We start from the raw sequence: 266,771 nt of genomic DNA on the forward strand, positions 1-266,771 counted from the left end.
CGGGTTAAATGTAGAGATAGAATTTCCCTGAGGGATTAATAAAGTAAGAAAAAAATAGATATGAATATTGATGTCTATGGATTAAAAGAGTGTTGGGAAAGTTTTGGCTGGTGTACACTACTCCTACTACTATCATTAATCTTGTAGTTTCTAAACAATTTAATGCAGACATGTACGCATTATCTTTAAATGCTTCTCCCACAGTCCAAAAACATGCAGATTGGGACACTATGTCTCTATGTGGCCCTGTGATGGACTGTTCAGGGTGTACTCTGCCTTTCGCCCTACGTCAGCTGGGATTGGCACCAGCGTCCTCCGCAACCCTCATGTGGAGGATAAAGCAGTAGAAGATGGACAGATGGATCTTTAAATGCAGCCACGTTTGGACAAACAAGTCCTAATGGTCACTAAGTATGACAAGAAAAGCAAAAAAAATCTGTCCTTGACGCTCAGCTTCTTCTGAGAAAGTCTTTAGGAATCACCGCCAGTAAAAGTTTTAAATATTTACATGCAAACAAATTCAGTTTATCAGTGACACATCAACTTATCCAACATAAACTGGACTCTGTGTCACTCTCCCAGCTTTTCATTTGACCTGTCTCTGAGAATCAGTGTGTTTTGTTTGACGCATGGTTTTTTTTCATTATCGCCATTGCCCATCATTACTTTCCTCTCATTACAGTCGGGGGGACATTCACCATAGTTCAGAAGAGCCGTGGATGAGGGACAAACACAGCGAGTCCTCTCCCCAAAAGAAATGTCTTTCTTTTTTTGGGGGGGAAAATTGTGCCCCACAGACATATTGTCTGTGTTTTCCTACAATTAATTAATGGGTCCCCAGCTAGTTAGCAGTAGGCAGCACTTGTTTCACCGTGACGAGTGAGAGAGGGCGAAAGAGGTTGGAGCCAGGCTCGCCTCAGTAGCTGCAGGCTTTTAGTTGTGAGCCACTGGATTTGGACTATTTTTAACAAAATCTTTTTATGGATAGATAAATCTGATTTTATGCACGAGGAGTCTCCTGGGTTTCAATTAACTGGAGGTCATGCTGTAGATCTATCACCAAAAGAAAGTGGGGAAAGGAGAGGGGAAGAAACAGAGAGGGGGAATGGTAAAGAAAAGAAAGAAGGGGAAGAGGGGAAGCCTCTAATTAATACACCCTAATTAAACATTTGTGAAATGCATTATCTGCACTTCTTCCATTTTGTTTGTTTTTCCCCCACATGCAGAGCTTCAGTTGACTAATTGTCTGGTGTTTGTTTGATTCGTCTGACAACATTTTTTTTTAAATTATTATTATTATTATTATTATTATTAATGAATGCAAAAGGAGCTTCCTTGTCTGTCGTTCCATGATCGGAGTCAAAGAGCATTTTTAATTGCAATGCTATCTTCTCACCCCTCAAGTCCTCCTGAAAACAACCACGACCACGTTCAAAGATTTTGGCAGTGACGGCGGGAGGAGGCGCCACTTCTACAGGTGACTCTGGGAAACTCGTTCGATTTCTAAAAAACATGCGAGATGGCGACTAACTGCTGCTCGGCAAAGGCGAATGTGGCTGTGAATCCTGACACGCAGTTTAATCATGGGTCAGGAGGCGTAGCAAGTTACTACACCTGAGGGGAGTCGCATAAAGAGTGTCAAGAATGCAGGGCAAGAGTAAGAGAGAGAGAGGGTGAGAAAAATCCATAATAGATTAAACAGTGCTTGGTCAAAACGCACAGCGTGATATGTGCGTCTATCACCTTAGCACTCTCTCTGTCTCACTACGGTGCATATTTCTTCCCAGCCAGCTCGCTCTCTCATCGTTACACTACCCACAGGGCAATTTTTAAGGGTTTGTAGTTGCTAACATGGACACACACACACACACACACACACACCATTTCAACCCCCATTGCTGCCATGACATTTGTCTCCTCATTCAATTCTCAGCATGTGCAGCAATAGCAAAGAGTATTATATCCATCTGTTTTGTTTTGTTCCCCTCTCTCTTCATATTGTGCGAGGATCATTCAGTTCATCAGAGCATAGAAATATGCTCCTAACGCAAACGCGTGCTGGACCAGGACTCGGGTCCATTTAAATGTATCAGACCTAACACAGAGCGTTTTACCGTCTATGCAAATACACAATGATTTATCTGGTGTGGTTTTTGCGTGTGTGTCAGGAACAGATTGAATTACATTTAAGTATCATGAGCACTTGTGGGTAATGGTGAAGCCTCCATCACATATGAACATCTGGATGAGCAGGGATTGTGTGTTAACTACATATACACATACAGTATATACACACACAGATATGTATACATATATATATATACATACACACACACACACACACGTGTATATATACATATATATATACATATATACATACATACACACACACGTGTATATATACATATATACACACACATATATATATATATATATATATACATACATACATATACATACATATACACATACATATACATACATATACACATATACATACATATATACATATACATACATAATATATATATATATATATCCCGACACCTCTGAAGACGTATGAAGACCTCTGGAGGCATATAATAATTTGTGTTTTCGACTGTTTTAAAAGTGTCGCTAGAGCTCCGTCTACCAAAGCTGTTTCTGGCAGTGACACTGTTGCAACAGCGCTGTTGGTCGTACCGAACCGCTCTGTGGCGCGATTGCAAATCAACCGCGCCGAGACGACCTAGAAAAGATGGTCTCAGCCTGGGTTGATTTGTGCCAGAATGGTGTGCGATTGCTGTTTTCACACAAGCCCATTAAAATCAAGGGGAGAAACGAGTGAAAAATGCCCCGTCTGCTGATTAAAGTAAGGGTCTGTCATTTGTTTCATAACCCTTTAACACCTAACCATCAAAATGTCCGCCTGGATATTTGAACCATAAATAATATGAACAATCATTTCATGTGATCCAAATGAAATGATTGTTGGGGATTTTCTGACCGTCACTAAAAGATGGAGAAAGTGAAGCCGAAACTCCCAGACAAAAATGGGGGCGGAGCTTTGACAAGAAGGTGAACAGAAAGGGGGTGGGGGCTGCATCTGTTGCATACTTTCAAAGCATAGTCTACTACTGTTATCATGACAACCCAAACTTTAAAAAAGAAATCTGTCACTCGCATCTTTTCCTTCCTTAATTCTCACTTATGCCAGTTAGTTCTTGTTCTCTGCTGCCTCTGGTTTCAACATCCTCTAGGTGGCAGCAGCATGAGCATCTGTTCTGAACATGCCCAAATCACCCACCTTACTAAGAATAGATCTAACCTCTCTCTCTTATTCTCCCTCTCATGCATGCACAGACACACACACTTACACACACTCACATGCTCCATAAGCATGTGTATCTGGGCCTAAAAAATTACTTAATATGATAGATTAACATATTTCTCACAGGAGCGGCAAGAGGAGGCTGCTCGTTGGAGACAAATTATCCAAATTAATTTCTAATTTAAATCCTATGGCTTTTATTATAAGCTGTGGGCGCCCTTGGTACTGGAGACGCGGGGAAGAAGGCAAATAAAAAGAGGGGTGAAGTCAAGAAAGGAAGGATGGAAGGATGCTGTAATAAACTAGGCTGTTTAATGCCCACAAACTAAATGAAAATTAAAAAAAAATGGAGCAGGATATGCAGATACCGGAAAGACATGGCAGGCTGAACTCATTTCGGCCATGAGACAACATCTCCAGAGAGGAAAGATGAAAAGGAGGAAAATGAAAATGGGTGCAAAACTTTGAGGCATACTTGTATCTTCTCTTGCCCTAATTAGTGGACTCACATCCTCACTAAGCCTGAGAGGAAGTAGAAGCCAGCAGCAATGACCGAGGGTTAATCTTGGAGAAATTGTTATGAATCTGAACACAACAGCCCTCGGTGCTCATGGGAAATGTAGGCCCTGGAAGCGTGTGTGTGTGTGTAATGGTACTGGAGATCTTTAGATGCTCAGCAACCAATTAGGACATCTTCTTTAGGTCAGATATAATCGGACATCAATCATCCTCTGATCATAATTTATGCCAAATAATGAGGCTCAGCTTCACAACATCCTTTCAAGGGCTTGGGAACAGTTAAACGACTGAATGGGTTAATTAAAAGGCACGATTGTAATCCGCAAACTTTGCGACGGAATTCTCAGATAGTCACAGAAAGAGTTTTCAAATGTGCATGTTGTATTGTGTAACATATATCCACTTTGATTTTAATAAAACAAAGCTCATGCCTGGAAATCAAGTTAAAAAGGAAAAGTGACAGAGCCATCACGCGCCACTGAAGGTATTATTAACCATCGTGGTATATTGTTTTACACCCTTCACTGTCATATAAATGCCATCATGAATTTATTTTACAGTGTGTTCATTTGCAAATAAAGCATAAAGCAGCTATAGGAGCTCCAGATGATGAGGCTTGTCAATCGTTGTCCCATTTTACAGAAAATCCTGAATCTTAAACGTAGAGTTACGCAATATAAATCTAATCTTGGAGAGAAACCCACGCTGTGGCAACATTTCATCATAAAACTCACAAGGCCAAATAGAATTTAAACTGCAAATGTTTCTCCCTTTAAAGAAGAAAATTAGAGGAAAACTTTGTGCGGTGTACACGATAGTGTAGTGGTTGCATCAGTGTGTGCCGTGTATTTGTCATTATATTCCTTGTTAAGCTCTATTATCCACTGACGCACGGTGCTTCATGCACAGTCGTGTAACCGCGTGTTTAATCACCAGTCCACCAAGTTAATTTCATCTAATATCAAACAATAGCCGAGCTTGCGGAGTAATGAACAAACACTCGCTTCCCAACACAACAACACAAACATGTAGCCTTAATGCTGCACCCTCCAAACAGGGCCGTTTGACGTGGACACGTCTCGGGCCATTTCGGCTCTTGGGGACGAGGGGGTTTGTCGTGCTTTTGTTTCAGTGGGGATTTTTTTCCCCTGCACCTCTCGGCTCGCGGAGAGGCACGGCTCTGTAATTAAGGACAGAGGGAGGAGGATGTTCATTAGATGTAGTGTCCTCATTAGTGCAAGTTCCACCCGGAGGTGGTGCTGAGCTACGGACACCTAATGAGAGGCATATTGTAATGAAAGTGGGGAACCAACAGGAATGGGCCTTTAAATTAGAGTGTGTGAAAAGACTTTTGTGTTTTGCACAAGTTATATCCATTCCATTTTCTGTTTGGTATTACCGAACATATACTAAATTGGACTTGAGCCACATTTAACCGTACATATGCTGATGCAGATTGTGCAAAAGTGATTATCTGTCAGAGGTAAGTGAACACAAGAGACTACTCAATTCCACTTTGACACCTTTTCTTTTCTTTCCCCCCTCCAATCTGTTCATTTTATCCTCAGATGATAAGCACTGCATTTGTATGCCAGGCTACAAATCACTGTGAAATACTGTAAGCATCCAGCCAACCATACAGACACTGTAGGGGCTCACCTGCCCTGTGGCTAAAGACGACTGGCTACTGTATCCTACGCACACACACATGCACAGCGTGACACACGTACTATACAGGTAATCTCACTTAATCATCTCAGAGGTCATTGCAAAGCGAGTTGGGGCAATAATTGCTGTGCTGAGCAGCAAAAACTGAAGGAGGGAGAGACGGAGGCGGAGATAAATAGAGGGACGGAAGAGGGGCGGGGAGGTGAGGGAAGAGACTGGAGATGGAGGGAAAGAGGGAGAGGGTGTGGGTACATGTGTGAGTGATTCCTAGAAAGCTGAGACAAAGCACACTGGCCCTGGAAGGACAACGGTCAGCCGTGATGCAAAGATGTATAGGAAATTCCTCAAAGCTGCGGTGCGTAACTCTTACTTAAATATAAATGATTGTGCGTTACTGTGCCGTGCCTTGGTTTACCAATACAGAAGGGTCCTACTGTAGCCAACGCCATCGACTAAACTCGCAAACCGAGATGCACGTCGAAGAAAAATACCATGGAACATCATAAAAAGTAATAACGAGCATCTGGATGTGCTGCTCAGACATTAAGTACAACATTCTCTGCTCCTGCTGTGGCAAAAAAAAGAAAATGCAATACACATTAACCCAAGCTGTTACAGTAATATCTGCTGACTTGTCTGAAACTTTCAATTAACAGTGGGAGTAATGTTCTCCCATCTCATGCAGCAGTGTTTTTTGTTTTCTGTGGACAGAGTGTCCTCTAAAGTAGCGTTCTGTTCCTCGGGACCCATGGTCCTGCATGATTTTGGATCTTTCCCTGCTCCAACACACCTGATTCTGAGGACCAGGACTGAGAAACACCGCCTTAAAGTGACTGTCGATTCAGGGCCCAGCTGTTGAAAGCACTGTGATGACAAGAACTGTGTTGATACGCATCAATGGGCATTTTATGTGGTTTTACAAAAATCCTGGCCCTTTTGTTGTGGATATACGGCATATAGCTGCGTATCATAGTTTGCGCTTTTCCACTATACAGTTCTGGCACTACTCGGTTTGGGCCAACAGACGTTTCATAAGCGACACAAACACACAAACGAGTGACGAGCAAAGCAGTTATTGGTGTGCTGGGGAGGGGGCTGTTCTGTGCGGGACAAAAACAGACTAGATCGGATAATTAAAAAAGCCGGCTCGGTCTGTGGCTGTCCCCTGGACTCCATCGAGGTCATCCAAGAGAGGAGGGTACTGGCCAAACTATCGGCCATCATGGACAACACCTCTCACCCACTGCACGAGACTGTTGGGGCCTTGAGAAGCTCCTTCAGTCAGAGACTGATGCACCCTAAGTGCAGGACGGAGCGGCTCCGCAGGTCGTTCATCCCTACTGCTGTCCGTCTGTACAACAGTGTGCAAACCAAATAACTATGTTTGTGTCACTGCTGTATTAGTCTGTTATTGTTTACAGTTTTGTTCCTCGTTTTTAGCTGGTCTGTTATGTTATTGTTTACAGTTTTTTGTTTTTCGTTTTTAACTGGTCTGTTAAGCTATTGTTTACAGTTTTGTTGTTTTTGTTTTGAACTGGTCTGTTAAGTTATTGTTACAGTTTTTGTTTTTTTGTTGTTTAACTGGTCTGTTATGTTTATTGTTTACAGTTCAGTTTCTTGTTTTAACTGGTCTGTTAAGTTACTGTTTACAGTTTTTGTTTTTTTACTGGTCTGTTAAGTTATTGTTTACAGTTTTTGTTCCTTGTCTTTAGCTGGTCTGTTTAGTTATTGTTTACAGTTGTTGTCCTGTTTGTCTTGTTTGCCTAGATTTGTCTTATTTTTACCTGAACCAAATACGCACCTTATTTACATTCACTCTTATCTTATTTCTTTCTTTGTACAGTTTTTATAACATTGTGTAATTGTTAATCTGTATACGGAGCTGCTGAAACCCTGTTCTCTCCCCACTGTGGGATAAATAAAGCTATCTTATCTTATCTTATCTTATCAGTGTACTGAATCAATAGAATCAGTTTATTTAAAAAAGATTAGTTCAGTTCTTGCTGCAGGACTAAAATCCGGCTGACCATGTTGTGATTCCACTCATGAGTAGTGATGGCACTGCTAATATTGAGATTTTAGAAATCTCCTTGGTAAATGTTGGAGATGAACACGTGTTTTGGGGATTTTTAAGTCTAATTAACTGATCTGCGGTTCAGAATTTTTCCGTTTCATTCCTGTGTCGGACATTGCACCCATCAGTGACTACACTCTCTGCCAATAAGTGGCTGATTGTCTGTTGACATCACATTTTGGCATCGGCTCAGCTCACTTGGAACCTCACCAGAGCAGGTACTGGAAAAGCACCAGGTACTCTCCCTAACAGTGGTTGTGTCAGTGAGGGAAGGTTCTTCATCTAGGTCATAGCACACAACTGTCTGTTCCACTGAGCTTTTACCATGACATTTTCGGTTTTGTTCTGTTGTCACCTGACGACATGACCGCACCGCACACCAGAAGTGATTTACTACACACAACAGCGTATACGTTCCACAAGTAAAGCAAGATGCTCTTCATGAGTATGGCACAAAAAAAGACCATTAGGCCCCACAAAAAGTTTCAGAGGTGAATTCTATTGCTCTAAAAACTCTGACATTCAGCAGTTTGACGGGATAAACGCTTATTACATCTGGGTAGCGGTGGGAGAGGTGGGGGTGGTGCGGGATCACTTAAGCAAAAAGGAGCTGGCAGCGTTTTGTTAAATAGGCAGAATTCCTCAGGGGGGCGACAGAAGTTTCACACCGGAGCTTTGAGTCGAAAGAAAGAAAGTAGAGAATGATGTAGATTAAAAAACGGGCGAGGGAGAGAGAGAGAAACGGAGGTAGGGAGAGAGTGACAGCATCTCTCCCCTGGGGGCTAACGGGGGCTGGCCTCCCTTGGCCTGCGACTGCCAACTTCGCAGGTACACGGTGAAGTGATTTAAGGTGATAATAACATCCACTTTGGCAGATGGATGATGTCCCTCCTGTGGCTGCTGATGCTTAATGAATGAAACATTAGTAAACACTTCTCTGAAACCAAGATAGGAGATCCCTCTTGCTTATAGCAGGCGTAGACAAGTGGGGAAAAAACCTCACCCTCCCTCTCGTCACTTTGACTGGATTGTCCAATTCTTTTACTTATGCTCAGCACTTTTGAATAAAAGATGAAAGAGAGGAGAGGGAACCTCAGGAGGCAAATATGTATTGTGTGTGTGTGTGTGTATGTGCCTATGTGAGAGTGTGATTTCTTTTGTCCTCTGGGTCTGTTGCCATTAGACCAAATAATATGTGTACAGCAAGGTGTGCCGCCTGCAGATATGCACAATCCATACAAAGTGGCCATATGCACACGCATCGGTGTTGAAATAAAGCGTGACATAGAGATGAAAGGTGCACAAAAAAAAGAAAGGATTCCAGATAGTTCAACACTGTACCTGGTAGTCTACCTCAGCTTGGGAGTGATGGATTATAACAATTGTAAATGTTATAAGTTTTACACAAGGCTTCAGAGTACATATTTGAAAAGCTCTGCCATAGAAGACCATGGAATGAACTCTGCATTCCCTGTTGTATTAATCATTAAAATAGTAAAAATATCTGTGGATTATCCCAAGTATGCAAAGACACAGTAAGATATGTAAAAATGTGCCATGTGTAAGAATGTGGCCAAAAACGGTTAATACATTCAAATTCAAAATACCAAGGTCTGTTAGGTTTCGTTTTCTGACGTAACTGGCAACCCGTGGTTGCGCGGCAGCTGAGCCTCTACTGACTGCAATGATTGGTAGATGGCGGTAGGTGGCGCCACATGACAAAACATGATTTCAAAAAATAAACATGTTTTGCAGTCTGCAAAATATCTTTTTTATTCAGTTTTGGCTGTACTGTTGTTGTTGGTGAGTTCAGTTTGTTATATGAACATTATTCCTGAGTCTCTGTGACTCTGGTGCTTTAGATTTATTACATAATGAACCTTTAAGTTTATGCTTTCAGCAACACAGATGAATTTCAGTTGCGTTCTTTTCTATTATGGCCGGCAATAAATGTCTTTAAATTGCTTATGGTTTGTGCTCTGCAATGCACACACGCACATATCTGGGGTATAGTTTGAGAAATGCGTTTTCTTTTACACTTTGTGCATCATAAAAGTGGCGTCACGTCTTTGCACATTGTCCTGTCCAAAACTAACCTGTGTAACTATAATAATTGTATGTCCGCTACATTGAAACCATCGACAAATTAGTTCACACGGCGCTAATTACACCTATCAGCTCACCTCGTTATGTTAGAGCTTGTGTCACCCAGTGACATTCGCACGCTTCATTTTTTTTTGTCAAGACAGATGGAGGCAACACACTGGCACAGGGCCCCCCAGTGGCTATAATATATAACTACATTAAGTTGTGCACTGGGGCCCGTGTTTCCAATGCTGGTTGGAAAACAGGTTTCTGTTTATCACCTTTATGTAAACGATAGGCATTGCGATGAAAACTGCATTATTTGCAATTAAATAATGGTTGTTGGTTAAAGCCACATTATACTTCTCCGACTGCGTTGCGTTATCCGACTGCGTAACCACGGAGACCCCTTGAGCCTTCATAGTTCTCCGTCGTGGTGCCGGATACGCACTGCAATTTCCCGCCCGATCAGTAGGGGTCGCTAAGCAAGGTCGTTGTGCTTCTGGCTACAGTGAGCAATGGCGACCGAGAGAGAAAGACTGTTGTTGTTGTTGCAGCTGAATAACATTGAAACAGTGGCCGTTTCTCACCTGAAATAAATATTTTTCGGTCCCGGAAGTTTTAAGATCATTTGAGGTGAGAAACTAGCCATTTAGAGTCTACGCATGTGGTTTGTGTATTAAGATATGACGTATATATAGTTTGGCTGCGACGCTGTCAGCGGTGATCAGCTCCGCCTCTGTGGACTCTCGGTGCGCACTGTGGCCGGCACAGAGCAGCGTTATCTCGGCCTGTCCTGAGGACCAATCGCAGCCCTTGCCATCTCTGTTGTCCCTTGACGGAGTGACGGACACTTCACAACAATAAAGAAAGTTTGAGGTCAAGACATGACCCCCATACGGTAAATTTCACAAAAGTTAGATATTCCGTCCACGTGCTGAACTGTACAATACATAATTCACTGGGGAAACAATGACATAATTGATGCTTTTTAGTAAAAGAAAGAACGGCAATATTAAATGTGACACTTTGCTGCAACACCACTCGATGTATCTAGTACATCCTTACTGTTTTACTCGCGTACACAAGTATAAATTAACCTCACTGCCTCCTCTAGCAGAGACACAAACAAGGAGAGGGGGACATCCACGGAAGGCCAAACTGTTAAGTGAAACCCGGCTGTGTGAGCAACAAGGTCGGAAGAAACAGCAATTGACCGTTACCAAGGGGAAACGCCAGAGTGATATCATTGGCTCACAACACTAAATAGGACAACAGCAAGTCAGAGGGGACACAACTATGGAGGAAGTGCTCACTCACCTATTTCTAGTCATGGACATGTCTTTGGCAGAGACGGAGCGACACACAAGGACACACAAACAGGCCAGACCTATCTTTGACTCTGGAAGGGACGATGCAAAACAAACAAGGGCAGGGAAAAGAGTTGAATAAACACAGAGTGAAAGTGATGAGAGCATGAAAAACATTCACTGCCATTTAATTTTCGGGGGGGATTTTTGTCACTAATCAGCGAGCGGTCCCTGCGTTCACATAATGTAAGACTCCTCATGCTCCAAAATGTCCAGGGACACTTTTTTGTTGTAAAGACTGAAGTGAGAACCACGTCCAATCCATTAATGACATCAAAGATGAGAGATAAACTTCAGCTGAGCATTCACGGTTACCATAATGTGCATATGTATAACACAGTGTGACTTCAGAGTCATATTAAGTTCACTGGGCTAAATTATGCCAGGCTGAATTTACCCATTTATATGACTCTTTTTATGGCTGATTCAAAGCTGCCTAGCTAATCAACGCTCTATTACAAAGCTTTTCCATGGCGGCAGTTTGATTGGCCTCAATTTACATAATGGTGGAACGCTGCGAACGTGAGCCCTCAACTGCTTTCCATTTCTCCACCGAGCCGATTAGATAGGTTTATGGATTTGAAACATGTGCAGAGCATCAATTTTATTTATTTCATTATTCATTCATTGGTCTGTTGCACCCGGGAACAAGCGAGTCGTCGGCCTGTGACAATCACGAGGGGAGCGTTTCTGTCGTCCTGGACTACACTCAGTGCCGGAATCCAATTTGTGTTAGGAATGAGAAAATAGTTTAATCTGCGAGTGCAGACCTATGGAAGTGACACAGACACACGCACGCACTGCACGCACACCCACACAAAACATCAATACTGGTAACTTATTACACCTAAGTTGTGAATTCAATTTAAATGGCCATCCTTACACGATAACAAGTGAATAAAAGCTAATACCCTACAATTTGCTAAATTTGTTTACACTGGATTCATCAGTCGTTATCTTGCGCGCTGAAGATTATTGTGATTCATCTGTCGTGATGTCATTATCCGCTAATATGATATCTATGGTTGTAGCTCTGCGAGGCTGTACTTTAAGCGCTTTGAGGGGGAAATGCTGAGGATGACGTCCTTTAGTGGATTAGTAACTCGTCTTAACTACTGACTTATTTAATCGGAGGGAACATAGTTGCACCAAATGGGGAGCCATTTCATGTGTCTGATGTTGAGGCTTCTCGGAGCCCAAGAATCAAATCTGACCTGCTCGCAGCACTAGAGGAAAATAAGGGGTTCAACAGAGTCATTAGGATGCATCCTCTGGGCATCATGAATGTCTGCACTAATTTTCATCCCAATCCATCCCATTGAAATATTCCTGTCTGGACCAAAATGGTTTAACCAAATGACTTTGCTATAGCAGTCCAGAGCTGCACAACGCCCGTTCTTTTAAGTGGTAGCTTTTTCATTTGTAGCTGCATACATTTTCACATCATACACTGAGTCTACTCTTAGTTGTAAGAGAATGAAATAATGTCACACCGACAATACAACAGGTTGATTTCGGCTTCACATGTCACATGCGCCTCGACGCGCGTGTGCACGTGCATGCTTTGGTGTAAGAACCTCAATGTGTATATATCGTGGGACAATGTCTTTCTTACAAGAGAAAGAACATTAATCATTGATGTTTAAAGGTAGAGACCTTTATTTAATTTATTTTTTTTACTTTAATGTCATGTTAAGGTTAGATTAGTTTAGGATACGAGTTAATATTAGGTGTTAAGGTATCAGAAAGACTCAAGGAAATTAACGTTTATCAATGTAGTTCTCTGAAGTCACAGACGCACCTTGTGTGTGAGTGCGTGTGTGCGCTTGTGTAGCTGCCAGAAGCATCCCAGCAGGAGTCTCTGCAGTCAAGTGATTTCGCATTCCTTTTTTTCCCCCTTGGTTGTCCGTGTTTGCAATTTACAAAAGAGCAACATCAGAGGACAGTGATACACACCGAGAACACACATCAACACATCACAGCATGTGCACACACACACACACACACACACACACACACACACACACACACACACACACACACACACACCTATCAGCAACAACATTAAGAGCAGTAACAGGTTTGAATGTTGTGGTCAACTGCTGTAGAGTTTGAAAGATGGGCAACGTGATGCTGAACTTATTTTGTAGTTTCAAATTATTGGACATGATCAGTTACCAGTTAATGCTTTTACTCTTGCATGAATATCAGAAGTCACTTCAATACAAGTGATCTTCATCTTTGACCTTCAATCAAAAAAGTCAAGATTATCGTCTTCCTCATCCAACATGAACATCCAACACACGAGCCCACAAAGCTCTTTGTAACGTTTTTAGCTGTTTATTTAAATTGTTCGTCAAAAGGTTATCTGTACTTCAACATAACATGCACACACACACACACACACACACACATCAAAGAGCCCCTCTTCCCTGGTCTCTGTCTCATGATCAAGCCTGAAAGTCAAGTGGTGAAATGTATTAAAACAAAAGAGCAAGAAGATCAAAATTACCAGAGCAGCAAAGCTGGGGGCACAAAGCCCCGGTGTGTTTCCCTGCTTTCACCCTCTCACTCTTCCCCTCTCATCTGATGCCACATGAAGCCTGGCGCAGGTAACTGCACTTTTTAATGATGCCATTTGCCTAATGCCTTCTTGTGGTTGTCAATCTGTCTCACATTATCCCTCATCTTGCCCGTCTTTCCTGCATCACCCGCTCCCCTCTGCTCCGGTACACCAAAGAGCCTTGCCTGAAACATCGCTGCAGTGGCCCATTAGGAGCATCCCCCAGACTAGATTGGTGGGAGACACCTCGTAAAAGACGAGGATGAAACAACAAAGAGCAATAACAAAAAAAACAGGGGAGAAGAGGATGGTGATGGGCATATCTTTTATCCAAACTTCCCCCGTTTCTGCTGATCCAGGAGGTTCCACCGGGGCACAAAATTGGGATGAGAGAGAAAGTTGGAGGGGAAAATCTGTTCAGCCATGAGCTGACAGCTCACGTTCAACCGCTCCCTCTCTTTATGTAAAAAAAAAAAAAAAATGAACTGCATCAGTCCTTGTTGATCAGTTTTTCTCTTTCATTCTTTCTCTCAACCACAATCTATTTTCTTTGGACTCACTTTCTCAGCCTGAATCTATATGTTCATCATCCTTCATCTGATCCCTGCAACATGTCCCCTCTCAAACACGACAACTATTGCCTCATGGCTTTTCTTTCTGTTCTGTTTTTCTCCGGATCCCCTCACATGTCCAACTACACGCAGAGGTTAATTGAACACTCTTAAATGACAAATGATGATGAATAATGCTCTGCGATGTCCAGGGTGTGCCCCACCTTTGGCCCTATGTCAGCTGGGATTGGCACCAGCAGACCCTGGACCCTCATGTGGAGGATAAAGCGCTAGACAATAGATTAATGGATAAAAGTCACTTTTCTACATAAAAGTTTGAAGGAAGAGCTCAGGTTTGTTGAAGTGTCATTGTATGAAGTACTGAAAACATAAGGTGAGTTTCAATGAGCCTGTTTTTATCCATATTTTCGATTTGTGCCTAAAAACATTCTACCGCTTCATCCTCCATAAGGGTCGTGGGGCTACTTGTGCCAATCCCAGGCAGCTGACAGAGTGAAAAGTGAAGGCTGGACAGATCTCCAGTAATGGAAACAATTTCAGTGAATAAATTACTTTTAGAAATCATGTGATTAAAGTGGTAAAGGGGAGGGTTTGTTGTGGTTTCTTTAGTCCCCACATTCCTTCTTTAGTGCAATAAGCAAATGTAATTACAACAATGAATATAAGCAGCAACAATATGTAACCATCTTTCAACAGCACCGTGTTATTCTTTTTTGGTGACACAGACTTTCGTACCATTTACTGTTCATCTCGGCGAAAGGAGACGCGATACTGAAAATGTGGAAACAGGAAAACCACTTGATAAAAGGCTTACAATCAATGCCAATTCGATAATATATTGATAAGTCAATGTCTTTATATTGCCGTTAGATGTCCTTCCAATGATTTTCAACAGGCTGTACACCGAGAGGTGGACTGTTGCCCTTCGAAGTTCAAAGTTTTTTTGATTTTCACCACTCTTCTTCCTCTTTTATGATTTTGTGCAGGCTGTACACTGAGTTTGAAAACTACTTATGCCCTGCACCAAAGCGGGGTTCAAATTATAATGTCAGTGCTTTTAAAAGGCTTTTGCTCAGATTCCCCCAACCTCACCACATAAGGCAGCAGTGAGCAACCACATATCAAAAAAAACCTGTGCTATCACTTTAACTACTTGGCTGAGTCAAAAAGGAGGAAACACAAGGGGGGACCTGCTGTACGGATGAAGAGAACTGAAGATTATCATAATGAGGAGGTGCTGTATGTACAGATCTATCAACACAGACATTCACAAAGACAAAAAAAAAATGTATCTTTTCCACAAACACCTTTTGTGTGTGTACTGCACTCACAAATACACACATCCCGGAAGAGGCTTTTATGACAGGGTTACACGAAGACTGTTGGATGAATAGTTCGATAGCCCCAGGCGGGCAGGAGGATAGGATAGGCCATAAATAGGACTGAAGTTTAAATGGAATAATGCAGCCTGAAAAAGTGCCATGGCCTGATGAAGGGGGGCAAACCTCAAAGGTAACATAGGGGTGACAAGTTCGCCTGAAGAGCGACTGGATCAATAAGAGCTTTTTTTTTTTTTTTTTTTTTTTACACATGACAATAAGAAAAATATGGTTGAATATAATGGTCCAAAAGGGAATACAAATGACAAATGTTTTAATCATAGCAAACAACACAAACTAAATCCAAACTAAATGTATTTTCAGCTTTTTCAACGTACTCAGATTTACAACAGCGGACGGGATCACTGACATGAAAACTGATGAGTGGACTAATGAGTGGACAGCCTGGTGTTCAAGTATGTGAGTGATCCCAGTAGGTCCACATTAAGAACTGAGCACTGCCTTTGTTTCAAGTCATTAGACAACCTTGAAGATGATGACACGAGCAGGGACAAGATTAATGTAGGCTTCACTATCAAGACAGGAGTGTTTGTCTGCATGCATTACGCTCGTTTTTTAGTGTCATTTGGAAGTGAAAATAAAAATTAAAGACATTTCCAGGTCATACGGTTGTTTTAAGTAAGTTTAGCTTTTATTTTTTTCTTATGATGAACAACAGTGGCCTTTATTTCACCTTCTTTCACGCTTAACCCCCACTTTGTTAATGTTGTGTTGTCACAGCCTGTTTTTCTGGCCTTTACTGTCTTGTTAAACCCAAAATGAAGCAATCATCTTTTTATTTTTACATTTAAAGCAGACTACATATGCACTTATGTGCCGCCATGATATTATTTATTTAACGTCAACATATTTAATTAACGTACCGTGTCTTAAACATCACACATACATTCAGAAAAACAGTTAAAATGTGTTCCATCACTGATGTGCTGAAGGGCACCGTCTCCGCAGATTCACACTGTGCGTGCAGGTTTAAACGTGCACTATACTCACTCACCCATGTCATCCAATGCCACCCACTGCTGCCAGGTAATAATTCTGGTGCCCAAGCAGCAGCAGTCAGTCCTCACCTCCATGAAATTAAGCATAAAACATTAATAGAGGCAGATTTGGTTTAAACCCAGACTAATGTGGCATGAAATGCTGCGGCCATGCTCTAGCAATTAGGGGCTTTGAAAAGTGACCTATTTCAAAACCGGCTGCATCCTGAAGTCTTGGTTTTCAATACAACACACACACACGCACACGCTGGCACACACACTCCATTAAACTATTAGGGACAATTTTTCTTTAAATAATCAGCATCAGCTGATTGATAAGTCACTCAAAGTTTTTCCTTCATGCAAACTTTACAAATGCATTTTATTTCATTTCAAGTGCTGCACGGACAAATTGGTGAGACAAAATATGTGTTCAAAAATATTATTGAAGTAAAGCAGTTTTGTGTATCACTATCATTGTTTTAATTTAACTGGTGTATTTTTTTTAAGATGGAAGAAAAATCTGCAAAATCTATCACATAACGGCCATCAGCTGCATCGATTTCTATAGATCGGCATTGGCCATAATGCACAATTATATTACATTTCCCTTTTTAGAGAAGGGATACAATCTAAATCTAAGTGGAAATAGAGTGTCAGGCAGTTCATACCAAAAGAAAACACGGTGAATTCCAACTGGAGCACATGCCGTCTTTGCAGCATTGCTAGATTATAGCGACAAACCTGCATTAAGGCTAATTCATAGTTTATGCTTCCACTATTTCACAGAGGTCAACTGTGTGGTCATCCAGCCATGTCTGCAATGATTATGCATGGACCCTGCACTTATGGTAAGACACAATATAACATGTTCATATGAATGGTATATGTGTGAATATGGAGTGAATCACGTCAACAACTTGTGTAAAGTGTAGCGAGGCCTTTAAGTAAGTCAACCCAGGGGTAAATGTGCTTATTTCATGTGCTTTGGTCAAATGAATTGACTTTATATTGCAGTAGATTTGATATTTTTAGAGACAGTGAAGTAAGACACAGCGCTGTCGGATGTTGGTGTTTGTGCTTCCCATCACACACACGCACATATGCACTGGAAAAATAAACATAAATGGGACGCCCGTCGTCTTGGCATGCACACACTTGTGCAGTGACACACACCCTCAGAAGACAGCAGGGCCCTGTCTCAGCTCACGGTGGAGCATGAAGCCACAGCACAGTGAGAGCAAACGATTTGAGGCATATGACAAGTCCTTGTGGATTCAAAACAAAGCACTGTCAAAAGCACTCTGCCTTGACCAACGCAGCTCGCTCCTTTGCGCTGCCGTTCTCTGTATGCGGCGATACAATCCTCGAAGTCCAAGACAAAACCCATCATCATCCTTTCACATCGCTCTCTTCTTTGCCCCTACAAACTGCTGTGGACTCCGTGTGCACTGCCCCCATCAGAGAGCCTGCCGCAAATTTGCCTGCAAGGCTCGAAAGGGGGCCACAACACCCAGGAGTCCATTCACATTACGCACTATGGGAGAAACCGTGTGGCGGGCCGGGGACGGGGAAAAAAGGAAGGGAAGAGCAGAAAAAAGAGGCGGAGGACAGGAGGATCACAATGAAGATAGTGTTGTGTTTGTATATATGTGTGTGAGGGCTTATGAAAGGTCCCTAAAAGTACTTAAGTCTGTAAAAAAGGAAAGGTTTTCTGACATAAACACACTTAATATGTCATGGAAAACTTTCACATTTTAAATCCTAATCAAACTGAACGTTCACATTTCTTTTTTTTTTTTTAAATTGCATTTCTTGATCACAAGAATAGCATCAGTCTCCTCCAAATGTCACTAATTTAATATAACTGTAAAATATTCCTTAAATATTTATCATACAAGGAAATCCTTTGTTTACATGGAAGCTAAAGAGACTTGCAATTTTTTGGCTACAAAAGAATTCATTTTATAAATATAAATGACATGATGCGAGCTAGAGTAATAGTATTCTCCCTCTTCTTTGGATTATAATGACTCTTGGCTGCTTAAATTAAAGAGTCTCGTGATATAAAAAAGGTAATTAAATCATCTCTAATTGCGGAATCATAATAGTCTTAAATGTCTAATTCAATTATGAGCACAAGTGGTGTTAAAAAAAAAAAGTAGTGTGGATGGAGGGGGAGGGTGTTATTGAACATGTGGTGCCATGTCAAATGAGTCTCCCCATTATCCAGAGTCAGAAACTATTTTCAAACTACCCCTGTGACAAACATGGTAAAAAAAAAAAAGAGAGCCTTTTTTGTCTCTTCTGCTCCAGGGCAGTGTTAGACTCCAGAGTTTGCCTTGTATGTATATTGCTAATCTCAATAATCAGAATCCAACAGGAGCAAATATGCACCAAAAACATAAAACATTCGTACATATTATATCCTTGTGAGTGTATTTGTTCTGCCATTTTGTCACGAATAGGAACAGATCGCAGTAAAATTGTGCAGCACGAAGACAGATGTAATACAACGGTGGGTAAACAATGGGAATTGAAATTGTAGGATTGGAAAACGCCGTAAGTAAGCAACAGAAATGCTCGAGAACAGGAATAATATTCACAGACGCTGCCATCCTCATTTGCCTCTTTCCCCCCAAAACATGATGGATGGGTTCTTCTGTGCACCCCACAGGGAGATATATAATGGTGTTAAAACAGGGGTTGTTGAGTCCCATGTAGACCTCTTCTCAAGACCCTGGAAAATGACTCTCATAATCCTTCACAGCAGGCAGGAGGGATCCGCTCAGTGTGGACGCGTCGCTCCCTGTATCAATATGGCCGCTCAGTCTCTGGTTTCCAACCGACGTATAAATGAGCTTGGTATGTATGTATGCGTGGTTGTTAGGCAAATGTTCAAACGCCATCGTACACAAGACGCATAAATATGTGCACAGATATCCCGTCCCTCCATCCACGCCCACTCTCCACACACCCCCTCTTTAAGCATGCGGCTGATCGTATTCTTCTTCCTTCATCTTTTGCATGTAAAACTGTTATGATAGATGATCACACGAGGAGCAGAGTGGGCTGGAACACGCTGGTGGTCGCACTGCATTACAGGAGTTCACAACGGAGTCGACCCAAGGCCCAGGCTAACGACTCCTTGCCAAATAAATGATGATAAACATGAGCTCTGCTTCCACCAGTGAATGCGCATTACTTAATGATGTTCAATGGCAGTAGTGAGCGGAAAAGACAACAAATATATTATACCAATTCATCTTAAATGGGCATCCCTAAGGAAACCCATCTGAATTGTAAATTCATGCATGGGCCTCATTTTTCATATGTGGCAAGGGTAAAATTCCATAAACTGTGTACTTAATGTGCAATGCTTTTTGCATATTTACATCTTTATGGGCCCTTACTGGGTTGTGTATGTATTTATTTATATGAAATGTTCAGCACTTACCCATTGTCAGAAATGGACTAGGTTTAGATTGATGTTTTCATGCAGTATTATGCCACAGGTCAAACTTCTAACAGTTGGTAAACATGAAGAAACTCAAATGTGCTCATTTAATGTGAATAAATCTCAATATATTTTGGCTGCATTGCACAACGCAACTCTCTATATCTTCCAGTAACAACTGAATTAATTCAAGGCTGTTCTTCAATCTTTAGACTTATTGCTATACTACTATATTATATTTGACAACTTACTTTGATTTTTGTCATGCTTTATAGTTAGTTACTACAGTTAGGGATCCAGTTCAGTGTATTTTGGATCTTAAATCTGCACTCGGGCAGCCACAAAGACCTTTTCTATACAGAGACGAGTGATTAGCTGGAACAAGAGACGTCCTTTAGCCTCACAATGAAAGAATAGCTGGCATTAGTTCTGTTACTTAAAAATCAAGCTGCCTTTGAGAGACAAATCACAAGAGACGACAGGTCAAGCAGCTAATGAATGCTGGCCGGACTTAAAATATTTGTGAGATGGATACCTGGCAATGACTTTTTCCTGCCGAGACATACAGAGCTCTCTTGGATGGAAGGCAGAGAGACGAAAAACAAGCGTCCCAATCGTGGAACATGATCTTATAAGTCTGGAAAAGACTCTGGCCTGGTAGCATCAGTGCCAAGGGTCTTTCAGCAGGTCCAATTTAAACTGCCTGGACCAGACGGTTTCCAAGGAGAGCTGGAATGGACCAACAACACACACAGGCTTTATAACTATCCTTAAAGTCAGTAATATTATTGTAAAATTGCGTCTACAATTATCAAGAATTTTTTTAGGGACACGACTGCACCTGCTTATTCATGCAATTATCGAGTCAGTCAATGATACATGCAGACAGCGCAATTTCTTTGATATTACCATCAGATTTCCACACACAATGTTCACTCAGAATGGTAAGAAACTGACAGACGTATGATACAGTATCATATAAAGCAACTTTGACCACTGTGGAAAGTCTGAAAGCATCTCACAAAGCACAAAAACTGAACTGGTTTGACTTCAAAATCATTGACTCAGGATGTCCTGTGTCAACTGTCCAGGCTGCTGCTGGCAGTGTAATGATGTTAGCAGTGTTTCATTGCACATCTGAGAATTGGTGATGAAGATTTGCATCCATTTGTGGCCACAATTTGCAATCTCCAAATAGCTACCATGATAAGTTATGATTGTTACTGGAGTTTCTTTTCAAAAGGAGATCCTGTGCTGTATTACTGCAGTGTTCCTAAACTGCTAAGTAAGAGTACACGTCTTTATGTTAATAAGTACAAGAGGATTTTTCTATCTATTTCAGGTTTAACATTTAAATCTTCATGCAGTGTGGTTTTATATTAGTACAAGACAATTATCAAACTACAGCACCTGAAATAATTTCCCCTGAGCATCTTTCCCTCTGTAGTATGTAAGTATATTCAGACTGCTGAGTCGCAGCTCTCATTCACAGGCTGATACAGCTCTTGAGTCACTCATCTCAGAATGAATAAAAAAAGGAAGAAAAGGAGACCGGGAGAAAAAGAGAAACAATTCCCTGTGGGCCCACCCATGCTCAATGTAATGTAGCGACTGTTGATAAAAGCATCCAACAAAGGGCATGTTCATCTCCAGTATTTGTCAAAGTTAAGAGACATTGAACCTATTGTATTACTGAAAATGAGAAGTGTGGGTTGTCTGGGTGGGTGTTGCACGGAGGGCTGCTAATGGGAAGGTTTAAGTAGATCTCTCTCACACACACACGGCTTAACATTCAAAGACCGAAAACAGCTCCCTCCATAATTTAAAAAAAAGAGTCATCTACATTTTTATATCGTACAAACGTTAACGGAATCAATGGGTTCAAGTGTTTCGAAAAACGGACACTATTGTAACAACTGTGCATAAAATAGATGGATTTACTCATTTATCCAACAATGGAACATCACTGCAGTACAGTACTGAATAAGACAAATGGCACTTTTCCACCATATAGTTCTCGCATGACTCGGCTCTACTCGTTTTTTGTTAGTTTTTTCTTTTGCTTTCCCATTTGGGATCAAACCTGGTGCTTTTTTATTACCTGCTCTGGCGAGGTTCCAAGCGAGCCGAGTCGATACTAAAATGTGACGTCAACAGACTGCCGGCCACAGATTGGTCAGAGAGTGTCGTCACAGGAAGAGTTATGAGCGCGATGTCCGACACAAGAATCAAACCGAATAATGCCGAAGTTTTGATCAGTTAAAATGACTTCAGAATCCTGAAAACATGCTTTATTTTGCATTTAACCCCTCTGTGTACAGCCTGCTGGAATTTATTTGAGGAAGAAGACCCAACATCTGACTACCGTCTCCCCAAATGGTGATGGGGCCACTCTCCTCGTTGGCTGCACACTTAGAGGATACAGCCTCGACTATTGGGACACAGCTACAGAGTACTACACCCTATCTCACCTCTTCCTTTGTGGAATCCGTCTCCACGCTTCATGACATGACTGTTGGAGCACCTTGAAAGAGCTGAAATTCACCCTTGTGACACATTTTCCATTTTCCTGATTCCCAAAGATGAAGGATTGTCAAAGCACAACTGCAAAGGTAGCTTCTGGTAAATCGTCCAGGTAGACGTAAGCCATCAACAACAAACCTACATATAAGCACAAAGGGAGACAGACACCGCAGCAGCAATCTGTGTAGCTTTGAGGGAATCTGCTAAGGCAAACAAACTGTCCTCGAGCAAATAGGCACAAATGCACGTGTGTCTGAGTCTTGTGCCTGTCTCTTTGCGTAGTTCAAGGGTAGCTTTGGTTTGTATAAAGCACTTGCATTATAAAAAGATGGTTCAGTATTTTAATTGATTATTACACAGATAATACCACTTGATTTCGGGTCAACTTTGAAATTAAGCTAATGTAATGTAAATGTAAATCCTCTAGTGAATAATTGTAATTACTAATGTCGATATGCAACAGGAAGGTTAGAGGTCTCTGTCTTTAAAAATGCCTCAGGTAAAACTAATAAATAACACGGTTAAGGGTAAACAAAAGGTTAATTAGAACCGATGCCCACAGTCCCATAAACACACCAGTTTCCATGCCAATGTATACTTGCTCCATACATAATTTTTCCGATAGCTTCCTTTAAAAAATGTTTTCATAATTTCCTTTGTATTTGGATGGCACTGAATGTATTGGTTGCCTCCACTGTTTTTTTCACCCAGCCCCCATGGCCCCTGGGTCTCCTCCACAGCCCTGCACCGCCCCTGCCCACCAGTTAGCCAGCAGCCATCTGTCTGTTCATTCGTCTCCATGCCCGGCTCATTTGGCCGCTCAGTAGGGCTCTGTTGATTCTCCATCGCTGGTGAGCCCTTCTTATCAAGCCCATGCAGAGGGCCTAATTAGTCAGTGGGCTTTTGGAAGCGCCTGGCAGCTCCTGGAGCAGCCTGACACACACTAGAGCTGGGGTTAAGAGGTGGCCAGAGGGGCCTAAGAGGTGGTTCACCCCATCCCCTCCAGCAAATTGAAATGGGAGCAGAACACATTGATATGAGGAGAATTAATATTTCAGTGCTTGATTCTAAAAGACAGTGGTGTCATTTATTCTTGTTTGCGTAGTATTATTGTGTCAATAACATTTTTCTGACAAAACCTTGTTGACAGACAGCTGCTTTGATTCTTGTGACTCTTCCATTGATGACACTCACTGACCAATCAGTGGCTGGCATTTTAGTACTGGCTCAGCTCACTTGGAACCTGGTCAGAGCAGGTAAAAGCACCAGGTACTATCCCTAACTGAAAAGCATAAAAACCAAGTTGAGTTGAGTGGAGTAGTGCTAGAGCTGTATAATGGAAAAGCCCAAAAGTAATACTTTTCTCCACCAAGGAGGGTTGTGTTTTTGGCCCCGCTTGTCTGTCTGAGCAGCATAACTCAAAAAGTAAATGACTGATTTGGATTAAATCTTTTGGGGATGTACGTTATGGCCCAAGGAAGAAAATGTCGACATAATTTTCCAATCTTTCCCAGTGAAGCTGTACTGTCAGGTAAATAATGGAAATCACATTGTGATTGATAGATACAGACTCGAGATTTATTTTAAACAATCACTAACCTTGCCATGTTCTTTCTCTGGTTAGGCCTTCGATAATGTAGTCCGAAAGCTTTTTATCTAAAACATTTTAAGCATTACGCATACAATGCATTACCATGCCATTACATTGACTTGTAGATGATCTTGTAAAAAACACAGCTTTTCATCTCCCTGAATTTGTAAATCTCCCTGTACTTTAATATCACTTTGTATCTAGCAATACAGAAAATAAGCATTGGCTTCTGTTCATTTGATTATGGTCTGCAAATTAACATTAGAGGAGGAGGAAAATGTTTGTGGAATGTGAAAATAGTTCAAAGGGCCACTTCACCCAATAAATTTTACAGTTTTTTACAAATTTGCCCCACAACAGAGGAAGTAGGAAGTGAAATAAAATTGACATCACAGGGCCAACGTCAAGGAAGTCACTTCCTTCAAATAAAATTAAAGACCTGCAGATGCGGCATAATGATTTTAAATGTATTTTTCATTTTGTTTGTCTCAGTTTAATACAAACGGAGACAAAGGTGTTTCTTTTAGGCCACAGACAATTTCCTTTTCTATGATAAAGACTTCTAAATAAAAGGGTGTCATTTGCTGTACATAACTATAAAGCCCTAACGAGGCAAACTTGGGTTACATATAGTAAATATGTCATTTTGGTGTATACAAGTTTAGAGGTTTAGTGACTTTCATTCTCAATACAATACATGTAAAAACAGAACATGTTTAGTTGTAGGCACAAAATGATCATCTCAAAGTCAGTTACTGTGCTGCTGACAAAGTAGACCTATTATACCTTTTGTATAACCCATTATAGGTTTTGCCTTCATTCATTTCTAAAGTACAAGTATCATTGTGTGTGTTTTGAAATCATACATTAAAAGGCCTCTAAACCTTGAGGAATTGTTGGATACACACTCACACTGGTAAACAGACTTCCTTCTTCCTCCGTCTCAGCCAGTCAGAAGTGTGTTTGGCTTCCCCGTGACACGGCCCAGGGTGAAATACAACACTGATGGGGTAAATCAAAGAGATGAATGCATGCACTTTGGCTCTCTCAGTGACTTCCCACCATCCACGTAGCTTAAGGTGTGTTTGTTCATGCAACAAGGTTGCCCAATTAGCCCTCTACTCTCTCTCTCTCTCTTACTTCCTCTTCTTCTGTTCCTACAAGGCCCATGGGCAGGTGATTATCAGAAACCAGTTTTTACTCCAATTCCAGAGATTTGAAATGAAAGGTGACTGTGGCTATCAAATTATAAGTGATCCCTTCATCTTGGAAACAAGGGGTGACTGTTTTCTAAAGGACTTAATGCATTTATGTAAGTACTGACAGAATGATGTCATGGAAGGTGCTGTAGGAGGGGAAACTACCCATTGTTTTCTCTGGAAGTTTTGTTTCATTGCATGACAGACTAAACAATTACACAAGTTTATTCATGTATTTATTTTGGATGAAGCTTTGTTATCGTGTTGCCAAATCAGCACAAACATACACACCACTATCGGAGCATTTTTCCTAGACTTCGCTCACCTTCCACACTCTTCTCAAATCTTTTCCTTTGCTGTGTATAAAAGTTTGGTTCTTCAGATGTTTTAAAGATAAAAGTGTTGCGGCGATCGCGAGCTTTAAAAGACTCTTGGTGGATTTTACCCGAGGAATGAAAAAATTCTCACACCTCAGTTTCGGACACTTAGGCCCCATGCTGGCGAGGTGGTGCATTGATTTTAAAGATATGTCTTTCCCTTTCAAGAATGAAAACACACACATACACACACGGAATCTCACACTTCACACGCACACCAACAGTAATTATTCAGCAGAGACATGTGCAGGTGGCTCAGGAGAGAAGGCAGTGGAGAGAGTCAAAAGCCTGACTTAAATGAGAGAGAATGACCGCTGGCACTGCTGTATGGTGTCGTGGTTTGACAGCAGCCTGAACAGAGGCCACTCTGACTAATTGGGCTAATTTGGCAGCAAGGGAAGAAAAGGAGTCTCAGAGGACCAAGTGGCTACTCTTTTCATCATCTCTCTCGCCTCATCCGAACCCACTTTCACCCTCACCAACTCTCCTTTTCCCGCTCCCTGGCTCATTTGCCTGCTCTTCATTTCACTTTCTCTTCATCTCACTTTCTTAATTGCTCTTCATCTCGCAATCAAGGCATAGCCAAGCCATCAAAAGTTACGCGACAGTCAAAGATGTCCTAATCCATCTCAGATGTACATGAAAACGGCGCTCACAGTTGCATTAAAGTGAGCCTGCAGTGAGGATATGCTGTTTGTGGTATATATTTCTCCTCTGCTTATATTTATCCTGCTTTCTTTAAAAAAAAAAAACATTTCCAACAAAGCTGCCAGCGTGCCCTGCAAGCTCAATGATGAGTGAGAGATTAGCATGGCATCTAGTGAAACTTAATACAATAAAAAAAACACAGATACAATCGCACACCCTCCTGGAAAGCAGCACCAAGTCAGTCATGCCAAGGAAAAAGATAATCAGCTTTACGGAGGTTCCTCAAGGCAGAGCAAAAACTATTCCTCCTCCAGTGTCAATAAAACATACAGGGCAGTACATTACAGTGCCATGTTTGGTAGTGGTGGTACTCTGAATGTAATACATTATGGCTCCTCTTGTGGGTTTTGATAGGGAGGATTCATATAATGTTTGCTACTCACTCTGTAGATGAATGATAGTCTAAGTGACATGTTTCCAGGACACTCTCTTCCTCTTGCTGTCTTCCCTCTTTGTCCTAAGCCCTTGGCACTGGCAGACTCACTGGTCATCTGCACCAGTGGGATAAGAAGAAGAAGGGTGAGTTTGAGACACAACATATGTTATTCGCTTTTCCAATAGTGCAATGCCTCGCGGGGAAATTTGTGCTATCGCATTATGACACTGAAAATGAAAGAGGCTCCATTGTGCCCCAAGATGGAGTATGGACAGCCAGAAATAATATCCAGAATGTAGACATTGGGGACTGGTTACAGTTGGACGGCATGGAGACATCACAAACAATATATTTGACTTCAACCTCAGGAACAATCATCCCAAAGATAAAGAATGATTACATAAAAAAAAATACTTGCATACATTGCAGTCAAGGAAGAATGGAAAGAAAATTACAAATGGAGTTCTTTTGCTCTTCTTTGCTTTCCTGTCGTCATAAATTTGTACACACAGAGAGGAAAATTTCATATCAATATGAGCAGGAGAATAATAGATGATGTAAGATTTTGAGATGGAGCTGGAAAACGCCTGGAGCATACAGTATCCACAGCCCCAACACAGTTTCTGGCAGATTGTCACTGTTTGCTGTTCTTGGTGGTGGCTTCTCTTAAAGGCCAAGGAAGATTAGCGTGGTGGATTTAGGAGGGGATCTATTGGCTAAAATTAAATGGAAAGTATTCATTTTTTGACGTGGAAGGTGAGGGACTATTCAGTTAAAATTTGCAAGCTTATCACTAATACACGCTGCAGATGACATGCATGTGAGACTGAAAATAATGAAATTCAATGTGCCTTAATTAAATAGAAGAAGAATAGCCATATTCCTTAACACCAGGGGTGTCAACTGTCAAACACAGCGGGCCAGAACTGGCACACAGGATGAGTTGTGATGAATCTAATCGTAATGTGAAATAATTTATTTTTGACTTCCAGATACCTGAGACTAAAATGTTTGTGTCTTTTCAGATCCACTGTGATCTGTCTGTCGTAATGCGAGCGTGAATGGTAAATTTAGGCATAATGTTGTTGAAATTGCACTTATTTTTCTCAAGAAATGTCATGTTTTGTGAAAAAGAAAACAAAATAATTTCTTCTTGTTCATTGGTTATTATGCTATTATTTTACTGGTCCGGCCCACTTCAATAAAATTGTGCTGTATATGGCCTCTGAACAAAAATGAGTTTGACACCATTACTTTACACTTTAAAGTTCTAATGACGCACACATGTAATCTTGCAATATAATCACAGCGATGTGTACTGTATATCTCTGTTGGGACTTTTGCACTGAAAGGTGTCATCACATGTAGATTTGATGATGCAGTGATCCCCATATTTGTTATTTCCCCATTTCGCTCAGTGGGCTATTTTGTAACAGTGCTTTGCACCTGCAGATAAACTATGGTAGCAGCAGTTTTCCAGCATTTACATTAGCATACACTAGAAACACGATAACCATGTTTGAACTGAGATACAGCTCCTGATTAATGGGGTGTGAGTTTTTGAAGAGAACTGTTTATGCACATCAGGATCCATTTAAAAACGACTCTCACACAAGTGCACAGTGTGTCATATACAACACACAAAAGGCAGGATATAGACAACTAACAAATGTGAAAAAAAAGATTGAATGACCAATTTCACTTATAATGTGCTTGCTCATATACTGTCATTTCAAATCTGAAATACTATAAATCATTCATGTGCACAAGCAGAAGTAATACCACATGGTCAGGATTATAATTTTACATAATTACTAACTATGCTCTTGTTTGCTGCTATATCCAACATGTGACTTGGTATCTAAATAAATGCAAAAAGTAGCGATAAACAGATAGACCTTGGAGACACGTTCCAATGCAACACTGAAATATCATGTTTGCACACTTGCAGCACAAGTAGCAGAGGTCAGGCAGGACTGAGAGAAACATGAGAGGCACGGAAACACAGCAGTGCACACATAAGCACCCAAGTACGAGAGGTTTAGCAACAACGCGGGTCATCTGCAGTGATCTCCAAGCTGCTTGGCCAGGGTTCGCGCAGCATGGGATCTGCAGGGCCAACAAGTTCTGCACAACAATGCTGCGCTGCCAAAAGCCTTCAGTTGGTGTCACAGTTCTGAATTTAGCTAAAGAGGCAGAGGAGAGAAAGAAAGGATAGGGAGGGAGGAGAAGCACAGAGCAAACAGAGAGAAAGAAACGCAATATAATCTCTGAGTGAATTCATTGCAGAATCCTTTTTTTCACAAGTAATCAAATTGCTTAATTATAAACAGCTAGTTAATTAGATACCTTGTGATCAGAAAAATACCCCTTTTATGTCAATAACCTCTCACACACAAAACATTTCACCAGTGCAACATCATATACTATATGAACCAAAGTACTGAATTCCGGTGTTTCAATCAGGCTTTGGTCTAGGCCCCTTATCTCCAATGAAGTACAATCTTAACGCTTCAGCGTACAAGATATTTTGGACTATGCTGCGCCTTCAACTTGGTGGCAGCAGTTTGAGCCAAGCCATTTTGTCCAACATCAGTGCCTGACCTCAATGACTGGGCACAAATTCACATGGAAACACTTCCAAGTCTTCCATGAAGTGCGGAAGCTGTTATAGCTGCAAAAGGGGGACAAACTGCATATTAAAGTACTGTATATGAAATTGAATATGTCATTACAGTCCCTGTTGGTGTAATGGTCAGAGGTCCGAATACTTTTGTCCATAATAGTGTATATAATATAAAACTGGCAAACCTGTACACAGTGTATGCTGCCTTTTGCACCGTGTCAGCAGGGATCGACTCCAGCGACCGAGCGACCCTCATGATGAGGATATGTCGGCAGACAACAAGTGAGTGAGACATTCTTCATAGAAATTAGTTTTTCTAAAGATGTTTTCCTAAAGCTAAATGTATTTAAAACTGTCAAGTTTTTCCATCAGTTACCTATGATGTCTCAGGCTCCTGGAAAAACTAAAGTGTCGGCGCTGTGCATAGAAGATAAATATGAGAGGATCAGGAGACAAAATCTGGCTGCAACTCCAGTTTAAAAAAAAGCAAAGGGAGGCATGAGGTGATAAAACAGAGCAAATCATGCAACAGCAGTCATATTTTGAATAATAATTGTGTAAAGACTGTACGATGGTGGCGCAACGTACACGCGCCATCATTTTATATTAGGGTGTATTATTATATAATTTGATCTTCAGCTGCCATAACCAGACATGCACAGACAATAACATGATAATAACACAAATAAATGCCTCGTTGTCACATATTTAAGTGCACAGACACAAAGATGCACAAATGACTTGTCTCCACCCCAAATAACAACCCACCCAGTCACTCATCATCCATAACAACAACACTCGCAACTCTGCATTGCGAGTCATTACAAACGTATAATGCTCTGGAGTGTGTCTACGATTGACAGTGCCACATAACCCAGCATTACTACCAACACACACACACACACACACACAATGAGTGAGGGCTGCAGTCGGTCAGATGCGGGCAGGTCTGGGTCACCCCCTCGCCTGTCTCTGCAGAGACAAAGGGGGCAGATGTGATTGGCTGTGACAAATACTTGACAAGTAATTGCTCTAATCACTTGACGGCTCACATTTGCAACCTACTACCCCACCCCCACCCCCACTACACTCATCTTCAGCACTTCCCCCCCGTTCGCCTGCTTATCAGCGCAGTAACAAGACCGGGTTGTGGGCAGACCGAGCGGCTCAGGGAAAGCTCCTCCGAGTCGCCCTGCCATTATCAGGGCTTCAAGGTTGACACAGACATAAACGTCCACGGTTAACACGACCATCTGAGGTACGATGCTCAAAGTGCTCCTCAATTTTTTTCTCCACACCGTCCACCTTCCCCTGTCACTCCCTCTTCTCCGCCGTCCATCTTCACTTTTTTTTTCTCATTACATCTCCAGTTCTTCTCACTCATGTCAATTCTTGTTATTGTTTTCTCTCTGCTGAAAACCATCTCTGATTCTGTATGGGAAGAATGAGCTGCTCTGTTTTTTTATATTGCACATTATGCAACAATAAAGCCTTGTTCACATTAAAATTAACAGGTGTGCCTGTTAATATTTGTGGTAACATACCCACCATAACAGAGCTAAGTTGCAATAATACAATGGCTATTATTATATTACTTCATTTTTTTTAACATTTTTAAGTTAATCCTATTGATAAAAATGAGGGCTGTCCAAAGCTGTAAAAAGTAGCCACAAGATGAATGCACTCGATAAACTATGAACATAACACCGTTATTGTGAATTAAGGCGAAGGGGCCATCCTAACATGGTGAGGGATCTTGAGGGAATATCGGACATTAAAGCTCAGCAATGTATAGTGGTGCTAATTCATTACAAGATTAACATACAGGAAGGACAGTGCAGGGGATATGTGCACTCATTGATGTGAACCTGTTAAAAGACAAACAGAAGCATTTTGAACCAACTGCCGATGTGCAAGTGAGGCATGGCTGAGGCCAGCGTTGTGTGTTGCAGAAGTCACAATGATTCATGATAAAAGCATGAACAACATGTTCAACTGATTTGATCTTACATAAAAGTTGCATATGGTAAAAAGTATATTTAACTACTTCAATCCAGTTTAAAGTCAAGGTCAATATCTGTGCTGCAGAGGGCCCAGGTCCAGAACAGTGGCAGCACAGGTCCCACTGGGTCGGACCAACATGAGCTCCGTTTTGCTCTCATTAAATTTAAAATGTTTAAGGCCATCAAAGTCTCTTTGAGACAATCCAGCAGAGGGTTTTAGGGGGTTTGAATTATTCTATCTCAAGGGCAGGTGGATTGGTGTATTATCTGCATAAAAACGAAAGGACAGGCCATGTTTCTTCAAATTTAAACCCGAAGGGAGAAGATAGACTGAGAAAAGCATTGAAACTTTTCCCTCTCTCCACATTGGAGAGAGGTTGAGGAGGATGCAGAGTCACAAAGATGAACTGAGTGAATGCCTATTGAACACGTTCCAATTGGTGAAAATCCCATTTAAACCTGGGATTGTTTTCAGTTGAGCAACAAGTATTTTATTCTCATTTCCGGCTGATTTAGAAACAAGAGTTGTGACAGAAATACATTCACTATACCTGACTTTGCAGAGAAGCAACCTAGTATAGGTGATACAGATGTACTAAGAGGAAGTGGGGTTGATAAAAGGGACATCTATTTTCAGTCATTCCCTAATCCAAAGATGACCACCACCTCCACCCAGACCCACCCTCCCCAGAATAAGAGACCATCAATTAGGGCCAGTGGGTCTGTGACCGTCCCTCAGCCTTCCATGGCTCCACTCAGCTACTGCTCAGCCAGTGAACAGGAGATGGATGAGAAGGAGGAGGAGGAGGGGAGCCATAGGTAGACCTCTAGCTGTCAGCTCCACTCATAGGTAATGCTGCATTCATGGCCCTTAATTATATGTGGGTTGTCAGCACTGGTAGAGTCCTAGGCAGTGAAAATGAGAATCAGTCCAGTTCATGGGAGAGTGTAGTTAGTGAGATTGCAGAGCATTGACAAGACAGAGATGACAGGCAGGCTACCCATTCCACTGCTGCGACGGCAACTACATCCTATCCCACCCTCCCTTCTCCGGTGCGATTGTCCATGGCTTGATTTGGCCACTTGACTAGGAAGGTGAGGTGGTGAAGGGCTCCTTGGTGCAGCTAATAATGGGGCGGGTCTGTCTCAGTCAGTTACCGCTTACCCCCAAAACAAAAAAAAAATAGTAAAAAAGAAACTGATATAATGTATCCTCACTTAATTCTTTTTCTGTCAGTTGATTTGTGTGTATTTAGTCACAGCCAGTGCACACGTCATCTGGTTGTTTTCCGAGAGATCACGCTGGGTAATAGGTTGGATTTGTCTGGCCTGTTTATTCAGACGTTTTTTTTTATTGCTACTAAAACACGTCAAGGTTATCATTATTGTTTGTTTCGCTCTGCCTCATTACATACACTCAACAGGCAGTTTGTAGGGAAAACCATAGGCAAACTGCATATCGCTTTTCCCGTGTGCTCCAGACAGCTTTAACTCTTTGTGTCTTAGATTCCACATCATTCTGGGAGTTCCTTTTGAGATTGCGCTTCATTCGAAGATGATGCACTGCGGAAATGTCTGACATGTGCTAGGGTAATTTCACCTGACCAAAATAAGAAATAAGAATAAATTCTTCATGCAATAAATGCTACAAAATAGAAGGCTAATGTCTGTCAAGAGTCAATGTCAGAGTGCACACAGAACAAAGCAGCTACATGTGATTTCTGTCATGCGACTGTCAAGGAGAGAAAAGCAGATGTTTACCAAGAGAGACACTGATCGCAGTCATTACAGCTGGAAACATACAACTACCCCAAAGAAATGTGTTATTGCAGTTTCGACAGTTGAAACTTTAAACAGAGTTGGGGTTTTGAGGAGCAGCTTTCACAAGGCCCCAATCTGCATATCATTATTTATACCGTATATATCCAAGATGTTCAGAAAACACTGAAGAACTCCCTAACACATGTATTTTTTTTTCTCTCTGGGTAGCAATGAAGGAACAAACAAATACCACCCAAATGTGAGTAGCACTATCAAAAGTGGGGGTGAGCAAGTTGTTTATACTGAAACCAAATACAATATGAGTAGCATCATCATCACAACCATCTGATATCAGGACACCTCAGCGAAGAGAAGCAGTTCCAGCTACTGCATTGTAAAGGTATGATTGATATACTCAATTTAATTGACCTTTGTCCAGACTGTCATCACCAGTCACAGGGTATTATAGGGTCTGTGGTTTCATCCTTGATCAAATGCCTGACTACCATCTACAATCAAGATTCATCGGTTAAAATATAAATATAATCCTGTAAAAAAAACATGAATGCACAATGACATCAGTGTTTGAAACCACTTCAGCTCCACAGTCTGGCATGTTGCGCCTCAGGTACGTTCAGTAAACACAAACACAAACTATTGAGAGTATTGAGCCGAGTGATTCCAACTCAGAGTAAATCTCAGCGCTCAACCCCACGGCCTAAACAACAAGGGCCCCCCCATCATGGCCTTCAGGGGGTTGGTCTAAAAAACAAGCAGGAGAGCACCTGAGACTGCACTCTGGACCCTAACAGCTTATAACTACACAGACATACATGTTCATTCATCATTTTCTAACAAGTGAAGCTAGTTGATGTGCAGAAAGCCCCCATTAGTGCCCATCCATCAAACGCCAACTCATTTAATACAGCAGGTGGACTAGTTAGTTGTAAAACTGCTTTTCTATACAAATCTGGCATTCATTACTTTTTCAATACATGCCTCCTTTATGTCTAATGCTAAATATTAGTAATCCTCCACAAAAAGTGCATTTGAAAAGAGCAATTTATCCCATAATGCTGAACAAAAATAACCTAATAAATTAAGTATGTTACCGAAAGCAACGGCAAAGAAATCAAATCGCTGTGTATCAATAATGTTCTTGCATTTTTACATGTGTCCATTTGTGGCCACTAGTTCAGGATACTGTGGCTGACACTGACCTTGATAGAGTCAAATGAAAGTTGTTAGTGCCAGGTCATTACACTACTAAAGTGGGGTGTCACACAGAGGGGCTATAGGGGACATGACATGGGTGGGCATCTCACGTTCACTCTGTATAAGTGTGCCACTTTCCTATAGCTATTTCACAAGTGTTGACTGAGTCGTCCTCCTTAAAAAGCAATTACTTTTTCTGAAAAAATTGTAATTTGAAAAAGTAGCAGTTGAGGAAGTATTTCGGATTGTCTTCGATTTCTTGTTATCTTGAGCCCTTTTTATTAAGTAGTGACAGTAACATTAAGGTTTTGCCTTTAATAAAGGGGTCATTTCTGCACAATGAGCAGGTTGACTCAATTTGTGTCATGTTTCAGCCTATATCCATGCTTTGTTTTCATTTAAAAACAGCATTTTCAAACAAAAACAACAAGAATTCCAGCTCCGTATCCATACCAAGACATATGATAATGCAAATCATGTGACTGTTTATGTACACCGAGCATACGTGTGCCAGTGTGAACAGCAAGCTGATTGTCTGCTTTGTTACAGAAACATAATACGAGAAACTGCAACAGGAAACAACAATGGTGAAAAGTAAGAATAAGGATTTAACCGACAATGAAGTGAAACGCACAGCTGTTTGACAAGTTGGAAAGTGAATGTGGGTAATTGCATTTTACACGTTACTGTTATTGAGTAGGTTTTTTGTGTACTTGTACTTCTTAAAGTAATTTTTAATATGTGTAGTTTGGAAGTAAAGTACATCACTACATTTTAAAAAGAGAAGACCAGTGTGGATGAAGAATCAGATTCAAGTAAATTAAGAAGTGGTCACAAGTATGGCATCTGCCTTCTTAATATTGTAAATCCATTAAAATGTTTTGTAAATTGTTGCAGCTGAAATGTAGCTCTCAAAACTCACAGAAGAGAGAAATGCATGAGTTGACTCAGTTTGACTCAGGTTCAGTACAAACAGACGTCACGGTCTCTGATGAACAGTTTGGCAAAGCACACAGATCAAAAAGGGGCAGGAACAAACACAGGCAGATCAACAGGTGAAACAAACAAACAAAGAAAAAATGTCAAGAAGGGTTAATTTAGCAAAACTTACCGATAACAGACGAGATGAAGAGGTGGAGAACACGGGGAAACACACGGATACAGCACAGCCTACTCAGGGAAGGTGAGATAACGAGGAACAGGTGCACTTAATCATGACAGGAAGTACAACTAACCACACACACACACAGGGGAAAAAAGACTACAAAGTAAAACAGGATGTAACATAACAAGTTAGCCAAGGAATGAACTACAAATTAAAACGACTGAAAACCAAATCTAAAACAAAATAGCAAGAATGTCCAAACAGCAGATAATGTTGAATCTAAAGGTAGTTAAAGTAGGCCAAATTAATGTCTAAAAAGTCTTTTAAGGGAATGAAAATAAAGCCTGTTAAATACTCTGACAGTCAAACAGATGTCAGCATCTTTATCCACATGAGAACTTTTTAGTGAGGAAATACATCTTGACTTAAGCACATGTATTGACTCATTTGATTTTTACATGCTTATAATATCCAGATGTACATGATGATGAGTGTCCTATCATGGACATGACTACTGGGCGGGTCATAATTTCCATATCTGCATGTGTGTAGAGGTCCACTAGGGTCCGCCATGGACGCAGACTGTACTCGCTGACCGCACATGCCTCCCCGTAGGACAACGCTTTTGAGTCCAGTTGGTTTACGCGCTCTTGTTTTTGGTAAAAACAGACAACGAGGGAGATGGTAACCATGGAAACTTGCTTGAGGTTGTATGAGGAAGTCCACCAGTACCCACGCATACATAAGTCAGTGCTCAAAGAATACAAGGACATACACATGAGGGCGATTTCCTGGTGAGAAATTGCCGCAACTGGAATGAAACGTGAGATCCAAAAACGCATGTGTAGAATGTGACTGATGCAGTCCCTAGTTTAAATCATGAATGGAACCAACCCTACATTATCAGCTCTTAAACATGATGTTAAGGTAATAATGCAGGTTGCAGAAGTTTAAATAGCAGGCATAATTGTCCAAAAACATTAAAAAAACACTTTAGGTCACTATATCTGTTGTAGCAAATAACAAGCAATGTTGTTTTTTTTGTTTGTATTTTAATTCACGTTTTCCATTGTGATTAATTCACACAACTGTCAACACCAGCATTCTGTATTTATATTTGCTGTTTGTTTGTGGATGGAAATGTTCAAGTCAAGTCAAGTCAGCCATGAGAACTTTGGCGTCTAAATGTTGTGATGCCAAATCAATAAGCCATACTAACTTCACCCTATTGTAAAATCAATGATATGACAACATTTCACTCGTGGCCATTATACAAGAAATAAGTACATCGCTGTGTGAAGATCCTGTGTAAAAAAAAAAAAAATAGATCAGCAACTTTGTACGAAGAAGAGATTCCCCCGATTCCCCTCTTGCCGTGTTTCTCCCTCTATCACTTCCCTTTATTGCTGCTGTTAGTCCCTTTATTTTGGTAGCCATCCTTGTAAAGCCCTCAGCATGTTGGCACTTCAAAGGCATCCCAGAATAAATCAAGACCGCTTGAGATTAGAGGTGGCAAATTATTCAGCAACAAGGTCTCCTAGCCAAGAATAGCACACAGTGGCCTGTGCAACCTGTCACAAAGCATCAGGGTTATGGGAAACATGCACAACGCGCACACACACACTCTCATAGACACACGCACACACACAAAGAAAACCATCACATGCTGCAACCAGCATGTTCACTGTGTTTAAGTTATTGATTATGTGCACACATTTCTTTTCCAGCCGTCACATAAAAGGCAGAATGTATGACAGGAATGAGTGACACAAGTCAACAACGCTGATTGTGGTTATACTCACATTTCTACAAGTATTACATCTGTTCACTGATAACCAGCCTCTCCTTATGTAATCAATAAGCCAACGCAGCTTGAGCAACCTGATTACTGGCTGCCTAACTGTGGCCGACTTGAGCGGATGTGGGAATAGCAGCCCCAATAATGCAGTCAAGGCGGGGGAAGCTCAGAGGGAGTATCCATTTAGCAGTGACCAGCCTCGGCCTGCAATGATTCCCCCATAATAGGCTTTGGGCTCGGCTCCCACCGGAGAGTTTGGTTGACAATCTGACAAAGTTATCTCAAGATAAATGGTTTACGGGTCGGAGGTGGTGGGAGGGAAGAGAGAGGGAGAGACTTGACTTCACTGTCGGTGATGTTTTGATGGAGGATGTGTATAGCCGCGAGCGCTAACACTAGCAGGTCCCCCCAGGTAGATGGGAGATTGTCTTTGGCTGTATCTGCAAAACAGGGCACCGCTGTGTGCGCCTGTGTCTTCTGCTAAATCTGATAGTTTACTTACGAGGGAGATTTGCAAAGACAGAGCAGAGCGCATGTGACGTGCACAACCAGCAAGCAGAGGTTACGAGTTCACCGTTTTAGTTGGACGATGTGAAGACTAAACAAGTGGGTGTTGTGCATCAGCCTACGTTAAAAAAAAAAAAAAAAAAAAAAAAAAAAAAAGTGATTCAAATAATAACCAGACCTGTCTCTCATTTACACACAGATATACACAATTGCCAAGTGCATGAACCCAGGTTTATACACACAGAAGCAACAAAGTTCTATCTTTTCTCTCATACACACACACACACACACACACACACACACACTACAGGAGAGCATCTATCACCAAACCAGGCCTCTTTTTACCCTTTAATTTCCCAGATAAACAGAGTTTTCTCTGATCCTGTCAGTTTGCCTTATCTGTAACGCCGGTCAGAACTGCTACATCTACTGTGCAGCAAATGTCAAAATTGATACACTTTATTATGTTAATTAGAGCCTGAGTGTACACTGGGGCTGGGACAGAGCGACAGACACAGACGGGCTCTTTACACACCGCATACAGCATGTACTGTATGTATGTACTGTACGAGATAGATAGATAGATAGATAGATAGATAGATAGATAGATAGATAGATAGATAGATAGATAGATAGATAGATAGATAGATAGATAGATAGATAGATAGATAGATAGATAGATAGATAGATAGATAAAATCCACAAATCATTAAATATCAAGGTGGCAGGATGATGTAAAATATGGGGTCTTCACGACGACCAGTGTTTGAACTTTGGCATCAACGTAACACAAGGAGTGCACGGCATTTCTGACTCGATCCGCGCTCAGACTCACAAGGCTGCAGGTGTACTGTCATGCTTGTGAGTATGACTTTATTCAGACCACAAAATGGAGCCTTAACTTTGCTTCTTTCTAAACCTGCTCTTAAATCTCCATTTTCTAACCCCCCCCCCCTTTCCCCCCAACCCGACACTTGAAAGCAAACCGCTGATCAATGCTTTGCAGACTGTACTAATCAATTTGGAGTGAACAGAGAGACATGGGTCTAATGGCTGGTCCTAACTGAACAGGCCCGCTCATATGAGAGCAGTTGTTCATTACAGGGCTATTTCATGGTGTTCATCACTTTGCAGGCTTCTGTCTTTCATTCAGCAGAGCGTTGGATGAAGAAATGGCCCCGGGACATATTGTCTGCTCAGAGCTTGAATGTTGTCATGCTAGTTCCCAGTGATTTGCCTTGTGCGATTCAACACTTTGAAAAATAGGAAATGTGTTTCACATTCTTGGGAGAGAAGGACTGAATGTGATATCAGTGTTATCAGCGCAAGATGTTAAAGAAAAGTCTGTGAGAGAATGGAGCTATGTTTCAGTTCAATCAGAATCTTAAAGTGATGTTTTAGTGCTTATGGTGGCTTTAATGTTTTATTACAATCAGCATTACATCAAGGTTTTAGAATGCTTTTTAATGTTTCCCGACACTCAGGCAGAACAATATTCAAGTGGTTCAACGCAGAAGGGAGCTTTATGTGGTTCACAGTGCAGTATGGAGTTTGTTATGGAATACGTATGTTCAACAGCCTTGTTACTCCAAAGAAGCCAAAAGCAATAAGTCATGGACAGATTCTTGACTGTTGCTCTGAGTTGAATTATTTACCCTACATTCCAACAATATGTAAAGTAACCAAAGCATCTCATTCAAAATCTGCCTGCAACACAGCTCAGTGATTCTCTCCATACTAAACAGAGACCTCTGGGCATGACAGCAGCCATACATTATTTCAACCACTACACACACACACACACACACACACACGGCTCAACATCCACACAGCACACTGCACATATCTCCACATATAACCTCTGATGTATTATTTCTCTAGCCTTCAGTGCGAGAGTCACAGGTGAGTCCTGGGCGCTTTCATCATAGCCTGGCTGTCCGGCTGGCTGGCTGCAGTCTCATCTGTCCCTTGGTTGAAATTGCCAATAAAGAGGGTCTCATATAGATCACCCCCGATGGGGGCTGCCGACCTGTCATGCAGACCATGATTCCTGGCTCTCAGAGTGGGGAAGAGGGACAAATAACCCTCTGAATCTCCCTATATCTATCTTTCTACACCCCCACCCTTTACTGTCCGTCTTCTTTCTCAGTCACACACGCGCATACTTGCCCCTTTCTACCCCTCTCCAGCAGGCCATAAAGTGCCACATGAAAGGAATATAGTGGACACAGTCGTAGGAGAGACAAGTGCTGGCCTGAGCTTTCAATTTCCAACTCCAGAGGTAGTGAATCAAACTAATGGGTTAAAGACATAGAGACGGATGAGCAAGGGTGGATTTGGACCTGGATAGAGTTTTCCCAAATGTGTTCTCATATGCCTGTAACTCTTAAGCATCTCAGCATCTGCAATCACAAAGGTGGAGTTTTTTTTTAAATGGCAAGAAATAAACACAGCATTCTATCAAAACTGGACAATGCAAAGGTCCTTAACACCTCATGTGAACCTGTTCCTCATCCAATTGTTAAAAGGAATGATATAAAAACCTGGGTATGTGCAAATATGATTGCGTACATAGTAAGACAAGTCTGTTCAATTAAATAATACTTTGGAAATATGATGAATAATAGAAAATAGCTCTTAAAAGACAGTAATAGTGGTTAATTCTCTTCATGATACTTACAGTGATTTCAGTTTACCTATAAGTTTCCAGTGCTGTCATCTCTTTTTAATGATCACTTTTTAATTTTAGTGAAAAGGCAGCACTGGTTTAGATACAAAAGAGCAAAAAAAAAAGAAAAGAAACATTTTGTGATTTACTTTTGAAAGACCCACAGTGCTCCCTGCTGGTGGACAAAAGAAAAGCAGCTGTGTGTGAAACCTCCATTCACAGCTAAGCGTGTGTGTGTGTGTGTGTGTGTGTGTGTGTGTGTGTGTGTGTGTGTGTGTGTGTGTGTGTGTGTGTGTGTGTGTGTGTGTGTGTGTGTGTGTGTGTGTGTGTGTGTGTGTTTATGCGTCCATGCTTTAACCTCATATGAGTTGCGTGAGTTCAAACTTCCAACAAGAAGCTCCCTCATCAACCTCCCAGCCACCACATGACAGTGTCCTCCATAATTTTCTTCCCGAATCATGGACAAGAGCCACGCAGAAAAGGGAGAGCGAGACGGAGAGAGACGCAGTGAAACCTGCAAGGCCAGTGGGCAACTTCAATAAAAGACAATCTGACTTTTCAGAAGCTATAATAATCACGATCCTCCCACCGAGCATTGTTTGTCTGAGGGGGACACGGATGACTACGGGTAAGGAGGAGGAAATTCAGAGCAGTAATTAATAGTCCTAAGTGACTGCTGCTGGATGCGAGGCAGGGACAGGGTTTGTTATGGGCTGGTACTGTGTCCCCCAGCATGTCCCACAGCATTGTGGGTTGGCATGTAAGCAGAGGAGGAGGAAATGGAGAAAACTGCCTTTGTTACTCATTCGTTTGTCTCGAGACACAACACATACACTACGTGTGCCTTCCAATGCTAATCACATGTATAACTGTTAAGGGAAAGACGTGAAATACAAACAATGTCAGTGTCATTGCTCCACCCCTGTCACTGCCTCATCAAGCCCTTGTGAAGACATTTGAACAGACACTCATTTGATTGTGTGTGTGTGTGTGGTGGAATGTTACTTGTAGCCCTTGGGTGCCTGTGTCTGCATGGAGCAGGAGCAGGAGCAGGGTGGTTCCTATAATCCCCTCACTATTGTCGTGACCAAGGCCCCAAAGGCCCCACCTGAAGGTCCAATGTCTCTGGCATCCTCTGACTCCCCTCCTCTGCCAGTGCCAACAGACACACTGTGTGGACCGCCACTAGTCATACACTATACTCACTGAAAGTGACTCACTGTGTCGTAGGTCTGGAAATGAATGAGAAGCAAATTGTGGAAATGTGTCTTTTTTTTCCTCCCCTCTGAGATTTGACAATGGAAGCAATAAAACTAGAGAAGTTAGTCAATCTATACTAAACAGCAGCTATTTTCTATTACTATATTTAATTTGTATATTGAGGCAGGATTGACAAAATGACAAAAAAAAATGTCCCCACACCAGTTGTTGCTCGGAGAAATTTGCACCTGGTTGGTAATAAAGAGATTTTTTCTGTCAGTACCAACTGGTGTGCAGACATTTTGATTTGGGATTATAAGAGGGCTAAAATGAGACATTTACATACACATCCCTAACTGCTTTTTGACCGTTTCTCTCTTTTTTACCGAAAAATGTTATTGACTTTTGGATACATAACGTGATTTCATCACTGCGTTTCACAAATGTCATATTTAATCATTTTTACCAAGTCTTCAAAAGTCAACAATGCATCAACCCAGATATAATCAAAACTAAAAACTTGACAGGATCCAACGTACAGGCCGCAAATGTACAGTCCATCTGTCTGCCATCATCTTACAACTCCACAACTGTCACCGAGCCGTCTGCTCTCCCCCCCTTTTTACGTTCACTCTACAGTGGGGGTCCAACCTAGCACCAATATGTAATTTCACCAATCTGTGCTGACAGCGTTCATGTCGACAACTCAAAACCAATCCTTCCCCTCTCCTGCTGCGAGCGTCAGTGTGGTTAACATCCAGTTCTCAAGTCAGCGTTCCCAGGTCATGAAAGGTAGCAGAGAGGACAGGCGGGGCTGTGACCCTGCATCCCCAGCCAGACAAATCAGTGTAACAGCATATTGTAAGCTACATACTATGCAGAGGGGGATATAGCTAACAGGACTGAGGCGGTGTTTATGGCTGTGCCTGTCTTGGGAAGCCCCACGGCACAATCAGTGACCCCACACCGTAGATTTCCTTACTAATGTGACCCCAGATTGTGTATCACAATCGGCATAAGAAAACTCCCACAGGCTACAGTTAGTCCCAGGCACTGGGGATCGTTGTCTTCAGCCCGCCTGAGTACAGACAGGATGTGGCAGCTTCGAGGCATTTAGTTAAGGGAGACTAACGCTGCAAGCGTACATTTATGGAAGGCCCACGAGGGTAAAAGTGTATGACGTGTACTGGAGCTTATAAACAAACAGCAAAAATGGAATGATAGATGAAAAAGGAAAAAAAAAAAACAAGAATTAGCTTCACCTTGTTTTGTGGCGTGTAATCATTTGTGATCGTCTGTGCACTCATTCTTCTAATTAATTTGTTTTCTGGGACTGATTTTTCCTCAGCAAAGTGGGTTTAAAAATATCGTCTGTTCTTTTCTATTAAGTGCAAGCAGCGAAAAGAAATGATGAGATACAGTGCAAGGTTATAATGAAGCACAACTGCTGTGTATGTAAGTATCAAGAGGCCAAAGACATTCAACACGAATGCTATTGCGCATAAGATTGTTGCGTGAATTGTGATGCATTGTCAAAGCGTGTCACTGCACTATTCCTCAAAGTTCTGGACAGGATTTCTTACACGACACGGCCATTTAGTGTTTCAGTGATAATGAAACCTGGGTTAAAAAAAAAAAAAATCAGTGACTTTCTCATGATTGCAAGCTGAGCACAACAGAATAGATTTATACTCTTTGGCCTGAGGTCATTAATACAATTAATATACTGTATATTGGTGGCTCTCATTGTATTTTACCAATAATGAAAATTATTACTTCCAGCTAAATGGTTGATGACCCTCAGGACCCATCACAGATTAATTTTCTCTCTCTGGTATGCATCAGTTGGCTTTCTTGTTTATTGCACTGGACAGTTTGCTCTCATATATAGTGGTTAAAAGTAAGTCAGTACACATTGGTACATTTACCTCCAGTTCTGACATGTAGCATGTTTGCTTTTCTTACATATTTCCATTATATAAGGACAAATATTGTTGTAGTGTGTGTGTTTGTATATTCATTTTTATTTTTATTTGCAAAAATACTCAAATTAAATAATTTTTTTCAGGCCTTTATGTCATGGCACCCTATCAGGAAGTATCCAGTGTATGCATATATGTTTAATATATATTGCTGACAATCATTACGTTGCACCTGCACAGCATGGAATGAAATAATGAAAAAAGTGCTGCAAAAAATGTTAGACTTCTACACAAGTTTACACAAAGCCATCTTTGCTAGATTAAAAATGCATCCGTTTTTAATTAATTTTGGATGCATCATTTTCAGTGGTAATATGGTCATTAATATCATAGCATTGGTTTGTTTATTCAAGTACAGGATCTCAATACACTGTAACAGCGTTATTGTGTGTAGAGTTGTAGTAAGTGTAAAGGCACAGTTCAGACTCACCAGCATCCATGAAATATAGATTTGTGTTGCTCACTTCACTTCAGACTTCAGTATCAGCTTTATTTGCCAAGTATGTAGACACATAAAAGGCATTGTTGTTGTCTGTTGAACAAAAATATAATAAGAGCAAGTAAGAAACAGTGGGGGAAAGGAATCTTAATGCAAAATATACAAATATAGATATGTTTCATAGAGGAACCACTGACATAGAAAGAAAGCTTGTAATGTGACACTTCAGCTGACATACTTGAAGTAACACTCACACATGGATAATAGTTAATGAACCCCAAAATAAAACACACACACAGCATATATTATCATTTATCTCCTATCAATTAAAAGTCATGTAAATCAAACCTGATTTTATACTGTAGTTGACACCCACTGTAAGTAATAATAGATCACACCACATGAAAACAGCAGTCAAAGCAGACAGAGCAGATATAAACTGATAATCAAGACTCACTATGCATAGACAAAATATTATTCATGATGAAAGATGGGAGAAATATAAAGATTTTATTTCATGTTATTGCTTCTTTACTGATGCAACGCAATGAATGACGAACGTTGCATGTTTTCATTGGTTCGGTCAACAGTCAGTGAAACTGTGACGGGTGGGAGTTGTCTGTTTTAACCAATCAAGTGACACGTCCCTATGATAGTTGACAAAGACCCGCCTCTACGCCGTCACTAAGCCAATCAGATGTGGAGGTGGGCGGGTCTTCCTCAGCTGGGTTGGGAAAATAACCTCGTCTCCGACAGTTAGGAACATGGCTTTACGGGAGCTCTCGTCGCTGGAGAAATATTTAGAGCTGAAAAAGCCGAACAAGTACAGTACTCAGGGGGATAAAAAGGTGATGCGACGGCGATGTAATGTCCATAACTGGCTTTATATCACTATTTTCTATTTCAAAGACCGATAACAGACACGAAAGCTAGCATGTGGATGCTAACATGCTAGTCATGTGCGTTAACAACATAGACGCTACTCTTATTATATCGTCGTCATTTTGCCAATTGATAGCCAGAGGTTTTATAACGTAGTTGAGCTGATATTTAGAGGAAATTCAGTTTAAAAATACGTTATGTGAGCCGAGTTATTGTCTCAAATGATCACAATGGAAGCAGTGCCATGCTCTGCGCATGCGCAGTAAATATGGGTACAGTGAGCTGTCACAGATTGTATTAAGTATTTTTCACTTTCCCTGCTGATGGCAGACTGTCTTTTCCCTCTGAACCCTCATTTTACTGGATATTCAGTAAAGCCTTATCTTTGATTATAGAGGCAGAAATTATATCATAATCTGCTTTTTGAGGCAAAAGTTTACTGCGCAATCAAAGTTAGTTATATGATACACTTGAGAAAAAGAGGGGCGAGCACCTTTTGTTACAGTCTGCAATCTCACCATCAGATGCCACTAATTATTGCACACTAGATCTTTAAAGATGTGAATCTCTCATATCCATCACCCTGTTTCATTCCATCTGTTTGTCAACATGCTTTGCAGTCACAGTTACTTAATGATGAAGTTAATTATTAATCAATGTGCAAAATGCCATAAAACAATATTATAGCTGAAAATGATAAAGTACAAACAGGTAATTTTGCTGTTTTTGTGTAATTGTGTTTGAATATGAATGAATGAATGAATATCTGTCCACGTCCTGTTTCAAATTTCCCTTCAGGTGCCTGTGCTACAGAGTAATAATGGTGCTCCACTGGTGGGGCTGGTGACAATCGCCTGTTACCTGGTTAAAGAGGCCAAGCGCTCGGAGCTGTTGGGGGACTCGGCAGAGAGCAGAGCTGTGGTGCAGCAGTGGCTGGAGTACAGAGTCACCAGGCTGAATGGCTGTGCAAAGGATGACATCAAGACCATCCTGAAGGTAGTGAAGCTGATATTGAGGAAAATCAGATTATAATTTTTTTGCCTCGGTATGATTGTGCTAGATTTTTCCAAGCTTTCTCGTAAATAAACGTTTTAGCATTTTAGTTTCTGTTTTGCATTTGTCTCTCCGTCCACCCACCAGCTAAGCCACCATGCATGTATGCGTGTGTATGCGTGTGTGACGTTCTTGTGAAAGCACAAGCGACTGGAACTCAGACTGATGTGTTGCCCCTCAGTGACATGGCCCTACAAGACAGAGAAAAATGTTTTAATATGTCTGACGCCAGTCAGCATGAAATGGTTTGTCAGCCATTGGACTGTTGGATGCTCAGCGCCTCTTGGCACAGTTCTGTCAGCGTGAAGTGTGTGTGTTTGTGTGTGTGTGTTTGTCAGTAAAACACACTGCTGTGGCATGGGTGTGGAGTCATGCTGTGCAGCAGCATGTTATCTGGACAGACCTCTTAAATATTTTAATGGTGCCACTTACAGAAGGAAGTTGCCCTGAGCAGCTCAGCACTGGTGCCCGTCGGCAGTCCGTCCTGTCCCGCTGCTTTAGCTGCATCCTTAACACTCCTCTTTCAAGTACACCAGTCATCTCCTATTAAATTATCCAGAGACAGAAAGTGTCAGCTGCACAAGTCCTTAAACTTACTCACCCCAGGATGCAAATAAGAGATCTGCAGTTTTTCAAGTTTATATTTAAAGTTGTTTCAGAAGTAAACATCATGTCATACTGTGGCTCTAAACCAGGGCTCTTTGATCTCAAGGTTAGCTGAATGTTAAATAAAGTCATTCACTTAACCACCAGCACGTCTGATATCATTGATTTGAGGCCTCAAATGCACTAGATTATTATGCCTTATTTATCATCTGTCAACAAAAAAGATGTTGAACTCCTGGAGCAGTAGGATTTTATTTGGTCAGTTTTGGAAAATGTTGGGGAAGATAAAAAAAAACAAAAAAACAACATGATTTCAAGATTCCTTGAAATCATAATCAGATGTTACACTTTTGAGAGTTCAGAAAGAGGCATCCACTGTATTGGGTGACAATTCTACAAAGTCATCTGCTGTTGGGAACATCAATGGTTACGGGAGTCAAGATATGCACTGCAATTGTATTATAAGGATTAGGGCTGAACGAATCGCAATTTCAATCCTTAAGTTTTAGGTGGAAGCAATTCATGTTTCAGTTCTCATCTTTGCATTTGGAAAATATTATGTGGTAACGCTCCAACATATTAACAAGCTATAATATGGTGACTAGTGAACTGAAGTTTGACTTACAAATAATATGTGAATCAAATCACAATATCTGGCATGAAAATCACATGTGTCCAATGGTAAAGGATGCAGAATTAAGTTGGCGGCAGGCAGATGAGAACCCAGGTTTGGGTCTCCCCGTGCTGGGTGGGGGGGGAGGCAGCAGGGCGGCATCTCCTCTGATGCTTGACTGGGCTTCAGCACCATGGCTGTAGGCTAAGAAATGCAAGGATCTGATTGCAGAAGGGGAGGAAGTCTGCAGTCTTCATGCCTTGTTTGGCATCACCCACTCTTGCCGCACAATAACTCCATTTGCCCCCAAGATGTTCTGTGTGCGTGGAGTGTTTCCTTCACACAATGTACAAGTGGTAAAGATGGTCCCGTCCCCCGAGACCAGCACTTCCCATGCACAACTTTGAACATGCAGACGTGAACTGGAAAAGCACACAAACAAACACACAGCGCTGCTGTCCAAGTTTACAACAGTTCCATTGGATTTGCAGGCAAGAGTTGTAGCGGAGTAAACAAAGCATTTGTTTTGAACACATCTGTAATAAGTTGCCAGTTATGGGAAGAGATGCTAAATCCCCTCAGGTTACATATATTTCCTATTCGAGTAGCACAGCACACAGATGCACATGCAAACGAGAACGTAGGATGTTCCCCCAAAAGTTAAAAAGTCGATGCATCAGCTGAGAAGACCCCAAGTTGACTCGCTGTGAGTCATCGCAACTTTTATTTTTATTTCTTTGGCAGTACACACAGCAAGTACAGTGTGGCAGGTTGTAAACTAACAAACCGAATCTCGTCTTAAAAGACCAAAAACCTCAGATATTCTCAGCTCTGGTGTTCAACTGACAGCACTGTCCACAGCCTGGCAGGAGAGATATATACATCTGTTATGGTTGGATTTTATAGATAAAGAACCTATACTATGTTGACTGTGTCTTTACATTTCCATTAACAAACAAAGACAGTCTTGAGTGTCGTGAGGAGGAATGTATTCATCATGTTTGTAGATGTTAATGTGTAATGAAGAAAATCAGTGGTGATGTTGGGTGTGTTTATAAAACAAAAAGTGTATACATAGGAAAAAAAAGTGAGAACTGACAAATCATTAATTTGAATGAGCTAATTGTGTTTTTGATTCTTTTAGGACCTCAACCTCTACCTGCAAGACAAAACATACATGGCCGGAAAACAGTTCACCTTAGCTGATATTCTCATGTACTTTGGAATCCATTCCCTGATTGTAAGTAACATTCTATCTCTCTTATTTCACTCTCACGCCTACAATTCTGAGGTACTTGAACTGTAAGCTAACACTAAAACATCTGAATTAGTTAGGAAAATAAAATCAGGTTAGTTGAGTACATGAATATGTTTAAATATGTTTGCCATAACAGTGTTGTAAATTAAACATATATTATGTTCAAGAATCAATTTTAATACTTTCCAAGTGTATCTGTCACACACTCGCCACCATTTACCAGGAAGTCAACGTCCATCTGTCCCTTCACGCATCTGTTTCCCTCCCCATCAGCGCTCACTTCAGTCAAACCACAACTTTAATAAGCAAATTTTCACAGTACATAAGACACAATTAGACCAGTCACATGGCCAAAAGGCATTGAGAGCAAGTTGGAAATAAACAAATGGATTTTAAACACATTCTCAGTTCTTTTAAAAAGAAGGGAAAAAAAAGTGATGTGGGACAAAGTGATGTCTGAAGCCTCACACCAGGGACAAGCAAGTTTGTTATGCCTTCAAGGATTAAAAAGAAAAAAAAAGTGAGTTCAGAAATGAGAAAGACAGAGTGAGATGAGAGGGAGGGAGACGTCACATGTTGAGAGATGTCAGAGGTTGTGGCAGAGATGGAAGATCGGCCCCGTGCCACCAGGCAGAGGAGCGTCACTTTGGTTTGCAATCAGTGTGCTTTTAACCTCGAGGACAAGGGGTCAGATCACCCGGCCGTTGACCACAGCCTCCCCTGATGTTCAATTCATGGAAAACAACACAACACAAATATTCAACCTGACTGGTGATAGAATGGCTCGAGGCTAAAGTGTTGTTTGTGTGCGGACTTAACACACTCATGATAATAAGATGTAGATGTATAAGCACACATTTATTAACAAGATGGTTATTGATGAGAGCCATTGTATGCATTAACGGTAAGTAACAGATTTCACTCTCCAGCAAAATTAATCAAACTCTCTAAATTTTGCTGATGTCTCACTTTACAAGTGTAGCTCTTAGGCTTTCGTGTTGTTTGTGTCACCCCAGACACGAAAACAACACTGCGTGAACTCATTTGACGATGGCTTAAAGTAGTGAACATTCATTTATCAGACACAGAGTCCATCAAATAACCAGAACCAGTACTCGCAAGGACATGTCAAAGTAGTATATACAGTCTGTATACTCACAAACTCAGTGTCTAACTCTTCTTAATCTCTCACTCAGGTGGACTTGGCCGTCCAGGACAAGGAGCAGCATGTGAATGTGACCCGGTGGTTCGACCACATCCAACATTACCCCGGCGTCCGCCGCCACCTCCCTCCAGTAGCTGTGCTCAGGAACAGAATTTACACCAGCGGTCACTGAGACCCCATGTCCAGCCCGACTCATCACGAGTCTCCTGTCCTGCAGACCAGACCATCACAATTGATTTCGAAGCAATCCAAGAATTAATCGCATCCATGTAACACATTTAGGACATTTACATTACGACTCCTGCCTTTTTCTGGTCGTAAACCTGAACGCTGCCTGTTCTTTTCATTAATTTAAAGGGCATTCAATCAGGGAGGAACAGTTAAGTGAAGGTATGACATCAAGGGAATTCTTGCTTATTAAAACATATTTTATTTCATATTCTTTAAATGTTTTTTTATATATATAACATAAGTTAGAAGAAGAAGCAAAAAGGTCATTTGTCATTGTCACTTACGCTAACACTATTTATAAGAGATTCGTTGCCTTAACCTTTGCTTTTCTGTTGAATATTTGTACAACTGAGTTATGTATAAATGCTGGTTAAATCTTCTTTATCTGAGCCTTTAACATGCGATAGGAAGAGGTTACCTTATTGGCAGTACGTTATATTCTCAGTATCTTGCGGTGTATGAGATCGGTGGATTATCATAACACTCTGTTCAAATAAATGTGGTTGCTGGTTCAACAACCTCATTACTTGAGTCCAGAATTTTGTCCATCTTTCCACCCTGAAAAATCAAGTGTCTGAGTGTCACCGGTGGTGTCACACACACACTCGTGTTCTGTCAAGACAACGATTACTTTTGGAGGCAAGTCTCTGTTTCACCAGTCATACACAGAACCCGTCTTTCCTAGCGCATGACAATAGAATACAAAACACCTGATGGAACATGGCTAAAATAAATAAACATTAACGTATAGAAAAAGTGTGACGTCTTTGTTGGGTATCATCGATGAAATAGAAGCGGTAAAGGCGGAGACACGCCCTTATACACATGGGCACCCACAAAAACTGACAATAGGGAAACTCAAAAAAAGTTCCATGTCAGTAAAACAATGGACAGCAATGTTTAATTATACATAAAATAAGCTGTACATACTAACCTATATGACAAAATCCCAAACAGGACTGTGTCCATCACACCTGACTCCCAGCCACTTCGCTGGACAGTTAAGTTTCTGTGTGTGTTCCTGATTACATCCCCGCTCTCTGTTCTACCGTCTCACCAGTCGTGTGGGCAGCAGCGAGCAGTTGAGCGTCAGCCACAGTGTCAGAGATCAGAGTGAGGCTCCAATCAGTCCCACTACCACCACTGTTGATGCTGCAGGCCAGAGAGAGGGCAGAGCGGGCTTACCAGCTGCCACACAGATCCAGCCAGCCAAGGCCAGAACGTGGGCCCCTGGGCGACAGTCAGCCACTGTGTGTCATTTCAACCCCTGTGCTCCCACGGGGATACTGGAGAGAGGGAGGGAGGCTACACAGAGAGAGAGAGAGAGAGAGCACCCAGAGGCAGAGGGATCTTTTGTGACAAAGCCTGGCTGTTGCTGGCTGGATGTTTGCTTTTAGAATCATTAACAGGCCAATTCATGGCAGGGGCAGGATAACCTGTAAACTAAGATTATGAAGGTGGCGATACATGGAGAGCAGCAGGGAAATGACGTGATTAGAGGAGTGATTTATTGAACAAACTCAGTGCACATTTCCGAGTCCCGTTGCTTTTGCAAACCTATCAAACCCCGTTTCTGTTCATATGAGCCGCAACATGACAGCAGGAAAACATACGATAACACTGTGAAACACTGTGGTGAGAATACGACAACACGCTGACTTTCTGCACCCTCTGAAAACAGTCTCTGTGAAGCAGTACTATCAGACCTGACTGAGGGAGCATTTGTGTGTATACAGTAGCAGCGCATGGGGCAAGAAGTGCTTAAATGCCATCAAACCTCTGAATCTGCAATCGCAATCGTCTCACTTTACAAGCACACTGTTGCCGTTGCCTCTAACAAATCACTTCCTGCGTGCTGCAACACAAGATCGAAAAACTCACACCACTAGAGAAACACAGAGTCATGTGAATCCGATGAGCTTAATCAACATTGTGAAGGTAACAAACATCTCTTTGTATTTTGGAGTTATGCACTACAATTTTAGGTTTTGGGTGTTAATATCTTTCTGCTTTGGGTTTGCTGCCAACATAGACTCACACACTGTTGCAGACAGAAAAAAAAGTATGAAATGCATTATTTCCTTTCTAGTACTGTATTTCCATAATTGTATTCAAAGAGCTGAACATCTTAATACCCCCTTAAAATGTTTTCTGCTGCTCTAAACAAAACAATGCCTTACTCCCTGGATTCAGCTCAACTCAAATTTTATTAAAAGAGCACTTGATGATATAAATAAATTAAAATCTCACAATTAATTAATTCTAATTAAACAGGGGCACCATATTAGGAGGAAATTATAAAATAACTGCAATCTGCTTTTATAGAAAAACACAATAGCCGAATCACCATAGCTCTAACAAGAGGAGACTGCAGTGTGCACAGACGAAAGACCAAATTTAGTCAAGTGGTGATGATAATAATATAATACTGGTAAACATCAGAGAATGTACCAACTATTCATGATACAAACACAATAGTTAAAAGTGCACCAGCAATGTACCCACCATGTATAATTGCTTGCTACTCTTATGCTAGACACAAATATGTATATATATATATATATATATATATATAATTTTATTTTATTTTTATTATGTGTGATCTGGTTCAAAAAATTGTCCTTGTGAGTTGTGACCCTGACTGTCCCAGTCTTTACTGCTGTCAATGTTCATATGTTCCGCCTTCCGTCTTATTTGTTGTCGTCTTAGTCATTTGACTTGCTTTGTGTTACCATCAACCTGCCAAGCGACTGAAGATGGAAATTAGCCACTGACTATACTCTTTTATTTACATGAAAATGTCTTGTAATCTGCATTGCAGAAGAGTATAAATCAGAATTGTGAGATTAAAGTCAGAATTCAGAGAAAAAAAGTCTAATTCTGAATTTAATCTCTCGACTTTTTTCAGGCCGGGGAAAAAAAAAAACAGCATGAATTGTGGGATTCAATTCTGACTTTTTTTCCCTCAGAATTGTGAATTCATGCCGTATTATTTTTTCCTTTCTCTTTTTTTTTTTTTTACATGGCCCCAATACTATTCCAATTCCACAGTGCCCGGTCCCTATTCTATATAAATAAATATAGGACAAACAAAACTAACATGAGGAACAATCTATCGTTATTGCAAATTGTATCCATACAAGTGGCTCGGCATATCTTTTTGCAGTAATTTCATGATCTGTAGTAAGATATTCAACTTGTGTCAGTAAGGAACACAATGCAATTTTTGTATTCCCCCCTAAAATGTCCTTTTTACGTAAACTATAGCTGGAAAACAGAACTATTGTTCAGTGGGCTGCCATAAGTTGGCCTTCTCTATGAGTGTGTGCGCGCAAATGTTGCGAAGATGCGAAGGATAAAAACAACTTGTAGTCATCTGTGAGACCCTTGTGACTCGATGAGGCACTTCATGATGTGGTCGGCCATTAATGGCGCCTTTGTCCTCTCGGTTATGTTAACATTCAGAAGGAATGCTGTTGCAAATGTGCAGCATCAGGCAGTTGCTCTTATTTCTGAAGTGTGAATAATCAGGTTTTTGCCCACAAAGGCTGCTGCTGGATGAGTTGTTCAGAAGTCACTCGTGTTTGCGACGTCGCCGTGGTTACAGGCCTTCAAAGATTAAAGTACTGTTAACTACTGTAATAACTAGTGTTATTAAAGTGCATGTAAAGCCATGAAGAATATTCTCTTCTGAGTTTGTCACCTTACTGTTACTGTTATTAACCACGTTGTCAAATTGTTAAAAATGTTTTAACAATTTGAATTTGAAAAGGACCTTTTCTGTCAAAAACACTGACCTTGTCAGGATCTGTAGTCCTCAACCTGATCCTAATGAGACAGAACCTCATACTAATGTACTGGTTAAATTGAAGTTAAAGTTAGTCAGTTTGTAAAGACTTGTGTGGCTCTTTGGCTCGACATTGACAAGATCTCAAAATGCTCGCAGTCAGGTCCCTTTGCCACATGGATGTGGCCACAGCAGGTCGCCAGCACAGAGGCACCAATTATAGTCAACCTCCCCACCAACTTCTGAAGGCGAAAAGAACAACCCTCTGCAGGAGCGGCCTTCTGCCGCGGCCCTGCAACGACACACGCGAGACCCTCTCTCTTTACTAGCTGTGCTCTCGCACCCCCGGCAACCAAATAAAAGTGCACTTTAACTCACCACCTGGTGAGGAGAGGTTAGCAGTCACCGAGGTGTGGTTTTCATCAAGATTTACAGATGACTTAATCTCTCGCCATGGAGCTGCAGCAAGGAGTGGTGCTCTCTGTCGTTATCTTTCTTAGACGTTAAAAAAACAGTTGAATATATTATTTTTTAGCTCAAATTGATATCAACTCTCCGACCATGACATCCGACGACAATAAAGGATCAACTATGCTGCTAACCTTGCTGTTTTCTATGTCTGGTTGGTTACACTTTACTTCAAAATCCTTGTAATAAGCAGTCATTATAATCACTATAATAAGACCTTATTTGATGCTTGTAAACATAAATTAGTCACTGTATGTGTTCAGCCTAATTAACACATTGATTTTTTGTTTTTAAACTTAATCTTCAGTTGTTCCTGGTCACGTTAAGCCCTACACACTAATTAACACTGCGGATTTATTGCCTTCAGACGATACGGTATATATTGTAAATAATACTTCCACTTTTTTTTTTTTTTTAATAAAGAGCTTTTTTTTCATTACTATATTAAAAAGTCTCTCCAGACGCTATAAAAACGTAACATAAAGCTGATTCTGGTTCTGATTTGATATACTTTATCATAAATATTACCAAGAATTGTATTGACAAGAATTACTTATATAGACACATTTTATAGTACAATTGTTATTACTTGACAAAATGTATGACAAAAATATCATATTTAAAATATTTATTTACTTAGCATCCTTATAGGGTACTTACAAGACACTAGAATAAATGTGTTAATTATGGATTTATTTGTGTTCATAAGCATCTTATAAAGCCTTAATGTTAAAATAAAGTGTTATTTCTTCGTCTGAAATGCATAACACTCATACTAGATCGCACTGTGCAGTGAAATGAAGGGAGTGAAATGAGTCATAACATTACGTGAAAAAAAGGTGCAGTCGCTGTCCTGCAGGAAGACAAACGATGAATAATCATGTTCTAACAGGTGCCGCAGTTTTCAACGTACTGATGACAGGAAAGAGTCAAATGTTTCGCTTTGACCTTTCGTCACCTCATGGCCCAGCACCTTTGTCATCTCAAGTTTACCAACCATATGAGATGGACAATTCCCCCCCCCCCCCCCCACACTCCGCCCACGCCTCCACACTTCGTTAATTCTTAACATCAGCAAAAATAAAACACATCTTCCGCAACATTTGCTAAGACAGGACAAACGTCGTCTCGCTGACTGATTCAGTAGAACGTTCGACGCCATGTGGTGAAGTGTTAGCACGTCGTAAGCTCTTTCGACAGGACTTATCGACCGGGCTTCATTGGCCTCTTACACATTGTGACAGTTGTACCATGCGCCTGTAATGATGGCATCTGATTGTCTATCACAGTTAGATGAGTGTATGAACAAAGATGTGGCTATTAAGGGCAGTGGGGGAGGTCCTTGAAGAAAAACTAATCCTATAAACATGATGGGGAGACGAGTATTCATCTCTTAGAGAGAAGAGATGTTCAGTATGGGCTCACATATGTACAAGTCACTGTTGTATAGATAGTAGTTGTTGCTCAAGGACATTAATACAGTGGCCGGCAGGGGCAAACACACTGCAAAGGCCCAACGATGCAGATTCGAAAGTGCAATAAATGAAAATCAGAACAAATGCAATGTGATAAACACGCTGCAAAAGAAAGATTATCTGCAGAAAGCCAAAACACATGCATCAACAGAATGTGTATGTATTTGTATTATATCTGTATTTATTCAGCCAACGTGGTGTTGCCCAAGGACACATCGCATGTAGACTAGTAGAGCCGGGAATCAAACCCACAACCTTCAACTTGAAAGACGGCTCGCTCTACCACTGAGATACCGTGCTACCTGACCTGCGAAGATGGCGATACCTGAGCTACCGTCGCCCCTGTGAGAGTACACACCTGCATATTCAATAACAGAAGTGCTCCAGGCCTGTGGGGGGCGCTGTCGTGCAGCTCTATGGCCAGCCGTTACGACACTCAGGGACTGCATAATAATTACTTCATTAAAAATATCTGCTCATGTTGAACAAGAACTTCTCCTTCTGTAACCCCACAGTTTTACAGCAGTAATAAAATACTGATATACTGGTAATACTGAATACTGTAATCAGATTTCCTTCAGCATTATGGACACTTCGAGGAAGAAACTTGGGTCCAGAACAAGGCTGCCAATTATTTATGATGGTCCTGTGCTTCCTGTACTGTGTATAATCTGCCAGAAAACTACTTGAGAACAACTTAAGTACATGATCGTGGCAGGAGAACGCCAGAAAGTCCATGTGTCACAGGCAGAAACATTGTCAGCCCCAAAAAATGATGCTTCAAACTACAGGTAACTGCAATAACATTAGTTTATTTGCCAACTTAAACTAAATTTGCTCCCAGTGTGAATATATGTCTTTATGCATATCCTTCTGATCATCTTTTACTGTATGTGTAATGTTGCAGACAGGACACATTGAAGAGGACAGATTAGTGTCAGTGCCAAAAATGTGCAAATGTTTCCAAAGAAACTGAACAATGATATCTAATATCTATATCTGATAACGCGAGAGACGCGCTCTTATGTAGGGTGTGGTGTTTTCTGCTATGATCACGACTTGGACGCTGGCCACTGTAGATGAGCATTTAAGCTCCATTCTCAGTCCTTGATTTGGATGCCAGCATTTGCTGTTAATCCACAGGTGTGGTCGGCCTCCTCTTAGCAAACATCTATTATGTCAACAAGTCATGACAACAACAGGCTTATTTTCAGAAGCAAGTGGCAGAAAAACATCACAGTCTTATCAAAATAACCAGTGATTAACCAAAACAACTACACCATTGGGGGCTCAGAAACACTAAACTTGTGTTGTTTCCTTATATAAAAATGATAATCAAAGTAGAAAAGTTTTTTGTCACCCTTCCATGAGAGTACTAATCACAGTGGTCCGGTTCTTAGAGGGTGGATCGAGACAAATCGCATTGTCGACTGAGCGTAGTCACTTCCATGCGACAGTAAGGAAAGACACGGGTTGGCTGTGTTTTTCCACCCAGCCTTCCCACAAACAAAGCCTGTCTCTTCAAGAGAAAAGAACACAAAATGCACACAAAAAGCGATCCAGCCCATACAAGCCATTGGAGAAAATGTAAGCCAGATCAGGCTGTATCGTTCCACAGGGTAAACTGCACAGTGCTACTTGGCTGAAATAAGAATTAAGATGTTGTTGTCTCTGCTGACTTTTTATGAGACTGGATCATGGTGTCTGTCCAGCATCTCCAGCACCGACTTGCCATAGGTGTTAGCCTATAGCCTTGATCTTATTAGCTTCAGTGGGTTTGAAATAGCATTCCAGTTCTGAAGTGTCTATTGGCGTGTACCGATCCATTTTTTTGGTACCCTTCACATGTGGTAGCTAGGGGACAGTCAGCTGATTGGGCGACAGAAAAACGTAAATCCAACCGGTGCATCGAAATGTCCACAAACCGAGCAGAAATGTTGTTTGTGGTTGGCGCATTGGTACAACATCACGTTTCCGTAATTCGCTGACACGGATATTCTCAGTCGAGCCTGACTGAGGCCGTCACCATTCCAAAACATACTGTACTAAACTGAACCATGATGGAAACACAGCTTTAGTATAGGTACGGAATTGTACCATCTCTTTTTCACTTCTTTGATCTTTGAGTCGTTGCTAGGCATCATCGCTATGACGGCAGCCATAGTTGAGAGCCTTCTCTCAACATTTGCCTTCACTGTTCCTTGAAGCATCCTCAAACTTCTGCCACTGTGTTGTTTGACAGACATGTATCCACCTGATTTAAGAGACTGTTTTCACCAGCTGAAGGTTCTGAGCTGTGGGTGATGGCCTCGGAGGCCTAGCTCCTCCTCTATCTCATATTTACTCCCACTTCAGCCATAAAGTAAATTACTTATTTGCTTGATAACGGTTTTTATGTTGAGTTTTATGTCTATTGTTAAAAGGCATACATCAGTTTACCATATGTATGTATTCATACGAACACAAGCAGAGCAGAACGCAAGTTGTTTGTGTTCTCTTTACTCCTTGCAAGACACAAGCTCACCGTGGATTGCATAAGGATCCCAGGTGTGCAGCAAGACGAGTTTTACGAGATGCAACCACTCAGCTCATCAATCAGAGAGATGGGTGGCTGATTCGGCACGTAGGTGCTAAAATACATATGTGTGACCTGGGGCAAGGAGATTGCACAAGATTGCACGCACCCTAAGTCTCACTTTTACACACACACACACACACACACACACACACACACACACACACACACACACACACACACACACACACACACACACACACACACACACACACACACACAGAAATGACTGTTGAATTAGCTGCCTCAATTGTTCCACAACCATTCTTGCGTTGATCTACCTCAGCTGCAGACTGCACATTTTTCTGTGTGCGTGTGGTGCACCCATGCACCCGTTCACGGGGTTATGATTTTGGCCTTGAGGGCAAGAATTAAGGGTGAAGAGGGGGAGAAAAAGGTGAAGAAAAAAGGTCGAACCACTCAGGTGAATGAGTTATGGCAGAAGTTAAGTCACAAATATGCACTGAATCAATCGGCAAATGTACACAGTGAATGTCATAGTTATAGTTCATTTGGCTTTGCTTGATTCAAGGACTTGTCAAAGTCTTCATCCCTTTATTTAAATGTTTCGCACCCCCCCTCCTCTCTCTGGTCCATCCAACCCTCAGCCCACAGGTCATCCAGCCCGTCCCCCTGCTGTAATAGGTTCTGATGGGAAGCCTCCAGGGAAGTTCACTCAATGAACTTCTCACTGAGAAGTGATACCAAAAGTAATTGCAGCTGAAACCACGTGACAGGAGGATGTACTTAGGAGAAAATGAGAGAATGTGACACGAGGGAGAAAAGCATTTAAAATAAGCATAGAGGATATTTTTAAGGGGAGAGTGTGAGAGGGTAGCAGACAGACTCCTGGGTGGGCAGGGAGCAGAGAGCACTGCCCTCAGCCATTTCCCTGTAATTTGACCTCCATGGGAAAAAAAACAGCATCAGTCTCCTACTTTGCATATTCCTGCAGCTCATCTGCATACGTCACCATCCTCCATCTCTCCTTTTTTATTATAATGGTTTGGTTTTAATTTGAGGTGACTAATTTATTTAAACCTGGAGTTAAATGCGGAGTAATTGCTCTCTGCGACGTGTCTCATTTCCCTAATTGGGAAAAAAAAAAAAAAAAAAAAAACAGGGGCGCGGATGACGGAACATAAACAAGGACATGAATGTGGTGCAGAAAAATAACTGCTTTAATTATTTAACAATTAAATGATTTTATTCTATCCGAATTCCACTAATTCAGACAAGTGGCTCGAGTGTGCATGGATTAATTCAAGAATACATATAAGTCGATTGATCTGAAACATGTTGCAACAACTCAGTGGCAAAGTGGAAATTTCAACTCGTAGAATTCTGAAATGAATCACAGAAATAAAGATTCCAGAGACGTTAACTACTAACTAGTCGGATATACAGCTAATTGAGAGAAGAATCTAGAAGAAAATAAAACTATACAATCTAATTCAAAGAAAAACTACATTTAATTATATTATTAATATTCAACTATATGTTTGTTTGTTTTTTTCTTGTCAACAGTTGGAATATTTAATCCAGGTTTGTGACCTTCAGTGGTCAGCCTTGTGAATAATGGAAGGTGATGATAGATTAGATTAGATAAAATAAGAGTGGTATGAACATTCACACACATAATTATGGCACATCGTAAAACTATACAATATGAAAAAAGTTGGTTAAACACTTGTCAAATACTGTAAATCCTATATCTTATTATAATTTATAAAATTAGTTTTAAATATACTATGTTTCTATACTGGTCAGAAATCCGTGCGTGATGCTGTTGAAGTGAAGTTGTGCTGCAGAGGAAAATACCCTTTCTTCACATTCTATGACATTAAATTAGATTATGCTGTTGGATGTGATGAAGTATTATATTTTCCTGGATGGGAAATGGTGTATGAAAGAGTGACAGGCATGGATAAGCAGAAGACAAACACACTGCGGGAAGGTTAAAGGCAAGATAATTGACAAATTTGCAGAGTGTCTTATTTTCCCTGGCGGTGCTTCATGAAGTGAATTAAGCCTCTCTGTGCAGTACAATAGACAGTAGTCCTCGCTGTCAAAGTGAAGGGCCAGCGGCCTCCTTTCACACCCTCAAATCCATCTGAACAGAAGGTGAATTGCATCACAGCTGTAGAACATACACTCTAAACGAGGGTTAAAAGTGACCCAGAGTGGAGAGGAAAAACCGACAGTTGCTGATTTGTGTGTTTGTGCACAGCGTTTCACTGCAGTGTTGCCGACATTTGATCTTTGGAGAGGATCAAAACAAATAAAAACGTCTTGTTCGGACTAAATTTAACAGCACATGACACACAGCTGATCAGTGGCCTCTTTGAAAAGCAACCGTAAACGAGGGTGGCGTGAAATCGACATCTGCGCAAGAAAAAAACACAGTCATGGCTGTATCTGCTGATTCTTGCACACACACACACACACACACACACACACACACACACACACACACACACACACACACACACACACACACACACACACACACACACACACACACACAAAGTTGAACTATCTATCCATCTGAAACGCCTCAGCATTTGACAAACTTTGACCCATCCAAAACCACTCGTCTTAGAAGTGAGACACACACACACAAACACATGCAACGCCTGCCTCGGGGGGTGAAGGTGGCAGGGTGAACCGGCGATGAAAGATCCTGTTGATGAGACAGTGAGGGGACACAGGATGTGGGCCACTGATAGGGTTTATAATAGATTCCAGTGTGTGATGTGAGGGCAAACAAACAGAAACACATGTACGTCTTTAAAAAAAAAAAAAAAAAAGGAAAAGCACACACACACACAAGGCTATACATTATCCACCACTACGTACCTTCACAGAAACATATAGTGTATGTGCGCACGCCCAGAGGGAGGGAAAGTTTGGTGGACACCCCTTGTGACTTTCACAGCTGTCATGCTCCTCTGTACAGCCTTCATTCATCCTCTGACCTCAGGGGTGAGAGCATGTGATGATGCCTCATTCACACACACACGCATAGATAATGTATACACATGATTAGAGACGTTCACACAGTGCGACATGGTGTTAGTGCGGTTATTGTGCTGATCCACCATTGCAATGCCAATGATATGGACCGTTATTAAGTAGGTGCATTGTGTTAAGGGTGATTATACATCACATTGTTGTTTTAAATTGTTGTTGTTTTTTTAAATATACAATAGGCCTACAGGGAGGAAAACAATATATCTGTTGTCACTGACAGTTATTGGCCATAAAGTTTAGAGCTGTCATAGTAGCTTGAAAATTTACACTTTACAAAGAAAATGTGCAAAAGGAGCAAAAGTTAAATTGTTTTTCATAATTCCACCGTGCAAGAACTACTTCCCAACAGTGTTAACAGAAGTGGAATGAAAAACAAGCAATTTTTCAACTACCTATTTTGATTATTTTTGTTGTTTTCTGACTTAAGGCCACACACACACACACAACCATCCTGACTATATAGTGAATCAAGGAAGACGTAAATAAATAAATAATCACATACAGTAAATACCACAAATAATAATTACACTCACACTGGATTACTGGCTTTTTCTGTGGGTTCTATCGAATCTTGCAGCTTTTGCACACAGTCTGTATCAAATAAATGTTTTTAAAATAAACCATTTCTGGTGCAAACCAATATATAAATAAAGGCTTCTTTATTAAATCCTGCCCCAGTATGACACAAAAATAAGATAATGTCACCTTTCCACAAGGCTTTCAGTCTGTGAAGCTCCCACCTCGGCTAATGTGTCACCACTGTCTTCAATGGTTCAGCGGCGACTGTGACACAACAGGAGGACAAAATTGAAAATGTCCCCTTTCTCTACAGTGTCTTTTTTGTAAGTCTGTGGAACAGTTGAGTAGCTTATGTGATTTTTTTTTTTCCCTCATCCCTGAAGCCAGAAGTGCCTTGCACCCTGCCAGTTGGTTGTTGTGCTTTTTATAGGTGACACAGTGTGATGGACCCTGCCCGCAAACCCTCCATTACAATCGTATTGGTCTCCTCTCAACTGTGTTCCTATGGGGCACTGTCACTGTCAAGACTGGCTGAAGTTTAGTCAAAGACATTAAGGGAGCACCTCCAGGGACAACATCAGCGGTGAGGAGGAGAGGAGGGAGGGAAAAGAGAGGAGGAGAAGAAAGGAAAAGAGGGATGAAGGCATTGCAGAAGTGCCTCAAAGCCACAGTCCATAACAATCCACAATTTTTCGGCCCGTGTCTGGTGTGGTGTTCGTGAAGTTGTTTCAATATGTTCTTGGCGCGCTATTAAAAATACAACCAAGTAAGCAAGGTGAGTTATGCATTCTGGTGTTTTTCACTGACATGACATCTCTACAACATACTGTACATCCTCTAATGAGAGGAAGAGGATGAATTCCAATTCCTATCTTAACCCTCGAGCTCAACCCTTAATCTTAACTGGCCCTCAAAACCAAGTGTTGAGGGTTATTTTGTCACTTAGAAATGGGACACCCCTTAAATGCAGATACGTCTTCCGACTGTGGGGGGCAGAATAACGCGAAAGCTGCGTCCTGTCTGTCAACTCCAAAAAAGAAGAAGAGAAAGCATTTACGTCATGATTGTTTATTACTAGTAATCCATAAAATGGGCCTAAACTAAAATAATACAATGTTTTTTTGGGGGGGTTTATTTGTAACGTACTCGTTTTGCTGCTTTCGGCACCATCTTTGTTATGTCAAAACATGCAATGCATTCTGGGTAGCCCTTGCTCCCAAGGGTGGTCTCGGAAAATCTCAACATTGAGGGCATTACAGCCCTTAAACTTGCCCCTCAACTTAATTTTTCTGAGAATCGGGACAGCACTTGCACTAGAGGGAGCGCGCATTTTTGAGATTGAGAGTTAAGCAAGGAATTGGAATTCACCAGATATTTCATCGTATTTGTTCCTAATCTGATTGAGTCTGTTTTAATATTCCTGTCTCCACAGTTTTATGCTTCCATCTTGGCCAGATCTTTCTTGCAAAGGAAGATTTCCTCAATTCCCATGTTAATATAAAGTGAATAAAACTCAAACTCTGCCTTACGTTGCATGTATGCCCAGACTGACTGAAATTCAGGGCCATTTCATTGTATTTTACACACACATTATAAGCACAAACATGCATTCACACTGCATCATATCATATGCTAGTCAGAGTGGAAATACTTCACCTGGCACATTTCCTATACGCTCAATCAAATATGCATTTCCAAGTGGTCAGAAAAACAGAAAATCACAAATTAAGTCATGAGGAATGGGGGAAACTAATATTAAAAACACAAGTCTGATTGAAAGCATGGCCTCACAGTGAAGAGTATTATTTCCAGACACTTTTCAGGCCTGAAGAAACTCAGCGAGAGAGAACAATCGCACGCCTGTACACGAACACAGAGGAGTGACAGTGTCTCCCCTAAGGAGGAGCGCTGCCATCTCTCTCCAGGGCGGTGATCAGCGCTAAACTCCTGTCAGGTTCCATCTTATACCCTAACACACAACTACACATACACACACACACACACACACACACACCGACTGGTCCGACTCAGGGCAGAATGGCTCTCCAAAGAGGTCAGCGTGTCGCTACATACGCCAGGGAGCAGTGTTGTTGTTGAAGTCTTTAGTTCTCACAGTTGTCGATTGAGGCCAAAACAGGGTAACAAACCCACTACTTTCATTAGATTGAGAAAGAAATTGAGATTTTGACAAAGACAATAGAAAAAACTATTTAGCTCGTACACATGCATTAAGTGAAGCTTTACTCATTGGCGCCATCTTTTTCAATCACTTTTTGGGGAAACAATTTTCTTTCAATTTGCACTTTGCATGTTGAGTTGACTGGACAAACGTTGGAAAATAAGGTGTCACTCAGAAGGGACATTTACATGTTTTTGTTTATACAAGAGGAGAGAGTTTTATATTATCTGTGGAGCAGGAGCCTCATATTCGAGCTGGTCAGACGAGGTCCAGCTACAATAAAATATATAGCAATAATGATATTTGTGAGGGTATCTAATATAATTTCAAAATAAAAGCATTTGTTTTGACATGGAACAATAAATAGTTTCTAATTTAAAAAAAATATCAATGATGCAAAATTAATTTGTAAATTAAATAATTGACATAAATAATAATAATTATGAGTTTATAAGTGGAGGGCCACGTGAAATTTATTTGGGGGCCGCAAGTGGCTCACAGGACTCGAATTTTAGACCTCTGCTATAGAGGAAGGGGCAGCATCTTTTTATTTTTTATAAAGTAATTATACATTATATGATTTTGTAAAGAAGGTTTACGATTTGACTTTTTTTTATTGATTTAACATTTTATACCTTCTGTGTTGGTGGGCCTTTACATCTGTAAAGCACTTTGGTCAACCTTGGTTGTTGTTTTAAATGCTCTAGAAATAAAGTCCACTTGACTTGACTATTAGTCATTACTTGTGAAAATAATCATTGTTTAATTCATTGTAAAATGAAAAGAGGGTTCATCCCCAGTTCTCACTTTTCTTTTTTCATTCTCCAACCATAACCTTAAATATTTCCCACGATGATGAGGTGAAGGCAATAGCACAATAACTCTAAGCCTACTTGAAATGTTATTATAGATTTTATTATATTTTTAAATTATTCCATGTGGTGTTTTCCTTTACGTTGCTAGCTAAATACACAGAATCTGCCTCTCTACACTTTCTCACAAACCAGCTTTCTTTTATCATTTTCTCTGACGTAAATTCAGTTGATTGAGGAAACACTTATTGTTATGTTCGGTGTCACTTCAGGTATGGTGTCTGACATTCACATCTGTCTTACAACTGGGACAAGAAGAGGTTAAAAAAAATCTTGGGTGGAAATGCCTTTCCACTCAAACATGGCATATCTCTCCCAGGTGACTGCTTAGCACTGGCAGTAATTGAAAGCTTGCCCCTGGCACTGTGTGTGTGTGTGTGTGTGTGTGTGTGTGTGTGTGTGTGTGTGTGTGTGTGTGTGTGTGTGTGTGTGTGTGTGTGTGTGTGTGTGTGTGTACATGCAATAATATGCTTTTTTTCTTTGTCTGATAATGTGCATTTGCTAGTATCAGCGTGCATGTGCCATGCCATCTTAAGACACCTTTCTCTCCGCCCCACAGGTTCACACTAATAAGTCCACACTTCCGAATTCATGTTACGGGGAGTTTACCTTTTCCTCCCGACAGGAAGATAAATTAATAACATTTTTAATACCACCCTCCCTTCCCCCCACACACACTTTCTGCTGTTCCACAACGAGGGGCCAAATCTTTTCAGCATTTCCAGCCCTGTGAGCTAATTTGACAGCTCACGGGGGTGACGCTGATTCCCCTTCACAGAGACAGGTACCCTAGGGCTAGCCAGCTGGATCGCAGTGGACGCTTACAGATTTGGCTTTAGCTTCATGCTGGGTGTCATCTGTCTCTTTGGTCTGGCGCGGGATAATTTTTGTGTATATGTGTGTGTGCGTATGTGTGTGTGTGTCTGCTGTGACATCATGTGCCTGAGTAGTTTGTGCCTGGCAGGCCTTGTCTGTCCAGGTTGGCCATCAAACACAGCCAGCATGGCCCTAATCTGACAAGGCACTGCTCCAAACATGCCACAACAGCCCAAGAAGTGTGTGTGTGTGTGTGTGTGTGTGTGTGTGTGTGTGTGTGTGTGTGTGTGTGTGTGTGTGTGTGTGTGTGTGTGTGTGTGTGTGTGTGTGTGTGCGCGTGTCTCGTCTTTACTGTCCCACGTCCACTAACACCCGGCACATGCACTCACACATGCACAAAGTCGAACAACATCAAAACCCATAAAGAGGAGCCGAGCTGATGCTTCTCCTCCGCCTCACAGTCTCAACTCCTCATCTGTTCAGCTCACAGTCTTATCTGGAGTGCACAAGTGTGCGTTTTTCAATTCACACACAGATACAACCTCGTTCTGTGCCCCATCTACCTCACATAGGATCTTCAATTGTGAGGACTTTGCAAGACACTCTGCCTCAACAGGTCTGGAGCCTCTGCAGCCTGTTGCCCTCAGCCAACTGCGACTCTGCTTCTTGAAGAACATTGCGATCCCTCCTTGTACTAGGATGGGGAAGGACAGAACCCCATGGGCAGGGGCCACTCCAAGTACTAATTGTAGCTGACACAGTGGTCGCCTCCTACACACACACACACACACTTCCAGTCCTCTGTAAATGCCTGAGTGTCAATCTCAAGCTGGAAGGAAAAAAGGGGAAGTTCACCATCATTGCAAGAAGCGCATCTGACAAGGTTTCCTGTTTTGTTGCCGAATCGCTCTCTTTTACTGAAAAGCACGTGGTGACGAGTACATATGTTGATTTTCTGACTGTGAGCCATGTACCGCCACTGTGTCCTCCCATCATGCTTTGAGACAGAGCGACAGCAGGACAGTGTCATACAATCCTGTGACTTGTACAGTCCCACTGCGTCAGGGTCTTTAGTGCATACGTATTTTGGCCCTTAACGTCCTTCATTTTTACTTAAAGCTGGTCTATGTGATGTCACAGAGATGGTGTAACTATCAGACCTGACTGAGGCAGCGTTTGTGTATACCCCTGCCCATCAAGGTTATAATAGTTTGGGATTTTTCATGAGTTTTAGTTTTTATTTCATTTTGACTTTTTGAGTTAAACTAAAATTAATTCGTTTTAATTCGTTTTTAGAGCACATTTGCTAGTTTGTTTAACTTGTAAATGCTTAGTTTTAGTTACTTTTTTTGATTTGGTGTACATTTATTGTAATATGGAGTATGTGCCAGGTGCAAGATTCAAAAAGGTGATCATCACTATGTATTGTCTCAAATACAACCTTTCAAAATTGCCAGCAGAGAAAAAATAAATACACTTCATATGAACCCAAAAGGATTATGTATGAAATTAATTTACAAAGACGTTTGTTTTATAAACACACAATTCAGTATCAGTTAGTTATCAGGTATTTTTAAAACTCTATCTTTTATTTAGTTATTTTACTGCAGCACGGTTATTATAGTTAATAGGCAGAGAGAAGCATTTCTCTTGTCAAACCGCTGAATATCCGTATTTTTAGAGCAGATGAAATCACTTCTGAAACTATTCACTGGAGCTTGTTTGTGTATGTGCATCTCGCTTCAGGAGCACAATGTTGCCGTTTCCCTGTCTGTCTTGACATAAAACAAATCACTTCCTAGGGGACACTGCTATACAGAGGAATACACAGAGCGTCAAGTGAAGCTGATAAACTGAATCAGACCTCATTTGATATTTGGTTGGAATGCAACAGTTATGTACTACAGGTTTCCTCTACTCCATGGCAAATAGCTCTATCAGAGAGATAGTTAAAGACATAAGAAGCTGTTTGAAGAGAGAAGTGGGTCAGAAACAGGTGGCTTATTGGGCAGAAGGTCCTCTCCGATGACCTCACACTTTCCTGTCCAACTCGAGGCATTACCAGTGAGTTTCAGCTCCTCCCTTCCCTTTTCTTTTCCCTTTTGGCTTCACCACCCCCTACCTGTTCAGAGCCACTATGCAACGAGTGGAGTTCAGGGTGCTATGAACACAAAGCAACGGCCCTGCAGCCTCCACCAGGACCAACAGAGTCAAGACCCAGCCAGGGGATTCAAAGAGTGAGATAGAGAGAGCAGCAAAATGCAGAACAATTACATCCACTGGGTAATGTGAGCAATATCATTACAGGGGCGGTGTGGTCAGGCTGGGGAGGAGAGAGATGCAGAGGCAGGAGTGTCACCAGGACGAGCTCAAGGCCATTGGGCATATTTAGTAAACCACACTCACAGACCTCCCACTGCACCACGAAAGCACCGTTTGTCAAAGTGCTGCGGGTCATCATCTGGATACTGGTGATCGTGTACACAGGAGGAGCCACACACTGCTGTGTTGGTCCGACATACTGTGTACAGATCTTATTTGTGATGAAAACACAAGGGAGAAAATAGTGTATTTTATATGACAGGGGAAAAAAAACACATGTTTATATAATAGAGTCAGGACACGCGATGGAAAAAATGTGATCAAAATCTTCAGCGCATTAAGTTTTAGCCACATTAAATGAGTTTAAGATTAAATGAAAAGATGAGAGAAGCATATTTATTTTAACTGGTCAGTTGTCTTTAGTAAATACATAGTTAACATAACTAGATCATTTCTATTACTTTTTTGTAAAAGTAATAGAAATTACAAATTAGATTAACTAATGAATCTGCTTGCATATGTTTTCTCGAGTTAGATTTGAAACTGCTTTTTTGAAACAACTTCTTTGACAATGATTTTAAATCTTATTTGCAGACTTCCATAAAAAATAATATTAATTTTGTAATTTTATTGTGTCATTTACATGACTTAATTAAAATTTAATAGGTCAATTGCATAAAAGTATTGCATTGATTTCTGTGATATAAAATGTGGCAATTTTAGCATTTTAAATGAACAAGGTTTTAGTGCAGATGAATAACAAAGAACGTACGGAATTAAATAACTATAAAACAAGGAAAATAAATATAAAATAAGGGAAATTGTAAACGTTTTTTTCTTAAATGATTTTGCTTTAAAGACCTATAAATGTGTTTTGTGACTTGATTTACTTAATGGACCTGTGGCACAGAAATATGGAGAAATGCATTGTGTGCTCTCATGAGCTCTTGCATGCGAACTGCAGCCCAACATCAAATCGCTTTAATATAGCAATGCAAAACATGTCCTTGTTATGTTCATGTTTAACTGACTGACCAAATTACCTAATCCTCTCTTGTAGAAAACGCAATAAATTCAACTCAAATAAATTAAATATATTTTAGGTGATTAATTTCAGATGATGTAACTATTTCAATTGACTCCTAATCCTAAATCATTATTTTAATCTGTGAATTAATTAATCTAATTAAAGAATAAAACAGACTATTGATAAACCAGTGGATTTAATTAATCTTTTCACCATTTGTAAAGTTTTTATTAGTGTTTCTCTGTCTCCAACAGCGTTCACATTCCTGTCACAGAGACCTTTGCCGGCCCTGACACGTTTTGCTCTCTTAGATCCTTCGCTGTTCACGTGCACAGGAGGCTTGTTTTTATCCTCCAGCACTCGATCAAACATGTAATCTAATCAAAACTAATGGTGGATGTAATAAGTGTTTAACTCAACAATGGGAGATTAACTTGTGCCTTGATGGTTTTCTCTTAACTGAGCATGTCAGACATAATGAATTTCAGACGCACAAACTAACTTTTGACAACTAATATTCAGTGGTGGCTCCAAACAGTGGCTTTTCTCCTCCCACGCTAAATAAATGAATATTTGCATGTTTTACTGTTGCCACCAGTGCTGTGTTCATTAATACATTCATGGAAATATACATGTATTTGCATGCCCTAAAGTCAAATAAAAACAGTTACTAAACCAAGTTCTTTTTTCAGCACTGGAATTATATATTGTATTAGAAATTAATATGAGAAATGTAGTGCCACCTTGTGGTCAATTGTAGAATTGAATTGTGGAATTCACACTGACTTCATAATAATTATATGACTATTATCACTGTATTTATTACTTATGTGGGTCACTCAATCTCTATGTTTTTATGTGAGAGCATAATAGTCATTTAAATGTACCATCTTCTGTTTTATTATTATTATTATTATTATTATAAGATTATAATTATTATCATAGTAGTAGTATTGTTATGGTATTATTAATTATTATTTATGTATGAAGGTTATTTAAATCTCTGCTCAATAGTGGTTGATGGGAACTAAAGTGAGGATGTGGGCAAGGATAGAAAAAGAAGAAGTAGAAATAAATAAAACTGACGGAGCCAATGACAAAATAGGTCAATGTTTCATATTTAATTTTCACAAATGTATAGATATTCATATGTGTGTGATATCCACATCATTTTTAAAAAGTAATATGAATACATGGGTTTACCCTATATACATGGGTATTTCCTTACTCATTTTGCTACTTATCATTCACAATTAATGTAAGAAGGGGTGAAGGATAAATTAGTTCAAGAAACTGTCACAAAAAAATAAAAGTAGTCTGGGTTCTGTTACAAATGTGTCCTAAACACAGAGCAAGACTGACATCTGCTGTTCTTGGTCGTGCAAGTCCTCAGTCCACACTATGGTATCTATTCTGTCCCGCATTATCGCATACGACACTATTATATAAAAGCTAGAAGGCATTTTAAATGTTTAAGTATTTCGTTATCCTAAAAGAACACGCTGTATCGTGTATTTTTTTCCGAATCGGTTAAAATGAGGGAAATCTGACCGTGACACCCCTATTTCAGTCAGGCGCTTGGTTGAGTCCGCGACTTCATACCCGGAAGTACTTGTTGGTGTTTACACTCGAGTCAGCTGACTTCCATTCACCTGATCACAATTAGCAAACAGTTTTTTTCTGTATTGTATCAGCGATGCATTACTCTGTTATTATTATACATCGGCGTCAATGAGTTGCTGATAAACTCTACAAAGGTTCTCTTTTGCGTGTACATTTTACTGCCAGTTACGTGAGCATTTGGAATATATAGCAAGTGATTAGCAGTTAGCAGCTGGTTAAGATAGCTGTTCTGCAGAAAACAAAACGTTGATTTAATTATATAAAACCAACGAGTCCGCTGAGTTTGTACAAATGGACAAGATCGCTAAAGGTGGGTGAAATCCACAGCAAAGTGACGTTTTATTATTTATATATCTGTGTGTTAGCATATTTACACTAACCCTAACCTTCGTGTTTTAAAATGTGTTTATCTGATAGGATTAAGAAAGAGATAAAATAGGTTTAATGGAAAAAAAGTGTCATTTCGCTTGTCTTTAGAATAATGCAATTCATAGAAGGGCTGAAACTAACGTTTGATTATTCTCAGTTAATCTAGTAATCGTTTGGTCCATAAAATGTCAGAAAATAATCGCTAAATAATCGTCAACTATTTTGATAATCAACCAATCGGTTTGAAGCTTTTTTCATGATTAAAACAAGATTTGTGATCGTTTTAGCTTCTTAAATGTCAATATTTTCTGGTTTCTTTGGAAATTCTGTTCTTTAATGTATTGGTTTTTTTTCTTGTTTCTACAAACCAAAATTATTCTATTTAAATATATTCACTTTTAAGAATCTGAAAACTAGTCTAAAAAAAATCTGCAAACCAATTTATCAATTATTATAATAGTTGAAGATTAATTTAGTAATCAATTAACAGAGTAATTGTGTCAAGCCCAATTCATAGTCGTAGCCATCATATAGCTATGGTTCTCAAACTGTGGGAAATCAGAAATGCTGTTCTATGCACATTAATATAAATTGATGTGTGTTGGTTCTGCAGATGTGGGTGATATCCAGTCCCGCCTGTTAAACCACAGACCCATCATCAATGCTGAGATCCGCTACTTTGTCAGAGAGTTTGAGGTACTTGTACTGACATGCAAGCACTGATCAGTTACAACAAGCTGGGGCTGTTGCTGCTCATTTTCGCAGCTTTAACCACTAAGTAGTTCCTTCAGCCACTTTGGTTTTAAGTTTTTATTTGTGTCTGCTCTTCAGGAGAAACGTGGAAATAGAGAGAACAGACTGCTGGAGAATCTCAATAAGATGGTGATAGAAGCAAATGAGCAAATGCCGTCACCAGATGTTGAGGGTGGGAACCTGGGTATGATGCCTGACCTCATCAAACGATGTAAGTTCCACCTCTCAGACTCACACATGCAGCTATTTTAAGACTATGTTGAAAATGTGTAATTTTACGTTTCCTTTGATTCCCAATAAATGGATACAGATGATAAACTAACATGCTCTTTGACAGCAAATCGATCAAAAAAAGCTTATTTCTGTCATGAAATTACACATTTATGGCTAAAATATCTTCCAAAAGTGCAAATGAAACAGAACGACATAAACAAGACCTATTGTAGAATATAATGGTCACATTTTGCAGTATGTTCTTCTTCCCTTTCATATTGCATAGCATTTGTTCTCTTCCACACAGAATACACATCATCAAAAACTCATGCTCAGTTTCTCATCAAATTATTATATATTGGTGTTGTGTTTAAGTAAATGTAGAACGTGAATGTGACTTAATTATAAACTATTAACTGTTGGCCTTTCTTTCAAAGTGGATGCTGCTAATCACATGGCAGACAGAGTCCAGCAGAGGGAGCTAGAAGCACAGCAGGTAAAAACAACTCTGATGGGTGCAGATAAATAGAGCTGGATGCATTTCAGGTTGAGAACCATTTTCCACCCCACTCACTGCTTACGTCAAGTGCTTTCAGTGTAGTATGTGAATGGAAAAAGGTGCAAGAGTTTAAGTGGCTCATATAACTAAGACATGTAAACTTTACTGTGATTATTGAAAAAAATATATCACCTGCGCCTCTGATTTTGTTTGCGTTTTCACGTCTCCTTTAGAGCACACAGATGCATGCGAACATGGAACATTTAAAGGAAGAATGGGCAGACTTCCTGAAGGAGCAGCAGAGATTAAAACAGGCGGTGGATGAAGAGCATGCCAAGGCTATAGGACAACTCAGCACTCACTATAGTGAAAGGAAGATGGACCTCACCAAGTTTTCACCCGTATGATTAGTGGTGAATTTGCAAGTGTCACTAAAACACACTCACTTATTATGTGAACACTTTGTCACAGGTGCACTTGCAAAATAAAGCCCATGGCTGTGAGTGATGTACTTGTTGGCTGGCAAAAAAAGAGCCGAAAAGTTGTGGGTTTTACTCCCGCACGAGTCAGCATTTTCACAAATTCACAAGTCATCGAGCTCACAATTTTTGTCTTTATTTAGCACATGGAACTAGCATGACATGTAAATAAAAAGTAAGGTCTGCTATATGTCTTTTTACACAAGCAATCATTGAAGGCTATGACATTTGGAGCATTTCGGGATTTTAAATCCCTCCTTGAAGGGAGCTGATGATAAATGTTCATGAGCCTTAATCTGAAAGGAACTTTGCTACAAGTGCTGTCGAAATGTGCTCAAACAAGCCATCCCTCACCAGCTCTACTGAACATAAGAACATTTAACCTCTGACATTAATTTCAAGTCACTGTTTATGAAGTCTGAATGATGGGTAGCAGCTGTTTTCAGTTTGCTCTGCCACCTCAAAGCTGATTTTAATGAGTCACAAATCCAACATTTGTATTGCTGGATAAACAGGGAAAAAAAATAAATAGATCATATTCTGGTTTCAATTTCCTTCTGGTCATGTAAGCATTTTTAGTGGTTGACATGCTTTGTGTTTACTTTGCTTAAAATGCACACAATGACAAAACTTTCCATCTATATTTATATTTTGTCCATGGGACCTAAAAACTCTGTTTTGGATTCTTCAAATCAGATTAAATCCACTGTATTTGAACATAAAAGTAAATGCAATATTCACCACAATAGTGAAATGTTTTCTGTGTGTCTTGACCCTAAAACTGAGAACCATGAGGTGGATGTTGGACTCGCAAGCACTTTAAATCAAGTTGTGTTGTTTTTTTGCTGCAGACAATGGTGGGATGTTGGACAGGTTAATGGGTGGGTGGGCACACGGAGCACATTCTTTGCATGGCTGAGAACAGAGTTCATCTTAAGACAACCTAACACAACAAACATTTTACATAATGTCACCTGCCACACACTCTTTTGTCCAGACTGCTGAACTGTCAACTGTCCCATCATCTGAGGCAGAAGGTTTTGGGACTTCAACTAATCCATCAGCTAAACACACAGATGAAAAAGTGAAAGTAGACAAACCAACAGTGGAGTGAGTGACTGCATAGCTGCATCCTTTATATCTTCTTTTTCCATTCGACTAGTACAAGCTGCCCCCATCCCGACCCCTCCACGTCTGCAAGGCCTCTCTCTGGTTACTCTGCCTGCGTTGAGTTTTGCGTCAGAGGAGGACACAGTGGATCAGAGACGTGCCATTTGGTGTTTAGAGGGAAAATGCCCCATGTGCTGTGTCTGTTTTTACGCACGCCTAACCTCCCTTAGTGACTGGGTGCAGCTGTCCATCATGGAGACTGTCCATCAACAGCTAACGAGGAGTGACAAGACGGAAACATGGCTAACCTCTGCCAGTGAGGCACCTTTTCATCTGCCCTTGTTTATGTTTTTGAAAACACGAAAGTTCACCAGAGTGTTAGCTATTCATGAGTAGTCATGAGCGTAAGTGTTTGTTGAAGTTAGTATTCCAAAGTGCAGGATTTATATCAGTTGTAATACATTTTGACACTGCTGTGTTGTATCAGATTTAGAAATGAATTTGAGTCAGAGGCGTTTTGTGTATTTTCTTGAGATGTGAGTGAATGAGAATGCCCGCAGTGTAAAGGGTGCAAAAGTACTTCCAGGATTTAACAGCTAATTTGATGTGCCTCGTTAATTTGACAGTTTACTTTTCCTGGTTATCAAGGCCTGCTCTTTGTCGGCTCACATTTACAAACCAAGAAATATAGAAGGTGACACAGTGTGGGAAAGCTGCAAGAATAGAGACACAAGTCACAACTGTGCTACAAGACAAAGTTGCCGTCGATACTAACATGCATTTCACCAAACTCAGGAGACAATAAATAATATGGAATTCGGATTATCAGGCATCTGAAGCTTGTTCATGTTCATGGGGACTGAAGTTGGAAGCCAGAAGCCATGCTGAAAGCCAATCAGAAATCACAGATCCTGGTCGAATGATGTTGAAGTCACTTGTATTTGTTAACTTTATTAACAGAGTATGTTATTCATGGTGCTCGGGGTCATTCAGTGAAATAAATAAAACACAGTTTAATTACATTGAGATGCTGCATTGGATCATGGGAATTGTTCCGTTGTCTCGTTTGCTATCCCTGTGCATTTGCTTTAAGGGGGAGCTTTGGTGGCAGAATGCGTAACAAATGGCAACAAGTAATCATGAATATTTCCTTCATCACTCCCCCCAGAGAGGTTTAGAAGAGATGGGTATAGTAGATCATTATAATAGTAAGGTGTCCAAGATGGAACGTTCCATTGTGTTCAATAGGACACATTTGTACTGCACTACTCTACAAAATATATAACATTTGTTGTGTTACATTTGTGAGAGCAGATTTAAAATTAAGAGCTATAGCTACCTTTTATTTCAGGGAAATACCAGGGAAGGTTTATGTGGACATATAGCTGTCAAACATTAAGGGAGATCAAAAACTTTCCCTCTCTGCTGACGAGAGCACACAAACGACTCCATGTGCTGAACAGAGATTGTGCTCGGTCTGAGATCTCGTGTTATCATTCTCACTCTCCTGCCTCATGTCTGTGGACTGCAGTTGCCTTGTGTTTTGTCTCCTGTGTCCATCAGAGAGCAGTGCACTCTTCCTGTTTTGCAGGCAGAGCAGTGCTCCCAGGCCATGGAGATGCCATTCTCCGTGCCAACATAAATGCTAAAGGGCACCCAGCTGGAGCCCCACTGGGCAAGAGATGGAGATGTGTTTGTTAATGAAACCTGATGTTCTTTCCAAAATAAAAAAAATATCTGCATCCACTGGAAGAGAATGATATATCCCACAGGGATGTAGTGTGCAGATAACAACAGGATCTGTTATCATTTATGTTGCACTGACAATTCATTTGATGTGTTAGCGGCGTTATATCGCAAAAATAAAACAAAAAGTTGCATCTGGAATGAACTCAATGAATATTTAAACAAATATTGATATTAATTGATAATTGCACTAATAATTATAAATGAAAGCATATTTCTACTCGGCCACAATGGCGTACGTGATGATTCCTTTATAACCATTACTATGGCAGAATGGGGGCAAACATGCACTTCTCGATGGGACAAATGCAACTTGTGCTAAATCCTCATAATAATATGTCCTTTCACTCTTGTTACTTACAGAAAAAAAAAATGAATTACACATGACGTCACAGGGCTGCTACAGTTCCTCTGAGGCTGACAGCAAACTTGGCACTGCCAGGCATTTTCTCTTTGGCCCGATTGCCTTTCAGTCTTTTGACTGATGAGAAAAAGCAGGTCCAACACGAACACTGTTTCATTATTTTGAGTTGGATCATTAGAAAGCTTGGTAGTATTCTTTCCAGACAGCTTATGAGAAATCTCAGCCTCTGTAAGCTCAACTGTCTTTTGTGTAACATGATGGGCCTCTGTTACTCAATTAGTGACGGGTCCAAAATGAAAATGCCAGTGAACAAAAGCTCTGTGCATTTGAGTTAATAACCTGGCTTAACAGCACCACAGGGTGTCGGTTAAGTCAGGGGTGTCAGTTGATAATAGGAAATATGAATTCTTTGGCAGAGGGAAACATTCACCTAGAGAATTGTAGGAGAGAAAGTAGGAGCGAGGGGGCTCTAAAAGATGCAGAAAACCAGTTTATATTTTTCTATGGTTACAAGGCAAGTGTCACGCTGCTACTTTAGAAAATGAGCACTAGGTGGCACATAAAAGCAATTATTGCCAAGAAAATTAAATGTTCCATCTATTATAAATGCCAGCGCTCCCTGAAAATTAAGGAGCTCCGATGTGCTCCTTGGTGAGGTCTCACTCTGTCAGTTTTTACTCTGCACAGCAAACAGATGCTTTCATTGACCTCACAAGATTGACTTAATCCAGTTCTGTTAAGTCGTCACACTGTGTTGCCGTCTTATGTGCAGGAGAGTGTGAAAGGCCTAATTTGTTGTGTGTGATGTTTTGCAGCTGTTCACTTTCATTAGACAGCCTTAATACAAGAGGGCCATGTTCCCGTCAGGCCGAAGAAACACAAGTTAAGAGTCCAGAAACAACAAACACCTTCCTCAGTCGATCATGGGGCAAACAATAGCCACAGAGGACACAGAATGACTTGTCGTCGTAGTAGCACAAACGCTTGTTGTTGTCCAAATTCCTGACTTTGGAGGAATGTCTGGTGTCACGAGAGAACACATGCCTTCAAATTAACTTTGATTTTCTGTTTTCTGTACCAGACATGTATTTTCTGATGTTATCACCTATTGCAGTTTCAGTGATACATCAACATAATTTTTCTTTGTTATACTGTTCATACACTCACTGGCTCACCATCAACATCTATTTAAGCCAATCGCATGGCAGGAACTCAACACGGTCAATACAACCAGCTGCAGTTAAAATCAAGCATTAGAATAGGCAAGACAGGTTGTTGCTACCATGCTGAGAGGTTGGTCTGAGTATTTCCAAAACTTATTTGGGTACAAATTCCTCATTTATGCCAGAGGTCAGAGAAAAATTATCAGATTGGTTCAACCTATAGACCTCCTCTGACTGTACAACATGCAGATAGGTTACAGCAGTAGAAAACCTCACCAGACACGTTATATCCAACAAAATGTGGGGGGGGGGGGAGTGTGTGTTTTCAGTCAATTCTAGTTCTCCCATTTCTTGTGTACAGCCATACTTCACTCAGGTTGATGGGGAACTACGCAAAAACACAACCACAACATATTATGTTCTGATACTGCCATTATTACTGCTATAACACCTTGGCCCTGCTCAGCCTATTACACAGCACTTGGTGAGGGACCACCATGACTAGCAAATGTAGATTTCACTGAGGTTTGGATCTACTACTGGATCCTCCATGGTTCACTGCTAACTAGGGAAACACCACTCTCGAGAGATAAAGAGATTCAGTCCATTTACATGATCCCATTAGTGAACATCCTGCGCCATGTCACTATATTTAAAATGTGTTGTTTAATTAGCCAAGCCACAAAACCATGGAAAATAAGTGAAACTTCAGAATACATTTTAAATTATGTCACTTTCTAAACAGGCCATGGCTATACACAGCCCTGCCACAACATAAAAAGTAACCATTGATTTTCATGCCGCGGCTGATCGGGGCATAAATATAATTTTGAGGAGACAGGCTTGGGTTTGTGCATCAGTGTGCATGTTTGACGCAGGGGAGGCTTTCCATGGAGACATGCTCCTGGCAGATGAATGTGTGGGAGTGGACACTTTCAATAAAGGCAAGTCTCTTTCAGGGCCCCAGGACAACGCTGGGCTTTACTCTTCATTGTTTCCCTCCCTTGTCTCTCTGAGTGAACCTGTGGGCTGCTGCTGCTTCTGCTGTCCCTGCTGCTGCTGTTTCTGAAAAATAATGGTTTTACCTTGAGGCTGAGAGAGGAAGACTCAGAGGGAGTGAGTGGTCCACAGCTAAATGTATGACTCACCCGCTGAATGTCCACATTAAGTGCGGAGTGTCGTGACACCTTGTTAGCAGTAAATAGATACAGTTGCATATACAGTTTCCCTTTTCTGGTTGAAGTCATTTTGATTTCTGGATAACTTTTTAAGCAAGGTGTGATTCATCAGGTATGCTGTTTACTTAAGCTAGTATTTCATAGGACCAGCTCCGTGACATTATGCTTTAATCTTTCTCAAAAAGCTAAGCTCTCAAAAATACTGATGCGGACAGTTCAGCAAACTGACCACAAAAGGATAAGATTTAACTTCATGACGTGAATAAAGAAATACAATGTCTAAATTTACTCACAGAATCCACTTCCACTGAATTTCTATGCATTTACCTTTTATCGATACACAAGTGTAAAAACATCTGAGTTAATTAAAAATCTTCTATTCATCAGGTCATGCAAATTTGAAAAAGCACAAAGTTAACCCAACTAATATGAGAAGTGAAAACAGTGAGGATGGAAAAAAAATAGAAGGAAAGAAAAGAACAAAACCAAGAAAGGAGTAAAACAAAGACATGATGAGAAGAAAAGACACAGAGAAAAGATGACAGGTTCGTGGCCTGCACATGCAAGCAGTGAGCAGCAGCTCCAGCCTGGTCCTCCCCGCACCTGCTGCCGCCGTGCAGCCAAATCAAACACATTATTCCAACAGACGCACAGCTTAATGGCTTCTGTGGAGAGACCTTTACCGGGTCCCTGACTGCCTTCACAGACACTCAGCGGTGCAGGCTTCACTCACACACACACACACACTGAGGCTTTCTGAAACTTGTTTATACTCGGCGCTTACACATGATGACACATCCAGGAGAGCACACATACATAAGCAGCAACTTTCCTACACGTGATCCATCAGATCATTTTATTACACACCTGCTTCGGTGCAGACAAATAAGACAAATCCAGACACCTGTCAGAGTCATAAAGCCACTTAAAGTCCCCGCAGACGTTTGAAGCATGTATACAATCAGACCGACATTTACAATAAAACACCTGGTTCACATATTGCACCCTTGTCTGCCCACTTTAACCTGCCACTTTGACTCTGTTCGAGGGAGAATATAGTTGGACCTGTATCGAGCTGAGAACAAATCATCCTTAGAAAAACAGCAAACATCTGTTTTGTGACTTGGCCACCTCTCACTGGCAATGTCAGCCTGACCTCAATGAGGCTGGGCCTCTCTTATATTTTCCGTGAGAGCCAGTGCAAGTGCTAGTAAGTGGGTGACAGCATCTGTCTCATTTTTTAAAAAGAGAAAATATAAACAAATCTTAACACAAGGAAGGCAGTGGTGTAGGGTGAATGCGTTTGCTGAGGAAAAGTTAAGTCTTGCTGGTTATTCGTGATATTTATGGCTTTCCTGATGTAGAATTCAGTCAGCTGAAATATCACTTTAGTGTCTTATACTTTTGTTACAGCTTCAAGCCCGCACAGGCTTTGAAATTCTTTAAATTGCCTTTTTCTGTTTCAGATACTGGGCTCAACTACAAAAAGGTAACCCAAGGAGATGGTAGCATTTCAAAGACTTGCTCCATGACGCTTCAGAGTGGATTCTCCCCAATTTGTAGGCTATAAGGGGGTGTTTTATAATTCATACCATCAAATTCATAGCACACACCAGTTTATCACTGATTATAGGGAGCATAAACATCTTTAACACAAAAACATAGCAATTTATCCTTTAAAGTGTTTGTTAATCGAAATGTCATTAACAATGTTATTCTCGATTTCCCTCTTCTTAATCCACACTATTCTCCTTTTCTCCCTCTCTCTCTGCCCCACCTCAACCCCCTCACACTCTGGCCAGCACATCCTAATGGTTTCACCAGCAGGAAGTGGGGCTTTTACAGTGATGGCACAGAACCAAGAAGCATCTGTGAAAGGCAGCCTCTGAGTCGAGTTTGGTCCTGTCACCACCTGTGAAGTCTCACATGTTTGAATGTTTAGCAAAGTGCAGTGCTGTGCTACTTTCTGGCACGGACAAGAAAAGGAATAGAAAGTGACAGCCCGGGTCTCACAACATGAAGGGCTACTGTGTGATTGGTTTAGGTACCGTGAGCCAAATGTAAACACTATCACTTCTGAACTTAGTATGCCAACACAATCTTATCGCAATTTAAACATCTATATATACAGCATACGATGACCAACACAAGACGAGTAGTATTAATGAAATATTAAATGCAGAAGTGACACTACATACGCCAACTGCAGTGATAAACCACCGCTAACTAACATGCAGCAATCATGTAGCGGACAAACTTAGCCTGACTATGCTCAAAATTGACATTAATAGGGAAGATCAGCTCAAAAAGACAGAGTTATGATGAAAGTCAACTGGATTAAAACAGTACCAACTGGAGACCACACAACTGGGATGAAGAAGAAAACCGACAGAATGAAAATGACTTTCAAAACAGCATCATCACTGATTAATATCGACAATTTTGCCTCTCCCGGGAAAGTTAACTGTTACAGCAGTGCCGTACCACAATGTTTTATTCTATTTGTGTGTTTTTAAGTTTCCATGAGTTCCAGAATTTCCCCTTCTGTTTCCAATGTACTCAGTATGTCTTTCTATTACTCTTTTTTTTGAAAGACCAAAATAAGCACAAATCAAAAACATGTGCAGTTTTATGGCAGGTTAATAAACTATACATGTAATTCACAGTATCATCACAACTGTGCATACTCACCAGAGACTGAATTTTCATTAATGTCACTTCTCTTTTCTCTTGAGATATAAAATCTCAGTCTAAGCATTAGACAATCGTCAATATTACTCAGCACCAGTTTAAGTAACCAAGTTTAACTCCGACTAATGTTTTTTCTATAGTCTATTATTTTGAAGATTTAAATTGTGGAGCCATATGAAATCCATGTATAGACAACAAATTACAACAATCAAGGCAACTCAGTACAAAGTAGGCTCAAATTGAAATGTAGTGTATTGAAAAGAAAACATGATATTATTCAAATAAACAATTACACAAACAAGTATCACGTTGTGTTTGGCTTCATTTTAAGTATCGGTTTGGTCCAAGTTACTACAATATAAATATACATTAACAATCAGAAATTATTCCCCAAAACAGAAGGTTCAGTTACTTCTCTCCTCAGAGTGCCAAAGTCAGAATTCAATAGAGGACGAGGACCGTTATTTTACTAGGAATGTGAGGGAGTGTTTAGCTGCTTTATTCTACCACACAGGTGAGATGAGGATCATCACGTAGGAGTCCTTTAAGACTTGTTTCAGTTCATGGGTTCATATTTGGGTGATAAACCTGGACTGTACGAGAGAAAAATAAATGAATTTATAAGAAAAGGCTTGAAAGTTAACCAATGATTTCCATTTTCCATAACTAAAACGAATATATTGTACCTTACAGCCTTTTACTTGAAAATGGGTCATTTTTCCACAGCAGACATTTTGAAAAATTTCAGCAGAAAAAGCACACGTATTAATCATGGTTCTGTTCACTTCATGTTATAAAGGACCATGTGGCAGTGAACAAACTGAACCTGAAAAAGGAAATGGAACTCACCCATCCTTGATCTGATTATTTACACCTGGTATTTTCCTACTGCCACCTGCTGTTCCAAGGCCCTTTATGGAAGAAAACAACACATTTTAAGCACATTATTTGGTGACATTGCACACTTTAACATTGCAAGACAAAATGACAGAATTTACATATCATAATAAAACACTGCCTTTAGCTTAGCTACGCTATAAATAACAGTGCTTTATCAGATTAGCTGTTAATTGACAGACCTTAACGCCCTTATAAACTAGCATACAGCGTGACATGCTAACATACTTCTATATATATAACAAGCGTTTAATTTTTTATTAACACACGAAACATCGAAAATTTAAGTTTGCAAACAGGACAAAACAATTCAACTAAAGACAACTCAAGCTTAGAGGTTTTAAATTAGTTTGGCAAATGTTTCCCGTGCTAAACAGAAGCTTCACTCACCGTGACTGAGTCAAACACAGCTGAGTTCAGAGGCGTGATCTGATTGGCTGTCAGGACGTCAACTTTGACATAGATCTACACCTCATAGATACAATAATCAGACTGATTGGTGACTAATTTGGATAATATTTATCAACTTTGAGCCAAATAAACTGAGCCAAACTAACCACAAACTTAATCAGAGGTGATTTTAAATATTCAATCAACTAAAATGTTTATAAGAGCGATACAAAACACAAAATAGCAGCATTCATGGCGGGGAGGGTTTAGTAAATTGACATGTATGTAATATTTTGTTACAATAATACGATTATTTACCAAAAAATTCTAAACTGTTAGTTTTTATGATTACTCCCATCTGGAAAGGAAATGCTCATTTATGGATTTTGGAAGACATCCAGTTTTGAAGAGCTTTCCATACATTCTGAACTATAACAGAAGCACAGAACATGTGCTCTGTTGTTTTCTATGTTTGTACTACAGATATAACAGTTTTCTACATGGGACCAGACTGAGGGAGCACTTGTATGTATACAGCGGCAGCACAGGGGCAGGTGGGGTCAAGAGGCATTACATCAAAGTGCTGATGGCTGGGGTTTTTGAGCAGTGAAATTCCCATCTGAAACTTTTTATGGATGCCTCTTTGTGTTTTCAGTCATACGTCAACTGTTTGCAGCCACCAACCTTTGCTATCACAATGTTAAAGACATTTGCTTATGTTTAAAGGTTATGCAATAAAGTTTTAATTACCATTAAACTGTCTTGTTCGTGCTTTTTCCAGACATTTTGACATGTTTTAGCAGCAAAAGCACAGGTGTTACTGATTACATTAATGATGGCTCTGTTAAGGTCAAGACAGTAGAAAGAGCGAGCAGTTGTCAAAATGTCTGCGATTCGTTTTAAGATTACAGCTTTCAGTGCTTTTTCATTAACACACAAAGAGATAATATGTTAACCATGGTAGGTGACATACAAATAAACATGTTGTTGTTTTCTCTGTGAATGTTTTTTTTTTATTTACATGGTTGCCAAATGAAAACCTATTGGGCTTAAATAAGGTCATTTTTATGAAAACATGCCTTTTACGAATGAGTAATTTCCTGTTGCACCTGTCAATACGAAACTTGTTTACAGCATCTATGCGGAGTTTCCAACAGAGGGAAAGCAGCTGACATGACTTGTGGAAAATGATGGTAATTCCAATGGGTGCAGACGCATCAACTGAACTGGCACAGCTTCAGTCAGGAGGCTGATTTCAGGAGGAAGAGGTAGAACACAACACATGGGATACACAGTTGTCAAGGTAATCCTCAGCCAACAACCCCATATCCTCTCCTTTATCCACTATTTCACTTTTCCAACTACTATTATTGTGCACTCTTTCTTTCTTTCAGTCAGCCAGATTAAAGGGCAAGCCACTTTCCACTGTACATCCTTTGAACGTTATTTTCTGGGACACTTCCAAAACTATGTGGGAGAGTCCTCCCTCTGCTGTCTTTTCCCAGCACAGGTGCCTGTTGAAGTGGCTCCAGTGAGCTGTCTGTAAATGACATTGGTTCTCCTCTGTTGGTCACATCCTGTGTTCAGGATATGATACTCATGGCCATGACTCGTCTCTGTATTCCTAATGGAAACAAGTCTGGCTTTGGATTGTGCGACGCCCAGTTGTGTGAGGACTGTTCTGAACAGGCGCGTGTTGCGCCCGTGGGTGTTACGCGTGTCGCAACACCCGCGCGTTCGTGGAAACCACACCCCTCGACAGAACTGAGAACCCCATAAATGGAAATGTATGGTCAGGGAACGCATTGTGACCTCATTTGACACAATGTGCAATGATGTTGACAGTACACAACAACATGGGTGAAAATAATACAAGCATGTGACGTTTCCCAACCAAATGAGTAGCAGATAGACAATTAGCAGACATTAGCCAACATATGAAATATAATTTTGCTTCTTATTTTTGTAAAAAGACAGACATTAACACTATTGTGAAAGCCGGTGAAATTGTATCTTAGAGTGAAGTGGTGTTTCCGTACATTTTCAGCGAAAAAGGGCTCTGTCAAGCAAAACTATCAGACTGACTGACTATACACTGGAAGCATTCATCCCATGAAACTGCTATTTGACCGGGTTTTTTGAGCATTAGAATTTGCTTCTACAACTTTTCATGGGTGCTTTTTGACTCATACTCCAACTTGTCTGCATCCGTCTCGTTTTACTAACGCATTGTTGTTGTTGTTGCCTTGTCTGTCTTGACATAAAACAAATCACTTCCTGCGTGCAGCGTGGGAATGTCGCTGGGCTGTTTTTCATATTCACACACGCTTATTGTCTCTCACTGTCACTGCACCCTATAACTCTAGGCAATTATGAAAATACATAGAATACCCTCAACTCCCCTGGGTCCATAAATCCTCTTAAATCTTTTTCCTATTACACCATACTATGGCTGGCCTGGCAAGGTGCCGATCCATCAACAGTGGGTAACCAGTGGACACCCACAACTATGTGACCTCCAATTTACCAAGAAAAATGCAAAATGTGTCAGCAGCAATTTGGTCCCGTTTATCACAGCTACATGACACGTTGAGATTAAATAGGTGACGTATGGTTAATGACTTGTCACGGTAACTGTGAAGCTGTTTAGAGGAGGATCTCAAGTATAATTTTCGCTACAATTAACTTTGAAAATAGTTGTGCTTTACAGAGTGATTGACAGCTGGAATGTGAGTCACAAGTGGATGTCGCCAACATTTTCTGATGCACTTCAGTGGTTGTGAGATCTTGTTCTGGTGACATGTCAGAACAGAAGCGTAATAAGAGCAGGAATGCGATCAATCCGGGGCAAAAAAAAACGTGAAATCTCATGGGCCATGTATATCGTGAAACACTTCTGTCTCTCTGAAAACAATAAACTAATATTTTTTTATGCATGGGTTTTTGTTTTACTAGGGTTTGACCTTTGCTACTGTTGGACAGGCTAGCTCTTTCCTGCAAGTTATTGCCTTTATAACACTATTGAAATGATTTGCTTCTGCTAAATGAAAAAAGCAACATACAGTATAGTATTCCCCTGCCCTTTTTGTCCTCTTTTTTCTACTATTGTCAGCCATTAACCACAAAAACAAGGTTCAATTCTCTCCAAATATATTACAAGGAATGTTTGAAAAACACATGGTGTTTTAGGTTTCTGATCCTGACAGTTTTGCCACAGGGTGTCCACCAGTGAGTTGACATTGAGAGATTTACCAGACTTCTTTCAGCGGATCCTCCATGTGATTGGTTATACAGATATAATAGTCTGTAGAATGTCATACTTAGGATTTATTTTTCAACCAAGCCTTGTAATAAGTGGATGTATTTGACACACTGGCACAAAAGTGCCATCAATACAACTCTCTGCAAAACATCTCTTGTTTTCCAGAATGCATACTTTTTCCTTAGATGCTGTAAAGTGTTGTTTTTCGTCCAGTTTTCTCGCTGCAATTGAGGTCATGGTCAAAAGGTAACATTTCATGAAGTTCTTCAAAGAAAACGCAGGTTTTTTTTCCGTTTTTACAGCTACAGGTTAAAGGTCGTCTCTCTCAGTCTTGGGGTCATTGTAGTATCATCCATCTCTGTTAGAGCGTCTCTTACAAGTATATTACTTTGTCACTGAAAGCATGCGGCCTACTCCCTGTGGACAAAATTGTGTGTGTGTGTGTAACAGTGGAATTTTAATGGTTGTCAAGGGAACAGCAGGACATCCCCCAACACTTGCTGCCTCAAACGCACTGACAGACACACACTCATCAACACACAAAGCACATAAACACCTTAGTCTATAACACATATATATGTAACTTCAACCACTGGCCGCACATGGAAAGATCATTTTCACCCACTTTTAGAATATAGACATTCAAGAAGACCTGGTTTCATGGAAGAGCTTTGACAGTCTGGAAAATTGTTACCATAGCGTTGCTCTGGGCGACACCTCCGTTTCCATGCCGTAACCTCCTCAATCCCTTTTCCCACTCTTCCTGTTGTCCAGATGAAAGGAAAAGGGGGGATGATTAAAGCGAAATACTGTACATATTTGGTTTCATGAAATCATGACTATATTATAAGAGGAAAGGAACTTGCCAAAGAGCTGTTAATCCAGTGAGCACGCAGACACGCACAAACACACACTTGACCGTGGGAATAGAGACATGATTTATATTCGCTGATCCCATTACATAAAACTACAGCCCCCACAAGAGGAGTTGCTTATCCAATGTAATAAACTGGATTAATTGCATTTGCCTAAAAATGTTTCCCAGTTGAGGGGAGGAGGTCAGTGATTCACAGTCAACCACTGGTGTAGAACCGTCCATCTGTCATGTGAACCAGCAACAGTCACATAACACCTACACTGCGGTGCCCAAATTTTAAGATGAAGTATAATGTTGACTTTCTAAAGGACAGATGTGTGAAGAAAACTGGGTTATTACATGTTATAAGCCAATTGTTTTAAGAAATATGGTCTTATATGTTAAAGAAACATACACTGCCTGCCAAAGAAGAACAGCCACCTGAAATTTATTGGATCATTTGTTTTTCTGTTTCTCTAGCAAAGATGTAAAAAAAAAAATATCTCTCATATTCCCAATGAAGTTTTTTCCTCATTGACCTTCCCAGTACGATTTGGTTGGCTTTCTTTTAACAGTAGTATTTCAGATTTGTCGTTTCACATAAATTACCCTTGAATGTGGTCCATATTCACGTAGAGAGAATCAAGGTGAATTCATGCTATATTTTAAGTCAGACAAGTCAAGACATGTTCAAGCCAACAGCCTGCAGCCTGTTCAGATCTTTTAGTATCAGAAGACACATGAGGGAGAAGAGGTTTCTCTATCAGAGATGGGACATTGACCAGGCCAAGGAAGTTATTGTCTTTATTGGCCTAACTGAATGAACCAGTACGCTATAGAATAAATATAATCAGGATGCATAATAGAGTTAGTGCTGTAAGTAAAGAAAAGAAAATTCTGCGCCAAAATAAAGACAGCACAAATGTGAGCCTTCAAGCTTCAAATGAAACTGAAAAATGGCTTTTCAAAACCTTGGATTGCAGATAACACTGATAAAGAGAACGTTGAAAACTGCTTCTGTTCCTCAAGCTGCTAGAAATATCATCACATATCGCAATATTTGTTTAATCATGATTTAATCATATTTTCTGATGTTACCTTCCCCAGTCTTCTGCATATTAACAAATCTCCAGTAGTGGTTTGTAATGCATGTTTGAATCTGATTTGTGACAAGCTAGACTGGCTTTTAGTGCCTGCCTGAGGGTGATGTCACCGTTTGGAACATGAAAAGTCGTCTCCATGAGGGAATGATCCTTGAGTAGGATGTGGTATGTGGTGATTGCTTAGAGTCTGCAATATCAACATGCTGGAACTAATGTAAGCAGGCATGTTGGGTTTTTCTTATTGGGTTCACTAACAAAGCAAGAAACTAGACTCAGAGAAAGGCTACAGGAACAGTCATTCCTTACTTTTTTCTCTTCAGCTCTGGAAAACAGAAGTAGGAACAAACATCCGCCTTACATCAACTCAGTGGCAACTGTATGAAGACACACCTGTTACACTAATAATGGCTCAGAAGGTGTTGCCTTATTTTATCCCCTTGAAGCAGATAAATCATTTTAGAAATGTACAAATCATTTGTTTGCTTCCTCTAAATGAAATAATCCATCAGGATCTAAAGAGTTGGAACTGCATCAACAGCAACAAACTTCCCTCTCCTTCAGCCCTTGTTTCTTCTGCGATGTCCCCTTATTCTAAAGCACCAGAAATGTTATGGGATGCACAGCTGGCCTAAAGCATAAGTGAACTAAAGCCCCTTTTCCACCTATGGTCCCAGCTCGCCTTGCCTCTAAACGGCACGGCTTAGGTTGGTTTTCCACTACAAAATAGTACCGACTCAATGTGGGCGGAGTCATCACTGCACGGCTGCATGAAATCAAAGCAGTTGTTTTCAGTGTAACTGAATCATTAGAATCAGTTAATTAAAAATATTTGTTCAGTACTTCCTCCATTGCTGGAGAACAGACTCCACCTGACACTGGACTGAAATACTGCGCCGGGCTTGTGATGCCACTCGCGATCATCAATATTGAGATTTTAGATATTTCCCTGGTAATTGATGGAGGTTAACCCACATTTTGTTTAGGATTGTTAAGTCTTTTTAACCGATCTACAGTTTGATATTGTTCAGGTTGTGTCAGACGTCTCTTCCTGTGACGGCACTCTGACCATTTTTGTGATTTCACGACCCTCCAATGTAAAAACAAATGAGAGTGACACTGGTTTGGAGTGAAACAGTCAAGCACAGGCTCCTATGTGGTGAGAAGGGGGCCCCCAAATCAAAGCCAGGTTAGGACACCATAAATGCTTTGGCTGGCCCTGGGCCCCGACATATCAACAAGTGAATGAGACTGAGGAGTGGAGGTGGAGAGGTAGGTTTTTACAGATGCATCCCTGACTGACTGGCTGGAGCAGGATGCACAACCATGCCACTGTGGGCGTTTCCAAACACAAACACATGAGCAAACACAGAATAGTTGACACAAAGAAAGAATGGTTCAGAAAGTTGCATCATTTTAACCCTGAGTTGCAATAAAAGTACACTAGCGTGGTCAGACAACACCACAAAGGACACTTACCTGGAGCAGGTCAGGCATTTGAGTTCCCTCAGCTTGCAGAAGCAAGCAGGATCCCCTGCTGGAGAGGCCAGGGGGATCCTGGTCCTGGTTTCCTTCTCATGAATCTCATTCAATTCATGTATTTGGCTGCATTTAACTGTGAGCAGTAAAGTAAAGGACAGATTTGACTGGCAATTTCTGGTAATGTAGGTTATGGCCCGCTGAAGAAATTATAAGATTTGGTGGTGATTCAGATTCAGTATCTTTATTTAAACAATTGTTAAGCTTCTAAGATAAGAAAGTGTATTAATACTATGAAAACTGAGCAGCCATAAAGTTTCACATAAAGTTTCAAACGGGAAAGGTGGTACTGTGAAAATATAAGGAGTAGAGGGAGAAAAAGAGTTTGAATTCCAGAGTCAAGGTTGAGAATGTTTGTGCTGTCGTGTGCAGATTATATTGATATATTATATTGCGTTGAACATGGAGTTGCTGGGCTGGAGGAAAAAAGGAAGACCACGGTAAGGGTTCATGGACAGAAGAGGACAAGAAGGAGGCAGATGATCCACTGTGGCGACCCCTCAAGTACAGTAGCTACACAGGACACCTAATAAAGTGGCAGAAGTGACAGCTGGTATGGTCTTCTGCATCTGCATCAGTGAGTGAGAGTAACTGAGTTGCCTTTCTATCATTTCAAACCAGTCTGGTCATTCTCCTCTGATCAATGGTCTTCTCATCCAGAGAATTGTCATTCACTTGAAAATTAGTGGGATGTGAAATCCAAAAGAAAAGCAACTGTTCAGGGGGTGTACCTAATAAAGTGGACATTGAGTGCTCTATCACATAGGCTTCCATAATTATAGACCGGTTCTTGTTTAAACTCCCACAGATCAACACAGCATCCTCTCCGTACAGCCAGCAGGATCGTGTCCTTTCCAGAGTGTACATTCCTTTAAATCGTGTGTTCTAGAGGGGCGTGCACACTGGGGGGGGTCGGTCTTTTTTTTTTTTTTTTACAGTACACTTAGCAGGCACACTGCTCTGCTGCTCACCGACCGACAGACATTCACCATGGCTCTTGCACTGAATTGCACACCCTTTTGGTTGTCTTTTATTTGTATTTCGTTGCTATTCGCCAGCGTATTTTGCGACATGGACGACGAAGAAGAAGATGAACATGCCAAGCACAGTTACACGGTGGAGATGTTCAAGGCGGCGGTGCCCACAGCACCTCACTTTGTCATGTTTTTCGCCCCATGGTAAGCGAACAGTTGGCAATAGTCTTGTTTTGTTCCTGGCGACGTTGATTGAAAATACAGACAACAACCTCACATTGTCTTCACAATGCCCCCCCCCATGCGGAACAATGAAAACGCTTGCTTCTCAAAGTTACAGCTAACCGGCACTGTAGCAGAAAGCTAGTTAGCATACAAGCTATTTGGCTACACTGTCCAATCCCATCGGTTCACCGGTGTGGTTAGCCTAGCTGCTAACTAGCGTAGCAGCTAGCCAACTCCGATAGCGTTACGGTTTGCATTACTTTTATTATGTTGGGTCTCAGTGGGACAGTTTACTGTTCGTTCAAATGAAGTTGATACATTAGCTATGACCGTTTATATTGATATTAAAAACACTGCGTTTAGTTAAACTCCTTGACTCAGAGCCGAGGTGGCCAGTCACTGCTCAAAGTTGGAGTTTTGGGGAGCTGTGCTTACGTGGCATCCCCTGATTGACCGATGTGATGTCAGTGTGTCTTCCCGGTTTCCCAGGGGTCAATGAGTGTTTCAGTGATTTGCTTCTGATCATCACTGAGCGGAATACATCACTGGAAAAGGGAAAGTGCGATAAGACAGAGACCAAACACGATAAAGACGAGATCACAAGATCAACTCGTTCATGTTTTATCAGAGCCTGATCACGTAGGCCAACAATGAATTAGTTGCTCATTAATTGCCAATAATTTTGACAACCACTTAAATCACATGTTTGAGTTGGTACATGAGCACATACGTACACTTTCTGTTACTTAAATGTGAATATTTCCAAGTTTATTTGTTCTCCTGTAACTATAAATAAAGTGTATTGAGCACAGTGTCATTTTGAGGTTTGGGAAACATGAAGTGACATTTTCTACTTTTTATGGACAAAACAGTTTATTAATAATTTCTGTCACAGCCATGCTGACCTTTACATACATCTAGGGCTGCTACTAATGATTGATCTGTCTCAATTAGTTGGTTTGTCCTTCAAATGTTAATTAGTCTAATTCTCAATGCTCAAAACATTGCATGACAGGTTGTTGTGCCAAAAGTAGGGATTGCAACATCATGACACAATATATTGCAAGTTATTATTTTGGATCATTGAGAGCATATAGTAGATGGCACATGTTTCAGTAGTAGGCAACCATCACATTATGCTACCATAAACCAATAAACAATCATATGCCAAAATCACATGAGCAGTAATGAACGTGTTTCTACTTCCCACACAACTGGTCGGTACAGTGCAGTTGTATAATCTCTTCAGTGGCTTTTAAGTTTGGGAACAATATGACTCCACCAGAACCAAACATGCAAAAAGTTTCAAGATCTGTTGTTAACTAAAAATGTATAAACCACTGTTATGTCCAGGTGCGGCCATTGCCAGAGATTACAGCCAGCATGGAATGAACTGGCAGACAAATACAACAACATGGAGGATCCTCCGGCGTATGTGGTGAAAGTTGACTGCGTCCAGGACACCAAGTTCTGCTCCAATGAGCACGGCATCAGAGGCTACCCTACGTAAGTCACATCAGAGATCAGCAAAGATAGTTATTATTTATGTTGACCAACAGAATAACACAATAGCTGTGGCATTTTAGATTGAAAAAAAACTTCTTTTCACACTCATGTTTATGAATTTTGGTGACACATTGACCTGCATTTCAGTTAAATATTTTCAAAGCAAACAATGACATCCTCTTAAATCTTGGCTCTGCCTTTCTGCACCTGCAAACACAGCAATTCCAAGAACATGTTAATGTACAATTATAATTACAAACTGTAATGATAATTATTAGGCTAGCTGGAACATTCTTTGTGTTTGTGTAATTTAAAATGTATTTCTGTGTTTGTGTCCTATCAAGGCTAAAGTTGTTTAAGCCAGACCAGGAGTCTGTCAAATACCAGGGGCCTAGAGATGTGAACTCTCTGGAGACCTGGATGCTGAAAACACTCCAGGATGAGCCTTCAGTGAGTTGTGTTTATTCACATAACAGTTCCAAAATCATAAACAAGTGATCCATAGCTATGCAAAAAAAAGTTGTGTTCATATTTGTTTGTTCTTAATTGTTTTTCGAGGAACCAGAAAGTGAACCAGAGCCTCCAAAAGCCCCAGAGCCTAAACAGGGAATGTATGAGCTCACTGCTCTCAACTTTAAGACCCATGTAACCGAAGGTAAGATTTGCTGTTAAATTCTTAACTTGAGTCCTGTTGTAACAGCTAAGCTAGGCAAATGGGCAACTTCATCTTGTGTATTTAAACAGCTGTATCCTGCTGAAACAAATAAACTCTTTCTGTTTGTCTTTATTTTTAAACATACTTTTTTCAGTTTTCACAAACACTGGATAGTGTGTGTGAGAATGGAAACTCCTCATGTCTGTGATTTACATAACTGACAGTTCAACACAAATACTTGAGTCACAATCCACAGTGACAGTCAACACGTTCTGTAACACTATTCTCCAGTCTTCTTGTATTGCTGGAATTTCAGACAATGACTTCAGAAATAAACAGTGCTCATGATAACTGTCTCCTTGAAATGATGTTTTTTGAGCTCTGCTGAAGTTGAATATTTAGAGTTTTAAGAAAAATAAATGTTTCTGGATTTGAGATGGAAAAGGGGCAGGAAATTACTGACTTAAGAAACGGTGTTTACCTTCACATCTTTTCCACAGAGCTATAAAATGTAATTGGTTATTTTCGACCTCAGTATAAGAGCTGTATGATTTCATATACGGCATTTTCTCCATGAGATGTAAAAGTTACTTGCAGTTTTTTCCTAACATTTTTTCTCTCTTGTTTTAAGGTGCTCATTTTGTGAAGTTCTTTGCTCCTTGGTGTGGCCACTGCAAAGCCATGGCCCCCACCTGGGAACAGCTGGCCAGCTCTTTTGAGCACTCTGATGATGTCAAGATTGGCAAGGTTGGTCTTCCACATTGTGTTCAGGTTCACAGGTTTCTGCTGCAAATACAAACAATTAGTCAGACATCCAAACACTGAAACTAAAAGTGGAGTTATTTAGGCTGCTTTTGTGAAGGTCACTCTGTTCACTGCAGATATCTTAAAAAATACTATTACTATTGCATTCCTGTGCATTTATAAGATATGTACCATTGTAATATAGTAACACGTGATGTATTTGTCGTGTAGGTGGACTGTACACAACACTACGAGGTGTGCTCTGAAAATGGAGTACGGGGATACCCCACACTGCTCTTCTTCAACAATGGCCAGAAGGTATGGCAGATGTTTTTAGTCCTGACATTTTGTTCTGCAGGTGCAGCCATTCTACTTAAGCTTAGCCAACGTCACTGCAATTGTGGCTCTTTTACTGCATATTAATAAAACCTTGATGACATTACAACATACTGCCTATTTTGGTGTCTTTCTAGAAGGAGCAGTACAAAGGAAAGAGAGACTTGGATTCTTTTAAGGACTTTGTGGACAATCAGGTGAAGGCTATTGTCGCTGAGGAGCAAGAGCCAGAACCCAGTGAAGAACAAAAAGCAAATGAGATTCCTACTGATGAGCCAGCCAAAGAGGAGGTAAGGCTTGGTGGGAATCCTATACATCAGAAAGATTATTTCTTAGTTGTCTAATCACTTGAATTCTAGAATTAAAGTCATGCTTAACATTGCAAAGAAAATCCCAATTTACTTTCAAGGAACTTGTAATGTTATGAAATATTAATGTCATTTTCTCTCCCTTTCCCGACCACAGACCAGTGTGTTGGACCTGACGGAAGACACTTTTGCAGAGACTGTGTCCAAGGGCTTAACCTTCATCAAATTCTTTGCTCCATGGTAAGATCACTGTGCCATACTTTTAATAAACATAATCAACTGTGTCTTTTTTGTATTTGCCACATTGAGTTCATATGTTTAGTCGTCCATTCATACTTTATTGAACACTGTTCTGCAGCACTGAAAGATGAGCTCCACTTTGGAAAAAGGGATAACTTTTGTCAAACCTTGGAATTGCATTCTCCAAATTGTTTGTCTGTTAGTAAAACAGCTCTCTGTTCTCTAGGTGTGGTCACTGTAAGAACCTTGCTCCAACATGGGAGAATCTCTCCAAGAAGGAGTTTCCTGGCCTCACTGATGTCAAGATAGCCAAAGTGGACTGCACTGTTGAACGCTCTGTGTGCAACAAGTATTCTGTAAGTGTGTTTAAGGTCTTAACATTTCACTTTTTCTTTTCTGCGTTTCTGCAGTTTTGTTGTCGTTATTCATCTCCTGCCCTAATGTAAACACATGTGAAACATCTGGATGTTCCGTGAACACTCTCCCACTAGCTCTAATTACTTTGTACATTGCTATGCACAGTTGAGTTGAGCTACAGATGTAGCCGTTCAGTCTTATTCTACAGTTGTAGTCCAGTGCGTTCACCTCCACTATACTACAGATGGTGGCGAAGTGTACTGTTTCAACGAGTTTGTAGCTGGCTGCTAGTTTTTAGCATGTCCAGCACCATTCCAAATGTTCCTATAACCCATGAACTTATTTTTTTTTAATGACGGAGCATAAAATTGGTAATTCCAACAAAAGCACAGACCTGAATTTCATCATGAATATTTGCAATTATTTCCAGGTTTAAGCTGGTGGTGGGAACTACAGATGTATACGTACAATACTAACACACTGATTCTAATGTCATATAAACACACTCGCTGTAATGTAGACACAAAGCCAACTCTTCAGCTAAACAAACATGCTCAGTCTCGTACCACATTCAATTCTCGTCTTTCCTTCCTTTTACACTGAATATCAACCTGTTTCTCTTCTTAATTACGAGCTAGCACACTGAATACGTGTTTATCATCATCTTTTTCCAGGTTAGAGGTTACCCCACATTGCTCATGTTCAGAGCGGGGGAACAGGGTGACGAGTATCACGGCGGACGCGACCTCGAGAGCCTACACAGCTTTGTGATGAGGCAGGCGAGAGATGAGCTGTAGAAATAAGCGGCCACACTGCATATCTGACCAGCAGGACACCACTCTCCATACAGTAGCTCCCCCTTTATCTCTCTCCACTCGGGTTCTCTTCATAAAAGGAATCAGCCTATGGCGGACTGAAGGACTCTTTTTTTTTTCTCCGTGTTCAAGGACAGAATGATTCAGTCATGTCTTTAGAATGTGAATGTATTCATTGTTGCTGGTAACAAAGTTCAGATGTCCTAATCTGTATTTCTAGGGTCGGGAAATGAGGTAATACTGTATATTTGGGAAATCCACTTTGCAAGCACTGCTTAATTGTTCAGGTCCAAATTTCTTCTATCAAAAGGGTAACTTTGAAGGACGAATGTTCCAGGTTAAAAAAAAAAAAGACATTGTTTCTGACTTATCGATCTTCTGTAGCCATTTGACTTTTTGAAATATAAAATTTTATACATGGGGTCTGTTGTTCAATCATTAATGTTACGGTACTGTCAGTTAAAAGGTTGTTAAAGCTTGCATCACCCAAATGTGATTTTTGAGTTAAGTTGAGGATACCTCATATTCGTGCAAGTGATGGCTCGTCTAACTTAACTCTCAGGGAAACTCAGCAGGTTAGAGGGAGCTGTGAGGGATGTCAAGGGAGTCTGACATAGCACAGGGTCATGACTTGGTTTTTCTCTTTAAGATTTAAGGGAAACCATAAAGTTTCAGACAATTTAAAAGAAATTGGTAAAGATCTTAGACATGGACTGTGCCTGCTCTGACTCCTGTGACCTCAGCCTCTCCATATGTTCTCTCTGGCTGTCAGCATCTCAGGTTTGGACCATGTTGCTCCATTTCTCAGACATGAGTCGACTCAAACACTCATTTGTCCATTCATAATCTCAAATGCATTACAAATATTAGAATGTCTTTTTTAGGGCAGGTCCACAATAGGGATTTGGGAAGCAGCAGCAGACAGAGCTGGAGGTAGATGGGTTTCTTTGTCCCAGTATTGAAAGCGCAAGTTTGTGATGCCATTGATTCCCGTCGTTTTGAAGCTTTTACAAGCACACTCCTCTGGACGGACACTTTTATAACACTCCAGACAGAACTGAAAGAACATTGACTGAAGCTTGGGTTCAGTTGCTCGTTATAATCACTCCACCTCTTCCTATAACTGATTGTCCAATGTACTTTTTTTTCTTTGTGAAACTGCTGCTTTTTCCAGATCATTTTACCGAACAATTAAACTTTCACCCTGCTGTTAAGATCTCGCATATGATTGATATTGAGAGACCTTATCTGCTATTGTACATTTCACTTTTCAATAAAGGGATCTGGAAAAAGCTTGGTTTTAACTTGGTGTAACACTAGCATTGGTACATTTATTTACACAAGCCTCACAACCAACATGTTACTCAGGGTTAACTGACTCAACAGTCAAAAGCCAACAGTTGTAACAACCCTGGTTCTAATGGTCTCTTCAGCACCTTTTCTGTCATTCATCCTGACGTAGCAAACATCCACGTGCCCAGTACAAGGAAAATGCTCTTTGACCCAAGATCACAAACAGTCAAAGACAGCAGTTTATTTTGTCAGTAAAAGTTTTTATGGATAGCACATGGTCCAGAAAAAACCCTCAGATAAGAAGTTTTTTTTCTTGTGAGTCATGGGTTGTTCACTACCCATGGTTTTTGTACAAAAAGAGTATATAATGGCAAGTTGTAACATGAGATTTCATAGTAAAAAAAAAATTCAAAAATACGTTTCAATGTGTTTTTGCATCTGTCTTTGTTATTAAAGTTATGTGATTTTTCTTTCTTTTTTTTTAATAAAAGGTGCAATAAATAAGCGAAGAATGTACAAGTATTTACATCAACAGTCTAAACATGATCACAAATGTAAACAGCAGCTTACCAGAGGTATATTTTGTAATTTATAGTTGGTTAGTCATGGAAAGTATTTTTGATTCTTACTGGTGTTAGTTTTTCATTTAGATATGGTCTCTAAAAAAGACTGTCATTCAAACTCACAGTAACATGTTCAATTGGACAGAATGTTGCCACTGGACACACAACTCGACATAGTTTTTTACCCTCAGGGTTGAAAAAGCAGAGGGCTAATTTCAGAAATCTGGCACAGAAACCGTTCTGTCGGCTGGTTTTGACTCACTAAATGTTTTTCCACAATCTCTCCCGAGTTGTCAGAGGTGGAACGTTTGTTAACTTAGCGCGCGCAGCAACATAGAAATGGCCATTTGTGGTATGTCGGAGGGATAAGGCCGTATTCTTCAGCTCTTTGGAGAAAAACACCAGTTTAGCCAGAACATGCATCAGACGATGAGCCCGTCTGGTGAATCGCAGCTCAGCGTGAGTCTGGCAAATATTGACACGGAGCGGATATTTGGAGCAGTGCACTAAAATAGCATGCGGTCACTTAGGTTCAGTCCATATTATATTTTAGGAAGGCAAATATGGCTTGAGAAGAAAACATATAAAAAGGAAGGGAATATGAAACAACGGCGTCGAACGCATTATTCGTTCGGCGTGAGATCGTTTAGGTTAATGTCTGCTCTGAAGAGGAAACCGGTCCTGTATTCTCCCATCTGAAACTCAAACCTTTACTTAAAAGGTTTTGTCACCGACTGCTGATGGTTTTCCACTGAAGCCACTCCCTGTGGAGAAAGTTGTCCATCAGTATTTGCACACAAGCCTCTTCTGAGAACGGAGCCTCTGTGTTTTATATATAAATGTATAGGAGAAGGTAAAGAAAGCAGCACTCGGACTGGTCCAACAGTTTAGTTTTGTCCTCACCCCTCTCAGTGAGGGAGAAGGTGCAGTAGCCTCTTAGCCATTTATACACACACACACACACACACACACACACACACACACACACACACACACACACACACACACACACACACACACACACACACACACACACATATATGTGTGTGTCCATATGTCTACAAACACATATTATACAGAAAGACTGACACCCCCACTTAAAAACGCACACAATCATTCATTCATTCATTGCAGATCCACTCAAAATCTGGTAAAGGGGACGATAACCATTTGAAGACTCAGCACTTAGTTAGGTTTAAGTTGTTTTCAGGTGACAACTATTTTTAATGCCTTGTGTAGAAACGGTGTCACCGGAAGAGCTTTTGAGCTTTTGTCCAGAATTATTGAATGATCTTTCAGGGTGGACGATCCTTGGTGAGGATCTGTGCAGAGAACTGACCTCTACTGAAGGTCAACCTTACTCAGGAGTCACTGGTGCAGTTGGTTGTAGCCCTTTGCCAACAGCTTTGTTTCGTTTTAAACTAAGCCTCGTCGGTGCTTGGTGGTGTCAGTGGCAGCCACAGGCCCGCACCACCATGTTCTTGTATTTCTTCAGTATAACGTTAGAGTTGTCATCAAAGTAGAGCACGGAGATGGCGTGAAGCTTGGTGGGGGCGCAGCATGGCTTTGGTACGTTATCTGGGTTCATCAGGTGCACCTGGAAAAAAAATGGAGGAGATATTTAAAGAACCAGTGTGAAGGAAAGAGTGACATCTAATGGTGAGAGTGCAGAGCGCGACTCCTCTGCTCACTGTGACCTTTCCGAGCACGTCAGGGAACTACAGTGACCTTTGTGTACCAGGAAGGATGTAAACACAGAATTCAATGGTACACTCGTGCAGGTCGGTCTTACCAGTGTCTGCACAATGGCGTGGTTAGTGGCGTTCATGTGGGCATTAAGAGGGAAGGAGCACTCTCCGTCACAGTAGTTGGCTGCGTAGCCTTCAGGAGCAATGATCCAGTCCTTAAACATGTGACAACAAACAAAAGGCATTTAATTTGAGTGATGAAATACTGTATTTAATATAAAACACTAAATACATGAATTTTATCACACAGCCTGTTTGCTTATACAGGATTAGCAATACCTAATATTACTTTGTTCTAGTGTCCGATTCAAGTAATTTTTTTCCAGCCTTTTGTTTAAGAATTGTTGAATAATAACATGCAAGTTTGTTATTCTTTTACCAAACTTATATATCTTAGTGTATCTATTTAAATAATATTGTGAGGTGATACAGAAATGGCAATAGTAAAACTCATGGTTCTCAAATTATGGTATGTACATGAAACATGACACAAACATAAAAATCGAAATAAATGAAATACTAATAATTAGAGTCACCATAATCAAATTTCACTACACCAGTGTCTGCCTCCTGTGGAAAGTCTCTAGCTGACTTTGCGTGACCTGTTCACACAACATACGTACGTGTGTGCGCGTGCATGTGTGTGTTGGAAGTCTCCCTCTAGATGTCAGTGTCACTATTTGTTCTCTACTTCTTCCTCTGCTTGTTTCCTCACAAACACCTTCTGTGCACAAATACACACAGGCCAGAGACCCCTCCAATCTCCTCCAGACTACTTTAAGTAGACAGTAGGCTCCCCATCCTTTACTCAGGTTTGCTTGGCAGTTCCAAAGCGTATGAGCCTGAGAAACAGTGGTATTGATGTAGTGAACTGGTCAAACTAAAAAACTAACATCATCTGATAATAATGTGAATGCAAACTTTTTGTGTGTGTAAATGTATCAGAAAAAACATCAAAGTTTAAATAATCTGCATAAACCAGAGACATAGATGAATAAAGTCTAATCAGCTAACAAATTCCTATTTGAAAAACGTTTCAATTGAAATACTGATGTAGCTTTGTTTTTTGGTATCGTGTCTCTCCTCCTGATACACATACTATTTCTCTTCACTAGTTTAACCACATGTGTATTATGACTTGGTTGGATCTATGAAAATAAGAAAACATTTGCTACCTGCCAGCCCAGGTCTCGAAAGCTGACGTAGAGCTCGTGTCTTCTGCACGCTGTCTTCTGGTCGCTGCTGTTGTAATCTGGAACAGAAAAAAATAAAATAAACAGAAATCCTCAGGAAACTATCTTTACGATGCACTCAGTGCTCTGACCCCTGGTCATCATTTAAAACCTGATATTACTGAAATTCATATGTGATCCAATTACACGTGGAAAGCTACGCAGGACTGTTCACATCTGTTAAATCAAAGTAAATATGAAATAAAGTATGTGGAGATCAGTGTTGATATTGTGGCAGTGGCTACAAAATAAATCATTGAATAGGTTTGTGCCATAGGACTTCAGCTGAGGAGGGAGTCTCTAATCCATCATGAGGACAGGTTGTGGTCAGATCTGAAGATGCACTGCACTGAGGAGTCTTCAGACCTGTGATATGTACACGATCTAAACACACGGGTCAGAACGGGGTCGTTGTGACCGACGCGACGCCAAAAAAACTGAACGGAAAATGGGGTAATTGAAAAGGATTTCAATTAAACCCTGTGAAAGTACGGCATTACAGTCAGAATTGTAAATGCTGCACAGCACGAGCGCAGAGTGGTGACGCACTGTGTTTATGGCTCTCCTGCTCTGCAGTTTGCTTCATAATTATGTCTGTTCCACTCTGCAGCTGCCCAGCAGCCGGGCGGTCAGTCCCAGGTATAGGTTTGGTTTTTACAGTCGAGAAGGTCATTGCTGGCATCAGTCAACACGCTGTTAGACTGTGACACCAACTTTCCACTGACGCTTCAAGTGCTCTCTCTCTCTCTCTCTCTCTCCCTCACTTTGGTGTCTGGCCTTTATAGTTTCGATTATTTTCTCCTTAAAAAACGTCCCAGAGAAAGACACAGAGAGTGTGCGACCTGGCTAAAAGGCCCCGAGCTCTTAAAAGATTTGGATTCAGGAGGCAGTTTTTTCCCTTTGACAAGCTTGACCACCTTAAAACATAAGCAAACTAAGTGTGTTGGTGGCCACACAACGCCTTCAGTAATCCTGCAGCCCTGAGCCCACAAGTGTTTTCATTGCAGTTGGTTTTTGGTCGGCACATATTCAAAGTTTAAAGTTAGTTATAAAACATATAGTGGATGCCTATTTTTGTTTTTTATTTTGACACATAGAATACGGGTCTCTGAGTCCATTCAGCCCAGGAGAGTTACTGCGAGAGCTATTTATACAACAACTTTACACATCGCAAGAAAAATAAAAAAAGGTTTTCAGCTTCGACTCCAAACGTCTCCCTGGCTCTCACATCCAAACCTGTCATCTGCTACATTTTAGAACTTGCTGCTTGCGTCGTAAGCCTGTTCGGTTTCGCCACTTGTCAAGCCATGCAAACATGGTTGTTTGCTTGTTGTAGGCAATTGAGAGAAACGGTTTTATTTACAAGACACAGATGCCGTAGAATACAAAAAGGTTCAATTCAAATGAGTCTGTTTCCATTCCAGAAAAGTATGTGTGTGTGTGTGTGTGTGGGGGGGGTGTGTGTGTGTGTGTGTGTGTGTGTGTGTGTGTGTGTACTTGTATTTGTTTTCTCTTTGGAACATTTTCTGGCATTTGCACTGACCTTCTCAGGACCAGCAGTCCCCATGAAGACTAAAACCTGGTCTTAATGAGGCCGAACCAACTATCTGACAAGCTATTTAAATTTAAGGGGATGTCCAAATGAATGGAAGCCAATTAGGGTCCTTAAAAGCATATCTGCACAAACATGTGTGTGTGTGTATGTATTCCTTATGTTGTGGGGGGACCTAAATTTGTTTGCACAGTCACATTAAAGGGGACTTGTCTTCTTATGGGGACATGACATAAAGAATTGCATTTTAAAGTGAAGACATTAGGCTGAGGTGAAGATTAGGTTAGATTATGATTAGGTCAGTAGTAATTATGGTTAAGGTTAGAGTAAGTCTCCAGGAAGTCAAGGGTTAGGGTTAGGTAATATCAATGTAATGTCCTCTGAAGTCATGGAAACCAGTGTGTGTGTGTGTGTGTGTGTATGAGAGTCAGTGCAGACTGAAAATTTCACCAACAGTTCTAGACACATGAGCACACGCTCTTACAGACACACTTAAAAATAACACTTATCTTTAAGATGGAGCTACAATGGAGCAAACTGGACAAATCACTTGGATTAATTTTAGCAGGGAGAGAGAAACGGGTGCTAAAGTGCTAAAAAGGTGCACAGCACCACTGTGATGCCAACTGTTTAGGAAACTGAACCAAACAAAAGCAGAATGAATATGATCATTATTTTTCAAAAATCCCCCTTTTTGACAGGAAACAACAGCTATCGACCTTCACACTAAACATGTCAGGTTTCCGGACATGCTCAATGACTGTGATTACCTTCCAGAATGTATACGTTCAACCAAAACAAGCTCCTGCCCTACACTGTTTTTCACCATCGCTGTGTCCTGAGGTAAGACAAACTATGAGTGGCTTCATGAAAAACAGGCTTTTTTTTTTTTTTTGCTGTGGTCAGTTTTAATGCGCGCGACCGATCATTCTCCAAGTTTGTCACAGCACCATGGTGATAAGTCTGGCAACGTCCGACCGGCGAGGTCATAGGGACATGTATAATTGTCACATAGAGTCAGGTGTTTCCCCCATTTATGGTTCCTTCCTTCCCAGAGAGGAAAGGCGGTTTGCTGGATGTGGGCTAATGTGGAAATACAGAGTTTATACTGTATGTGCGGAGTGGATGTGTGTGTGTGTGTGTGTGGAGCACGAGAAGTACACATGGATAGTGGTGTCAGATTATTTCATCCTGCCTGAGCTGCATCTCTAACAGCAAAGAGAACAGATTTACTGTATACAGCCCTGAGGAAGCAGACAGGTCCTCCTAGATCCGTTGCTGTAAGATTACACTGATTGTTCCTTTATTATTCCAATAAAAATAATGATTTTCTAAAAAATATGTTCTTCTTGCACTGTAATGCACATTTACAGTATAACTTATTAGAGGTAAAGAACAAGGCAGAGAAATTGAGTGACCTGATATGAACTTGAAGTTTACAGAGAGTGGAAATAATGGTATAAATAATTGTGGGAATTTCAATAAAAGTTAATATTTATTAGCTCTTACTTCTAATTGTGTAGTAACTTTTTTTTAATCTTGCTACTTCAGAAGAACATTTTCCTCACAATTCAAAAAATCTATCATCCAAAAGGTTCAAAGGTTCAAGTATGAAGAAATATACACCCCCTCTTCCTCTTTGTATCATAGACGTCATCACGCACACTTTATTTTCCTCACACCTCCCAGCCCCACTGAGCTATCAGCGTTTACCGTTTGTGGGTCTCTTTATAAGGAATAAAGCAGATATTTACCGTGGGCTTTGATTGAGTGTAAAGGCTCAGATTTGTGGGGCCCATAAACCACATCTCTGCTTCCTGTCTGTAAAATTTAATGCCACACATTTACTGCTGAGCGCTGGCTCCCATGAGGATAACATTCATTTCTTTTTCCTTTACAGCGAGCTGGGAAGGAACTTCTCACACTGACTCGACTTATTATGATTGTAAAATGTAAACTAATGATGTTGCTTATTAACATTTGGTGCGGGAGGGTTACGCTTATATTTATTGTGATTATTCTGGTAGGTTCTACAGTGAACAATAATACAGCACACATCCAAAAAGTGATGTGGTTATGTGATCACCAAACTGAAGGTGGGTGGTGGTACTGTAATAAAGAGTTTCATATTTTCACAATTATGATGAATTGTTAATTATATCATATTTTATCTCCTTTTGCCTTAATACTACGGATGCAAATTAGCAATTGTGTTAATTCCACTTTTTTTTTTTTCCCATTTACATGCTTTCTGCTTATTTGTTGAGTAATGTGCGCTGACCTAATTCAACACACTTAATTTGCACTTCAGTTTGTGACAGATTATGTGCCGTCACCCTATCAAATGTATGGCCCGCGGACCAGAAACGGCCCACCAGAGGACCTTTCATATTATTACATAAAATACTATATTTTTCAGTTTGAGATACCTGTGACTAAATGGTTGTGCCTTTGTAGATCCACTGTGATCTGTAAGTTGTAATGCACATGTGTAAACAGTAAACTTGGGCGTAACATTGTTGAAATTACACTTGTTTTTCTCAAGAAATTTGAGGTTGTTGACGTAAAAAGATACATCATTAAATCGAAAATCTGTTTAAAGGTTATTATGCTATTATTTTACTGGTCTGTCCCACTCAAGATCAAATTGTGCCGTTTGTGGCCCTGGGTTAGGGTTAGGAAAATATGCGATACAGATACAGTTGAAATGACGCCATATGCATTTCAAAATAGGGATGGGAATCAGTATGGGTCCGATATTGGTCAAAATCAATGGATCTGATATCACAGATATAAATGTAAAATCCAATACAAACATCCTATATGTCGCATGACTGTAAAAATGTAAATAAACTCTATTAACATCAATATTTTGTTACACAATTGGAAAATTATGTAATTTCATTGAAATGACTCAGGATATGTGTTGTTAACAGCTTCATAGTTCCTAAATGGTCTAAAATGACTGTTTCGGACTAATATCAGTATTGGTAGATGGTCAAGTTTGTGACAAAAATTTGGTGTGGTATTGTCCCATTCCTATTTTAAAGTATTTGGGAAATCTTTATACTTTATCCTAATCAGGTTTGCATGATCAACAGTGATGACTCAGTCAGACGATAAAGTTTGATTAAAACGGGCATTGCTTATTGAAAACACAACTTCTAAATCCAGACAATTCAAACAATTTCAAACAAGAAGCTAAATCACAGATTTGGCCTTCAGAGCTGAAAACTTCTCACCACATCCACATATGACAAAGTTAATCTCAATAAAAATTCCAACATGGGAAAAAATAGTGTTCAAATATGTCAAATCTAGAGTTGACTGTGTTTTGCACGTCTGATGTCATTGCCTAAAGATGTGAGAAGATTCCCCAGCGGTTAGTCACTGAATTTATCTGGATGAAGAATGTTTGAACAGAGGTTTAAAAACAACATTATTTTGTAATTGTAAACCGTTTGACAAGCACAAGTGGCGTCAACCTTCTCCTCTCACTCTTGGCAAGGAAGCTTAATACGCATATTTCCAAAAATATTGAACACTTCCTTTCAGCATCAGCAGACCGGTGAACTCTCGCTTCACCCGACACTTACGCGACCGTCAAAGTCAAATATTTGTGTATCAAATGGAAAGAAAAGTTTCCTCTTGCGGAGCTGAATGGAGCCAGTGGCATAAGTGCTGAACTTTACTTCTATATTACTGCAGTTTACCCAGCGGTTGTGAACCTGGAAATGTTTCCCTGTGGGTACACAAACATCCGTTTGACCACGTGACAGCAAAACACTGCACTAAGCCCAGTTCACATTGAATTAATTGACAGCAGTTGCCCCGTTCCCACCCTGTCTATTCAATAGCAGCGGAAATATTACTCATGACTGAAAGTGAAGACTGTAGCTGTGCAACACTGAGACTTTTGATATAGTGCATGGTGACTCAGGCTGATATTAACCCTTCTCTAACATTAACACTACCTGCCCTACATTAAGCACGTGAAATATTTGTACCAGCTTCTTTGTCAGGAAAAAGATAAGAAAGTGTAACTTACAATGTCATGAATTAAACATTAAGGATGATCCTGTTCAGTTTGGTCCACAAAATGTCGAAAAATATTGAAAAATGTTTGGAAAAAACCTCAAATTGATAATGTTCTGGTCTTGTTTTGTCCACAAACCAAAAAAAATTATTCCATTTCAATGATTTCTTTGTTATATGGAGCAAAAAAATGGAAATGAAACAATCTTTTAATCAAAATTAGTTGACGGTTAAAAACTATTTCTTAAAGGTGCATTATGTAATTAATCTAAAGCAACTGGCCATAAAATCCTCCTAATATGTCACAGAGACTCAGGAATAATGTTCATATAACAAACTGAACTCACCAACAACAACAGTACAGACAAAAATATTTGCATTAAAAAATATATTTTGCAGACTGCAAATCATGTTTATGTTTTGAAATCATGTTTCGGCATGTGGCGCCATCTACCGCCGTCTACCAATCATTGCAGTCGGTAGAGTCTCAGCTGCCGAGCAACCACGGGTTGCCAGTTACGCCAGAAAACGAAACCTAAAAGACATCGGTATTTTGAATTTGAATGTAGTAACGGTTTTTGGCCACATTCTTACATATGGCACCTTTAATTAATTCGCTGCAGCCCTTCAAATAATTAATACAATCAGCAGAAGTAGAAATCAAGAAGTTGTGGCGGTTGGCTGAACCCATTTTCCTGAACCCATTCTTAAAGACTAAATGTAAATGTTTGTCATTTACATACTAACATTTTTCAACATAGGTTGAAAATCCCACAATTCCCATAGAATGTCACAAAAAGAAATGAATAACATTTTAAATTTAACGTAAACCATGTTGTTCATGATTAATGATCATTACCTGTTAAACTATTGAGGAAATGTGCAATCCTAACACATACCACATGTTGCATGGAAAATATAGGGAATTAAAAAGATGCCAGGTCATGTGTTTTAGCCTCGCTGTTCTGTGTAAGAAGTACTGTATGTATCTGTGTGTGTATGTGTGACATTATGGTCAGCCACAATCTCCCTCACCACTAAGTCTATAGTTTGCTCGAGAAATTTCTCAACTCCTTACTCATTTTCGAGAAAAAAAAATTGCAGCTTTACTGTAGAAATGACATGAGCTCTCATAGAGGTGGTAGTGATGGTGGTGGCGAACTCCATGCGTCCAACATTGAAAATAAAGTCTCGGGAGAAGGAAGGAGAGAGTCCCAACGGCTATGAGGACATGAAAGGAAAATGTCACTGTTGTCTCTCTCTCTCTCTCTCTTCTCCCACCCAGCAACCACTACTACTGAAGTTTTATCTTTCTTCCTGTCTTTCATCACAGCGGTTATTAAACCCTGCGAGGGAGCTCCACTATGTCTAATTACTCCAACAGTAAACAAAAGGAGGTCGGGTGGGGAAAAGGAGCGAGGAGAATGAGGAGGAGGGAGGAGGACAGAGACAGATGAAAAAACACAGCTGGCTCAGTGCTGTGTTATTATAATTCTTTAAGCGATATTGTTAGCGTGGTCAGTCTTTTAGCTGCGCAGCTAATGACTGGATAGGCCTAATTACAGGGCTTACAGGCAGCCTGTGCTACACTGGGACGTGATATTCCTTCCCTGGATGGTTGTTAACTTCCCCCGCAGCCGAAGCCCAGCCCGACTCCCCGTACCTCCCTCGCCTTCTTTGCCCATAAAACCCTAAATTACCTTTAAAAGGTGTTGTATTGTTCTTTTTGCTGTGCACAGAAGAGAAGGCTGCACACAAAGAGGTGTGGGACAAAAAAAAGAAAAAAAAACGCTCACACAATCTCCCCGTCATTCCACGTTTGCTAATGAGAAATGGCAAATTTGTTCATTGCACAAGAAAACACACGATGTGAGGCAGAGTTTGCTCGGTCTACAAATTCAACAAACTCTGCCTCTTTGTGAGCGAAAAATGTCAAACAAAGATGATTTCTTGTAAATGTAATCACATCATCACCTCAAAATTAATCCCACTGAAACGCATTTGGCTGAGCTGGTCCCTATATTGACATCTTGAAAACATTTAATTTTTTACATCATATTACATCCATCTCATTGCAACAGTAAAAGTGAGGGGAAAAACCAAGAACAAAAAACATCACAGGGTTTAAGAAAATACAGTTTCATAGTTAAAAAATGCTGTTAAATGTCCTGAGAAACAGTGTGGGAACAATTTGGTAGAAATAGGCCAATGGTTTTAAAAACTTTATTTAATTTTTAGTCATTTGGCTGACACTTTTATCCAAAGTGACTTACAAGTGACATACGCTGCTGGCACAGCCGTCAGGAGCAACTTGGGGTTAAGTGTCTTGGAACGGTGCACATAGGCACGTAGACCAGTGCAGCCGGGGATCAATCCAACAACCTTTTCTACCTCTGAGTCACCGCCGCCCGGTTTTGTAATAGGAGGTATTAATATTATAATAACAGCATCTTATTTCTTATGCAATTTCCAGCTTGGTAATATTACTATGTTAAGTTATTTCTAAGATTATTTCCAGGTCATAGCTTACAAATGATAATAAGACATGACAATGAGATGGTATTACAATATTATTATCTTATATTATTGTCTTTAATACAAAAATATTGCCATATTATCACTGTACAGTGATGAAAAGTGTTGTTTTTAGTCTGATAAAGCGTTGCTCTGCAGACAGAAGTAGCTGTGACGGTGTCAGGGAGTGTTAAAACGAAGATAAAATGGCAACACACAGATCAGTGCAGTGGTTAACCTCACAGGTCAGGAGTGTACAATTTAGGGAGAGGAGGGAAATTATTTTTAGAGAACACACAGTCAAGTGACAAAATTCCTCTTTTTTTTTTTTAAAGGTTCTATTTGGAAAATAGGAAACTAGTGTAATTAAAAACAAACACGTTGCCGCCTTTAAGCCTTTAGATCCAATGTTTTTCTTTCTGCTGGGACAGTAAGGTGAATTTTCAGTGAAGTGCTCCTTTTAGTTGGAGCGGCGGTGGCCTGAGCTGATGCACTGTAGCCCCATGCTAAAGAGAAACTGGGGGGGACACTGTCCATATTTTGTTTCTCCCCGTGAGCGGTCCACAAGACGGATGCTCTCCCCATCCATCCTGTCCTCCTCCCCGTCTCTGGAGTGAGTGATGCGGTATTGAAACCATATGCCCTCCTGAATTCCACACGGATCCTCCCATCCCATCCAATCCCAGCAGTCCACTGCTGGCTGTGGACACTCGGCTGTCGCGAGGGGGGCCTCCCAGCTTCCTGTGCAGGATCTAAATATTTACACTCCCCATCGTCCCGAGTGGTGAGGTGGAGAGGTCTTGATGTTTTGGGTTATGTAAAGTCCAGCCCTCCAGGATGCATATTTAACAGATTGTCCTTGTTAGATTTTTTGAGCAGATTCACTTTGCAGAACGTTTCCCTTGATACAAACTGAGACATGAAAGCAGGCTGCTGTCAAGTTTAGAGGTCGGCACATGTGGGTTTTTTCTATGATGATCACAGCAATTGATGGCTCATCTATGATCCCTTTTGTTAATGCCAGTATTTTTACGTCTGTACTTGTGTATTTTAAACAAATATAATGTATAAGTAAACTATTGAATACATGAAACAGGTGGCAAAAAAAACTTTGACACCATTTATTACGTTTCTGTGAAAAATGTAACTTGTTTGTGAACTTGTTTCAATACTGTGGACTGATGCCATGTATGTGTAACGGGAAAATACAATAATACATTGGCCAATGCTGATTATTCAAAGAATTGACCCTAGGGTCAAGTTTACAAGGCACCGTGTGTACAACTGCAGGTGGCCTTAATACACTGTTGTGTATTCAACTGTGCGTAACACAAGCCCAAGAATGCAAAGAGAAGATGCTCTATAACAAACAGAAAACAGAGCAAACAAATCAAAGTGAAGGATTTTCAGAGAGCAGCAGTGAAAACAAACCCAACTTGTCCCACAGACTCGTCTGCATGCCACACAGATGGTGGAGTCATTAGACACAGTAGCAGAAGCAGCAAAGCGGAGGTAAATGGTTTCTCAGATAGCCGGCCAAGCCGGGTCGAATGTGGCTCTGTGTCGGAGTCTGATGTGTCTAAACCTGATGTAAGATTTAGATTTGGCTCGGTTCTGGCCCTTGCAGACAGACCTGTTTGGTATAAGCACGGGCTTTGGTTGACAGCACTGTGGCCGCAGAAGAGAGAGAGCGTCTCAGAAACACTTAACGCTTCATTTATCACAACTACAACATAAGTCTTGAAAACAGGTGTGCGGAAGTTAAGCTGCCGTTGGGTCAAATATACAGCCTTATTGGATGTTTTAAACACAGCAGTGTGCTTTGAAGAACGAAGTCACTCACATTTACTGTATTTCAATACAAGATTAAGTTAAAGCTGATTTAATTTGTATTTCATGTACAATTATACTATTCTGTATCCATGAGAAAATTATTTTATTGTTCTTATTGTTTATCTTCTTTAAAAAAAAAAAAAAAAAAAAAAAAAAGTTTATCGTAGCACCTGAGACTCAAGACACTGCTTTGATACGCAATAGTGTCAAAGCTTCAAGCTATGACAGCTTGTTATTACCAAACTGCTTCATCTGTCAAATTAGTCCAGGATTAGACTCACCGAGTATTAGCTTCATGTCAAGCTGCACAAGTCACACAATGAAGCCTCACAGGAGCATCTTTAAAGCTAAAGTGCAGTTGCTCTTACACAGCAGGTGATTGGTGACAGGATTAGGGCTCGATTTAATTTGTGTGAGCGCAGCAGTGTGCACGGCTCATAATATCAGGATTATACCTGTTCATTACGTCATCTGCTGAGCAGAAAGAAGGCGAAACGACCAACGACTGTGATTCGACGACCCCTCTGTGTTATACTAACCCCATCTACCTATAGATCTTATAGATCTAATACTCCGCTTTATTATTTAAAGCCTAAATTCAAAGCCAAACATCGGATCCAACTCTAAATCCTCTTCAGAGAGGATGTGTTTCCACTTATTTCCACTGTACAGAAATAAAGCTAAAATATCCTGAATCTGAGTAAGGACAGGAGTCTTACACTGGAGCCAAAGTTAGTATTTGTGATTAAGGTTAAAGCTATGGTATCAATATCTCATACACTTCAACACACTGCAAGTCAATCATGACATCTCTTCACAGTTGTATCACGTCACATAACAAATCCAAATCTAATCAGAAAACCCAACATCTAAACAACACTTTTCATCAGTTGAGTGTCTGAATGTGTTCAAGGTCACACTTTGGGATGTGGTTGTTTAAATTTATGGTCAGACTGACCTGCTGGGCCCAGCCCTCTGGATCCGTCCTGTGGTTGTGCAGACCGGTTGCGATTCTGCTGTCGCCGTTTGCCGCCAGTGGAGCGGGTGGTGCGGATGTACACTTCGCTGACTTTGAAGAACGCCACCATGAAAGGCTGTTTCTCCAGCGCGCCGTCGCGTCCCACAAGTCCCGCCTCTTTGGAAGTGATGCTCTGTCCTGTTGGAGACGGGATAGCACCTCGGAAATTACACATGGCAAGAATTGTTTTTCAAAAAGACAGAATGAAAATGAGAGGATACTGACACTGTAGCAGCAGATGACTAAAGATATGAGACACCAATTGTCCAATTGATCACTGTGTCTCACAATCCCTTAAAAAGATCTGAAGCATCAATTCATTTGTTTTTCTTGAAATATGAGTATAAAGTAAGGATTGTGCCACTTTTAGAAACTAAAGAAACAGACAGTTTTAAGGTGAATTTAAGTAAATAACATAGTAGGAGGCAGCCTATATCTATAGCCTGTGACACACTGACATCATCTAACTGTTTTTCCAGCTTTGTACTGCACCACAGCCAACTTCTTATTCATTTGAGAATGTTCCTGTCTTCACACAGTGGCAAGAGACTGACAATGCCAGTGTTAAACCTTTAACCCCTGAGATAAAGAGTGTTCCGGATCGCTGCTTTGCTGCACGATAGTTTTTTTTTTTTTTACTTAACTGGCAGACAAAATTCCGAATTCATTCGGTGGGTGCCATTTTGAGTTACATCATCAAGAGCTCATCCCAGAAGCAGCCATGACGCCACCTCCTCCTTGCTTCAACGATGATCTTGTATGCTTTGGATCATGAACACATCCTCTCCGCGGTTCATCCTGGTCTCATCTGTCCTTCACGAAACCTTTTGTGGCGCAAACTCAAAAATTCCAGTCTGAGCTTCTGTACCGTACTGTCGACGACTGCAATGAAATTTCAGGGCTTGCGTTTTCTCAGATTGAGAAATGATCTGGTTTTGTCCTATAGAAGGCTCTCTGGTTTTAAATGCCTTCTTCACAGGTGAAGCCTGGGCCTTAAACCAAATGTAGACGGTCACACAGCCATTAAATATTTAAACAAAAAATGTTACTTGGGTGACATGTAACAGTGGATTCAAAAAATTCTCAGTCCTCAGTTTTTATTTTACACATTTAGCTGTAAACAGCATGAAATAAAAGCTTCTAAATTAACTGTCTTAATCGTACATTGGAATTGTCCTCGCTACTCAACACTGTGTGTCATCGTGATTCCTCACCGCTGCTGGTCTCCAGGCTGATCTGCAAACCAAGGTTGTGCACTGGACTCATCACCCACAGGTTGCTGGTGGCGGTGATGTCAAACTCCAGCCAGCCTTCCTCTGCTGCCCACAGGCTGCGAGACTCCAACAAGAACAGGTCTGCCTCTCTGGGAGAACAAGAGGATGACACAGAAGAATTAATATATTGGATTAAATATGTTTTTTAAAAGGTATAGAAACTTCTATCTTTACAAGAAGCAGTTTGCAGAATGAAATGAAACACAAAGACAATCCAAGCAAGTGGAAAAGGATGATGCTCGTGTTGGTCACTTGTCTCTAATACTCTATCTAAGCCTTACTTAGTCAGATTGGGATTACTTTGAGTCTAAACCAAGTTCCCACGAGTTTCAGAGTTTAAGGATTACTGTGCATCTACGGTGACCAATCATCCCGACTTTTCCTGCCCTCTGTCCGTACCTCTGTTGCTTGTCCCCTCATTTTCTAGATGTTGTTGCATTAGATGGCTTCTAAACTAATGTTATCACAAGTTAAAGCATGTTGGAGGTGTTTGAGTCAATTTTAACTGCTGCGTGTGTCAAACGGAAAGACCAAACACCCTGTATTTAATGAAGAAAGAGGACGCGAAAAGAAAAGACAAGAGTGCGAGTGATAAGAGGGCATGTCCTTCGGCTGTCCAATTACAGTAGTAATAACATAGCATCGGCTCTGTCAGACCTTCCTCCAGAGCAGACATCAAAGCCGCGCAATCATCCAGGTGTTCGGAGAATGCCCCTGCAGTTATGCATCAGCAGCCTCTCTTTATTGGTCATTAATGACAGTGCCTCTGATGGTTTCCGTATGTGCCTCCAAACCTTGTTTTTCCTCACACACACAAACACACACACACACACACATATATCTGAGGGGTGGTTTTAGGTCAGGAGACACAGCTGATCCACTAATTAAGAGATTGCCAATCCCATCTCTGGCATATAGAGAGCTGCTTTTTCAGACCAGCACTAAATGAAAGACTCCTGAGATTGTTCGGTGAAGGCTACACCACTAAGACCCAGTCCTGAGACGGCACTAAGTAAACGTTGAGAGCAACCAATGTGCCCCTGAATACGTCCTCAGATCTGGTCACAGAAACTGCGACCAGAAATCAAAGTAGATTTGAGGACACTTGAGGCCACATTCTCCTTAAATTGGGACACATTAGCGACTACCTCCTCAGCTGACATCCTCAAAGTGGACTGAAAGTATTACATACACAAATCAGCACCAATACATAAGTGTGTAACCTTAAACATAAGTTAACACCGACCAAAACCAAAAAAACACGTTTCATGTTACAGCAGCGTGAGTACAGCTTATTTTCTCCCTCTCTCTGGACACATCAAACTAGTCAAAAAACCATCATTGTGTTCTCTTGAACGGTGCATCGTTGAATACAGCGTGAGGGAGGTGAAATCCAGTTACTGCTGTGTGTGCGTCGTACGTATAGTGCTGTCCACATATGACCAGATCTCTCGGGACTAAAGCTCATACAAGGTCAGAACGTAAAGGCATTATGTCCACAGAGGTTATTTATCGCTTTCTCCACAGATTCTCCTTATTCTAACTGTCCACACAATGTCCCGCTGAGCTCATGGGAGAACGAAGCAAGTGACTGATGGTTGGATATAAATAGATATGTACTTTATTGTCCTCTCCAAGACAAAAAAAACTGACCCATCGGTACACAACTGAACATTAGACAAGGTGCACACACAAAAGAAGAAGGAAAACGGCACCATTAAAAACCAGTAGCTACCATAAAGAACCCCATGCCTGGATCCTCCAGAAATTCTCCTGCTGTTGTGAACTCATCTCATGCAGAGACGCACCTCCAGACGCAATACTCATCATATTATCCTGAAAGTGTCTTTGGACAAGATAGTGAACACCAAATTTCCCATGACCGTCAAGTGTGCGAGTGACTACGTGTGAGAAAGTTCAACTGATGAACGACGGATCATCCAGTAGCTCGGTGCAGAGCGAACGCTACTGAGCCTCTACTGTAAAAGCTCGTATTGACTGACTGCTTAAATGAACTGGAATAATGAGGTCAAGTGTCAAAGTTGTGTTTTTGCTCCAGTAAATCTCCTTTACAAGTCTTGTCAGTGACGGTTGTTAAAAATGTACAATGGGAGAGTGAAGCTCATAGCAGTCCTTGTTATTGCGTACATGCTTTCATGCTTTTACAATCTGAAAAAAAAAAAAAAAGTATTTGTGAGCTTGTTAAAGCAAAGTGTAAGTCCGACATCTGGAGGGAAAGGTTACAGGTGTTCCCCATTCAATAAATAATGTATTACTCTGTTATAATTATACATTATTGAATCATCGTGTAAGGCACAGACACAAGATGTTAAAATATTTCTGACTGGGTTTTTCTTTTTTAGTAACAGCAGCATTTGCAGAAAAAAAAAACGCCCAGGACTGTCAGACCGGCCACATTTTTGGCACTGCAGTCCCACACATTCCTTGTCAGCTGTTAGCGAAACCACCCCAATCAAATGAAAAGTACAAAGGGTGTGAGACTAATTAGTGCTCTATCATTACAGCTCTGAGTCAAAGCAGAAGTCAGGTTTTCACGGGGAAAGAGAGGCATGTGAAAGTTAGTGGGCTCCCTGCTGACTGGACAATTACAGGAGATAGAAAAATTAAACAAAACAACAACAAGATTTTACAATTAACATTGCCTCTTATAAACCACCGCACATCTACAAGTATGCGATAGCATGAGCCATTTTTACTCCACCTGACAAAGCCACCACCCAGGCTGTAATTTTCTTCTGGGTGAAAAAAAAAACTGTCCTATAATAATACAGAAATTGGAGATATATGTGCCCTTTAATCTCCAAATATCTCCAAAAATAAAAGGCTTTACCTCCAGGCCCGGGAAGCACAAACCACCCATTGCAGGGATGAAGGAATGCAGCACAGAAATGCTCCAGAGCTCCTGATTCTCTCAGAAAACATTTGCACAGACAGAGGGACAGGATATACTTCGACAACATCTACAGCCGAGGTTCTCAAAGGACATTAAAGTGGATCAGCTACAGACGGAGAACATCTGGTGTTAGAGGGACCCCACCTATAGCTGTTTCTTGATGTTAGTCAGAACAAGATAATATTATTAGTTTGACAATGCTCTGTAGACATCAACAGCTTTCAGGCACAAAAATGCTTTGGTGGATAACCACTGGTCAGCAAAACGTACACGTCTATATCAGGTGTTAAAATATAAACGCTACAAATGCATATTCTCAGTGTTAGTTCTGGACAAGCTGATAAAACACAAATATCATCGAGAAATCTCAGTGGATGCTTATTTACCCCTGCTGATGTTGTGTAAATGTTTGTCCTGTATTACCTGTGCTCACTTTCTTTTTGAAGCTGTGCTATTTCTGTAAAACGTGGTTTTGCTTCCTTTGACACGATAAACATAGCAAGAGCTCAGAGTCTGTGCAACGGCACAGGGGGAATGACAGCGAGATAGCGAGACACGCACAGGGTGAGGCAACGACATAATCCTGACCTTTTTGTGCTGAGAGAAACAAAAAAAAGAAAAGTCGCCTGAGCACACTCGCTGTTTTCATTACCTTCCCGTTTCTTGTTGACTTGCTGATTCCCAGTAAAACCACAGTGCAACCGCTCAGCAAACCATCAGCACCCACCCGAGGGGTGGATTAATGCACGAGCATGTTGCACGGCCAAGTGCAGTTAAAACACCACAAAAGTCGATGATTTCACTCAGGAGTTTCCAGTGAAGTTGAGGACGCGTATAAAATTATGCACAAAAAAACTAAAACTGCATTGCTTAAACTGTTAAACAGGTTCGGCCAGAAAACTACCGTCATATTTATCTGCTATAAAAACATAGTAAAACTGTTGCTCAAACATTAAAGGTGCCATATGTAAGAATGTGGCCAAAAACCGTTACTACATTCAAATTCAAAATACATAGGTCTTTTAGGTTTCATTTTCTGACGTAACTGGCAACCCGTGGTTGCACCGCAGCTGAGACTCTACTGAATGCAATGATTGGTAGACGGCGGTAGGTGGCGCCACATGCCGAAAAACATGATTTCAAAACATAAACATGATTTGCAGTCTGCAAAATATTTTTTTTAATGCAAATATTTTGGCTGTACTGTTGTTGTTGGTGAGTTCAGTTTGTTATATGAACATTATTCCTGAGTCTCTGTGACATATTAGGAGGATTTTACGGCCAGTTGCTTTATATTTATTACATAATGCACCTTTAAGACCCAAACACTCACAAAACAAGTCCAAGAATCAATTTATAATGCAGTTATGGGTTATAGATATAGACTCTTCTTTTGGTGTCAAAAGAAGAGTGGATACGGTCAGTATCCAGACAATATTTTGTTAATGTTTCAGTTTCAGTACCGTAGGTGTGAGAGTGAATGGTTCTTTATCTGTGTGGCCCTGTGATGGACTGGTGTCCTGTCCAGGGTGAAGGGCACCAGTGCACCCTGCGACCCTCATGTGGAGGATAAAGCAGTAGAAGATGAATGAATTAATGAATAATGATGTGCAGTTTGCTAAATGAGTCTCTGTAAGTAGATCAGGAGATAACCGTCTTCCACAGAGTCTATATGTTGGACCACCATGTTTCTCCAGCAGACCAGAACAGATAAACCAAACACTTCAGTATGTAGGTTCTCCTTTACACTTAAAAAAGTTGAGCATTTAAATGTATACAGCAGCAGCACATTACACCCACTTACATTACTGTAAGTGGGTGTTTTTTTTTTCAGCAGTGGCTTTCTTCAAATCAGGTTATTTGGGTTTGAGGATTTAATTTAAAGGTCCAGTGTGTAACATTTATGAGGGTTAACTGGCAATGAATTTGATTTTATAAGCATATATTTGCTTTAACAACAATTCCACAGCCTTAAAATAAACCATTTATGTGCAATTTTGGTTTTTACTGAAACATCACAATCAGAATCTTTATTGTAATTGTGACAACGAGACATTGCACAACACAGGTTTCCCAGTGCAGACTTTTACAAAATATAGAAAATGTAGAAGTATAATTTGTTAAAAAGACGACAAAAACAAAAATGAACTGGGAGGAAAACATAAACCTGATATGGACCAAAGACATAGATCAAAATATCCAGTCTATCAGCATTTAAGCAGGTGATGGCAGATGGATAGAAACTGTTTCTGAGTCTGTTTGTCTTAGACTTCATGGATGTAAAGCACCTGGTATTCCTGGTATGTAAAGGCCACCTAGTTCCCTGTGAAAAGGAGGAGTCGGTGGAGCATTTTGCAGTCTCACCATTAGATGTCACTAATTCGTACACAGTGGACCTTCCATGACCAGTGTTCAAGTTTAGATGGATTCTAATAGGGCAGGGATATTCTGGTTTGAAACGTCTTTGAATGTTACAACGGATTTAGTTGCAGAGATAAAAAAAAAGAAAAGAAAAGAAAAGAAAAATCATTATCCTGTTCATTGTTTGCATATATGTGTGTGTTGTACCTGTCAGGATGCTCCTTAAGCACCTGGTAGACTTTGAGTAGGAAGGTGTCATTGCGGAAGGTGGGGCTCACGCACTCCTTGTAGAGACGGAACTCAGCTGCGGTGACGGCCTCACCCTCAGGGATCTGCGAGAGATTGAACTTAAACTCCTTGTGGTGACGCCGATGTGGGGAGAACTCGCTGTCGTACTCCACTGTGGGATGGAAAACACACGGCGTCACAATATTATCCAAAAAGGAAAGGCTACAAATTTACTCTCTCTGCATTAAGTTATTCTCTATAATACACGTTGTACATATCCAGCTTTACAGTTTTATAGCTTTTAAATAACGTATCTCACGTTCATTTTCTACAAACATATTTACAGTCTAAAAATACAGAGGTGATTGATGAGTCGATATTCTCTTCACACACTGCGCTGAGGTCAACCATAGAAGCCTTTAAAGCGATCACATGATTTATACTTCTTAGGTCTAATAGGTTTCATGGCTTCCTGTTTCCCCAAATAAACCCCTGTTATCATCAGTCTCAAGCAAAAGCCCATGATTTCTTCAGTGGCAGTAAACTCGGAGACACTGTGCGACCACTTCTGACGAAGCGAAATGACAAAAACCAACACAAGTGTTTCCCTCTATGCTTTAAAGTGCAATATGCACCATAATGATAATGTGCTCGCTGGGGAATTGGTTTCAGTCTCAGCTAGAGGTTTCTCTCCCACGGCAAAAGGGCCTGCAGCGTCAGTGTGTCGACAGACGCACAACAGTAACTGGGAAATAGATATAGTGGGGGGCATATATGTATACACACACACAACTTTTGGTGATGGCAGTTTTTTTTGAAATTCAGATAACCTCCCAGATGAACAGAACAGTGGCCTAATTTACAAACCACTTACATCAACAAACAGGATTATTAAATTGCTTAAATTAGCCGCACGGTTGTTTGCGTGACTGAGGACTAGGATGGAGTTGAATTCCCAGCCAGATATTGTTTCAGTCCACCCCCCTTCAAAACTGTAGGCAGTCCACAGAAACATTTTTTAGGTTGTCCACCTACATTAACACAAGACAAATTAGTTTGTGTCAAGCAGCTTAAGACATTTCATGCAAAAGATATCCCAGGTACTGCAAGAAGTAAAAAGGAGCATTCCATTATGCCTCATTTTGCACATTTATTTCATTTTATTTTGATGACTGAATTTACAGCCTAAACCTGATGTAATGAGACTTTGGTTTTGTACTCAAGCCAGGCTTAAAAAAACCAAACCAAAACAAAAAACTGGCAATTTTATGGTGTGTGGACCAACCCAAAATGGACCAATGACACATTTTATTCCCTGAGTCATCGCCGAGGAGAAAATTGTGTTGATGTGGGAAAAACTGGAACCAATCACACTCTCCTGCAAAAGTACCAACACCTAACAGGGGTCAAATTTGTAAACGAACCTGCGTGACAAAGAAAGGAGGGGAGACACTGCAGTACTGGGGGAAAATCTAAAGGTGTGTGCTGTGACTCTGCCAAAACAGCTTATGATAATTGAAGGAGCCGAGTTCTCAGCCAGCTCTGCCTCTGCTCTTCAAACACTTTCCAATGAGGCAAAGGAAACCACCTATAGAGAGCGCAATGTTATTCACATCAGCGTCACTGTGACTTCTATCGGACGCGACAGTGACCATTTCATCATCTCACACCACGAGCCACCCACACACACACATACGCAAAGACACGCGCAGATGTTGCAGCAACTGTGTGTGTTGCAGGGTCTGGTGGATCAGCTAAGCTTCCGTGAGGGAGTGTGTATGTGTAGGACTTCAGCAGAGGTCATGGATCTCTAAATTACTTTACAACACTCCCTTCAACACCCCCAAGCTCAAAGACCAACAGCTTTAAATTACATATTCCCTATATGAGAATCTACTGACCGTTTGGCACAAAAGAATTCAGGAGGAGTTCCACATGTATCAAATATTTACTACTTTACTGCACAGTATATTGATTGCAGACGTCTAGGAAAAAGATAAAAAATTCGGACTTAGGAGCCCAACATGCTTCCGTTTGGTGAACTATGATGTTGGCGTGAAAGACTTTTTTTTTCTTAACTGCACAACGCAACAAGTGCATTATTTGACTCTTGTACTGATGTTTTTTTTCACTTAAAGGTGAAGTAAGTAGTTTATAGTGCCATCTAGAGGAGAGGCTGAAATTTACAACAAAGAACTGCTGCTCTGCTCACCCCCTCCCTTCCCTGAGCGCTACAGTGTCCGCAGCAGGTCAAATGTCGTCCTCGTCGTCTTTCTCCGTGTCAGCAGATGAGGTTCGTGAGGTGAGGGAGAGGGCGAGCTACCGCGGCCGTAGAAGACGAAGCGGAGGCGGGACTTCCGCTACAAGTAAAGCGACGCTTGATTTGTTCTGACTTTTTGAAACACTACGAAAATGAAACAAAAACTATTATACAGCGACTAAACAATGCAGGAGCACATAACATGTATAAATAAGTGGATTTTGAGTTATATAAACCCATAAATACTACACATTGTCCCTTTAATGTAGCCAAAAATGTGCCGGCTACACACACACACACACACACAATCTGGAGTTGTTCAGTATAGCCACAGTGTTCCAATAACCAGTTCCAGTGAAGTAGCACGGCTGTTAACAGCCTAGTCCTCAACTGCCAATGTCTTTCACTTTGCAAATCCCTAAAAAAAAAAAGTCCTCAGAATTGATTTTTAAAAATTGGATAAGCTGAAATGGAATGGGAACGGGAATGGCAGCAAGATTTAAGTATAATTTTTTTATGTCGGATCAAATAAAGTTTATGTGTGTTAAAATGACAACGGAGAAGATGATAACGATTGAGAAAGTGGATAAGATGACAAGACCAGATGAAGATGGAGATGAAGACCAAGTGAAGACTAAAAGGGAAGGAAAGTGAAATAAATGTCTTGGATGCAATGAGGGGAGGAGAGATGGAGAGAGAAAGAGAGTGAGATTTATGATTTCAGGAGCTGTTCTCTTGTTTCCACCTGCACAACATGTGGTTCTGCTGGGTTTTTTTTTCTTCCCTGCTCCTATTATAGCAACCCACATACAAGCGTTCACATGTGTTCATATGTTCCTTATATTCACGGGCTGCACATACTGAGTATACACACATGTTGAAGTGAAATGTCTATTTAGCCAATCACATGGCAGCAAATCAATGCCTTTCAGCAAGTCCCGTAGATACGAGCGAGACGACTAAAGTTAACACTGAGCATCAGAATGGGAAGAATGTGACTGAAGTGACTTTGAATATTGCATTGTTGTTTGTGTGGTGGCAAACTTTACAGCCTGTGGTTCAGAATGAGTCACCATTGGTGTTAGTTTACTTCACGAGTTATCCTGTGATTGCACCGAACAATCCATCAATAAAGCATCCTCAACAAACAAGGTGGTTTGAGGACACATGAAACCAAGCTGTCCTCAGGACACATAAGATAACATCGTCTGATCTGTTTTTTCGAACACTTTTTTCCCCCGAATGCTTAAAAATGAATTCATGTTACAGCAGAGCATTGATTCACTCAAGCTCCTCCTCCTCTCACTCCTCGCTCACTCTCTCGTGCATACACTCACACACAAACGCACTGACAGCAGACACATCTGTGCAGTCAGTTAAACACACAATTTTGCGTTCTAATGCCAGGTGTGAATACTCCTGCATGCGATCAGATCACATACGGGAACAACAAGTCTGAATGGGATCCGGAGGAAAAATAAATCTCATGATATATGAAATTATGCAAACTTTGGAATGTACAGCACACACGGATTTCCATTCGCTGACATGTATGCGCCTTTAAGAGGCAAAAGAAGGAATTCTGCGCTGAAAGAAAGACAAGTGAGCGAAGCGTCGGGCCAAGAAGGCTGTGTGTGCAGACAGAAGCAGGATGAGTGCACAAACAGACAGACAAGAGAAGAGAGGAGATGAGAGTCAATGTGACAGTGATTGATGATCACAATCTCTGGAGTAAAAATTAAAAAAACAGGCGCTGACAAACAGTTCGCGAGGATGCAACCGCAAAAAACTTGAGAGGTACGACGGAAAGGCACGAATAAGAAAAGAGCAGAGAGTGGGATGAAAGCTATAAGTAGAAAAAGGAAGGAAGGAGGGAAGAAAGGAAGGAAGACAGACAAATTCACATCTTGGATGTGGAGCAAAAAAAGCAAGAGAGGCCTGGCAGTGGTTGACTGGCTGGCTTGTATGTGGTCTGCGGTTAGTGGTCAGTGCTTTAGCTCACACTCCTGATGTCGTCCAACCAATCCCCCGGAGAGACAGCTGGCGAACGGCCGTCTGCATCAAATCCCTCCTTCTTTCTGGCACATGGACCACAACCACAGAGCAAAACAACCAACAACCACCTCCCTTTGCCAAAATACTTTATTTACTCATCAACTAAAAAATTAACTACATGGATCATTATGGATGGTGTTTCTAAAATATTTATGCTATCAGATCATATCTGACAATTTGAGGGTTAATTTTCAGCCCCGAGAGAGAAATAGAGGAGAAACAATCTCCTTTGACAGCTCCGGTTGAACGGTTTAGAAATAAACTAAGAGAGGCAAGGTCAAGATGGTTTGGTCACGTGACCAAGAGATTGAACAAAGGATGTTGAAGATGGAGCTGCCGGGCAGGAGGAAAAGAAGAAGACCACAGAGAAGGTTCATGGATGTTGTTGAGGGCAGTTGGTCTAACACAAGAGAGATGGAGGCAGACGATCTGTTGTGGCAACCCCTAAAGGGAGAAGCCCAAAGATGGAGGCTTCTGTCATGTGCAGGAATAGTTGTGTGATCCCCCATAATGCAATGTGGATTAGAATAGAGTACCAGAATCTTCAACTCACTTTACGTAATGTCTGCCGATATTGGTCCCTCTCAGTTTAAAACCTCACAAACACAATACGTCTGGGATCCTCTGTCTTTTCCCCCAAAATCAAGTTGCATACACAACATGCAAAAATCAACTGTACTTAAAAAGTGTGACATCGACCGACTCCTCCCTCTCACTCTCTCTGCGCCCAACATCATCTGTAACTGCCACTGCAACGACTCTAAGCTCCACTGAAACCATTGGTCAATGGCTTTATCTGTCACGTGTTTCTCAAACGCTACATGTCTTGTATCTGTTTCAAAGCAAAGCGTGAGTCCAGGCATATTATTGAGTAATTAGGAGCAATTCAAGTGTTTAAAAGTGTATTATTTATGGCCATTTGTAAAAAAAAGAGTGCCCTAAACATAGCAGCATTTGGCTTTATATGAGGGATATACGATCTTATTGGCACAATATCCGCAGATATCGGCAGTGTATAATTGTATATCTGCAAACATGCCAAGATCTGCCAAAAATAGTAGGCTGAAAAAGCTGCTGCCTCCTTTACTTCTATGCTAGCGCCCCCTACAGCTATTATTTTTGGAATGCTTATTTATTTTGCACAATAAAGATATTTTAAATCCACATCTGCTGCGACATAAGTATGAAAAATATCATGTTAATTTTACTACAGAAGAGACTAAATACCTCCAGTATTATGCATCACTACAAAGTATGAGACTCAAACAAATAATATTTGTTTCGTCATTTTTTGATATTTTAAATGCAAATATGCTAGACTTTATATCTATAAGGGAACTTTATCAGTCAATCCGAATGTCAGTTTCCCCCAAGACTCATCTGCAGCAGGACATAGCCCAGATATTTAACCACACACATGCATTAACCTTCCTTGTTTCTTACTGTAAAGAAGCAAACACAGATGTCTCACACTTACTGTCACATTAATTGCTGCCACATACTGTACAAAGTAAGTGCCTGCATGGCTAAACTTGACACAAGCAAAACACTATTCTACAACAACAAAAAACACAAACGGAGAGAATGTCTGAGACACAAGGACAACAGACAGAACACATGACTGCAGACAAATCTATTGAAAGAACCAAGGTTAGTGGTAATGTTCGTGTGGCATAAATCACAACGTGGAAGAAGCATGCTCGCTTGTTTTCATGGCAAAGTGTGTTTAAGAGTGTGTACACAAGGACATTCCTGCTATTTTTGCTGCCCTCACTGTCATTGTTGTAAAAATGTGTGTGAATACAAAAAGTGTGAATACACACTTGACGTTTACACACTTTACATGTCAGATAAATGTTATCTGACATGCTGTGGCTGAGATGGTGGAATATTATTCTCACATTTATCATGATCCAAAATAGGATAATGGTCAAAACCAGGATACTTTATGCCATTATGTGGCAAAAACAATATGTTAGCAGTTCATACGAGATCAAGAAACAGCATGTCTACACAGGAACATCACTGTCAGATACAGATACTGGTCGTCTCATCTCACACACTTTCATCTTAAATAATCCATCTGTCCACACAGGCTGAGTAACAGTGTATATTAATGTTAATCTACCCAGTCCATTCTCCTCTTCCTGCTTTGCTAATGTGTGCCTCACACGACACCTCCTGTCTACATGATAAACAAAGTTTCCTCTGCTAAAAAGCCCAGACAACTATTATAATAATAATAATAATAATAATAATAAGAAGAAGAATAAGTATTATTATTTCTGTTATTTATTTGCCTAATTATTAGTGTAATTATGATTATGCATTGCTATCATGGTTGACAACACTATAACAATGCTAACATAACTATACTTGTATGGTTCAGAGTCAGATTCAAGCTTTTATTGCCAATTTCACTCTGCTCAGCAGAATAAAAAAAAGAGTGTAATCAGAAATAAATATTACTGAAACAAAGAAAGCTGTAAATTATGTAGATACAGTTAAACACCATAAAATGCTTTTTGTTTGTTTGTCTTTTTTGCTCCTTTGACTTCTCCCTCTCTCTAGTGGTCACCACAAAGGATAATCCACATATTTGACTTGGCAGAGATTTTTATGCCAGATGCCCTTCGTGACGGTGCTTGGGCCCGGCACTGGGAGAACGCCGGACGTGGTCCTTCTGTGGCTGGGGTTAAAATGTATTATCGGATATCGGCAAACATGCCAATATCTACCAGTATGACTAATCGCTAAAATAGTAGGCTGAAAAAGCTGCTACCTACTTGACTTCTATGCGAGGGCCCCCTCTTATTTTTTTGGATGCTTATTTATTTTGCACAATAATACAGATATGTTATATCCACACATCTGCTCTCTGAAAAATTGTTGTTACTTTCACTATAGAAGAGACTAAATGGTTTTGGCAGTTGGGCAAAAGGAAAGACGTATATATCGGTATTAGTTATCGGCCTCAGCACTCACGATATATCAGCTATCCAATATTGTGCATTCCTACTTAGGGAACTTTATCAGTCCATCCAGGATGTCACAAGTTTGGGTACCCGAGCCCTTGACCTGGCTAAATACTATTAAATACAATACATTAAAACACACTTATATGCACTGCAGCATTTATGGGAGCTATATTGCACATTTTATGCTATATAGTTTCTTTATCCTACATTTTCCTAGATTCTCAAGGTGAATTATTGTAGTCTAGATCACACTAAAATCAACTATATAGTGAATATTTGCCCTGCCTTAGCCCTGGTCTTGATTTAGTGTCAGTTTTGGTTTCACTCTTTTGCTGCTGCAGCACTAAGGTGAGTTTGATTGAATACATTTGGTGGTTAGAAAAATTAAACTTATTTAAAAGTACAGACTTGGGTAAAACTTGGGTTCCACTGCCAAACATTTTTTAAATTCTTGCCTTTATAATATATTTACATGGCAACTACAGTGTGGTTAAAGTCGGTGAAAGATTATAGTTGTTCTGAATGAAAGCTCTAATGTTAAATTCAGGTTTGTGACTTCACAGAGAGTTGAACCCTATAATCGTCAAACGTCAAACGTCAGACATGCAAACATGCCCACCACCATCTCCACAGCCTTATTTTTACAGAGGCCACATTCTCATCAACCTTTCTACCTCCACGCTCTGTCTCATAACGCACACCACCCCAAGGTTTTACTCTGCCTCTTCCTCTTCATCCCAACAGGAAAGAGTGGATGTTGACATTTGGTTTGTGAGACAGGTTAAATGCTCATGCACTTGTTTACTGTCGTTGTTAGTTGCAGGGGTTTAATTTTTCATTTCTATGTCTCCTGCGAGAGATAGGATGATTGTCGTACAATTAAAGAAAAGAACGACTGGCCTTGTTGAACTGTTCTGGGAACAAGAAGCTATAGTGAGGCTGTAAAAAAAACAAGAGCTGGAAGTTTTCTCTGCTGTGCTGTAAACATTCCTCTACCTTCTCAGTAACCGCTCTGTGTGGGGGTTTAAAGCAGAAACGGAAACTGACTCTCGAAGACCCTCATAAAAATCTCTGCTTTCTAATTACATCTGTAATTTACTATCCTCTCTGACCCATAATGCATCACAAGTGAATACAGGTGTGTGTGTGTGTGTGGGGGGGGGGGGGTAGACATTTTCCTAAACACCTCAATTTATTTTTTGGACACCAAGAACCTGTCAACATTTTTAAAGACTCTGCAGATGGCTTAACCAAAAAAAAAAAACTGGACGTCTGAGGCACGAGAGGAATCTGTGTTTATGTAATTACAGTCCGTAATCTGTCTGGTTTCTCTCTCAGACTCGGTTTCTGAGGACCAAGTGAGAAATGTCCGTGTCATCCATTTATTGTTCATTCTTCTAATTGCGGGTTTGGCCCCGAAACGGCGACTTTATTGGTAACATTCGCACTTGATGCGACGACAGCTCTTCGCGGATTGTCACCAGTACAACAAGAAAGAAGAAACATCTGGAAATCTTCAGCGTGTAAATCGACAACGATTCGTAAAAGACTCGAGTCGGATCGTTTGTTTCTAACTCTTTAACCCTCGACATTGGTGCTGTGGGGAAAGAGAATGCACAGGTAGCTGGAGAATTCAGCAATTCAAATCTTAGCCCTAAACTCAACCAATTCCTCAGAAATTAGGCCCTTCCCCATTAGGACTGGGTATTGGTCCCCATGAGAACAACTCATCCTGATAAAGTTAGTGTTTATGCCAGAAAAAGTCATAAAAAAATGGTGTTTTGGCTCTTTGTACTGTAGTCAGGCAGCTGGCAGGGCATCTCCTGGGGTTGTGGTCCATACAAAGGGGCTTGTAGTCTACCAGGAGTCATCATTAGCAATGGTGTGTGTATGTGTATGTCAGTGTGTGTTTGTGTTTGTCTTTGGAGACTCATCTTGAGCTCTGATCTTCTCCCCTGACCCAGGATCAAAGCCGACACACTGAGCACCACAGGACAAGCCAAGGGCCACTAACAAGAGTGACCGTTAATGTCTGGTGCAGACATATACACACACACAAACAAACGCCTAGTATTACCTTGAAGCTCTACACATGTATTCTGTTAAACTAGTCACACACACACACACACACACACACACACTGACCTATGCACAGGTGCAGATGTAAATGTCAAGCTGAAGACACACTTGCACCGCAGGATCTCACACGCGTGAGAACGAGTAGACAAAGGCGCTTACACATGCATATCCTCACACACACACACACACATCCACACACTGTGAAGCCAACACTCTGAGAGGTCAGTGATGTGAGATTTCATGCTCAGTCAGGAGCATCAGTCCACAGCAAGGACACGAGGCAGTGAGAGAACAGAAGCCGAAAAGTCCCACTATGTGCATCCAGCAGAAAAGTGATTTCACTCCTTTACTGGTGACTGTTACATGTTCCTGACATACAGCTGGGGAAACTGTAAATGTACAGTGTGTGTGTGTGTGTGTGGGTGGTTGGGTGTGCCATGACAGTAATAATCGAGTTTATACTTTAAGATAACTACATGCCTGTTTGCTCCAAAGACAGTGATTTAATGTACAAAAACGCTCAATGACGGCTTTTAACTTTTACTCCTAAAACGGGAAGGTGAGTAGTGTGCATTTTCATGGGAAAAGTCCTCTGCTGCACAGAAAGCAGCATGTTAAATGTTTCCAGCAGGTTTATTTGGATGAAAATAAGAAGAGCCTGGTAGTAAACACGAGGAGTAACCGACAATATGACACGATGATGGGCGACCGGTAGTTCAGCTGTAAAAGCGAGTCATCTTTTGACTGGAAGGGTTAGGGTTCAATAACAATAATAATTATTATAATAATGTTACATCTTATTTGTAAGCGCATTTCTAACACTCAAGGTCACTTAACATATTAAATATGATGATAAATCAATCAGTAGGTTAAAAAAAGAATAGTGAAAAAGATGGTTGAGGGGATGGTCATGATGGGTAGACTAATCAGAATAAGTAAGGTTTAAATTGGGATTTGAAGGTAGACAGTGACATTATTGTTCAGATGTGTTGTGGGAGTGTATTCCAGAGTTGGGGAGCAGAACGGCTGAACAACCTCAGTCCCAGTGTGGACAGGTGGTATGAAGAGGAGGGAGGCTGAGGAGGAACGGAGAATGGGGGAAGGTCAGTGAGATACGGACGAGCTAATTTATGGAGGGCTTAGGATGTTTTAAAAGACATGTTACAGACTGTTGTGATAACCATACGTGAAACCAAATCTAAAATGCTCGAGGTGCAGTGTGTAACATTTATGATTTACTGCAATAACTGAATACACTACTACCCATAAGTAGTTTGTAGCCTCAGAATAAGCATTTTACAAGTACTTTACACGACACACACTACACACACACCCTCGCCAGGTACCGGTAAGTTCAAGGCAGCGATACCGTTGATGTTCATCATGGCAGAGGTGGTGAAAAAGAAGCAGAGAAGACCGTTGTTGGAGGAAGCGAGGGAGTGGAAACGACTGTCTGACCAAGCTGTCTGGGGCCACACACATCAGCACAGGGTATTTTCAAATGGCGAGAATTGGAAAACACAGAAGCATTCAAAAGAAGGCCAAACGGCACGGACATGACTCCACGACTTGAGCTCTCCAGGTCTATTAAAATAAAAATATATATGGAGAGGGGAAGGTAGAGTTTGAGGATAAAGCAGTAGAAAACAGGTGTTGTAAAAATATTTACCCCGATAATAATAGCTGCATTAAAGCTTACATCTTTGATGCCCAGTCGTGATGTCTAACTGACCTTTAGGTCTGTCATAATTGCATATTATTGGTTTGCAATCAGCTTTTGCATCATGTATCCACATCATTCAGTCATGCATCCTTCCTCAAAGCACTAATTCAGATGTGGCAGCAGGATCATATGTGGAAAAATATACATTTACCATGACTGACTGACTGTGTACGGAAACCATTCTGCCAAAATTCAGAACAAATACCACTGTAACACAGGGTGTATTTTCTCAACACCACACAGAAAGACACATGAATCAATGGTCTTGATATTTCAGGCTGCTCTTCTTCCATTACCTCCCACAGGTTGCAATACATAATGATCTCACTGGACAGGCATCCCCAGCACCAAAGGCCCCATTTGAACCATATAATCACATTTTTCATCCTCCATACAATGCTTGAAAAACCATTTGGCCTTTTTCTGAACACCCCTCCAAAAAACCGAAGACACGCAATGTCAGCCGTTGGGTCCCAGATGCACACAGGTATGCAAAAAACTCATCCACATCCACACGGGGCAGAGTATTTGATTTTTGTTTCCACCATCGAGAGCTCCATCACCACTGTGCTGCATTCCTGACAAGATGATAAAATTAGGCTCTGAATTAATGTCTACCTTTTGTTATTCTGAGATTTTCAGCTCACACACAATGTGCGTGGGGTTTTTGTGCATGTGTGTCGAAGCTTGAGGACAGATGGATAATTTGCTGTAATTGCAGCCCTGCTGGGCCTTTGCTAACAGATAGATAACCAAGGAATGGCTGATGTACTGTTCAGTATCAGCATTCACCATCTATGGACTGACAGCTGAGTGGTAGCAGTCATCGGCTTGCAGTCGAGTCTCCGGTTGGTTGATAGGTAGCTGGAAATGCCATACCTGTGTGTCAAGAGGAGATTTTATTCTCTTTTTTTCCAAGCACTGTTTTTAATCTTGGGATTAAGACGTGGAGTCACTAACTCAGCTCAGAGGACATTTAACCATCAAGGGCTCAAGGATCAAGAGTTCTGTGTCTAATGTACCATAATAACCCAAACCCGTCTGGTAAAAAATTAATTAGACATGACATAAGGTAATAATAATAATAAGGTAGTAAGGTAATGGGACCGAAGGTTAGATAAGGTCATATAACATTGGCCCTGTTCAGACCTGGTAACAACAACATGCATCAGTGATCCAGCCAGACAGAGCCAAGTACAACTGTTAACACTTTGGATTAAATATTAAAAGTTAAATATGCATCCACATATGATTGGATCCTTTATTCAAATACACACAGAACAAAATGTGTTACCTTTAAAAGACCTGTTCTAACATAAACACTGACCTTGTCGGGATCAGTTCTCTAATTATCTACCTCTAATGAGGCAGAGATAATATCTGAGGAATTAAGACTATTCAGGGTTATGATTTGAATTCTGGTTAGGCATCGACCGATTACGTTATGGTTAGGGGTAATGCTTTGTCTAGCACAGTGATTCCCAAACTGCTAACATAGCTGGAGGTCAAATGTCCAAAGGGGTACAGGACTGCAATTTTTTTTGGGGTACCACTGGTCTTGGAAGTCCAGATAAAGAGAAATCAGTTACCTTTAGGAGAAAGAAATCATCAAGTTCCATCAACTAATATTATTTTGTAAGTTAGAGTTGGTTCAACTCAAAATGTTATTTTTAAATTATCTGAACAAGATTAGTTAGCCAAACTGTTTTAAAACATAATTTTGAGTTGGCACAACTCTAACTTACAAGTATAATATTAATATTATAATAGTATAATATAAAGTAATATTAGTTGATGGAACTTTTGCCTTGACATTTTGAGTTTTCTCAACTTTTTCCTTTTACAGTGTACCATCATCTGAGATGTCAGTCTCTAATCTGTGCTGAGGATGGATTGCGGTTGTTCAAGGTCAGACATGTGGACAACTGCGTCTTCAAACTCCCTCCAAATGTGGTTTCTTCGATCAGACACATTCAGGGAGAACTAGGAAGGACGTTAATACCAGGTTTGAAAGGGGTCATGAGGTAAAATATATATGTAACAAAAAATAAGTACTGTTACTTTACATTAGGTAAGATAATGTAACATAAGTTATGTTAATCTTACATTATTGGGAAATAAAATAAAATAGCATAATAACCAAGCATGATATATCAGAATATAAGATGTTATAATAACATTTGCACAATGCCACTCAGTTTATCTCTGTTATAGTCTGCACAGTTTAACAAGAAAGCACCAGGACAAGTGCAAACTTGTCTACTTGAACTGAATAACCAATAAACAAAAATCAACAGGCGATCCACCACACAAACAATAGGGAATTTATAACATGAGGTATTAGCAAAACAGTTGTCAGTTGTCCATTTCTGCAGCATCACCAAACGAATTTGAAATTAAGAGATTGTGATTGTGTATTTTAACACCGATTCATCTTATTTGGGTTTTAAATTCAGATAAACCTTTGTGTTCAGGTGTCTACTTCCCCAAATACAGCATTTGTTTGGTGCTTTTCTGCTCTCATGCTGCAATTTGCAGCAAATGGACCGTGAGACCGTGTGCTGAGCACATTTTTACAAGGCTAACAATAAAAAAGGCCTACGAGTATTTTGTGTGCACATACACTCGCTGTTTATATCAATTTCTATAATCGATACAACATTTGTGTCTGAACTCGCATCGTTAAATTCGACACCAATTCAAGCCAGTAAGTTGTCAACAGGAGACGCGGCAACATCTTTTCTCTCATTTATTAAGATATTCCGTGGAGTCAGAACAAAAATGAGCTGGAAAATAAAAAAACACATTCATTTTTCTCACTTTATGGGATGTTAATAAAAATGTAATCTTACAGCTGTCACAATAACCTCTGCTCAGGCTAAGTCAGCCGAGTTAACTCAAGAGTTGCTACTGTGAACAAAGACGGAGCCAGATAAAGTTGTTTGTGCATACAGAGGTTGAGCCTGCACAAATCCAGGTTCAGTAAAAACAAATTCACTTGTACTCTGAGAGAAGAGACTATAATTAGCTATTTCTACTCTTTACAATCCTTCGGGCCCATTAAGATGCAGTCCTGCTATTTCGGTTACAGGATGATGGGCGCACTTGCTTTCAAAAATTAGAAAACTGAATGGACTTGTGGCGTGTTTGGGGTTTGGGGCGTGAGTCCATTTGTTCCTTTGCCGACATCTTGTTCTCTTTGGTGGCCGATTTGGCTGAAAAATTACTGACTGCTTCATTTAGACATGAACGAGAAAATAAACACAACCAAACACTGCAGTCGTAAACAAAACCAGCGACACCAAACACTTATTGTGTAACTTTAGTGACTAACATCAACAATCCTTCACCAGCATCATTAATCTAACAATACACTGCACGCCATGAGATGCCGAGGTGGTCACAGTGTCAGGTTTCCTTGTCCTACACTCTTAGAAATAAGGGTGGTAAGAATAAGAGGTTCTACCTGGAACCATTTGCTTCTGAAAAACCCTTTCCCGAAGAAATGGCTTTTCAAGGGTTCTTGGTAACACTAATGGTTCGAGTAAGAACCATTTGATCCAGAGAACCCTTTAAAACCCCTTTCCTGAATAAAGGGTTTTAAAGGGTTCCAGGTGGAACCTTTATAAAATGGTTCTACCTGGAGCCAAAAAGGGTTCTCCTATGAGGACAAGCCGAATAACCTTATCTGGTTCTACTAAGCACTTTTATTCCTAAGAGTGTATAAAGAAGACTTTTGGATGACAGATGATCAGAAATAAGTGGAAATCATTGGTGCTTGGTCACAAAATGAATTCCCTAATTGTAAGAGTTAAAACAGGTGACTTCCTGTAGAATTAAGGCAGTGCAAGATGACAGCCACTGTGGAGCAAGGTCTGATACACGAACACAAACATACTGATGGGTGGCATATTCAATTTCTTCCCAAAAAAATCCCTCCAAAATGTGGAATTCCTTCAGACATGAAAGTTTTGTGGTGAAGTTGAAGTCATAGAACTCGGTGAAGTTCAACCGTCAACTGATAACAAAGAACACCACCAAACCGCGACATTACGTCTGACGTAACACCACAAACACAGCTATGGATGACATGTCCCAGGCACAACATTGGCTTCTTCCTTCTCATGATGGTATTTAGTCTTTAAAAAGTGAAAAACCTCAAAACACCATTGTAAACAATCAACGCTCTACTTTGAGAAAACAATGATGTCACAGTGATGTCTCTCTTGCGCTTGCATTCACGGTTGTTTATCTTCATCATCTTTGGTCTGTTCGTTTTCTTTTCTTTCCTGAGTCACCCTGACTTTCAAATAAAGCTTTATTTTAAGAGAAGTTTGTTCACAGCACAAAATGTCTTCTTCTGTGGTTTTTGGTGTATTTATGTAGCCTTAACATATGTACTACAGTGTTTCGAGTGGGTTTGTCTGGATGGCGACTTTTCTTGATGTGTTTATGGAAAACGTTTGCAAAACAACAAAGAGGATTATTTACGTTTCATTCTGTTTCTATGTACAGTAGATAGATCCTGAGAGCCGGTGGAAAAATCCTGCTGGCTTTTTGTAGAAGGAACCAGAATGATGCCAACCTGCAGAAATATACACATGGATCCCCTGCATGTGTGCATTTGGGCAACAGGTGAGCATGCGAGGGTGTGTGTGTGTGTGTGTGTATACGTGTTTGTCTGCGATCAGCTGGTCTGCTCCCAGATTTAGAAGAGGAAGCCAGTGTCAGGGCCTGCAGATGGATCTCTCCTGAGGGAGCTGATAAATATGGAAAAAACTATCTTTGAAAAAGTGAAACGCAGCTGCTGCCAAAGGAGGAGTCAAAAAATATTGGTGGCTTTGCATTCCACAGCCACAAGGTAGGCCAGCTCACTCTGCAACACTGTGTGAGACTTTCCCTGCTCCTCAAAATTAACATCTCACTCTTTCTTTTCAGTCCTCCCTACCCCACTATCCTCATCTCTGTCCGCCTTTCTTTCCCCTTCACTCTCTCACACATATAGAAGGATGAACACCATCCTTTTTGGAAAGTCTGTGGTGACCACTGGCTCTGAATAAGTATATATGTTCCAGTCCAGCCCGACTTCAAGCTTCCCCCTGGGCTGAAATATATGTTAGACCTACTGCTTGTTAAACACATGGGCTGAGCTCCAACAACAGCAGTGGAAACCAAATACCTGCATATGCAAAAACACATGGTCCTTAAAGGAAACCTGAAGAAAAAAATAATTGATGTTCCTAATAATACATCCGTCCGTGAAGTCAACACAACACTGGGGAGATGAAAGTGTAGAGAAAATATGGTCTTCTTTATGTTGAGTTTTCACAGAGGCACTTTCAAAACGATGTTTCTTTGTTTTCAATATGGTTTTTATACAAATTCAGATATCAGTTTGAACTTTGGGGGACCTTAAAAATGGAAGTTTGAGTTCAACATACACAGTCTAGAAGCACATCAGACCATGTGGAACAGCAAAGGGCTCTGTGAGCGCATCTCGGTCCTCAGATCTCTCTAAATGCCCTCTCGCAACGGCCAGAAAATGTCCATCAACAATACAATGAGCAGTACACAGCAGTGTTATCAGGATTTTTTACTCAAAGGTAATGGAATTAGACCTCAAAGAACTGTGTCAGATCCTGAAGTCCTGATGTTGCTTGTTCCATGGATACCAAATCCAGCTAATACTGAAACAATTCAATTATCTCACTTTCCAATTAAGTATTGTTTATATAGCACTTTTCCAGACTTGATGACCAGCCAAAGGAGTTTAACATCACCGTTTTTGCCATTCCCCCGAGCACCCACTCACTCACTCACTCATACTTTCAAACACTTTCTATGCTCTTTATGCTCATATAACCAACAACCATCAAGTTGAAAGACAACTCGCTCTATAAATAATCTACTGTGACGGAGGACTATGGAGGAGAGTAAAAACACTGATGAAACATATTATATTATATATTATCATAACATATTATTGTATAAAACTGAAAAAAAGGGGGCTTCCTGTAGCAGAAGGATTCATACTGAACCTTTAATCACTGAAGTGATAAGTTATCCAGGAGAATGGCTGCTTGGAGGTGTGGAACGGAGGAAGGAGTGGGCAGAGTTTCCCCTGCACATCCTTAGTGATAAGATCCTTTTATCCAGGAGGCCTCACGCCACTGGATACATTTTTGTTTTGGGTGGTGTGTCTTATTGGAAGTCCATCCTCTAACCTCTGGACATATTTGTTTAATTTTGTACCCACTGAGAATCTCACTAAAAATACGACACTGGTTCTTGTATCTCAGTCTGACAGGTTATCTTTGTTTTCGGTTTTTGACGCCATGCTCTCTCTCCTCCTGCTTGTACTTTCTTTTATTACAAATAACTTAATTATTTAATTATCCAGTGACGATACATCATCACAATATAGTTTTCTTGAGACACAACACAATTGTTATGAAATGTTTTGCCTCAGGGTTTTGTTGTTGTAAAGTCTCTTGAAACCACAATTAACTCAAAGAGGATACTTAATCCTTATTTCGCTAACATTTTATTGCATTAATCACAGATATGGACTGATTTGAAACTTTGTAATCGCTGAAATGTTTTTGGTGACATCACGCGCAGCCTTAACTGAACTGGGGATGTGAGGAAAAAAAATCCAAATACTTGGTTCAAGCCCAAGTAGATATTTTTAGTGAAGAAAATGTGATTCACATATGTGAACAGTAATGAAGCCACATATGGAATATTGTTATGATTTTTTAGTGACATATTAGGCAAAGGCCTTGCATGCACATATTAAGTAAATGCATCTTGCTTGTCTTCTTCTCGTCTTATTTTCCCTCATCTCCTTCCTCCTCGCCTGCCTCCGTCCCTGCCGTCACTGACTGTTTTCCTTAGAGTATCATGTTTGGAAAGTCAGCCCGTGGGTCAACTAGGGGCTTGTAAATTTGTCAGCAGCAGAGCGGTTGAAAGGGAGGCAACTCGCTCAGGAGGGTCATGCACATCAGCACTCACACGGGACCTTTTCTCTCACTGTGCATCTCTGGTTGTTTCAGGCACGTCCTCTTTGGAGAGAGGACCAGCCTGGGATCATTCCAGGGGCCAAGGGCTGCCGTTTTCCCAGTGACACCAGTGTTTCAATGGAGACGTCTTGTGCAACACCAGTGGCTGTCGGACGAGGTATTTTCAAATATGCTGCAATTATCGGTGCAGACACGCACAGTCCAAGTCACATGTCAGTATTTGTGTACTTGTAAAGACTGCTGGAGTGAGTGACTACATTCGTTTCACAACCCTTGACCCTGGCCTGAAAGGAAAACTCCACCCAAAGACACTTTTCACTCTCTTGGAAACATACTGAAGGAGCTATAGCACACCGGGAACTCCACTACAGCTGGAGCTTCACATCAAGACAAGTGCCGAGACAAAATTGTAATTGGATATTTTCCCCAAATCGTTCTGCTCTACATATAGCAAGTGTAACCGTAATCCAGGAGGAATTATCCATCCCAAAAAATTAAAATACATCATCCACAGACACAACTGATGGAGTTGCTTGGTCCATAAAGTGTCAGAAACGTCAAGCTAGTGATGTTTTTAGATGTCTTGTTTTGTCCAAAAAGCCCAAAATTAGTCAGATTTAATTATTTGTTACATGGCGCATGTTTAAGAATCTGTGAAAACAAATGAATTAAACGTTAGTAATCGCTTAATAAACAAATAAATTATAATCAAAGTCGGTGTCCTGCTACAATCCATCGAGAGACAAACCACCGCCAAGGCTGCTCAGTTTCACACGAGTCGATACACTCAAGAGCGTCCTTCACATCAACATGTTGACTGGAAACAGAGTTATTTACCTCCTTGGTAGAGGAAAATAATGAAGTTAATACGCTTCAATTTTGATCACAAAATATGCTATGGTGGTCCGTAAAAAAATGTATTAAGAGAAAACAAAACAATTACATACTGTAAAACCATTGTGGACATTTTAGCCAGAAGAAGAAGAATTTATTTTACTGAACTCCAATCTGACAGCACAAAGACGCTGATGAATGACTTACAACTCCGTCTCCCTCCTGACACCATAAACCATCTGTGTGTCCACAATGTTTACCAGCTTGACCTTTGGCTCTTGTCCTCACAAATCACATTGACCCTTAAATATAAACTCCAATGGCTTGACTTTCTTTATCTCATCTTGAAACAACATAGACAAAACAATACACAAGCCAACCTATCTCTTATCAACAGAACCTGTTAACACCATTACACTTATTAACACCGTATGACATCACTATGACACAGCCAGTCTCGAAGAACGAAGAGCATCTATGCCTTTCTCGCATGTTTAGATTATTGATGCTGTTCTCGTCTCCCCCAGCAACAACATGAGCAAATGACCACTTTTCTTGTTCTTGCAGGAAGACGGGAAATGGGGAAGGAAAGGAAAGTGGGGGAAGTGTGTGTGGTGTGTATGTGGGGGGGAAAACTTTTCAAAACTAGTGTGTTCATTCTTGAGTTATGGGGGGGAAACAGGTTTTCTGACCCTGGCCATTAACAGTGACATTTGATGTGACCACCAAATTCTACTGAGTTTATCTTCCAGTCCAAATGAACGTCACTGCAAAACTTTTATGAGATTCCTTTGACTTTGAATTTTGTATTCTTCAAAAATGGGACAGAAGCAGAATCAGACATTCTGAAAAAAAGAAGAAAAAAAAAGTAATGTCTCCAGTCACATCTGTTGCCAGCATGGAAACATAAAAATGTACTGTGCTGTAATGAATCTCTCTCAGCTGGGAAACGTAGATGGGAGGGTCCGATGTTCAGCCCGAATCCACGAACACACAAGCATTCTCTGGTTCTACATTTGCTTCCCTCCTTTCTCTTTCTTCTTCTTTTTATTGTCAATAGATAAATCTAAATCACAGCAGGCTTCCCAGTGGCATCACAGAAGAATGTGTCCAGCAGGAATGTTTACCCCCAACATTTGCACCATTCCTGTCAGCCATGGCCATCTCCATTACCAGAACGAGAAGGACCGAGTCATTATGATAATTAATGGAGTTTACTGGGCACACAAGGACACGTCGGGTCACCGTTCAGCGGTTCATAGGTTCACAACCTCCTTTAACACCAGGGCAGACCATAAATTCCACTGACATACTGAGCAGTGTTTACAGAAAGGTTTACCTCCTGTGCCGTGTAGCCTAACAATCAATTTATCATCGGGAAGAGATCTAAAGACGATGTAATCTTAGAAGGGATAGTTTTGATTTTGTGGTAACCCGAGGTACAGACACATGATTAACACTGACTCTGCAGAGCGGGTGCAATGAACTTAAGTCCAAAAAGAAGGGGGGCACTGGAGCTGCTCGTCTACGACTGCACCATGTGCCAAGTTTGTGCCACTGATGTAAATCCAAATAAAAGATTTTCAAACACCAAAGGCACGACATAACATTTGAACGAACTGATGGAGGAAGCAGAGGATCAACAACTCCTGTGTGCCGTGATGTAAAATCACAAATTTACATCTGTGGACTTTGGTGTTTGATAGTTTTAAAAACTTCACTTTCCAGCCAGAAGAGGCGAAAAAAGTGATAAACATATTCGTAAGATATTGTAGACTTAAGCAAGCATAGATGTTATCATGTGAGCCCTTTGTTAAGTCCCTGCCAGCAGCCATGTTATCAGTGAGCGTTGGTGTCTGGATCCTTGGCTGATCTACGGAAACAGTGGCGTGTTTGGCAAGGTCAGTGCTGATAATGTATCAGCACGTCACAGTGCAATAACACCCACACAGAAAAACAACCTGAACTATGCCTTTAAATTCCTTAAAGTGCTTTTATTATTGGAACCAAGGGTGACGTCAAATCCACAGGGCTGTCATCATAAATACTTCAACTTTGTAATGTTGAATCGACTGTGCAATGAATATATCATTCTTAAAGACTCACATATGAACCATCTGCATATTTTTCTCTAGGGGTGAGATCTGCAGAGGATTGACAATATTATCATAATTTGCCACAATATTATATTATTGAAATCTTAAAAACATGGTGATATTGTGCAACATATACAGTACTGTGCAAAAGTCTCTAATATCTGGCAGTTATTTACAATTTACTGCATGTTAAAATAGTGTATTAACCATTTAAAATTAAGAGAACATTTTTTTTATTTGTGTGTTAAATTTGAAAAAAATTTGAAACAGTGTAAAACATAATAATTAAAAAAATGTCTCAATGTCCAAAAACGGGCCAAAAAATGGAAACAAGCGTTTTTCACATTTTTTGGAAACCCTTTCTGGCAACAAAGACGCTGATTCTGCCGCATACTGCAACATTGCGCCTGAAATTACCATAATATACACATGTTGAGCATTCAGAAACTGAAATTTTTCCAATAGCACAAACCATCACGTAATTATTACGGTAATGCAAAGTGTGCTTGCACAAACATGTCGAACACGCGTTACGCTGGGTGATAAACGGTTTTATGTAACCGATATCGTTGAATGTATTTTTATTCTGAAATATAATCCTGTTTATGCTAATCGGTGACAGTTCCAATTCAGTTCAAAGTATCAATATAATGTGAAAATGTTGTGTCGCGGACATTTTACAGCGACTTATGTCCTGAGGTTTTTTTAATGCTTGGGTTTCAAATCGAGTAAAGGCAGCAAAAATAGAGCACATGACAAAACAGAGACGCAAAAAGTGCAAAGACGGAGAGAAAACAACAAATGTGAGAAAGGACAGTGAACTCTGCCCCATCCTCGTCGAGACGTAGCAGAGTAAACAGAGCAAATCCCCCCCCCCTCCCCATGCCTGTACCTAGAGGTGATAAGTGGGAGTAGCAGGTCCTAATCAGATGTTCCATCAGCGTTATCGTCCACTGTCCATCACCTCCCCCCACATCGCGTTCACTCATCCATCCAAAGCCAATATCATTCCTGAGTGGAATGAAAGACAGTGGACGGGAGAAGAGATGAAGACACATCAAGAAATGTTATCTCTGTGTTTAACACCAATCTCTGCTGCCATCGTGTCAAGTCAGACAGTTATGGCGTGAGAGGGAGAGATAGGATCAGAGTGGAGGTGTCAATGGGTGGAGGAATGGCATTGTTATATAGTTTTATATAGTTATTTGCTGACCAGAGGGTGTACCTCCATCTATATTCATCTATAATAAAAGGTTAGGTGGTCCATTGACCCTTCGATAAGTCCTGCACCCTCTTAGCCAACAGAGCCTCCCACTGTTGCTCCAACTGTTGTTGACTGCAGTGCCGAAAGAAATCTCGTCTGTCCATCCATTTTCTACGGCTTTATCGTCCACATGAGGGCTGGATTTAATCCCAGGTGACATAGGTGAATACAAAATTCAAAGTCAAAGGAATCTCATAAAAGTTTTGCAGTGACGTTTGTTTGTACTGGAAGATAAACTCAGTAGAATTTGGTGGTCACATCAAATGTCACTGTGATTGGTTAGTCTGCATTCCAGGGGCAGGTCTATGCGAGGGTTCAGTTGCGCCAAGATTGAGTCAATGGAGACATGCATATATTCCTGCACATTGTAAGGTCTGTTGCAAAAACAACAATAGAGTTGTAACACCTCGTCTTTTGTGAGAGACTTAAAGCCGGACTGGGAAACACATAATCTGGTTAACCAGATATGTTTTCCCCATCAACACTGTTTGTTTCTTGAGGCGCTTGTATGTTTTGCCAGGAAGCCTGACAACCAATACAATCCAAACATGAGAAAAAGGAAGCACTTTAAAACACTGTAACTCAATAAGCAGTAATATTTGTATATCTTGGGCCATTCTTGAACACCGCTGCAAGTTCGAGTGAACTTGTAGCAGTGGTGAAATATTTGATTCTGTAAACAGACGAAAACAGACGTTTGTAGTTTGTTAATGTTATTTTTCTCACCATTAAGAGTTTCCAAGTTTCTGTCGGAGAAAACAAAAATCTGTATTATGAATCCCTCGCTTAAGGTCTGGCTAATGCTGTTTATGGTGCATTCAGCGATGTGTGGTCCTACGTTCTGGTCTCTGAGGCTTTACAGGAAATGTTTCAACCCAAGTGTGATGCACAAACTCTCCTCTGTAACAAACAACTGACTCTTTGATTACAACTAATCATTTAAATCATGTTTAGGACATGTTTCACTGCAAAGAACGTGGCTTATCTGGGCTTATGCACTGAGAAATGCAACCAGGCATAACGAGACAAGGAACAAGGAGAAATGCATTTAAAAGGCCACTTGGATTCAGAGTAGGCCCATGGCTGTCAAGACCCTAATCTCCTGAAAACCCACTTCTTAAAGCTTTCTGGCTTGTTTTCCCTTTAAAGTGTGGGAGGTCGCTCGGAGTAAGTTTTGCTGCTGAGGTAAAAGGCTTGTGACAGCTTAGCTGCAGCTATGGAATAACCAAAAGGCAAGAAAGAAGAGAGGAGTAGAAGAAAAGAAGGATATTCATGATGACTGAGATGTCCACAAAAGCATGTGTGATTCCGCTTTCATCTAATATCAAATGTTACAAGTGTAAATACAAATAAGAGGCAAATCATCTCTGAAAGCTCTTGTCCTCTATGATGATGGTAAGTCAAATTAGACTCATATTTATCCCCATATCCCCAGACAAATGATTTGTAAAGATGTAAAGACGTTGCAGTAGCAAAACATCAGTATGGGTAAACACCACATTACATAAAAAGATAGGTGAACACCATCTTCTTTAACAGCATATTATACAGTATTTTCTCTATAATTATTATTCCCATTATATTCTATGTGTCAAATAATTTAAAGGGTTGCATTTCTTGTTATTATTTTAAATGTTTGCTTACAACGCATGTTGATAGTCTCATACCTACATTTTCTATTCCTACATGTTATTTAGTTTCTCATGGAGCAACTGTAATACATCCAATTTCCACATGGGAATTAATAACCATATTGTGATTCTGCTTCTTCATGTTTTCCATTACGTTCTCTTGGCTACTTGGACAACACAATGAAAGTAGGGCTTATAATAGACTCGTATAAACACGGAAGATTCGCTTGAACATCATAATGACAAGGTGACGTTAAAAGCTGTCTCGGCTTTACATTTTTAAATAGTTCTTTATCCTGATCGGACCAACCGCTGACTGTTCTGCTTTGGTTAAAGAAGGATTTAAGAGACTGTTTGTCTTCCTCTCAGGTAAATCCTAAAATCTAAAACTGAATGTGTGTCAAAGATGGGAGCTGCACCAAACCCGATTGTAGCAATAAGCGAAGACATTCGATCATAGTAAAACTCTAATAGATTTTATCCGGGCAGGTCTTTGAGTAGAAGACAGGTGATTGGGGTCAAACTCACCTGTTATTTGTGAAAGGGCTTTTAAAGAGGTAAGAAAAGTAAAAATGACAACCATGAATGGATTTTCCTATAAATGGGACCCACACTCTAGTTCAAAACCCCGCAAACAAACAGAAAAGGACAGAGGAGCAAACAAACGCTGAGCCAAGCCAAACCTAGAGAGGCCCTCTCACCTGTCCGTCTGTCCGTCTGCCTGGTGTGACAGAGCTACACTGAAGCAAAACTCATCACAGTTAAACACAGATGACACAGGAACAACATTTGGAAATCCTGTTCTGTGACCCATGAAACCGAAGCAATTTCTGTGCATTCTTACCTCGGTGCAACCTCAACCTCACAGCTCTACACCATAAAAATAAAAAAAAACCTGATAAGAACAGAAACATTTCTTGTGTAAATATCTGGATATTTGTACAGCAACATGTCACTGCTTGTTAATTTAGTGAGCACTGACCACTGGTGTTGGTTTTCCACTGGGATCCACCTGTTGGTCTGGGTCTTCCCACTTACTACACAATGCATTACTTTGTGAGCGATTTACAGAGGGTTTGTCACTTGACACAAATAGCTGAAAAGAATAAGTCACCCATTTACAACAAGTGACGTCTTCACTGAAGTCCTCTTCAAATATTGAAGAAAAAAATACATCTAAAAACAGAACACAGGCTTTTTGGGATTTCCTGCACATTAAACGTCTCATATTATACCCTATTTCTCCAAGTTAACCTAGTTCCCTACAGTTCCCTTCCACTGCATGGCCTAGTGATCATTTGCAGGCTCTAGTAGGCACAATGCCGTCATACATAACATACACTGGACAGATAAATCCTCTGAGGCTGGAAGTATGTGTAGGACTCTGTGCTACACTGTGGAGCCAAGAATAGAACTTTTCGCGGACTTCCGGTTTCCAGATACCGTTGCCCTCCCCAGCACTCTGGTGTGTTTTACGGACAAAGCGGAGCTCAGCGAGACAACAATTCCAGGAATTTAGCGCATTGTGACGTCCGAGTGAGCGCGGAAGTCAGCATCGCATGTTTTTTCTCCTGTACTTAGACTGAGGAGGACCACACAAACATGAGTGAGTCATCTTTTTTCACACTTTGTCGACTGATAGGACCTCCAGAGTCCCAAATATAAGGATGTAAATGATTAAAAAGTAGATTTTGCATTATATGTCCCCTTTAAGCAATGCCAGTTTATGCTAATAGTCTTTGGGTTATCACATCTACATCATCATCTACACTACATACATAATTCTTAGAAAAACATTGGATTCCAGAGGAGCTTTCCATCAGAAAGATTATGTACTGCTACAAACATACCTAAAAATGTAAAAAACAGGAAGCAGATTCTCTCCTTTTTATTGAGTTTCAGAAAGTACTACCAAATGATATGGACGTTCATATCAGGATGACCTTCACATCCCTTTAACCTTGGACATATCCCTAAAGGACTATCCAAAAATGACTCCTACCTCTTCATAATTATTCTGGCAGCAAGGGGGGAAAAAGGCCATAACCAAATACCTCTGGAATTTGTGTTGATATTGTTAATTATCGACACTCTATGGAACGGATTACTCATTTGTTGCACGTTCAGAAAGAACTGGAGAGAAAGCGGTGTGATTATTTAGTGGATATCCCTATTACTTAAAAAAACAGAAAGTACGAGTAAGATAGTGACACAAAAACTCAGACATCGGTAACAAGGTGAAAGAGAAATGGAAAGTAAGTTATTTCACAGCTGATGTTTGAGTCCTAGCTAATACGAACCTTCTAGGAAGATAAAGTAGTTGATTAACTGGGTCACCATTTTCAATATTTTCCCCCCATCCACACAAAAACATAGCAATAGAGTTTTCAAACATCTCTGGTTTTTTGGCTTCTGAAACACTAGTGGACAGCAGGTGTTTCCGGAGCAGAATTGATGCATTTTTAAACAAAAGCCGAGCAGCCAGGTCTCCTGATTTCACTCGATCTCATGTCGGTGTGCATCTGTCTGAGCCTCGACGAAAAACAAAAATCTGTAGGAAATTTGCATACAAGTGGAAACAAGCCCTGAACTCAGAGTAACAGTGACTGTTGCCATTACCTTAGTGCACCACTGTGCATAAGGACATGTTTGGAGCTGCAGTCATACAACATGAGTCACAGAGCACACAGTGTCACTTCACCAGACCTCAGTGGAAAAGGGCAGCAGGACGTCCGCACGGAAGGGATGAATACGCTATTCTAGGAATGAAGATGAAAAAGGAGCTGGAAAGTATGCTTCTGTTCTTACTTCCCCCCCCTGATCCTGAACAAGTGATGAAAGCATAGAGATGACTGAAACAAGAGGTCTACATGAATCATGCAGAGGGGCAGGGAAGAGGCACACGGGTCGAGGAGAGCACACTTGAGACTGGATGTAACGCAGGGGCTCTTAAATCTACCAACGTCCTGAGAGAATTCCCTGAGAAAATGAGCTCTCTATCTGTGCTACTGCTGCAGCTGGCTGCGAAAGTCATCAGTTCAGACCCACGCTTAAATCTCTTGTCAATGTTTTATTTGCTGTGGGTCCATTTATGTCGGAGATTTTTCTATACGCAAGGAGGATCTGCTAATGTAAACAAGTGAATCCAGTTTTAAATCAGATCATCTGCGTAACAACAACAGTCGTCCGCCCTTTGACTTGAACTGATTCTGCTGCCCTACGTGTGCTCTAATCCTGCCCAATATTTCACTAAATGTTTCAGACACATTGTTTGGCCTCCCTGCTTGTCTTCATTTCATTTATCTTGATTCTGATTTGTAGTTTCACATCGGCCACACATGAAATCCAGATTTTTCAGCCTGTTTTCTTTAAACAAGCAGGACCACCCAGACAGAAGCGGTTCAGGAACCTTTCCGCAACAGCATCCGAACTTTCCTGTGCGCAAACTGCCCCCAATTGAGCAAGAGACACGTTAAAAACTAATTGGACGGTGATGACACACGGTAGTCGCACAGGGCCTTATCTGCAAAGCAGATGGAAAGCCTTGGCCTGTCCAACATTAATTACAATCACATTCAGGGAGGAAGCCGTCCCTCCTGCGGGGAGGCGGTTAGGACTCTGTGTACAGCTGGAAGAGATGGCAACCTAATCCCCCCCTGGTCAACGCAGAAATCTGAGGGAATTGTCCAAAGATGCACAGGACGTGATTAATCAAAGTGGAGAGCCAGATGTGCAACATCACAGGAGTACAAAACCAAACTGACACAGGACAGAAATAGTAAAACCACAGACACACAAACACCGGGCCATCATCATCATCATCATCATCATCATCAGAATCACACTCCCCCAGGAGAAGCTATGAGAGGGCGCTCGATATCTGAGACCACAACAACCACCACCTTCTGTCTGGATATCTGGTTTTCATCACCACATGTTGCAACACCAATACTCAGAGGAGTAATGAGAGAGAGACAGAAGGACTTTTATGAACTTGGTCACTCTGAATGCTCTTCATCATGTGTGGTAATGAGCGACTATTAAGTGGTTTATTAAAGGTGAGGAGCAGCTGAAAGTCAGAAGACACATCAAACATCATTCTTCAGATATTATGCGTTCACTGTTCGCATGAACACATCATGATTATTACCAAAGCCCTCCGTTCCTAAAGAATGACAATATATCTGGGTTTAAGCCTCCTCCGTCCAGCAGCATCTGACTGTGTTTATCTTCAGTCGCTCTGTTTAGAGTCTCCCAGTAAACAGTGGTGCTGCTAATGGAAGGAAGGGCTCTTGGTTTTTGTGTTCCATACTCGTTAAAGTGTCGCTCTTCATCGTCACTGGGGCTAATTAAAGACAAATCTCCTCGGGTAACACAAACAATGCGACGCAATTTTTACGCACAGACACCACAACTTGACGCGCTGGAGGTCAGCGGCAGGAATAGACGTTTTATATACAAATACCAGCGGTGGGGGTTGATGGTTTGTTGAGGATATAAGGTCTGTTTTCTCCGCAGAGACATAAATCGTGGAGTACAGTGCAGCGCAAAAATTACCACAGAATTTCGCTCCTATAAATGAGTCGAGATGGGTCATTACCGTAACAATAAATAACTCCGAAAAAATATAAACCCCGTGAGGGTTTTTCTTACCCATAGAGTAGATGAGGGAGTTATTTTTTGGCCTCTGTGCGGTTCACACAATCACTTCATGATCGAAACCAACACGTGCGTAATGTTGCATCTGCTGCTCGTCAACAACGAGCTCCAGGTGCGGCGCAATATAAAATATTTCCCTTTAAGACAAGTTCGTGCGTTTTTAGAAATACTACTCGTGTAATAATATTCTTGTCAGGCAACGTTCAGCAGATATTCTGAACACCTGTTCAGATTTCAACTCAACCTCGTCTGCTGAGAAGTTTCCACTCAATCCACTCTTGTGCGTAAAACATCCACTTTTACGCACACAAAAAACATCCACAATCGCATGACTTACCTAGATTCACGAAGCTCATCACCATATCCGCATCATTCAGAAAGGCAGTTTCTTGATACGTGGTGAGAGGAGGACTCTGCGTGGTGCGCGTGGACTGGTATCGGTCCAACAAGCCCTCCACTTGACTTTTCTCGTCGCTGGATATGGTGTTGTATAAGTCCAGCATGAAGAGTGGAGCGGAGTTGTACTTTCCCTGCGACAGATGCGGTCTCGGTCTGTGCGGCAGCCCCAGGATGGACAGGATCTCCTTCTGCATCTCCCTCTTCTCGTGCGTCCGTAGCCGCCGGTGGATGAAACCCGGGTGCACTTCGTTGTTTCCATCTACTGAATAATTACTCCCCGCCACCGGGAACATGCAGTAATACGCGCTCAAGCACAATCCGACCAAGGCGAGCCAGCAGCTGGTCATGGTGTTAAACTCTCCGGAGTCCCAAGTGTGTCTTGCCTCTGTCCGAGTGAGCGTAATGGGAACCAAAGTCTGTCCGAGCGCGCTGTTGTCTGTCGCAGCCGCAGATCAAAAACCAAAAGAAATGTGTGCATCAAGCCATTTGAAATATTTTCTCAAGCAAAATGCGCAAAATAAGGTTGTTGGTGTTGCTTTCATTTCTCAATCCCGTGCATGGCGCGTTGTGGAACTTCAGGATAAAGTGCACCATGTGAAACTGCTCAAGTGGGGGAAAAAGTCGGTCAAAAGACACCGTTTGACATGAAGTTCACCAGTAAAACAACAACAACTCCTGTGAAATGAGCCATTTCACACAAACTCATAATCTACCTGCTCTTCAAACCACAGTTCTTCTCCAGATCTGCGCTCCTGACAGTCTCACTGCTCTCAATTACGCTCCACTGCTCACAGGCTGTGACTGACTGTCTAACAGGAATCAGCAGGTTGCAGTCCATATGCGTAAGTGCGCGTTTGTGTGTGTGTGAGTGGACGCGCGCACAGAAACCGCCCACTCCGCGCGTATTTAACCAGAGGTGGAGCTCTTTTGGCTGCAAAGGCAACTTCAACATCACATTTCCCACTCTACTTTAATAAATACGTCAGTTTTAATCTTTGTATAATGTCTAACGGTGTGTGTGATATGACACAATATAGTTTATTTATGTAGTGTGTTATACGCGTTTTAACTTAATGAACTGTGGGCACATATGTTTAATCCGATTTGGATGGTTGCGCACTTGATCGCCTGCCTTAACTACTTCATAAAAAATTTAACCGACTCTAAAACTCACATAAAACTGACAGATCTGCTGTAAATGATCTGCTTAAAACCTCCAGACCTGACGTGTGTCTAACGCGTTGGAGCAGAATAAATGTCCAGTTGAGGCACGACCCCTGACGATGGAATGGGAAACAGCAAGCAGTGGCAGAGTCTGAATGAGAGCTGAGCCCAATAAAAGCACTGGAAAAAAGCATTTAATTACCCCTGAAACTACAAAAGTACAACTTCATCATGGTGGGATTTAATCTGTGCTTGTAAATGAAAAAGACATTTCGTGTAAAAACGTCTGAATGCGTGTGTGACTTTAACGGCGTTAATAAAAAAAAAGTAATATAATAAAAACTATTTAATAAATGTGGTGGTTAAACACAGAGCTGTGTTCTCCCTGCACAAACACATCAGTGTCCAGAAATAAACACACAAGTGATTATTAATACATGTTTACAATGTGCACAATACTAATTGCAGATTGTATTTATTATACTGAATTTAGATTAGTTTAAGTTTCAGAAAGTCACCAGAAATGTTGATTCTTTCTCAAATAAATTGTGCTATAATATCTCAACTGTAAACTGTATTTTATTTTTATATATTTTATTAAGTACACAGTAGCTCTGTTCTGGAAGGTGCTGCATAAATTAAGTTATTATTATTATTTAGTATAATTTAGTATTAGCAGTGGACAGCTTTCAAAGGGCCCAGATTCTTCGAACCTTCACAGACACGTCCCAGATACTTGCATGTGAGCAGATAATGGAATTCTTCAAAATCCTTGCTGCCCTTTCTCCTTCCCCATGATTCTTTTCACCCTAGCGTGTGTGTGTTATGTCTTCATGTTCCCTGATAGCTGTGATGGTCCTGGTGATAAGGCCCAAAGGTGTCCGTATCGCTCCGTGTCTCTGCACTGCTGCCGGAGGCCTATCATGTCTGTATGTGACGAGTGAGGACCAGCATCAAAGCTGCACATACCACCACCAAACACACACACACACACACACAAATCACAAAGAGAAAGAAAGACAGAGATGCAGAGGCTTCCTCACCAGACTTCACAGAAAATAACATTGTTATTTATCTTCACAGCAGTTGCCTAATATCCCCTGTTTTTGCCCACTAACATAGATTTTTTTTTTGTCTTCTTTTGATTAACAAACTTGAAAGCACACCTTTAAATACCTTTTCACGTCCTTAAGATTTTGCTTGACATTGAACAAGTGTTTGTGTGTCCCTGGACACAGAGCAGGTGATGTGTGTGTGTGTGTGTGTGTGTGTAAGCAGAGTGAACTGGAAGCAAAGGGAGGGGGAGGAAACATTAAACAGAGGTTCTGTGTCCTGTCATCAAACTGTCTAGACAGGACACCTCCTAAACGTAATGAGGTCTTTGTCTGTCTGTATCTATCTCTTTTAGTCACTCATATACACACACACACATACACACGCGTGCGCATACACACGTCACTATACAGTACAAGTTGGTTTTTCCTACGCGACGTTTTTCTTAAAGAGCTTTAAAGATGTCACAGATGGTCCACACAAACACGCACACAAACACAACCAAGCCTTGTGCTTTGTGTGTGCACACCAATTTTTCTCTTACACACAAAATGAAGGGGACGTGTGTTCCAGAACCAAGAGAATGCTGACACCAAAGGTGCTGAATCTTCTGCAGTAATTATATTCCTATGGTTGCTTTGTCACACACACACACACACATCTCATCCCTCTGTTTTCACTACGATTCAGTTGAAGGATGGTGATCTGCGGCAGGTTTGCTGCTTTGATGCCCTCACACAGTCTTTTCATGATTACGTTTGAGGCTTTTATGTCACTTGACATTGAACATTTCCAACTGATCTTACTTTGAAAAATAGAATAATAAATGAACGGCTCGAAACATGATTCACAATTATGAAAAAGGAATTCAGGAGTCTGCATTTAAAATTGAAATAAATGACTGTTACATTTAAAGTGTGAAGTTGAAACCGCAATCTATGTTTGTGGAGCTCTATATTCTATCAACAGGAAAGGAGAGAAGACAACATGGCTATAAAAATGTACATCAAGAGACCAGAATCTAATGATATTGTTTACTTGCAACCAATTAAAGGTATTTAAGATAGTATTAAGGCACAGTGTCAATAAATATATTCACAATCTGAAGTGGACAGTGACCAAAAAAGCCAAAATAGCACATATTTAATGGAGAAAAGCCATTGAGTGTGCTTAAGACTGATTACAAACTTGTTTACTTAAGCTCATTGCCAAAAACAACCTCGCCTGAGATCAAAATAAATCAAACGGGATTCATTCTGTCGTGTCCCTGTCCAGCTCAAAAGGCACGCTACTCTAATGAGACTGCCTGCTGGACGGCCTTTAGAGGTGCTGTGGCAAATCACTTCCACATTGTCTGCAGCTGTACCTCTGTGGCTGCGTTTCATCTACAGTGTCCTCATCGGTCCCAGTGGTAGTTTTCCAAGCTGTGTCTGCAGTAACTTCTTAATTTCTATTATTATTCTGCATCAGTTTGGTATTTGTAAACAGAAACAATGTAACATTATTTGTATGATGTGTCCTTTATCGCAAAAAACGGGTTCTGTCAAGCAAAACTATCAGACCAGAATGAGGGAGGGTTTGCAGTCGCCAGGCTTAACTGGCACAATGTTGCCGTTGCCGCTGTCAGACTTTAGGCAACAAATCACTCCCTGTGTGAAGCTCAGGAACATGACAAGGTGACAAGATTTAACATCGTCATGCGGAGAATCTGAGAGAGTTACATGGAGCTGGTTGGCTTAATTAATATGAACTCATCCGACAATGGTTTGAATGTCACAGACATAATTTATATTTAAAATGCACACACCACAACTTTAATTCCCATTCTGCTGCATCCTTCACCTGAAAAACTGACTCTCTCCTGCTAGTCATTTCCATTAACATGCAAATATATCTATTCATTTATCCATTTGTGCATTTCCACTTTGAGAGAAAGATGCTCAAAATGTTTTAAATCGGATTCTAGCCACAACAGCACATGGTAACAAACTGTGTTTTCCTGAATGAAAATGGGTCACGGGTCTGTTTGTGTGTGGTGTCTGTCTACATGACTGATCTTCATAATGATTTCTACTTCCCCCTACAGTCAGGGGACTACAAGCCTCCCCCATATCTGGTCTTCACATCTTACCATTTGACCTCAAATGTCCAAAAATACTGCTCAGGCTTATATAATATACTAATACACACACTATTGTACATTTAACTGGACTGTGATTCATTAATTTAATTATTCTGCAAGTTTTTTTAAAAAAGCTATGGCAAACAAAGCGAACACAAGAAACTGAGCGACAGAAACAAGGCAGAGCCCCAAACAAATTTAGGACATAATGTCAAGAAAAGAAGAAGAAGAAAATGTCACGCAAGACCAAGTAAGAATAAATAACTAATACCTTAGTCATCAGGATGAACTTCATCACGTCCATGTGTGAGGAACATCCGGAAAAGCATCCAGTTAATCCAGTGATGACAGACTGGTGAGATTTCAGTTCTGTTGTACCTTCATGAATCAGATGAATTCCTGGAAAAAAAGGAGATGTTTAACATTGAATAAATGTCCGTGCACACTGTGACAAACAGCTACATCAATAACGTCATGTTCCACCACATGTTGAAAATCCAAAATTGAAAATATTGTCCTCTGACAAACAAGCATTTGCTTCTTCCTGCTGTTTTATAAATCTCTATAAAATTGATGTTTGTGAGATCTGAAGATGCAATGTTTGGACTCCCAATCTGAGCTAAATCCTTTCTAACTGATTAAGCAGACAGAAAAAATGTGACTGTGCGGCCTCATTGAAGATATCTACACCTTCCTGCTCCATTATTGCTCTACCACATTTGTAAATTCCAGTGCCACTGAAGAATATAACCAGACTGTGGGGGTGGGGTCTGACTCTAGTGACTCAACAGTACAAGGTTGATGGAAATGTAGGCTCCTGTGCCAGTGTGTTGCATTAAGGTCACTGTACTGTGTGAAAACGGTCAAAGAACGACAAAAATAGACATTATTGCATTAATGCAGGTTACAGATGTCAAGGGAACAACGTTTTTTTGGATACAGTTTTACTCCTTAAGCTCTTTTCATCTTTTCTTCCGTGTATGAAAACTCAGATACTTCTTTCTTTTCGGGTCTCACTGGACATATTTGCATTATTATTGTGTCTAGCAGAGAATAAGAGAGGGGAGGGAAGGAAGAGAGTGAATTACATGAGGGGAAAAAGACTACACTGCAAAGTACAGTATAAGCTTCTGGCTTCTGTCCTAATTTCTAAAGAGGACCAGCTGCGACTGGCATACTTTCGTACTATTCAGCGTTCCCAGGTTCCACGCCACAATCCCAACTCCCTAATTCCTCCAAGTCGCTGATTCTGTTCGACTGCCCCATGTGTCAGACATGTTTTCATAACCCCAAATCATCATGCTGGCTCTCAGGTTTTTTTTCCTTCTTTTCCCTCTCCTCCCTCTCTCATTCTTTGGGGAGTCGTGGAATTACTGCAATTCTATTCATAATCTGCAAGCTATTCTGTTTCTACACATTGTTCAAATAAATCCAAATGGAATACGTGGAATACCAGCGCTGAGACACGTGTGGGCCGGTACAGGGGCCTGGGTTTGGCCTCTGACAGTCAGCACATAATCACACAGAACGGTGTGATTAGGTGGGTGAGGTTACACGGTTGGCAAATACTAGATTTCAGTCAGTTTCTCACTTTTTGCACACCTCACATTGCACATTAAATAAATTCAATATATGGTCGAGCTCAGTGCATGTTAATCTGAAGACATTGCCGTGGAGTCTTTATAGAACTGGAGCAGATCCTTGTAGCGCAGGTGTGTTTACATACGCGTCTGATTCTGGCTCTTTTCAATATTGACTGAGACAACAACTGTGAGTGTGTTCTGTTCTGTTCTGTGCAGCTTTGTCTTAACTACACACACATGCACAAGAACATTCATAAACAAGAACGTCTGTGCACGCCATCCTGTAGTCCACATACTTTTTGTCTGATGTTATCCTGCAGCTTTGTCAGATGAAAGTATCTTCAGTGCACCTGCAGTTTTCCACATGTGCGCATGCTTGTTTTAAATGACTGGACAATATAATCTGATGTAAGATTCTCGATTGTATCGCAAAAGTGTATATAATTACAGTTATTATAATAACTTTGCATTCATACTCTCCTGAAGGGAGGGAGGGAAGTAAGTGGGACGTATTAACCTTTTATTTACCATCTACATTATTTCTCCACTTTCCAGCATCAATAAGACGATCAAGATTAATAACTATTGATTGTGTAAATAATCCAAATTTAATTCAGATCAATGCACTTGCTAATGACATCATGGTGCCCAAAGTGTCGTGAAGCTTGGACATGGCACAAAAAAGCACAAACCAAGTTAGGATACAATGGCTAAGTCATTATTTCCTCATAACTTAACAAAATTGTTTAAAAATGGATGTCCTTGATCAGGGAAATGAGAAAGACATTTTTAAAACATTGGCCCATTGAAGCACAGATGCAAAGAAACAAACTAAAGGGCAAAGAAGCGGTCAGCCCTGAAAACACAGAAATTAATGAAAAATTAAGCATCAGAACCAAGACATCCAACCTTCTCTAGTATTAGAAATTGGTGCTCTTGTGCAGACCGCTCACTTTTCTTTCCCTTCAGCTTAATACACCATACAATCCTCCAATGCTGAAATGCAAATTTTACACTCGGTATCTGGTATCTGCTCAGGCACGTGCAGCCTTGGCTGGATATCAATGTGATCCTCCACAGTGGAGGACTGAGTGACTCAAAGAGCTCCTCTATGTTGTGTCCAGCACTATCAGCCTCGATTACAGCTAAAGGATGAGGAGCAAACGCAGGGAGACAGGAGGTTGGCGAGAAAGAGTTTGGAGGCACCCAGATCAGGAATGAGGCACCAAAGACAGAGCCTGTCTCTAAGTAAGACAGATAAAGAGCCAGGTCGACCTCTAGTCAGTGTTTGGTGCTGCTGTTGGCACCACCACTATCAGCAACCAGAAGGATCTCCCTTCTTATCCACGGCACTCGTCTCCACTACTTCCACCTCTCACCCTCCTTTTCCCTCTCTGTCTCTGATGTGTCCTTTTAGCAGGAATTTACACAGACCTGCGCCCACATAAATGGGAGCTGAAAGGATAGAGAGCACCTCCTTGAAGTAGCTTTAACTCAAAAGGCATGTCTGGCAGGAAGAGTCGTGGCCGAGGCAAAGAGCGGAGCTCTCTGATCCCGTTCAGGAGAATATTTGGCAGGAATCCTGATCACAATGCTGAAACAAGATAATCGGTCTGTGTTCGTAAAACCAAAGCGTGGAGTTGTTGTTTTTGGTCTTCTTTAATCAGCTTAACATTTGGAGAGGAACACAGGCTTCTTGTTCAAAGAAGATAAGCTCATTGCCATTGTCTGCAAAGCCTATCGTCAATAATACTAACATGAGATGGCGCTTCCTGCATCATCAGGGCCCATTACAGTTTATAACAGGTGAACAGGTGACAGAAGCCTGCGAGGTTCTCACAAACACAGGAGGAAGGAGGACAAAGCCCAGGTGTGATTAGGACAAAGAAGAAGGAGCCAATAACCATAATCATGCTTTGACTATGTCTACGTGCCACTTACAAATGAGATTCTAATATCACTATGAATTCATAGTAAAATAAAGTCTGCTTAATAAATTCTGCCCCATCTTATACAAAAGTTCCACAACCTGCAAGATTGTCCGACATATGGGCCAATATACATGTTAATGCAAAATTAGAAATACAATATCCAAGTTTCCAACACTGCATACATAATCAGCCGCTTGTATTCACTGCAGGTGTTATTACAAATTAATTTGTTTCCAATAGCCACAGACTTGTTTATTGGTCGGCTGTTCAATGTTCGGCACTCTTCAATTAAAGTTTCAATGGCAACTATAAAGACTTTTTCATGTTTCAGGGTGCAGTGTCAGGTCCAAGCTCTGCCTGTGACCCGCAAATGGACAAGTCAACGACAATAAATGAATGAATGAATGAATGTCAACTTTCTAACTGGGGGAAACCAACGTTGATATCCCATATGTCCAGTAAAATGTGGAGTTCTCTTAAATGTTGTAATTCATATGAATGCACAGTCAAAATAATATAGTGAAAGCACTCAGAGAGCTCAAACCAACCCCAAAGCCACTCATTTTCCCGGGTTGATAGACTCAAATGGAGCAAAATCTAATTTCCTATCTTTCACAATTTAAAGGATGCTGCTCACAAACAGCCAAAATGCTGCCAAAAACAGCCAGGACCTTCATAATTAAAGGGGGGTGCTGTCCAAAAATCATATATTTTACGAGATATTCAGCTACTAATCAGCAAAGAACAGTGTGAAACATGACACACTGAGGTGTTCCGTTTTGCTGCTGGTGCTGCTGGCGTCCTCACCACATCAAAGCAAAAGCAACTACAATGGCCCCCCCATGAGGGTAATGCGATTTAGTTTGATGTGGATTAAGGACTTCCGGATAAACGCAGACTAAACGGACAGAGGGAAATGAGCAAAGCTTCGATGTGGAGTTCACTTTGAAACTGGGTATCAAGGGAAATAGTTCAGCTAAGATTGGTCAAAGATGAGCGTCGCAGTGTTCCCGTGATTTCCCCAGAGACCACCAAGGTTGCCGGAAGGATCACAAACTATCAAAACAGCCGAGAGCAAAAATCACACGGCAGGTGTGATATGATCTGATCCTATCTGACAAAAAGAAACAGCATTTTAAAAGTGACAATCACTGACCTCTGTCCATTTCAGTATTAAAATGCTTTATCGATTCATTCATCAGTCCATCTGTTTTAAATGAAGAGCAACTTTTGATGTAGTCGTAAGATTATGTCACTGAACAGGTGCTGAACAGCTTTTTTGTTGCTTCAGCTTTGGATTATTATGTAAAATGATAATAATATGATTATGATTAGGGTTAGAAGTATTGTAACAATCACGTATCGTAATGGGAATCATGACTGAAGTTCTCTTCCGTGTTGCTTTGCGACATCCAAAGGAATCTATAATAACACCAGGAAATGAGTTGAGCGTGGTTGGGTTTTTTTTATTCACCTCCCTCAAAATTCAACAAGCATTAGACACTAATACCAGACTCCTGTGACGCAGTCATCTCCTCCTTCTCATTTCCTACTTGGCAGGGCAGTGGGACCTCAGACAGGAAGCCACAGGTTCAGCAGCCAATCACATGTCAGAAAGCTGTCAGATCCTTGTGGTTGCCATTGGCCCACATCAGAGCACAGAGTGCAGCGAGCCTCTGAGGACTTTTTTTTTTTTCTTTAAATCCAAAGCCACCAGGGAATCCCTCTGGCTGCTGCAATCTGTGCCCAACCCAAGAACGGTTACAGAATTCAACCATTATAAAAGGAAGTGAACTACATGTAAAACACAGACATCTGTAAATAAACTGGAGAGCTGTGTTATTTGAGGGGATGGTGGGGGAGTTGGGATTGTGACTGTTTAATGTTTGGAAAATGTATAAATTGATGCTAAGGAATTCTAGATGTGAGTGAGTGAGGTTGTGGGAGTTTCCCCCGAATGGCTGTTACTCGTTTAAAATGAGCTGGGGCAAACGGTATCTATTACTGGAACCATTTTGTGACATTTTTAAAAAAAAGCACCAGGGACTTTTTAGACAAACTTTAGCCACTTGCCACAGGAGAGAGTCACCAGTGCTGAAACAGAGACACACCTCTCTTTACATCCTCTCTGCTCGGTCAGTACGTACAGTTCACTCTGGCTACAGTTGTAACTTCAAACCTCCCATTTTAGCTTGTTATGGCGCTTTTCCACAATACAGGTCGAGCATGATTCAGCTTTTGTTTTATTTTTGCTTTTCCATTATGGACATTACCTGGTACCTGGTACTTTTTTAGTACCCGCTCTGGTGAGGTATCAAGCGTGCTGAGCCGATACTAAAATGTGACTTCAACAGACTGCTGGCTACTGATTGGTCAGAGAGTGTCTTCACTGGAAGAGTCATGAGCATGAATTCCAACACAGGAAAAACAATGCTGAAATGTACTGTAGATCAGTTCAAAACCGCAATATTCAACAAAGGAGTCTGGAGTATTTAGCCGAATCTTTCGTCAGGTCTGATAGTATTGCTCGACAGGGCCCGTTTGAATGAAATCCCATTAACGACAACAGAAATCATCAGACGTTGCACACTGCAGCTTTAAATCAGACTTAAAACAGGCTTGAGAAGCTGACGATGCAGGTGGTGCAGCAAAGAACTTCACACGTTCTGTGAGTTAACAAGTGCTCAAATCCCCTCCCCACACACACAGTATTAATCTCTCAGCACATCAGAATGATAAACTACAGCGGTTTCCACAGAGCTGACGAAAATGACTTAAATGGGTTGACAAACAAACCTTTGCAGATGTGAGGCAATCAAGAGGCTGTGAATTAATTACAGGGAGGAAATGTGTTGAAACCGCAGTAATTCCTATTTCTCCCTCTTAAGCATAGCTTTGAGCTGATGGAAGAGGTTTGAGTGCAAGTACTGGATTAACTGCAACACTGTTCACTGCTGGGACATGTAGTGTAGACGGAGATGTTTGAATCTGATGCAAGAAGTTTGTGTTGAGAGGAGCAGGATAAGCAGTCGTTAGTATAGACTATATAGCATAGACTATATATTATGTAAAAATGAGGGTAGTCCTCCAGTTGCAAAATCAATTCCTGTTTTAAAGCCTTGTGTTTTGAACAGCGCCATGCTAGTTTTTGAAGTTCACAGACATTAACCAGACTTCTATTGGACGATACCAGCTGTCAATCACGTTGATCAGTCTTCCAATTAACTCGCAGAAGCCAAACCAGAAGCAGCAATATACTGAAGAGCCACTAGGGGCAAGTGTCCTGGTTACAAAAAGGATTCAGTTTTAATGGGAAGACAATGGGAAAATCACCCTAACCCCTTCATTTACAACATCAGCAAATGTTTCCATGTGAAGTTTATGGTATCAATTGCTACTTTCGGGTCACATGATGTAAATTGCGGTCCCATTTACAGGAAAGATGAAGTACAGCACATACGAGCAGACACCAGTATTATAGAAATGTAAGGCAGGTTGCAGGCGACGCCTCTGAACATCCGACTGCAAAACATAGCACTGGCCAAATCATGAATTTCAAAACAGTAGTTCAGATTCCTGTGGTTGACATCACATCTGGTTTCCACTTGGTGTCCACTCGCATAAAGCCATGCTTCATCGTCTATTTTAATCTAAATGGGTGCATCGTTTACAAAATTGGCATCGAGTCCATATTGAAAAAAAAACCTGATATTAGCAATCAAGACTATGAACTCCTCCAGACAATATTAATTGAAGTATAGGCACATTTCCCCATAGACTTCCATTTACACCGACTTCTTCTAGCAACCCAGCAGAGTCGCCTCCTAGTGGCTAAACTGCTATTTTTGTCCTACTTCCTAAACTTCACTTTTCAAATCACAAGACTACATTCATTGGTTGTTAGATTGTGTGCATCATTGCATTTCCTCTAATCATCACCCATCTATTCAATAAATGTTTTTTCTGGTTTTGACAAAGGAATCTTTGAATTGAATTGCAGTTACTAACCATGTAGAGGAAATAAAAACACTACAGTGCAGGCTCTGATTGCACAAACATGACAGTACAAGACAGTGATGACGGCAAAAATGGCAGTTGTAGTAATGTAGAGTAGTGTCGTGAGCGGCTGAGCAGTGAGGAGTTGCCACCAGACAGTTTGGGAGAATGGACAGATAGAAAGGCACGGGCACTGCCAGGATGTTCGCCTGTTAAATTACAGGCCTGGGATGATAAGCCCTACATGTTTACACTCTAAATCTAGTACTGCCAGTAAATTATAATACGAAAGTCGTATTTATAAATTCTATAGTCTTATTTTAAGCCCTCCAGCAGCGTGGCTAAAGTAGTGACAGCTATATGCAATGGCTCAATGCTAGCCACTTTTACATAGAGAGGCCGACCACGACTTACTGGGATCAGGATTTGCTTAAAATGTTTACAGCAGAGGATCCAAAGTACTACTTGTTCCTCTAAAGCTACAGCTGAATCACCGGGGTAACCTAGTCAGTAGGCTACAAGACGCCAAAAAAGGAAAGTGTTGTTTATGAGGGAAATTGTGTGACATAAATAATGTGTAAGCCGTGTTTGGTCCTGCAGTGGAAACCTGGCAGTTGGCTGCTTCCTCTTCTACTTATCAAGACTGCCCAGCAGACTCTCACCGCGATGCCAAAAGGTCACGGTCACTGGTGTTATCTCACTTCGACTCCATCCTCACTCACAAACAGGAGGAGGATGGGGAGATAAGACAGGACAGATTAACAAAGTTGAAAAATAGAAACAGTGTGCACTTCCTGGCATCGGGAGACAGATGATCTGTGCTGGGATGCAAAGACAAACACAAAGATACTTTCATGGACAGATATACCGCACTAAGCAAATACAAACAGGAGCAGTGAAACAGAACGCACGGCAGGAAGTAGGTGGTCAGTTTAAAATAAGGTTTATACAGCACCAGAGAGCAGCAGCTGACCTACTGCTACCACTGCAAGGGTTGAATCAGCAATATTAACAGCAGCTGCATTAAAACAGAAGCAGTGTGCCTGGTGTTAAAGAATGAATAATGAAAAGAAAGGTGGTCAAAGTGGCTTTTGCTTGTGGCCTCAGCAAGAATATTGACAGAAAATTAGCCTGAAATGAAAGCCTCAACATCAAAAGTGGTTTGGCGACAGCGCTACCCTTAAAGCTGCAGTACGTCAACTCCAACCCGTTTACCATGCCATGTTGCCTGCGTCTGTCTTGACATAAAAATTAATCAATTCCTGTGTGGAATGTTGGGACTCATTTAAGGTTGAGGTGCACTTTTTTTATGTCTTTGACTTTGTAGCTGCAGTGCGAGAGGTATTCATGATCGGAGAGAAAAATCATGCCGAATAATATATTTTTTTTGTTTACAAATATTTGTTGTAAACAAATACAATATGCAGATTCATGTTTTCATTGACGTTAATTTGGCATTAAGATGTTGCATTGACTTGACATTTTCACCTCTGTCCACACGGGAATTGAAAAAGTTATCTGTAAACACATCAGCCACACTAAAGGCCCAAATCAACCTTGTAGTACGTATTCCAGAAAGGGAATATAAGTTATCATGAAGTGAAACAGATCAAACAATCTCCACACAAAAGAGGACGACGACAACGACGAAAGGTTTTACTAAAGTAGCATAGAGATTTTCCCACTTTCGTATGGACAGTCCCTCACACTTCAGTTGCAGTGCAGACACCATCGAAGCATGCTTGAATGCATCACATGTCCATAAAAGTTATGCCAATATGTCAGATTTGATGGGACTTAATGGGAGCACAGGAAAAAAATTTGATATATACTCATTCTAAAAGGTGTTCAACACGATAACATCCTCCTCTCTGTAGATTTGTGTTCATTTATATGTAAAGATGCTCCTATGAGATCACAGCAGTGACTAGGGAACCACGTCCTTGTCCATCTGTCCTGTGACTGTTCTGCGGCCAATTCTACAAAAGGTTGGTGAAAGAAAAAGTCTCCAGGACGACAATGTTTATAAACACTGCAAAATCATTTCTTGTAGTTACACTGCTGGAATTATTATCATCCGTGGACGCATCCATTTCTCTACGTCTGGAATCAACATTTCCGACTCTCTGCAGTTTACAAAAAAAAAAAAAACATTTCCCTCCCAGTCAGCTGTGGAGAGCAGTGGCTGCAGGAACACCACCGATTTTCCAGAGGGACATTATCTCTCAGTCTGTCTGTAATCACCTCCTGTGGCTGAAGAGGCCGCTGTTTAGCGCTACTCATGAAACGTTATACACAGTCAAACACTGTGCGCATCCAAGATAAAGTTTAGGTTTTCATACCTGTATGGCTAGGGAGAAGGAATTTTAAAAAAGTATGGAATAGTCATAAAGAACTGAATATGACAGTGTGGATGCAAAGTCAGCACACATGATTAAATCCAATCCATTTATAAAGCACAGGAAAAACCACACCAGTGGACCAAAGTGATGTACAGTAGTAATTAAATAAATAAAGAAATAAAACCATGTGTGTAGACAATGACATCTCACCGAGAGAGTGCACACCGTCTGAAACAGACACTGAAAGGAGACATTTATACACAAATGAAGGGATTTTAACCCCAAAATGAAGGGCAATACAGTAGTCCAGAGTTGTAATGAAAGCAAGTTTCTAATACATCAGACAAAATAGACATAATCTGTGCGAATAAATGCAAAAGGTACTCGTGCATGTGGTTGTAGTTAAGTAGCATGGACAGATAAGATTAAATCAACTCTGTGACAAGATAAGGCTCTGCACGAGCAGGAAGACTGAGACCACGACAAATGCAGGGACCAGGACACTTCTACTTATCCCTCCTGAACTCATGCAGCCTATAAAACACTTTACTATGATGTGAAACATGTCCATATCAATGTATCTTTGCAGTGCCCATCTTATACTTGTTTCACTTTCTTTGTAAATGTATGAAACAGTCCAACAAACGAGAGACAAATGAACCAAGTCCTGAGTGGTGCAGACCAATGACACACTGTCATATCACTGCACTCGAACATGCAACCCACACAGATTTTAAGGTGGCAGGACCTTCAGCCTACAGTACATCATTTATCAAGTATAAAAGGAAAGGCTAAGACTTTCTCCACACAAACATAATGAGATTATCCTTTATCACTTTATGTCGCTCAAGACTATATATATGCAGTGTTAGCAGAAGACAAGCCAAGGTAATATATATATATATATATTTAATCAGAATATACTGTACAAAGCATGGCATAAAGGATTTCACATAAGGAAATATGGAAACCTACACACGTGCAGCCAAAACAGCGCTCTCCATCGGACCAGGACCCTTGGTGACATCTTGCTCCAATTTGAGGGAGACTGTGTGATTGGCCAGCCCTCTCAGATCATAACCAGCTCAGAAATTCCCCCATGGAAGAGACCACAAAATTACAAAGTATAGCAACTGGAAAGTCAGAGAGGAAGGGAAAACGATGAGGATGTAAAAAACAACAAGTTGAGCTGGAGTCTGAGGGCTGCAATTTGGACAGATGCTTGCTTTGGGCTGGCTGGCACACAAATGCTTTTTCTTCCCCAAGGAGCACAAGTCCAATGTGCAGTCACAGATCATGCATGTGCAGGTCACGCACACACACACACACACGCATATATGCACATACACAACAGTCTCATTAATGGAAGACTAACATACTCCAACCACAGCCCCTTCCGTTGAATTCATGTGGTAATTACAACATTGCCCAAGAGCCTGACAAACACTATGTCACAGGCTCAGGCAGGGACTCATAAAACAATCCTCCTCCCTCTCTAATGTAACTGGAATTAAATTTAAATGAAATTATTTTTAATCAACACATGTGCCAGAAAACACCCATCAACTGGGAGCTTTGATTACAGCTGTGGGTCATTGCAGTGCAATTAGAGAAAAACAGGAGTGTCGCGCTGTTTATTGCTGCTGCAATAAGACACAGAGTTCCCTAATCTACCGTGACCTGAGGGAAAAAGAAGAGCCGATGCGGTCATGCAGGATCTGTAAGCGTTTTTTTTTTGTAGTTCAAGGATAACTGCACACATGTGATGCAACACGTGCAGCGTGTCCTGAACTCCCTCCACAAATAAGCTGTGTTTTAAAAAGGGACACTTTGCACAAATTGTGAAACAAACATGCATTGCTGAACACTCACTTAAACTTCAGAGGTTTTAAACCCTAAAATCCCGCAAATGTTTTAGGCACACAGTAAGTTTTGTCTATTATCAATAGACATTCATAAATAGTCATCCTAATATTGATTATATTAAAAACTACAATTTCGACTATAGTTGAGAAGGTGGGGTGTTTCAATGTCTGTTTTTTTTTTGTTTTTTTTACTTGTTCCTTTTATTTTATCTATTTTTATTGACAGCAAATTTGACAACTGTAATACTTTCCAAGTCAGTGAATTAAACTTGGTGAGTCTGAGAGACGAAGCAGAACCGAACGTCATAAACAGACATGATAAATAGAGGCTATGTGAACCTAATTTGTCTTAACTTATCACATTCAGCCCTTCACACACATTCATGCGGCACTTTTTCACTCATACTTCACACACTGACTGGGATGTTTCGAGTTAATGTTATGTTTCACTGCTGTGAGAACCACAACCACAGCCCATTTATCTGTGTCCTTTTTTATTTTTATTTTTTTTATTGATTTTTTTTTTTTCCCAAAAAAAAGCTGTTCAAATGAAACTAAAACAGCATCGACATCTGTTGAGGTTAGTGACAAAAAGCAGTTTGGGGGGAACCTCCCTGCTTGGCATTTCATAACAGAGAATGACCGTTAATCACCACCAAGGGTCAGTTGTATAGTTATTTATCCTATTATTCCAATTTAAACAAAAAAGAAAAAAAACATTATTTTCAATGTTTTTGCTTTTTGAATACATATAGCTAAATCAGTCAATCTCCTCCTTCAGCATGTGTCAGGGAGATGAATCCACCAGAACCAGCTGAGAGCAACGTGTAGTGGGACAATTAAAATGACATTACGGGGGCACTGTGGGAACCACAGGAAGAGCCAGTTTTACTGAACAACCTACTGTGCCACTAATTATAACCCATTTAATACGAGTTACTTTGTCTCTCACAAACACACACACACACAGTTGTCAGTTGACTGCTGAGACTAGTGGCACTGAGCACCATCATCATGTACCGAAAGTATAAACTGTGGTGTAGACAATGTTAAAATCAGGTTAAATACATTATTTCCACTGAGGGAAGGAGTTCATTCACAGACTATGTGAGGAAGATTTTTTTTATTATTATTTTAGGTGAAGACAATAAGCAGCTTACCTCATACCTGTGTGTGAGCTCTAACTTATACATGTACAAGTGAGTATAACATTAACCGTTTGATGGATTATCCATGTTTAACGAATGAAATAAAAAGGTGAAATCTAAAATCTGCACGATTAACAATCTGTTTCTACCTTTATATCTTACACTTTTTAATAATTTTACACTCTCTGTAACTGTCCCTTCATGTGATTTCCCTTCATTTGACACTTGTATTGTTATAGTATTTTGAATTTATTTGAACAGTATTCTCTCCTATGTGTTAAATGTTGACACCGGGGGGAGAAGACATTGCCGTGCAGTGTAATAGCTAATGAAATAAAAGTTTGTGTATGAAAAGTGCTTTACAGACAAATCTGTCATCCCATCTATCTATAAAGCAAGTTGCGTCTGTGTGTCTGTCTGTGACGGGCATATCTCGCTGACTGTTAGTCAGATCGCCCTAAGATCTTGGATATGGGTTGAGCATGGCCCCATGGTGTGCATCCTTGATTTTCACATTTCTTGGAGTTATTTTAATTTTTGCCGATTTATAACGGTGCACTTTCACTGATTTATCATGTTACACCAGTCTGGAGCGGGGAGGTGGGAGTGAAGAGGCACACATGGTTCAACGCAGAACATGGTGTTATACTGAAACGACGAGGTGTCCATTCACCAATACGCAAGCACATATTTATTTTGCATTAGCATGGTACTACATTGCAGCTAACTTAGCAAACCTGTTTCCAAAGGTAAGATAGTGAGGCTGCGATTAGCATTATCGTAGGGCTGACATAACACAGTCCTACGAAATGGCCTGTATGGAGGATTTAGGAATTATAAAGGACTAGTGCAGTGTCCGTAAGAAGTATGTATTCCTATAGTGGGAGCTGAAGAAGATTTTTCAGTTATGGTAATGCATGATAAGGAATGTGAAGACTAACATAATATAAGCACTGTGCAACCTCATTAGGCACAACGCACTTTTTTTTAGATTTTCGATTAGCATTATCGTAGCTAGCTGTTGTGACCAGGCAGGCAGTGGCTCATCAGCAGCAGCTGCGCTGTCTGGAGCAGGGAGGTGGGAGTGAAGAGGCTGGGCTAACTTGGCGAACCCGTTTCCAAAGGTAAACTAGCGAGACTACGATTAGCATAAGTGTAGGGCTAACATAATACAAACACTGTGCAACCTCATTAGGCTAGCTACGCTAATTGAAAATTTAAAAAATTGCGAAAAATCTTCTTCAGTTCCCAATATAGGAATACATACTTCTTACGGACACTGCACTAGTCCTTTATAATTCCTAAATCCTCCACACAGGCCAGTCACATTCCACTCTCTGACAGTTCCTCCCACACACACACACACACACACCTCGCTGCCTCCTTGTTCACCACATTACACAACGCAGGACGCTCTATCACCACGGCAGCCGCGGACCCCCTTTCACTCGGAGACCACAGTCTGACCTCCAGCTAGTGACAAAGAATGAGAAGGATGTACAGACAGAAACCAATTTGAGCCACAGCACTTAGAAAGAAGCGGACCCAGAGACATGAGGTTCAAACCTCACAGCAGGAAAGGTGGAATGTAAATCACTTTACGTGGATAAAAGAGAGACAATTAGACAATGAAATGAGACGGCTTAGGCCGAGGAGAGGGCCTCGGCTCCTGCTCATGAGTATGTGTGAGTTTGCCAGTGGCTGTGGCTCAAGGTTGCAGTCGGCAATTGACCCGACATTGTTCAGAGTTATCCTGGGGGAATCCAGCTGTCAACCACAGCCAGACACAACTGCATCCAAGACAAAACAGCAAGAGAAACAAAACTACTGAACACACACACTCACACAGTCAGAGCAACAATGCAGATTCAACATCAAGGTCTTAGTTTTCAGAGCTTGACAAAGAAGTTGTTTCCTGTATATACAAATACATTGACAGTGTAAAACTATGAATGGGCCATTTTCACCACAGCCATTTTGACATAACCAGGTGTAAAACTTTTAAGTCACTCTGTGGTTTGACCTTATCTTTTTTTTTTAATCTGTGATTGTGTCAAAAGAAGAAAACACTTCATTTAAAGACTTTACCTTGTGCTGTGACAAACTCCGGTGGAAAATGTGGCACCATTTTCTGACCATCGACGACATTCACGGAACAGGACTAACATGCGGGGAACAGACACAGGTGCGAACAATCAGGAGCAGGTGTGTGTTAATGAGCCAGCACACAGCAGCCATGTTGACATGTTTTAGCAGGAAAAGCACAGGTGTTACTCACCACTAACAATGGCTCTGTTTAGACCATGTCAGTCAGGGCAATGTTATTGGGAAACCAGGAAGCTATGTGGAACACAGCCATCATTAATTGTATTATTATTATTATTATTATTATTATTATTATTAATAATAACACCTGTTCCACAGGGCTGAACCTGGTTATGCATGGTTATGAATTAGCATTGACAGTGTGGGCTACCAAATGGTTCAAGGTTTGATTCCATTTATGGTCATTTGCTACGCTTCTTCCCCCTTTCCCATCCTTTAATGTTGACTGTCCTATCCTTATTCAATAAAGTTTTTTTTCAGTGAGTGAAACTGTAAAATCATTTAAATTGTGACGTTACTGGGAAAATCTGACTCAGTAATGTGATTTGTACGTTTTCGAAGCTTATTCAATTAGCTTTTTTTTTTCATGCGGTGTTGACTCTAAATGAGGTTACTGATTCCCTAATGTCCTCTCACTGATGGAGAGTGAGTGTAATGAACACTGTGTTTACTCTGTGCTGACATGAGAGCCTCTACTGCCTCCCTGAGTCATCGCTGCATGTCTACACCAAGGACTTTATTTTTACTTCCACTTCCATCAGAGGAAAGTTTTCAGTGCGTGTTGAACTAAAAGGTGCAAATCACATTTCAAAATATGCAAAATCCTCTCATGACAAAAAACAAAAATAACTTTAGATTTTCCTGACTCACTACAGTGGTAAAGACATCACACATACAGCAGAGGGCGACCTTGAGCTGTGTTTGCTTCACTATTCTCCCCTGCAATGAAACGTGACTCCAGTACATCACAAAAGCAGACTACACATCACATTTTCTTTCTCTTTTTTTTTTAATAAAAGGTTTCTCTTTTGTGTTGTTTTTACACATTTTAAGGCATCATGCACAAGAAAATAAGCCATACTAAAGGTGTTATGCCTACCCTCTACCGAAATTCTTATGTTCTAACATTTGTACATTTGCAGTTAAAAATGTTTGTACAAATATGGCATGTAAGCTGGCATGTCAGTGAGTCTCGAAGCAGAACGCCACCTGCTTTCACAGTTTTTGTAAACATGGCTTTGAGCAAAATTGTAAAAGTAAACAAAAAGATAAAGGGAAAGCATGCTTTAAAGTGGGGCGTCATTTCCCCGGAAAGCATGCAATGCATTTTAAATCATATTTACAATGCATCATTTCACTTTCTGAACAGCTGTTCTTTTTTTAAATGTATTAATTAAATTTAAGACATTAAAAGGTTTACAATAACAGACAGAATTAATATTCTCCAGCACAGACATTGTTCAGGTTGGTCAATGAACAAAAGACTACAAGATTTTTTTTTTAACATCAAACATTGGAGATACAGACACATACTATCATATAAAGGGTTTTACAACCTGAAAAAAAACTGATTTGGTTTTCAGGGTTCCCACTCTTTCCTATTAAGGGACAAATTTAAGGACTTTTCCAGCACGACAATCTCAAATTCAAGGACTTGGCAAACGCAGTTTGAGATCAAGGTTAGTTCCCGTCGCGACACTATGCGTTTTAATAAATTAAATTTGCAGGCATTACAGATGTTCATAGGAAACAACTGAAAGGGAACATGTTAGTTTGAATGTGTGAAAACCCCTTACTGTGTTACAGTGACAGCAGACTATGGTCTCGGTCTCTTCTATCTATCTCTTCTATCATAGCACAGTGAAAACAGATTCTCATTTCAGGAGCTAAGAGACTCACATGCAACAGCTGCAATTTACTTTTTACGAACATTTACTAAAAAACTAAAAATCTAATGCATTTCAATTTCTATTATTGCAAAAACGATATAAATTCAAGAACTTTTAATGAACCATTTCAAATAATGTTCAAAGCCGTGATGTTTTTGATCTCAAATTCATCAACTTTCAAGAATTATAAGGACTCTGGGAACCCTGAGGTGTGTAAATGTGTGTGAAACCGCCCCAACAGGAGCTGAACAATCAGATCTAACAAAAAGAAAAAAAGAAAAAAAATCTTGTAGTGTCCACTGTGACAGACATTTGGAAGGTGCCGGTAGCTTTGGCACTGTTGTGTCCAGTTGTGCTCTTTTGAGGTGAACTGTGTGCGTTATACTACATTGAAGACCATGGAAAGATACTGTTCATATGAAACCTGGATCCAGCCGTCTTGGTCTGTGTCATATCGCCTGAACACGTCAGTCAACCTCTGCAGAAAGAAAAGGCAACAATAAGTCACTGAAATTTCACTAAAAACAACATTTTATTTCAACACTTTTCAATCACAATTGCTCATAATCATATCACCTACGTTTCATACATTTGCAAAAATAGTGCTTCTTTTCTTAACCCTTTACATTTTTTGAGATGTATTTATATTCAGGTTGAGTAAATCTCACTCACAGAAGTTATTATGGTTGCATAGCAAAACCCTTTTTAAAATGATATTACTACTGTGCCAACTGTGTTTATCTGACTGTCAGTAAAATAATGCAGTTACGCTCGGTAGGTCTGCAACACTTGCATTAGGTTGAAATTATTATCAAGGAACAGATTTGTTTTTGAGGACGTTCCGAGGGAAATTAATCATCTAAATGACTGTTCTGAATTTGTAAAAAGTGCATTGTTAAAAACTGCAATTTAAATCTTAATAAATATAGTAAAAGTAAATAAACAAATAGGATTGCTGCAATTAAATGCTGAGGGAATCATATTTATGTATGATGTCCTTAATTTGTCATCATCTGCCAACATTTAGAACTCTTTACATTTTATCCACTTTGGGATTTTACATGTATTTTTTTAAATACTCTACTATATACATATATAGTATAGTATATATATATATATATATATATATATATATATATATATATACATACATACATACATACATACATACATACATACATACATACATACATACATACATACATACAGTCATTTGGATTTCCTTTCCTTACTTCCCCCTTTTCAGGTAAAATAAACAAGGCAGGCCAAGAGCAAGGATATATATATATAAGGATATAAAACTATTTCTAGTCCCATCTCCACGGCGGCCTGTGGAAAAAGCTTGGAACAAGCATGACTCTGTTAAGTCACCAAGAACCCAGTGGTTCCTCCAAGAGAGCTTCACAGGTCGAGACCTGAGACCAGAAATGAAGACGCCTCTAGGCACTAAGACTAAATACAACTCAAGCAAGTTGTCATAATGGGTGATTTAGTGTTGACTGGTAAAAATGTGCATTTACAGTTCAAGTTAAAATCTGCAAGGGCTAGAATTGAGGGGTTTGAATTATTCATTGTTTGTGTGTATGTATGAGAAAGAATTTGTTCAAGCCACATACAGTACTGTGCAGAAATATTAAGCCATTATTAGAGTTGTTGTTTTTGCAATGCTATAACGACAATAGAGGATAATTATTTATATTTCACTTTACTGGAACACATCCAGAAGATATGTATGCAGTTTTTGGTTGTTTAAAAAATAAATAAAACAGTTTTCAGGAAAAAAAAAACAGATGTCAAGTATTGAGCATGATCTATCCTTACACTTGAACAATAAGACAGATCTGTTAATACTGGAGTGGAACCTTAACAAATGTTACTGGTAAATCCTGTGTTTGTCCTACGATTTCATTTAAAGAATTATCTGCTGTAAAAATGTCTATTATGCAAGGTATATTCAAAACAAGCTTGATTATGACAGCTCCCTAATATACAAGACTAGCTTTAAGTCGCATCACTGCATTCCAAATTCCAATGATCACAGAATTTGACGGACAAAAAAAAACAACAAAGCTGGTGGTGCCCTGAAACTTTTGCACAGTACTGTAGATAAAGGCTTTAAGTTCAAATACGGCACCTGTAGTACAATACAGCACTGGATGAAGTCATCGAAGGCGACCTGCCCCTTCCTCTGGCGGTCAAACTTCTCTATCAATGTGGTGTAGAACTGGTCTGAGAGACGATAACCTGCACAAAACAACAAATGTTTTGGGTTTCATTTCAGTTGCTTTTCAAAGTCAAAGTAAAAATGTTTAGTACAGTGTAAAGTATAAAGAAGAGACAGAATTACAAGCATTCTCATGGCATGCTGATCTCCACAAACTGACCAACAGACAGCTACAGAGCCCTCCACCAATGCGATAAAATTCAAATATCCGCACATACTCTGGGCCAGTGTCTCACCAAATCCGGTCAGTGCCTGTTTAAGCTCGTTTCTATCAATGAAGCCAGAATTGTCCCTGTCGTAGGTCCTGAAGATGTTCTGCCAGTCTGTGATGTATTTCCACACGCCGGCGAACTCGTTAAAGTTCACGCCGCCTTTATTTTCCCTGTCGAACATGGCTGAAGGAAGAGAGACACACAATTAGTCACAAATCAAAACGAGTTGATCCTGAGCACACACAGGAAGAAACCTACGAGATAGAAGCACCACATATCATTTGAAAAGGGCTGTCAAAGAACTGCAGTGTAAATCGTCGGTCAGAAATAGAGCCTCACTCACACTCGACTAACCCCTGTTTCATAAAATCTAGAACACCATGACGGAGGAAGGAAAATGGTTTATCCCCTCCCCATGCGTTTCAATCCATTACTTCCCAGCCAAGAGAGTTATCACAGAGTATGCTTCTTACTGGAGGACTTTTGCATCAGTCACTTATTAAATGTGGTACTGGGAGAAGTGGATGGAAATATGGGGATTTACTCCACATATAAGCATATAAAAGAACAGAGGTGACGTATCTATTACATGTTTTATTGAAGCTGGATGCAGTAAATTAGATGTGCAAAGGGTTTGCATTTCAAAAATATGACCTAGTGTTGAAGTATAAAACCTTCCAACAGTGCTCTGAACTACACTGCAGGGTTAAGTACATACAATCAAATGCATAGTATAACTGTGTTTAAGGTCAATATTTGGAGTCTGAGGCCATTGGCAGATTCCCTATGAGACGAGCGTTCCTGCTTCTTCATTGGTGCTCTCTGTCATCCTCCCTTGAGTGGCTGCTGCAGGTTTCCACTAGAGCAACACTGATGCCTTTGTTCTGTTTGTGCCTTCAGTTTTCCCAGAGCTTAATGAATGTATGTGGTTGTCAAGGTGAGGCAGCCAATAAACAAATACCATGGACTGAGAAGAAAAGGCAGAGCTCAGTGTGACGGTGAGATGTTACTTACATATGATGGAGCGGACTGTCACTGGGTTGAATGGAGTCCATGTGCCTGTGAGACAGAAAAATACCAGCCACTGTGAGCGTTTTTGCTATTTGCTCCAAGAACAAAATAATAACAATCAAAAAAAAAAAACAGTTGTGATGATTTACATAGTCATAAAGAGTGATTTATATTGTGATATAAGCTTAGAGGAGTTGCAGCAGCTTTGATTATAATTTTGGGGGCAGTTACCTGCAGACTTTAATTTCACATTACCTCCAAGATATAAGCATCTGGCTTATGATTTGCATCTACTCCAGTCAACATCAACATTAAAACCGGTAGCTGACTTAAATGCTGTTCATACTGAACCATAAATCATGAGACATGGAACTTTTTTTAATTAGGTTGAGTTGTTCTTCATATCTTGACAGCTTTATTTGTGCATCAAAGAACCATTACTGTATCTAATCATACATTAAACATAATTTAAGCATCTTACATTGTCAAGGTACACAATATGTAGTCAGGGATTCATTCCTTTAGTGATCATCTTATAAATACGAGTTTTATTAATAAAGCTTTCAGTCAAACTGATGTTATCCTCTCTATTTTGTGTGATAAATCAAAACTAAAAGGATGAAACCACTATCAAGACAAATTTTCCCAGATTAACCTTTTTTCCGCTGACTGCATTTTAAGAAGTTGCAGTAGGAAAATGAAAAACGTAAATTACAAAATGAATGATGGCTGAATTCCATTTAGCTGCGTTAACTTTAAGGTCATTAACGATGTCCCTATTTACTAGTCACTCACAGACTCCCTTGGTTTTTAGGAGCTAAATATAACCAAAGGACCTTAAATCAGCAACATCCTAAAAATAGTCTTGAAATCCATTTCACACAGAGCAAAGAACAACCAGAACAAACAGAAAAGGAAAACGTGATCCATTTTTATCTTCCGACTGTCAGCTGGTGTCATCACTACAGAAAGAAAAGGAAGTGGAACTATCTTACAAAAGAATTTAAGGTAGGAGGGTTTTGTCACATTTTAAGGTCTTCTTTTTTCTTTTCTTTTTTTTTACAGACACACAAAATTGTATTTGTGTGCATTTTTCACCGAGAGGACAAACTGCTTTCTACTGTCATCTATATGGTCAGAAAAAAGACTGGTGGGCAGTAAGCTCAGCAAGCTGTTTCTAGTTTATAGCCTCCTTCTTCACATGCTCAGTTCTCGAGTCAGTGAGATTTATCCGACCTTCTAAATCCTTGCTGACTCACCATCTTATTTCATTACAGAGAAGCCAACAGTCAGTTCAGGACCAGAAATAAAGAAAAGTGACTATTAGAGGAGGAAAAGAGAAAGAGGTGAAGAAAAGATGAAAATACTGCAAGAGGAGCGATAATCGGATTAGCAAAGGGAACAAAAGAGAAGGGACTAAAGGAGATAAGGAGAAACATTAAGACTTTAGTTATGTTGCCATAACTTAAACTCTTTAGCCTACTTCAGCTGAGCTAAGATTCCTCCCTGCTGCTACAATGTCTTGTTGTAGCGTGAAGCCTTTTTCACACTGTGCTGGTTTTCTTTTCCCTCCAGTTTGGCCAAGCCAGCGGTAAACAGACTTGCAGTGAGGCCTGTGTGAATGTAGATGCTGCTCTTTGAAACAGAGCAGTGAATTTAGATAAAAAGTTATACATATTTACCTTTGAGAAAGGGTACGCATGATAAAAGAAAAATAAATTGCTTAAAGACTTTAAGAGTGGCTTCAAAGTTTGGAGAAATGTATTCAACCTTTCCTCCCTCCGCCTTGGTTTGTTTTATGGGTGAATCTGTCTGAGACAGTGGCTGGAGCTGTTCTGGGACCAGATGCAAGGCTCCAGGTGGAGACAGCGTTTGTGCCAGAATCCATAGTCATACACTATTTATTGAAATGCTAAAGCAACACACATTAAGTATCATATTGATTTGAAAAACTAATTTGTAGAATCAGTTCAGTGTAACTTCTCTATTTGCTTGCTGCACTGCAGTCCCATTAAAACCTCGTCTTTCCCTCCTACAAGCAAGCTGCAAAAACCCAAGTACTTTAGAAACTGCACGGTGGGTAATACGGAACATATCTCACGGTACATCTTCTGAATACTGACATCTCATCACATCAAGATTTATTAGCAGTCTGTTCTATAAATGCTGATTTCCTTACACAAACCCTGCCAAACTCTGCCATCAATCCTGTACTCTTGATCCCTCATCCCCTTCTCAGCAGAAGCAGATCTAATAAGTAATTCAACAATCCACTTGATGGTCTATCCACACTTAACAGTACCCGAGTCGCTCTCTGACAACATTTCCACTTAAGGAGAACTAGGGCTTTTTCTTGAACTAAATAAAGTATTTTATCAGTGTCACTGTGAGGTTAACATTTCGGGTTTGTGTGAAATGTCACAAACAGATGATGAGCAAATTGGGTACAGAAATTCAAAGACCCATCGGGATCGATCTTATTCACCTTATTAAAACCCTTACCCTAACCTAGAGCAATCATCAGGTCAAAGTCTTAATGTGTGAATCTGCTTTCCACATGAATGACAACAGGAATATTGTATTTCATCTGAACACTATCTCGGAGTGTTGACGTTCAACTTTAAATGAACAAAATCAACAGCCATTCAGACTGTGGCTACCCAGTGCGAGGTGGTGGCCAGCGTGGTAGAGACGTTTGGGTGCGTCTTATTGCCAAATGAGACAATGCACCGACTGTCCATTCCACACACTGGGCTCTCTCAAGAGAGACGGAATATAGGAGGTGAGAGGAGAGGTGGACTGGTGGAATAACAGAGTGAAGTGACAGAAATGTATACATATAACGGTTGTGCTGGTGATCAGTGAGATGCTTGTATACATATATATACAATATATATATATATATATATATATATATATATATATATATATATATATATATATATATATATATACACACACACACACCGGCATATGTTTATACAAGTAATTTAAAACACAAACCCCATTTATCATTTATTCACCTCACAAAGTACTCCCACCGACTCTTGGATTTGAATGAAGTTTTCCCATGGTAAAGGTCTGAACTTAAGATGTAAATGGGATAAAATAAATAGTTCACATTATGCATTATGGAAGGGTGACTTGTTCAAAATACCTTCACTACAATTGTTAGTCTCAATTAATTCAAAATGTCTCTTCTCAGCTCATGAGAATTTAGACACTACAAGAATTAAGTGCTTCATTTTTGGCAAGTACGGCCTACCTGCCAGCTGATTTAAAACTGTGAAATCTGTGACCACACACCTGACATTGAGTCGGTTTTAAAATTAAAATAAGATGGCAAATCTTCGAAAAACCATTCCCCTGGTTTCCTTTGAATTGTCAAATAATTTGGTGACATTTACGCAGATGTTGACTGTAAATAACAAAGGAATGATTGTTGCCGTGAACTCATCATTTGACAAATCTAAACTAAATGAGACGAGTATGCATAGAATGTCCCTTTGGCACTTAAATGCTCTGTTGGACACACCCACTAAATGTGAATTCAGCAAATTGTTAAAGCATAAGAGCCTTTGAGAAAATATGCAGATTCATTAGGAGATAACCACAGAACCACTTTGATTACATGAGCTGATTAAAAAAACATTACATTTATTGGCAGAAGCTTGAATTCATAAGAGGAACAAAAAGAAAAGCACTCCAGTATCTGATTGAAGGTCAAGTAACACTTCAAATAGATTCAATAATAGTATTGCTAATGTATCTGAAAGAACAATTAGCAAACTGGTCAGCAGTCAGTTAGTCATTCTCAGTTTCTGTTTGTTTCTGTGGTTAATGGCAGAGAGTATGACCATGATCTGTTCAACAGGCCAGTGAGAAGTCACACAAAAACAGCATGAATGACACACAAATGACACAGACTAACACAATGAGTCATGTTGGGTGCAATAAGCATCTCATCACATTGTCTGCCAAAGCAGAAATGGCTAAGCAAGGCTGGTCACTTATTACATGAGGGACCAGCTCTCATGTAATACGTGACCAGCAGGGGAAATTAGATTGTATTGGTTTGTAATTAAGACAAAAAAATAATCATCCGACAATGCAAAGAGACATTAAATCAGATCCAGATATAAGAGATAAACACTGGGTTGGAAACGGTTTAAAATAGTTCATCCTACTCACTGGTGTCTTTTTACTTTGAAAATTTTCAAATCCAGCAAAGAAAAATGGAAAGATGGATGCTAGAAGATTTCACAAATGTAAAATAAAAGAGGTAATGAAAGCAAAGTCCAGAAAGAGGAGACAAGAAGAACAGTTGCAGTAAGTCAGGCCTTCATATTCACCCTCTGAGCATTTGTAAGGTCATTAGAGCCACAACACAGACATTGGCGGGGCTGGTGATTTTAGCAAGCACACGCGCTGCAGGACAGGATGGAGCGCAGTTTGATCAGCTTCACTGGCTCCGTTTCATATCTCAGTGAGCTTAATGAACTGGAGGAGAGAGAACCAGGAAACCTGCTGTTTAGTGCACACACGTTCACATGACAATATGTGAATATGCCCATATGCACCTACAGAAACGAAACACATGCCACACTGATAATTAACAAAATAACACAAACATACGGGGATAAAGACTAGTGGAACATATGTACACGCACACACACACTTATCAGTATGCTGAGCCAGAGACACTGCACAGCCTGATAACGGCTACTTTCATTGCTGCCTCTGGCTCTGACTCTTCTTTGTTTCCTCTGAGGTGTCCACAAAAATGGGATTCATTCTGAGGAGTGTAATCTGTTCAACACTCTCTGTAAACCTGCCCAAATAATTTGGCCGTAAACTTGATGAACACTTTATATTCTAATGACACGACAAAATTTAACTGTTTCAGGGCAAACTGTGCTCTGAAGTGGAGAACACCACCCACCAATCATGATCAATGTCACACTGAGAGCAAGGTCAAGGCGCAGTGCTGGTGCAATGTGCGAAAGTGGGTGTGAAAGCAGATATTTTACCAGCTTCTTAGTCTAATCCAGAGCAAAACGGACTTGCCTGGTTTTGGGGAGAGGAGAGGATCCGTGTGATTTATTCAACACTGCTCATCACACTCCCTTGCAGAACACAAGTGTACTTTTTTCTAGTTCAGGAAGCCCGCCGAGTACAGAACCTTTAATCCTGTTTGAATCCTGCTCCTGCCGATTCTCTTCCAGCACGAAAAGTGATTGACTTTTTAAGCTTACTGTGCTCTTACAGCACACAGGTTAACAAAAACGTCAATAGCAGATTTGACACTAGAAATTCTTATTAAGTTCTGAAATAATATTTTGGGATTTTGTGACATCATAATCAAAACTAAATGAGTTGGAGGAATGAAACAACAAGAACAAGAACTCAATAGATCCTTCCTGTGACAGCAGTCTGATGACATCGCGTATAGTATCGGCTCTGATCGCATGCAACCTCGCAAGAGCAGGTACTAAAAAAAGTACCAGGTAACAGGTACCATCGCTAATGGAAAAGCAAAATAACCGTGCTGTGCCGAGAAGCTAGTGGAAACACGCCATAAGAGATGATAAAATCCCACCTGCACTACAATCATTTGACCTGGTAGTGAATGCCAATAAAACTCACAGTCTCCAGGTGATGATTATCTGAGGTGTCAGTGTAGCACCATCACCAAGTAATGAATAAACCATGTAAAAGTCATGGAAATCTAGTAGTTAATGTGTAGTTACGAAAAAAATGTATGCCCAGTAAAACTCAGATTCTGACACATTCCTTTCGTAGCTGCTTCGCAAATAAAGCTGGACAGGCAAGAAAAATGTTCCACCCAAGTTTTGCCCTGCTCTTGTAAATAGAATAGAATAGTAACTGCAGTAATGTATCTCAAATTGCACTTTAAGAAGTGCGAGAGAAACGTTTTGTAATACATGAACCAATCGTTTAAAGATTATTGTGCTCTCTGCTCCACCAGTCCTATGATGCAGGTTGATGCAAGTCATGACTCAATAATACTATGCTGCTTTCTGCTACAGCAGTATCTTGGCTTGCACATAATGAGGAAACACCATACAATGCATGTGCTAGTCGGGAACAGTAACGACTAAACCCACAAAACAATTACATTATGCTGAATGAACACTTCTCTTCAATAATAAAAAGGAAAATTATAATCTTTATGAGGGTAGGATTTATTTCCACACTGCTGTATAACCCATCCTGCGATGGATTGGCGACATGTCTTGCGTGTACCCTGCCTTTTGACCTATGTCAGCTGGGATTGCCACCAGCAGCCCCGTGACCCTCATGTGGAGGATAAAGCGGTACACGATGAATGAATGTACTAGACAACATCAGTTTTACCTCGTAGTCCCTAATATACTGCCCACTGAATGTATTATGCAAATAAAACAAAGATGGAAAACGTGTAAAAAAAAAAAAAAAAGCGAATACAAAATCCAGATCTATACATACCATTAGATAAGGCCTGCTGAAGCTCTGAGTCTGATATCACTCCACTCCGGTCCTTGTCAACCCTAGGGAGGAAAACACAGATTAGATAACTTCTGCATTAACCACTTCACACATCTGCACACACAATAGCAGCAGGCATCAGCTGAAACTTAATCTACCCGAGTGTGTGTTGGTTTTTCAACAGTCCACCGAGACTGAATGGGGTTCTATTATCTAGACATACAAGGAAGCGTGTAAGCTTGCGTCTCCCCTGAGACCAGCCACTCAACTAGGGGATGCGCGTGTGTGCATGTGTGTTGATCCTGACACAGCAAAGTGAGACTGAATTTTGGCAACTGTAAAAGTAGCATTGAGTAAAATGTCCCTTAAATATATTAAATTGTTGCCAATAAAGTTGTGTAGATTAATGTGAGAGGATTATCTTTGGGTTCTCTTTCTTGTTTAAAGCGGAAATTATGAATACCTTCTGGACATGTGATGTCAATAAAAATACCCCATAAGCACGAGGGGAAACCTGCTTAGTTAAAAAACCACTCAGAGCTAAAATATCTGGGGAATCTCGTCTAACAAGGTGGATTAAAAATAAACCAAATAAGGTTTGTGCTTTCACTTTCTCTTGCTTGTTAAACTACCTTAAAATGGGTCAATCCATTCTCAGCCGAGAGTCCATCTTTGCATGTCAAACATAAAAAAACATTAACAGAATGGACTCTGACACAAATAACAGCCTTCAGTAAGTCAGTAGCTTCGTCATATGGTTAGTGACTCAGTTGTTCCTTAGCAACATATGTTGCTAAGCCAAGCCCAATCAACATGGAGCACGTTCACAAAACACACCCTGAATACCAGCAGAGAAGAAGCGGGAGAGGAGGAGGAGAGAGGAATCCCCCATTTAAAAAAAGAACAACACGGGACCAGTACTGAGTCTGTGAACAGTTTCTACTCCGACATGTCAAACTTAATACAAGGTCATTCCATAACCTCTGCAGCCTTCATTTCTTTCTATACAGTGATCAGATACTTCTCCAAGTGTTTAACTTTCCCCACCTACAAAAAGAAAATAAACATAAGGAGACCTGCCTGGTTTTCTTGGGGAGAAAAACATATCTCGCTATGACTCTATAAATGAGAGCTTTGTAACAGTGACGGTGATGAGTGGTTGGGTTAGTCAAAGCAGAAGGGGTACCCAGCCTTTTACAAACACTGACAGATTAACTCAAAGAAGAGTAGTGTTCACACTGCACAGCATAACTTCCCCTTCTTTCTCCTTTCTCCTCTCTTTTCACTTAGTCATAAACTGAGTCACAGGTATCCTCACTTGACTTTTATGTAAAGCAAGCCGACTTCCCAAAAAAAAAGGGGAAAAGCATCATTAAAATTGTCTCTTGCCTATCGCACTGGTAGTTTACATTGAAATAATCAAATAAACACTGGCACGTAGGAAAGCAGAATGGCATTAAACACCCTGACTGAGTTGGTTGTTGTGCTCATATTTTCCCATGATTCACTGTGTCCCACTAAGCAGGTTGGAAAACGGTTTCTGGAACAAAATCTGCTGTACTTTCCACATAAGCACTCCAAAAGTAATGAGATGGGACCATGGCTTGACTGGTGGAAAAGCTTAAAAAGAAAAAAATAACCTAACTGTAAAGCTATAACTAAGTTTTCAAGCCATTAAATGTTAGACAGTCCATGGTGATACTGAAACTGAAAATAAATTCTTATCGTTTACCTTTACTCACTCTCTGAGCCCTGCTAAATTATTACTAAGTGTCCTTCGTACAAGCTGTAATTTGATTGAAATGTTTCTTAAGCGTTGTCATTTCAAAGTGTACAATGTGTTGTAATGAAGAAGCTGACAAACATGAACATGTTTTTACAAACCAGTCAATATGTATTGTTGATCTAAATCCAACTCACAGCCTGATTTGTCAAGAGTAAGCAATTCTGTCCTTCCAGCAGAAAGCAAACAAAAAGAGGAGACCGGCGACTGTGTCATGATTCATTCTAGGACACGTCATGGAAATTAATATACTGGGGGAAAATAATCAAAACAGGACAAGGAATGAGTTGTGTGCGCGTTTGTGTTCATGCACGTCTCACACAAAGACTCAAAGGGCTCCCACGTCAACTTTGCTCTACTGACTCTGATCACATGACCGAGGGAATTCCAGCACTGCTATGCCAGTTTTTCAATAAGAGGCAGAGGATGAGGCAGCACAGAGCTCATGTGAGAGGTGACTGTGCATACTCATGAGAGTCAGACTGTTTGTGTTTGAGAAAAGTAGCAAGACGATGACACTGCACAAGTATACAAACATAATAGCTAGGACAAACGCTATTTGCGTAGCTGGCTGTTATGGAAATATCTAGACATGAAAAGAAGAAAAATATATATGGATGAGACATAATCTATACATCTGACCTAATTTTCTTTCTCAGGGGTTTGTGCCGACCATAAATAATTAATTAGGGGTGTTTCACAGGCCTTGAAATGCCTGCAGCATATCAATGTTGTAATACAGCATTAGACAAGGAAAAAAAATCCTCTGCAGTATTACATAACTGTGAAGTTTACTAGAGCATTGGACCAAAGCATATCATGTTGTGTTTCCCTCGCTGCCTACTACTGTGACCTTCTCAGATGCTGACATACATCTGACCCAAGCTATGGTGACACTGATGAATATATCAACGGCTGAAAATGGAAGGAAGACATAACAGGTTACAACACGGGACCATACCTGTTATATTGTTGCAAATGAGCTGAGAATACACAGGGCTGCACAATAATCAACATTTTTGTCATAACAATATCAACATGCAGAATATATGTATTGCAATAGATACACACACATTGCAAAAAGTGTGTCAACTGTAGTAAATGTAGATTGGTTTGGCCAATAACTTGGTATAAAAGGTAGATAACATTTTCTGCCAATACAGTGGCCTAGCACACTCAACTGCTTGGTGGCCAGAGAAATGAGAAGATAAACATTGCAGCTGGGTTTAAAATGTGTTTACATCTGCAGAAAACCCAAAGCAGAGAGACATTAACACTGGTCTATACTTAAAGGTATAGTGTGTGCAATTTAACAACATTTATTAGTGAAGTTTTTTGAAGCAGCTAAATATCCCTCACCTAACCCTTTGCGTTCCAGTGTGTTGGAGAACCAATGTAGGTTTAGCTTACAATCAAAACTTCCTAATATGAGCATAAAAGGCCCATTCTGGAATACAGAAAAACAACATCATACAAACAGGTGATTGTACACTTGTTTTTTGTTTGTTTTGTTTTGTTCTCTTTTATCCTGCTGGCCTGGCCTGATACAAAAACAAACAGAGTGGTTGAAGGTAAAACACTTATATAAATATGTTTCTAATATTTGTAAACCTTAACAAATTAAATATCTGAAATCAAAATGTCATTCTACTGCAGTAAAACCAGAGATGAGGGGTTCAAGGACTCCTGGAGGTCCTCAGACAGCAGTTTGGACGTTGGTCCACAGTGAACTGATAATGTTTGGCACAGTAACATCAAAGCTAAGTGACACTGAGCAGAAATACAATAATGTGTTGTAATGTGAACTGCTGACTGTGTGACGACTATGAGCTGTACAGTACACGGTATTTCCAGGAAGCTCTGCGGAAGTGCTCAATACTCGTGTCACTGCGGAGCTCAGTGCTCAAGCGAAACCAGTACAAACAGTGGAGTGAAGACAAAAACAGAGCTGTCAACGAACCGGAGTGTCACCACCATTCACTAACACACTCTGCCTGTCCTACTACAGCAGTTTCTTTTTTACTATACACTCAGAGAATCACAGAGCAGAGAAACAACCCGCCTTTCCCCCCCCCCCCCCCACTTACCTCTGGAAGATATTCCACAGGAAGCCCTGGTCTGGAAGAACGTTGTTTTGCATCGGGGGTCTATACGGACTGTGATACGCCATTTTAAAAGAGCACGGCCTGTCAAAAGTGTGCGGGTAAATGACCGACGGACTGCGTCTCCTTCCGTCCGAGCTCCTCTTCTCAGCCTGGGCTTGTGTGCGGCTGCTGTTTCAATCAGACTCCAACACCCGACGTCAACGTTACCGCCTGTCTCCTCGCGCACAGAGGCGTGGCCAATCATTCACCACTACCCGGATTTGTGGAGGGTGATGTCACACTTTCCTCTCCTGCTTTGAGTAAAAAATAGAAACAAAAAAGACTTTGTTTTTTATTTCGAGAAAAATATGTTGTTTTTTCTTAAACCTTACACGGAAATAATTCATAATATACTGTATATAGTGAATGTTAACAGTCAAAAATGAAACCCAACATGTACACGTTCTCATGAAATGAGGCTTTATTTTGAAAGACTAATTAATTCAAACGGTATTTGGTGAATGAAAAGCCTTTTTAACTCGGTTTGAATGTATATTTACTCCATTTTGTCTGCTCTTCTAGTTGTTGTTACTTATTCTCCTCAATAATTACAGTTTTAATAAAAGTATTCATGAGAGCGGCCTGTGGAGACATTACCTTATTGTTTATTTATTTGTGTGTGTGTTTGTTTCATGTTGCATTCAATGACTTATGCAATGTTGTAAACCTCGAGTGTATTAAAGTTATCGAAATCAATCAGATGTAGGTTAATTATGCTTGATAATTGACCATGCTAAAATACAGCCTCCATCACATCTTTTCATTGTAGGACTTTCATTTATTTTGTTAGAAAAATGGTGTGGGCTTGTGTACTAGTTTAAATAAACTAATTAGGCTCATAGCTTGCAAGCTATAAAGCTAACAAGCCAGTCAGACTGCTAGCTGTAAACATGACTAGACAAACCAGATTAAGTGTTTACTTTTACATTTTGTAAATGTGTTTTGTTGAACAGGGTAGCAGCCATTAGAGCCATTATGTATTTTAAAACATGGTCACGCTTTTTGCTAATGACAACCACAATAGAAGAAGTTTGGAATAATAAGAGCAGAAGTGTAAAAAAAATAAGAAATTAGAAGAAGAAGAGAGGCATTACTTCTTCATGTGGAATAAACATATACTGAGAGTTCACTTAGTGTGGCAGCAGTTCATTTTAAAGTTTATAAAAGAAGACAGAGAGGTCAAGAGGATTAAAAGAAATCAGGTGAAATTTGTTTCATGTTAAACACAGCAGACAAAGCGTATTATGTAAACACACCATTGACCGCCTGCTACGTGCTAAGATGGGCACACGCATCGATATGGCTGAGTCGGAAAACACGCAAGGTGAAAATACACAGTCGGAGAGTGTTTTGTGTTCTAATAAATGTTTAATCTTTGACAAAACTTTGCCCAGTTTGTAAGCTTTTGGGGAAGTCTGAGTGCAAATTAATTTTCAATATTTGTAACTAGTAAGGGTGGTGTGTACTTCTCTTTTTTTGTCTGGCAGGCTGGCCCTGAATGTGCCTTTACATGATGGAGGAAGCTGAGAGAGCACAGGACCCCTTCTTTGGTCTCATGAAATCCAAACTCTTCGGCCCCGACAAAATACCTCAGGTAGAAATAACACATACGCCAGTGCAGCCATGAGCTGTATGTGTGGAATAGAAGGCATGTAACCTTACGTCTGTCACTGAAGTGTATCACAGCTTAAAGGTGCATTATGTAATAAATCTAAGGCAACTGGCCATAAAATCCTCCTAATATGTCACAGAGACTCAGGAATAATGTGCATATAACATACTGAATTGACCAACAACAACAGTACAGCCAAAATATTCGCCTTTTAAAAAAATCGACCGCAAACCATGTTTTGGCATGTGGCGCCACCTACTGCCATCTACCAATCATTGCAGTCAGTAGAGTCTCAGCTGCCAAGCAACCACGGGTTGCCAGTTACGTCTGAGCTACAATGGCGGAGAAAACGAAACCTAAAAGATATTTTGAATTTGAGTGTAATAACCGTTTTTGGCCACATTCTTACATATGGCGCCTTTAACTCAGCTTGCCCATACGTAGACTCCATCACCAGATAACCTGCATTGCATATGCAGTGTTTACTCCCAACAGGAGCAGCATTAATCACGTGTGTCTTTGCTGCATTGTTTGGTGATATAATCAGCTACAGTCAAAGCCACAACTGAGATTAGGTCACATTCATCCTCTCATAGTATACACATACACCTCCATTCAATCGTGTTGGATTCTCAGGGAGAATAAATCATGGCAGAAGACTCTTAGGCGGAGCTTTGAAGCCGTCACTGCTGAACTTTGTCCTCGTCGTTATCTTTTCTTGTGGAAATGTTATCAGCTTTTATGAAGGTCTTATCACTTGTCAACCTATGACCTTGAGTTATACAGGTAAAACAGTTATGATGACATTTTCACATCAGTCTATATCGTAACAGTGGTCCATATTAGCTTGGTGGCACACAGAATTGTCCTCATCGTTGAGATGTTTATTTGTAGACTGCCTTCATGAAAGAAGAGGTGGGCTCACAGCACTCCCTGGTGCCCAGTCCTGACACCACACTTTAAGGGTCACACCATTTTAGCACCAGTTCAGCAACGACCACCCTTTAAAACTCTTATTTCGAGACGGAACATGGTCAAAAACACAACAGCAAATCCTCACTTTAGGGACGAATGTGTATGTTGGACTGTCCTCTGTGCACTCACATCCTTCACGCGCGACCACCGTGCTCTGCTCTCAGCTCTTTGCTGTGTTAAAACCAGGTTTCAGGTCACCTCCTGCTGCCATCACCCGGACAGAGAAGGAGCAGTTTGTCATCATCACCACTGCTGAGATAAACTCACCTTTCAAATCCAGACACAGAAAAGAAACATTGTGGTCATCATTTTTTTAAATATAGCACGCTTAAATTGATTTAACTTGACATAGCACTTTCTCTGGTCCTCTGCAACACAACCTCCACCTGCGAAAACTGAAGGACAAACAAAGATTTCATAGTTTCTCAATTGTAGACTTGTAGATTTTACAACATAAAAGAGTATGTTTATGGATAAATATGGGTAATAATAAATGAGTTCACTTGCTGTTCCCTTTAGTAGTGTGGAGGAAGAATACCTGAATTCACCTGTGGTGCTTTGGGAAAGGAGGTGTTTAACAGTAAATCTCAATATGTCCCCCCCCCCACACACACACACACTATCAGCCTCTTCTCCAGATAACTTGGGGACTGATGATGCTCCTCCTGAAGCATCATTAGTTCCTCAACTACTTTTGACTTGGCTTAATCACATCAATCTCCTCTCAGTTCGATCACACAGATATGCTGCTCATTCCTCTCTTTCTCCACTCGTCATCTTATCAACAGCGTTTCTCTATCAGTGTTTTGAGGGAGATGATCTTCCTGAGGTCACAGCCCGGGAAACTGACCTTTTGATGGATCAACCCAGCCTGTTCTGTCGAGGTTTGCGTCGCTGTCCTTAACGTTTATCTATGTGTGTCATCTAGTGCATACAGATGCAAGTCCAGTTAGCTGCTACATTTGACACTGTGCTGTGGATTTGCAGTGAGTTTAAGAACCAGTGTTATATTGAGTTGTACATCAGTCTTTCAGTGTCTATCTTAATTACATCTGTTCATCATTCAGCTCGGTTGAGCTATTTGCACTGTTGTTAGAATTGGGATATAAAACAGCTCTGCTTTCACTGTGAAGATTAAAAAAAAAAAAAAAGGCTTATTTTCAGGAGACTTTAATTTTAGGGTTGAATGGAGTGGCAACATCTCTCAGTTGGGAAACTTTGCTTTTCTATCAGTGGCACAGTGGTTTAACTGTTTCTCTACCTGCAGTAAATGAGTAAAAAGCAGAATTTAGCTTTTGTAAAACAACATTTATATGGTTTCACATGCATCGTGGATAATCTTCATTGATCGTTGAGTCTTTTTGATTGTCAGTGCGACAGTAAATGCAGTCGATTTCAAGGCGCCATATGTAGGAATGTGGCCAAAAACGGTTACTACGCTCAAATTCAAAATACCTACGTCAGGTTTCGCTTTCGCCGCCATTGTAGCTCAGACGTAACTGGCAGCCCAGTAGCTGAGACTCTACCAACTGCGACTCTACCAACTGCAATGATTGGTAGATGGCAGTAGGTGGCGCCACATGCCAAAACATGATTTAAAAACATAAACATGATTTGCAGTCTGCAAAAGATTTTTTTTGAATGCAAATATTTTGGCTGTACTGTTGTTGTTGGTGAGTTCAGTTTGTTATATGAACATTATTCCTGAGTCTCTGTGACATATTAGGAGGATTTGGTGCCAGTTGCTTTAGATTTATTACATAATGCACCTTTAACAACAGTGAGTGCAATAATGTACAAGGTCATTAAAATATCAACTTCGTTGTTGCAAAGGGAGATATGTATATTTGGTGAGGTTTGAGTTGTTATTGTTGCCAGGCTGAATAAAACAGTAAAGTGAGTGTGCCTACTGGACAAGGCCTCGGGTCAGACAGTGGAGGTTCCTCCAGCAGCTGCTCTAAAAACTGACCCCACTGCAGGTTGCCATGCCAACACCACCCGCGCCAGAGAAAGAGGGAGACCAGGTAATGTCTGTTGGAGAAAGTTATAGGTCAGTGATGCTGGCTGTTGAGGAGATTATACAGTATGCTTTCAGAGGCAAACGTTATATTGTGTTAACTTTTTTAATAATAATCTTAAAATACACTACCGTTCAAAAGTTTGGGGTCATTTTTTCAATGAATATAACATTAAATGAATCAGAAATACACTCTATACATCGTTAATGTGGTAAACTCAACCCACCTAACCCAATCTGGTTTTTAATGGAATATGTACATTTCCAGCAACCATCTCTCCAGTGTTCTAATGGTACATTGTGTTTGCTAATCGCGTTAGAAGGCTATTGGAGGATTAGAAAACCCTCATTATATTAGCACAGCTGGAAATAGTTTTGCTGGTTCTTTGACGAAAGCAAAGTTTGAAGGGCAAAATTATTATTTGGAATAAAAATCATTATTTCTAATATTGCCAATGTCTTGACGATATTTTCTATTCATTTTGCAACTCTTTTGATGAATAAATGTGCGATGTTTTTTAATGGAAAACATTAAAAAAATGTATAGGTGAGCCCAAACTTATAACGATAGTGTATCCATATACAATCCATATACTGTATCTATAATCTAGAAACTGTTCAAATCGAAAAGGGCCTTGCAAAGCATTGACCCATCAACAAGTTAATAAAGTGCACGGGTGAATTTAGAAATAGAACACAGAATTTGCAAATGTATTCTAAATTCTAAGGTAAAGGAAACACTGAGGCGACTGTGACAGATTGTTTCCGATCACGACAGCTCTCGTCAACTTTAATTTACATTCCACTGAGTGACTCACGAGCAGTCTAACTTATCTCGGAAACATGTCACGGAAAGTACATGCGGGTGTGTCAACACATAGACAATGATTCCTGGTTGGTAGCTGTGATGTCCTTTCACAGAGCCAGGACTGTAAACAGGTTAAGTGTGTTACTCTGCCGTCAGGTCACCACTGTGTGTTCGCTCAGGTCCAGATCTCTGTACACACACTGGCAATGAAAGACCAGATTGGAATCCCACAGGCTGAGATACTTCACCTGGTACAGAGACACACTGGCATGCATTCACCCTGCCATACAAATGACTGTCAGTGAGCACTTATTTAGGACACGATGGAAACACTGGGATGGCCTCCCTTCGCTCTCCAAACAGCCTCACTTCCCAGCAAGGGTAGAATTTATGCCTTTGAGATTGTGGCGACAGATTTTCACATACAAGAATTCCGTTCCCGCTGGTTCCATTTTCATTTGAAAACATTCTGGACAGATGTGTGAAAATGATGACGCAGGTACCCGCACTTACCTCCTGTCTGGTTCTTATCAGACATGATTTGACACAATCAGCCGTGAACAAAATACTTTCGCTTTCACTTTGTTATCAGTCTCACGACAAAAATCTTATTCTCACCGTGTACCATTGTCATTTCTTGTGAGACGTGCTTTCTGAGAGTAAACTACAGAGGACAAAAACAGCTTCCTGTTTCTTGATTCTATGTCACATGATCAATTTTGTGAGTGGACACCAGTGTGATTGACAGGGATTATCGACAGCTGTGAATTTCCAATAGCATAAACTGTCATGGCGCTGGTTCAATCACCACTTTTGAGGCTTCACAAAGAGAGTTCACATCCAATCTATGATCGGTTGATTGATTAATTGGTTGGCCCAGGTAATTGGGCTGATATTTGTCATTTTCTAATAATCAGCATTGGCCTTTTATTGTTTCTTAGTAAGAGCAGACATAACATGTAGACTGGATAAACAAACCATTGGTGTTCAATAACTGATAAATATTTTATCAGATTGAGGGGGAAAAACATTTTGCTCTTCAATTATTGATCATCAGCTGCCCTGATTTCTAAAAACGTGGCTTTAGAAAAACCCATTTCAGTCGAACTCTACAGTCTTAGGTCTGAACACAGATTGTCTTTGTTTGGAGACACCATTTTCAAATGAAAACAGTAGCAGCGTGGATGTAGCGTCTGCTCCATGTTGACATGATCACTCACTGCAGCTTTGTCAGCAGCTTTTATCTCCCTGGCGTTCTGTTCAGACGTGGTGACTGTAGAGGACACTGATGATCACTGAACTCTCTGTTAAGGTCATTAAACCAGTTTGAGATTGATTTTTGTGACAAGGAGAATTATCATGCTTTTAGAGGAAGTTGCCATGTATGTCTCTCTGTCCTTATCTTCACTCATTCCTTCTTTAAATTCACTCTGTAGTCTTAACACTCACTCAGTCTGAGGTCTTGCTGAACACCTGATCAGCACTTCAGCGCCCCCTGTGGAGATTGGAACATCCACGCTACTGACTTACAAATGTTTTCTTTAATAATTCTCTTCTGCTGCTTTTCCAATACATGGTCCCACCTCGCCTTAGCAAAGCATGGCCCGACTCTACGCCTTTGGTTGGTTTTCCATTACAGTCATCACAGCACAGCTGCATGAAACTGCCGTGACCTAGTTTTATATGCGACACTCGCAAACTTTTGACATATAAAGCAGATATTTTTCGGTGTACTGAATCATTAGAATCAGTTTTGATTCTGATGATTCTAATTGATTCTTTTGTTGATTCTAAGAAAAAGATTTGTTCAACACTTCCTGCATGACCAGAGCACAGACTCCTCTGACACTGAAATACAAACAAGAGGTCGCTCACGATTGCAGGCTTTCGGCAGTGCTGGCTGACTCCTCTGTTAAATATTGAGATTTTAGACATTTCCGTTCTAAATGTTGGAGATTAACGCAAGTTTTCAGGATTTTTAAAGGTGCCATATGTAAGAATGTGGCCAAAAATGGTTACTACATTCAAATTCAAAATACAGAGGTCTTTTAGGTTTAATTTTTTGACGTTAGTGGCAATCCGTGGTTGCTCTGCAACTGAGATTCTAAGGACTGCAATGATTGGTAGACGGCGGTAGGTGGCGCCACATGCCAAACCATGATTTCAAAACATAAACATGATTTGTAGTCTGCAAAATATTTTTTTTAATGCAAATATTTTGGCTGTACTGTTGTTGTTGGTGAGTTCAGTTTGTGCCATTACAGTCACATCTATGGAAAACAGGACTATCATTACCAAAGTCAGAATAAAGCAGAAAACAAATAAATATGTAAATAAATGAAGTAAAAGAAGATGGATAGATAAATAATATTTGATGTTACCTACACAAATAGACATACACATAGTATATAAGTAGTAATAAGGATTTGAACGAAATCTGTTTGGCCAAAAGGACCAGTTCATTAAAATAATTCCACAGTTTCAGAGTCAAATTGGTATAATAATTCATGTATTTGCATAATTCTGCAGGGAATAAACTGAACCTCTTTCAAAAACTCATTCTGCAAAAGTGCAGTGTGTTTAGAGACACTAGAGCATAAGTCATCATAAACTATGGAAGAGGTTTGTCACTTTTAATAGTGTTGATCACAGCAAACCTCAGCCCCGGTGCAGAAAATACAAATAATGTCCAAAATCCCTCCTCAGCCTTTCCCCATGCTGACCTCCAGTTGCTATGGAAACAGTGTGCCATGCTCACTGCCCTGCCTGCAAAAGAGGAAAAGCAAAGTGGGGAAATGGAAGAGGAAGATGAGGGGGCAAGAGGCGACTCTGAGCGGGACAGAGAAGAAACGCTCAAACGTGAAGCAGACCAGTGCGTGTGTTTTTTAACTGACTGAATTATTTCACTTTTTCTTTCACGTCCTCTCCTGAATTGCTTAATAATAAACTTCAATTAAAACGCACTGCCTGTGGAGGCAAGCTGATTAAAAAACAAATCTCACCACAGAACACTTTCATGTTAATATCTGAGACAGGATTATAAAGCTATAACGCTACAGTAATAAAAGTTTATTCCGCTCGCCCTGCAGCCGCAGCCTGCTGGAACTCTGTGTTTTCAGTCCAGTGGTCAGACAAATGAGATTATAAACCCTGTGTTGATGTCATGAATCTCAGTCGCTCTCTTGCTTACAGATATCCAGTGAGTCAGGCACTGCAACCCTCAGAGGGCTCGAGTAAGAATCATCATCTCTCACTCTCACTCAGATACACTGCAACAGTTTTTCAGAAACGCCCATTGTTTACTCTTTGCGTTTCTGTGTGTTTAGATTAGATATGAACCTGGACATGTCCAAAGAGGACAAATCTGGAAGTGATGTGATCACGCCCATTGGCAGATGGTGAGTCTCTGACGTATAGAGACAAGACAGACATTTATATAGGATGGATGGGATAGATCGGTGCGTGTGTACTTGCATTTCTGTTCATTTTTTAGGACCTTGTCAGGACCAGTTGTCCTCATAGACCAAAACTAAGGGCTAAGCTATTCAAATTGTGGGGGGGGATTTTTGTGTGTGTGTGTGTGGGGGTGTGTGTGTGTGTGTGTGTGTGTGTGCTGGTCTCCTCAGGGGAACGCTCCTCCACAGATGGCGCCCATGCCTGAGGCACGCACACGAACACACACACAAACACGCACACCTTGGTTCACCATGATCTTCCTCCCTCCACATTACTCACAAGATGTAATGATTTAGTGGCGTGGACCCGAAAGCAGACGGAGACGGAAAGCTATTTCAAAACAATATAAATTTATTTACAAAAAATGTGTAACATAAAACGACTTCCCAAAAGTGGGAAGCGATAGGGGATAGATGGAGGAATAGGAGGAAAATTGTCCTTGCAGCTACTGCGGGGGTGACTCGGCAGGTCGGCGGAAATCCAGAGTGGAAACAACTCACGAACGTGGCACAGGAGATCCCAGGAGAATAGGGAGACCGGAACAGCCAAGGAGTTGAAGACCAGCAGGAGACGTGACGACCTGGAGCGGAGACGAACGGGTAAGTAACTTTGTAAGGTAAGTACAGCGAGAGAGCTAACAGCATGTCTTTACCCATGTAAGTTTGAAAACGATCTGACACCGGTGAGGAGAAATGGCTCCGCCTTTAAGCCCTGCTGATTATACATCTGATGCAGGTGAGGAGGAGCCGCGCAGGTGCAAGTGATCACCGGTGTCTGGGAACTGGGTCAGCCACGCCCCCTGCAGAGTCAGAGGAGAGGGGAAAGAGCAGCAGCCACAAAAAACAACACTAATAATAAAATTGAGGAGAAGGTGCAGGTGGAATCGTAACAGTACCTCCCCCTCAAAGAGCGCCTCCTGGCGCTAGGCCAGGCTTATCCGGGTGGGTCCGATGGAAGTCCCTCAGCAAGTCTTTGTCCAGGATGAAATGGCGTGGGACCCAAGATCTCTCCTCCGGGCCGTACCCCTTCCAGTCGACGAGGTACTGGTGACCCCGGCCCCTGCGTCGGCTGTCCAGGATACGCCTGGCTGTGTAGGCCTCCCCCCCGTCGATAAACCTGGGTGGAGGAGGAGGGTTGGAGGGTGGGACCAGGTCCGACTCCTCCACTGGTTTTAGGAGTGAGACGTGGAAGGTCGGGTGGACTCGTAAAGCTCTAGGAAGCTTCAGGCGGGCGGCGGACCTGTTGACCATCCGCTCGATGATGAACGGCCCAATGAAACGAGGTGCCAACTTCCGGGACTCGACCTGCAGGGGAAGGTCTTTAGAGGACAGCCATACCTTTTGTCCCGGGCGATAATCTGGAGCCGGGATGCGGTGGCGATTGGCCTGCCTCTGGCTCTGGATGGAAGATCGTTGAAGGGATGACCGGACCTGTCTCCACACCGCGTGGCACCGGCGAAGGTAGGTCTGGACAGAAGGAACGGCGACCTCCTCCTCCTGGAAGTCGAAGAGGGGTGGTTGGTAGCCCAGGGTCGCCATGAATGGAGAGATGCCGGTAGATGCGGAGACCAGGGAATTGTGCGCGTATTCCACCCATGGAAGCATGGAACTCCAGGAGGCGGGGTGGCGGGCGGCGACACAACGAAGGGCACTCTCCATGCTCTGGTTGGCCCGTTCTGTTTGGCCGTTAGACTGGGGGTGATAGCCCGACGTGAGGCTGGTGGACGCCCCCAGCGCCGAGCAGAACGCCTTCCAGACCTGGGAGGTGAACTGAGGCCCTCTGTCCGAGACGATGTCCTGCGGGAACCCGTGGAGTCTGAAGACGTGTTCGACCAGTAGGTCCCCCGTCTCGATGGCAGTTGGGAGCTTGGTGAGCGGTATATAGTGGACGGACTTCGAAAACCGGTCCACCACCGTCAGGACCGTGGTGTTTAGGCGAGACGGTGGTAGACCAGTAACGAAGTCCACCGCAATGTGGGACCAGGGACGACGTGGGATGGAGAGTGGCTGCAGGAGACCAGCTGGAGGGCGGTTCGAGGTCTTCCCTCGGGCACAGACGGGACAGGCTCGGACGAACTCGGCAGTGTCCTGAGGCATGGAGGACCACCAAAATCGCTGGCGGAGGAACCGGAGAGTGCGATTGAGGCCGGGATGACATGTGAGCTTAGAGCCATGCGCCCACTGTAACACCTCCGAACGTGCCGCGCCCGGGACGAAGAGCCGATTGGGAGGACCGTCCCCTGGGTCTGGTTCCTCTCTTTGGGCTAGACGAACCCTCTCCTCCACCGGCCAGGAAGCGGCTCCCACGATGCAAGCTGGGGGAATGATCGGCTCGGGAGACAGAGAAGGTGGATCAGGTGAGAATAGTCGTGATAGTGCGTCCGGTTTAACGTTCCTTGACCCAGGTCGGAAGGTAAGGGTAAAAACAAATCTCCCCAGGAACAGGGCCCAACGTGCCTGCCTGGAGTTGAGACGTTTAGCGTCTCGTAAATAAGATAAGTTTTTATGGTCTGTCCAAACGATAAAAGGAAAAGACGCACCTTCCAACCAGTGCCGCCACTCTTGGAGTGCCAGCACGACCGCCAACAGCTCCCTGTTCCCCACGTCATAGTTCGCCTCGGCCGGAGAAAGGCGTCGGCTGAAGAAAGCGCATGGGTGCAGCTTTTGGTCGGCAGGCGAGCGTTGTGAGAGAACGGCTCCCACTCCAGTGTCGGAGGCGTCGACCTCGACAACAAACTGTAGGGAAGAGTCAGGGTGGGAGAGGATAGGTGCAGATGTGAACAGTACCTTGAGTCTCTGGAAGGAGTTCTCGGCGTCATCGGACCAGCAGAATGGTTGCAGCGGAGAGGTGAGTCGAGTGAGGGGTCCAGCCACCTTGCTGTAGTCCCGGATGAATCGCCGGTAGAAGTTCGCGAAACCCAGGAATCGCTGCAGCTGCTTCCGGTTGGAGGGGGTCGGCCAGTCCCTCACCGCACTGATCTTGGCCGGATCTGGAGACAGCTTACCCTGGTCGATAATGAAGCCTAGGAACGGAACTGATGAAGCGTGGAAGACGCACTTCTCTGCCTTGGCATACAGTTTGTTCTCCAGCAGTCTTTGCAGCACCATGCGGACATGCTGGACGTGTTCCTGCTCGGACTCCGAGAAGATGAGGATGTCATCCAAATACACGAACAGGAATTTGTCCAGCATGTCACGCAGAATGTCATTGACTAGGTGCTGAAAGACTGCTGGAGCGTTTGTTAATCCAAAAGGCATGACAAGGTATTCAAAATGTCCCATTGGCGTGTTGAAGGCGGTCTTCCATTCATCGCCCTCTCTGATGCGAACCAGATGGTACGCGTTGCGAAGGTCGAGTTTGGAAAATATTTTAGCCTTGCACAGAGGGCTGAAGGCAGCGTCCATAAGCGGCAGCGCGTATTTGTTGTGGACCGTGATCTCATTGAGACCACGATAGTCGATACACGGGCGCAGGGTACCATCTTTCTTCTGAACGAAGAAGAAACCGGCTCCGACAGGGGATGAAGAGGGACGAATGAGACCAGCGGCCAGAGACTGGTTGACGTATTCCTCCATGCATGAGCGTTCGGTCTGGGAGAGGTTATACAGCCGTCGGGAAGGTAATGTGGACCCCGGAAGCAGGTCAATGCCGCAGTCGTATGGTCGATGGGGAGGAAGTGAGAGAGCCAAGTCCTTGGAGAACACCTCCCCGAGGTCGTGGTACGCCGCCGGAATCGTGGAAAGATCTGGTGGCTTGGGAACCGGAACCGGAGAGGTCGAAGGAGCGGGCAGTGCTGAGCGGAGGCAGCGGGAGTGACATGGAACGCTCCAGCTGGAGAGTTGCCCAGACGACCAGTCGAACCGGGGATTGTGGAGCGCCAACCAGGGCAGGCCCAGCACGATCGGGGAGGAAGACGACGGAATCAGGAACAATTGAAGCAGCTCGTGGTGGTTGCCGGACAGGACCAGGGCGATGGGTCTGGTGCGAAGAGTGATTGTGGCCAGGATCTTGCCGTCGAGGTCGTGGATCTCCTTCGGAGTCTCGAGCGGGATCGTGGGGATCCCGGCCTGGAGGGCAGTGTCCAAGTCCAGGAAACAGTCGTCTGCGCCAGAATCGACCAGACAGGGGAGCGTGATCGACTTCTGGTCCCACCGGAGTTGACCTGGGAGGATCACACGTCTCTTTGTGGCACGGGAAACGGCACCGCCTGCCAACACTCCTGCGTGTGTCGGAGGGCTTAGTCCTTTTGGGCGTACTGGACAGTTTGCCCGTTGATGGCCCAGTTCGCCGCAGTAGAGGCAGGCCCCGCTTCTCACCCTCACCGTCCGCTCCGCGGAGGTGAGTCGAGTACGCCCCAGCTGCATCGGTTCAGGTGAACCAGGAAAGGTAGAAAAAGGAGGCAGAGGAATGGGAACCGGATTGTGGGGACGTGAGTGGCTAGTGACGCGCCGGCTACTCGCCGTTCTCTCTCGATCCCTCTCCTCGATGCGATTATCGAGCATGATACACAAGGCAATGAGTGAATCTAAATCGTGGGCGTCGTTCCGTGTTGCTAGTTCATCGCGTATTTCTCTATTCAGATTTCTAACGAACATAGCGCGCAGCGCCGCGTCGTTCCACGAACTCTCCGCAGCGTGAATGCGGAACTGAATAGAAAAATCAGCCACCGATGAATTACCCTGTTTGGTGTTGATTAGTTTGGAGGAAATATCGGACTCCTGAGGAGAGTGATCGAAAACTTTGCACAACTGGCTGGTGAACGACGAGTAACTAACTGAAGCGGGGGCTGCGTTGGATAGCGTGGCCGTTGCCCACTGAGCGGCTCGCCCCGACAATAAGTTTACCACGAAGGCAATTCTGGCGTTGTCATCGGGGTAGGTGCGTGGTTGTAAGCTAAAAACTAGCGAACATTGAAAAAGGAAGCTTGTGCATTTACCAATCTCCCCGGAGAATCGTTCGGGGATGGGAACAAAAGGTTCCCGCGGCGAACTAGTGGAAGTGGCTAAGCTAGCGCTACTAGCCGCAACTACCCGCTCCGCGCTAGCGGACACGGAAGTGGCGGAGGCTACGGGAGGGTTAGCCGACCTAGCAGCATTAGCCATGAGTTCGCGGAGTGAAAGGGAGACCTTCGAAAGCATCTGACTATGGCGCCCGATGAGTACGCCCTGGGCGGAAATAGCCTGCTTAAACGCGTCAACGTCCGCCGGGTCCATGTTGGTCAGATCGTTATGTAATGATTTAGTGGCGTGGACCCGAAAGCAGACGGAGACGGAAAGCTATTTCAAAACAATATAAATTTATTTACAAAAAATGTGTAACATAAAACGACTTCCCAAAAGTGGGAAGCGATAGGGGATAGATGGAGGAATAGGAGGAAAATTGTCCTTGCAGCTACTGCGGGGGTGACTCGGCAGGTCGGCGGAAATCCAGAGTGGAAACAACTCACGAACGTGGCACAGGAGATCCCAGGAGAATAGGGAGACCGGAACAGCCAAGGAGTTGAAGACCAGCAGGAGACGTGACGACCTGGAGCGGAGACGAACGGGTAAGTAACTTTGTAAGGTAAGTACAGCGAGAGAGCTAACAGCATGTCTTTACCCATGTAAGTTTGAAAACGATCTGACACCGGTGAGGAGAAATGGCTCCGCCTTTAAGCCCTGCTGATTATACATCTGATGCAGGTGAGGAGGAGCCGCGCAGGTGCAAGTGATCACCGGTGTCTGGGAACTGGGTCAGCCACGCCCCCTGCAGAGTCAGAGGAGAGGGGAAAGAGCAGCAGCCACAAAAAACAACACTAATAATAAAATTGAGGAGAAGGTGCAGGTGGAATCGTAACACAAGAGCTCTTAATAAACACTTAGCAGAAGCACGGCTCCATTTAAATCATTAAGATGCATGAAGTGAACACACTCGGTGTATAATTAGTCATGTCAAGGTTTTAATGCTCTTCAACATGTATTAATAGTAATAGATAATACTCAGGGAACTTGTTGCTTAGTGTTTTTTTTTCCACTTCGGACTCCTGAGTCTGGCTCTGTATATGTATGTGTGTAATGCTTGACTTGTATCTGTACACCATGAATGTTCTTCATGTTTACAAGCACAACCTTTTTTTGCGAGGTCTAAATCAAGACTGGAAAAGCAAAAACTCACTTTACATGCAGTGAAAATGCAGATCATACTGTTTTGATGTCTCTCCTCCTCAGGTCTGCTCTCTGCTGGACAGGTGACTGTACAACAGGCTGAACCCGACAGCACCATGACCATAAACCTTGCAGCAGTCAGGATGGAAGCGTGAACTCAGGCAGTGCTCACCTTATTTAGTTAAAGGCGCCATATGTAAGAATGTGGCCAAAAACCGTTACTACATTCAAATTCAAAATACCGAGGTCTTTTAGGTTTTTGGTAGATGGCGGTAGGTGACGCCACATGCAAAACATGATTTCAAAACATAAACATGATTTGAGGTCTGCAAAACATTTTTTGAATGCAAATATTTTGGCTGTACTGTTGTTGTTGGTGAGTTCAGTTTGTTATATGAACATTATTCCTGACTGTGACATATTAGGCCAGTTACCTTTAAATATGACTGCAACTTTGTTAAAGCCTGCTTTTTTTTTATTATCATCTCATGGTTTGATGGCACACTAGTCCTCACTAGTTCTCAGAAAAATGCTTATGCTGTTGTGTTTAAAAAAAATAAATAAAAATGTTAACATGAATTTTTAACATATTTTTACTGAATTAATCCATGTGATTTTAACCAGGGTTTCTTATATGTAAACTTTCTTTCTACTTCAGTCTTCAACATTTTTATATTTTTACACATTTAGACTTTTAAATACATTTGTGGGTCTAAAGGGTTATGACGCTGACAGTTTTACTTTTTACCTTTTGAATGAAATTTTTAATATATGAGTCAATACAATAACTCAAAATTGTTCAAGTGTTTTACCTATATCTTTATTCTTTGTGCAGTAAATCAATGCATTCTGCAAATTATGTACAAAAATCAGAGTGTTTATAAGACGAGTCATTTCCACAGCATTACACTGGTGGATAAGCACAGGTCAACATTTATTTATGCCTGTGACAATATACTGAGACAAGTCTGAGAGAAACTTTTAGTCCCAATTTATATCAACATGTTGCTGCTAGAGTTTGTGATAGTCAGGTTGTGGCAGCAAAGTAGAAAATGTCTTTCTTCCTTGCTACATCATGATCTGTTTCACATCTACTGGACCTACAAATGGTCCACCACTTTCTCTCCTTTTTCTCTGCTTCACTCAGTGAAGAGGTTAATGCCTTGCTCAACAACAGCAGTGGACTGCTGCTGCTGCTGCTGCTGCTGCTGCTGCTGCTGCTGCTGTATTGGTGACACGCAGCAGAACATAGCGTACGTGTGACTCCTCTGTGGCACAGTGCTGGGACATCAGAGCACAGCCTAAAGGTAAACAAGCCAAAAACTCCTCTGATGTCATCACTACTGACCAACACACAGTCAGTCATTCATGAAAATGATGCACACACTTGCACAAATGTGATTTATGACGAAATTCTAATCCGTCAACAATATCAGTTCAAATCTCAGAAAAACAACCTTTTCGTAAATTCACGTTCTTCCATAAAGCAAGGCCCTTTCCTAAAGGTCATACTGCAGCCTTATTCTAAAGCTATGAAAACCAAACTATTTCTATATTAAAACAATTTTACAAGCTTGCAATCAAACTAGTTGATCGTATAATCACTTTTCTGCAAGAAAGTCAACAAAATATTACACTCCAAACTGTTAAAGCCCCAAAAGGTTGATTGTATTTGACACACGGGGCTCAGCCAAGATATCACCTTACAGAGATTTTTATGTCCAATAACAATATGCAACCTTGAATATCGACACAGATACTGATAGGTTAATTCAAACAATTAACCTGTTGATAATTTACCACTGCGCTATAACCAGCTATTTCAACAACATAACAGACAAGAGAGTGAAGTATTGAGTGTTTATCTCAGGTTTAATGATCATGTATGAATTCACTTTTTTCTGCTTCCTGAGGTCCGATCCACTGATTATATCTGCTGCTGCTACTTAGTAATGAACTGGCTCATCTCTATAAGATCCTTTATTTTTTTTTTTTTTTTTTTTTTTTACAAACAGGTAGTGATCCTGATATGCCAGGTGTGTCAAAATGGGGGCCTGCGGGCCATATGGAGCCCCCCAATCAATTATAAGGAGCCCCCCTCCTTATGTCTCATATAAGAGGACTGGCACTTACTTTGCCCTCACTTCATTCACATTCAACACTCAATGACGTGTAAGATCGTTTAGGGCTTTAATTGCGGTCGTCAATGTTATTATTGACTTATTTTCAATGAAGTTAATAGATTTGTTTTTATTTAGCCTTCCATTCCCAGACAAGCACTTTAATTTGGAAATTCTGTTAGATATCATCTTGAATATTGCTCATATTGCTCACCCGCTACTGACTTTTTCTCTCACCCAGCCCCCTCTTGACCAGACTAGTCGCTCATTGGTCGCTCATCAAAACAACATGAATCCCATTTCAAATATAACCTCTGACACGACCAAACCTTTACATCATCCGCCGCGCGCGGTGCCGACGTGAAGCTGCTTCTCTGTGTGAGAGCGTTTTCTTGTGGCTGCCCACAGAATGTGACACCACGGCGAGTCCAGAGTGCTGAGTTTAGTGAGAGAACACGTGCGAGCGCGCGTGTGCGTGTGTTTTCCCTCTCAAGTCAGTAACATCAAGAACACATTTTTCATGTGGTGCATCACTGCCATCCACCAATATATCAACCTCCTGTTTACCTGAACTGCAAGAGCGTCCCAATAACCGCTCATAAATCTGCTGTCCACACTGAACCTGCAGTGACCTCATGACATTTCATCCAATGCTCTGTTAACAAATTTCCATCCATTTTCTACCACTTTATAGCAGGGGGGGGGGAGCTGTGCCAATCTCAGCCGGCATAGGGCGATAGGCGGGGTACACCCAGGACGGATCGCCAGTCCATCACAGGGCCACACAGAGACAAATTCACACCTACAGTCAAAGGTGTCCAATTTACCCCATATTGCATGTTTTTAGACAGTGGGAGGAAGCCGGAGAACCCAAAGAAAAGCCATGCACACATGGGGAGAACATGCAAACTCCATGCAGAAAGACCCTTTTTTTTTCGACCGGGGCTCGAACTCAGGTCTTCTTGCTGAAAAGATGTATCCATTTATTATAATAAAAGTACCTAAATATGAAATATGAAGAAGTTGAGAACAGATATATGCTCAAATTTAGTCTTGACGTCAACCCGGCTGAGTCACTCTGATAATCCACACAAACACCTCCCAGTACAAACACATACCATCTGTCCATCAGCCCTGTGACAGTCTAATAAACCTCACAAGTGAGTGACACATAACGCACATCCTCACCAGCTGCTTATATCAGCCAGGAGCGCCTGAGCAGACGTCTGCATGAGTTGGACACACACAGCATCAGAGGAGGCAAAGCTGAGACTCATCGGCCCAGAGAGCAACAAACTGCATCAACTCTCTCTATCGATACAGAGAAAAGGTGTCAGAGGGAGAAGGACGAGAGGAAGCATCGCACTTCTTTTTTTTTTAAGATTAAAAAAGATACAAGGGTCAAGCTGGCGGGAGATGAGACAAAGAACATGTCGGAGGAGGGAGACGGCTCAGGAGACAGGGAGTCTCCCGGGCCACATGACAAGACGGTGCGTGTGGAAGTGGAGTGGGACATCCCCATGTCGGTGACGCTGCCCGTCCAGGTGCAAGCTGACCCCGCACAGCAGCCCTTCCCCTTCCTGGACACGACACTGGCCGACCTGGGCATCCAGGAGTGAGTGAGCTCTGATAAAGTGTGACTGTAGAAGTCCTTAAAAGCAATTTTCAGATTCATTGACAGGTGTGTCTACAGGTCAGAGGTGAAGGAGAGGGTGGTGTGGGTTGACACCAAGAAGACGCAGGTGAAGAACAAAGCAGGGAAGCTGAAGGAGAAGGAGATCACCATCCTGGAGGTAGAAGAGGAAAAACATTTTTTTACTATACAGTTTGGTACGATTTTGGAAGTGTAGTGTACTAAAATTACTGTATTAACATATTTATATGCAAAGCAATAGCTTGGTAATGATAAAAGGTGTGTGGGACTTAAGTTTAACTATTAATTATAATTTTCACTTTATTACCTAGATATTACTTAAGAAATGACATGTATATTAGCTGGACTTACTATAATATAACCACGATATTAAAAGAATTCAGACTATACTATAACATGTTACTTTCACGTAATGTAAAATGTTACCAACATTTTCTGTTCCGACAAAAAAGTGCAGCAATGCCTTTTTCTCCTTTTTTCAGAGGAGGAAAAGCACAGGTTTAAAATCGTCAAAGGAAACCATGGCCGAGTTCCATTTAGCTGCCACAGATTCAGTGCCCGTTCTGATTCTCTGGCACACTTCCCTGACAAATTCATGTCAAGAATCCATCATCTCTCGGGTGTAAACGGCCCCAAAATAAAAGTAAATTACACGTTTGATTTGTGATTCCTGTAGGTGCGAGTGAAGGCCCAGAAGCCCGGAGATACAGAGCTACAGGAGGTGCTTTACAGCACCGAGGCCCACACTGACCGCTCCTTCTGTCGCAGTGGAATGGACATTCTGCCCTGGAAACAGAGAAGCACAGGTCTGGGAGCAGTTTTGTGTGACAGTATTTGTTTTTGTTGTAACACTGCTGCAAAAGTGAGTTGACCCAGCTGTGATCTCTGAGAAAACGGCTGAACTGTGAGACTGATGTGGATCACAACAGTGTGTTACAGCCTCAGGCAGAGGTGATGACATCAGCCCCAAAACATTACATCAGCGCCTGAATAAAAATCTGTGGACGCCAGCAGTCACAGGAATCTGTGAAAATCTGCTGGACTTGTCCCGGTGTTAGTTTCCTCTGTATTATTCAATTTCAGGCATCTTCACAGTTTAGCAAGTCTAAGAATATATCAGATTTCAGGAAATATAAAAACACTGTCCTAAAGTGGTTATTTATTGTCATTTAATGGCACCTCTCTGTGTTTGCGTAGGGGAGAGCGAGCTGTCGCCGGTGCAGATGACGATGGCGTTGGAAAACAAGCAGCCTGACCTGAAGGAGCCGCAAAGTCAGCGGGAGATCTGACGGAAAAACAAATAAGACAGCTGAAAAAAAATCACGGGGAAAGCCTTAATCGCACATGAAAACTTCAAAATAATGTAATGGAAATCACTTACCAGCTGACGGCTAGATTCAAAATCTCAGAAAAGAAAGATGATTGCATGTTGGCTCGTGGCTTGCGGGCCACACACGGATGTCATGGGGCCCTGACACTTAATATATGAGTTGGTTTTTTTTATTAATAGATTAATTTTACATCATAAATATGTTTATATTGTGAACTATAACTAACATAAATATTGTCATTTCAATGTCTTTTTCTCAAAGGATTTGGCTTTTTTTCCCCCACTTGATCAGCCCTCTACTGACACTACTAGACACTCAAGATCATTTGCATTTGAGAACCCTGAGGTTAACGTGACCGTTCACCTAACTCAACATTTTGATTTTTAATAGGGAAGTGTGCATCAGTGCAGAGGATTCACAAAGTGAGGCAGAGATGAACAGCTTCATATTAACTGCATGGAAAAGTTACATTAAAAAAAAAATAAATAATAATAATAATAATGCACTTGTCAAATGTGTTGTAGGAGTCGTTTTATACTAAAACTGCCAAGCAGTTAAGTCTGTCCAAACTAATATTGTATACTGTATAACTGTGTTGAGATGTTTGGCCAATAAAACAAGAAAACCAGGAAATACAGCAAAAATATTTTGCTCTGGAGTTGTTGTGTTGATAAATAGCCCAGTAAAATGTCACTTTATAATATCATGGTGTCACAGTTTTGAACAACTTTGAACGTCTGGATGTAAAACATCATTCCTTGTACGTGCATGTGTGAAATGTTCTCATGCCTACTGCACAGATTCTTGAATTAAGGCCAAAAAATTTGCTCCGTGCGGTCACAGTGAAGTTGAATTTCGTCTCGGTGCACGAAATCACTAAAGTTAATCAACATTTATCCAGAGATCAAATTTATTGCCTCACATTTCATAGCAAAACCAGAGCTCTGTGTACACAGTGTTAAAGAGGGGACAATATCAAATTCATGTGAATGACAGCAGAAGCAAAACACAAAGGTTACAACAAACCTGGAAAGGCAGAAGTCTTAAAATAATGACACTTCAAAATGGCATGCAAATATGTAAATAAATAAACAACTGCGGTATGTAATAATACTATAGTCGATAGTTGAAGTGATGTGGTGAGATCTTTATAGTAGGGGTGGGAATCTCCAACTGCCTTTTTGACGCTCTTCATAGCATCAGAACTTTTTCTTTGTAATTAATTGTCTCTAACATAAATAATTAGATGTATCTACTGATACCTACATATCTGTGTCAACCAGGAAAAGAAACAGCAGTGAGCCTCTAACAGTAGTGTTTAATACATAATTCAATCGGTCTAACAGTAGTTACAATAACAAAATGATTTTCTGAGAGAAAAAGAGATGCAGCGATCTGATTCTCTGCAAATCCTCCAGGCGATTTTGACAAGAACTCACTCTTCATATAATTGAACTCTTTTTCTTTTACGAATCTCAAGTGAAATATTGAGAACAATGACATTTTTGGCTGATGAAGTCCTCATCATTGGTGTTTGACATAAAAAATTTAAACGTATTTACTGCTCTGCTATGTCTGTGTTCTTCTGTGAGTCCTCTAAATAAACATTGATAAAAAACCTCAGACTTTTCCATGGCGTCAGCATGAGTGAGTGAGGCAATTCAGATGACTGGATGTTTAGATTCTAATTTCTGACGATTATGCATCCAAGAATGTTTTGGTTTTTTTTTCCTCCCCCACACCCCTACTTTTTATGGTACAATCACCAATAACAGTCCCACTTTCCACCTTCAGTATTCAAGTGTGTAATCGTTGGCTATGAGGCAGCTATGACTGAGCTGAGTTTGGCCTGCTGCTCTCCATCCAGTGACATCACGGCCGACTGGAATTCAGCCGAGTGGCGCTGAGCGAACTCTCTCACCAGCATGGCCACGGTGTTTTGGGTTTCTGTGGAGGAGCATATATATGAATTTAAAAAAAGAAAAAGGAAACTACATTTTGGAATACGCTCTTGTACTACATCCACTTCTTAAAGGAGACATATTATCCAAGTTAACCTAGTCCCCTGGTGTCCTAATGTATATAATAACCCTGCCAAAACAGCCCTGTACAGAACGCTCGGTTTTGAGTGCCTGTCTTTTTAAATGCAAATGAAACACAGGAAACTACGTCAGCATCACTGAGGCACTGAGGCACTGGCAGCTAACAGCAGTTAGCATTTGGAGAAGCGATCATTGGCCCACTCCAGCCGGCACATTGCCGTCATATATAAAATGTATCCACTGGACACGTAAATCCTCTGAGGCTGGAAGTTTGTGTAGAACTCTGTGCTGCACTGTGGAGCCAAGAATAGAAAACTTTGCAGACTTCCGCTCTTCCGGATACTATTGCCCTCGCCAGCACTCTGGCGGTTTTTTTTAGGGACAAAGCGCTCCGCGTGACAACAATTCCAGGAATTGCTCATTGCTTACGTAGCTATGACTGTGGAAGTCAACAGTGTGTGTGCTTTATCTCCTGTGCAGACACTTTGTGTGACACACTTTTTTTCAAAAAGTTGATTTTGCATAATATGTCCCCTTTAAGACAGGTCCGTAAAGAGAAAATCGATCATTTCATGGCAAAGAGACTCTCACACAGTCTGTGCCGGAGCCTCTTTGCTTCTATATTTACTTTCATCATAGAGAAACTTGTCCAGTTTCATTGATTTAGTTTATGAACTGGGTGTTTGCTTCACGTCACATTCTGATTTAACGACTTTACCTTGGTCGACGTCCTTGTGCCCCAGGACATGACTGGATGCAGCAACTATCGGCTTCATTAGCGTCACTGTCTGAAAATGGGGAGAAAAAAAGAATGCATCCGTTTATTGTTAGCCTGCAAGTCCACTCATCAAAAGAACATGTCAAGTATTGGCTGTGATTTCATGTATTTGCTAAAATGCAGAGTTTGACCAAAGATCAGGGCATGAAAACATCAAAAAGAGAACAGTAGTGTATCATGTATGCATAATATAGTAGACTAGCAATAATATACTGTATAAAATATCATTTTGAAAAAAAAAAAAAATGACGGAAAGTCTGGTCTGACAGTTAATCAGACACTGATGTGAGGATCATTTCAAACCGTAAATCCAGTCAGGCATCAGTGTTGTACACGTTAACCTCAGTTTATGTTTGTTTCTTTGTCTCTTTGTCTATAAAAGACTCAAAAGCCTCAAAAGTATTACCCATTACCCATCAACATGCATACAGAGACAAAATTAGTCTATTTTCATATGGGAAATGCATTTTCAGACGAGAATGTTCTGCATACTAACACAACCAACTTAAATACCGAAAGCCAAAAGAAGATATACATGTATAAAGCCCAGATACTATAAGCACGCATGTGCAGACGTAACAAGGGAGCAAATTCTCTCCTCTGCAGTTGTTTGCTTAGATTTAGAACAAAACTAAGAACGAGGACTTTCGTTGGCAGACTCAAAACAAGGTGAAACTGAGAGCGTTAACTGAGCTTTAGATTTAACAGCTGATCGGCAAATCATGACCTATAAGAACCAAGCAGGATGCGGATGCTTGTAATTGTGTCATTGTTACAAAGAATTAAAAACACAACCCTAAAAACAGAAGCAGCAATGTTTTCAAACTTAAAAACAATATAGATTGCAGGCGCAGGTGATAATTGACTGTATACTGTACCAGAGCTGGACTGTGTGTGTAGAGCATTGCCAGGCAGTTGAACACCGTCTTGTTCTCCTCCATGTCCTCTTTAAGAGGAAGACGAGCCACCAGAGCAGGCACAACCTATCACAGAGAGCAGAGTGTCACGATGTGAAAGGAAACACCTATGTGTGAATAGAATAAACACATGTCAAACTGAGGTGAAATTGTACCTGCTCCAGAGGAACGGCATCTATATTGCTCATGATCATCCTGCAAAGGGCAGCACACAGGTTGTCAATCACTCTCAGGTCGGACTCTTTGACCAGCATGTTGGAAAACACAGACAGCATCATGGGATAGTCTCTGGAAAACATTATGCTAAGGAGCATCTTCACGTGATGTTTTTTTTAATGCATAACAAGACATAAACACATAAAGACGAGGAGGATACGATACAGCGACGGGTCCAGCTGCCTGGGCCAGACATCCCAGTCCAAACACGCTGTTGTTGCGCACCTCAGAATCACTGTCCCTCACTCCAGCCACCAGCACAGGAAGCAAACGATTGGACAAGCGTCCCGCTAGGTGTCTGCCTCCGGACACGGCCACAAGAGCTTGCAGTATTTCTCCAATCGTACCGACGGAGAAGGAGCGTTCGGCTATTGTGCATGTGGATTTCTTTAAAGTGGAAAAACAGAGGACAAAGGTCAGTCTGCTACTGACCAAAACAAACTGAAGAAAAATGGGTTCAAGCTGTGTGTTTGGGGGAACGGTCTTGTTTTAAACTCCTTTTCTTATCGGACTCACAGCTTTGCTCATGATCAGAGGCAGCAGGTCGTTGAGGAAAGGAGCGAAGCTGTCTGCAGGGACAGAGGCAGCCACCAGGGGGATTCCCTCCCCAGCAAACTCTTGGAGCATGGCATCATACTCCGCCTGAGACACACAGCACATCGAACACAGGTAAATCACGTTACTGGTGATGACTTAAATGTTTATAGCTGACTCAAACGCAGTGAGTGGACATTTAACCTGTTGTTCTTCATCGTCAGTGTCATCACCACCACCATCCTGACAAACAGTCTGCACAGAAAGATACAAAACAGTAACATCATCACAATCTGTTATTATAACTTGCATTATCTTCTTCTCTATCCACATTCTTCTCTCACCTTCTTTTTGAGCACATCTCGGATGACATGGCTGACCTCCTTCAGGCGTGAAGGATTTTTGAAAACTTCCTCCTTGCAGGCCATGATGACACCGTTCATGGTTTCCAGGATGGCCATCGCCACCTCCCGCTCAGGCTCCGTCCGAACTTTCTTCAAGAAGCATGGGATGACCACGTCCAGCAACTTCAGCAGGGCTGAGTGAGTGATTGTGGAGGTGTAAAGTTAAAATCAGCTTAAGGTATCCACGATCATACCGGTTTGACTATTTCTTAACAATCTAAGGAAGTTAGCTGGCCTTCACCTTAGTTCAATCAGTCATGTAATTTTAATGGTTACGTTTTAGCTCCCTGAATGTTGTTCAATTAGAATATGCACATTACTGATGGGCATGAATATTATAAAATAAAAAGTAAATCAGTTAATGTGACTATCTGTGATTATATTAAAAAGACAAAAAAACAAAAATGTTTTGTCAACAATTGCATTGATAACACATTTCATTCAACTCCAATAACTACCTGATGTTTGGTGCATTAATTAACACAAGGCAGAAGCAGCAGAATGTATTTAAGTTTATGTATTTCTTGAATGCATCTTCTAGCTGCTCCAAAGCATTTTCAACAGCTAGTTTTGTGGTTGCTAGCACTTCACAGCTATACATACATATTATTCATAATGATTAATTCACTCTTTTTATCACAGTCAGTGAGGTAAAACAACCACAATCATGTTTTATAAACGTTCCAGACAGTGCAGTTTCTATTTAGACTATATGGCATAAATTATTACTCCATTTAACAGGTGTCATTTTCAATCAAGTAACTATTTGCCTTAATGGAATATGTTGAGGATCTCAAGCACATATACAAACCCCTAATTCCAAGTCAGTCACATAGGTTTGGCTTGAACATTAACGCACAAATGAATATTACCAGTTTTGTTTGAAATGCTCCTCTGTAAACCACAGCATTTTCATGTTTACAAAAAAGTAATATCAGAATTGGAGTGTACTTAAAAGAAAATATGTACCCTGGTGGTTGGTCTCAGTCGGATTCTCCTTCCACACTTTGTGCTGAGCTCGACAGAACTGGCCCATGGCTCCAAATGCTGCCCTTCGAACGTCCTTGTGAGGAAACTAGGGAGACGCAGGAATGAAGCATTAAAAACTAAAACATGCACACAGGTTTGACAACAAGTTAATGAGGTCACGGTTCAAGCTTCCCATGGCAAGCTTTGAATCCCTGCACTGTAGGACAGTTCCTGAGCAACTAGAATTACTGCCCAGCAGTTATATAACTCTACTGACCAATTTCCTTTCAGTCCACACTATTTTCTAGCTTTGATTATGAAAGAAGATAAATAATTCAAGATAAACCAGCATATATTGTACTGTGTACATAATCCCGTTGGCACTGTGTTTTCTGAAGCACTCTCCAGCACCTGCTGGAGAAATACTGTTTTGCATCACTGTGTGCTGTGTATATAAGGCTGAAATTACAATAAACCTACTTCACCTTGACAATTATTAAAGGTCAGTGTTTTGTTTAAATTTATCAATTTGCCTGTAGGCATTTTTCTTAGAGCTAGAACCAGACACAACCTTGTGGAGATATGATGTGAACACTAATAGACCATAAATGTCCTACACACACAGAGAGACACATTAAACACTTCAGTCAAAGATGATTGACTGGACCGATCAGCCTCAGAGCGACTCACATCTCTCATCTCGTAAACCTGCTGGAAGCTGGACTCCAGGAATTCTTGAAAGGCAACGCTGTCGAGAGAAACCACAGCAACAAACGTTTGAAATACAAATTAGGTTTTAGGCTTTTAAAGAAAATAACAGAGAAATAACAATGATATAGTAATAAAATGTGTGAGAGTAGAATCAGGAAACAGAAGTGTTATCATGTCATAATAATCATGTGAAGTTCTCACCCTGTGTTCAAGGCAATTTCTCCCAGTGCATCACAGGCGTCTTCCTTTTCATTGATGTAAGCATTCTCAATGCTGAACCTAAAAGATGGGATAAAAAGTCATATGAAATGGGACCCACAGTGGTGTTTTTTTTTTAGATAAAGGAGACTGGTCTTTTGAGGCGGCAGTAGTAGCTCTTTAAAGGAAATGCTGAGTGCGTTGCATTTCTACTCTAAAAGTCATTCAACATTCCTTGCATTTACAGATAGTTTCCTCGTCTCTGCTTTATTCTCACCTACAGTCAAACATTTCTGTGAAAATATTTATTTTTTAACCATCACTGTCCGGTCTGTACATGTATAAACGTGTGTGACTATTACCCTGAAACATCGTGGACGTCCGCCTCAGTCTCTTCTTCGGTAAAATCTACATCGACATCCACTTCGCCCTCTTTCTCGTCGTCATTGTCATCATCCAGCAGCACAAACGTCTTGTCCTCCTCCAGGTGTGCCTGGATCAAAATGAAACGTTTACAAAGTGGAAAAACTTGTTCATGCCTTGTTTTATCATGATGAGCCTTATTTTAGCCTTAAAACTGAGGGTGCCCTTTGTTGTCTTTGTACCGTGATGCCTTCATTAGACTTGAGGGCGAGCAGCATGACTGTTGTAATGGGGGTCAGGTGAGGAGTCAAGCATTCAGGGCTGACTGTAGATACAGCAGAATATAGACAGTATCTGAAAGAGGGAAAGACAGAGACAGTGGGAAAAGATTACAGAAAAATAAGGATACTATAATAGAATGTTAAACTTTTCTATATAGTACTAGATTATTGCTTCTGAAAATAACAACAAACCATAAAGAAAAAATACACTTGTATCATTGTCACTAGTTTGTCTTCAAATGTAATCTTACGTGCAGCGTCTCAGGTCCGGGTCATCAATAGTGTCAGTGAGATTGAGGCCCAGCTGAATACACTCTGCTGCCAGAGGACTGAAGACGTCTTTGCCAATAGTACGAGCCAGTACAGAGAGTGTATCTGACAACAAGAAAAAAAAAAAAAACATTTAATCGTGCCTAAGCAAATACTATATTATGCAGATAATATGAAGTTAGGATTTTTTCCTCCTTGGTTGACCTACCCAGGGACTGAGTTTGTAGGGACCTCATTTCTTCTGTGGTCGCAGTCAGGAAGCCCTTAAGGTTTTCAATAACCGGAGGGAAGTAAGGAACCAGCAACTCTTTGGCAGCATTGGCTGAAAGACAAAGGACGAGAAAATGATTTATTCATCCATTTTTAATGTTTTTCAAGCTTTTGGAACCAAGTGTTATCAGGTTTAATCAACAGCTAATGGGACCGAAATATAAAACTACTTTCTATCCTGACCCTCAATATTGGAACATAGAAACTTGACATTTAAGATGGTACTGGCTTGTGTACTACTAAACACAGAAAAAAATGTGGGACCTCTTACCTATGGCACCTATGGCAGATACAGCGAGTTCCCTTATCTTCAGGTTGTCAGTGTTGTTGAGGGCAGACAACATGGTTTCCATCAGCGTAGGCAGGTAAGGCTCAATATCTGATCCTGTGAGGGGAAAAAAACATGAAAGAGCAGATAAAGCATGTTGTTCTGGAGGCTTTTTATTAGTAAGTATAACTTTCTGGTGGTGGGAGAAACATACTCCTTCTAACTTACCTAGGTTCTCCATGAAATTCTCTAGGGCATAAAAGGCCTTGGTGACATGGCCGACCTTGGCGTGGTTCAACGATGACAGGTATCCCAGCAGCAAAGGCATCAACTCTGAACAGTACTTACTCACTTCAGGCTGAAAAGAAGAGATGGCAATGGAGTGAAGAACAGACAAACAAACAAACAAACAAAAGAAATTAATTCAAAACTAGACAATCACTAGTTATGTGCAGTGAACTTATATATCGCCATGTGAGAAGATGAAAGAAGGAATTACTAACATCTGTGATACTACTGCGCTTGAAACATATTACTAATGGTGATTTTCTTCTCAAAGACTCACCTGTAAATGTTCAGAGAATTGTCCGAGGGCAAAAAGGCCGGCTAAGCGCACCACTTGACTGCTGTCAGAGAGACTCTGGCAAACTGCCTGCAACATTGGTGACAACATCCTAACAGAGACATGGACACACACATTATTTAAGCAGTGGATCGTTCAAATTTAATGATTAAAAGGACAAACGATGTCCGCTCAACATACTTGGTGCGTATGTGGTCAGCACATCCTTCAGCCAGGACAGCAAGACACAAGAGACCACCCTTCCTCTGATAAGGGTTTTCACTGGCAAGGCAGGTCTGAGTGAAGGGCATCTGAAACAGAAGACATTATACACCATCAAGAGCAGGTAAATAAGTGTGGGCACACCGGGACCCGACAGGCCACACTGAGTCAGGCCGGGTTTGGATAAAAAACAAAACAGAAATGATTGTCAGGCCTCAGTCGAGTTTAATATCACATTCTAAATGCCAAGATATGCAATATACTATTTGCACCAGAACGCAACACACAGGCTATTGAAGTCATGCTTGGTCGATGTTATCCTTTTCCTCTACAGAAACTCAACCACAGTGGTTAAATTATGTAAATCAATATCAACAGTTACATTTCAACTACAGTTAATTGCTTATTGTTCAGATCTAGACTTACCAGTTGTTGGAACAGTTTCTCTGGAGGCATATGGAGAGCCATAATATCAATAATCTGGATGTACACAAAGAAGTAAATAGGTTAAATGTCATTTAAAAGTTGCATAGTGAAGCTTCTGAAGTAAAACGGTATCAATTAAATAATGCATCTCTCTACCTGTGCAGCACACTGTTTGGGATTGTCATCGTCTGTGCCATCTCCATCATCATCCTCATCATCCTCTGGGTCGTGCTCACCGGGCAGGGGAGCTGCGACGAGTATGGGGAAAATGGCCTGCAGGATGGGGTTCAGCAGCTTCTGCTTCAGCACCACCTGTGCAGCAGAGGAAAAGGTGAGTATCCTGTTTTCATCTTTACTCAGAAAAGCAGTTTGTTTTGTGGGCACATGCAATAAAAAAAGAACTATTTTGCACAAATACACAAATCAGGGACACACGTTTCTGTCCATATGAATGAAGCCACATATACCGTAGTTGTGTTGTTGATGAATTTTATTTAATCTGTAATGGTCTAACTTTACATTGAGGAAAGGAACATAGGAATGGGAATTATGTAAATATCTAACTTTTGAAAATCAAGGAAATACTGACAGTTGTTCAATTTCATTTTACTGGGCTAATCTAACCATAAGGAATGAGGTTCACCTTCAAAGTGAAGGACAGATTTAGTAGCTGAGGAATGACTTTACCTTGCTCTTCAACTTGATCAAGAAGGTGATACAAGAGAGCGCTTTCACCCTCAGAGAGTCGCTCAGTGTGGTGTCACCGCCCACCTGTTACAAACACACACATCAAAATTCAGATAACGAACAATATTTGTCAGTTCAAATGCTCAACGAAATCAAAGAAAGATGTAATGCTGAGTTTAACCTCCTACCTCCAAAAAGAAGCGGACAATGTCAGCGACATGGGGGACGATGATTGACACCTCACTCTCCATGAGCTCATTAAACACCTCCATTGCCTCACTGGCTTTGTCCTAATCGGATAAAGACAAAACAATCCAGGATCTATCCAAGTCTTCAAGCTTAAGTCTGTAATTGGTTCCTAAAACACATTTTATTTGTTGATATAATTATAAATAAATGTTTCAGCAACACAGTGTCTTTAGTGCATCTCAATTTACCTGATCCGACTTGATGAGGTGTTTAAATGCGACGATCAGACTTGGAATGATAGAACGCATCAGGTTCTGTAGGGCAGTAACATGCAACGTCCAGACATTATTCATAATAACAACTGTTTATTCAGGGAAACTGACTGAGTGAGCCCTGAGTTTGCATTCAAACAAGTTCACATAAGAGTGCAAAGAGCAATAAAATTGACACAGTAAATAGAGAAACAGGGTTTGTTCTAATGTATTGGTAATGATTGGTAGACGGCGGTAGGTGGCACCACATGCCAAAACTTGATTTCAAAACATAAACATGATTTGCAGTCTGCAAAATATATTTTTTAATGCACTGTTGTTGTTGGTGAGTTCAGTTTGTTATATGAACATTATTCCTGAGTCTCTGTGACATATTAGGAGCATTTTATGGCCAGTTGCTTTCAATTTATTACATAATGCACCTTTAACAAGTGTCCTTTATTTGAAACAGTTGTTGCTATATATCAAGGGGGAACCAATAACATGACTCACCATCTCCTCTGTGCCAGTGTACGCAGTGATGGCAGTGAGGGTGAGGATGCAGTAGTACAGTGCTGTTGGGTTGTCATGGTCCTGAAGGACAGCGCCGAAACGCTGCAGCAGCTGGCAGTAATGAGGCTTGAACGGCTCAGGGTTAGAATCCATCACCTTGTTCAGCAGCAGGAAGCCGACCTGTCAGGACAGACAAAGCACTGATGTTCTCAGGAAGTTACAAAAAAAACATGTAATACAATATCACAGGAGTCAGATTTTCCCCCACATATGGTATGTGACTCGCTGAGTCATGTACCTGTCTTTCATGAGGGTTGCTGCTCTGGGTGGATTCATTGAGGAATTGCAGCAGAGCAGGCCAGCGGTCTGGTGTCTCATGTTTAACCATCACTGCGCACAGCTGGGAGAGCGAGTGTTGAACTGTGTGCCTGCACAATAAAAGTCATTCATATTTTTTTTATACAGCTTTCACATTCACTTTAGATTGTCCAATCAACCTAATCTGCATGTTTTTGGACTGTGGGAGGAAGCCAGACATCCCAGAGACAACCCACACACAAAATGCACACTGAACACAAAGGCCCTTAAGCCCACTTCTGCGTAAAGTGCTGTACGTAGTTTACGGAGACTCCTCTACGGTAAGCCTGAAAGTCTGCGGCTGCACAAATTATTTTTTAAGTGTCCGTCACTCCGTCAGGGCACAACTACAGGCCAATTTCTCGCCTCAAATTATCTTAAAACTGCGTTCCGGGACACAGAAAATATTTATTTCAGGTGAGAAACGGCCACTGTTTCAATGTTATTCAGCTGCAACAACAACAACAACAACAACAACAACAGCAGTCTTTCGCTCTCGGACGCCATTGCTCACTGTAGCCAGAAGCACAACAACCTTGCGTAGTGACCCCTACTGATCGGGCGGAAAATTGCAGTGCGTATCCGGCACCACAACGGAGAACTATGAAGGCAATGGGTCGCCATGGTTACACAGTTGGATAGCGCATTACGCAGTCGGAGAAGTTTACTGTGGACTTTAGTCGACAGTCTTGGCGTCTGACAACAATGCTAGCCACTGCATTAGCATGTGGCTTAATAAAAAAATACAGAGGTGCTTTTTAAGGATTTGTCGTCTTCTTATTTTGCAATAATAATTTAGTATCTACTTACAAGACTCAAGGTTTAAGCATGTCCCACACTAGAGGATAATTGATCTGGCCCTTCCAACAATCACAAGTTTGAACACAATATCTTGTCAAATTATCCCATCGTGTGAAATTCCAAATCCCTGGAATCTCCACCCTGAATTAATTTGATTAAACACCAAGTGTGTGGTCCTGCTTCTAGACTTCGATCGTCTAGTCTGTGCTTTCTTAGGAATAAAACATTGACATTCCTCTAGCATGGGGCAGGCTTCATTCACACATGACATTTCACATGCATGTATAGCTTCATATATACAGTGAAATGAATACACGTTTAATTGATTTAATTTCCATAGTAAAGATGGAACTACTTACTCCATTTCCTGCATGAAGGCCTGTAACACCACTGCCTTTAGGCTGTGTGAGCAAAGCAAAGGTTGAAATTACAACTCAGTTTCAACTTGATTTCAATGAAGACGACAATGTTATGATGTTGGAATGGAGTGAAATTATTAACAGAAAAAGGTATGAACAAACCTCTCTCTGTCATTAGGGATGATCTTACTCCACTGTTTCTTCACTCTCATCCTCAGTATCACTGCAGCCGACTGACGGACCTAAGATAAGGAAACATTTCAGAGAGTTTATTCAAGAAAAAAGCACACCAAGAAAAAGAGCCAACTAATGTCAGTCATACAACTTAACACTTATCATGTAAATGCATAAACTAAATATTAAACGTTCAGTGCATTTAGCAACATTTTAAAGATAGACTTAAGAACAATATCGTCTGAAACTGATCAACATATGCCAATTATTGAAGTGGCCTAAATCAACTTGATTAATTGGTCAAACTGTAACGGTAAACATTAAAAGCATCTCGCTGTTCACTCGTACCTACCTGAGGATTTTGGGAGCCAGTCATGACAGCACATAGTGCTGGAATAATGGCTGGGTCTTTGAAAGCCTCTTTCAGCCGAGCTGTGGCCTAAAAAGATGACAAAGCAAATCTCACCAAGTTCAGACACAATGGCTGAACCCATGCAATTGTTGTAGAAATCACAGGGGCAGACACACATAAACTGTACAATGCCAAGCCATCCCATAACTAAGCATGGGATAAAAGGAAAACTTCAACTCTAGATTATCATGGCGGAAAAAAATATTTGGAATTCATGGATATAACTGTGACACTACTGTGTATTTGTTTTGCAGATCCATAAGTGAAAAAGTGACAAAGACTTCTTTGCATACTATCTTCATTAAGTTTGTATCTGCAAGAATGTTTCCATATTGTGAACATCTAAAGCTTACAGAGAGGAAACAAAAGGAGGCTCCCTCTGGTGGCACTTTAAAATAAATCACTATGACATGACTGTTTTTCTCAAGACACTCTGATGGAATATTAACAATTACCCCCATCTAGGATGATCAAAATAAAGGTCATTGGCTACAATCAAGTTATTATTATTATAGAGATTTGTATCGCGATAATATCGGAAATCGTGACACAACTTTCCCTTTTTTTAAAAAGGGAAAGTAAGGGAAACTGTGACACTACATCAGAGCATGACATTAGATTAAACTTAATTCTTCCCATATTAGCATTGTGATTCATCTACTAAACCAGCGTTGACTTGAACACAGTGGTCAGTGGCATCACCTGGTGGATGACAGCATTGTCGGGCTGTGTCAGCTGCAGGAGAAGTTGCTCCAGTTCTTCTGTCATGTCGGTCGTTCAGCTGTTTCACCGTCAGAGAGTCTGTTGTGACGGTTAATGTTATTATTCAGGATAAACTGACACACAGACTGGGTGTACTACAGCGGTGTGGCTAATAAGCTATGTGCCTGTCAAAAAACCATGTAAACAGTGCCTCCGTGGGCAGGTCTGAGCGGAAGCTACTGAGTTAGAGGCGAAAATAAACTTTTAAACGAATATTCGTGTGAGTACGGAATTGTTGAAGAGAGTGAAGAGACACGAGAGCAGCCTGCTCGTTCAGCTGCCAGCACGAGGGACCGAGCCCGAGCCCGACACCGGAGGAACGCGTGAGTGCAGTTAAAGGGACCTGCACTTCTCAGTGTTCCAGTCCGGTTGAAACAAACAGCGCCCCTGGCTGGACAGGAGGTGCACTGCAACAGGTTCAGGCTGAGAAACCTGAAGAGACTAACTATACTTCTACAATTACTAATAAGTGCTTCAAAGGAAGTAGTGAGACAAAAAACTGTTTATAACCAAACAAGCAGTTGATTAAAAGTATGTGACCAAACTTAATTATGGGTGTGGAGCAACCATGATAGCCAATGTGTGGCCCTAAAGAGAGAGGCCAACAATTATGTGTTATGTCAGAGTACATCCTGAAAATTCCATGTAAATGAAACAACGTTGGTTACTGAAGGCGTGCATACTTGCCAGTAGGTGACACAATTACTTGCTTTGCAGGTTATCATTGTGGACCAATTGGTCCCTAAAATGAGGATGAAAAGGCAAGACAGGGCGTGAGCCTTCTGCTTGCTATTCTTGTAAACATACTTTCAGCTGCTACTATGGTTCCAGATCACAGGCAGGTGAGGGCGACGTCAGATCAAAGGAAGATCAAAGGAAGGTGGGTCTGTCGTGGCAGGAGCTTGCTGCGTGGCTAGTGGGATCACAAACATTTGATGAAAAACGTTCCTGCAAAATATAATATAATCCCTGCAAAATTCATTGGATCGCCCTGAAACTCAAGTCAGATCGCAAATTTTGCATGGCAAGGCCCTCAAAAGTGAGGAAAAGATGATGAAAAAGAATAATCAGAGCAGATAAAAACATGGCCTTCACAATCGTTTGTCTCAGATTAATCGAGTGTCAGGGCTCTAATGGCTAAGGTTCAACCTCCTTTTTGCTGTTGGGTAGTTCAATTCCAACGTCTACTTATGTTCATTAAAAACTTTAAAAGTAAGTACAAATATTTTTAAATCAATATGGAGCCAGTGAAGCAAGGAGTGATGTTCAACTTTTGTTCCCCTGTAATAGAAAGGGGAAACAGTAAATAAAAGCCACATATATTGCATGTAATAAATAGATACATAGAATAAGTAGAAGAAGGATCTTTTCTAAAGATGCTGTACAGAAATTAATCAGTCGGATTACACTATACCAAGGCTTTTCCACTTAAAGCCCGGGGGCCAGATTCGGCCCTTCAAGCAATTTGGACCTGCCCGCAGCCCATTAACCCATAAATAATGAATATATTATTAAAAAGCCAATAAAACCGTAGTGTCGCCAATTTCTGGCATTTTGCGACACTTTGTGATACTTTACGTCCAAGTACTAGTACAGCTGTAATTGTAGGTTGCCTATGTACCATAATATTTTGCACTATGAGCCAACTGTAGCGGTACCCTTGTCTTCTTGGTACTATAACTTTTATTTCTGTAAAAATAGCCTATTGTGGCCATTGCACCTTAATGTTGTTCATATTGTTACCTCTAATTTTGTAATTTCGAATTGTGACTGTTATACCCAAATGTTGGTGGTACTGTAACCTTTTTGCACTTTACGTAAATGGTATTGTACCTGAATGTTGGTGGTTTTGTTGCTTACCTTTTTAGCACAAAACTAGCAGCCATTTAAATAAATAAATGCTAAATAATTTATAACATTTTGTATCTATTTGTATCTGTTTACTGTACATGCAACACAAAATAGTAGTATGAATAATAGCCCTGCACTACACCATAAATTGTGTGAAATTTGAATTTATTTAATTGTTTACTACAACCTGTTATTAAATGTTTGTTGTTGTTGTTTTTTTTAATTACATGTACAAACATTTTCAAAACTATGAATTATTTGTGATTTTAACTGTAACTGACAAATGCACTGTTTCAGATGAGTATAAAAAAATAATGCAGGCCAATGTGTGGTCTTGATACTAAAATGTGATTGAATTAACGTGTGTGTGTGTGTGTGTGTGTGTGTGTGTGTGTGTGTGTGTGTGTGTGTGTGTGTGTGTGTGTGTGTGTGTGTGTGTGTGTGTGTGTGTGTGTGTGTGTGTGTGTGTGTGTGTGTGTGATCATGTATCTAAACCTGTCTAGTTAGAGCATCAGAGTTTATTTAAGGCAGGAGATTTGCATTAGATAGCACTAGATTGCATCAGATTATACAAGTGTATACTGACAAAGTGGCCACAAAGGGGTGTTTAAAAGGGAGATGATTCATAAAAAATAACTTTCCTGCACACACATTATTTTGAATTCTAAACTTTTACGATCTATTTGGGTTTCTAAAATGACTCGATTTGGATCAAAACACTGTGACTGTCATACAGTGAAGAAAGATGTTGTTGTTGTTGCAGGACAAGGGGCGGGTACTGTGTGACCTGTATTGAGAAAGACGCCACTGAAAGATGCCATTTGCAAAGAAATCAAGACAACAAAAGAGACTGATGACCTCACACTTCACAGAAAACACACACACCACTAAATGAAAACACATCTCCACTGACTAATCTGCTCACAGACTGTACAGCAGAGTAAATCTGTTATGTTAGAATTAAAAGTGGTTCAAATTATACATATTCTGCCTAAACATTGACATTACACTACTTTAAACTACATATCAATATTCTCAGTATTCTTTTACTCTCTCTTTTGGACTTTTGTGTGATGTTCTTGTTTTTATTTCTCTGTTGCTTTGACATTTGGCTTATTTCTCTCCCCCAAATATCCACTTTTCTGCCTCGTCTGTCAACGCACATACATTCAATTATAATTATTCACCAGCAGAACATTTTAACTGACAAATCTCTGATACAAATGCACCTACAGACAGAGTCAAATCTGAAGACATCTCAGCACACACACACATCTAGATGCACCCATTCACCCATCGTCCATCCATACTCACCGCCGCCCTCCAACCCCCCGCCTGTATGTCAGTGCTCACACAGGATCACACACACAAACACGCCCTGTCCAGCCTCAGATGAGGGGAAATGGTAATGAGCCCATTAGACTCACTGTTCTCACATAATTCTCCCTCTAACTGATTCATTACCACATCAATTCAGCCAAGAGTGAACACTCACACGGCCCGAGTGGATGCAGGATAATCTAAATCATCTTTGTGAAAAGGACTGCAAACGTGGGGGTGATGGAGCACTCTGTTCCACCCGCTGCATCCACCACAGGACTGTTTGGTTTTGAGGCGACATGTTGCAACACCTTTGTGACATGAAATCACATCTGAGGCTGAATGTGTTTTCTCAGGCATTTAGAAGCATAATTAGACAAAATAATATAGGTTTACAAATAACACCATGCACTATATCTGTCTTAAAGTTAAAAAGACCTATAGAGCATGCATGCTGGCAATTTTACTTAATAATAACTGTATTTCTGACAGCCCTTTTTGTTTGATAAGTTATGTTAAGTTTGGTAAGTTGCATACTTTATTCATCCAAGTACAGCAGTTTGTTTTGCCATAAAATAAAAATAGAAATTTGACTGGATAATCAATGAACTTACTAATCATCTTCTTCTGACTTAGGATACTCCAAAAATTAACACACAACCAAACCACAATTTGAGCCTAAATTTGCTGTTTGACAATTTGAGCCATCAAACAATGATGTTGTAATGATGTTGTAATTTCGATGATTGCCTAATTGAGTGTTTTGTTGTTGTTTTTTTCATTTAAAAATGTACTCCTTTGATTTAAGCTACTTAAAAGTGAATATATTATTTTTATTTGTATCTCAATGCTATATACAAATGTATCTTTGCTATCATTTGCAATTGGTAAACAAGCCTTTTTCAAGAGATATACATCAGAAGAATTAATCCGAACTTCATTTTATGCCTGTGTTGTTTAATAATTCTGAAGTATAAAGCTACCAAATAAAGAATAAATGGAATTTATTTGGTCATTCCTGTGCCATAAGTCCAGTGTCTGGGAATCACTGCTGTGTTGGCAATAAAGTGAACATCTTTGGTTTGTGGACAAAATGAGACATTCAAGGACATGGTCATGTTGTATTTTGAGAAACACATATTAGGCCCCAAACAATTAAAACTAAAATGTAATCTTTAAAGCTAAATCTTCTTCACCATTTATATTGAAAATAATGAAATTGTACACAGAGCTTCTTGTGTGACTTAAACATTTTTGAATTCAGAAATAAAACTAAATACATTGTGATCAAGTGAACTTACATTTTTAAAACATATAGGCGGTGTTGGCCTACTACGCCAACACCACCACTTGATCACAATGTATTTTGTTGCTTTTTTTGTATGTTTATTTTTATTTATTTATATTTTTAAACTGAACAGAACTTCATTGACGGCAACTGCTTTTTAAAGGTTTTGTATATGTTGTTGTTTTTTCCATATATGAACATTTCTTAAATCTAGGTTAATTCAATTGAAACAAATTCATTTAAAATTATGTTTTGTACATTTTATTTTTAACTTTTAGTCTGAAACATTTTACAATCGAAGTTCACTTCAACAATGCTCTTTTAAAAAAATGTTTTTGTTTTGTGCCCAAACATTAAATATTTAAAAGGTTAAGTTGACTTCAGTGATGCAGATTTAAATTTTTTGTTTGTTCATTAACTTTACTTTAGGTCACCAAACAAACGTTTTTTTAGTGTCTGTCTGAAACATTTCAAAATCAGGGACGCCGGATCATTTAAAAATGATACTTTGTACATTTAAGTCTTTACGTTACTTGAATGTCCTAATTTTAAAAACATCGGTGGCCAATAAAATGTTTCCTCCTGTGGAGATTGGTCCAAATCCAAACACCACCCACCTTCGTGCGCACACCCACGCGCCTCTCTATAAACAGGCCGGCGGAGAGCTCGTGCCGGTGTAAGGTTGATTGATCCATCTGGTCACCAGGTCATGTGGTTTCGTCCCATTTTTAGCAACAAAACTTGACCGTGTCTTTTTCTCTCTCGGTTTTTTTTGTTTACCTTTTTAATTGCGGCACTGTAACCTTATTGATAAAATGACGGACTGGAAGACGCAGATAAGTTACAACTACAACCCTTCTTACCACGCGTATGCGTACGGCCTGATGTACCAGCCCGGGTCCGAGCAGAACCCCGGGAACCACCTGAGCTGCTGGAGCGAGGCCGGGGTCACGGACCTGAGCAACTACAACCCCGGGGTCACGCAGGCCTACTACGCCAACACCGCCAGAGCCCGGGAGGAGTCTCCACCCGGCAGCCCGGAGCAGCACGCCGTGAGCGGCCACCAACATTACCCGGGTTCCGGTGTCGTTTACCTGGGTGACACGCAAACAGGTCGCCTGCTCCTGTCCAGACCTCAACGAGCTGCTGCCTACGACTCCAGGGATAACGAGGCCAGAAGAGTCGGCAGTGACTCACCGAGCGACTCCGAGGCGCACACTTCACCAGGTATGAAGCTCCGGAGTCTCTGTCCACTGCGACTGAAGCAACTGTAGTGTAATTGTATTATTTCACTTAAGTAGAAGAGACACACTACAAGTACATCTGAAGATAAAACGAGACAGAAAAGGCATTGGAGGAGTATTGGTACAAACCCACATGAGACCTTTCTGGTTTTCACACGAAAATGATTGTTTTAACACAAAAATACAGGGAAAATCTCATGGTTTCTATACGAAAACAATTATTTTAATACACAAATACAGGGGAAAGTCCCCCCAAAATTGTAAAATACATTTGCACAGCCCTTTCCAACCCTTTCCTCATAGTTTACCAAACAATTAATGTATAAAATCCAGTTGTTATTGACTTCTGAAACATCCATCTCTATATAAATATATCAGATGTCACAGAATGGCAGTGAAATGTGTCAGAATCTTATAAGGAATTGGGTCATATTAGTTGGTTTTCTTGGAAATGACCATTAAAATCATGCAAAGTAAAATACTTTAACACTAAGACAGCGGTGATGTATAGAACCCTTAGTTTAAAGTTTTAAATGCTAATGAAGATGGTGAAATCTGGCTATATAATGCAAAGATAAAAGAATACATCAGGTTTACAAAGTGCAAGGACAGAGGAAGACACGTTTTTCAAAACATGAGCACAAGGACAAGACGAGCACTGCAGATCACCAAGAAAATATTTTGTAATGGGAAGTTTCTTTCCTTAAAGCTAAATCCCTGTCACTTCTAAACACACAGATTCATGGAGTTCCAGCAGTAGCAGCAGCAGAGAGGGAGGTCTGCCTCAGCAGACAGATCCTGCTACCTGGGCAAAGAAAGAGCTGGACAATGATGTGATCAACAGCAGGAGCCCCATAGCCACAAAGGACGTCTCCAGCCCTCTCTCAGATGAGCCGCTGAACTTTGCCGTAGTAGGCAGTCGGGTCACAAACGATGTCACGGCTCTGCCGCACGCACCTGTAACCGCTGCCCCCAGTAAACCAAGCACTACTGCGCCGAGTAACCCCAAAATAAAGGTGCGAGCGGCCTTTTCCGAGAGTCAGATGAGCGCTCTCGTCCAGCGCTTCAGTGTCCAAAGGTACCTCACCCCAGCTGAGATGAAGAACCTGGGGGAAGTGACGGGGCTGACCTACAAACAGGTGAGGGGTTGGGTTCACTTCATAGTGTGTGTGTGTGTGGCTAAACAAAAGGAGTGTGTGCTGATCAGTTGGAATTTCCATGTTTGTAGGTGAAGACTTGGTTCCAAAACAGGAGGATGAAGCTGAGGAGGCACCAGAAGGACAACAGCTGGGTGTCTGAGCGCTACACGGTCAATAAAGACGCCCCTGCACATGGAGCTGTGTACACCAACCTCCCCTCACATATCCCACCTGTGAGTACATACAAGCTAATGTCTGTGAACATACAATAAATGCAATTCTATATATTTGTTTCTGTAACTTAAATACCTCGGTCCCTTTTTTTTAATTGAGCCAAATAAAACCATTGATTTAAAAGTATTGTCTACTCATGCGATAGGAGTTCAATTGTTGATGAGACAATGAGAGTTAAACAATGTATACTCAGCACACAAAGTAATTGAGAATAAAAAGTAATTTGATGCTTTAAAAATATTTTTTACATATATTCTAAGCCTAAACTTGGAACCTAACTGTTCTGGAGCTCTCAATTTTACGTCTTATGATTGGCATTCAAGAGAAATTAAGTTATTATTATTATTATTATTATTATTATTATTATTATTACTACAGCTCCTTTTGGTTACAAAGATGAAGATTAGAAACCCTGATTAAATGTGTATGGCCTTGAATGACCCACTTGCAGTACCTGCATGGCCCACTGGGGAGCCTAACTCCCACTTTGGGAATCATTGTAACAAGTGTGTTCAAGTATACATGATGAAATGGGAGAGCGTATATTTACTCACATTTGTTTCTTTCAGTATCGAGGAGAGGTCCAAGCCCAAGCCCAAGCCCAGGCCCAGTTCAAGGAGCACTACAACCAGCACATGATGGAGGCGGCCTATAAGAAGACCGCTCCACAGAACCTGGCCTTCTATCTGGCTATGAACAACGCTGCTGGCTCTGCTGGCTACGCCTCCTGGCCCACCACCTCACCCCAGACTGCAATGCACGGCAGGCCGCAGGCAGCCGGCTGGCCCATGCCCCCGAGCGCAAGCCATTACGAATACAATCCCAACACATTCGGCGCACCCACTGTAAATAACACCGGACTTGATACCAGCTTAAGCAAAGATGAGGAGCCCGTTAACAGTTGAACACAGCACCGATCGCCTGCCTCTAACTCAATGTTTGAGTTGTGCACATGAGCTTTTCTCTACACGTTACCTGCCGAGTCCTGTTCCCCCTCTGAATTTCTTACCAGTATTATATCCATTGACTGAGGTGGGTTTTAACCAGCCGTGTGTACATACACCCTGTTCATACTCCATTTCAAATGTATTTTACATTTTTATCGCGAAGTTCTATTTTTATATGCAACTATTTAATGTATGCTGGTGTATTCTGTGGACAAGATGATCCAGTCTTCGTGTTACACTCCTTGTGTTTTTTTGGAGCCGTTTTAGGTGTGCATGTTTTTTTTCCCCCCTTGATAAATACAAGTTCAATTCAGCAATTTGACTCATTTGTCTTTGTTTCCTTGAGTATCTTGATATAATTATGCTAGTATTTATACTGTCTAATTGTGCTTGGGTAAATGGTTGCTATTGGCACTAGCCGAGAAGAACGAAGATCATCCTTGATAGCATTGTGGTCAAAAGTGCAGTAGCTTGTGTTTTCTGCAAGTATAATTTAGGCGTCATCAGCGATCAATATTTAAAAATGGGTGAAATATCAGCCTAGGTTTCCTGGTCATTTTGTATTAAAAAGCACTTTATTGAAAAGACAATATTTACAATAGAACCAAAACTCAGCCATTGGTGAACAAAACATACAGAAACAATATTGCTCCCACCACCACCAACCGTTTGCAGCAACTCTTTAACCTACAAGGCATATATTGTCATCTTATCCACCACAGGGCCACATCCAGCTCAAGGGGGCCAGTGCAAATGTGTTTATCAGCCTGACACATGTATGTGTTTAAGTGCCAGTAGTAACAGTTTCAATGCTACATGATGAAATTGGTGTGTGCGTCCGCTGTCTCACAGGACAACCGGAATATTAGAGTGAATTAAGATCTTTCCAAAACCAGAGCCTCTGATGCCACAATGCATCATATATATGATTATCAACTAAATCAATCATGATGGAAATATCCATCTCTACAATTTTCCCTTTATTTTTCCATCAAATTAAAGCGTCTCATACAGTAGTCCTGTAGTGAAATGTCAAAGTAAAGGCCCCGTCTCCTCGCATTAACCCCAAAACAAGTGTTTGTACGACTGAACGAACAGGGGAGGAGGGAGAAGATTGTCCATGTCTGTTATGAGGAACTGTGTGTGTACAGTTGTGCGAGTGTTTAACGTCTAGTCAGTCCATCTTGAGGCTATGGTAGATGTATCGAATGAACGCCAGCGAGGCCCAGAAGGACACGCTGCCCAGCATGAGCGAGAAGACGAGCGCCGTGAGCAGAGAGTAGCCAAAGAACTCGGTGCTCTGAACCATGCCGCTCATCGACGACCGGTTCCGGTAGTAGAAGACGGAGTAGACGAAGATGAAGAGGCCGGTGGAGCCGGTGCTCAGCACACTCCTCCACCACCATCGGTAGTCTTCGCCTGACAGCAAGAAATAGGTGAGGGCCACTGAGATGCAGGCGCCCACTGAGAGGAGGATGGCGAAGACGCACAGCAGGATGCCATAAAGAGTGTAGTGCTCTCTGCCCCAAACGGTGGCAAAAATGTAGTACAGCTCCACTGAGATGGCACTGTGAGGAGAAAACGGATGGAGAGGAGAAACAATGCGATTAAGAAAAAATAATTTTAACAATATAGGACAAGTATACAAAGTGCTTTGACAGACAAAATAGCTAAATGATTAAAAACAAGAATATATCACACAAAGCAAGCAAAGGGTTGTCTCTTTGGAGGTCAATGGATATGTCTATATTTACACACTACATATTTTCATGATTTAATCCCTAAAATTCTTCTTCAAAGCAGTCCTATATAAAAATCTCCCTAATAACCATTATGAAACATTAGCAGAAGTCATGAGCTGTGCATTTCTACTAAAATAGCTTTCATACAAGTACTGAAATGTTAATTTCATCCGATCCCTTTTCACCTCTCTGCATTAAGACTACACATTATGAAGAGAATTTGATCCTCAAAAGCAGTTCACCTGAATGGCAGGAAGCCGCCGATGGCCATGTGCACGGCCGTGTGTTTGTACCAGGGCTGGGTGGGGATTTGTCGGGCAATGTTGCGAGTGCGGCACGGCGCCTGGAAGCTCCCCGCCCGGTTCTTTCCCACGATGCCTCCGATGACCGTGAGCGGGAAGCCCACCATCACCCAGGCGGCCAGCAGGAGAAGCACCGTGGTGGCCGGGAGAGCCTGAGTGGATCCGCACCACCAGTGGACCGAGTTCACGATGCTCCACGTCATGAAAAGAGGAGCTGCGGGGATTGAAGGCATTCATTGTTTTGTGTTATTGGTTCATTCATCATCTACTGTTTTATCCTCCACATGAGGGTCGCAGGGGCCACTGGTGCCAGCTGACACTTGGCGAAAGGCGGGGTACACACTGGACAGGTTATCAGTCCATCACAGGGCCACATAGAGACAAACAAACATTTATTCTTTGAGGTATATGTTTTCGCCAGAGTTTGTTTGTTTGGTCTGTCTGTTGGCAACATAACGAAATGTCATCGAAATGTCACCGATGGATTTGGATTACATTTTCAGGAAATATCCACAATGTCCACACAAGGACCAGGAACAATTGATTAAATTTTGGGAGTAATCCATAGACTCTATCACTACTTTAATCGCTATTTTGTAGGCACTGAGCTGCCTTGTCGTGCTTGTGAGTGCTTTTCTAGTTCAGATATAAGATCCTTAGCAACCTTCTTCCCTGATCTTCTCACTCGAGTGCTCTGACTTCCATGCCAGGCCAGTTTAATGGTTACTTTTAATCTATTCCTGTAAAATAATACAATTAAATGAAACAAATGACCAATGCTATAAATGCTTTCACAATGATACAATGAAATTAAGTTTACTTCTAATTTATTAGATGTATGCTCCTGCTCTTTCATGAAGGAGAATGAAAACTAAGCAGAGCAACCTTGAGTGTTTTACAGGAAACACTCATGGAGAATTTCCTTAATACACTAATGATGCTCTATTGTACCCATCCAGACTAATTCTCTATAAAAGCTGAGGCAATCAAGCCTTGGAATCTTTTTTTTCTCCGTTTCTTTCTTAAAATTAAAAATCAGTAAGAACAACCACAGCACTGTGAAGAAAAACTAGCCAAGAGAGACAGCCAGCATCCTGACCTTGACAACAACATGTATTATTAGGAAAGAATAACACATATTTTCATATTAATACAGAAAAAATATTAGTCTGAACCTGTGAAGATGTTTCAACTGTTGGCTAAAAAGCACATGTATACAAGCTAAATGGGAAGACAAAACATAAAGCTACCGACAGACGTGTTTTATTTGAATCTAAATCATGTCCATACTATGACAATACTTATCAGTTTCAAATATAGATAGATATATCATTAAAGTTCACTGTACTGATCTGAACTTATTGCTGATTTTATTATTACTGCAAAACCTTTTTTTTGAGACTCACCTGAGAAGAGACACGAGGTGAGGATGATGTTCCACACCCAGCGATGTCCGTTCATCTGCGTGTAGAAGCTGCAAGAGACGTAGCCCGACACGCAGCTGGTCAGAGCGTACAGGACGATGGCCGCCGAGTTGATGGCGCCGTGGCGGTGCACGTTGAACATTCCTAACAAAGCCATGAGGATGATCCCTGTGGCACAGAGGAGACAGGAGGGTGAATCACGAGCGGATCGCGCCACGTTCAGATCTGAAGGCGTCCTCTCATTCCATCAAAAGGCGGTTGAAGGACGCACAAGTCCACATTCCTGAGCTGCATGAATGCAATCTGTCCTCAGGAAAGATGAGAGAGCCTCCTCAGCTGACGTCCCCTGACCAGCGGTAGATTCACAGCATTATTACGTCAATCAAAGCTCATACGTTAATTTATTTGTAGCCAATTTGCAACATGTTAGCACTGATCACCACATACTTTTCCTTTTCCGAGCTTTGATTCACTTGAGCTCGTTTTTCTCACACTTACACACCCAGTCTGACATGATGACAGCACACACACGCTTTCATCACTCTTCACTCTGTGTTCACACTCAGCCACTTGTGTCGCTGTGTTCATGCGCTCACCCGTGGCAAGAGTCAGGAACTGAGCCCCCACGCCCAGCACAGCACACAGCAGGCTCTTGTAAGGGGGAAACCTGAAGACATCAGTGTGTATGATCTTCCAGCCGTTGTCTCCCTGGTCCAGGTCGTCACAGGTGCCGTCCTCCTCCACGTTGTATCTGCAGGCGAGGTAAGGGTGTCGTCACCCAGGAAGTTATAAGACCAAAGAAAACTCTCGTATACATTTATAAACACCTGTGAGAAGTGAAGATCAACGAGATGTCCACAAATACCAGTGGTTTTGCTAGTTTAGAGCAATAAAAAGCCACATTTAGCTTTTGTGATGTCAAAGAGAAGAAAACATGTTCTTTAACAATCTTCCTTAATGACCAAGGCATTAAAAAGTGTTGCAACAGTAATTATTTTTCTGCAACATCTGATCCATCCAGGAATCAGAATTCCACCAAAAGGAGTTGTTCATGCAGTTCGGCTCAATAACCACTATTTATGATCCTATTTATGTCTATTTAACATCGTGGGATGACGTAGGGAGGAGGGAAGTAAATGCTAATGGCGCCAACAGAGTGGACGATAACCAAAAGTCAACATCACTGACAGCAGCAGAACATATCTGTTGTTTTAAAGTCCTGACTTAACTTTTAACACCATTGCCCTGTTGCTGCTCGCTCAGAGCCTCATACACCTCTTTACTGGTTGTTCCTCGATCTATGCTGAAACACATAAAGGTGCCAGACCATCTTTTTTTTGGATAATCCCAGAGTGTAGAACAGACTGCTTGGAGAAATCAGGGCTGCATATTCCGTTGCCATTTTCAAATAATTACTGAAAACTAAGCAATTTTAATGACTTTACTTGTGTTATTATGACCTTTTACCATCAACTGCTACTTCATTTACATACCTGGCAAAGTCATTCTTGAGGACGCGCATGAGGATGATGATGACGAAGCCCAGCAGCAGCACCACCAGCACCAGGGAGTTGATGATGGACAGCCAGTGAATCTCCAGTGTTTTGGGGAAGAACGAGTAATCCCTGAGGCGCTCGGCTCGCCGCGAGTAAGTCAGGGGGGACTCGAACCAGTGCACGCTGTAGGTGTGAGTGACAGTCAGGCTTCCTCCACCCAAGCCAACTCCACCCACCGCTGCACCCGCCCCCTCCTCCAGAGGTACAGGTTTGACATCTTTTACCGAGACATTAGCAAAAATCACAGAGTCACCGTTGTACTCGATGTTGAAGTCGAGGTGAGTCCACAAACCCACCTGGTGGGAGAGATGGAGACAATACACACAAAAAAAACAGAAAGGGAGATGAGACGGATGACGATGCAGAACGTGGTTCCCTGAAAACGGGGACATTTCTACATCTCGCTCACACAAAAGCACAACAGCTTTACCTTATGACTGTGAGGCAGAAAGCCACTCTCTTCTATGTGTCCCACAAACCCCCAGATGGGGATGTCATCCATGACAAATTCAAAGTAGTACAGCTCCTCAATGGCTTCTCGAAGCTGGTCCACCTAATGCACACACACAGACAGGGCACAGCATGAATCACATCCCGTTTACTGATAATATTAATGTGCACAGCTTTTACTACAACCAGTACAACAGGTCCTTCTTTAAATAGAGTAAAAGCTTAGTCTGTGAGGTCAATGGCAGCTTTGATGCTGAATCTCATATTCAAATACACAGATAAGAGCAAGCACATCTTATATATGTTTAAGGTGAGGGGATCTTACATGAATGACATTACAATAGACGACACAAGGTCATAAAAGGATGAGCCCCTTAAGAGGAAGAGTCTTGTTTTCAAAGGGTTCCTTACTGCAAAACCCAGCACATTTATTCTGCCATGCAAGTTCCTCCCTCACCAATGAATTCCTCTACACATACATGAGATTAGGAGAAGGTTACTGTTCCAAAAGAGATGCCTTGAAGACAATGAAAAGAGGTGAAAGAGCTGAAAAGTATGTTGTGCAATCCACATCCATGTGGTGCTTTAAAATGGAATGCTTGTTCTATTTATGAGTACCACTTACTTAAAAGGAGGGTATAAATACTCATTGCAGCATCCATTTATGACGCAAAGGAAATGTCAAATTACTTAATCATCAATGAACTTTAACAAAATACAGTTCCAAAACTGTAGTGTGCAACTCAGGCTAATAAGATCCACATGGAATTTTCTGTGGTCCTCTGTGTATTGTGGTGTGGTGCACTGGAAAAGCAAGGCGGATATGACTAAAAACATAAAGACTCGGCCACGAACAGTTTCAGGAGCGAATTCTACAGCCCAATTAGTGCAGCAGTTTAACTGGATACATGTCTGCCTATCCTTGCACTGCTGCTCTATACACAAACACTCCCCAAGTTAGATCCTGTTTCCAGATTAAAGCACACTGCAGATTTAAGTTCAAACCTTTTCTGACTCAATTAACAAAAAAAATAAAAATAAAATAAAAAAATACCTGTTTCTCTGACAGTTTCAGTTGACAAAGAGTTTTTTTCTCCACATTCTCTCGGAAACGGATGTGATATAAAGACTCGGCCATTCTGTCGCCGTCCAACACTTCTCCTAGACTCAGTGACTTGTGGTTTACCTGAGGGAGAAGCGCATAAAACAAAAGCAGCACATAGAATTAACTGGTCATGCATCTTTGAGGAAGTGATTTCAAAACAGAATGTTACACAATGAGGCTGTGAGAGCAGCGTGTACGGGAATATCTACAGTCACACTTTGTTACTGCATGCCTCCTCCTAAAGAACCATACTGTTTAATGGTGGGTAATAACTTTTTATTGTTGTGACTGTAGCTGAAATCACACCTGTCATCCCACTACCTTGTATCTTGTTCAGTTTACGAGTATGACAAACATTACATATGAACATGTGTTCTGTGTGTTTGAACAACCCAAGAATACAGGGTTTAGAACTGACCTTCTGTGGCCTGCACACAGGCAGGGTGTAGTAGTGATATGTCTCCTGGGGGTTATGATAAGGGCCCACTTTGTTCACATAGAGAGTCACGTTTTCCCCCTGTTTGTAGCCCGCGAGGCAGCCTGAGACCATGCACAGGACCAAGATGCAGCACGGGCCCACTGTCCTGTAGCAGCCAGCCAGCAGGCGTCTCCGTCTGCACTGCATGGCTTCAGCTGAAAAGACAGATAGTTCAACAGGGACATGTTTGATTTATGAAATAAATGTAGGCACATGCCACCCCTACCCACATAGCATATCAAAATGTTATTTTTTTCAGTGTAAATACAACACTTTGAGACATAACATATAATGCCAATTAAAACTGTCCAGTTGTTTTGTGAACAGTTTTTGTGATCGTTTTGACCAAAAATGCCTTCTTTTGCGGTAGCTTATTCAAAATGGTTGCAAAGGCAGCAACGATTATTCATTCATTAGATTATTCATTGATTCCTAAATTAATCATCAACTATTTTTGATAAGTCATTTGAGTTTTTCTTCAATAATTAAGCTTCTTAAATGTAAATATTTCAAGTGTTCCTTCACATAACTGATAACAAATCATTAAAATTTAATAATTTTGGTTTGTGGATAAAATCATTTCCAGGTTTGGTAACAGCGATCAATGTTCTTCAACATATAAGTTTGATGCTTCTGTGCTATGCACATAAAGATATGTTCACTAGCAGGTTTATTAATGCCGGATATTAAACAGTTGATTTAAAAGGCGTACTCCTCCTACTCAGCACTGAAATGGGAACCTGGTCATCACAGCAAACAGAGTTTGTGGAGTGTTTAGAATCTAGTTGATTGTATTTGATATCCTGCATTGAGCATCTTCATATTTACATTTCCTACCCACTGAGTACATTACAAACCATCCCAAAAGAATACAAAATAAAGCTTTGAGAGCTGAGCTGGTTTCAGACTAGAATTCGGTCATGCTGCTTCTGGCTCTCGCTGAGTTACGGGGGGAAAAAGCAGTGCGCTAGAAAGCTGATCACTTGTCATTTATCTCGGAACAAACCATCTCCTGTTACTCTCTAGTGATTTCCCTTAGTGCCATGACGACCACCTAAAGCCTCACTTGATGAGATGTTGCTAAAACACTTGATAACTGTTAAGTGGAAGACATTTGAGTTCACCAGGACTCTTCTTCAAACCTGAGTAACCACCACACTAGAAGGATCTTGGTCAGGGAGCTCTCAATCAGAGTTGGAGAACCTGCTAGACAAATTACCTTCTCTGCAGCAGTCCATCAGCCGAGCGTTTATAGGCGAGTGACAAAAGCCAATTTCGAATGAAACATATACAATACCCTGTCAGACAGCATTTAAAGAGTTCTGAGTCATTCAGCTGATATCTGAGCTCTGCAAAACTCATAGTAGTTGCATTATGCTACAGGTGGGGGCTTTTTCATAACTGATTGAAAACTGAATGCACCTGAATAAGGATTTCCTTGAGGAAAAACTTGTCAAGCGTGAACACAACCCGACACTGGGGCAACGGTTCGACTTTCAGCACAGCAACAATGACCTGCAGCATCACACAGCCCAGAAAACACTGAAACAACCACACTGAAGGATTTAGGGGGAAATACCTAATAGTAACATATCTTCCACGTATTATGATTAAAATTAATTGTGTTACATATTTAAAATGTGACTAAGAATTGCCACGTCTTACTCTTCATTCTAATGCAGGGAAGAGAACTTGAATGATGAATGAATCCTCCAATGTGTATGTAAAACACGACCAGAGGCGATTCTAAAGATACATCTGACTTTAATTTTAAAAACTATTACTTAAATAATTATATACAATAATTAAATCAAATGAAATGTATGGAAAATGCAAGTGCTACAATGCATTTCAGGAGATGTCTGTAGATGACATTTCTGAGATACTTTTTTTGAAGGTTGAATGACAGGTGGAATGATAGTCCAGAAGACAAAACTCTAGATTGCTTTATTGGGTTTATTGGGATTGAGTTATTGGTTTAAAACAAATACTTTTATATATATACACGTGTGCGTGTGAGTGTATAAATGTATATTTGAGATAGATAGATAGATAGATAGATAGATAGATAGATAGATAGATAGATAGATAGATAGATAGATAGATAGATCAAAGTGTCAACACTAAAGTTTACACTTAAAGTTTAATTTAATGTCTGGTGATGCCTAAATGAAAACAACTTCCTATTTTAGAAGACCAAGAACAGAGCTAAAGAGTTAAAAGTGCCACATATGTTTATGTATAGAGGAAGTGGGCTGTGGTGAAAGATTCACGTAAAACAAAATGCGTTTTCATTCTGAACCGTTAAATTGCTGTTATAAGAAGTTAGTATGATGTGTCTTCTCTCCGTCTTACTGTATTTGGAAGTCAATCCGGATGCCTCAGAGCCAACAAAACCTGTCTATCCGGCGGATTCCTCTGATTCTAGGCCCCGACGATGTTCCTCCTGCTCCGGTGTGCCCCGATTCTGGAGCTCAGTGTTGCGATGTACGTCTAAACATGCTGAAAAGCCTCGGTATCCGCGTTATTATGCGCTCGCTGTGTCCATATCCGTGTACACGGAGTACTTTCACGGACATACGAGACAGTGAAGTGCAGCAACAGAGCTACGACTCCACGTCACCTCAGAAAATAAAAAATAAGAAGTCTTCTTCCGGAGTGGGCGGAGAAACAAACACACCGCGGACGTTAACGGCTGTCAGTAACGTCTGTCTCTCACAGATAATATGACGCTAATGTTGCTCGTCCTCGTACTTTGGCACCGAGAATATGAGCATTTCGACAGTCTGCAGCAGCCGAAGCGTAAGACTATCTGATATTTAGACCGGATATCCTTCATCTTTGCTGAACCAATCAGTGCCTCTGTGGAACTTCCGCGTTCTCACTCAGACCAATGTAATCACCGCTGCATCGCAGATGCCGTTATTTTCCAGTGCGCTGTGCTCGACGGGTTGACAGGTAATGTCTGTAATTTGGTTTCCCGCGAAACCGACGCAGATTCTCGCGCCCGTGAAGCCACGGAGAGCGACAAGTGAGACACAACAGCAGCAGCAGACAGAGCTAAGAGCTAACTGGTGAGTTAAAAGTAAATTCTACACTTACACGATAAATGTCAGAAACTACCGAACGTCAGCAGCATGTATGTTAGGATTGTGGATGTGTACATACGTCTGTGTTTATGTTTTTAGGCCCATGAGAGCCGCTATTCCGGCAACATCCCCGACCTCAGTGCGACAAAGTTAACCTTTTGTGTTGATAATATTTCAGTTTAAATGCAAACACTTTTCACAGAGACAGCTTTACTAATAACCATTAACCGGTCAGCTCAGATGCTGAGTTTTATGACCTCTTCCTCGCTGAAAATAATGCATGTGCATGTGTGAAGTGTTTGTAAACGAACTCCATGTTTCTCAAACTGTGGTATGTGTACCACCAGTGGTACACAAGAAATCCTGTTTCCAAGAAGCACTGTTAACTTTTCACAGACGTTTTGACAGATATCGTGATGTGTCACTATATTATTGTCTTGCAATATATCGATTGTCACAGTATCATTGTGTTGTGATGATATTGATTCATTTCAGAGGTCATACCACGATGGGAATACACGGGCTTACCAAGCTGATTGCTGACCAGTCGCCTGGTGCCATCAAAGAACAAGACATCAAGAACTACTTTGGTACATGTTTACATGAAGTACAGAGCATTTCTATGGTGTTTCCAAAACTGTAGCATTTTAAAAATCACTTGCAAAAATGAGTTAGAATTGTTCCATTTAGTACTAGATCCAAGTATAGTTGAATTTGCCCGTAGTAGTGATGGTTTCAACATAACTAAATATACTTTTTAAGATGCCGAATACCCGATTAACTTTTGAATTATTATTTTTTTATTATTATTATTTTAAATCTTCAGGAAGAAAAATTGCTATAGATGCCTCCATGTGCATCTACCAGTTCCTGATCGCTGTGCGACAGGACGGAAATGTTCTGCAGAATGCAGATGGAGAGACAACGAGGTACAATCCCCTAAATACAGACACTATAAGCACAGGCCAAGGTGTCGTTCAGTAGAAATGCAGATTGAGGCCACACTGAAATACTTCAACTCGCTGAGTGGATTTTTTTTCTTCTCCACAGTCACCTGATGGGAATGTTCTATCGGACCATCCGCATGCTGGAACACGGCATCAAACCCGTGTACGTGTTTGATGGCAAACCACCACAGCTCAAATCCGCCGAGGTTTGGACGAGATTTGATATCCTTTGCACATGTTCCACCTTGTTAAACATTAACATATGTCACAATTGTATTTGTCTCTGTATTTGAATTTTCTTTAAATACTAAGACATTTAAACCACGTTAAGTCAAATATTTAAAGGTGACACATTTATATTTGCTCTCAACTCTCCTTTTAAAATGATGAATAATGTTTTCATTCCTGCAACTTGCCTCTTTGTTACTGTGCTTACTTACTCTTTCTTTTCCTCACCCTGCAGTTGGAGAAGAGAGGGGAGAGGAGAGCAGAAGCTGAGAAGTTGCTTGCTCAAGCTCAGGAAATGGGTATAATTCAGGATTTCTTGTGATTATTCTTATTTTTAAGCAATTTGGCTCAATTATAACGTGTCAGGAATTGCCTATATAATAAGAGATTGAAGTAATTTGTGTATTTCTTCTCAACACAGGGGAACAAGAGAACATTGACAAATTCACCAAACGTCTAGTAAAGGTCACCAGGCAGCACAATGATGAATGCAAACAGCTGCTGACCCTGATGGGGGTACCGTACGTCGAGGTTAGGCCAAGAGTTGATGTATTATCTCCCAGTTCCCTTTTCTATTGTTTCAATATGTTTTAAAAAGACAGAATATAAGAACCAGATGCAACCCTATCCCCCACATTTCAGAGGAATCAGTATCAGGGACACACATGATCAAATGAATATGTGAAATCTAATTTGATTTGTTTTTGTATGAAAGGCTCCATGTGAGGCAGAGGCCAGCTGTGCTGCTCTGGTTAAATCAGGGAAAGTTTTTGCCACGGCGACAGAGGATATGGACGGACTGACGTTTGGGACGAACATCCTGCTCCGACACCTCACTGCCAGTGAAGCAAAGTAATGTTATGCCTGCATAATTGATTTTTCTCAGTGACGGCTCATGTTTTCTGATTGCGGTGCAATCTTATGTCTATACTTGATGATAAAGTGAAACCTGGTACCAGTCTGGTTGAAATAAAGCCAAATAATGTTTCAGGTTAATAACGCAATGTTATCTGAACAAATACTGTTGGCTCACTGTAGTGACCTGTTCATCTGATGGTAATTTTGTCCTATTAGCTTTGAGTGAGACATAAATCTAGACGTAGCCCGATTAATGGGGCTGATATTTGCTGTTTTTTGATCATCAATGTTGGCTGATTTATTATTTATTAACTAACAAATTATGCATTATTGTTCTTGACCAATGTTGCCAAGTCACTAAAACCTTATTTTTTCATCCAAAAGTATATTTGTTGTTTTTTGCCTGTTTCGTGTATTTAATATTAAGTTCATACTGTAATAATTGGAGAATGCACAGACATAAAACGTAGTACAGAGAGACGATTAGTGGTGATCGGTAAATAGATACCAAAGTTGTTATTATGCGAATGATCTAATTATTAGTTATCATTAAACAGATATATTTTATCAGATGGAGAGGAAAAAAGTGGTTAAATATATGGGCCAATAACCTAATATGTGCACATGGTAATTTCTGTTTCAGGAAACTTCCTATCCAAGAATTCCACTTCAGTCGTATCCTGCAAGACATCGGTCTGACCAATGAACAGGTGATTTTCTCTCATCAGTTCATCCTCACGTCACGTTTAGTCCAAAGTCAACTTTCACTTTAAAATGTCAAAACAAGTGTCATCTCATGGTTATTAACTGTCGTCAACGTACACAAGGGTGATATTTAACTCCTGCTTATTTCCATTGTCCATCTCAGTTCATCGACCTGTGTATCCTGCTGGGCTGCGACTACTGCGGCACCATCAAGGGAATCGGCCCAAAGAGAGCCATCGATCTGATCCGACTGCACGGCAGCATCGAGGAGATCCTTGAAAACATTGACACCAGCGTGAGTCGATGCTTTTGCTGTAACCGTGTCGTTCAGCTTCAGGAGCGACTGACTCGGGTTCTGATTCTGTGTGTGTGTGTGTGTGTGTGTTGCTTGGCGTCTTGCAGAAGCACCCTGCTCCAGAGGACTGGCTGTACAAGGAAGCCAGGAGTTTGTTTTTAGAGCCAGAGGTGGTGGATTGTTCTACTGTGGACCTGAAGTGGACTGAGCCAGACGAGGACGGACTGATCCAGTTCATGTGCAACGAGAAACAGTTCAGGTGAAACACTGGCTGACGTTTAACCACGTACTGCATGCCGGAGTATTCTTCTGCTTGACTTCACAGAGAAGAACCAGTTGCTCTGGACATTTAGATATTTATAGCAACTTGTAATTACCCTGACATCTTAAGCTCTAAAACTATTTTGAAATACAACAGAGGGTTTAGTGAATATTGTTTTTTAGGTCTCATGGTCTTAATATAATTATCAGTTGTCTTAGTAATTATTTGTATAAACCAGTTCCAGTCCTCAAGATGCTACATTTTTTTCCTTTGGCATTTGTTTTGTGTTATCATGAGTTAGGAATAAGTCAACTCTGGCTTGTTTGGTCTCACTTGGCCAAAAAACTTTTCTTTTGCATGTTTTTCCAGCAAGTTGACGTCACTGCAAACAGTACTACAGTTGTGTAAATTGGTAGATTTTTGTCATGGTGCCCTTTAAATTATTATTTTGACCAATGTCCTGCTCTTGTAAATAGATCTTTATATGTAGAAAACAAGCGCTTGTTTTTGAACGTTAATAGTCTTCATACAGATTTTTAATATTGGCGAAACATTCAATAAAATTGACATTTTATGTTGAATGTCTGTGTGCAGTGAGGACAGGATTCGCAATGGCTGCAAGAAGATCTCAAAGAGTCGACAGGGCAGCACACAAGGGCGACTGGACTCTTTCTTCTCCGTCACTGGATCGCTCTCCTCCAAGCGGAAGGTAATATAACATAATCAATTGATTGAACTCACCCTGACTGATTCATCCCCTCAAAGTAATGTGTTAATGTAGTTTTCCTTGACTGTAAATAATATAAAAGCTGCTTTATTCTGATTCTAATGATTTCCCAGTTGCTGGTTTGTCTTTTATAGATGAACCTGATGCTATTATTATCTGAAAGTTGAACTCATTTGTTTTAATTCTTTTGTGTGTCACGCAGGAGCCTGAGGTTAAAGGGTCGGCGAAGAAAAAGCAGAAGACTGGAGCAACAGGGAGCAAGTTTAAGAGAGGCAAATAGACTGAACAGACAGATCCTATGATGCTTCAGTAAAAATTGCAATCAAACACAACAAATACAAAAAAAAGAGCTCCTGTTGAGTATTTGTCATGATTAGTTAAGCTAGATCTGGCATATATGATATACAAATAATCATTATTATCATTTTAATTTGAGTGTTTCAGTGTTTTCTGTTGTAAAATAAAAACAAGGATGTCCTTTTTTTGTATAATACTTGTCTTTGTCTTTTACTCATGAGATAAACTGCCAGATTTGACCATGTGCACAATATGAGCTACTTTAACACACTTTAAATTCTAAACATAAGTTAGCAAAAATAACCGGCACCATTATCTGTGTGTGTACTAACAGTGGTTAACATTACAAGCATGTTCACAAAGTACCAAGTTGCTGAAAAGGTTTCATGAAGCACCATTTTTGGGAGTCCAGTGAGTCTGTAATGTGGTGCATTGTCCACAAGAGGGCGTTGCATTCACTGCACAATCACTGAAATGAATGCATAGATTTCCACCTTGATATCTGTTTGTGTGTGTAAATAACTTTGTTATCTCCATATGTGAGATATTATGGGTTCTGAAAAAGTAATGTCTGAAGTAGTATAATGTAATCTTTAGCAATAAGAGAACATTCAGTGTTTCAAGCGTGGTCACCATAATAAATAAGTAAACAGAACGACCACAATGCAGATTAAATATTTGGGAGCTTGTGTTAATTATAAATTAGCCATGCATGTTTAATAGTCCACTTAAACTTGGCCTCATATCCGACTAAAACATGCTCAGCATATTCTGAGCAGATGAGACCAGTCATAAAGAACTCGGTGACACTTTGACTTTACTTTTGCAATCCTTGATACACAAGTTCTTCCAAGTAACCAGGAAGTAACTCTGAACCACCATTTGAGAACCCTGTCACCACATAAACACCAATCGACACTGACTATGACCTAAAACCAGCTGATTCAAATGGTCGCCACAAAAGTGGTCCCACCAGAGAAACTGAGGACATGCTATACAAACACTTTTAATTGTCCCTCAAAGATTTAAATACATAAGTCCCTATAGTAGCACTAACCATAAATGCAGCAGTCTGCGTACGTAGCCTGATGACCTTGATAGTACTTTTCTTTTCTGTTTAAGACGCTTTGAGATGTTCATGGCTCGTATTTGACGTTATGTTTATCCTATTCCAAAGAGGAACAAATGCTAATATTGTGCACCTTTTTGATTGTCTGCACTTTGAGTTGCACCTGAGTCAGGTATGACCAAACTATTTTGATTCTCTTCTAATACACTTTTTTATTATTATTATTATTATTATTATTATTATTATTATTATTATATTATTATTTTAAATACACCTTTTGCTGTGCTTTTCAAATTTGTCATCACCTGCTGCTTTACTGGCTGCGGAAAACATCTGGCCAAGCTAAATGTCCCGGGTTTGAAAATACGACCCAACTCATAATTGACCCAGTTCATAATTGAAAAGCCCTGACCTAAATAGTTTTGTTATAATAATTAATTATGTTAATTTCTGTCGATGTATAGAAGGAGGAGTGCAAAGGACAGACATCTACTAGATATAATATTGTGTTTTTTGTACTGTTTCTATATATATATTAAAATGTCAACTTACCTATACTTGTTTGCTTCCTCCCAACAGTTGGAGCTTGATTGTTGTGATTGGCAGCACGCGTCAGCAGCCCACACAACCAGATTCAAACGGTGAGCTCGTCATCAAGCTCTGCAGAAGCCAGATAAAGACACATTCATTTAAATCAGGTGCGTTCTAAAACATGCAGGTCAGGGTTTCTTGAGAAACACACTTAACTCGTTTTAAATCAGCAATGTCACAGTGTTTCTGATGTTGAAAAAGGTCTGCAGGCCAAAATGTCGTCCCTTTAGTAAAATATATTTGTGCATATGGAGCAAGAATCGGCTTTCCTTTGTTCACATATTGTAAAAACTTGACCATGTTTTCTGATTGTGCACATCTTTTTTATGTGGTGGGAAAAATTAATACATATTAGTTTGAAATGCTGAAGATCAGTTGTTTATCTTATAAAGACACATTGTGTGTGTGTGTGTGTGCATTTTTGGCTGGTCCACTCAACTTAATGGGCTTTTTTGACAATTAAGACATCGTTTTAGGGTAAGATATTTAATTTCTTTAATTGTGATGGTTAGGGTTAGGGTTAGGGTTATGTCCATGAGTGTCACACAAAGAATGCAAAACCAGTGTGTGTGTGTGTCCTCTCTCTCCTATGTGTTTGCTGGGAAGATGCAAAGCAACAAGCTACTGAGGGAAGCTGCAGGTGCAAGTCATGGAAACCCTGTGTTTCTGTTGCTGCGAGGTCTCAGTCTCTATTAATCTCTGCCTTATTACCATCGTCTTCTCCCTCTTGTGATTCTGTGCTACAGGATGGTGAGTACGATGTTCGCCTCACTTGTGTAATCAGCTGTTGTCAGCAGTTTAGCTGAAGGGAGTGTGGTTATAGTATAGTAGTATAGTATATCTAGTAATGCGGTTATATAGTCACTGCTGCACAATTACATTGCTGCCATTTTACAAAACCCTAATTTTAGCAGCATTTATTCACAGGATTATATTTGAATTCTCATTCTCAGTTGTTGAGACTGAAAATGAATAAATCTGGCAATGTGAAACACACACAATGCCTACTGAGCTCATCCTATGCAAACAGCATGCAAATGGAGAGGAAACATGGGAGTAAGAGCCAATCGTTAACCCTTGCCTGGCTGCCATGGGTGGATATGGGGATAGCTGCAACACGGAGGCAATTATCCAGGGCTCCAAGCGAAGATGGGGTTCTGCTTCATTCTATAGTAAAAACTGTTTTTATTATAACCCTAACCATAACCCCCTTTCTAAGGCCCTGTGCCACTTTAAATAACTTCACCATATCAGAGTGACAATGGAAACAAAACATCCAGGTAAAAGAAGAAACCAAAGACTCAAATTCAGACAACTGATGTTTACGTCCTCAGTGTGCCCAGATTTACTGGTTTAAGGGCACACTGAGGACGTCTCCCCGCCAGCCCCTGCAGCTGCCTTCACTGGGGTGTTGACTCCCAACCAATGTCTTTCCTCTGCAGCCAAAGCCAATAGCTCCCTCTCTCCACTTCCTCTCCATGTGCCTTTGTGGCTTTCCATCAAGCTGGACTGTTGTTCCTAAAAGTAGGTGCAAAGTATATGGAGTATCCATTATTTCTGGTGACATTGACCTTGGAACAAACCTAAACAGCTAAACAGATTGTTCCTATAACCTTAATTGATAATATTGTACACAACACCAACAACAATGGTTAAGGTGAAGGGCGTTAGCACTGTTGCCTTGCAGCAAAAAGATCCAGGTTTACAACCCGGTCTGAACAAGTGCCTTTCTGCATGGAGTTTGCATGTTCTCTCCATGTGTGCATGGGTTTTCTCCAGGTTCATGGGTTTTCTGCAATGTTGGTATTCTGATTGGAGGAGCAGTGGAGGAGGAGGCGTGCCGCGGTGTCGTTATTTACGACAATGTGTGCAATTACACTCGGAAAATCTAAAATAATGACCTGTATTACTATAAAAAGTAAAGGAAAAATTAGACATAGTTGATTTGATGTACAGACCCCCAGGTCTTATGCATGGGGGCTCAAATTCCCTTATTCCTAAAGTCTCACGTGTCCTTTTGCTGCATAACAATATAAAACACTACAGCTAAGAATCATTTGCGACTTTTCCTCATTGTGTGCATACATATGCAACTCGTGATGTCAACATTTTGTGCTATCTCTAAAACATAAAATCACTCCACCACTTTTACAACTAATAACCTCGGCCCTCTGTCCGTTTATGTCAAACCCTTGGTGCACATTCTGATTCCCTATTTCATTTTCAACCCACGTGTAAAGAAAGTTGCACACTCCTTTTACAGCTATGCACAATATCCACAATAAAACCACTAATGTACTCATATTCTCCAGAAATCACAGCTGGTTCAGAATGCAGCAGCTCGGCTTAATGCTGGTTTTAACAGACATCGACACATCCATCCATTATCTACTGCTTTATCCTCCACCGGTGGGTCGCGAAGGGGTGTTGTACCTATCTCAGCTGACATAGGGCGATAGGTAGGTTACACTCTGGATAGTTCGCCAGTCCATCACAGGGCCACATACAGAGACAAACAGCCAGTCTCTCACACCTACGGTCAATTTAGAGTGACCAATTCACCTAATCCCCAAATCTGCATGTTTTTGGACTGTGGGAGGAAGAACCCAGAGAAAACCCACGCACACACGGGGGGAACATGCAAACTCCTTGCAGAAAGGCCCTTGTTCCAACCGGGACTCGAACACAGGGAACCCGGGTTCAAAGGCGAGAGCGCTAACCACTACACCATTGGTTCTCGAAGTACGGCCTGCGAGCCAATGGCAGACCACAGAAACATTTCTGGCGGACCGCAATTAATTACAGTTGATAGTTTTAATCCAGGAGCTACTAAGCTTGTTAAATGTTTGTTGGACTTTACTGGATACAGACCAATAAGTGTAAACTGTAGAACGGTAATCTGGTCATTAAAATTATTACAAATGGGATTTCTTTCTGTTTTTTCCTTTTGTTTTTCCTTTGGCCGCCCTCAGTCCAATGTTGGGTTCCTAAATTGGCCCTCAGGTATCAAAACTTTGAGAATCCCTGCACAACCCCAACCGTGGGCCCAAGCTTCCGGAATCAGTGTTCGTTTTATTACCTTTACTATTATACTTTTGATTCCTTATTGTTACTTTTCTTTATTAATCTAAAAGGTGCCATAAATAAAGTTATTAATATAGTGATGGGTGTGTTGTGCACTGGTAGTAGCAGGTTAGGTTATTGGTGGTTGCAGAGTGTCAAATAACCCAGAGTCAGGCCACTTGGGATCATGTATAAATCTTCAATTGTTCTGAGTACATGGCCTGAAATCTCAACATACCCCCCCTTTGTCTGGAGAGTTGGATGCTGGCCACAATCTTTGGGGTTGGTCCAGGGAGTTGAGGGTAACATGAGGATTTAACAGTCCATGGATGTTTCCAGGGAACCTGAAAAGGGTAGAACGAGTTGGTTGGAGTGAGAGTTAGAACAGTTACCGTTCACAGAGGCTCTATACCTCTGACATCTGCGCAGGCAAATGTTAACTACATTATCTGTGGCTGCATAAACGCGGTCGTTCAAGCCTATAGGTAAATGAGACATTAGGTTAATGTCTCACTCCTGGAAAGTGTTGGGCAGCAGGATGGCGGCAAACTCACGAGTAAAGCACAGAGAAATAAAAAGGTAGGAATACAATTTTTGTCTGTTGTATTTTAATACACAATTTGTGTGTAACACGCTACGGCACAGAAATGATTGGAGGTGGAAGTCATTTATTACACGTAAAATCTATATACTTTTGTATTTTGTATACCTTCAGCTATGAAACTTTTATTTATGCTACATTGGACAGTTTTCCTTTTATAATAGTGATCCAGGAGAGCAGACAATACACTTCATTTCCTCTGTGTTCTCCAAGTCTATTTCAAAATAAGCCTTGGGCTTCAGGCTATATTGATGGATATTTTGTATATTCACACAAGTTATTGTGCGTTGTTGTTTATAATTTGTGACCAAAAAGAGTAATGAATATCATATCATATTTTAAGCCGTAAAAGTCAAGAGGTTTGATATATATAGATCATATAATTATAAATAATAATCACTTTTTTTAATCATATATTAAACAAAACAATGCTGTTCTACAGCCTTATGACCTTTAAAGCAGTTTTATTTTTGTCTTAAGCAGCAAAAACAGTTGAGGCGATCTGTTGGATTCACTATATATTCAATATAATACAAGCAACGTGATCAGCTACTATCACAATAAATAGCTGTCAGTATTATTTATTGTTCTTCACACAGCCCATGTATTGAGACGATTATATGAGTGTGTGTTTGATGAGTGGAACGTGATAATTAGCTGCCATAATGACATTAAGTTTCATGGTTCCAGATGCGATAGTGTGATGCAAATGAAGTGATTCGTGTGTTGTTGTAATGATTAAGTGGCGTGGACCCGAAAGCAGACGGAGACGGAGGTGGCTATTTCAAAACAATATAAATTTATTAACAAACGTATAACATAAAACGACTTCCCAAAAGTGGGAAGCGATAGGGGATAGATGGAGAGAAAGGAGGAAAATTGTCCTTGCAGCTACTGCGGGGGTGACTCGGCAGGTCGGTGGAAATCCAGAGTGGAAACAACTCACGAACGTGGCACAGGAGATCCCAGGAGAATAGGGAGACCGGAACAGCCAGGGAGTTGAAGACCAGCAGGAGACGTGACGACCTGGAGCGGAGACGAACGGGTAAGTATTCTTGTGAGGTAAGTACAGCGAGAGAGCTGGCAGCATGACTTTACCCATGTATGTTCGAAAACGATCTGACACCGGTGAGGAGAAATGGCTCCGCCTTTAAGCCCCGCTGATTACACATCTGGTGCAGGTGAGGAGGAGCCGCGCAGGTGCAAACGATCACCGGTGTCTGGGAACTGGGTCAGCCACGCCCCCTGCAGAGTCAGAGGAGAGGGAACAGAGCAGCAGCCACAAAAACAACACTAATAATAAAATTGAGGAGAAGGTGCAGGTGGAATCGTAACAGTACCTCCCCCTCAAAGAGCGCCTCCTGGCGCTAGGCCAGGCTTATCCGGGTGGGTCCGATGGAAGTCCCTCAGCAAGTCTTTGTCCAGGATGAAATGGCGTGGGACCCAAGATCTCTCCTCCGGGCCGTACCCCTTCCAGTCGACGAGGTACTGGTGACCCCGGCCCCTGCGTCGGCTGTCCAGGATACGCCTGGCTGTGTAGGCCTCCCCCCCGTCGATAAACCTGGGTGGAGGAGGAGGGTTGGAGGGTGGGACCAGGTCCGACTCCTCCACTGGTTTTAGGAGTGAGACGTGGAAGGTCGGGTGGACTCGTAAAGCTCTAGGAAGCTTCAGGCGGGCGGCGGACCTGTTGACCATCCGCTCGATGATGAACGGCCCAATGAAACGAGGTGCCAACTTCCGGGACTCGACCTGCAGGGGAAGGTCTTTAGAGGACAGCCATACCTTTTGTCCTGGGCGATAGTCTGGAGCCGGGATGCGGTGGCGATTGGCCTGCCTCTGGCTCTGGATGGAAGATCGTTGAAGGGATGACCGGACCTTTCTCCACACCGCGTGGCACCGGCGAAGGTAGCTCTGGACAGAAGGGACGGCGACCTCCTCCTCCTGGAAGTCGAAGAGGGGTGGTTGGTAGCCCAGGGTCGCCATGAATGGGGAGATGCCGGTAGATGCGGAGACCAGGGAATTGTGCGCGTATTCCACCCATGGAAGCATGGAACTCCAGGAGGCGGGGTGGCGGGCGGCGACACAACGGAGGGCACTCTCCATGCTTTGGTTGGCCCGCTCTGTTTGGCCGTTAGACTGGGGGTGATACCCGGACGTGAGGCTGGTGGACGCCCCCAACGCCGAGCAGAACGCCTTCCAGACCTGGGAAGTGAACTGAGGCCCTCTGTCTGAGACGATGTCCTGCGGGAACCCGTGGAGTCGGAAGACGTGTTCGACTAGAAGGTCCCCCGTCTCGATGGCAGTTGGGAGCTTGGTGAGCGGTATGTAGTGGACGGACTTCGAAAACCGGTCCACCACCGTCAGGACCGTGGTGTTTAGGCGAGACGGTGGTAGACCGGTAACGAAGTCTACCGCAATGTGGGACCAGGGACGACGTGGGATGGAGAGCGGCTGCAGGAGACCAGCTGGAGGGCGGTTCGAGGTCTTCCCTCGGGCACAGACGGGACAGGCTCGGACGAACTCGGCAGTGTCCTGAGGCATGGAGGACCACCAAAATCGCTGGCGGAGAAACCGGAGAGTGCGATTGAGGCCGGGATGACATGTGAGCTTAGAGCCATGTGCCCACTCTAACACCTCCGAGCGTGCCGCGCCCGGGACGAAGAGCCGATTGGGAGGACCGTCTCCTGGGTCTGGCTCCGCTCCTTGGGCCAGACGAACCCTCTCCTCCACCGGCCAGGCAGCAGCTCCCACGATGCAAGCTGGGGGAATGATCGGCTCGGGAGACAGAGAAGGTGGATCAGGTGAGAATAGTCGAGATAGTGCGTCCGGTTTAACGTTCCTTGACCCAGGTCGGAAGGTAAGGGTAAAAACAAATCTCCCCAGGAACAGGGCCCAACGTGCCTGCCTGGAGTTGAGACGTTTAGCGTCTCGTAAATAAGATAAGTTTTTATGGTCTGTCCAAACGATAAAAGGAAAAGACGCACCTTCCAACCAATGTCGCCACTCTTGGAGTGCCAGCACGACCGCCAACAGCTCCCTGTTCCCCACGTCATAGTTCGCCTCGGCCGGGGAAAGGCGTCGGCTGAAGAAAGCGCATGGGTGCAGCTTTTGGTCGGCAGGCGAGCGTTGCGAGAGGACGGCCCCAACTCCAGTGTCGGAGGCGTCGACCTCGACAACAAACTGTAGGGAAGAGTCAGGGTGGGAGAGGATAGGTGCAGATGTGAACAGTACCTTGAGTCTCTGGAAGGAATTCTCGGCGTCATCGGACCAGCAGAATGGTTGCAGCGGAGAGGTGAGTCGAGTGAGGGGTCCAGCCACCTTGCTGTAGTCCCGGATGAATCGCCGGTAGAAGTTCGCGAATCCAAGGAATCGCTGCAGCTGCTTTCGGTTGGAGGGGGTCGGCCAGTCCCTCACCGCGCTGATCTTGGCCGGATCTGGAGACAGCTTACCCTGGTCGATAATGAAGCCAAGGAAAGGAACTGAGGAAGCGTGGAAGACGCACTTCTCTGCCTTGGCATACAGCTTGTTCTCCAGCAGTCTTTGCAGCACCATGCGGACATGCTGGACGTGTTCCTGCTCGGACTCCGAGAAGATGAGGATGTCATCCAAATACACGAACAGGAATTTGTCCAGCATGTCACGCAGAATGTCGTTGACTAGGTGCTGAAAGACTGCTGGAGCGTTCGTTAATCCAAAAGGCATGACGAGGTATTCAAAATGTCCCATTGGCGTGTTGAAGGCGGTCTTCCATTCATCGCCCTCTTTGACGCGAACCAGATGGTACGCGTTGCGAAGGTCAAGTTTGGAGAATACTTTAGCCTTGCACAAAGGGCTGAAGGCAGCGTCCATGAGCGGCAGTGCGTATTTGTTATGGACCGTGATCTCATTGAGACCACGATAGTCGATACAAGGGCGCAGAGTACCATCCTTCTTCTGAACAAAGAAAAACCCGGCTCCGACAGGGGATGAAGAGGGACGAATGAGACCAGCGGCCAGAGACTGGTTGACATATTCTTCCATGCATGAGCGTTCGGTCTGGGAGAGGTTATACAGCCGTCGGGAAGGTAATGTGGACCCCGGAAGCAGGTCAATGCCGCAGTCGTATGGTCGATGGGGAGGAAGAGAGAGAGCCAGGTCCTTGGAGAACACCTCCCCGAGGTCGTGGTACGCCGCCGGAATCGTGGAAAGATCTGGTGGCTTGGGAACCGGAACCGGAGTGGTCGAAGGAGCGGGCAGTGCTGAGCGGAGGCAGCGGGAGTGACATGGAACGCTCCAGCTGGAGAGTTGCCCAGACGACCAGTCGAACCGAGGATTGTGGAGCGCCAACCAGGGCAGACCCAGCACGATCGGGGAGGAAGACGACGGAATCAGGAACAATTGAAGTAGCTCGTGGTGGTTGCCGGACAGGACCAGGGCGATGGGTCTGGTGCGATGAGTGACTGTGGCCAGGATCTTGCCGTCGAGGTCGTGGATCTCCTTCGGAGTCTCGAGCGGGATCGTGGGGATCCCGGCCTGGAGGGCAGTGTCCAAGTCCAGGAAACAGTCGTCTGCGCCAGAATCGACCAGACAGGGGAGCGTGATCGACTTCTGGTCCCACCGGAGTTGACCTGGGAGGATCACACGTTTCTTTGTGGCCCGGGAAACGGCACCGCCTGCCAACACTCCTGCGTGTGTTGGAGGGCTTAGTCCTTTAGGGCGTACTGGACAGTCTGCCCGTTGATGGCCCAGTTCGCCGCAGTAGAGGCAGGCCCCGCTTCTCACCCTCACCGTCCGCTCCGCGGAGGTGAGTCGAGTACGCCCCAGCTGCATCGGTTCAGGTGAACCAGGAAAGGTAGAAAAAGGAGGCAGAGGAATGGGAACCGGATTGTGGGGACGTGAGTGGCTAGTGACGCGCCGGCTACTCGCCGTTCTCTCTCGATCCCTCTCCTGGATGCGATTATCGAGCATGATACACAAGGCAATGAGTGAATCTAAATCGTGGGCGTCGTTCCGTGTTGCTAGTTCATCGCGTATTTCTCTATTCAGATTTGTGACGAACATAGCGCGCAGCGCCGCGTCGTTCCACGAACTCTCCGCAGCGTGAATGCGGAACTGAATAGAAAAATCGGCCACCGACGAATTGCCCTGTTCAGTGTTGATTAATTTGGTGGAGATGTCGGACTCCTGAGGAGAGTGATCGAAAACCTTGCGCAACTGGCTGGTGAACGACGAGTAGCTAACTGAAGCGGGGGCTGCGTTGGATAGCGTGGCCGTTGCCCACTGAGCGGCTCGCCCCGACAATAAGTTCACCACGAAGGCAATTCTGGCGTTGTCATCGGGGTAGGTGCGTGGTTGTAAGCTAAACACTAGCGAGCATTGAAAAAGGAAGCTTGTGCATTTACCAATCTCCCCGGAGAATCGTTCGGGGATGGGAACGAAAGGTTCCCGTGGCGAACTAGCGGAAGTGGCTATGTTAGCGCTACTAGCCGCAACGATCCGCTCCGCGCTAGCGGAAACGGAAGTGGCGGAGGCTACGGGAGGGTTAGCCGACCTAGCAGCATTAGCCGAAAGTTCGCGGAGTGAAAGAGAGATTTCGGAAAGCATCTGACTATGGCGCCCGATGAATGTGCCCTGGGCGGAAATAGCCTGCTTTAACGCGTCAAAGTCCGCCGGGTCCATGTTGGTCAGATCGTTATGTAATGATTAAGTGGCGTGGACCCGAAAGCAGACGGAGACGGAGGTGGCTATTTCAAAACAATATAAATTTATTAACAAACGTATAACATAAAACGACTTCCCAAAAGTGGGAAGCGATAGGGGATAGATGGAGAGAAAGGAGGAAAATTGTCCTTGCAGCTACTGCGGGGGTGACTCGGCAGGTCGGTGGAAATCCAGAGTGGAAACAACTCACGAACGTGGCACAGGAGATCCCAGGAGAATAGGGAGACCGGAACAGCCAGGGAGTTGAAGACCAGCAGGAGACGTGACGACCTGGAGCGGAGACGAACGGGTAAGTATTCTTGTGAGGTAAGTACAGCGAGAGAGCTGGCAGCATGACTTTACCCATGTATGTTCGAAAACGATCTGACACCGGTGAGGAGAAATGGCTCCGCCTTTAAGCCCCGCTGATTACACATCTGGTGCAGGTGAGGAGGAGCCGCGCAGGTGCAAACGATCACCGGTGTCTGGGAACTGGGTCAGCCACGCCCCCTGCAGAGTCAGAGGAGAGGGAACAGAGCAGCAGCCACAAAAACAACACTAATAATAAAATTGAGGAGAAGGTGCAGGTGGAATCGTAACAGTTGTAGATATGAGCGTCATAGAAAACCTTATGAGGACAAAATACTCTTTTCTTTTCACAACATTTGGACACTGTGAGGACTGTTTCCAATTGAATTCATAGTTTGTGGTAAATAAAAAAAAAAAAAAGCAATTGAAAGAACCCGTGGACATATGGCCATAGAATAAAGAGTCATATTTACCTGGCAAATGAGCCCCGTCTTCCCTCCCGCGCTGCACAGTTTGCATAGACAGTGACAGGATGAGAGGTGAGGCGTTATTACAGCTGCACATGCAGAGCATTATGGGTCGGCCACGAGCAGCTGTGGAATAAAAGATTAACAATTAACTGGGAATCGAATGTAAATACACAAACCTAACCATTATATGGCTGAATTCTTTTGAATTCAACAAACAAAAGTGTTTACACATGTGGCTGAGAAAAATATACAGACAATAAGAGGCCGGAAAACTGCAAACACAAGTATTAGACCATTAAACAGCATCATAAAAGGTTCTTATTCTTCTAAAGTCATCCATTGGGTATGATTGGATTTACATGATTGAGTGATTAAGATTAGTTTTAGATTAACTCTTAAACTAATCAATGTATATGAGCTTCTATCTTTTCTATTGTTTAAATCCCACACAAAACTAAAAACCAAAAAGGTTTTAGTTCAGTCACCGGTATGTTTCTGACTCCTGGCTCTCAACTCTCAAGTCAATTGATCATTACTGAATTATGCAAATAATAATTTATCTTAATTTATTAGTATTATTCTATTAAATGTATCAAACATTTAGGGACGTTATTGCACACATTTCAAATGGAACTGTTTATTTGTGTACAATATTAATATCCTCTCTTGTATAAAATGCTGTGTCTTGTTGGGCCTTGTTCTCCTGTCGACAGTGTGATGGATGTTCTCAACCTGTGGAAAGATGACCCAGAGGAGCTGCTCCTGGAACTGGGCTTCGGCTGCGACGAACCAGACCTGTCTGGACGGATCCCGGCCAGATTCATCAACTATCAGTCTCAGGCGAGAGGAATAAACGTCCAGGTGTTTTTGGATGCTCAGAAGAACCGGATAGACATGGAGGACCCAGATGTCAGCAGTAAGTGTGTGTGTGTGTGGAAAAGGTGACACATGGTTTGAATTAAACTCATAATATCGGTTTTATTTATTATTTTGGACAGGAAGTTTTCTTAAATTGATGAGGAGCTGCCTCTGAAATGTGTATTTATATTGATTACTGAGGTTTTAATAAGGGCCGCACAGTGAGAAGGTTGCTGGTTCGCGTCCTGGTCCTGGTCTGTGTGGAGTTTGCATGTTCTCCTTGTGTGTGTGTGAGTTTTCTCCAGGTTCTCCAGTTTCCTCCCACATGTCCAAAAACAGGCAGAGGTTAAGTGGACACTCTAAATTGCACATAGGTGCGAGTGACTGGTTGTTTTGTCTGGCAACCTGTCCAGTGTGTACCCCCGTCTTTTGTCCTATGTCTGCTGGGACTGGTACCCGCAGCCATGTGACCCTCATGTGGAGGATAAAGCTGTAGACAATGGATGGACAGTGAGGTATTCGTCTGCTGTCTTTTAATCTCTCAGCTGTCCCTATTTCAGATGTTTCTGATCAGACTTTTTTTCCCCCCTGTCATCTTCTGTCGTGTCTCCAGATCGTTTTAGACAAGGTGAGATTCTTCAGCACGTGACGTCAACGTTCTCTGCCTTGGTGGTCTCTTCCTCCTCTTCCTCCTCTTTCGGAGCGCCATTGGGGAAACCCCTGTCCCCCGAGGCTCGGGAGAGGAGGAGGCACATGGCCAGTCTGTTCAGACGAGCGTCGAAAAAGTCGCTCAGCCAAATCCACCAAAACCAAACAACCCAGGACCTAATGTCACCGACTGACTCCTCTTTTTCACCTCCTTCACCCAAGTCACTGCCACTCATCCTGGGAGAGGAAAATGTCCCTGAACAAAGTGTAAAACCTGGATCTGTGGACAATGTGAATTCTCTGGTGGAGGAGCATGGAGGTGACCCAGTACTCCAGCCTCACATAGGCCAGGAGAGAGCACTCAGACCTGGGCACCTGAGGGAGGAGGGTCCCTCCCTGACACCCAACACTTTTTTACACAGACAGAGCCAAGTGCAGGCCAGAGCATCATCTGACATGGAAGCGGTAAGTCAAAGGAAAACAGTCACATTTTGATCACAAGGTAGTTTGTCTATAAGGCATAAGGTGATAAAAAAAAAAAATATTTATATATATATATAATAGTCATATTCTAGAATCTAGTAACCACTAATTTCATCCAGTACAAGACTGTTTAATTCCCAAGTAAGAATAGTGGACATTGAAGACTTCATGTGTTTTTGACTGTGTTGTTTGTTTGATTGCAGGAGTTTTTGCCAGGAGAAAGTCCGGGTAACGAAGGACCAGACTCTTCCTCTTCTCCTCCTCCCCCGTGTAACTCCTCATCCCACCCACTCTCTCCATCGCCGGTCACCTCTGGTGTGGAAAAGGCTCCGCGTCCCTCGCCCTGTCCTTTACCAGAGCTTTTCAAATGTGATGTGCCGTGTTCAGAAATAGAGACACCGCCAGATCAAGTTCAACCACCACCTGCTACAGTGTCTGAATCAGGATTGGAACATCTTCCCTCTCGTTCTCCCTCACCCGATTTACGGAATGGAACTCACCCGCAGTCTCCAGCTCTCCCCTCTCTGACAGTCATCTCTCTCACACCTACTTCCTCCCCTACTCATGCTGCCTTGTTGCGTCAAGGATCAGAGGACGATGAGACTGAAGTCAATGATGCACAGTGGCCTTATCTTGCTACTTCATTTCATGACTCTGAAGACATACCATGTTCTACTCTATCAAGTGACCCTCAGCCTCTGTCTTCTACTTTAAATATGGACAGTCCATTTTCTGGTTTTAGTGCTGTGTCTGCACAGTCAAAAAGGACTGATGTGGTTTTGCATGAAAAGTCTCTTTCAGTATCTGGTATCTTGTCGTCAACTGAACATCCCTCTTCCACCTATTTACCCCTCTCTGCTCCTCTGGATCTTCATTGTCCACCATCTTTTGTCTCCTTCCTTCTAACTGAGTCCATCACACAGAGTCCAGAAGACAAATCAGAAGAATCAGTTTTTTCAGACTCACATGGATCAGGCCTTTCTGAAAAACCCAGTAATCCCTCCCTCCAGCTGGAGGAGGATAGTCCCTCAGCTCCACTCCCTCCTGCGCTGGACTCCTTTAAGCTTGAGCACAATTTCTCCACTCTGCCTTCTCATGAGAGTTTCACTCCAGTTTCTCCACCTGCCGTGTCTTTAAAATCACAACCAGATCCAAATCTGGTAAATCGTGCTGCTGGAATAATTCCAACAGAGCAGTTTATCTCCCAGCAGGGCCGATCATCTTCTCCCGATGGTGACAACACAGACCTTATTCCATCTTCTGTCCAAGATGTTTTTCATGAGAAGATGGATCATCTGTCTATAGATGACAACCTTCAGAAGAACAGAAACGGAGATGCTGCAGTTTGTATCTCGGCTGCAGAGAGTTCTGGAGATCTGTCAGAAGGTTCTGGGTTATTTTCTGAGGAAATGTGTCACCAAACTGACAAAGATCAACCGGTCTCAACTGAAACCAAACAGGAAGAATTAAGAGAAGATGGAATGGAAATCACTGACATAGAGAGTGAATCACCCACAAGTTATTTTGTTGTAAATAATCATGCCGATTTAGACTGCAGAACTGATGCGGAACGAAAGGATCTAACGGAGGTTGAGAACATAGATATGGTACTTGAAACCTCAGTGGATGGTTTCGGGAGTGAAAATGGAGATATAGATGCATTTTTCCAGCAGCTCGATAGTGAAGGGCGAGTTTATTGGGCAGAACCCATCCAAGTTTCTAATTCCTCCTACGTGCTCGAAGAATCTGGAAGTTTTGAATCCTTAGATGGATCTCAATGGAATTCTTTGTCCTCCAGAGACTCGGCTGCTCTAGAGTCAGTTTCAATACCAATAACAACAGGTTCTGTCCAGAACTCATCAATAACAACGGCCTCCTCAGATCCACCATCCGTGGTTCCAGCTCCAGTCCAATCCCACCCTGTCACCCCAGACGCCAAGCTATCAAGCCGCTCTGTTTCCACTCAGATGTCCTCATCTATGTCTTCTCATATTGTCCACAGGAAGGATGTCCCTTATGAGGCTGACTCGAAACACACTCCTCTCCCTAGTGTTTTCCCCCTGGACACCTCCAGCCCCTTCCGTGCTGTCCAGGCGTGGACGGACCTGCAAATTCAGCGAAACATCAAGAAGTTATCTCATCGAGCTTTTTCCGTCCCACATGAAGCGGCTGCACCTGTGGGTGCTGCAGGAGAGAGACAAAGGTCCACACTGGTCTACTCCTCATCACCGTCTTTCCCGCTGATGTCCAACGACAGCGAGTCGCACGACTGTCTCCCTGCGATGGCGACAAATTACCGGACCGTGTCCGTCTCTGTGGATACAGGACTGGGGCCTGATAAAGAGGAGGATGTGGACAGGAGGGGGGAAGGAAAGGAGTTCCTCTGGGGGGGAAATCGTTCAGTTACCGTGAACTGCTGCTGCTCCTGTGATCACCAGTGCTGCTGTAAGCAGGAGAGCCACAGCGAACAGCACACACTGGGAAACTCACCCGTAAGTCATAACACACTGAAACTTTCGCAGTGATTATTATAAAAGTGTCACATTTAAAGGTCTAGTGTAAGAATAACTGACAACTGTAGAACTCACCCCACTTTCCCAAGCTGTTCGGGGCACAAATCTCTCCACTTTCCCAAGCAGTCACTGCATGTTCAGACTTTTCTCTGCTCCAACACACCTGATTCAAGTCAGTGGGTCGTTATCAGGCTTCTGCAGAGCTGGATGACGAGCTGACCGTTTGAACCAGGTGTGTTTGAAACGTCTAAAACATGCAGGGCAGTGAATCCCCAGTCAACTTTATTTCTATAGCACATTTGTAAAACAACCAGTGCTCTACAGATTTAAAGGCACAGCACCATAAAAGGTAAACAACATAAAAATCTATTTAAATAGAAGTCAAACAGTCAAAATAATGACAATAGAACAGAAAAATGGTAAAAACTACGTAGAGGTATCCTGGTTGACAATTTTTTTTTATCTGGAAGTGAAGGCCAAGGAGAAGATGTGGTTCTTTAAAAGCCATTTAAAATGTTCAATGGTGAGGGCAGATTTAATTTTAGTCTGGATTTTGGGAACATCTAAAAGCAACCTGTCAATTCACCTCAGAGCTCGGAAGCAGGTGTAAGAAGTTCAGAGAGGCAAGATGGTGACCCAGGACCACACTGGTTAATGCAGTGAATATATTTTATAGGAGCTGTTTTTCTTATGACGTGTTTCCACCGACGGGGTCTGTGCTCCGGTCATGGAGGAAGTACTGAATAAATATTTTTAATTAACTAATTCTAATGATTAAGTTACACTGGAAACAACTGCTTTACAAGTCGCTAGTCACTCGTTTGTGTTTGTCGCTTGTAAAATGAAGTCACTTTCATGCAGCCATGCAGTGATGACTCCTCCCACATTTTTGTAGTGGAAAACCAACCTAAACCTAAACTTCAGTCGTGGATTTAGCTCTGAATGATGAAATAAATGAGAATAAACCAGCATTTGCAACCCAAATTTGCTATTGTTATCTAAGCGCAATCGGGAAAAACGCACATCTGTTCGGGCTGCCATACAAACATGGCAGATTTTTGTAAATATGCAGATATTTAAATGTACTGTGGGGTAGTATATTAAATATCTGCTAATAAACTTTGTTTTGTAAGTGCTTCACACTGGGCCTTTAGATTTATGTATTTTTTGTGTGCATTATAGAATTTATAGAAGATAGGATAAGATATTCCTTTATTTGTCCCACATGGGTAAGGGGTCATCATATATATATATGAACTGTAATCAAATGTCACACTTTTTTGATGATGTAAAATGATGACAATGAGAATCGCTGCATTTAAAGATGATGATATGAATATTGCAGATATTAATATGACTAAGAGAAACAAACAAAGCCCCACGATCGTCTGTTTGTTCTGTTAAAGCCGTTTCCTTTGAGTTACGTCATCGACCAATCAGAATCAGGTGTGAGCAGTGACACGCTCCGTCTTACATTGAGTCACGACGTTTGCATTTTGATTCAAACAGTGTATTTGTGGTCACATTAACATAGTTCTTGAGATGGAACACTTTCAGCGCGCTGCAGCACATTAACATATGAATGTCTGATTTGCAGCGTGGTGCTTGTGAAGCTCTCTCATCATTCTGTCCTTTACTCTCACTTATTGTTTTTTGACGTCCACAAAGGACACTTACATTAACTAATGTACAGTTATATATTGAAATAAATGGAAAAAAATAATAATAATTTTATCCCCATTTATTGATAAAAGGGTATCTGAGCTTCCTCAACATTTTATTGAAACATATATATTTAATTTCAATTTCTTTCCCTGAGAATCAATGTTTTAACCACATTATTCTTCTGTAATACATTTTTTTTTTAAATAAATGTATGTATGTACATTGTTTCTCCAGGTTTTAAATGAGTAGAAGATCAAACATGTATTTGGCCCTGATCCGTCAAGTGCTCTTTGTGATGCAGATCTATTTTTTAAAAACAGTTATTAATATTAATACAACAGGCAATTATCTTTAAATAATGCAGGACTCGTCAAACGTGGGTAAAAGTGGCCATTATGGGAACGAAATGCTTATATTTGGAAAAATATAAATAAAACAGAAGACATTTCCCTTTAAATTACAGCATTGTGTACTTGTTTGAAGCATAAAATGTCAGAAAATGTTGAAAAATATTGATCACTGTTTCTCAAACCTGGAAATGATGATGTTCTCAAGTGTCTGGTTTTGTCCACAAATCAAAATTATTCAGTTTTAATGATTTATTTGTTTCATGGAGCAAAGGAACCAGAAAATATTAATATTTAAGAAAAATAAGAGCATGTTTCCATTCTTTAAAAAAAACCTCAAACCAATTAATTAATTTTCAAAATAGTTGTTGTTATTCGTCAATAGTTGCAAAATGAATAGAAAATATAGTCAATACATTGACAAGATTAGCAATAATGATTTTTATTCAAAATAATAAATTTGCCCTTCAAACTTTGCTTTCATCAACGAAAGGACATCTCATTAAAGTGACCCCAAACTTTTGAATGGTAGTGCATATTTAGATATTTCTCATTATATTACGTGCTGCATGTAAACACTAAAAGGTAATTTGTTAAAAAATCATTTTAGGGAAAGAAAAAAAAACTTTTTTAAATTAACATTGCTAGTCTAAAACTTGATTATGTGGTTTAGTGGTTTTATAATAACTAAAACAGTATTTCTTCAAGTCTCGCTCTTGTCCTTCACAGTACTCTTTGGGTGACCTGGAGGAGATGATGCTGTCTCTGCAGCAGTACTGCTCCATGCACAGCAACATGGAAGAGGAGCTCTCTGAAAACCACGCCTCAGTTTACAGCGCTCTGTCTGATATAGACCGGTAGACACTGACACTGACACATGTTCAGGCTGCACTTAAACCAATTGAATGGTGGATAAAACAACAGAAAACACCTAAAATGTCCACACTTTATACACACTGAAAATGAAATATGCACACAACACTGAAAACATGAAGCTCGTGTACGGATGGAAGCACTTTTACTTTGAAATTCTGCTAAATATCATCATGGATAATCCTAATTTTAAAATGAAATTTCTTAATCCACTACTGAAGAGACTGGTCCCCTCTTGACCAGACTAGATGCTCATTGACCCCCAGGATGTTTGGGTTTGACACACATGGTTGTGTACACACCATACAACTCTGACCTTTAAAAATCAATACCCCAATTTCCTGTTAGACACATCTATGTTGCACCTGTGCAAATTCAATACTTCAATGTAAAAGTTACAAAATATATCTTTTGCTAGCTTTATGGATCTGTGCACTGATTTTATTTCTTAAGATTTGCTTCATACTATAGAAAATAGGTTGCATGTGTGTTACATATAATTTTAAATTTGAACCAAAATAAGAAAAAATGAAACTTATTTCTAAATTGTATATTGAAACATACATGAACGCATTACACACATTGATTATGTTTTGAATTAATCACATACACATTTAAGAGAGTTTTGATAAATCCGGCCCCAATTTCTTCAAAAGTGCGGTTAATTTTGAAGAAAGATATTAGATAAAATATAATTTTAACATTCAGTCATAATTAACCAAAACTCTCATTTAACATCAAAGGTGGGTGCACAGAAAGATATAATGACTGAACCAGATGCTGAGTGTGTGTGTGTTTGCAGGGAGAAGCTTGAAGACCTTGAGGTGCTGAGGCGAGCGGTGAAACAGGAGGCTGAAGAGTTGGAGACGCAGCTCAATCAACTGGCACATCACCATGACGACAGCCTGAAAATGGTAATAACCCTCAGGAACAATATAGTGTGACACAGAATAAGACCCAGTGTCTCATGCATGCTGTAAGGTTATACGTTGATCCCTGTCAATGCAGATCAAAACAACTACAGGGCTCTTTTTTTGCAACCAGCAAACCAGATGACTACTTCCACCTTATTCATGATATATGATTTTAAATGAGCATAAAGGTTCTGGGTTTTGAGGCAACTTGACCTTTTCTTTGTGAAGTTTGATCGGTATTTTTGCATTTATTTAATGTGAGTCTTTATTATCTGTATTCTTGAAAGTGTCCTTCACGTCCTCTAAAGATGAATTCTTTGTATTGAAGCAGAAGATGCGCAGACTTCTGGATGAGCAGTCTCTGCTGTGCACGCAGCTCAGAGTCTCCCAAGCCGCTGCTGCACAGCCCACGGCGTCACGCTCCACTCCCAACAGGACAGTAGCCACTCAGTGCTGTTTGCCACCGTGGATCGGTGCAGCTGACGAACAGCGAGGCCACAACTCCTCCTGGATCACGACCAACACGGACTCACTCAGGCGTTCTCCTCCTGGATCGGAGATCGTCTGCAAAGACACCTTTAAAGACTGGCAATGTTTCTGAACCATATGTGCTCAGCTCACATTTACAGGTCCAGTGTGTAAGAATTAGTGACATCTAATGGTGAGACAAACGGAGGACTCCTCTGATCACCCGTTAGATTAGAGTTTGTAGTGGCGCTTTTCCACGACACAGTTCTGGCACGAGTCGATTCAGCTCGCCTTGATTCTACTCGGTTTGGTATCAAATGACCCACGGCTGCACAAAATTATTCTTGTAACAAGACATTTATTCTATAGAAAAAGTAAAAAATATTATGACTGTGACTGATCACATGATCTATTATTTAGCTCAGCTGTGAGCATTTGTACAGTTAAGCTTAAAGGTGCATTATGTAATAAATCTAAAGCAACTGGCCATAAAATCCTCCTAATATGTCACAGAGACTCAGGAATAATGTTCATATAACAAACTGAACTCACCAACAACAACAGTACAGACAAAATATTAACTAGTAGTAACTAATAGTAACTGTTTTTGGCCACATTCTTACATATGGCGCCTTTAAGGAAACCAAGAGGCTATAAGGAAAATGTGGTGTTAACTCAAGTTAAGTAAAGTCATTTTAGGAAGTTTTTTTTTCACACTTTTGTGAACATATAAGAGGTTTATTTTAAAACCACGCCTATACAAACATACTTATGAGTAGTTTATTGAATTTGTGTTGATAAACCCACCTAAATGTCACACACTGGACCTTTGATAATGTGTGAAAACATCTTGAAACTCACATCAGTTGATTGTAGATATTACACTCTGAACAAAATATGACCAATGGCCAAAATCCTTGTGACTATTTAATGGAGAACATAACAACAATGATATGCAATACATGGAACAAAATCATTTAATTACTATTTTGTAAGTGTCATTTTTCATTATTATTATTATTATTATTATTGTTTTTATTTGAATGCTTTCCTCTTTTGCAGCTTTTATGCAAATCATGAATTAACAAGTTTCTCTACCTTTATTCCCCTTAATGATTTCATTTTCTAACCATACACTTAATTATACAACTAGTTTAGGTAGAATGTTTTATGTGTATCATTTCATATTCACAGTTTCACCTTTGACTGGGTATTCATTTGTAATAAAAGACATGCACATTGTGATTGTGTGGCAATAAAAGCAGCGGGAGAGAGAAATAATCTACTTTTCCCTATTTAAATGATGTTAATATACATTTTAAAAGGAGATAATAAATAAAGATATAATTTACACACTGAATGAATAAACGTGGTAACAGTGAAACATGTTTGTGTTGTTTGTTCCATACACGTCTTTGCTTAATTATCTAAATTTAAAAAAAACCACAACACTCACATCCTCTGCAGTTGCCGTGCAGCAGAGGAGGTGGTGGAGGTCTGGGACAATAGCTCCAGAGAAGAACGAGACGCACTTCAAAGTGAAGTGGGATGTTTTTGAATGAGCAGAGGCCGTTCGCTCCATATACAGACTTCAAAAGCCATTGGTTTGTTTGGAGCACCACAAGGGTTTTATTTGCTGGAGACAAATAAAGCCTGTGTAAATCGGAGCACGACAAGAATCCACATTATCGCTTCATATGTGTATTTGTGCTCTATAACCCAAAGTTTACACTGCCCTTGTTGCAACCGGGTCGCGATCCTTGCAAGAGTGCACTCCACAGAGTGTGTGGCCCTTTTTAATGTTCTTATTTTACCTTTATTTTACCAGGTAGAACCCTTTCAGATGGTGAAATCTCTTTTCCAAGGGTGACCCATGGCCAAGAGGTCAGCAGCAAACATCATAGATGATCTTCAGTTTTACATTGAAAGCCTTTGTCTAGTTTAGTTTTACCCTATAAAGCATGAGAAATAATGACAAAAAATGGAAATTGTGCAACAAGATCTTAAATAGACAACTATTAATATTCAGCAGCTCCACTCTATGGAGGTGGGTGAAGAGGGTGAAGGGGGTGAAGGGGGTGGGTGCCTCTCTGTTGCAGATAATGGATGCTGATGACAGAGGATGCTCCTCCTCCAAGCTTCATAACCCCGAGTCACACTGCTGCGGTCTGTCAGACACTCCTGAGACTGAGGTAAGACCACTTTGACACTTTGTGTGTTTTTCCTTTCTATCTTTATTCTAAGGCTCTCTGTTCTTGTGTTGCCTTTATTCTGGCTCCTGCTTTGTCTTATTTCTATGTTTATTTTTCTCTCTTTGTGCCACTTCACCATGTTCTATCAGCTGTCATCCATGTGGAAAATGTACAATATCGCAACAAAGTTATCGCTATCTATAATCTATCACACCTGACAACGCAATAATACATGTTTGATTGTATTTGGGTAAGTTTAAAGATGTAAATGATGTATGTAAAGATGTTTTATTGAAGACAAAGAGTAAAGAGCTGATGGTCAAAGTCTTTGGTTTGGAATCCACGCGCACACACACACACACTGAAAGAGAGACCTGAAGGGCTTTTCCTTTGTGATGAGATCCACTCATGAATAATGGATACTGTAAGTGTGTGTGTGTGTGTGCGTGTGTGTTTTTTGGTAATTTGTCCCACTTATGGGGACCAAACGCAAGAACTCATAATGTGTAAATCAATGCTTTAAAGCTTACACTTACATGAGTACATGCTTAAGAGTAAGTCTCTCCAAGAAATTCATGATGTAAATCAATGCAATGTCCGGTGTGTGTGTGTGTGTGTGTGTGTGTGTGTGTGTGTGTGTGTGTGTGTGTGTGTGTGTGTGTGTGTGTGTGTGTGTGTGTGTGTGTGTGTGTGTGTGTGTGTGTGTGTGCGCGTGTGTGTGTGCGCGTGTGTGTGTGTGTTATGTGATCTGTGCAGAAAGCCCAAAGGACCTCAGAGATGACGACTAGCTGTATGAGGTCAACCCTGGATCCTGAGCATCGACTGATGACACAGGAGAGCAAACACTGTAAGTGTATAATACCAACAATAATAATAATATATTTTAAATATCATGATGATACTAAACATAATTATAAGGAATTAAATATAGAAAATTGTGTATGGAATTGGAGGCAGTGTAATATGTGCCTGTCTGCGTCAGCTTTATTGGTTTGTTATGTTATTCTTTTCTTGTCCTTGTATATCTATCTCTTGTATATCTTTTACGACTCCCTCTTATCTTATTTTTACTGTGTGTTGTTTTTCTGACTTACTTTATATTATGATTTTATGTTGGTGAGCTGACAGAACAAGAGTGAAAGTACATTTTGTAAGTAACAGGAGTCTGTGTCTTTTTTCCTAATGTGGGTGAAATGACACTCCCAAAAAAAGCATCCAGTCATTATTGTGTTTTAAAGCCATTAGCTTCAGAGGGAGAACCTGAGAACCAGAGACTCAGAGTGAAGCTGAGTGACGGTGTTTTTCTGTGGCTGTGTGCGACAGATCAGGGGGTGGAGAGCTCCGTGGACAGGAAGTCAGGGGCGAAAGATGACAAAGACGAGGCTCTCCGCGCAGAGACTCAGGAGGAAGACCAGCTGAAGAAACCTCGCAGAAAGGACACGCCCATCCTCAACTGTCCTCCACTTATACCAGGTCATGGTCCACACACACAGAGATGCTGCTGATTACATTACAGGGTGTTTATTTTTGAGATAAGGCATGATTTAAATTAAATTAAGTATTTTATTCTGTATAGTTTGGCACTTCCTTTGAGAAATATTATAATTCCTTTAATATAAAAAGTCTCATATATATATATATGAAAATATATTTAAAGGTGCCATATGTAAGAATGTGGCCAAAAACGGTTACTACATTTAAATTCAAAATACAGAGGTCTTTTAGGTTTGGTTTTCTGACGTAACTGGCAACCCGTGGTTGCTTGGCAGCAGAGACTCTACTGACAACAGTGATTGGTAGACGGCAGTAGGTGGCGCCACATGCCAAAACATGATTTCAAAACATAAACATGATTTATAGTCTGCAAAATATATTTTTTAATGCAAATATTTTGTCTGTACTGTTGTTGTTGGTGAGTTCAGTTTGTTATATGAACATTATTCCTGAGTCTCTGTGACATATTAGGAGGATTTTATGGCCAGTTGCTTTAGATTTATTACATAATGCATACATAATTTAAGTTAAGGGGCTTACTTAATGGAGGCTGCCATCTTAAGCCAATATGTTTCTATAGCAGCCTGAACTTATGGTTCTCATTTTATTCACTATGAAAACTGCTGTGGTGATGCATAAACCAACAGAGAGGAAAGTGGAAACAACATATATAGAGGGGGAGAGAGAGAGAGAGAGAGAGAGAGAGTGAGAAGAGAATTGTGAAATTGGGTTTGCAGCCTCGAGGGCCACCATAACTCAGTGTTTCACTTGAGAAAGTGCAGAGTGAAAGTAGTCCTCCATTTCACCATTAGATGTCACTAATTCTCACTAATTCTTCCACGTTTGACTTCGAGTACTCCAATCTCCATCCATCCATCCATTTTCTACTGCTTTATCCTCCACGTGAGGGTCTCGGATCGCTAACCCAATCCATCGCAGGGCCACATATAGATCAACAACCACTCACTCTCTCCCTCACACTTACGATCAATTTAGAATGTCCAATTTGCTTAATTCCCATATTGCATGTTTTTGGACTGTGGGAGGAAACCAGAGAACCCTGCACACAAGGGGAGAACAGGCAAACTCCATGCAGAAAGGTCCTTGCTCCAACCAGGGAGCAAACCCAGGTCTTCTTGCTCCAAAGGCAAGAGTGCTAACCACCACAGTTCTCCAGTCTCAATGGAGATTATTCGAGGCCAGCTTGGAGCTCAGTCCATTTAAGCAGTGCATAAATAGATAGGATGAAAAAGAGCATTTTCTTTGGTTAACATAATAGATTAAGTCCTGAGTGTTGTAACAGGCGAGTGCTGGACCTGAGAGCAGACAGGCGAAGACAGAACGCAGTTTTAACTTTTGGATTTACAGATGAGATGGACTAATTAACAAAGCAGAGGGCAAATAAATAACTAAGCACTGATATCTCCAAGAGTACCATAACGTTTACCACACAGAGGTCTGTAACAACCTGGTGACAAGTGGCTGGAGATCCAGGAAATAAGTAAGTGCTTGATGAAGGGATTGGGAGCAGGTGTACTCCTACTGCAGGTGAACTGATTGCATGCTGAGATGAGTGTAGAGGAAAAAGGGGACTGCCAGTAATACAGTATAATGTTCTGGTGATTGTCAAACTTTAACAATGAATGGGATTTTCAAATAAGTTGTCACAGCTGGGATGAGAGCTTGTACTCTGTACTCTGGATTATCTTAGATGTCATATGGCAGGGTAGAATGGCCCTTGTTCTGACTCGCTGTCTTTTTGCTGCAGAGGCAACAGCGCTAACCACTACAGAACCATGTCTCAGATTCGATGTAAAACTATACAAGCTCCTCTGAGCCACTACGATGCACCTAGACTTCCAGAGAAGGCTTGGTCACCACTGTCTGGTCTGACCTATAGATCTATTGCCCAGGCAGGGGGCGAGCTGTCAAGACACAGTTCTCCAGTAGAGGGGCCTACTAGTTATGTCACTGTGTATTTGGTGATGTCGTCCATGGGAGGAGTTACAAGACTTCTTCAACACTCGAGCAATGTCTACTTTAATCTAAGCCAAGCAGCTTTCTGCAGAGGTGCAGTCCTGAAAGCAGAAGCGACAGTGATGATGTGCTGGGCGTCATCTCGGTTGCATAGAGAGTGATTTTGGACTTAAATTTCATGTTGCAGGTGAATTCTAAGTGTGTTGAAACTTGTGGGCTATTGTAAAAACATGGTGGTACACACTGGAGGCCTCTATACGGCTGAACCCGCGTCTGATATAAATATGAAAGGCTCATTTTTTGGTAACGTAAAACAACAATTCATACAATTATAGAAAATGAGGTATCATTATGGGTATTTTGCCAGACGCATCGGGAAAGCTGAGAGTGTAGTTTCATGTTGCACTCATCATATTTACATGAGGCCTCTCCACCCAAATATCACAGTAAACCTGTTTCTAACAGCCTCTGGTTTCCTTCTCATCAGGTGTGCGACAGCTCAAGGCGGAGAAGCACTTGGTTCACTTAGAGGACGCAGAGAAGGATGTGAATAATTAATTATTTTTCTTTTGTTGCCAAGACATGTGTGTTGTGTTCATTAAATGTTCTTTTGACCAAAAATGGCCTCGTCTATTTTTTTCTACTCCGCTCACTGCCACAGAACGAAGAAAGAATCAGATTTAATGACACATGAAAAAAAGAAACAAGAAAAAGTGTAGAGGCTTATTACAGCAGAAGATTAATGAGCATGATTGTGAGTGATGTGAAAACATTATAAGCCAGACCATCACTGTCTCATTAAACTCTGGATAATAATAGGTGTAGCAATTAGACATAATGTCCATCATATTTGATTAGCTTCTGCTGAGTGGAAATAAATCAAAAAGTCTCTCCTGTAACGTGCAACTGTCTGCTTCAGACGTGTCTCTGTGACCTTTACTCAAACAATGGAAGCCAAACCTGAGACACAAGTCTTCAAATTGCTGTTCCATGCATTCTTTAGTCCTTTTAAATCTTATTTTGAACCTTTGAATGATTATCCTCTCAACTACAAACACACTGAAAACGTGTGTCCACAGACACTGACGTGAGTCTGTCTGAAGCAGGCGCTGACCCCATCACTGTGGAGACCATAGACACACAGCACGTTCATTTTTAGCAGACTTTATTTCACAACAACAAATGACACGTAGTGAAAGTGCGTACATTTAACTGAAATGTTATGATATTTTACAGGTTTTGTTTCAGACTTATTTTCATGTTAGTGACAAATTTTACACGAGGCATCGTCTGTGTTAAAATATTTATTCATTGCACTGTAATAAAAACCTTGGTATTCAACAATATTTTCACACTTTCACATTCACCTTTTTTTTGGTCCAATGTATAACATTTTGTGTAAATATCACCTGCATATTAATCCTGAGTAGTTTGTAGACTTCAGATATGTTTTGTTTCTTCTTAATATTAGGCTCAATTTAAAATAAAAGGGGCATCTAAAAGTGTTTAGATGTAGAAATGTTTGAAGTTGACTTTTAATGCTTTAAAAATATCTTTGTGTGCTTCAGTAGCAGCACAGATGATATTTTTTAACATCCATGAAAGCACGACTAGGTCGTAACGATTGAGCTCCAGCACAATGACAGGTTCTGTGGGTGAATGGAGGGAGTGACACCGGCTCCTTTAACCTCCAGGAATCCAACCTGCATGTTAAGTTAAACCTCCCTGCCACCACCAACATAGCACCGTCCTGTCAGCGCTGAAGCATTAGTGTGATGAAGTGAAGGTATTGCATTGTAAATTAACGTCTCCCTCAATTCCATCTCAGTCATTTCATTCCTATCTGATAAAAAGAATCACTGACTGGGTTTTCATTTGCAGAGAAATTCTAATACTCATCTTCTTTTTATTCTTTTTTTAAAGAGAACCCGTAAACAAACCCTTGTTCACAACTCAACAGTCTGCCAGTAACAAGTATTACAATGTGGCTCATGTAAATCATCTATTATGAGCCACTGTCATTTTTTTGGCACATCCTTTCATA

At 41.2% G+C, this 266,771-nt stretch overlaps 11 protein-coding genes across 11 annotated transcripts; 7 read left to right on the forward strand and 4 right to left on the reverse strand.

The window, feature by feature from the left end:
• The first annotated feature begins 44,811 nt into the window (after positions 1-44,811).
• On the forward strand, positions 44,812-50,188 carry eef1e1 (eukaryotic translation elongation factor 1 epsilon 1). Its single transcript, XM_083901685.1, has 4 exons — positions 44,812-44,921; positions 45,754-45,951; positions 48,372-48,467; positions 49,682-50,188. The coding sequence occupies exons 1-4, from the start codon at positions 44,838-44,840 to the stop codon at positions 49,820-49,822; spliced, it is 519 nt and encodes a 172-aa protein (XP_083757811.1). The 5' UTR covers positions 44,812-44,837; the 3' UTR covers positions 49,823-50,188.
• A 20,524-nt stretch (positions 50,189-70,712) lies between these two features.
• Positions 70,713-73,368, forward strand: bloc1s5 (biogenesis of lysosomal organelles complex-1, subunit 5, muted). The gene is made up of 5 exons (XM_083901300.1): positions 70,713-70,887; positions 71,560-71,642; positions 71,778-71,910; positions 72,350-72,408; positions 72,645-73,368. Exons 1-5 carry the CDS (start codon positions 70,869-70,871, stop codon positions 72,816-72,818), a joined length of 468 nt encoding a protein of 155 aa, XP_083757426.1. The 5' UTR covers positions 70,713-70,868; the 3' UTR covers positions 72,819-73,368.
• Positions 73,369-90,157: 16,789 nt separating this feature from the next.
• On the forward strand, positions 90,158-97,009 carry txndc5 (thioredoxin domain containing 5). Its single transcript, XM_083901595.1, has 10 exons — positions 90,158-90,364; positions 91,739-91,891; positions 92,236-92,341; positions 92,450-92,546; positions 93,178-93,293; positions 93,522-93,608; positions 93,764-93,916; positions 94,092-94,174; positions 94,401-94,530; positions 95,206-97,009. The coding sequence occupies exons 1-10, from the start codon at positions 90,177-90,179 to the stop codon at positions 95,326-95,328; spliced, it is 1,236 nt and encodes a 411-aa protein (XP_083757721.1). The 5' UTR covers positions 90,158-90,176; the 3' UTR covers positions 95,329-97,009.
• Positions 97,010-98,649: 1,640 nt separating this feature from the next.
• bmp6 (bone morphogenetic protein 6) lies at positions 98,650-147,258 on the reverse strand (the record flags this gene model as incomplete). Its single annotated transcript, XM_083902050.1, has 7 exons — positions 98,650-98,799; positions 98,995-99,105; positions 100,126-100,202; positions 111,075-111,272; positions 112,349-112,497; positions 117,891-118,083; positions 146,850-147,258. The coding sequence occupies 7 exons, from the start codon at positions 147,256-147,258 to the stop codon at positions 98,650-98,652; spliced, it is 1,287 nt and encodes a 428-aa protein (XP_083758176.1).
• Positions 147,259-167,301: 20,043 nt separating this feature from the next.
• pdcd6 (programmed cell death 6) lies at positions 167,302-182,107 on the reverse strand. Its single transcript, XM_083902003.1, has 6 exons — positions 181,917-182,107; positions 178,047-178,108; positions 171,561-171,605; positions 170,571-170,729; positions 170,245-170,354; positions 167,302-168,588 (listed from the first exon to the last, which is right to left on the reverse strand). Exons 1-6 carry the CDS (start codon positions 181,997-181,999, stop codon positions 168,490-168,492), a joined length of 558 nt encoding a protein of 185 aa, XP_083758129.1. The 5' UTR covers positions 182,000-182,107; the 3' UTR covers positions 167,302-168,489.
• Positions 182,108-183,486: 1,379 nt separating this feature from the next.
• Positions 183,487-190,918, forward strand: rec8b (REC8 meiotic recombination protein b; the record flags this gene model as incomplete). Its single annotated transcript, XM_083901782.1, has 8 exons — positions 183,487-183,567; positions 184,480-184,546; positions 184,747-184,817; positions 185,363-185,444; positions 186,523-186,584; positions 190,115-190,257; positions 190,712-190,783; positions 190,879-190,918. The coding sequence occupies 8 exons, from the start codon at positions 183,487-183,489 to the stop codon at positions 190,916-190,918; spliced, it is 618 nt and encodes a 205-aa protein (XP_083757908.1).
• A 9,616-nt stretch (positions 190,919-200,534) lies between these two features.
• LOC310937500 (uncharacterized protein) lies at positions 200,535-202,047 on the forward strand (the record flags this gene model as incomplete). Its single annotated transcript, XM_083901783.1, has 4 exons — positions 200,535-200,719; positions 200,798-200,897; positions 201,435-201,564; positions 201,956-202,047. The coding sequence occupies 4 exons, from the start codon at positions 200,535-200,537 to the stop codon at positions 202,045-202,047; spliced, it is 507 nt and encodes a 168-aa protein (XP_083757909.1).
• A 940-nt stretch (positions 202,048-202,987) lies between these two features.
• ipo4 (importin 4) lies at positions 202,988-216,318 on the reverse strand. Its single transcript, XM_083901879.1, has 30 exons — positions 215,966-216,318; positions 215,204-215,290; positions 214,840-214,919; positions 214,678-214,719; positions 213,459-213,588; positions 213,161-213,340; positions 212,645-212,710; positions 212,396-212,497; positions 212,208-212,291; positions 211,677-211,832; positions 211,521-211,574; positions 211,074-211,183; positions 210,876-210,984; positions 210,539-210,668; positions 210,314-210,427; positions 209,981-210,094; positions 209,754-209,877; positions 209,464-209,575; positions 209,221-209,351; positions 208,862-208,939; positions 208,640-208,697; positions 207,950-208,055; positions 206,921-207,114; positions 206,781-206,831; positions 206,559-206,684; positions 206,203-206,429; positions 205,982-206,114; positions 205,788-205,892; positions 204,850-204,919; positions 202,988-204,036 (listed from the first exon to the last, which is right to left on the reverse strand). The coding sequence occupies exons 1-30, from the start codon at positions 216,029-216,031 to the stop codon at positions 203,906-203,908; spliced, it is 3,270 nt and encodes a 1,089-aa protein (XP_083758005.1). The 5' UTR covers positions 216,032-216,318; the 3' UTR covers positions 202,988-203,905.
• A 4,981-nt stretch (positions 216,319-221,299) lies between these two features.
• Positions 221,300-224,006, forward strand: nanog (nanog homeobox; the record flags this gene model as incomplete). The annotated part of the gene is made up of 4 exons (XM_083901784.1): positions 221,300-221,711; positions 222,467-222,867; positions 222,957-223,100; positions 223,671-224,006. 4 exons carry the CDS (start codon positions 221,300-221,302, stop codon positions 224,004-224,006), a joined length of 1,293 nt encoding a protein of 430 aa, XP_083757910.1.
• A 756-nt stretch (positions 224,007-224,762) lies between these two features.
• Positions 224,763-233,761, reverse strand: tm9sf1 (transmembrane 9 superfamily member 1). The gene is made up of 9 exons (XM_083901922.1): positions 233,461-233,761; positions 231,046-231,260; positions 230,577-230,708; positions 229,503-229,625; positions 229,010-229,368; positions 228,113-228,267; positions 227,499-227,684; positions 226,033-226,306; positions 224,763-225,616 (listed from the first exon to the last, which is right to left on the reverse strand). The coding sequence occupies exons 2-9, from the start codon at positions 231,250-231,252 to the stop codon at positions 225,223-225,225; spliced, it is 1,830 nt and encodes a 609-aa protein (XP_083758048.1). The 5' UTR covers positions 231,253-231,260; positions 233,461-233,761; the 3' UTR covers positions 224,763-225,222.
• A 377-nt stretch (positions 233,762-234,138) lies between these two features.
• Positions 234,139-238,553, forward strand: fen1 (flap structure-specific endonuclease 1). Its single transcript, XM_083901924.1, has 12 exons — positions 234,139-234,179; positions 234,690-234,784; positions 235,021-235,123; positions 235,245-235,347; positions 235,605-235,668; positions 235,791-235,900; positions 236,085-236,221; positions 236,871-236,937; positions 237,096-237,227; positions 237,335-237,486; positions 238,084-238,198; positions 238,419-238,553. The coding sequence occupies exons 2-12, from the start codon at positions 234,703-234,705 to the stop codon at positions 238,494-238,496; spliced, it is 1,143 nt and encodes a 380-aa protein (XP_083758050.1). The 5' UTR covers positions 234,139-234,179; positions 234,690-234,702; the 3' UTR covers positions 238,497-238,553.
• Positions 238,554-266,771: the final 28,218 nt, after the last annotated feature.

Source organism: Microchirus variegatus, assembly GCF_963457635.1.
Source record: "Microchirus variegatus genome assembly, chromosome: 15".
NCBI lineage: Eukaryota > Metazoa > Chordata > Actinopteri > Pleuronectiformes > Soleidae > Microchirus > Microchirus variegatus.

Coding starts and splice junctions, on each gene's coding strand:
- eef1e1 (XM_083901685.1), top strand. CDS start 44,838: ATGGCTTTACGGGAGCTCTCGTCGCTGGAGAAATATTTAGAGCTGAAA. Junction 45,952..48,371: donor ACATCAAGACCATCCTGAAG/GTAGTGAAGCTG, acceptor TGATTCTTTTAG/GACCTCAACCTCTACCTGCA. Junction 48,468..49,681: donor TTGGAATCCATTCCCTGATT/GTAAGTAACATT, acceptor TCTCTCACTCAG/GTGGACTTGGCCGTCCAGGA.
- bloc1s5 (XM_083901300.1), top strand. Junction 71,643..71,777: donor ACTTTGTCAGAGAGTTTGAG/GTACTTGTACTG, acceptor TCTGCTCTTCAG/GAGAAACGTGGAAATAGAGA. Junction 71,911..72,349: donor GCCTGACCTCATCAAACGAT/GTAAGTTCCACC, acceptor TTTCTTTCAAAG/TGGATGCTGCTAATCACATG.
- txndc5 (XM_083901595.1), top strand. CDS start 90,177: ATGGCTCTTGCACTGAATTGCACACCCTTTTGGTTGTCTTTTATTTGT. Junction 93,609..93,763: donor TCTTCAACAATGGCCAGAAG/GTATGGCAGATG, acceptor GTGTCTTTCTAG/AAGGAGCAGTACAAAGGAAA. Junction 93,917..94,091: donor ATGAGCCAGCCAAAGAGGAG/GTAAGGCTTGGT, acceptor TCCCGACCACAG/ACCAGTGTGTTGGACCTGAC.
- pdcd6 (XM_083902003.1), bottom strand. CDS start 181,999: ATGGCGTATCACAGTCCGTATAGACCCCCGATGCAAAACAACGTTCTT. Junction 178,109..181,916: donor CTGTGGAATATCTTCCAGAG/GTAAGTGGGGGG, acceptor TTTCCTCCCTAG/GGTTGACAAGGACCGGAGTG. Junction 171,606..178,046: donor TCAGCAGGCCTTATCTAATG/GTATGTATAGAT, acceptor TCTGTCTCACAG/GCACATGGACTCCATTCAAC.
- ipo4 (XM_083901879.1), bottom strand. CDS start 216,031: ATGACAGAAGAACTGGAGCAACTTCTCCTGCAGCTGACACAGCCCGAC. Junction 211,575..211,676: donor CCAAACAGTGTGCTGCACAG/GTAGAGAGATGC, acceptor GTGTACATCCAG/ATTATTGATATTATGGCTCT. Junction 209,878..209,980: donor CCTACAAACTCAGTCCCTGG/GTAGGTCAACCA, acceptor TCTTGTTGTCAG/ATACACTCTCTGTACTGGCT.
- tm9sf1 (XM_083901922.1), bottom strand. CDS start 231,252: ATGCAGTGCAGACGGAGACGCCTGCTGGCTGGCTGCTACAGGACAGTG. Junction 229,369..229,502: donor TTCTGCCTCACAGTCATAAG/GTAAAGCTGTTG, acceptor CTCTCCCACCAG/GTGGGTTTGTGGACTCACCT. Junction 228,268..229,009: donor CTCAAGAATGACTTTGCCAG/GTATGTAAATGA, acceptor CCTCGCCTGCAG/ATACAACGTGGAGGAGGACG.
- fen1 (XM_083901924.1), top strand. CDS start 234,703: ATGGGAATACACGGGCTTACCAAGCTGATTGCTGACCAGTCGCCTGGT. Junction 235,124..235,244: donor GCAGATGGAGAGACAACGAG/GTACAATCCCCT, acceptor TCTTCTCCACAG/TCACCTGATGGGAATGTTCT. Junction 235,901..236,084: donor TGGGGGTACCGTACGTCGAG/GTTAGGCCAAGA, acceptor TTTGTATGAAAG/GCTCCATGTGAGGCAGAGGC.